General features: G+C 49.3%; 1 protein-coding gene across 1 annotated transcript; it reads right to left on the reverse strand.

Annotated features, from left to right (window-relative positions):
• Positions 1-17,276: 17,276 nt before the first annotated feature.
• Positions 17,277-211,030, reverse strand: LOC146822546 (NACHT, LRR and PYD domains-containing protein 12-like). The gene is made up of 11 exons (XM_085610074.1): positions 210,748-211,030; positions 138,513-138,557; positions 120,542-122,231; positions 30,601-30,771; positions 26,176-26,346; positions 25,903-26,073; positions 25,623-25,793; positions 18,238-18,408; positions 17,952-18,122; positions 17,668-17,838; positions 17,277-17,583 (listed from the first exon to the last, which is right to left on the reverse strand). The coding sequence occupies exons 1-11, from the start codon at positions 211,028-211,030 to the stop codon at positions 17,277-17,279; spliced, it is 3,522 nt and encodes a 1,173-aa protein (XP_085466200.1).
• Positions 211,031-288,358: the final 77,328 nt, after the last annotated feature.

The following is a 288,358-nucleotide window of genomic DNA, read 5'->3' on the forward strand; positions in this document are numbered from 1 at the left end:
CCCATCGGTAATTCCTCATTTTGTCCTCTAGCCAGTGCTGCAGCTGGTTCTCTGGTCCCATCTGTAATTCCTTATTCTAAGGCCTCTAACTAGTGCTGTGGCTGGTTCTCTGGTCCCATCGGTAATTCCTCATTCTAAGGGTCTAGCCAGTGCTGTAGCTGGTTCTCTGGTCCCATTGGTAATTCCTCATTCTAAGGCCTCTAGCCAGTGCTGCAGCTGCTTCTCTAGTCCTATTGGTAATTCCCCATTCGAAGTCCTGGAGGCAGGGCTGCAGCGAGTCTCTGTTCATACAACCCCTACACTTCAAAAACACAAAGTCATTGTCATTTACAGCAGCAATAGCTCTAGCTCTCAAAAATGCGAGACCTATTGCATTGCAAATGTTTGTTTTTATTTCTTCCTATGTCCCTACCACGAGCGATATTGCTGTGAATTCTAGCTCTTCCTGTAAACGGATGATATATAAATTCTTCTGTACGGTTCTCTGGTGTCCGGGAAGCCTGGCCTACGTTATTAAAATGTAAATAAAATCAATAAATGAACGTGAGGACTGGTTTGTATACTCAGGGATAACCCGCACAGCCTTAGTTTACTAAGAGTTCCTACACTTTCAGTCCTAATGTTGTTGGAACGCACAGCAGCATTCATTGCTAGTTTTACAATGCAGTAACGTAGTAGGTCGCACACTGCTCGTCATACCAGCAAATAGCCCCAAAGAACTCTGGATAATGTAGTGGCAGCGGTGAGTACGCCTATGCCACAAGTGTGTCGCTTTATGCCATCCCTGGACACATGTTTCGAGGTAATTGCCTCTTGTCAGCAGGGAGCAGGTAAGTATATGGGGTGCCGAGTAGACTGCCAAAATATTAAAGGTATAGTACCTCTCACGGCGCGCAGGTGCAGAACCAAGGCTCGTCAGCCCAAGTTGCTCAGGAGAGCTTAAATACAGTAACGTAGTAGGTCGCACACTGCTCGTCATACCAGCAAATAGCCCCAAAGAACTCTGGATAATGTAGTGGCAGCGGTGAGTACGCCTATGCCACGAGTGTGTCGCTTTATGCCATCCCTGGACACGTGTTTCGAGGTAATTGCCTCTCGTCAGCAGGGAGCAGGTAAGTATATGGGGTGCCGAGTAGACTGCCAAAATATTAAAGGTATAGTACCTCTCACGGCGCGCAGGTGCAGAACCAAGGCTCGTCAGCCCAAGTCGCTCAGGAGAGCTTAAATACAGTAACGTAGTAGGTCGCACACTGCTCGTCATACCAGCAAATAGCTCCAAAGAACTCTGGATAATGTAGTGGCAGCGGTGAGTACGCCTATGCCACGAGTGTGTCGCTTTATGCCATCCCTGGACACGTGTTTCGAGGTAATTGCCTCTCGTCAGCAGGGAGCAGGTAAGTATATGGGGTGCCGAGTAGACTGCCAAAATATTAAAGGTATAGTACCTCTCACGGCGCGCAGGTGTAGAACCAAGGCTCGTCAGCCCAAGTCGCTCAGGAGAGCTTAAATACAGTAACGTAGTAGGTCGCACACTGCTCGTCATACCAGCAAATAGCCCCAAAGAACTCTGGATAATGTAGTGGCAGCGGTGAGTACGCCTATGCCACGAGTGTGTCGCTTTATGCCATCCCTGGACACGTGTTTCGAGGTAATTGCCTCTCGTCAGCAGGGAGCAGGTAAGTATATGGGGTGCCGAGTAGACTGCCAAAATATTAAAGGTATAGTACCTCTCACGGCGCGCAGGTGCAGAACCAAGGCTCGTCAGCCCAAGTCGCTCAGGAGAGCTTAAATACAGTAACCTTTAATATTTTGGGAGTCTACTCGGCACCCCATATACTTACCTGCTCCCTGCTGACGAGAGGCAATTACCTCGAAACACGTGTCCAGGGATGGCATAAAGCGACACACTCGTGGCATAGGCGTACTCACCGCTGCCACTACATTATCCAGAGTTATTTGGGGCTATATGCTGGTATGACGAGCAGTGTGCGACCTACTACATTACTGTATTTAAGCTCTCCTGAGCGACTTGGGCTGACGAGCCTTGGTTCTGCACTTGTGCGCCGTGAGAGGTACTATACCTTTAATATTTTGGCAGTCTACTCGGCACCCCATATACTTACCTGCTCCCTGCTGACGAGAGGTGATTACCTCGAAACCAGTGTCCAGGGATGGCATAAAGCGACACACTCGTGGCATAGGCGTACTCACCGCTGCCACTACATTATCCAGAGTTCTTTGGGGCTATATGCTGGTATGACGAGCAGTGTGCGACCTACTACGTTACTGTATTTAAGCTCTCCTGAGCGACTTGGGCTGACGAGCCTTGGTTCTGCACCTGCGCGCCGTGAGAGGTACTATACCTTTAATATTTTGGCAGTCTACTCGGCACCCCATATACTTACCTGCTCCCTGCTGACGAGAGGCAATTACCTCGAAACACGTGTCCAAGGATGGCATAAAGCGACACACTCGTGGCATAGGCGTACTCACCGCTGCCACTACATTATCCAGAGTTCTTTGGGGCTATATGCTGGTATGACGAGCAGTGTGCGACCTACTACGTTACTGTATTTAAGCTCTCCTGAGCGACTTGGGCTGACGAGCCTTGGTTCTGCACCTGCGCGCCGTGAGAGGTACTATACCTTTAATATTTTGGCAGTCTACTCGGCACCCCATATACTTACCTGCTCCCTGCTGACGAGAGGCAATTACCTCGAAACACGTGTCCAGGGATGGCATAAAGCGACACACTCGTGGCATAGGCGTACTTACCGCTGCCACTACATTATCCAGAGTTCTTTGGGGCTATATGCTGGTATGACGAGCAGTGTGCGACCTACTACGTTACTGTATTTAAGCTCTCCTGAGCGACTTGGGCTGACGAGCCTTGGTTCTGCACTTGTGCGCCGTGAGAGGTACTATACCTTTAATATTTTGGCAGTCTACTCGGCACCCCATATACTTACCTGCTCCCTGCTGACAAGAGGCAATTACCTCGAAACACGTGTCCAAGGATGGCATAAAGCGACACACTCGTGGCATAGGCGTACTCACCGCTGCCACTACATTATCCAGAGTTCTTTGGGGCTATATGCTGGTATGACGAGCAGTGTGCGACCTACTACGTTACTGTATTTAAGCTCTCCTGAGCGACTTGGGCTGACGAGCCTTGGTTCTGCACTTGTGCGCCGTGAGAGGTACTATACCTTTAATATTTTGGCAGTCTACTCGGCACCCCATATACTTACCTGCTCCCTGCTGACGAGAGGCAATTACCTCGAAACACGTGTCCAGGGATGGCATAAAGCGACACACTCGTGGCATAGGCGTACTCACCGCTGCCACTACATTATCCAGAGTTCTTTGGGGCTATATGCTGGTATGACGAGCAGTGTGCGACCTATTAGGTTACTGTATTGAAGCTCTCCTGAGCGACCTGGGCTGACGAGCCTTGGTTCTGCACCTGCGCGCCGTGAGAGGTACTATACCTTTAATATTTTGGCAGTCTACTCGGCACTCCATATACTTACCTGCTCCCTGCTGACGAGAGGCAATTACCTCGAAACACGTGTCCAGGGATGGCATAAAGCGACACACTCGTGGCATAGGCGTACTCACCGCTGCCACTACATTATCCAGAGTTCTTTGGGGCTATATGCTGGTATGACGAGCAGTGTGCGACCTACTACGTTACTGTATTTAAGCTCTCCTGAGCGACTTGGGCTGACGAGCCTTGGTTCTGCACCTGCGCGCCGTGAGAGGTACTACACCTTTAATATTTTGGCAGTCTACTCGGCACCCCATATACTTACCTGCTCCCTGTTGACGAGAGGCAATTACCTCGAAACACGTGTCCAGGGATGGCATAAAGCGACACACTCGTGGCATAGGCGTACTCACCGCTGCCACTACATTATCCAGAGTTCTTTGGGGCTATATGCTGGTATGACGAGCAGTGTGCGACCTACTACGTTACTGTATTTAAGCTCTCCTGAGCGACTTGGGCTGACGAGCCTTGGTTCTGCACCTGCGCGCCGTGAGAGGTACTATACCTTTAATATTTTGGCAGTCTACTCGGCACCCCATATACTTACCTGCTCCCTGCTGACGAGAGGCAATTACCTCGAAACACGTGTCCAGGGATGGCATAAAGCGACACACTCGTGGCATAGGCGTACTCACCGCTGCCACTACATTATCCAGAGTTCTTTGGGGCTATATGCTGGTATGACGAGCAGTGTGCGACCTACTACGTTACTGTATTTAAGCTCTCCTGAGCGACTTGGGCTGACGAGCCTTGGTTCTGCACCTGCGCGCCGTGAGAGGTACTATACCTTTAATATTTTGGCAGTCTACTCGGCACCCCATATACTTACCTGCTCCCTGCTGACGAGAGGCAATTACCTCGAAACACGTGTCCAGGGATGGCATAAAGCGACACACTCGTGGCATAGGCGTACTCACCGCTGCCACTACATTATCCAGAGTTCTTTGGGGCTATATGCTGGTATGACGAGCAGTGTGCGACCTACTACATTACTGTATTTAAGCTCTCCTGAGCGACATTGGGCTGACGAGCCTTGGTTCTGCACCTGCGCGCCGTGAGAGGTACTATACCTTTAATATTTTGGCAGTCTACTCGGCACCCCATATACTTACCTGCTCCCTGCTGACGAGAGGCAATTACCTCGAAACACGTGTCCAGGGATGGCATAAAGCGACACACTCGTGGCATAGGTGTACTCACCGCTGCCACTACATTATCCAGAGTTCTTTGGGGCTATAAGCTGGTATGACGAGCAGTGTGCGCCCTACTACGTTACTGTATTTAAGCTCTCCTGAGCGACTTGGGCTGACGAGCCTTGGTTCTGCACCTGCGCGCCGTGAGAGGTACTTATTATTTATTTATTATTATTTATTTAACTTATATAGCGCACAGATACCCCAACGGGGTGTCCCGGCGCTTGTATGAGAACGTGTATAATGCTCGCTGTAAGGTGATGATTTAGCAGAATAGAAAAGTTTTCAGGGCTCTCCGAAAGAGAAGTTCGTCTTGGACGCTCCTGATGTACAAGGGAAGGTTGTTCCAATGGGAGGCAGTGCAAGCTTGGAACGTTTTCCCCCCCGATCGAGCCTTTTTCACCCTTGGGGTAAAAAGAAGATGTTGAGAGCTCGATCGGAGTGAACGGGCGTTGCTGTAGGGGCGGAGACATGAGGACAGATGAGCAGAACCCTTCCCGTTGATAGCACGGTGGGCAAGGGTGAGGGCCTTAAATTCCGACCTTTTATGTACTGGGAGCCAATGCAGCCTGAGGCGGTGGGGGGTAATGTGTTCTCTAAGGGGGAGACCACAAACCAAACGGACTGCAGCATTTTGAACTGTTTGCAAGCGCCTCAGGAGACCTTTAGATAGTCCCAAATAAAGGCCGTTGGCATAGTCAAGATGGGAGGTGATTAGCGCCTGCACAATTGTTTTCCTGGTTTGGTTAGGGATGAAGTTGATGAATTTTTTCATCATCCTCATTTTAGAGAAGCAGGCCACAGATACAGATTGAATCTGATTCTTAAAGGAGAGATCACTATCCCAAATGACTCCCAGGTTTTTGACGGAGTCCTTCGGCAAAGGAGGGGCGCTCAAGTCAAGAGGCCACCATAGGCTAGGATCCAGTGGGGAAGGCTGGTGAAAAAATATTACTTCGGTTTTGCCAGCATTAAGCCGGAGGCAGTTGTTATCCATCCAGTTGGCAATGCTCCGAAGGCAATTTTTTAGTGGGTCGAAGGTGGACTCAGAGGGGGAGTCATATGAAAAAAGAAGCTGTATATCATCCGCATAAGATGTGGCCTGTATTCCAGATTGGGAGATGATCTCGGCCAGCGGGGAAAAATATACATTAAACAAAAGAGGGCTTAGTGAGGAGCCCTGAGGGACGCCCCACTTGAGAGGACGACTGCATGAAGTGAAGGGGGGAGTGAATACAGCCTGGGTCCGATTGGACAAAAAGGAGGCAAGCCATTCCAAGGCCTTGCCCTGGACACCTTTTTCCTGTAGTCGGTTGAGGAGGATCGGGTGAGATACGGTGTCGAATGCTGCTGAAAGGTCTAGCAGCACCAACACCGCTCTAGAACCCTCGTCAACTTTCCACCTGATAGCGTCCGCCATCTCCAGGAGGGCAGATTCGGTACTGTGACCCGGTCTGAAACCGTGCTGGGAGATGTGGAAGGCGCCGCTCTTCTCAAAGAACCCATCCAATTGGCCATATACAAGTTTCTCCAGCACTTTGGCTGGGGCAGGGGGCAGGGAGATGGGGCGGTAATTTGCTGGTTCAGAGGGGTCTGCGGTTGCCTTTTTGATGATTGGTACCAGTCGAGCATGTTTCCAAGAGTCTGGAAAGATACCCGACAGGAGAGAGTCATTCCATATTTCGTTCAGTACTGGATTGAGCAAAGGAGCGAGAGATTTGTACTGCTTCGCTGGCCACGGGTCAAGGGGGGAGCCAGATTTGCACTTGAGTAGTTCCGCCAGAGACTGATCTAGGGAGATCGGCACAAATTTGGAAAAGACTTTATCCGGATTGGAGCTGGTTAGATCTGCCTTCAGTTGAGGAGGAGTGATGTTGCTGGGAAAGGAGTTCTGGATTAGAGCGATCTTATCTTCAAAAAAGCTCGAAAGATTGTCGCAGAGAGCCTGGGAGACTGGTGGTTGGCGCTTAAGGGCCAAAGGGTCGGTAAAGGCTCTGACCGCATCAAAAATGACTCTGGGTGCGCCCTTAGCCCTGGAGATTTTCTCCTCAAGGTGTGATCTTTTATGGTCAATGATTTTTCTTCTGTATTCCTTAAGGGAGGTTTTGTATTTGGATCTACTGTCAGGAGAATAAGATCGCCTCCAATTTCTCTCCAACCTTTTGCAGGTAGATTTGTGTAGCCGCAATTCCTCAGAATACCAGGGTGCCGAGGGAGAGGTACGGAGGGATTTAATAGGTCTCAGGGGTGCTAAAAGATCCAGAGCCGAGGTAACCCAATGGTTGAAACTGGCCACGCGGGAGTCCAAGTTGTGGGCCTCCCGTGGGGGGGTCGTGGAGAGATGAGGGCCTAGACTCTCAAGAGAGATTCTCCTCCAATTCCGCCCCATGGTGTTGGACTGAGGTCTAGAACGATCCACCAAACGGGAGGAAAAGGAGAAAGGGATTAAAAAATGGTCCGACCAAACAACAGGGGTGGGCTTGCCTAAAATTGTATCAGTGAGGTTGGTACATAACAGGTCCAGAGTGTGCCCTCCCCTGTGTGTAGGGCCAACGACAAGTTGCTTTAGGCCACCATCAGATAAGGCTGACAAAAAGTTGGAGGCATTGGATTCAGTAAGGTCGTCAGCGTGCAGATTAAAATCACCCAAGAGGGTGAAATTGGCATAGCGGAAAGATGCCTGTAGAGCAAAATCAATGAGGGCCGGAAGATAGGAGAATTTAGATTTGGGGGGACGGTAGACCAATAAGCCAGAATAAGTAAAGTTGGCGGCCAGTTTAATACAGAAAGGTAACGCCTCAATGCACTCTATTTGAGGGTGTGGGAAGGAGGAGATCGACCAGATAGATCTGTATATAATGGCCACTCCTCCACCAGGGTGTGAATTCTGCCTGTTAGCGCACAGAATTTTGTAGTCGGGAGGAATAGCGAGGCAGAGGGCAGGATTGGTGTCATCTCCCAACCACGTTTCCGTAAGGAAAAGGATATCCCACCTGTTATCCTCGAGGGATTGTGCTATGTCTAATGAATGTTTTACTAACGAGCGACAGTTAATGAGTCCTGCTTTGATAGACGTATTGCTGCCGCTCACAGGGTGACGGTGTACGGGCTGCCATAAGTGGCAGGCGGGGTGAGAAGTGTCGTCAGTATGCCGTACGCAGCAGGGTTTGAAGACGAAGGATGTCGGGTCGTTCGGCAGTGCTTGGGGTGCCTGTGGCCAAGAGCATGAATTAGAATTGAGGCCTAGAAGGGTACTACACCTTTAATATTTTGGCAGTCTACTCGGCACCCCATATACTTACCTGCTCCCTGCTGACGAGAGGCAATTACCTCGAAACACGTGTCCAGGGATGGCATAAAGCGACACACTCGTGGCATAGGCGTACTCACCGCTGCCACTACATTATCCAGAGTTCTTTGGGGCTATATGCTGGTATGACGAGCAGTGTGCGACTGTTAGACCTGGCACCATTGGCGTGGGTCACCCTTCCATTTTTGTCTGTGCCTCAATGTGTTTTGTGTTGGTGTTAGCTGCTCAGGGCACTGTGCCACTGCCATCCAGTGCCACAGTGCAAGTGCTCCCTATGGTAAAATTTATTATGTGAATTGACTTCCACGTTTGGTTTATTTGGTTTACTATCAGTCCCTAGTAGAGTGCACCAGGGGTGCCAAGGGCTTGTATATCCAAATGCTGCTAGGGGGCTTGCAGCACTGGTTGTGCCACCCACCGAAGCAGCAGGGTAAAATGTGTCTAGGGTCTGCCACTGCAGAACCTGCGCGCGGTCTGGTACCGTCGCGCTGACTGAGCAAGTGTCCCCACTTGCCAGTCCCTAAACCTTCCCTTAACTACATGTTAGTCACCCCTCTGGTAGGCCTAAGCGCAGGGTGCATTGTAGGTATAAGGTAGGACATGCCCTGATGTGTGTGGCATGTCTTAATAGTGAATTACCGCCATTTTCGTTTTTCACTATTGAAGGCTACCTGCTCTCCATAGGCCAGAATGGGCTGCTGGGATCGCTACACGCTGTGACCCCAGTGGACTCAGAGAGCATGGTAGAAAGTCATGTTTAGTATGCCTGAACTCGGGATAATAAAATACATCTTTTAGTAAAGGTTATTTTAATATCCTGGGTTTGCAAAAGCTACTTTTAGAAAGTTAGCCTTTGCGTGCCTGACCATCTCAGTCCGCCTCTGCTGTGGGTGTGTGTTCTGCCTAGCAACAGTACAGGAGCAGGGCTGGGGGATTCCAGGAGACAGGTTGGCTGCCAGGTGGTGGGTAGAGAGATTACACCAGGATGGGTGGGAGGAGTACACCCTGACTCTTGAATAGACCTGTGCTCTGCCACCACAAAGCCGGCGCCGCCCCCTGTGGAGCGGCTGATGTCTCTGCCCTGCGGCTGAAAGGAACAAGCCGAGTCACCACAACAGAGTGCTCCAAAACTGGACGGAGCCAGGCCCAGGCCCCCTGGCGCTAAAGAACAAAAGAATCCCTGTATAAAAGTAGGAGCCTGGCTCCTAAGAAATCAGATCCAGATTGAACCACGAAGGAACTCTGCCCGACTAGAAAGACCTGGAAGAAGCTGAAGGAGGAGTAACTTTCCCTGACCTGAGGGACTGGCCTGCAGTAGGTGCCTTGCTGAGGAAGGAGAGGAAAAAGACTGAAAGAGACTTTTGCACTTTGTTCTTCAACTATCTCCAAGGGCTTGGAAGAAGAGCTTGCCCCCTGAACTGAACCCCAGGACCAGTGGGTTCACCGTGTCTCCGCTCGTCTGAGAATTCGAGCCGTGTGCTTTCTCCCGCCGGAGAGCCCTCCGCACCTTCGCATCCCTCCTAGGGCCGTGACACCCAGAAGCCTGGCCGCCTCCCCTCGCCGAGAGCCCCGCTCTACCTGAGTCGCTCTGGACCCATCGAGTCTGGCCGTCCCGCTTCCCTGTCACCTGCCTGCTACTGGAGCGCGCTTGGTGCCCTCTCGCCCTCCCGCCGGATTTCTAGTGGGGAAGTGAAATCCAGCCTCGGACGGCCGCCCGTACGTCGTAACGTATCCGGCCGCCCCGCTTCACCTCCCAGCATGAGTCTGACCGTGCCGCCCTCCGCAGTGACCTCCCGCACAGTCCGTGTCGGAGGCCCTGGGCCGCACCTGTCTACCGAGAGCCGCCTGCTGAATTCTTGATCCGGAAGACCCACGAGGTGCAGAACCTGCATCTCCCCTGAAGACTCGTCCAGGCACATCGCATGTTCCCAGGTACAGTGAACTCGCTATCGGACTCGGGGTCCGCAACGTTCTGATTTCCCCGTCTCACTGTATCCCGGGTGCACTGCGCATCACCGTGACTGGACCGACTCAACCGAGCCCTGTGAAGCGCTCGTGATTGAATAAGATACCAAAGTCAAGAACAGTGCCTGATTATCATCTTGTGGCTTCCCTTTCGCAACCGTTATTGATGGTCTTGTACATACCTGCGTAACAAAGAATCTTTTATATAAAGCATCCGTATTTTTGATACAGCTTACGCCTGGTGTCGGTTTGTGGGGGATCGTTGTGGTTTACTGTGTGTGATCATAAATGCTTAACTGACTAGCGCCCTGAAGTTTAGCCCTGACTGCTCGCACCACACTACCTATAGGGTGAGCAGGGGTTGTTCTGAAGGGGTAATTCCCTCGCCCTGAATAGAAGAGGGGACCACTGCTTGTCACAAGTACCTACCTGTGCCAACCAGAGGTTCCCCATTCTAACATTGGTGGCAGCGGTGGGATTTCGAATTTGCATTTATGATTTACATACAGTGAATTATTGATCACCACGTAGAGCAGACCTATAACGCAGCCACAGATTGACTGACAGTTGTTGCTAAAGAAGAATCCCCACCTTAAGGAACCATGCCTAGCTCAGTCAATGGACGCGGAGCGTCCTCTGTATTCTCTGGAGTGAATGACATCGATTGGGAGCCCGAGGCACTGAGGAAGTGCACAAATGATGTCCTGAAGGGATATCTCTCCAAGTACAGAATCAAACAAAGTGGACTAAGCAACAAGGATCAGTACGTGACAGCGCTGAGAGCCTGGCACGAATCAAAGTTCCCAGAGAATGCACGGGAGGTGATACCCCCCGAAGGTGTTTTTGAGCCTAGCAGAGGCCTGTCGCCCGAAGAGATGGCCGACAGGAGTGCTGCACGAGCACATGAGGTGGAGATGGCAAAACTGCAAATGGAGATGGAAAGGCAAAAACTGGCCATGGAACATGAGGTAAAAATGAGGGAGTTGGATCTCAAGGCCAGGAGTTTAGACAACTCACCCTCTGGTGGCAGCAATTCAACAGAGTCAAGGGTGCACATTCCTAAAGATGTAGTCAAAGAATATTATAAACAGGATGATATTGGGCAGTGGTTCCGGGCCTATGAAGTAGCCATGTCCTCCCACCGGGTCCCTGAGAAGGATTGGGGAGCGGGGTTGTGGGGAAGGTTCCTGAGTGAGGGGCGGGACACACTGCTGGATCTCCCCTCGGAGGTCAAGACATCCTATCCACACATGAAGGAGGCTCTTATGACAAGGTATGGGTTAACTCCTGAATTGTACAGACAGAGATTTAGGGATTGCACCAAGAAACCTGGTACCACTTATGAAGAATATGTGACTTTTTTTTGCAGAGCGCTGGATGGTTGGGTGAAGGGTAGCAAAGTGAATGATTACCAAGGGCTGTTTGATTTAATTGCATGGGAGCACTTGTCGGATAATTGTTTTCCTGAGCTGCGCCAACACCTGATCGATAGCAAGCTGTCCAACCCGAGGAAGCTTGCTGAGGAGGCGGACCGCTGGATCAGCACCAGGGTCCACAAGGGTCCCGTGGGAGGCCCCGCCAAAGGTGTTCAGGGTCCCCAGCAGAAGAGTGGGGGGGACAAGGGTAAACAGAGGGAGTTCTACAGAGGGCCCCAAAGTAATTCCCAAGGGAACCAAGGGAAAGGTTCTCAGCCACCCCCACCCCCGAAGCAGACCGGGGCCCCGACAGGTAACCCTGTTCAAAGAGGGCCCCTCAGATGTTACAAGTGTAACAACCTGGGGCACATTTCCGTGGATCCCAAGTGCCCCCTGTATGGTAAACCAGCACCCTCTGGTGCTCCACCCCCCAAGCAGGTGAATAGTGTAGCCTTGGGGAGGGAGATAGATGTCCAAGGGGCGGGGGATCCCGTACAGATGACCCTAGTCTCATTAGGAGACAGTGAGATGGTCGCTGAGGCCCAGCTGCCCCCCAATACTCAAAAGTATGGGCAGTGGGTGACCATAAATGGCAAAAGGGTGGGGGCTCTTAGAGATACAGGAGCCAGTGTGACTGCTGTCAAGCAACACCTGGTGTCTCAAGAGCAGGTTGTCCCACACGCATTCTGCCGTGTTGTCAACGCCGACAACACAGAGAGTCAGTGTCCAATGGCTCAGGTTCCCTTTGAGTGGGGGGGGGTCTCTGGTACTCTGCAAGTGGCTGTGAGAGAGGCCATGCCTGTTGATTGTCTCCTAGGTAACGATTTGGAGAGCTCCCCTTGGGAAAAGGTGGAGAAGACAACTCACCTGCGGATGGTGGGCTTGCCTGATTGGGCGTGCGTGACCACCCGGTCGATGGCAGCCGGTAGGGGTGTTGAAGGAACCCTGGAGCCTGAGGGAGAGGCCCAGGAACCGGCCTTAGAGAGAGGGCAAGGGAGGCACGGGAATCCGTCTCCTGAAGTTCCCACGGCCCAGGATGAAGCAGACCTTGAGGGGGATGCCCTGGAGCCTACCGGGGAACAGATAGCCGAACTGGGGGACCTGCCTGAGCTGACCCATTGGCAGCAAGAAGGAGGCCCCACCAGGGAGGAATTCTACAGGGAGCAGAAAGAGTGCCCCTCTCTAGAGGGTATGCGGCAGCAGGCTGCAGCCCAGGCCAATGGTGATCAGTCCGGAACTCACTTGATCTACTGGGAGAACGACCTCCTATACTCAGAGCCTAAGGTTGCTGAACCTGGGTCAGCCCGTGCTCTGGTGGTACCCCAGAAGTTCAGAGCCTTCCTACTGGGGCTGGCTCACGACGTACCGTTAGCAGGACATTTGGGGCAGGACAAGACCTTTGAAAGGCTTGTCACCCACTTTTATTGGCCCCAAATGCGCAGGAGTTCTGACACTCACTGCAGGACATGCCAGACTTGCCAGGCAAGTGGCAAGAGTGGAAGGAAGCTGAGAGCTCCACTCCAACCTTTCCCTGTGGTCAGTACCCCATTCCAGCGGGTGGGGATTGACATTGTGGGACCACTGGACCCCAAGACAGCCATGGGCAACAGGTTTATCCTGGTCTTGGTGGACCATGCCACCCGGTACCCTGAAGCCATCCCTATGAGGACAGTGACGGCCCCCGTGGTGGGACGGGCACTGATGGGAATTTTCTCACGAGTAGGATTCCCTCTAGAGGTGGTGTCTGACAGGGGGACCAACTTCATATCGAAATATATGAAGTCCCTTTGGCAAGAGTGTGGTGTAACCTACAAGTTCACCACCCCTTACCATCCCCAAGGAAACGGGTTGGTTGAGCGCTTCAACCGAACCCTGAAGGGCATGATTATGGGTCTCGAGGAACCCATGAGGCGTAAGTGGGACGTCCTCTTACCATGCCTTCTCTTTTCGTACCGCGAGGTGCCACAAAAGTCTCTGGGGTTCAGTCCCTTTGAGCTTTTGTATGGCCACCCAGTACGAGGACCTCTTAGTCTGGTCAAGGAAGGCTGGGAGCAATCTCCCAGGAAACCTCCCCAGAATGTATACAGTTACATGCTGGCTTTCCGGAACCAGACTAGGCGTTTCAGGCAACTTGCTGAGGCAAACCTGGAAGCCAGCCAGGAGGAAATGAAGCGGTGGTACGACCAGAATGCCACTCTGGTTGAGCTTCAACCTGGCCAAAAAGTGTGGGTCCTGGCCCCTGTGGAGCGGCTGATGTCTCTGCCCTGCGGCTGAAAGGAACAAGCCGAGTCACCACAACAGAGTGCTCCAAAACTGGACGGAGCCAGGCCCAGGCCCCCTGGCGCTAAAGAACAAAAGAATCCCTGTATAAAAGTAGGAGCCTGGCTCCTAAGAAATCAGATCCAGATTGAACCACGAAGGAACTCTGCCCGACTAGAAGGACCTGGAAGAAGCTGAAGGAGGAGTAACTTTCCCTGACCTGAGGGACTGGCCTGCAGTAGGTGCCTTGCTGAGGAAGGAGAGGAAAAAGACTGAAAGAGACTTTTGCACTTTGTTCTTCAACTATCTCCAAGGGCTTGGAAGAAAAGCTTGCCCCCTGAACTGAACCCCAGGACCAGTGGGTTCACCGTGTCTCCGCTCGTCTGAGAATTCGAGCCGTGTGCTTTCTCCCGCCGGAGATTCCTGCGCACCTTCGCATCCCTCCTAGGGCCGTGACACCCAGAAGCCTGGTCGCCTCCCCTCGCCGAGAGCCCCGCTCTACCTGAGTCGCTCTGGACCCATCGAGTCTGGCCGTCCCGCTTCCCTGTCACCTGCCTTCTACTGGAGCGCGCTTGGTGCCCTCTCGCCCTCCCGCCGGATTTCTAGTGGGAAAGTGAAATCCAGCCTCGGACGGCTGCCCGTACGTCGTAACGTATCCGGCTGCCCCGCTTCACCTCCCAGCCTGAGTCTGACCGTGCCGCCCTCCGCAGTGACCTCCCGCACAGTCCGTGTCGGAGGCCCTGGGCCGCACCTGTCTACCGAGAGCCGCCTGCTGAATTCTTGATCCGGAAGACCCACGAGGTGCAGAACCTGCATCTCCCCTGAAGACTCGTCCAGGCACATCGCACGTTCCCAGGTACAGTGAACTCGCTATCGGACTCGGGGTCCGCAACGTTCTGATTTCCCCGTATCACTGTATCCCGGGTGCACTGCGCATCACCGTGACTGGACCGACTCAACCGAGCCCTGTGAAGCGCTCGTGATCGAATAAGATACCAAAGACAAGAACAGTGCCTGATTATCATCTTGTGGCTTCCCTTTCGCAACCGTTATTGATGGTCTTGTACATACCTGCGTAACAAAGAATCTTTTATATAAAGCATCCGTATTTTTGATACAACTTACGCCTGGTGTCCGTTTGTGGGGGATCGTTGTGGTTTACTGTGTGTGATCATAAATGCTTAACTGACTAGCGCCCTGAAGTTTAGCCCTGACTGCTCGCGCCACACTACCTATAGGGTGAGCAGGGGTTGTTCTGAAGGGGTAATTCCCTCACCCTGAATAGAAGAGGGGACCACTGCTTGTCACAAGTACCTACCTGTGCCAACCAGAGGTTCCCCATTCTAACAGGGACCTACTACGTTACTGTATTTAAGCTCTCCTGAGCGACTTGGGCTGACGAGCCTTGGTTCCGCACCTGCGAGCCGTTAGAGGTACTATACCTTTAATATTTTGGCAGTCTACTCGGCACCCCATATACTTACCTGCTCCCTGCTGACGAGAGGCAATTACCTCGAAACACGTGTCCAGGGATGGCATAAAGCGACACACTCGTGGCATAGGCGTACTCACCGCTGCCACTACATTATCCAGAGTTCTTTGGGGCTATATGCTGGTATGACGAGCAGTGTGCGACCTACTACATTACTGTATTTAAGCTCTCCTGAGCGACATTGGGCTGACGAGCCTTGGTTCTGCACCTGCGCGCCGTGAGAGGTACTATACCTTTAATATTTTTGCAGTCTACTCGGCACCCCTTATACTTACCTGCTCCCTGCTGACGAGAGGCAATTACCTCGAAACACGTGTCCAGGGATGGCATAAAGCGACACACTCGTGGCATAGGCGTACTCACCGCTGCCACTACATTATCCAGAGTTCTTTGGGGCTATAAGCTGGTATGACGAGCAGTGTGCGCCCTACTACGTTACTGTATTTAAGCTCTCCTGAGCGACTTGGGCTGACGAGCCTTGGTTCTGCACCTGCGCGCCGTGAGAGGTACTATACCTTTATTATTTTGGCAGTCTACTCGGCACCCCATATACTTACCTGCTCCCTGCTGACGAGAGGCAATTACCTCGAAACACGTGTCCAGGGATGGCATAAAGCGACACACTCGTAGCATAGGCGTACTCACCGCTGCCACTACATTATCCAGAGTTCTTTGGGGCTATATGCTGGTATGACGAGCAGTGTGCGACCTACTACGTTACTGTATTTAAGCTCTCCTGAGCGACTTGGGCTGACGAGCCTTGGTTCTGCACCTGCGCGCCGTGAGAGGTACTATACCTTTAATATTTTGGCAGTCTACTCGGCACCCCATATACTTACCTGCTCCCTGCTGACGAGAGGCAATTACCTCGAAACACGTGTCCAGGGATGGCATAAAGCGACACACTCGTGGCATAGGCGTACTCACCGCTGCCACTACATTATCCAGAGTTCTTTGGGGCTATATGCTGGTATGACGAGCAGTGTGCGACCTACTAGGTTACTGTATTTAAGCTTTCCTGAGCGACTTGGGCTGACGAGCCTTGGTTCTGCACCTGCGCGCCGTGAGAGGTACTATACCTTTAATATTTTGGCAGTCTACTCGGCACCCCATATACTTACCTGCTCCCTGCTGACGAGAGGCAATTACCTCGAAACACGTGTCCAGGGATGGCATAAAGCGACACACTCGTGGCATAGGCGTACTCACAGCTGCCACTATATTATCCAGAGTTCTTTGGGGCTATATGCTGGTATGACGAGCAGTGTGCGACCTACTACGTTACTGTATTTAAGCTCTCCTGAGCGACTTGGGCTGACGAGCCTTGGTTCTGCACCTGCGCGCCGTGAGAGGTACTATACCTTTAATATTTTGGCAGTCTACTCGGCACCCCATATACTTACCTGCTCCCTGCTGACGAGAAGCAATTACCTCGAAACACGTGTCCAGGGATGGCATAAAGCGACACACTCGTGGCATAGGCGTACTCACCGCTGCCACTACATTATCCAGATTTCTTTGGGGCTATATGCTGGTATGACGAGCAGTGTGCGACCTACTAGGTTACTGTATTTAAGCTCTCCTGAGCGACTTGGGCTGACGAGCCTTGGTTCTGCACCTGCGTGCCGTGAGAGGTACTATACCTTTAATATTTTGGCAGTCTACTCGGCACCCCATATACTTACCTGCTCCCTGCTGACGAGAGGCAATTACCTCGAAACACGTGTCCAGGGATGGCATAAAGCGACACACTCGTGGCATTGGCGTACTCACCGCTGCCACTACATTATCCAGAGTTCTTTGGGGCTATATGCTGGTATGACGAGCAGTGTGCGACCTACTACGTTACTCTAGTTTTACAATGTTTGTCGATAGGTTTGGCAGTAATATTCCATCTTGGGGTACATTCACACACAACGAACCCCCAATCCCCCCATTGCCAGCTGCCCCTGCAACCAATAATAGACGCAGCTGGATGGGGCACCGCATAACCCACAGAAAATGAAACTTATGCAGAAGGAGGGAGACTTCCTGAAATCAGCATCCTCTGGGGACATTCTTCTACTGCAAGTACTCGGGGCTGATAGCGCCTCTAACAGGCTTCTGGGAACTGAGTGACCCCGCATGTGAGACAAACACACGAGGAGAGATGCTGTACTGATGGGCAATAAATAGAGAGGAAAATAACAAATGCAGATGATACAGACCTCTCATCCATTGCTCTTAACCGGATCTTCCGCAGCCGGGAGTCCGGGTGCTTCAGGGCGTCACAGATCAGGGTCGCACCAGCCTCACCCAGTGGATTGCGACTCAAGTCCAGGTCCAGCAACGAGCGGTTGGAGCGAAGGGCGGTGGCCAGAGCTGCACAGGAAGCATCGGTTATCCCACAGCTCCCGAGGCTAAGAAGGGGCGAGAGGGAGAGGGGATTAAAACATGAACAATCCTACTGATAGAGAAAAGTCATGCCCCCCCCCGCTCCTTACCAGATCGTCCGCAGCCGGGAGTCCGGGTGCTTCAGGGCGTCACAGATCAGGGAGACACCAGCCTCACCCAGTGCATTCTGACTCAAGTCCAGGTCCATCAAAGAGCGGCTGGAGCGAAGGGCGGCGGCCAGAGCTGCACAGGAAGCACCAGTTATCTCACAGCTACAGAGGCTAAGAAGGGGCGCGAAAGAGAGAGAGGGGATTAAAACTATAATAACGCTACTGATAGAAAAAAGACACACCTCTCCACCCCGCACCCCCTTCCCTCCCCCTCTGCTTCTTACCCAATCTTCTGCAGCCGGGTGTCCGGGTGCTTCAGGGCATCACAGATCAGGGTCACACCAGTGTCACCCAGGTCATTGCCAGTCAAGTCCAGGTCCAGCAAAGAGCGGTTGGAGCGAAGGGCGGCGGCCAGAGCTGCGCAGGAAGCACTGGTTATCCCACAAAGACGGAGGCTAAGAAGGTGCAAGAAAGAGAGAGAGAGGGGATTAAAACTATAATAACGCTACTGATAGAAAAAAGACACACCTCTCCACCCCGCACCCCCTTCCCTCCCCCTCTGCTTCTTACCCAATCTTCTGCAGCCGGGTGTCCGGGTGCTTCAGGGCCTCCCAGATCAGGGTCGCACCAGCGTCACCCAGTGGATTCTCACTCAAGTCCAGTTCAATCAAAGAGCGTCTGGAGCGAAGGGCGGCGGCCAGAGCTGCACAGGAAGCACCGGTTATCCCACAGCCACAGAGGCTAAGAAGGGGCGCGAAAGAGAGAGACAGGGGATTAAAACAATAATAATGCTACTGGTTGAGAAAAGACACTCCCCTCCCCCCCTACGCCCTTCTCCCCCCTGTTAGACGGACTGGGAGGGTCGGCCGAGGACAAGGGGAGAGGTCTCCGGGGAGAGCCGTCTCCAGCGATCGTACAGACGAGTAACTTCCCCCCCACAGATGTACACCACACAAGGATAAGGTTTAACGTTCTTTATAAGCGATCTCTAGGTACGATAGAATGGTACAAGGAGGTCTGGACTCAGGGGCCCCCTCGATTCTAGTCTCTTGGTTGGGAAAGGGGGCAGCGGGACAGTCTTGTTACCAAACTGGTAGATGCGATGATATGATGGATAGCTCACAATCCTCGAGCTCGGTGTTCTAGATGGACGGGCCGCGGCAGCGCCAGCAGGTCCCGGTGAAGGTGGTCGTTACAACGGTCCGCGGCAGCGCCAGCAGGACCCGGTGAAGGTGGTCGTTACAACGGTCCGCGGCAGCGCCAGCAGGTCCCGACGAAGGTGGTAGTCACAACGGTCCGCGGCAGCGCCAGCAGGTCCCGACGAGGATGGAGGATGCAGAAGGCCGCGGCAGCGCCAGCAGGCAGGACGGTAGTTCACAAGGCAGGGCTACGGCAGCGCCGGTAGTCCGTCAAGGATGAGTTCTTCACGGTGTCTCTCGACTCCAGGATACAACTGCCTTCCTGCTCTGGAGCTGCCCCAGTTATAGGTCTGGCGCCCCTTTGATGTCCGGACCCTCGCGCTTGGAGGTCGGGAGGTCCGGGATGAGGGAGTCCAGACACCCAGCAGGGGGGTGGAGCCAGCGCCCGGGGGAGCTGGGGGGCGATCGGCACCTGGCGGGGGAGAGCCATCAACACTTCTTTCTCCCATCGACCTGCCAAGTGGTCCGTTCACCTCCTGGGTGGATGGTGGTGCCGGGATGTCGGGGCCTGGCCAGGCCCAGGGTTAGGGTCGAGCTGAGGCCACGCAGCCTCGTGGGGCAGTGTCCAAGATGGCGGCCGGGCCGGGCGAGTGAGCCGGTAGTGGTTTGGCCCCATGATACAGAGATGTCTGGGGGCAGGGGTCCCGTCTGGAGACGGGGTGCGGGTTGTTTCTGTGGGTAACACCTGGAGGGCCGGGGCTCGGGCCCTGTCCTGCGGGGAGGGAGCAAGCCCTTCATGTGGCCTGTCCAACATGCGTCCCCCCCAGCTGAAGGCGGGGAGAGTCACCCATCCTCTTGGGGACTCTCCTCGTCGAGGCGGAAAAAGCGTGACAGGCCATCTGCGTTGGCGTGGTCTTGGCCCGGTCGATGTTCCACAGTGAAGTCCATCCCCTGCAGGGAGATGGACCAACGCAATAGTTTGGGGTTTTCCCCCCGCATCTGCATTAGCCACTGCAGGGGTCGATGATCTGTTTGCACCCGGAAGTGGGTACCGAAGAGATAGGGCCGGAGCTTTTTGAGGGCCCACACCACTGCGAAGGCCTCCCTCTCGATGGTGCTCCAGCGCTGTTCTCGGGCCAGGAGGCGTCTGCTGATGAAGGCCACCGGTTGGTCAAGTCCCTTGGAGTTCAGCTGGGAGAGGACCGCCCCGATGCCATGGTCGGAGGCATCTGTTTGCACGATGAATTCCCGACTGTAGTCGGGGGCCTGGAGCACAGGGGCAGTGCACATGGCGGCTTTCAGCTTCTCGAAGGCCGCTTGACAGTCTGGGGTCCAGTTGATCTTCTTCGGGTGGTTTTTGGATGTGAGTCCCGTAAGGGGCCCCACAATGCTGCCATAGTCCCTCACGAACCGCCGGTAGTAGCCGGTGAGCCCCAGGAAGGCTCGGACCTCGGTCTGCGTGACTGGGGGCTGCCAGGACTGGATGGCAGCGATTTTGAGTTGCAGAGGGGCCACCAGACCGCTTCCCACCTGGTGTCCGAGGTAGGTCTCGGACCCCTGACCAATTTGGCACTTGCTGGCCTTGATTGTGAGGCCGGCCCGTTGGAGGGCCTGCAGACCTCTCGGAGGTGGTGGAGGTGGTCGGACCAGTGGCGGCTGTACACAGCGATATCGTCCAGGTAGGCGGCGCTGAACTCCTCGAGCCCCGCCAAGACCTGGTTCACCAGTCGTTGAAAAGTAGCTGGGGCATTCTTCATGCCGAAGGGCATGACCTTGAAGTGGTAGTGGCCATCGGGGGTAGAAAAGGCGGATCGTTCTTGGGCCCGGGGTGTGAGACCGATCTGCCAGTAGCCCGCTGTCAGGTCGAAGATGCTGAGGTAGCGGGCAGCCCCCATGCGGTCGATCAATTCATCCGCTCGGGGGATGGGATGAGCGTCGGTTCTGGTGACAGCATTCAAGCCCCGATAGTCGACGCAGAATCGGAGCTCAGGAGTGGTGCCGGGGGCAGCAGCTTTGGGGACCAGCACGACCGGGCTGGCCCAGGGGCTGTCCGAGGGCTCGATGACCCTGAGCGTGAGCATTTTGATACCTCCTCTTGGATGCAGGCCGGTACCCGATCTGGTTCGCGGTACGCCCGGTGTCTGATAGGGGGACTGTCCCCAGTGTCCACGTCGTGCAAGCACCAGGGGGTGACCCCTGGGGTGAGGGAAAACAAGGTAGCAAACTGCAGCAGGAGGTCCCGGCAGCCTTGGCGCTGTTCTGGGGTGAGGGCATCGGAGAGCCGGACCCCGTCCACGGAACCATCTTTCTCCCGAGTCTTCAGGAGATCAGGGAGAGGCTCGGAGTCTTCTTCCGCTCCACTGTCTGTAGCCATCAGGAGGCTGAGCTCCGAGCGCACAAAGTGGGGTTTAAGTCTGTTGGTGTGGAGGACCCGGAGGGGGTTCCGTGGAGATTCCATATCGATGAGATAGGTGACGGGGCTCTTGCGTTCGACCACTTTGAAGGGCCCCGTCCACTTGTCCTGCAAGGCACATGGTTCGGTGGGGGACATCACCCACACTTGTTGGCCAGGTTCGAATTCGATGGAGGAGGCATTTTGATCGTACCATTTTTTCATGTCCTCCTGACTGGCCTCAAGGTTCGCTTTTGCCATTTCTCTGAATCGCCTGGTCTGATTGCGTAGGGTCAGGAGGTACTTGAAGACGTCTGGAGGGGTCTTTAGGGGGGCCATCTCCCAACCTTCTTTGACTAGGCTGAGGGGCCCTCGCACAGGGTGCCCGTACAAGAGTTCGAAAGGGCTAAAGCCGAGGGACTTCTGGGGAACTTCTCGATAGGCGAAGAGGAGGCACGGAAGTAGTACATCCCACTGGCGACGGAGGGGCTCTTCCAACCCCCCAATCATTCCCTTGAGCGTGCGGTTGAACCGCTCGACTAGTCCGTTTCCTTGAGGGTGATAGGGGGTCGTGAATCGGTAGGTGACCCCGCACTGTTGCCAGAGGGACTTCATATACTTTGAAATAAAGTTTGTGCCTCTGTCGCTGACGACTTCTCGGGGGAAGCCCACCCGGGAGAAGATCCCTATTAAGGCCCGGCCGACCACCGGGGCTGTTACAGTTCGCAGGGGCACAGCCTCGGGGTAGCGGGTGGCGTGGTCCACCAGTACCAGGATGAACCGATGTCCTTGTGCTGTACGGGGGTCCAGGGGCCCCACAATGTCTATTCCCACCCTCTCGAACGGGGTGGTGACAACTGGGAAGGGTTGCAGAGGTGCTTTGAGTTTGCGGCCGCTCTTCCCGCTGGCCTGGCACGTGGGGCAGGACCGGCAGTGGTTGAGGACGTCGTTTCTCATCTTTGGCCAGAAAAAGTGGGTCACCAGGCAACTGTAGGTTTTGTCCTGGCCCAGGTGTCCAGCCAGAGGGACATCGTGGGCCAAATTTAACAGGAAGTCTCTAAAACGGAGGGGCACCACCAGCATTTGACTGGCCCCTAACTCCGCGATTCTCTGTTCACTGTACAATAGGTCGTTGTCCCAATAGATCCAATGGGCTCCGGTGGTGTCCCCTGCGCTCTGGGCGAGGGCTTGCTGGCGGAGTCCCTCGAGGGAGGGACAGGTCTTCTGTTCTTGACGGAACTGTTCCTGTGTGGGTCCCCCTTCTTGACGCCACTGAGTCAGGTTGGGAAGGTCCTGGGGCTGAGCGAGCCCTTCGGGGGTTTGCTCTGGGGGGTCGGTATGATCGGTGTCCTCTACTGGAGCGATCGGGGGAGGAGGTGCTGGCCTTTCTGGTTCTTCTGGTCGGGGGATGGCACGGGCGGCCATGGACCGGGTGGTTACGCACGCCCAGTCCGGGAGGCCCAACATCCCCAGGTGCTCTCTTCTTTCTACGGCGGCCCACGGGGAACTCTCAAGATCATTCCCCAGGAGACAGTCCACGGGGGCATCATCTCGGACCGTCACCTTCAACATGCCGGAGACTCCTCCCCATTCGAAGGGGACGCAGGCCATCCGACATAGACTCTCCGAATTGTCGGCTGAACGGACGGGGCAGAGAATGTTCGGCAGGATCTGCTCTGGTTTTACCAGGTGACAGCGGATGGCCGTCACACTGGCCCCCGTGTCACGTAGTGCTTCGGCCCGGCGTCCATTAATGTTCACCCACTGACTATATTTTCTGGTGTTGGCGGGTAGGGGAGCCCGCGGGACCATGTCTCTTCCCCCTAGGCACGCTAGAACCATGGCGGCCGGTTCCCACTCTTGTTGTTCCTGCTCGTATTCTTCCTGTTCTTCGGAGATTTGTTCTCCCCCCAGGGCGGCGGCAGCTACCTGGCGGGGTCTCGGAGTTTGGTTCTGTGGACAGTTCGGGCCATTGGCGTAGTGGCCGACTCGCTGGCATCGGTGACACGTGACATTGGCTCGGAACCCCGGGCGCATCGGGGGGTTGCCCCGGCTGGCCGGGGGCGGGGTGCTGGCAGCGGGAGCGGCCGGGACGGTGTCTCTTCCTCGTCCCTGGCCTCCTCCTCCTCTTCGGGGACGGTGCTGACCTTGGTTGTTCCGGTTCTGTTCGTGCGGCCCTCTCCGGCCCACTCGGGTGCTTTCCCACCGGTCAGCTTCGGCGGCGAGTTGCCGTGGGTCAGTCAATTTACTGTCGAGGAGGTGCTGCCTGAGCTCGACGAAGCAGTTGTTAGAGAGGTGCTCCCACACCATGAGATTAAAAAGTTGCTCGTAGGTCGTTACTTGGTTTCCCTTGATCCAACCCTCGAAGGCTCGGCTGAAATAGTTGACATATTCCACCCAAGTTGTACCCGGGATCCGGGTGCAGTCTCGGAACCTCTGGCGGTACATTTCGGTTGTGAGCCCATATCGGGTGAGGAGGGCAGCCTTCATGTGGTCATAGGATGACATCTGATGGTCTGGGAGCTGTAACAGGGCATCGCGGCCTTCATTGACGAACCTCCCCCATAGACCGGCTCCCCAGTCACTTCGATCGATCCGGTGGGAGGTCTTGGCGATCTCGTAGGCCTTGAACCACTGTTGTATGTCGTCCTCTCGGACATACTCTCGAACGACATCCTTGGGGATGTGGACTTTCTTTTCTGTCGCTCCCGGGGTGCGCGGTCGCTCGGGCACCTCCAGTTCTTTGTTCTGCTTCCGTAGGTCTATTTCTGCCAGTTTGCGCTCGTGTTCGTATGCTAATCTCTTTTCTTCGAGCTCTCTCTGCCTCTGTTTTTCTTCCCGTTCTTCTCGGTGTCGCAGATGCTCTAGGTTCAGTTTTTGTTCGGCTAATTTTAGTTCACCATCCATTTTGAGCCGTGCCATTTCTAACTCATGTAGTCTGTTTTTTTCTCTCTCTTGGATTTCTTCCTGCGAGAGGCCCGTTCTTCGCTCTTCGGGAGCCGTGGTGTTCCTCTCTGATGCTGCAATGTTTTGGTCCGGGGATCTGGCGGCCCCGGTTTCTGCCCACGACTCAATGGCATGCTTGAAATCGTCTTTGGTACTCAGGCCGGTGGTAGCAATGCCTAATTCAATGCAGAATTGTTTCAATTCACGATGGCTGTACTCTTCCAATTTCTCCATCTGGAATTTCTCGGTGGATCCGCTCTCTTTGGTTGACATTGTGGTTTCGTCGTGGGGTGAGCTACTCTCTGTACGATTACGCGTTGATTCGGATCGCGCCGCTGGCCACCAATGTTAGACGGACTGGGAGGGTCGGCCGAGGACAAGGGGAGAGGTCTCCGGGGAGAGCCGTCTCCAGCGATCGTACAGACGAGTAACTTCCCCCCCACAGATGTACACCACACAAGGATAAGGTTTAACGTTCTTTATAAGCGATCTCTAGGTACGATAGAATGGTACAAGGAGGTCTGGACTCAGGGGCCCCCTCGATTCTAGTCTCTTGGTTGGGAAAGGGGGTAGCGGGACAGTCTTGTTACCAAACTGGTAGATGCGATGATATGATGGATAGCTCACAATCCTCGAGCTCGGTGTTCTAGATGGACGGGCCGCGGCAGCGCCAGCAGGTCCCGGTGAAGGTGGTCGTTACAACGGTCCGTGGCAGCGCCAGCAGGACCCGGTGAAGGTGGTCGTTACAACGGTCCGCGGCAGCGCCAGCAGGTCCCGACGAAGGTGGTAGTCACAACGGTCCGCGGCAGCGCCAGCAGGTCCCGACGAGGATGGAGGATGCAGAAGGCCGCGGCAGCGCCAGCAGGCAGGACGGTAGTTCACAAGGCAGGGCTACGGCAGCGCCGGTAGTCCGTCAAGGATGAGTTCTTCACGGTGTCTCTCGACTCCAGGATACAACTGCCTTCCTGCTCTGGAGCTGCCCCAGTTATAGGTCTGGCGCCCCTTTGATGTCCGGACCCTCGCGCTTGGAGGTCGGGAGGTCCGGGATGAGGGAGTCCAGACACCCAGCAGGGGGGTGGAGCCAGCGCCCGGGGGAGCTGGGGGGCGATCGGCACCTGGCGGGGGAGAGCCATCGACACTTCTTTCTCCCATCGACCTGCCAAGTGGTCCGTTCACCTCCTGGGTGGATGGTGGTGCCGGGATGTCGGGGCCTGGCCAGGCCCAGGGTTAGGGTCGAGCTGAGGCCACGCGGCCTCGTGGGGCAGTGTCCAAGATGGCGGCCGGGCCGGGCGAGTGAGCCGGTAGTGGTTCGGCCCCATGATACAGAGATGTCCGGGGGCAGGGGTCCCGTCTGGAGACGGGGTGCGGGTTGTTTCTGTGGGTAACACCTGGAGGGCCGGGGCTCGGGCCCTGTCCTGCGGGGAGGGAGAAAGCCCTTCATGTGGCCTGTCCAACACCCCCACCCCCCTGTTCCGTACCAGATCTTCTGCAGCCGGGTGTCCGGGTGCTTCAGGGCGTCACAGATCAGGGTCGCACCAGAGTCACCCAGGTCATTGCCTCTCAAGTCCAGGTCCAGTAAAGAGCGGTTGGAGCGAAGGGCGGCGACCAGAGCTGCGCAGGAAGCATTGGTTATCAGACAGAGACCGAGGCTAAGAAGAAGCAAGACAGAGAGAGAGAGAGGGGGTTAAAACATGAACACTTCTACTGATGGAGAAAAGCCACGCCCCCTCCCCCCCCGCCCCCTCCTCTGCTCCTCACCGTATCTTCCGCAGCCGGGTATCCGGGTGCTTCAGGGCGTCACAGATCAGGGTCGCACCAGTGTCACCCAGTTCATTGAGACTCAAGTCCAGGTCCAGCAAAGAGCGGTTGGAGCGAAGGGCGGCGACCAGAGCTGTGCAGGAAGCACCGGTTATCCCACAGTGATAGAGGCTAAGAAGGGGCGAGAAAGAGAGGGAGAGGGGAATTAAAACAATAATAATGCTACTGATAGAGAAATGTCACGCCCCTCCGACCCCCCCCTCTGCTCCGTACCGGATCTTCTGCAGCCGGGTGTCCGGGTGCTTCAGGGCGTCACAGATCAGGGTCGCATCAGCCTCACCCAGTGCATTCTGACTCAAGTCCAGGTCCATCAAAGAGCGGCTGGAGCGAAGGGCGGCGGCCAGAGCTGCACAGGAAGCACCGGTTATCTCACAGCTACAGAGGCTAAGAAGGGGCGCGAAAGAGAGAGAGGGGATTAAAACATGAACAATTCTAATGATAGAACAAGCATTTGCAATGCAATAGGTCTCGCATTTATAAGAGTTTGAGCTATTGGCATTGTAAAATTACAATGCCTTTTATTTATGTTTTGGTTTTAAAACAAATAAAAGGCATTGTCATTTATAATGTCAGTAGCATAAACTTGCATAAAAGCAGTGTGCGGCGTGCAGCGGTGTGCAGCAGTGTGTGGCGTGCAGCAGTGTGTGGCGTGCAGCAGTGTGTGGCGTGCAGCAGTGTGAGGCGTGCAGCAGTGTGAGGCATGCAGCAGTGTGCGGCATGCAGCAGTGTGCGGAAGTGTGTGGCGTGCAGCAGTGTGTGGCGTGCAGCAGTGTGTGGCGTGCAGCAGTGTGTGGCGTGCAGCAGTGTGTGGCGTGCAGCAGTGTTTCGTGAAGCAGTGTGAGGCATGCAGCACTGTGTGGCGTGCAGCGGCGTGCAGCAGTGTGTGGCATGCAGCAGTGTGCGGCGTGCAGCAGTGTGCTGCGTGCAGCAGTGTCGTGCAGCATGCAGCAGTGAGTAATGCAGCAGTGTGCAGCAGTGTGTGGCGTGCAGCAGTGTGTGGCGTGCAGCAGTGTGCGGCATGCAGCAGTGTGTGCAGTGCAGCAGTGTGTGGCGTGCAGCAGTGTATCGTGTAGCATTGTGCGGCGTGCAGCAGTGTGTGGCGTGCAGCAGTGTGTGGCGTGCAACAGTGCGTGGCGTGCAGCAGTGTTTCGTGTAGCAGTGTGCGGCATGCAGCAGTGTGCGGCGTGCAGCAGTGTGTGGCGTGCAGCAGTGTGCGGTGTGCAGCAGTGTGTGGCGTGCAGCAGTGTTTCATGTAGCAGTGTGAGGCATGCAGCACTGTGTGGCGTGCAGCGGCATGCAGCAGTGTGCGGCGTGCAGCAGTGTGCGGCGTGCAGCAGTGTGCTGCATGCAGCAGTGTCATGCAGCAGTGAGTAATGCAGCAGTGTGCGGCGTGCAGCAGTGTGCGGCGTGCAGCAGTGTGTGGCGTGCAGCAGTGTGCGGCGTGCAGCAGTGTGTGGCGTGCAGCAGTATTTCGTGTAGCAGTGTGAGGCATGCAGCACTGTGTGGCGTGCAGCAGTGTGCGGCCTGCAGCAGTGTGCGGCGTGCAGCAGGGTGCGGCGTGCAGCAGTGTGCTGCGTGCAGCAGTGTCGTGCAGCATGCAGCAGTGAGTAATGCAGCAGTGTGCAGCAGTGTGTGGCATTCAGCAGTGTGCGGCGTGCAGCAGTGTGGGGCGTGCAGCAGTGTGTGGTGTGCAGCAGTGTGTGGCATGCAGCAGTGTTTCGTGTAGCAGTGTGCGGCGTGCAGCAGTGTGCGGCGTGCAGCAGTGTGCGGCGTGTAGCAGTGTGCGGCGTGCAGCAGTGTGCATCAATGTGCGGCGTGCAGCAGTGTGCGGCGTGCAGCAGTGTGCGGCGTGCAGCAGTGTGAGGCGTGCAGCAGTGTGCGGCGTGCAGCAGTGTGAGGCGTGCAGCAGTGTTTCGTGTAGCAGTGTGTGGCGTGCAGCAATGTGTGGCGTGCAGCAGTGTGCAGTGTGCAGCAGTGTGTGGCGTGCAGCAGTGTTTCGTGTAGCAGTGTGAGGCATGCAGCACTGTGTGGCATGCAGCGGCGTGCAGCAGTGTGCAGCGTGCAGCAGTGTGCGGCTGCAGCAGTGTGCTGCGTGCAGCAGTGTTGTGCAGCATGCAGCAGTGAGTAATTCAGCAGTGTGCAGCAGTGTGTGGCATGCAGCAGTGTGTGGCATGCAGCAGTGTGCAGCATGCAGCAGTGTGTGCCGTGCAGCAGTGTGTGGCGTGCAACAGTGTTTCGTGTAGCATTGTGCGGCGTGCAGCAGTGTGTGGCGTGCAGCAGTGTGTGGCATGCAGCAGTGTGTGGCGTGCAGCAGTGTTTCGTGTAGCAGTTTGCAGCGTGCAGCAGTGTGCGGCGTGCAGCAGTGTGCGGCGTGCAGCAGTGTGTGGCGTGCAGCAGTGTGTGGCGTGCAGCAGTGTGTGGCGTGCAGCGGCATGCAGCAGTGTGTGGCGTGCAGCAGTGTGTGGCGTGCAGCAGTGTGTGGCATGCAGCAGTGTGTGGTGTGTAGCAGTGTGCGGCGTGCAGCAGCGTGCGGTGTGCAGCAGTGTGCGGCATGCAGCAGTGTGAGACGTGCAGTGGGAGGGGGAGTGGGAGAGGGGGAGGGAGAGAGGCGAGAGAGAGGTGGGAAGAGGGAGAGAGAGGGGGAAGAGGCAGGGAGAAAGAGAGAACAAGAAGAAGAAGAGAGAGAGAGTTAGGGCGAGAGAGAGAGAGGGAAGATGGAGGGAGGGAGCGAAAATAGAGAGTGATTGCGTGTGTGTTTGTGTTTAGTTAAGTTATGCTGAATGTTTGCCCAGCACTTTATGCACTCTGTAAGATTAACTCAAAGCCTTCAGGAGGGACAGGCGAAATGAAACAGAGGAACAGAGACAGGGGAAAAGAACAGATATGGAACTGAGGAAGAAAGTGCAACCTTTAGGGATGGAGTGGTTTTCTCCAAAAAAAGGTATGGACTTGTCTGAAGCCTGGGTGTTGCTGAGAGTTTTGTTCTGCGCCTGCGTTTGCCTAGATCTTACACAGAGTGTTTTTATATCTGTTAATTAGTTCTTCTCATTAATACACTTAAAATGTTTCAGTGAAAAATAAATTATCATTTTATGAATCAGTTGTTTCCTAATAGACAGATACCCCAATAACATATGTGAAACAAGATATATACAATATTGCACGTGAGGTGATTACATAAGAAGGAAGAAACTACACGTACCCACAGGAGTCAGTAAAAAAAGTTCACTCGTGTGTGCATTAAACGTGGGCAAATTTATATCACAAGGATAGAAATCTGACCACTGTGCTAGGTTTTTACTCCGAAATATTTTTCGCGAGGGCAGTGGGGCGGGGGGGGGGGGGGGCAGTGAATTGTTGCACGCAGGGGGCGCACGTGATTAAGGACAGCTGCTAGGCTGCACTAATGTACGGTTTCCCCTAGTTTAATGTTGTACCTGATAATGTGAGACGGAGAACTCAGCTGCAGAGCCGTGCTCAGCACACCCCCTCCTCACCCCTCCCCCGGGCAGCCGGGCTGTGCGCACTGTGTGGATATACCTGGACCACACCAGCTGCCATTAAAATGCCATTATCCCACCTTGATCAACGCTGATCAGCACGGCACGTGCTTCATTTACTTAACACAACATATAGCGCTGCCGCCTCTCGTCAGGGGTGCCAAGCGCTACATAACTGTAATTTTAATGCAGTTCAATGCAGCGCCTAGGCGGATGCCGTCTTATTTCAGGAAGATTTGGAAATATATGCTATTTCCAGGAAGCCTGTTGTAGGTATATCAATTTCAACTATATCATGGAACAAAGAGATGGTCACGAGACGTCCTCGGGAGGCGCGTGCTGCCTCCTACCTGGCGATGTATCCGAGTGTGGGAGAAGCCAGATACTGCAACGACGCACAACTTAAAAAATAGGAAGAGAGAGGCTTAGATGGAGGCAACGGGGGCCTGGATGGGTTAAACAGAGAAGGGCAGAGAGAGAAACAAAGCAAGGTAGAAAGGGGAGGTGAAAAGAGAAAAAAACGAGCGAGGCATGCAAAAAGAATGGGAGAAAAAGAACAAGGGAAGTAAGACAAATATAGAGCTCAAAGAAAAAGGAAAGAGTGTGAGACAGAGAGCGAAGAAAGAGTAAAATGGAGAAAGTGAAATACAACCAAAGAGAAAAAAAACGAATACCAGCGAAGAAAGAAATATAGGGGTCAAAATGAAGAGAAAGCGTGAGACGGAGAAAGGAAAGAAATAGAGAAAGTGGAATATAACGGAAAGAGGATGGAGTAAGATACAAAAAGAGAACGGGGAAAGAAGATGCAAAGTTAAAGAGGAAGAAAGAAAACAAGCGCGCACTGAAGCTGACGGAGTGGGAGGGGGAGTGGGGGCGGGCACGCAGGCTGCCAAATGGTGCGATGAATCACGGCTAAAGTGAAAGCAAACAAGTGGTTGCAGGACTCCAAATGGTGCGCGCGCCCGGACGGGTCACATGCACTGTAGTTGGAGGCCTGCAAAGCCACTGTTTGCACTTCCAAAACGCGCTTACTATAAGTCTCGCCAGAGCCAGCGCTAAAGCGCTGGTCAGGCGGGACCTAAAAAAGCAATGCCCCTCTACCCCTCTGACCCCCCCACTCCCCCGCTCTGCTGCTTACCGGATCTTCTGCAGCCGGGTGTCCGGGTGCTTCAGGGCGTCACAGATCAGGGTCGCATCAGCCTCACCCAGGTCATTCCAACTCAAGTCCAGTTCCAGCAAAGAGCGGCTGGAGCGAAGGGCGTAGGCCAGAGCTGCGCAGGAAGCACCGGTGATCCCACAGTGACGGAGGCTAAGAAGGAGCGTGAAAGAGAGAGAGAGGGGAGTAAAACAATAATAATTCTACGATGCTTTGCTGAAAGGTATAAACAAGGTATAAATAATCCGAACAGCGGCTGCTCCGGTCATGGACTGGTTCTGGGGAGAACTGCAGGCACGGGCGCTTTCCTTCCAGCCAATCACGGGGCTCCAGTGCAGCCAGGTGGGCGGGGATGGGGGGCTGCGCTGGTACTTAGGATGCCCACGCCATGAGTCTGAATGCAGAGCGGGGGCAGGGAGGGCGCCCCTGCCCCGCCCGCTTCCCTCATGCACTTTCATGGGATGATCGGACGTGATTCTGGGCCTTGTTTGTGCAGATACTTCCTTTGTTAACTGGGGTCACTTTCCTAACCTTGCCGTCTTCACCCTAATGTTTTCAACCTCTCCTGCTTGCTTCGCCCACCCTTCTATGCCCCCCCCCACCCCCCAGCTAGTTTACACAAAGGAAGCACTTCACAGAAGCAGTCCCAGGGCACACACACTCCCCTGCGGAAGAGACACTCCACTGTCTCATGTGCCGAGGAGCACACAGCATGTGCACTGAGGAGAGACTGTCACTTCATGTGTCTTTGATTTACTATTCCTGCGTCATGTCCTCTCCCTCCGGATGGAACTGAAGGGCCCTGCGAGTCCCAGCCCATAAGGACGCGCAGCTCGGACTTCAGACTAATATTACTGTCGTGTCAGAGTTTGCTGTTTGTTGCCTTTTTACTGCTTTCTGTGCCTTCTGGGGTTTGTAAAGGACTTGAGGAGCAATATCTGGAAGCCTTTTATCAGGAATCTTGCCCTATTTCAGCTCCTTCGCAGGGAGGGCCCGTATTTAATTAGAACACGAAGCCGCAAACCCTGTGCACATGAGGGCATTGGGAAGCCAGGCTGTGGCCATGCTGCCCACGTGATGGAGGGAGATACCAATTCCATGAGGTTCCACAGCCGATTTTTACATTTTTCTGTGTACTTCTAGAATGTGAACGCTTACTTTTAGAATTAATTCTGTGGACAACAGCAAATCTGAAATGTATCGCAGCCCAGTTTAGGTGTGCGATTCCTTCCACCTTCTCCCCCCTCCAACAAGTCTGTATTGGTACAGGCCAGGGAGGCAGCTATTATAAGCATTTGTTGCACTTGCTGTGTTTGTTTTCTCACCAAACCCTGATGACACATCGAACTGCACATGGTAGACTCCCCATCTTTAACAGGAGGTCTACCTACTTTGAACACACCATGGTTTTAGGATGATGCATAAAAAACAAGGCCAAATCCCAAAAGCAGTGGTAACAAGCATTTGCAAAGCGAGATTTTGACCTATTGGCATTGTAAATGACGATGCATTTATTTGTGTGTTTAAAAAACACCTGCAAAAATAAAAGGTATTGTCATTTACAATACCAATAGGTCAAAGTTTCTAAAATGCGAGACCTATTGCATTGCAAATGTTTGTTAATTCCTGGAGCTTCACACGATCTGTTGATATTGGACTAAACTCCCTTGTGCTGCTAGGGGAGTTGGTGGTCTCTTCCAGAAAAATCACTGAGCGTTGGATTGTCAATCCCCAGCCGAGGAGGTGCTTATTGAATGATCAATCCCCAGCTGAGGAGGTGCCTATTGAATTATCAATCCCCAGCTGAGGAGGTGTTTATTGAATTATCAATCCCCAGCTGAGGAGGTGCCTATTGAATTATCAATCCCCAGCTGAGGAGGTGCTTATTGAATTATCAATCCCCAGCTGAGGAGGTGTTTATTGAATTATCAATCCCCAGCTGAGGAGGTGCCTATTGAATTATCAATCCCCAGCTGAGGAGGTGCCTATTGAATTATCAATCCCCAGCTGAGGAGGTGCCTATTGAATTATCAATCCCCAGCTGAGGAGGTGTTTATTGAATTATCAATCCCCAGCTGAGGAGGTGTTTATTGAATTATCAATCCCCAGCTGAGGAGGTGCCTATTGAATTATCAATCCCCAGCTGAGGAGGTGTTTATTGAATGATCAATCCCCAGCTGAGGAGGTGCCTATTGAATTATCAATCCCCAGCTGAGGAGGTGTTTATTGAATTATCAATCCCCAGCTGAGGAGGTGCCTATTGAATTATCAATCCCCAGCTGAGGAGGGGCTCATTGAATTATCAATCCCCAGCTGAGGAGGGGCTCATTGAATTATCAATCCCCAGCTGAGGAGGTGCCTATTGAATTATCAATCCCCAGCTGAGGAGGTGTTTATTGAATTATCAATCGCCAGCTGAGGAGGTGCCTATTGAATTATCAATCCCCAGCCGAGGAGGTGTTTATTGAATTATCAATCCCCAGCTGAGGAGGTGCCTATTGAATTATCAATCCCCAGCTGAGGAGGTGCCTATTGAATTATCAATCCCCAGCTGAGGAGGTGCCTATTGAATTATCAATCCCCAGCTGAGGAGGTGCCTATTGAATTATCAATCCCCAGCTGAGGAGGTGTTTATTGATTTATCCAGCGCGGTGAGCGCGGTGCCGTTTACCCTCTTTTACTTTAGGACAAAACGTGTGTTGGGCTCTTTGCTTCTCCAGACGGGAGGAGCGTTTGTATGCTCTGCTCCCTCATCAGTGCGTGTGGAGAGTGTTATTAGAGGCGCAGAGGTGGAGAGAGCGCTCCTGGTGCAAGTCGCACTCCGACCTGGCAGCGCAGTGTGAGTCTGCTTCCAGCGCTTGCTGGGCGCTGCAGGGTTCCCTGTGTTGTTGGCATTAGGAGGGGGGAGTGACTGAGGAAAAAGTGCTCTTCCCGTCCCTTCACCATGGCGACATGTGAACAAAAGACGCGCCCAGAGGAGAAGCGCTGGCCGCCCTGTGTAAACACCCTCAAGGAGCCCCACAGCTGGCCTGGAGGGTTGGCTTCCGGCGGCAAGTCAAGGATTCCCTTAAGCGGCCCGCCCTGGTTCCTCTGGCAGGCGGGACCGTGGCTCGGAGGAGTTCCGATCAGTGTTGCCAGATTGGGCTATTTCCCGCACAAATGGGCGACATTTTTCCCATTTGTGCAGGGAAAACCCATACCTGGCGGAGTGCTACTTTTTGGGCGGATATAATCCCACTGTACGCAAAATACTGGAAGGGGCGGCACCGACCACGATGAGTTCGTGGCGGGCACCTACCAGAGCGGTGCATCTGTGTTGCAAGGTCCATTGGCGAATGAGCTCGCAGTGCGCTGACATTGGCGACTATGATTGGAGGAGGACCCCGACCAGGCCAGCCTGTGCACACTGCGAGCATGAGTGCCGCACATGACCCGACCCGTGATGAGCATGATTGTTGACAAATGACCAGCAGCTCCCACCCACATGAGGCGGCTGCACGTGTAAAATGTAAGTACAAGCGCATCTGCTGCCAGTTGCACATGCGCCGCGATGCGTATGATGTAGCGCCTAAAAGTTTGAAAATTGTAGGGGTGCGCCCTATTAACTGTTAGTTGGCACCCGCATATAACCAAATGTATATTCAGGTATTTTGTGTGAAATGTATTAAGAAATGTATAAGCTGTATCGATTTAATATAGAAGTGTTAGCAATGTGCAATTATATTGTGAATATATTCGGTAAAATGCATAGAGTTCAGTTGTATAAATGCAATGTGAAGTTAAACGTGTAACACGGTAAAACGCTCATGTATGTTGCTTAAGACATACATGAAAGAGAAGAGATAAATGTCAATAGCGTGATTTAGTCATGCTTGTGTAACCAAGTAGAGGCCGGAATTCACATATATCGTTAAGGGGAAAGGCCTGTTATTTTCTTATGTTAGCTGAGGGCAGTAGGCCGAAAGGATTTATTCTAGTAGAGGTTTTAGGCTGCAGTAAATTGCAAAGTTAAAAGATGTGAAGTATTTCTACATTCCATGATCTCACCCCAGGTGCAAGGACAGTTGCTTCGTTAGTAGAGAAGTCCTTTGTTCACGAATTGAGTTATGTAGTTAAAGCCAGACATGGGAGGGCATTGGAATGTGCCAATCGTAACTCCTAGTGCGGACGGTGTCTGGGACTCAAGGCCAAGCTGATGGACGATGGAACTGGACAGCGCTCGATGGAAAATTACCGAAAGGAGACCCGGCCGAAGAGGTGGACCGAAGGGCGTGTTCTAAGATTTTGGGGTTCTGTATTAGGGAAAGCGCCCCGAGGGTGGAGCAGAGAAGAGCTAGGCGGAGCGTTTTAGATCAAGCTCTCTAAGTGAAGACTTCTTAGGAAGTTTCACTCTAACACCTTTTTCCCGATTTCTGGGGTCTCAAGGGATTGCTAAGTAGGGATGACATCTAGCATAGAGCAGGGACAGAGATGGTATGGTCCATGATTCCTAATATCGACATTGGCTTGGTAGTTTTCTACCTCATGCTTTTAGAGATAGTGCTTTTGGTTATTTTTAGTCGTATGCGGATTCTTCGTAGAGTAGCATTTGTGTTAGTGCCTATGTACTTGTTGTGCCTCGTGTTGAGGAGCCTGTATCTGCAGATTTTCATGCTGATAATAAAAGCCCGAGAGCAAAGAGATTAAGTCTCGAGTCCTTGATTATGTCGAGTTGCGGACAGTATTTTCTGATAATTGTGTTTTCTCCCTCCACGCTATTGGGCAAGTAAAAAGGTCCATCCGACCAGAGTGGGTTCTTGTAGATAATTGGTAGACAAGAAACTGGGCCCCAGCAGTTGGTAGCAGAGTCGGATGGTTACTTCCGATAGCGAGGGACGATTAGATTAGATAAGGATAAGTGATCCTTGAGACCCATAGATGATAAGTGATGGTGAATCATCAGACGGTGAGCAGCAGACGATGGCGGATGATGAACATTGACGGCGAGTAGCAGTGCGACAGGAAGCAGCAGTTCCAGGAGTGAGTATGAACAAGATGAGATGTTGTAGATTGCGGTGTTGATTTGTTGTGTAATGTCTTGCGGAGTTGGTGTGCATGTTGAGTGATTGTGAGATCAGGCTGTGAGAGCGCGCAGCCCGGGAATTGTGGTGTAGAAGACACCTGAGACAGATTTTGTTGACCACCCAAAGGAGATCGTGAGGTACCATCAATCACCTGGACCGAGATAGGGGGAGTGAATGTGTGAGTGCGTGACAACTTGACGCTGGTCATGGGTTGTTGTCTGTGGATTTGAGTATTAGTAACCTATCAGAGGCGATTTGTCTGGCCGGACGGGGACAGACGATTGCCAATCGAGGTCAACAATTTCGAGAGACTGTGGACGGACAGCCAGAGAAGTGACTTAATTGGTTACTTCAGCATATGAATGGGACGAGTGCAGGCGTGAAACGTGCATGTGGAGAAGGGAACTGCTGCGAACGGAGGAAGGTGACGTCAGAGAGTGTCGCGCTGTGATAGGCCGGTTGGTGTGAGTCGCGCTGTTATTGGAGGGTTAAGAGCAAGAAGTAAACAGAGCGCGAGATCGAACTTGTTCGTCATGAAGTGCTTTAGGGTTTTGCGGGAGTTGTGCAGAGGTGACAAGCATGTGGTTACTCGAGAGGGAGAAGAAGCCCCTCCCGAGGATACCCCAGCACATTCCATGGCAAAGAATGTGGGACTTCATACTAGGGGTGGGCGGAATTTGCGTAATCGCGTTACACAAATCTCTGCGAAATGGTAAAAAATCTCCGCGAACACGCAGAAATTCCGCGAACATGCGGAATTGCTTGTTCGCGATGCTTTTTTCCTGTTCACAATCGCTGTTTGCGTGCTCGGGGAGAAATATCTCGCGAACACGCATTTTGAGAATGCGAACAAGCAAAAATTTTGCGGAGTCGCGGAAAGCAGAATTTTGGGCAATTTCGTGTTCTCCGCGGAACGCGAAATTACCCAATTTCCGCAAATTCCGCGAGCAGAACGGAATTTACCGCCCAGGCCTACTTCCTACCATAATCTGGATTGAGAATTGGCATAAAATTACACAAGGTGAAGGGGAACTAGCTTTCCCGAGGTATGACTCATTTAGGCTAGCGGTGCTGTACCAGTTGAAGTCTGTGATGGCGTCCTTACGACCTTTGCCAAGGCCAACACAGTTCGAAGCACTACATGCGTGGATTAGAGCAGCGCATGATAACGAAAAGGGAAGAAATCAGGAAAGGGTGAGAAAATCGATTAGGGCATTCCAAGATGCCAAGTGGGATGCAGCGGAGAAAAGATGGAGAGTGCAGGCAATAGAGGGAGAAAAACTGTATCCCTTATTGATCGATTCAAAGGGTATAAGGCATGTGAAGGCGCAAAGAGAGGATAGTGATTCGGACGATGGAGTATTGGAAAGGATTTTGGAGGAGAGACCACCTCCTTATAACCCAGAGGGTTTGGAGGACAGGTCGGTTGAGAGAGGAGAGACTAGAAGGGTAACAATTCAGCCTGAGACCCGAGTAGAAGGGACGGTCTCGTTCGGAACAGAGAGTCCAAGGAGCCAGTCTGTGGCTAGTGGGAGGATTGAGAGAGAGATGAGGTTACCGGATGCTTTAAGGGTACCGGTTACTATCGGACCTATTGTTTCGATTTATAGTCCTGAATCTGAAGAGATGGAGAGGTCAGAACAATCAGTTGAGGGAACGAGAAGAGGGAGTGAGGAAAGTGAGTTAGAGGGTGCAACGGCCCAAGCCCTATAGAATGGAGTACACCATTGGCAGCGGTGTCAGATTCATCTAGGGGCGAAGGTGAACAGAGACCAGTGAGGCCGAGAAACCTGATGGAGTCGGAATCAGATTTACGATCATGGGTACCATCAGAGAGGCACCGTAACCCAAGTGTGATGCAATCGGAGAGAGACCGGGCTAACTTTATGAGCCGTTCTGCTCCTACGCACGCACCAGGAGAGAGTAGGGTGAAGGAACCGGAATGTGAGTATGATGAGAGACAAGGAGCGAGTTGTCAGGTGTTGAGAGGAGCTCTGAAAACAGGGATGATATACGTAGTAAGGCTCAAGGCGGAGGTGGATGAGATAGTATGTGGAAATCTACCTCTTGAGAGAATAGTAACATTTAACCCAGATGAATTGCTCTTTGTAGCAAAAGATGTGACTCGCAAAGCACGAGTCGCACACGAGAAATTGGCGGGATTGGCCAAGGAATATGCGGTGGATTTATCCAAGACTAGAACATTGCAAGGAAGTCATAGGATGCATTGAAGCGAGCGGGAATTGGAGAAGAAAAGGGTTGTCGGTCTAAGGTCTCATACCAGAGAACTGATCATAGCCATGCGTATATGGCTGATGCTTGACAAATGGGAAGAGATATGGTCCAAGAAAAAGAACTCTAGAGGAGCGACAGGAGAAAACCACCCCCGGGCGGAGGGTTGTCGCAGGCAAAGAATTACCCTTTGAGGGAAGTGGCAAACGGAGGATATGCGCATGTACCCTGGAGCAGGGGTGATTTGGCAGCATTTACGAATGATTTTCCCAGGCTCAGGGAGAAGCCCGCAAAGTGGTATAAGCAAGTCGAGCGCTTTGTCAAGATTTCGAAGGTATTGTGGATCAATCTGAATACCTTATTTGATATTGTGGTTCCGGGAGATCTGTGGACCGCATGCAAGGTTGCCGTTGATTGGCCGGACTATGAGCCTGATAGGAATGTGATCACGAATGGTCCGTCACCAGCGGTGATGAGAATGTATGAGAAAGTGATTACTTGGTTGAAGTCGAAGGTTTCACCACAAGACATTGATTGGGTGAAGATAGATAGGACAGTGCAGGAACCAAAAGAGACTCTTGCAGGCTTTTAAGCAGTACAGTGGCTTAGACGAGCTGGAAACGAAGGATATGGGACAGTTTGTTTCTAAGTTTGTGTTGGGTGTGAAGCCGGTGGTTAGTCTCATGATACAGCAGCATTTGATCTGTTGGCAGAATAAGCCTGTTGATGAAATTTTGTGTTACGCCAGGTACTGCACAGATGAGATTGAATCGAAACATAAGAAGCTGAAAGACAATTTGTTGCTTATACAGATGCAAACTGCTCAGGGACAGCCTAATGGGGGACAAGTGGTAAGGAGACAGGGCAATTATCAAGCAGGAAATCAGAACGTTCAGGGGCAGGGGAGGCCAAGGCCAATATACCCTAGGACAGGCATGGATGTAGCGATACTGAAAAAGACTACTGCCTGTCATCAGTGTCACCAGGTCGGACACTGGAGACGCGAGTGTCCCCTGAACCCATGGAACCAGGCACAGCCGGAGGGAGAAGTAGTTCAGGTCCCTGGGGCGGAACCGGTACAGACGGTGACTAGACCTAGAATGATAAAAGGGGGGACCGGTGTTCCGCAGGTGCAGGTTCCCCAGCCACCCAGAATACCGAATGTACAGCAGGGAGCTCGAACTTTTTTGCAGATGCCAATGTTTGAAGTGAGCGAGGAAAACGATACAGATTTGCTGGCTCGATTATGTTCGAGCCGAGATGACGACTGCATACTTAGGGCCATCTTAGAAGTAGATCAGAGAGGACCCTTTGTGGAAGCAGATCTTGACGGTCACCCTACAACCTTTTTGGTTGATACGGGGGCTACCAGGTCGACTATAAGATCGGCAGTGGTTCCAGGGGTAGCTCTTTCTGGGGAAAGTATTCAGGTTGTCGGTGTGGCAAATAAGAAGCTGGTTAGCCCACTGACAGAACCGATCCCAATCCGGATAGGAAACTTTAGGGATCGACATCAGTTTGTGGTGTGCGATTCTAGTCCAGTTTGCCTATTAGGAAGGGATCTACTGTGCAAGCTCAACTGCACAATCTATTGTACCCCGAGAGGAGTGGAGGTACAGACAAGAGATGATGATGCGACCTTTAAGGTTGCGAATCAGCGGGTGTGTGTGGAAATGTACCCAGCGCTGACAGTGGAGGAACTTCCACTCGATTTGAGGGACTCAGTGTCCATCGATGTGTGGGACCTTAGCTGGGAAGAGATTGGCTTAGTCAGGGGAGTAGATCCAGCGAAAATTCAGATTAAGCCAAACATGGAGTTTCCGAGGACACCTCAGTATAAGTTATCTCCTGAGACGATTGCAGGGATTAAACCTGTGATTGAGTCCATGATTAAGCAGGGAATACTGATGGAAATCATGGGTAGCCCATGTAATTCGCCTATTATGGGGCTGCAGAAACCAAGTGGGAAGTTTAGGATTGTGCAAGATTTGCGAAAAATAAACGACATAGTTGTTCCATGTTGTCCAGTGGTACCGAATCCATCTGTGATTCTATTTCAGATCCCATGTGAAGCTGAATGGTTCACGGTGATTGACTTATGCCAAGCGTTTTTCTCGATTCCTCTACATGAGGAGAGCAGATTTCTTTTTGCATTTAGGCTAGTTAATCGTGTATTAACATGGTGTCGTATCCCACAGGGGTATATAGAGAGCCCATCTATCTTTAATCAGATTCTGAAGAAAAATCTTGAAGGTCTTGTGTTGCCACAGAACTCTGTTTTAGTGCAATACATTGACGACCTGCTTGTCGCGTCAGAAACGGAAGACGCCTGCAGGAATGATACCGTTGCGCTGTTGAATTTCCTGGGAGAAAATGGTCATAAGGTGTCCCCAAACAAGCTGCAATACTGTTTGCCTGAAGTACAGTATTTGGGGCACCGAATTGAAAAAGGCAAGAGAAAGGTGTCTCCAGATCGCATTGATGCGATTCTGAGAATGCCAGTTCCCTCGACGCAGAGAGAAGTTCGAATGTTTTTGGGAATGGTGGGCTATTGCCGCCAGTGGATCCCAAACTTTTCCTTTGAAGCGAAGCCTTTACAGCGGCTGACGCGAAAGGATGTGAGTGATCCGGTACCATGGGACGACGACTGTTTGAAATCATTTCTGAGGCTGAGAGAAGCCTTATGTAGCGCTCCTGCATTGGGAATGCCGGATTATAACAAGGCATTTGCATTATTCTGCTGCGAAAGAGAAGGTTGCGCGTTAGCAGAGTTAACTCAGAATCATGGAGGTGTCCGTAGACCAGTTGCCTACTTTTCATCTACTTTAGATCCAGTAGCTTCTGCGTTGCCCGGATGTCTCAGATCCGTTGCTGCAACAGGTGTCAGCATCGAAAGATGAGAGAGCATTGAGATGGGTCATCCGCTTACTGTACATGTGCCACATTCTGTTGAACTGTTGATGACTAGGACTAAAACACAGCACCTCACAAACAATAGGCTGACTCGTTATGAACAAGTCATCCTTGCTGCAGATAATGTGACGCTGAAGAGGTGTTCTGTTTTAAATCCTGCTACATTGTTACCTGTTCCAAATGTAGATGATGAAGATTGTGAGGACCATGATTGTCTCGATGTGACTGAACTATGCACCAAACCGAGACCTGACATTGTTGATGAACCGCTTCCCGTTTCTGATGAGATTTTCTTTGTGGACGGTTCATGCTTAAGAGACAGTGTTGGTCGATTGAGAGCAGGGTTTGCTGTATGTACCATCACTGGGGTGGTTGAAGCCGCTTGTTTAGAAGGAGTACACTCCGCACAGGTGGCTGAGCTTATAGCTCTGACCCGTGCCTGTTTGGCCGCGGATAAGATCCGTGTAACCATTTACACGGACAGCCAATACGGGTTTGGTGTGGTTCACGAATTTGGACAGCTATGGTCCCAGAGAGGGTTCATGACATCTTCAGGTTCACCCAATAGAAATGGTGACTATGTGCGACAATTGTTGGAAGCATTGCAAAGCCCAGATGAAATTGCTGTTGTTAAATGTTCAGCACACACAAAGGGTAATGATTTTGTTTAATTGGGTAATAATTACGCAGATGAGGTTGCTCGATTTTGTGCAGAGCAGGGATGTAATTATACGGAAAAGCACATTGTGGAAACTGAAGAGAAAACAGGGTATGATCAGATGTTAGCCATGGCAGACTGATGGGAGGAATTGAAACAGCTTCAGGAAGGGGTTTCTGATCAGGAACGAGACAGTTGGATACGAGCAGGATGTGAGAAGGGAGATGTGGATATATGGGTTTCGAATGATGGACGAGCTGTGTTACCAGAATGTTTGTTGAATTCCATGGCGAGACTGATACAGGGTGCTGTACATCTTGGCAGAGACGCGATGATGCGAGTGTTCCGCCAAACCTGGTACAATCCGAAGTTTCGGGCGGTAGCTGAAACTGTGTGTCAGAGGTGTGTCACCTGTCAACAGATGAATGTAGGAAAGAGGACGGCTGTGACATTGAGTCATATAGGGAGGTCAGGTGGACCTTTCAATAGGATGCAGCTGGATTTCATTAAGATGCCAAAGTGCAATGGGTTGAGGTACATATCAGTCATAGTATGTGTCTTTTCCAGGTGGGTGGATGCATACCCTACACGCAGATGTGACACACTCACCGTAGCCAAGTTACTGTTGAGAGAACTAATTCCGAGGTACGGTTTCCCGACCTCTTTTGAATCAGACAGAGGAACGCATTTCCACAGTGAGGTCATGAAACTGCTTTGTGCTGCTTTAAACGTAGATCAGAGGTTACATTGTAGCTACAGACCAGAGGGTTCAGGGATAGTGGAACAAGTGAACGGGACTTTGAAAGCCCGGATGGCGAAAGTGTGTTCTTCGACATCTTTGAAATGGCCCGATGCATTACCCTTAGTTCTCATGAGTCTTCGTAGTGTGCCTGATAGAAGGACTGGATTGTCACCCCATGAAATCCTCATGGGGAGATCGATGCGTTTGCCAGCAATACCTGCTACTGCTTTGATAAATATTACTGATGATATGATCCTGGACTATTGTAAAGGGCTTGCTGACGTGGTCCGTTCTGTGTCTCAGCAGGTGCAGACAGCAACGGTTCCAGCTGCAAGTGACCTGTGCCACGACCTGTGCCCAGGCGACTGGGTCCTGGTGCGAAAACACGTGAGTTGCTTGGATGCTCGCTGGAAAGGCCCTTTCCAAGTAATATTAATCACGAACACAGCAGTAAAGTGTGGAGGTTTGCCGAACTGGGTGCATGCTTCTCATACCCGGAGAGTTCCAGCACCCTTGGAAGAACCAGCCCCTCTCGAAAGCGAAAACCCAGCTGAGGTGGCGGAGCCATCTGAGAGGGCAAGTCAAGCTGTAGGGGTTGATGAAGCAGCTGGTGGTGCACTGAATCAAGCTGAAAGAGAATGTGAGAGTAACATTGAACCGGAGACGGGGGAAGAAGTAAGAGGTGCAGTGGGCAGTACTGAGTCACATTCTGCCAGAGGAGAAAGCAGTGTACAGGGTATCGGAGAAGAGAGCAGAGGTGCCACAGAAGCAGGAAGGATTTGGCCCGCAAGGCAGAGACGGGCAGACTTGAGGTTGGCACCAAGAACAGATCCTGCACCAGTTTCGGAGGAGTCCGAAGCAGAATCGAGTGACGAGGAACAACCTCAGGGTGCGTTGAGAAGATCAAAGAGAACCCGAGTGCCATGTCAGAAGTACGCCTCACCAGAGTGGGCCTACACTGTGACTGATGCCAGGTCTACTGAATACGGGGAGATTGAGGTCAATGACATTGGTCGGCAGCTCTCCGTTTCCAAGAGTGGAAGTGTTGCTGAGGATTCCAGGACTGGAGATCGATGGAATACTGACCATCAACATTCCGAATCCGCCATTTCTGAGCATCATTCGTGGTATGATTCTGGAAACCTTGGATTTCCCGACGTTCGCAGTTGTGCCAGCACCACAAGAACTGACGACTCTTAAACTCGAAATTTTGCAGGGAGTTCTAGAGCTGTTGGGACCGGCAGTTATTCTGGACTGATTGAAAATTGTTGTAAATAAGTTGAAAAAGAAGATAACCTAGGCCCGAGTGGAAGAAGAATAAAATTAGGGACCTTCCGTTGTAGAACGAAGAAAGAGCCAGGGAGGTCTGCCAAAGTCCACAAAAGAGACATTGATGAGAAAGAGACTTATATCATCAGAGACTGTATTGAACATTGAGAACATTCCAAAGATGGCGAATCCCGGAAACACACACCGTAGAGCTAAATTAGTGATAGATACATTGCTAGGAGTAGTGATAGCTGTTATATTTGCAGTAGTGATAAGTTCATATATGGTGGCCCACAGGCAGGAGGGGGAGGTTCAGGGAGCACCCATACCTACCACTCCAGGGCAGAGAGGGGTCACTATTAGAGGTCAGAAAACTTTAACCTTAGAGGAGAATCGTAGGCTCCACATGGATTTGTCCCGAGGTGATTTTAAGCTCAATGCCTATGCGAAACTGCTTTATGAGTATGTTGATGCGATGGATGTGAAGGATTGCTATGTGTGCATGCAGTTGCCCGCTTCAGTAGATGAGGGTATCAAATAATATCATCTTCCATTGACTTATGGGATTTCTTGTAGTTTGTTGCTTAGTTTATTTTACGACAGGAGACAGTTCGAGTATTTCTTTTCCAATTTTGATACAGTACTTCCTGAAGTTCCAGCAATCAAGCATTTGAATAAGTACGACTATTATAAGAAAGAGGATAGACTTCAGAAGTATTTTAGATCAACTGTGAAGCTGGACACAGCACATGCTCATAGGCATAACCTGACATGTGCGTTGTCTGAAACGGAAAAGAAATTCATAGGCCAGGTAGAGGACAGATATAGAAAGCTGACTCAAACTCGAGATACAGGAGATAGTTCATTAGATTGGACGGATGAGGAGAGATTGCACAAATCAAAGGGAAGCTATGGACCGATTGCATTAGATGAAGCGCAGAGAGGGAACCTGTGTATTGGACGTCCCCAATCTGCTACAGAGAAGGTTTCAGTGGGGCATAGTACGTGCTCCCATACCTTCACTCTGGAGACTTCTGTTAAGAACTTCATGCAAGGCACGGTACAAGTGATTCCGACAGTGTATTATGTATGTGGGAAGAATGCCTATGTAAGGTTGCCTGCGAATTGGTATGGTATATGTTATTTGGCCATCATATTCCCGAAGATTTATCACACAGAGGATTTGAAGCTGCTAGAGACGAGACAACATTCTAGAAGGCGTAGAGCTGCAAATGCAGGTGCAGTGATAGGTGACCTATTTGGAGCGACTATACCTAGTATGGGCGTGGTTTTGAATGATGTGAAGATCAGGAGGTTGGCGACTGTGGTTGATGAGCTGTCTATGAACACGGTGAGGTCATTGTTGTTGGTGAATGGAGAGATGTTGTCGATACGGAATATGGTTATGCAAAATCGACTTGCATTAGATGTGTTATTAGCAAAAGAGGGCGGAGTCTGTAAATTGTTGAAGGTCCAAGAATGCTGCACATATATTCCAGACAACAGTAAGGAGTTGGGGAAGTACATAGATAACATCACCACCATCCATAAAGAAATTATGGATTTGACAGAAGAGAATGTGTGGGAAAAGATTGGACAGGGATTTGGTAAAGTGGGAACGTGGTTTGCAAACCTGGGAATGGGATTTCTTGGATCCATGCTGAAGCCAATCATTATTGCTGTGGTTTGTGTGATTTGTCTGTGGGGACTTGTGAAAGCTTGGAAGTGGTACCAAGGAGGCAAGGTTGAACGAGCTCTCAGAGCAAATGAACAGAGAATGGCGAAATTGCAGGATCAGCAATACGAGAGTCTTAAAAGGATGGAGGGAATTCGACAGGGTAGTGTAATGACAAGTACCGTTTAAATCAGTTTCCTAAAGAAAAGAGATTGTAATGGTGTGATGACAGATGTCATCAAAGGGGGGAACTGATGTAGCGCCTAAAAGTTTGAAAATTGTAGGGGTGCGCCATATTCACTGTTAGTTGGCACCCGCATGTAACCAAGTGTATATTCAGGTATTTCGTGTGAAATGTATTAAGAAATGTATAAGCTGTATCGATTTAATATAGAAGTGTTAGCAATGTGCAATTATATTGTGAATATATTCGGTAAAATGCATAGAGTTCAGTTGTATTAATGCAATGTGAAGTTAAACGTGTAACACGGTAAAACGCTCATGTAGGTTGCTTAAGACATACATGAAAGAGAAGAGATAAATGTCAATAGCGTGATTTAGTCATGCTTGTGTAACCAAGTAGAGGCCGGAATTCACATATATCGTTAAGGAGAAAGGCCTGTTATTTTCTTATGTTAGCTGAGGGCAGTAGGCCGAAAGGATTTATTCTAGGAGAGGTTTTAGGCTGCAGTAAATTGCAAAGTTAAAAGATGTGAAGTATTTCTACATTCCATGATCTTATCCCAGGTGCAAGGACAGTTGCTTCGTTAGTAGAGAAGTTCTTTGTTCAAGAGTTGAATTATGTAGTTAAAGCCAGACATGGGAGTGCATTGGAATGTGCCAATCGTAACTCCTAGTGCGGACGGTGTCTGGGACTCAAGGCCAAGCTGATGGACGATGGAACTGGACAGCGCTCGATGGAAAATTACCGAAAGGGAGACCCGGCCGAAGAGGTGGACCGAAGGGCGTGTTCTAAGATTTTGGGGTTCTGTATTAGGGAAAGTGCCCCGAGGGTGGAGCAAAGAAGAGCTAGGCGAGGAGCTAGAAGGAGCGTTTTAGATCAACCTCTCTAAGTGAAGACTTCTTAGGAAGTTTCACTCTGACACCTTTTTCCCGATTTCTGGGGTCTCAAGGGATTGCTAAGTAGGGATGACATCTAGCATAGAGCAGGGACAGAGATGGTATGGTCCATGATTCCTAATATCGACATTGGCTTGGTAGTTTTCTACCTCATGCTTTTAGAGATAGTGCTTTTGGTTATTTTTAGTCGTATGCGGATTCTTCGTAGAGTAGCATTTGTGTTAGTGCCTATGTACTTGTTGTGCCTCGTATTGAGGAGCCTGTATCTGCAGATTTTCATGCTGATAATAAAAGCCCGAGAGCAAAGAGATTAAGTCTCGAGTCCTTGATTATGTCGAGTTGCGGACAGTATTTTCTGATAATTGTGTTTTCTCCCTCCACGCTATTGGGCAAGTAAAAAGGTCCATCCGACCAGAGTGGGTTCTTGTAAATAATTGGTAGACAAGAAACTGGGCCCCAGCACGTACCCACCCTAACTTAGTAGTGTGTGGAGCGGGCTGCGGTACCGTATCTGTGGGTCCCCAGGGCTGTCAATCTTGCAGCGCGCGAAAGCGCTACCAATGACGGTCCTGGGCATTATTTTTTGCCAGCCCCAGCGGTGTGCTTTATAATGAAGGCTGACCACGCGCTCTCTCTTTCAGCACGCGGGTGGCGGACGGATGGACTGACTGGAGGAGGCGCGTCTCATTTTCGCCATCAACGAACATGCCAGTCATTTCTCTGTGCTTGACCTTTGCACTGTAGGTTATTTATATTGGGTGTATTAAAATGTGCTTAGCAATTATGAGCACTATTAGCTAATGATCACCCTAGCATATAGGCATCGTGAGTCTGGCACAACATGCCTTGCATATCCTGTTCTATTTCTTACCGCAGCAGGCAGACTCGCTCCTCTCTGGTCTGATGCCGGTGAGGTGAATGAATTACTGCTTGCTACGAGTCCGTCGACACACACAGTCCAATGTCCTCCTGTCCTTATAATTTACTCTCCGAGTGAGTCCCGCTCTGAGTGCCACGACCGGGCGGAGTGTCACTCGCTCACTCACTGCACGGTCACAGAGTGTGCAGTTAGTAGTCACGCACGCTCACCACACCCACGCGGAGTCGGGCTCGGAGACGGCGTGCACTGGCCCTGACCTGGGCTGGCTGGCCTGTGTGCTGCTGTGGGCCCGCAAGCACGGTCCGGCCCCAGCCTTCCCTGGCCTTGAGAGTAGCTGCCTTCTTCAACTTGAGGACGCCAGGACGGTTGGCTGAGTGGACTCGAGACCCACCACTGCTGGTAGAAGCACGCCCCCTGCCCTAATCTAAGTAAGTGACATTGAATGTGTTACCTCTCTGTCCAGGCTACCTATACAGCAGCTGAGAAACTGCTCTAGGTTGAAATCTATGCTACTGAGGGTGTGTGTTCACTGACCCAGGCGTCGTTCCTGGCCGGGTGAAGGTGCATCCATCCTCATTTGTTCAAATAACTTCAGGGTGGCTGCTTAAGGTATCTCTCTGGTCTGATCCCATTTTCGATATGGATAATGGGTTTAAGTTGGAAGGACACTACATGTGAAGTTACCCGATGGCGAGGGGCAGGCCTGTGGAATGCATGTGTGGATGTGAAAGCATGGAACTACCTTCCTATGTGTTTTTAGTGCCTTTTTCTGTGGAACTCGGTGTGTTAATTTTGCCAACTCATAAAAGGGAAAAATATGTACATTGTATTTTTTTACTCTTGAAATTATTGGTTGGTAGCTTTTGGGAAATGTTTAAAGCAGGTTGCGTGTTTGGGTAAAATTTTTCCTTCCTAAAATGGAAGGCATTTAAGTTATGGAGTTTCTTACAGCTTTAGCACATGGGGGGAATAACCTCGTTAGTCAGTATGCAAGTGACATCATGGCGTGTGCCGTCACAGCCCATGATATCACAATGTGTGGCATCACAGTAAGTGAGGTCACGTGAAGTGACATCAGACAAGATCCCACACACTTGTTTTTGTTCGGTATATCATGAGTGCATTAAGCACATTATGAGATTGAACAAATTGTGCTTTGGGCTTGTGCTGCAAAAGTGGCACAATCCCAATGCAAAATGTGGAGCTCAACAAATTGTACTAAAGTTGTTTTTAAAACCCTGCCATAAAGAAATTGGCAATGAGGAAAAGAATGGTAGTACATTTGTTATGCTTAATTGGTTGCAAAGTCTGCTCTTTCTAATATTTTATGGGGTTAAGACATTTTCTGCAGAGGTGCCCGGTAAATATCAGGGAATAATAATTGGTGAGAACTCTGGAGGCGAACGTGTTTGGCGGAGAGATCTCTGCTTTGTGAAGTCCCAGATCTGAATCAAAGTCGTTTAGAAGGTTAATGTGTCCCCTGCAAAGCACATCATGTAATATGCAGATGACAGATTCTTTTAAAAATCTAACTAGTTTAGTGGGCTACTGTTTTGAACACAGATCCTTTTGTTACTTGCCGTTCATAATTAGTAAGCCTTTATTGATGATAGGTTAAAGACAACCTTTATTGAACGCTATCCTAGTGGTAGCTATGGAGAGCAGCCTTCAGGCTAAGTCTTGAAGGAATGTAAAGCAGCTTGTTTTACCAGTCTATAATCTCTTGAATGACCAAATGAAAGGAGAACCACACCAGGTATATATATAAAATATATGTATTTATTCTAAACACTCCCTACTAATCTCTTTATGAGATTAGAGGTCAAAGTACATATGTTACAATCAAAAAATCAACAGTAAATAACACAATATACGATAGGCCCCAGGGGGGACCAAACCATATACTAAGTGTTAGACCCGGCCTTCTGGCATGGCCATCCCCGACCCCTAGCCACACACCCCGACCCGTGCACCTCATTCAGCCCCCGAGTACACGGTCTAGCCGATCCTTCCCGCCAGACCGCACACACACCCGATCCGGAATTCCCCGTCCGTGCCCTCCATCTTCCCAGCACCACAGGGCCCATGTGCCCACTTCATGCACCTACAATGGCCGCCCGGCCCCAGCGCGACCCAGGCCTAGAGGCGCCACCCCGTCTAGAGGACATCGCAATCCCATGGAGTGAGAAAGGGAGGAGCAGTTTCCATCGCACCTCCGACCTCCCCTTGGGAGATGAGTTTCGATCGGCCCTCTGGCCTCCCTGAGGGCTGGCTCCACGCCTGCTGTGTGTCTGGGACTCCTCCCGACCCGGCCCTGAAAGGATCAAAGGACGACAGGGCAGGAAACTCCAACAAGCGACCCCCAGGTGCTAAGACCCCTGCCTACACAGACTCCGGACATCAAAGAGGAGTTGTCCTATAACAAGGGGTGCTCTGGGACTATCTGGCAGATTCGACTCTGGAACAACGAGAGCCCTGCTGACGTGGTCGCGGCTCCCTTGCAACCTTGGAACACCTGAGCCCTGCTGAGTGACTCGCGGCTCCCCTGAAGATCGTAAGACCTCCAAACTTGTGTTTGAGCCTGCTGAGTGACTCGCTGCTCCCCTGAAGATCGTAAGACCTCCGAACTTGTGTTTGAGCCTGCTGAGTGACTCGCAGCTCCCCTGAAGATGGTAAGACCTCCAAACTTGTGCTTGAGCCCTGCTGAGTGACTCGCGGCTCCCTTGAAGATCGTAAGACCTCCGAACTTGTGCTTGAGCCCTGCTGAGTGACTCGCGGCTCCCCAAGGACTCCCTCTGTCCGGCTGGACCTCCCTGACCGCAACGTACCCCCCAGCTCGAGGATTGTGAGCTGTGCGCCGGGTACGCTCCTGCATTGATCCGAATCCCCCCAAAGACTGTCCCGCTACCCCCTATCCCCACCGATACTCTGTGAGCCCGCGCTCTATCTTGTACATATCCCCCTGGTTGATCATAAAGATCCTACGAAGCTGTTTTAGATAAAGATCTATTCCCAAGAACATACAGTGTGGTGTCTCTTTGTCGTGTGGTGCAGCGTGTACGATCCTAGATACGGGACTCTTTCCCTGAGGAGTCTCTCGCCAGTGCCCGGTTACGATACCCCGAGGGTAGGGCTCAGGGTGGTCAGGTACCCTTCCTGTCTCCACTTAGGTCGCCTTCTAACATTGGTGGCAAGCGACGGGATTCGGGCCCATAATCTAGAGATCGTACCGTAAAACGGCTGATGCACTACCGGCAAAGACGGCAGAGGAAAACACCATGAGTCTCACAGAAACCGACGCGAGTACTGGGTTCCAGGTAGAACAACTGGAGGAGTAAACGCACAAAGAACTGAAGCAATTCTGCAAAGTACTAAAAATCGCTACCACTGGTCTCAACACCAAAGAAGATATGCAGAAGGCACTGAAAGCTTGGGTGGAGTCCAGAGCCCCCGCCCAGAAGGAGCGGTGGAGCTCCACGACGAAGATGGACCCCCCCAAAGAGAAAGCAGCAGCAACCAGGTACGGAGCTTCGTACCGGACGGGGGTCTATCCCCGGAAGAACTCGCAGACAGAGAGAGAAGACGGAATCACGAACTCGAACTGGCCAAACTAAAAATCGAGGGCGAGTTGAAATTAGCTGAAAAGAAGCTGGCAGTAGAACAGATCCGAGTACAAGGCGAACTGGAAGAGAAAAAACTCCAACGGGAGCGAGGAAACTCGACCCCCGGGGAACCGAGAGGTGGCCCCCCCGGCGGAGCAGAAGGTCCACATCCCCAAAGATGTAGTCAAAGAATATTACAAAAATGATGACATCCAACAATGGTTCAAGGCCTACGAGGTCGCCATGACCTCCCACCGAGTCCCACAGAAGGATTGGGGGGCCGGGTTGTGGGGCCAATTCCTGAGCGAGGGGAGAGACACACTTCTCGACCTACCCTCCTCCATGCAGACCTCCTACAGCCACATGAAGGAGGCCCTCCTCACAAGGTACGGCCTCACCCCCGAGATGTACCGCCAGCGGTTCCGGGACTGCAGAAAGATCCCTGGCACGACGTGGGTGGAGTATGTAAACTTTTTCAGCCGTGCATTCGACGGGTGGGTTAAGGGCAGCAAAGTAACCACCCTGGACGAACTAACCGACCTCATGTTATGGGAACACCTGGCCGCGAACTGTTTTGTGGAACTACGCCAGCATCTACTCGACAGCAAGCTCACGGATCCAAGGAAGCTGGCTGTCGAGGCGGATCGCTGGACCAACACCCGAGTCTCCTGGGGTCCTGTAGGAGAATCCCCCGGAGCCAGTCAGGGACCACCCCGCCAGAGAGGGGGGGGGGAACCAGGGTGGGCAGAAAGAATCCCAGTCCAGTCCCCCGAGAAACCAACCTCCGCACTTCCCAGCACCCCCACCCGCTGTATCCGGTCCACCCGTGAGACGGGGGCACCGGGTGACCATCACCTGTTTCCGCTGCCAGAAGCCCGGGCATTACGCCAATGACCCCGAATGCCCCATGGCCCTGCGCGTCCCCACTACCGCCCCCCCCAGCCAGACAGATAGCCAATGTAGCCCTAGGGGAAGAGATTGAGGAGACCGTAGAGTGGGAACCCGCCGCCATGGCCTTAGTATCCTTAGGAGACAGAGAGATGGTCCCTGGGAGCCTCCTGCCCTCCAACACAAAGAAATACGGGCAACTAGTGATGAACAATGGCCAACAGGTAGAGGCCCTCCGTGACACCGGGGCGAGCATCACCGGTGTCCTCAGCCACTTAGTCCACGAAGACCAGGTCCTCCCCAATGTATTTTGCCCTGTAATCACAGCTGACAACACAGAGAGCCTCTGTAAGGTAGCCCTGGTGCCGTTTGAATGGGGAGGAGTGGTCGGCAAATTGAAGGTAGCAGTAAGAACCTCCCAACCGGTCGACTGTCTCCTGGGGAACGACCTGGAATGTTCCCCCTGGAAGCAAGCCGAGCGCAAGACCCACCTTGGGATGATGGGTCTCCCCGAATGGGTGTGTGCCAACACCCGATCTATGGCGGTCCGACTACCCCCCCCCCCGGGGAGGTCGAGGACGCACCTGCCAACGAGGACAGGATTGTCCCAGCCAAGGTCCCCAACCTCTCCCCACGAGGAGAACCTGTCACCAGCGACGAGCCCCTACCGTCCGACCACGCAAAGATCGCAGAGTTAGGCGATCTGCCCGAGTTGGCCCAGTGGCGCCACGAAGGGGGCCCCTCCCGAGAGGAGTTCTGCCGGGAGCAAGCTACCTGTCCCTCCCTGGTCGGACCCCGGCAGCAAGCCGAGGCTCAAGCCGCGAGCGACCAATCTGGCACACACCGGTTATATTGGGAAAATGGCCTGTTGTACAGCAAGAAGAAGTCGGTGGAGCTAGGATCAGCCCGGGTGCTGGTGGTACCCCTACGCTTCCGGGACTTCCTCCTGGGCTTGGCCCACAATGTCCTCCTTGCAGGCCACTTGGGCCAAGACAAAACGTACGGTCGCCTAGTGACCCACTTTTACTGGCCTAAAATGAGAGCAGCCGTAGAAGCCCACTGCAAATCCTGTCCCACGTGCCAGGCTAGTGGGAAAAGTGGAGGAAAGCGCAAGGCTCCCCTCCAACCCTTCCCTGTCGTCAGTACCCCTTTTGAACGGGTCGGGATCGACATCGTGGGGCCCCTGGACCCCCCGACCTCACAAGGTCACCGCTTTAGCCTCGTCCTAGTAGATCTTTTCCCGTGTAGGTTTTCCCCGCGAAGTCGTGAGCGATCGCGGGACGAACTTTATCTCCAAGTACATGACGTCCCTGTGGCAACAATGTGGAGTGTCCTACAAGTTCACCACCCCGTACCATCCCCAAGGAAACGGCCTAGTAGAGCGGTTTAACCGGACGCTGAAGGGGATGAACTCGGGCCTGGAAGAGCCCCTCCAGCGGAAATGGGACGTCCTGCTCCCCTGCATTTTGTTCGCCTACCGTGAGGTTCCCCAGAAATCCTTGGGGTTCAGCCCGTTTGAATTACTCTACGGGCATCCCGTCCGGGGGCCCCTCAGCCTGGTTAAGGAAGGGTGGGAGATGGCACCCCGGGACCCCCTCCGAGATGTATTCCGATACATTCTGACCCTCAGAAACCAGACTAGGAAGTTTCGGGAACTGGCCGAGGCCAACCTGGAGGCGAGCCAGGAAGAGATGAGGCGCTGGTACGACCAGAATGCCATGCTGGTCGAATTCCAGCCGGGCCAGCAGGTATGGGTCATGGCCCCAGTGAAACCGTGTGCCCTCCAAGATAAATGGACCGGACCCTTCAAAGTCATCGAGAGAAAGAGCCAGGTCACGTACTTGGTGGATGTCCAGTCACCTCGGGACCCCCTTCGGGTTCTTCACGTGAACCGCCTCAAGCCTCACTTCGTGCGGACGGAGCTGAGTCTACTGCTGGCCACCGATGACGGGGCAGAAGAGGAGTCAGATCCCCTCCCTGACCTCCTGTGTACCAAGGAGAAGGATGGCTCCGTGGAAGGAGTGAACCTCTCTCCATCCCTCAGCCCCCAACAACGCGAGGACTGCCGCCAGCTCCTGGGGCAGTTCTCCGACTTATTCTCCCTTGTCCCCCAAGTCACCGACTGGTGTGTCCACGACGTGGACACCGGAGACAGCCTGCCGGTGAAGCACCGAGCCTACCGAGTCCCTGATCAGGTCCGGTCCTGCATTCAGGCCGAGGTCTCGAAGATGTTGACCTTAGGGGTGATCGAACCTTCAGACAGCCCCTGAGCCAGCCCCGTGGTACTGGTCCCAAAAGCAGCTGCCCCCGGTGTCGCCCCAGAACTCCGATTCGGCGTGGACTACCGGGGACTCAATGAAGTCACCCGAGCCGACGCTCACCCCATTCCCCGAGCAGACGAGCTCATTGACCGTCTCGGGGCAGCTCATTTCCTCAGTACCTTCGATCTAACCTGCGGATACTGGCAAATTGCGCTCACAGAAGGAGCCAAGGAGCGGTCTGCCTTCTCCACCCCGGATGGGCACTATCGCTTTCGCGTGATGCCCTTCGGGATGAAAAATGCCCCGGCCACCTTCCAGCGACTGGTAAATAGAGTCCTGGCCGGGCTGGAAAAGTTCAGCGCCGCATATCTAGACGATATCGCGGTTTTCAGTTCAGAATGGAGTGAACACCTCCAGCACCTCCGGAGGGTGCTAACGGCCCTGCGCCAGGCCAGCCTCACAGTAAAAGCCAGCAAGTGTCAGATTGGGCAAGGTTCGGTGATCTACCTGGGGCACCGGGTCGGAAGCGGGCAGGTCGCCCCTCTGCAGCCTAAGATCGACGCCATCCTAGCCTGGGAACCCCCCACTACCCAAACAGAGGTCCGAGCCTTTCTGGGCCTCACCGGCTACTACCGGAGATTCATCCGGGGGTACGGTCCCCTCACGGAACTCACGTCCAAGAAACAGCCCAAGAAAGTGCAGTGGACCTCCGCCTGCCAAGAGGCGATCAATGCCCTGAAAGCGGCCATGTGTACTGCCCCCGTGCTCCGGGCCCCCGACTACTCCAAGGAGTTTGTGGTACAAACTGATGCCTCCGAGCATGGCATTGGGGCAGTCCTGCCACAGGTGAATGACCAAGGCCTAGACCAGCCTGTAGATTTCCTCAGCCGAAGGCTGTTACCCAGAGAGCAGAGATGGAGCAGCATTGAGCGCGAGGCGTTCGCCGTAGTCTGGGCCCTTAAGAAATTACGTCCCTATCTGTTCGGCACCCATTTCAAAGTCCAAACCGACCATCGCCCCTTGCGATGGCTCATGCAGATGCGAGTAGAAAACCCCAAACTACTGCGGTGGTCAATCTCCCTCCAGGGGATGGATTTCACCGTAGAACATCGCCCTGGTACTGACCAAGCCAATGCTGACGGCCTCTCCCAGTTCTTCCGCCTCAGCGAAGAGAACCCCCAAGAGGATGGGTAGTTCTCTCCGGCTTTCAGCTGGGGGGGGACGCGTGTTAGACCCGGCCTTCTGACATGGCCATCCCCGACCCCTAGCCACACACCCCGACCCGTGCACCTCATTCAGCCCCCGAGTACACGGCCTAGCCGACCCTTCCCGCCAGACCGCACACACACCCGATCCGGACTTTCCCGTCCGTGCCCTCCATCTTCCCAGCACCACAGGGCCCGTGTGCCCACTTCATGCACCTACAATGGCCGCCCGGCCCCAGCACGACCCAGGCCTAGAGGCGCCACCCCGTCTAGAGGACATCGCGCTCCCATGGAGTGAGAAAGGGAGGAGCAGTTTCCATCGCACCTCCGACCTCCCCTTGGGAGATGAGTTTCGATCGGCCCTCCGGACTCCCTGAGGGCTGGCTCCACGCCTGCTGTGTGTCTGGGACTCATCCCGACCCGGCCCTGAAAGGATCAAAGGACGACAGGGCAGGAAACTCCAACAAGCGACCCCCAGGTGCTAAGACCCCTGCCTACACAGACTCCGGACATCAAAGAGGAGTTGACCTATAACAAGGGGTGCTCTGGGACTATCTGGCAGATTCGACTCTGGAACAACGAGAGCCCTGCTGACGTGGTCGCGGCTCCCTTGCAACCTTGGAACACCTGAGCCCTGCTGAGTGACTCGCGGCTCCCTTGAAGATCGTATGACCTCCGAACTTGTGTTTGAGCCTGCTGAGTGACTCGCGGCTCCCCTGAAGATCGTAAGACCTCCGAACTTGTGTTTGAGCCTGCTTAGTGACTCGCGGCTCCCCTGAAGATCGTATGACCTCCGAACTTGTGCTTGAGCCCTGCTGAGTGACTCGCGGCTCCCTTGAAGATCGTAAGACCTCCGAACTTGTGCTTGAGCCCTGCTGAGTGACTCGTGGCTCCCCAAGGACTCCCTCTGTCCGGCTGGACCTCCCCGACCGCAACGTACCCCCCAGCTCGAGGATTGTGAGCTGTGCGCCGGGTACGCTCCTGCATTGATCCGAATCCCCCCAAAGACTGTCCCGCTACCCCCTATCCCCACAGAGACTCTGTGAGCCCGCGCTCTATCTTGTACATATCCCCCTGGTTGATCATAAAGATCCTACGAAGCTGTTTTAGATAAAGATCTATTCCCAAGAACATACAGTGTGGTGTCTCTTTGTTGTGTGGTGCATCGTGTACGATCCTAGATACGGGACTCTTCCCCTGAGGAGTCTCTCGCCAGTGCCCGGTTACGATACCCCGAGGGTAGGGCTCAGGGTGGTCAGGTACCCTTCCTGTCTCCACTGAGGTCGCCTTCCAACACTAAGTAATTGGTATAGGAACCCCGACTTGACTAGAGACAGTTCCTAGAGCACGTAGAATCTCTGGGACCCCAAGGAACCACCCAAGGTGGTGACGAAGGAGACCAACGGGGGATGTGTGCAGTGTGAGAAAACAGACGCGAGCCCCGTACAATTCTATGCGAAAGTTGCGGTTGGAAATTTTTTATTTAAGGACACTTAGGAGAGGATTCTAAGCAAACCCTTTTGGAACTAAGACAGTTCTAAGGCCAGCACCATTAATAGTACCGGAGTACTCGAGCTACCTATCCCAGAGGAGCCGGGTGCATAGGGGTCAAGTGGTTTCGGAAACGCTCGTCTATTTCAATGGCATTGTGCAAAGAAGTGCTGCTGCCGTGAAGAGAAGTGTCCAGTGCGATCTAAGCCTGGATTGGAGATGGAAAGAACCTGAAAGCAGAGGGGACAGAGTCTGGGTCACTAGCCAGTGACCAGGGGCACGATAGGCGAATAACCACCGATGTCAGGTGCTTCAGGTGCGAAGGGGTGAAGCTTGACTCAGCAGCCATGGGGACCAAGAGACGTCGACGATGACCAGGACCTGGATACGAGCTGTGCCCCGAAAGATGTTGAGTGCTGGGGTGTCGGTGTCCGGATTGAACACAACAAACCTTGGCAACAGCAACCCACGCAGGAAGAGAAAAGATGCTTCTGTGCGGACAAGTGAGGTCCTGGTGACTCCCCAAGCAATGAAGAGTCGGGGTACGTCTGGAGCAACCAGGGAAGCCCAATTAAAGTAGTTAAAGATACCTTCTTGGGGACCAACAGGTCAACGGACCGGGGATCGCAAAGGGACCTCGAGAGGAATCACAAAATGCTAATCTCCAGTGAGTTCCCTGCTCCCGGTCAGGGCTACAAGTAACCCAAAGCTCAGCCTCAGGAATCGCCGGGGGACTGATGTTTCTGCAAAGAGACGCGGTGTCATGGGGTTCGGGTTGCACGGTCGCCACAAGGGATACGGGCCTCAGACTTGCTGTGGGCACTGATCGACCTCACAGACCTCGGGAACCCACCTCCTGTAATGCAAAGTTTTTTTGAGTCCTCAGGAGCTTCGGAGATGCTGGCCAGTCAGATGCGTCTTTGGTGCGTGCCAAGCAGGGGAGTAACTCCTTTACTCCAAGGGAGGTTCTTCAGTCATCTATCGCTTTGTAGACCGTCGAAGTTCCAGGATTATGTATCAGAGTTTCGTCCAGGTAAATCTAAAGTCCTATAGCCAGAGGTTCCTACTTTATACCCAAGGAAGGGGTGGGACAAACTCTGGGGACCCACATATGGGAGGGACAGGATAGAGGGGTGGCTACACCCATATCCTTTGTCCAGTTTCGCGCCAGAGCAGGGGCTGGTAGCCCCTGCAACCACTTTGAACTGGACACCCCAGTGACACCAAATGTGCCCCCAGTGCAGACTTCAAACCACTCTTGGAGTGCACCCACCTAGCCCCAATACACTAAAGCCTGTCTTGGAGGCGGTCACACCTCCCTGTGACAAGAATCCTATTGTCAAACCTTCCTCTGCCGGAGTTTCGTCCAGCAGCAGGAGGGCAGACTTGTGTCTGTGGCTGGCAGCATCCATTTTGTGGTGCCCGGGTTCTGTTAAGCTGGTACCGGTGTTGTCATGTTTCTCCCTCTAGGAGGGTGGAATGAAAAATGTCCTAGTAGACACAAAGGAAAGTTTCAATTCTATTAAGGACTCAGAGGCGAGGATTATGCTCTGCTTTCTTTATTTTCCAATACCAGCAGATTCAACATTCACATAAAAAACTCTCTTTCCCATGAACAGGAGGGAAAGGGCAGTCCAAGAGGTCAACCAATCAGCATCCACGCCAGTCCTTAGGATCCGGGAACTGCTGGGATATCTCCTCTTTCTTTGACTGCGAACTGGCCAGAGATCAACGAATTCCCTTAGTCCGTCTTAGATGAGTCCGACCCTGAAAGGAGTAAGACAATATCGAATGAATCCGAACTTAACTATCACAGTGTATCACTAAGCAATACTCCACTGAGGAACTTGGATAAGAAAAACACATAAGGATAGTTGATTATCAATTTCCAATACGGTTATACCCCAAACCCGTAACACTCTCAACCGAAAGGAGAGACCAGTACTTATATCTTACAGAGCTGTCCATCCACAGGTTAGGGCGGGAAAGAGCGACTGGCCCCTCAGGAACTCTGGGAGGGAATAATCATTGCCTCCGAGTCCTTAATAGAATTGAAACTTTCCTTCGTGTCTACTAGGAAATTTTTCATTCTATGGCAGGACCGGAGGCGAGGATTATGCTCGTTCAAAGCTTGTCCACCACCAGGGAAGCCATGTCAATGACCGGTTTAAAGTAAAACCTTTTAAACATCGAGTCTGATGCCCAGTCAGCGGCATTGAGAATATCCTCGAGCCGCGCTCCGGGGGGGAAAAGGCTTTGGAGGCCATAGCTCCTCTCACTGCATGAGTACCGAAGTGCGAGATGTCAATTCCGGCTTCCCTCATGGTCCATCTGACCCATCTTGCAATGGTGGGTGAAGAGACAGCCTTGAAGGGTTTCCTGAGAGAGATCAGCAGTTGGTTTACGCCGTGGGGACGGTGTTCACTCATCATGCTCTCATACGCCTTGAGGCAGCGCACCACACACAACTTGGGTTGATTGTCAAAAGCCGGGTAAGAGATTATCTTAGAGCTCGACTTAGTGCGGCGAGAAATATGAAAGGTGACCCCTTGAGGGGAAAAAATGCGACCGCTGAGATCAAGAGCTCTCACATCCGAAACCCTTCTACAGGAGACTAAACAAAGGAGCATGGCCAACTTCGCGGAGAGCGACAAGTATCTATTCGAAGGCCAGGCCTGAAATAGATGCAAAACTTTGTTCACATCCCACAGCTGGGAGTACCGAGGCAGGGGAGGCAGGGATAAGCGAATACCCCGCAATAACTTACACACGAAAGGGTGTTCCCCCACCGCCGTGCCCTGTACCGGGTCATGGCCCGCCGAAATCGCCGATCTGTAAGAATTTATGGTGCGGTAAGCCAGACCTTCTGGGGCTAGGGAAGCTAGGAAATTCAAGACATGAACCACTTCGCACCCCATGGGATCCTGACCCCGGCTAAGACACCAACCGACCCATCTGTACCAAGCCGAACGATATCTTTTGTTGGTGCTGTCTGCCCATGCTGCTGCCAGGATAGTCTGAGCGTCTCCCGATAAGCCACGGAGTCTCCAATGTTGCCGGAAATCCGCCAGGCCATGAGGGGCATGCGATTCTGCAGAACTAACGGGTGAGGCTGACCTTGGGGATCCCGAAGAATCGTATGATCGAGGGGTAGAAGGATTGGAGAATCCCAAGAAAGTTCCAGAAGAACTGGAAACCATACTTGCGACCTCCAATATGGCGTGACTAGGACTACCCTCGCCTGCTGTCGGCGAACCTGCACCGAGAGGCGCATGACCATCGCAAACGGTGAAAAGGCGTACCCCATCTCCCGGGACCAGTCCTGAAGGAAGGCATCCGTTGCCGCCGCCAAGGGATCCGGCTTCCAACTGAAGAATCGGGGAAGCTGATGGTCCAGGCGCGAGGCAAAGAGGTCCACTGAGAAGGGGCCCCACAGGGCGTGGAGTCTCCGGAAAACGTCGGGGTTCAGTTGCCAGAGGCTGACATCCGACCACTCCCGGGAGCACCAGTCCGATACCACATTGGCCGCACCCGGAAGGTACTTCGCCATCACCGAAACGCTGTTGTTCAGGCAAAATGACCAAAATTCCTTGGCCATGTCCGCTAAGACCTTGGACTTCGTGCCTCCCAGGTGGTTTATGTAACGGACAGCGGACACATTGTCCATCTTGAGAAGGACGTGACAGCTGATCGTGTCCTTCGTCCAACATTTGATGGCGAAGGACCCGGCAAGAAGTTCCAGACAATTGATATGAAGGCGTTGTTCGTCTGCGGACCATTTTCCTCCGGTAAATGAGTCCCCGCAGCGAGCTCCCCAGCCCGACCGGCTGGCGTCCGACTCGATGACTATGTCCGGAGCCGAACCGAAAATGGCCCTCCCATTCCAGGTCTCCATGTGGTCCAGCCACCACTGCATTTCCAACCTCACTTCCTCCGTGAGGGGAACGAGCTCTGAGTACTGTAAACCCTTTCTGAGGTGAGTGGCTTTCAGTCGTTGCAGGGCCCTGTAATGCAGGGGACCCGGGAAAATGGTCTGAATGGAGGAGGAAAGGAGACCCACCACCCTGGCCACTTGTCGAAGGGAGGTGGTGGGCCGCGCCAAGGTGCGCCGGAGCTCCCTCCGGATCTTTGAAACCTTCCTGGAGGGGAGACTTAATGTTTTCTCCACGGAGTCTATGACAAATCCCAGAAACGTTGTTTGTTGGGCCGGAACCAAGAGAGATTTCTTCTCGTTGATGACGAAACCTAGGTCTTGCAAGAGACACACCATCGTTTGAAGCTGTTCTGCCAGCAAGGCGGAAGACTGAGCCACCAGGAGGATGTCGTCTAGGTAAATCAGGAGGCGGAAGCCCCTTGCTCTGAGGTACTCCACCAAGGGCTTGAGCACCTTGGTGAAGCACCAAGGAGCCGAGGAGAGACCGAAAGGTAACGTCGTAAACTCGTACACCTGCCCCTTCCACAGGAATTGAAGGAACCTGCGCTGCGGGGGAAAAATCGGGACGGAAAGGTAGGCGTCCATCAAGTCGAGGCGTACCAACCAGTCGTTTGGACGCAGAAGGTGGCGCAGCAGGTGGATTCCCTCCATTTTGAAATGGCAGTAAACCAACCAGCTGTTGAACTCCTTCAGATTGATAACCGGGCGCTGACCCCCATCTGTCTTGTCCACTAGAAAGATATTGCTTAAGAACCCGCTCGGGTGGAGGGAGGAGCCCACGATCGCCCCTTTGTGGAGGAGATCGCGAACCTCTTCGTCCACCAGAGCCATCTGGGTAGACGTAAAAACCAGAGGCCGAGGCCAGGATTCCTGTCGCGGGGTGCCGTAAAACTCTATGTGAAACCCTTTTACGGTCTGAAGCACCCATGAATCTGCCGTAATGGCCTCCCAATTGTGAGCAAAATGAGCCAACCTGCCTCCCACCGGTAAATGGGGGTAAGGGGAGAGACTCACCTGTTTGATTTTGGAATTGTCCTCTGCCACCTCCCCTGGCTCCTCTGCCACTTCCGTTTCTACGAGACTGGAAGAATTCCTGCTTGGGTTGATCACCCGCCTTCTTGAAGCCTTTGTTGGGAGCTTGAGTGTAGAAGCGGCCGGTCGAGTGCCCCCGGCCACGACCGGCCCTGACAAAAAGCTTTGGATGAAACACTCTTTTAATGGACGCCTGAGCCTTATCCAGTGTGGTGAAGGTGGAAGCAAACTTAGTGAGTTCTTTCACAAAAGGCTCGCCAAAAAGTCCCCCATCCGCCACTGCGCCAGCCTCTGAGGAGGCCAGGTCCCCCAATTTGGGGTCCACCTTAAGTAGTAAGGAGCGTCGCCTTTCTGCTGCTAGGGCGCAGTTTGCATTCCCCAGGAAGACGATAGCTCGCTGGGCCCAGCCTGAGATCGACTCCGGGGAAAGTGGCGTACCAGAGGCTTTTGCTTCCTCGGCAAGGTCTAAAATCTTGGTCAAAGGATCGCAGGCATCCAGGAGCTTGTCCTGGCAAGCTTTCCAGGACCTATCAATTCCTTTCTTGGGGTCTCGAATATAGTTCTGGAGAAAAGTGGCCATCCACGCATCAATCTCCGGAGTGACCACTACTTTGCCCGGAAGGGCAGGTCGAGGGCACTCTGCCCTCAGGCAGGCCCTAACCTCCTCTTCTAGGGGCTTCCTCATCCTGCTGGCGACAAATTGCGTTACTTTTTTGCCTGGAGTCCATATCGATGAACGGGGATGGACTAGGTCCTCTGGGACTAACATGTCCGCAGGACTTTCTGGCATGCTCTGTGTTGGGCGCCAAGGTCAGGAAGGACCAGGCTCGTCAAGGGACTCTGGAGGAGACTTGCAGTCCTCATCCTCTTGGATTCCTGGGTAGAAAGGGCCACCCTCATCTAAAGGATCTACCTGGGACACAGGGGAACGCGCTAAGAAGGATGCTTTAAGGCGTTCAAAGGCCCCCTCTTCCATCGCCGCTTCCGCTTTACTCTTGGGGCGTGCTGGGGCCTGTCGTTCCCCAGAAGCATAGGCGCAAGCGACCTTCATAAGCCGCCTCTCAAAGGGACCCATAGCTGCAGCGACGGCGTGATGGATGGAACCGTCCACCGCGTCGCAGAAATTATCGTCCACCGGGAGGACCTGAGAGGTCTCTTCCTCAAAATATTCCCCTTCCATAATACTGGTGGCTTTCCAATGCGACTGAATAGTCTTTACTTTTGGCGAACCTAAGGTTCTAACACTGTGGCAGGAGGGAACCCAAAAATTTGGACTTGCAAGCAAGGAATTCTGGGTAACCAACCCTGGGGCCTACACCCACAAAATCAAGGGGGTATTTTCACTGCCCGAAGTTATAGGCAGGAGCTAAAAGCCTGGGCCGGCCCCAATCGGTATGACAGCCTTTTTTTTTCTTCTTTTTTTTATATATAACTCACTGGGACACTACCGACCTTCGTGCGGGCGTCAGGCTGCGGGGAAACAGACCCGAGATCGGGTGTCAGTGCTCCAGGCTGGCGGGCGTCTCGCTCGGCGGGTACGCAACGATACACTTTCTGACAGGAAAGCGTTCCCGCCAAGCGAGCGATTTCAAAGAGAGACGCGCGGCACTAGCGCCCTCTGGCGGCCACTTCAGCACGCCGCAAGCCCGCAACAGATACCACGAAAGGAGCGATGAAAACTCTCCAGCGGTAAACAGAAATGAAGGCACCTGAAAACAAAGCGCAGCGCTCGCGCGACACAGTGCCCTCAAATACCATACATTAGAACAATCACCAAGAAAAACACGTCAAAACATAGAGTGCAAATGGAAAAAGAACTTATCTGCTGGCAAGCAGGAAAAGAAAGAGGAGATATCCCAGCAGTTCCCGGATCCTAAGGACTGGCGTGGATGCTGATTGGTTGACCTCTTGGACTGCCCTTTCCCTCCTGTTCATGGGAAAGAGAGTTTTTTATGTGAATGTTGAATCTGCTGGTATTGGAAAATAAAGAAAGCAGAGCATAATCCTCGCCTCCGGTCCTGCCATAGAATCACACCTCCCACGCCAGATACTGGCGGGGAGGTATGATTTCAAAGTGTTTGACACCAAACACGACATGTTTCTGTGCATCCGTTTAAAAGTTAGCATTTACTGTGAGGTTATAATGCACTTAAGAGTATATGGTCTGGCTGCATCACATACAACCCCGGAGAATAGATTCCGAAGGCTGTAGAGAGGCTCTGCTCATGCATGGGCACCCTCTCACATGAAAACCAAGCACCCTGCCTTCAGGATTGTTAAGGCCTGCAATAGGGGTGACTGATAGGTAAATATGTGTAGTGATCAGAAGTGATATAGGTAACCTATATCACAGTAAGGGGTGTATGCACCACCTTACCCAGGCTGCAGTAGCATACCTGTGGTGTCATTTTGGAAGGCTTCCCAGGGGTGGCATAATACATGCTACAGCCCCTGGTAGGCCTCAGGGGTACCTATGCCCTTGGTACATAGTATACCATATACTAGGGACTCATAAGGGTACCCCAGTATCCAATCTGGAGTTTACCTAAAGTACAGGGAATCTATTTAGAGTGAAAACAGAAAGGCTGGGGTCCTGATTAGCAGGGTCCCAGCCAGACTAAGTCGAAAAACAGTGAAACATCATTAAAAAGTGGGGGTAACTATAAGAAGCTGATCCTACTCTCCTACACAACCCCCCCCCCCCCCAAACGCAGGGACATTAAACTAACCTTGACCAGTTGAGTCTTCTTGTTCTAAGTGGAAATACCTAGAGAGTCCATCTGCATTGGCATGGTTACTCCCAGGTCTATGTTCCACTGTATAGTCCATCCCATGTATGGAAATGGACCACCTCAACGTTTGGGGTTTTCACCCTTCATCTTTTAGCCATAAGAGAGGCTTATGGTCTGTCTGAACAGTGAAGTGAGTGCCAAACAAGTATGGCCTCAACTTCTTCAGAGCCCAAATCCACAACAAATACCTCCCTCTCATTAGCTGACCAACGTTTCTCTCTGGAGGTCAGCCTTCTGCTAATAAAAGCTACTGGCTGGTCCTGACCTTCATCATTCAATTGTGATAAAACAGCCCCTACCCTCAATTCAGATGCATCTGTTTGGACAATAAATTGCTTGGAGTAGTCTGGACTCTGCAGAATGGGAACAGTGCACATGGCCTGCTTCAGGTCATCAAATGCCTTGTGACAGCTAACCGTCCACTGAATTTTCTTTTGGCATTTTCTTAGAAGTGAAGTCATTCAAGGGGGTCACTATGGATCCATACCCCTTGGCAAATCTTCTGTAATACCCAATCAGGCCCAAGAAAGCTCTCACCTGAGTATGGGTAGTAGGAGCAACCCAGTCCATGATGGTCTGGATTTTGCTCTGCAATGGTTGAACCTGGCCTCCACCTACAAGGTGGCCCAGGTACACAACCTGACTCTGCCCTATCTGGCACTTGGTGGCCTTGATAGTTAGGCCTGCTTTCTGCAGGGCCTCCAAAACATTTCTCCGGTGGACCAGGTGATCCTCCCAGGTGGAGCTGAAGACCGCAATATCCTCTAGATATGCTGCACTATAGGCTTCCAGACCTGTAAGGTCTTTGTTCACCAGCTTTTGAAAAGTGGCAGGTGCATTCTTCAAACCAAAGGGCATCACCACAAATAGGTAGTGTCCACCAGGGGTAGGACATGCTGTCTTTGGCTTTGCATCATAGCTAGTCTGCTCTGCCAGTAGCCAGCTGTCAAGTCAAATGTGCTCAAGCTTGCTGAGGTCAAAGTATCTATAAACTCATCTGCTCTGGGTATTGGGTAGTCATCAGTCCTAGTGACTGCATTGAGACCCCTGTAGTCTACACAAAACCTCATCTCTATCTCTCTTACCACCCTGGGTGTGAGGTTTAGGTACTAAGACCACTGGAATAGCCCAAGGGCTATCTGAGGTTTAATGACTCCCAAATCCAACATCTTCTGGACTTCAGTCCTAATACAGTCCCTGACATGGTCAGGTTGCCTGTAAATCTTATTTTTAACAGGCAGACTGTCCCCAGTGTCCACTTCATGAGTGCACCAGGTAGTCTCTGACTTGGAGTCGGGGAAAACATATGCCTATACTCATTGAGCACCTGTCTGCAATCAGCTTGCTGCTGGGCAGTGAGGCTGCTTGCCACGGCTACACCATCTACTGACCCATCATCAGGGTTCTGTGAGAACAGGTCAGGGAGTGGATCACTCTCTTCCTCCTGTACCTCATCAGTAGCCATGAGCAAGCCCATGTCTGCCCTGTCAATACGTGGTTTCAGTCTGTTGACATGGAGTACCCTATGGGGGCTCCTGGGAGTTCCAAGGTCTACCAAGTAGGTAACCTCTCCCTTCTGTTCAACAATTGTATGGGGGGCCACTCCACTTGTCCTGGAGAGCTGCTGGGCCACAGGCTCCAACACCCATACTTTCTGCTCTGGCTGGTAAACAGTCAGCACACCCTTTTGGTCATGTCAGGCCTTTTGCAATTCCTGTCTAGCCTCAAGGTTTTTAGTGTCCTTCATGTACTCTGCCACCCTGGAGCGGAGACCAAGTACATAGTCCACAATATCCTGTTTGGGAGGTTTGAGAGGTAACTCCGATCCCTCCGTCACTAGACACAATAGACCCCTAACAGGATGTCCAAACAGAAGTTCAAAAGGGCTGTAACCAACCCCCTTCTGAGGAACCTTTCTGTAGGCAAATAGAAGGCAGGGCAAAAGTATGTCCCATCTGCGCCTAAGCTTTTCTGGGAGACCTTTAATCATGCCCTTTAAGGTTTTGTTGAATCTCTCAACCAAACCATTGCATTGTGGGTGATGGGGTGTGGTGAATTTGTAATTCACTCCACACTCCTTCCACATAGCAGTCAAGTATCTAGACATGAGGTTTGCATCTCTGTCTGATACTACCTCCTTAGGGAAACCCACTCTGGAAAATACTCCCAGGAGGGCTCTTGCCACCACAGGAGCTGTGGTGGTCCTAAGTGGAATGGCTTCTGGGTACCTAGTGCCATGGTCCACCACCACAAGGATAAATCTGTGCCCAGAGGCTGTCTGTCAGGTTCCTATGGTCATGAGTACACTCTCTATCTTTAGGGACACTGTTGCTGCCATCATGGGGCTCTAGCCCCAAGCTTTTTGAAGCTTTCTGAAGCTCCAGGGATTCCCTATCCAATGCAACTACTCTCTCTTGATCCTAAGCTTAGCTTCCTCAAACTTAAGCAGTCTGCATTTTCTCTCCTAGGAGGACTCCCTCTTCTGGGAGGTAGAGCTCCTATGAGAAACAGAAGTCCCTACAGAGGTATCAGAATGATTAGATTCCTGAGAAGGAGATCTTGATCTTCTGGGCCCTCTGCTAACTCTTCCAGGTGGGGTAAAGAGAGGACCACTGAGGTCTTCTCCATCACCTTCAGGAAAAGTTGCATTGTCCAGGTTGGAATCATTTTGATCCTGCTGGCCAGTATCAGATTCAGGGTCATAGTAGTGTTCAATACCTTCTGCTGCCCCACCCACCTTGCCTGTCTCATCAGACCCTGGAGTCTTTCTGAGGTCATCTGCAAGCATCTTGTAAGTGTTTTAGTGCTACACTCTCTTGTCTTGTTCAATCATATTATTTGTAAAGCGCACTACTTACCCGTGAGGGTCTCAAGGCGCTGGGGGGAGGGGAATGCTGCTACTGCTCGAAAAGCCAGGTCTTGAGGAGTCTTCTGAAGGTCAGCAGGTCTTGGGTCTGCCGTAGGTGGGTGGGGAGGGTGTTCCAGGTCTTGGCGGCGAGGTGGGAGAACGATCTGCTGCCGGAGGTCGCTCTTTGGATGCGGGGACTTGTTAAATTGGACTTGCCCTTATAGTTATACTTGGTGACTTTTTGCAGATCTTTTAGACTTGTTTGTTCGAAGATGGCTACTTCTGGACCTACCATGTCTGGAGTGCGAGTGAAAGTAGACTTTGGTTTACAGCCTGACAAATTAGTTTCCATTTCCTCTCTGTTATTTAAGCAAAACAACATTCTTAAGCGTGATCTTCCTAAAGAAGGCGAAGATGTCTTGATTCAGTGTGAACTTGTTGCATGTGATACTTGGGACAAATGATATGCCCTTACTCAGAATTTCCACTTCGCCCTCACTGAGTTGATGTTTTGATAGGTTGAAAATAGGAATTGTGTCTGAGGAAAGGCGCAACCTGCCACTCCTCACTTCCAATATTGCTGGTTTTCATATATGGTTGTGGAGGTGGTGGGTCTTTTTGATGGTAGTTCCCTCAGTTCGGTCTCTGATACCTCACCCTGCCTCTGTTGTAGCCTCTCCCTGAAAAAGTGGGATGATGTTGGTAATGTTGATTTTGTTCGGCTTCTCTACCTCCTCTCGGTCTGTAGTTGGCGTGTAGCGTGTTTCACAGATGATTTCACAAACGCAAGAAATTACACATTGTGATTCTGATCCTAAGTTCAACACGTAGAACATTGCAATACCTGCATTATACCGCCCGTTTATTCTCCAACAAAATCAGACCTGTTACTGTCCCTAACTGGGTTGGGGGCATGTATTCATGATGGAATGAACTTCATTCTCGGACCAGTGCATGAACAGATATAAAGCACTGCATTTCATGCAACACCACAGACGTTAGTGTAAACCTACTGTTGACCAGATCACGTGCTGGTACACTATCATTCACAAGAGGGCACACATTCCAGAAGCATTCTGGGCCCGCAAGTGGGAGTCTCTGAGGAAATAAAAGTCAAGCAAGACCCTCTCCGCCATAGACGCCAGCTATAGGTTAACATAATCTCTACTCAGTCAATGTTAAAAGTAAATGTGCTTTCTGGAAAGGCTCCCTCTAGCTAAGAGTAAGGCTACACTGTGTCCCTTCACCAAAACCAAGGGTAACTCCTGCCTGCAATGTTCACACATCAGCGCCTTGAGACCCTTACGGATGAGTAGTTGCGCTTTACAAGCCACCTGATTGATTGGTTCACATCCGCTTGAAGGGGGCGAACTGACGAGAGCTGATCCAGTTACCTTGCCATTGCCGACCGCTCTTCTTCCTGTAGGATGGCATTTGTGACCGGGTGGCATCGCTGCTGCTGGCTTCTGCTGCTGAATAGTGGGGGTGATGAGAGGGTGTGTCCTGTGAGTCCGGGGACGCAGCAGTACAGGAAGGCATAGAGCATAACGTAAGAAATAAATGTTTTTAAAGTAGTTTTTGGTGAGCCGCGCAGCAGAAATCAAAAGCTCGGTTGTCATTTTAAGTATCCAATGCAACCCCTACTATGAAAGTGAAAGTGCGGTATGGCGCGCTGTTAAAAAGTAAGAAATGAATGTTTGTAAAGTTGCTTTTGGCAAGCCGCGAATAAGAAAACAAAAGCACGGCCGCCATTTTACATATTAGGCGCGGTGTGCACGATACTATGACAGTGAAAGTGCGGCATGGTGCGTTGTCAAAAATGAAAACAACAAACAAAAGAAAAGTGTGGCCACCATTACTCCAGCTGAGGCGCGTTCCAGGCAAGTTAAATATATATATTTTTAAAAAAGCGTTGTGGAAGAGTGTGTCCTGCAGCAAGCAGAAGAAAAAACATTTAAGAAAACAGTGCTCCGAGGCTGTGTTTAAAACATACAGAGTAACAACACACGTAACAGAGGGTGTCCTCATGGGAGGTTACAAGAAGAGAAGAGGCGGTACTAAGGAGGGACAACTAAGCCGATTGACCAATGAAAAGCTACCATTTACAAAGGACAGTGACAGGAGCCAATTAAAAACATGGGCGTAAAGTGGGCGGAGCTTCATGCCCATATGCTGAACACAGCATGTCTCGAAGAGACTGTGCAAGTGCTGACTAGGCAAGACCTAAAGGCACGCCACAGACTTGCCACATAGCTGGACATCCTCTGGTGTCCACTCACTTCGCAGGCAGTGAGAGCGCAATTGAAAACAGGCCTGTAAATCTTGTTTTTGGCAGTTTCCAGCACTTGATCTCTTATGTTGGGAGCTGTGCTCAACATCTTTTTATTTTTGGTTTATAATGGCCCCAAAACTATCTGCATCGCCTCTGTGGGCTGGAATTTGCCTTTTGGAATATTTATGCCCTACGACAACTGGGTTCTCAAGAACGTGTTCGGCATGGCAACGTGTTTTTTAGATCCACAATAAAATAACTGCAGGTAAAGTCTGGTCCCTGAAACGTGAGCCTAATCTCTGGCTGCTGCATGTGGGCACTGACAGCGCTAATAAGGACGAGTGATGGGGCATTGAAGGAGGCCCGGGAGCATTCCTTAGCCTTCACTGCTTGTTAAAGGATAAGCACATTATGTGCATGCTCTCCACATGACTCTAGGACTGAGACGATGGGAGAAAGACATTGGGAGGGAACTCTCACAAGAGGAGTGGGAAAGAGTTGGTCAGTCCAGTTTGAGGCATGACAGATTCTGCTCCAGATCTACCAACATTTCAAGTGTTCTGACTTCAGAGGGAGTAAAGTTCCACAGAGATGGGGCTGACAAAACAGCTGCTGGTCTATAGTCTTACAAGTGCTTGGCGTCTGACTGATTCTGACCCAGCCCTCTCAGTCTTAGAGAGGGCCTGCCTGTTTGACTGCCCCTGCTGACATTTCTACAGGGCTTCCTCCCAGTCCCCAGGTGTTGGCAGATAGGATTTTACTCCCCTACAAACATTCACAACTTATCCGAGCTCCTGTTTCCTGTCATTAAACTTGCAGGATCTATTAGTTCTGGTTCACGCTTGTTTGGGTAGTTTTCCTGCCACCCGATATTCTCCGGACAGGGAGCTGCAGACAGGGGATCAACTCTCACTATGGGGAGGAAAGGCTCACAGCCCAAGTTTCCCATTAAGATACCAAAAAGATCCCAATCACCCTCTTTTAGTTGGCAGCACAGCACCAACTCAGCACCAACGCAGCCCCAACACAGCACCAGTGCAGCACCAACTCAGCACCAACGCAGCCCCAACACAGCACCAGTGCAGCACCAACTCAGCACCAATGCAGCCCCAACACAGCATCAGTGCAGCACCAACTCAGCATCACTGAGCACCAGCACAGCCCCACCGGAGCACCACCAAATCATACCTCAGCATCACTCAGCACCACCTGAGTACCACCTCCATACAAGCACAACATTACCTCAGCATCACTCAGCACCACCTTAACATCAGCGCAGCACCACCTCAGCACCAGTGCAGCACCAACTCAACATCACTGAGCACCAGCACAACACCACTGGAGCACCACCAAATCATAACTCAGCATCACCTCAGCATTACTCAGCACCACCGGAGTACCACCTCCACACAAGCACAACCATTACCTCAGCATCACTCAGCACCACCTGAGTACCACCTCAACACAAGCACACCATTACCCCAGCACCAGCGCAGCGCCACCTCAGCACCAGTGCAGCACCAACTCAACATCACAGAGCACCAGCACAACACCACCGGAGCACCGCCAAATCATACCTCCGCATCACTCTGACCCACCTGAGTACCACCTCCACACAAGCACAACCATTACCTCAGCTTCACTTAGCACCACCTCAGCATCAGTGCAGCACCACAACAGCACCAGTGCAGCACCAACTCAACATCACTGAGCACCAGCACACCACCACTGGAGCACCACCAAATCATACCTCAGCATCACTCCGTACCACCTCCACACAAGCACAACCATTACCTCAGCTTCACTCAGCACCATCTCAGCACCACCTCAGCACCAGTGCAGCACCAACTCAACATCACTGAGCACCAGCACAGTCCCACCGGAACACCACCAAATCAACCTCCGCATCACTCGGCACCACCTGAGTACCACCTCCATACAAGCACAACATTACCTCAGCATCACACAGCACCACCTTAGCATCAGCGCAGCACCACCTCAGCACCAGTGCAGCACCAACTCAACATCACTGGGCACCAGCACAGCACCACCGGAGACCACCAAATCATAATTTAGCATCACCTCAGCATTACTCAGCACCACCGGAGTACCACCTCCTGAACCTGGTAGCTGGTGGAGGCGGAGGCAGCAGGAAGTTCAGAGTGAGGAGGTAAGTGACAACATCCGTTGGTCCGTCTGCTGGAGCGCCACAGTGGAAGGGCTACTAAAACTTGCCTCTGGGTATAATCCGCAGGAGCCTTAGGAATACCGGGGAGTTCTAAGTAAACGAGGATTTATACTTTTTATGTCCCAGGGACTTGCCACTCAATGCTGCCTGCTAAAAGCAGGATCCTCTCCCACTTTCTTTGAAATCTGTATATTTGGTTCTGGTTGCTGAGTAGTCCTAGACTCCGGCTAGCCATTGATTGGCCATTGGCCTCTCTCCATACCAGTGCCTGTACCTATACCTGGCTTCTGTCCTGTACGTTGGCCTGCACCCCGCAGAAGCCGAAGCTGGAGTTATTCCGTACGTGGTGCGGGTATGAGAGGTGTGGAGAGGCCTGGCGTGTGCTGCTGAGTTGTCCCCTCCTTTCTGGTCACTGGCTACTTGAGGCTTCTTAGGAGTTACTGGCAACCCATTGACAATCTATTCATAAGCTGTAAGAAAACAGGACTTTTTGCAGATGTCCCCTCATGTTTTTCCCCCATTTGTATACTAGAGACTGGTTTTCGACTCTGACAGTGCACTGAAGCCTGCTAACCAGGCCCCAGTGCACTCTCCCTAAATGTTATGTTATGTTATGTTATGTTATGTTATGCACTTTTGTATTGCGCACAGCTGCCCCAGCTAAGGGGCGTCCTGGCGCATGGCAGGCAATGTGCAACAGATAGCAGAAACACAACACAGATAAAAGATCTATTTAAAAAAGAAACGTTTTCAGAGCTTTGCGAAAGGCCAAGAGGTCAGTCAGTAGCCGCAAGTCCACTGGGAGGGAATTCCAGGTTCAGCCGCCCTCACCCTAAAAGAGCGACCACCAGCCCGACACAACCTGTATCGGGGGACCACCGCGAGCGCTTGGCTTCCCGATCTCAAAGCGCGGGAAGGAACATACCACGACAGGAGGTCAGCAAGAATTGGCGGACCTACTCCCCTCAAGATCTTAAACGCCAAACACAACACCTTGAACTGGATGCGTGATTTAATGGGGAGCCAATGCAAGGATCTCAAGACACCTGAGACAGAGCTCCTTCGGGGTAAGCCTACAATGGCTCTAGCCGCGGCATTCTGCACTCGTTGAAGGCGGGTAGTCTCCGCCATGTTGGTCCCTACCAAAAGCGAGCTGGCATAGTCCAGGCGAGATAATACCGTGGCCTGGACTATCAGCTGCCTGGTACCACGGTCAAAGAACTTAAGAATGGGCCTCAGCGACCGCAGGATGCCAAAACAACCGGCCGCGATTTTCTTCGAGTGGCCCTCGTAACTGAGAGCGGGATCCATCCACACTCCCAGATTCCTAAGTTCAGTGACCGGGAGAGGGGCCGGCCCCAGTTCAATGGGCCACCACTTGTCCCCCCACAGTTCCGCCTTCCTGCCAACGATCATGATCTCGGTTTTCTTCGCGTTGAGCTGGAGACAGTTGTTCTTCATCCAGCTTGCCACCGCCCTAAGTCCACTCTGAAACCTGGGGGCATCCCGATCCGCATCCCCGCTGATAGTCACCGCTAGCTGAGTATCGTCAGCATACGAGACCATAGTCATGTCCCATTGCTTGACGATCTCAGCCAGCGGTCTCACATACAGATTGAAAAGCGTGGGACTCAGCGAGGAGCCTTGCGGGACCCCCTGTCTCAGAGGAAGGAATTGGGACTGGTACGGTGGCAGCGCAACGCTAAAGAAACGATCGTATAGGAAAGAGCGAAACCACTGGAGGGCAGAGCCACCCAGCCCGACCTCCTCCAGGCGATGCAACAGGATAGGATGGGACACGGTGTCGAACGCGGCGCTCAGATCTAATAAAACGAGCGCCGCTGTCTGCCCCGCATCCATCACTGTGCGTAGGTGTTCAGCCATGGAGAGAAGGGCAGACTCCGTGCTGTGACCAGCACGGAAGCCATTTTGGGTGGGATCCAAGATGTTAAACTGGATGAGGTGGGCCGAGAGAACTTTGTTGACATGGGCCTCCATTACTTTGGTAGGCCAGGGAAGCAAAGAGATAGGCCGATAGTTTTCAGGCTTGTCTGGGTCCAGTGAGGGCTTCTTAAGGATGGGGGAAACCATCGCCCGCTTCCAGCTACGGGGGACCGTGCCCGACTCCAACGAGATGTTGATCAGGGAGTGTATCACGGTCCGACCCACGAACGACTCATCTCTAAAGAGAGCCGAACTGAGAGGGTCGGCGGGGGACCCAGATTTCACCTGCTTTGCCAAGATGTTAAACCCTTCCAATGTCAACAGGGGAAGCGAGTGCAGGGCTGTGTCTCCACAGATGGAAATCGGAGACTCAACTGGGGGTCCTGTGGATGGAAATGTGACTTGTAATTGGAATCCCAAATTGACAGAGACCATATGTCTCTTGTAAGTCCCTGTTAAGTGGTAGAGTGGTTACCAGGGCATGGGTGGTAAAGGGGTACTCAGGGCCTGCAGCACTGGTTGTGCCACCCTGAGTGACCCAGGTAAACGGATGTCAGCTGGCCTGCTACTGCAGACTGCAGGAGCAGGGTTCATTGCTCCATTTCAACTTTGTCCTCACCATGTGTGGCAGGGTCACAGCACTGCCCTTAACTATATGTCAGTCACCCTGGGAGACGGCCTTGTGTGCTCAGGAGGCAGGGTGCAGTATATTAAGAATATAGAAAGTACAAGCTTACATGTTTCTATAGTGACTTTACCATTAAAGTACACTGTAAATGATAACATCGGCTTGCAACTCAGGCAGACCCGGGTTGCTAGTGACATGTAAATATGTTGAGTTTGGTGTCAACCAACATGCCTTTTCTCCTCTGACATGAATCTGATGTCATGCACCCAGGTTGCTACCCAGTAGTAGCCCACCTGGTTACCCTAGCTGACGTGCTTTGGCTGGCCAGCCCAGATTTTCCTGCGCCAGCCGCAGCCCAGACAAGCTTCTGACCTCCTGCCAGGCAGTGTGAACTTTCCCAAGTGTCGGAACAAAGGCTTGGGAAGGTAGGAGGTCACACCCCCCTCCTCCCAGGAAGGCTAGTGAAGTGACACATCAGAGCGGTGAGCTTCAAAGGTTTCCTCCACTCTGATATGCATCTGGCCTGTCCCCCTGAGGAGGAAACAGCCCTCCCATTGCCCCTGGCGCGCTTGGACCCAGGCAATGAGGGGAAATGGGTAAGCAGGAGTGCTGGCCACACCTCCAGGGGGAGCAGACTGTTCTGCACACCTAAAATGATTTTCTGACATCTTTAGGAGGACTGAAATAGTGGGTTCTGGGTTGAAAAGGTGACCTACACTAACAGATGTGGTCACATCAGGGGCGGATTCGCTGTGAAGGACTAGCTGACCATTGGCTACCAGCTCTCATACCCCTAATACCACTAAATCCAGGATTTAAGGGGCACCCCTGACACCAGACCCTCAGCTCTGATCAACATACTTCAAAGAAGGACACCAAGAAGACCGTTTTCAACAACCACAAGTCTTTGCCCCGGCGACAAAAGAAAAGGGGGATACTGCATCCCTAAGGCCACCCTGCTTGGAACTGTGTGATCGACCTTCGTCCTTGGCCAAAACTCTGCACTCCCTGGCAGGGGGACCCCCGAAGGAGCCAGAAGCAGCTTCAGACTTGGCAGTGACCACACTCTTGTGTATTTGCATCTCCTTTCTGGTGGTGTCGTCTCAATGGTAAAAGCATCTTTGGCGCGACCTGTTTAAAGACCACTGAATGCCAGAAGTAAGCACCGCCCCCGGGCTCCACAGCCAGATAAAATTGAAATGACTGTTGGACCTTGTACGACCTTGGTCCAGGGACCCATAAGAACTGTACCCTGCGAGGTGACCGATTGGCACTAGCAGATTTTCCTGTTGACCGCAATGTTAAATGACTGCACTATTTAATGCATTTTATTTTCAAATACTTTGAAGGTGTATCAGTGTCTTGTGAAGCCATCAAAGCCATGGGTCAGGACAAGCCAGATAGAGATCAACTGGGGACAATTGTTATAGACCCTTGACCCTTCTTAGGCAGGTCAGTCCCCATGCCGCACAGCACCACCTGTGTGTCCTGCCCTTAGCCCCAGCTTTCGCTGCTGAGGAGAGTTCGAGGCCCTCCTCCACCCGCAGGCTACCACCTGTGCCTCATCCCTGGTGGCCAGTGGTCGGCTGTAGGTTTGTCTTTTGTAGTGCTTCTGTATTATTTGACTATTTGTTTCTCTCCCCTTGTTCCCTGTTTATTTTCTATGCCCTGTGCCCTTTTGCCTTCTGTTTCCTCTTGCCGTCCCTGCCCCCGTTTTTGCCGTAATTGTATTGCTTCTGTGTTATTTGTTTTATCTGTTTCTTCCCTCCGTGTTCCCCGTTTATTTTCTGTGTCCTGTGCCCTTTTGCCTCCTGTTTCCTCTCGCCATTCCAGCCCCCGTTTTTCCCGCCGCTGCGTACCCTGCGGCCCTGCCCCCCGCTTGCCCATTCGTCTGCCCCCTCCTCCCAGCTGCCTCCTCCCTCCCACCTCCCCTTCTTATGGTGGCTGCTGCGCGCTGAAGGCGTGCTTAAGGCAAGCCCGTTTGCGTCTGGAGCGCGCCCGGCACCAGAACCACTGGTCCCCGCGAACGCCACGACACCCATCTCCGCTACGATGCCAGCACCCTCCACACACTCAACACCGAACGACCGCACACCTGCTTCCTTGCCGCCCCGAAGCGTACCCATGGACCCTTCTCCTGCCGGAACTGCAGCTTCACCAGCTTCCTATCCACCAATCCACCCACCGTGAAAGAACGCAATCACCTCAGATGCATTCTTCTCAACATCCGGTCCACCCGCAAACACGCCGTTGAACTCTGGGACCCACTTGACTCAACCTCCCCAGACGTCGCTTTCCTGACGGAGACCTGGATAAACCCCTCCTTGGCACCTGACATCACCATAGCCACCCCGGTCGGCTACAAGATCACCCACAAGGACCGTACCAACAGAGTAGGAGGAGGAATCGCCATCGTCCACAGGAACACTCTCAGAGTCTCGACCAACACCGACGACACCCTCAGCACCGCCGAACACCTGCACTTCCAGATCCCCACCAATCCCAACACCACCCTCAGAGGAACCCTTGTCTACAGACCATGGCCACAGTTCAGCGATTCCATCACCGACTTCGTCAGCACACACGCCCTCGCTTCCACAGACTACATCCTTCTCGGGGACCTGAACATCCACCTCGAGAACAACAACGACCGCAACTCCACCACCCTGATTGCCAACCTCGGACTCAGACAACTCGTCACAACACTCACCCACTCCGCCGGCCACGCGCTTGACCCCATCTGCTCCGCAAGCTCCCATGTCGCCTCCAACCACACCACCGAACTTCACTGGACCGACCATCGCTGCATCCAGTTCACATCCCTTCTTCGCAAGTCTTGTGTGACTCTCTTGCCAACTTCTTCCATCACAAAATCGCAGACATCCATGACAGCTTCAACATCACAACCGCCCCGACAACCACTGAGACCTCCGTCACCACGGCCACCATCCGCACCGACCCCCTGCTCTCCTGGACCAACATAAACGACTATACCATCAAAATCATGAACACCATCCACTCCGGATCTCCATCAGACTCATGCCCACACCACATCTTCAACAAAGCCAGCGCCACCATCGCACCCCATCTCTGGAAAGCCTTCAACACATGGGCGTCCGCAGACATTTTTCCAGGGGGAGGCAAAAAGTTAACGTCATCCACATCCTCGGACATGATGTGTGCCAGGTGGGGCACAAGAAACACTGGGGCGCAGGAGGAGCCATGGGGGACAGGAAGCAGGCCGCATATGATCTCATACACCATAGGGTTGTTGTGCCACAGCCATCTCTTTCTTTAATAAAGCAAGATTCCTCTGGTGGTTAATGCAAAGATCTGTGTTTTGTCTACACCCACTTAAGAATCATGAAGTTTAACATGCAAATTTAAAATTTGTATTTTATGTATCAAGGTAAGCGGGTTACTGCTTTTGACATCCTCTTGTTACTTGCTGTTCATAACTTGCAATCATTCTAATATATCACAGCGAGCTATGGATTGGCATCAAGGAGTACATGCAAGTGTCAAGGCGTGGGTTTAGAACCTTATTGTTATATTCAAAATCTGTCTGTTAGCCAGATTGCCAAAAGAGGTCATTCAGAAGTAAGAAAGTCTAACGGGGTTTTAAATCACGACTTTGTGTTTCTCCCGACCAGGCACTCTTGACAATTTGTAATCCTCATTGCCTTATGTAACATACTGTAGATTGATTTGAACACATGATTTTATTGTCTTTTTTTAACGTGTGCGTGTGATGTAACATACTCTGACACCCTACACTGGAATGAGAAATGCTATGAAACAATTAAATAAAAAAAGAGAACATTTTTAAAATCATAATTTGTGTAATTACCCAGATCTGACATACTTATGGTGTGTGCTCATCTCTTATACACAGAGGTTGAACAACGTTAAAAACCTGCCTCCAAATCAAATTTTCCTTCTACAGATCACAAGCTGTGTGTCTTAGTTTCCCTCGATTGCATTAGCATTTAGGTGTTAGGCTCCAAGAAGTTCCCACCATGGTGATACTCAATCAAAAGGAGTGCTGATGGCCCTTTAAATTAGACCCTTGTTTTGGGGTTCCACAAGGTGATACTAGAACAAAAGGAGGGCTGATGGTTCATTTAAAGTAGTCCATTGTTTTGGGTTCACCTGGAAGTGAAAATAAAAAAGCCCCTTCACCGCCTGCAGGTTGATGCTGTAGGAGAGTAGGATCTGCTTCTTATGGTTACCCCCACTTTTTGCAGATGTTTCACTGTTTTTCGACTTTAGTCTGGCTGGGGCCCTACTATTCAGGACCCCAGCCTAGCTGCTTCCTCTCTAAAATGGATTCCAGGTACCTTAGGTACCCTACAGATTGGATTCTGGAGTGCCCTTTTAAGTCCATAGTATATGGTATACTATGTACCCAGGGCATAGGTATCCTAGAGGCCTAGCAGGGGCTGAAGCATGTATTATGCCACCCCTGGGAAGCCCTCCACAATGACACCACTGGACTGCTACTGCAGACTGAGTAAGGTGGTGTGTGCACCCCTTACTGAGATATAGGTTACCTGTATCCCTACCCATACACACACATATGAACCTATACGTCACTCCTATGGCAGGCCTTATCAATCCTGAAGGCAGAGTGCTTGGATTTAATGTGAGAGGTTGCCCCTGCATGAGCAGAGCCCCTCTGCAGCGTTTGGAGTCTATTCTCTGATGCTGTTTGTGGTGCAGCCTGACCATATACTCTTAAGTGCATTATAACCTCGCGGTTAATGCTAACCTTGGACTGGCTGCACGGAAACATGTTGTGTTTGGTGTCAAACACCTTGGAATCCTACCCCTACACCAGTAACTGGTGTGGGAGTATGATCCCACCCTTCTAGAGGGAGAGACATGACAGCACCAGTATACCGGGTACCAACTTAACCGAGCCCTGGCATCACAAAATGGATGCTGCAGCCACAGACACAAGTCTGGCCTCCTGCTGCTGACCGAAACTCGGGCAGGGGAGGCCTGGACAATAGGTTTCCTGTCACAGGGAGGTGTAACCACTTCCCAGGCAGGCTGATGTGTATTGGGGCTGGGCGGGAGCACTCCCAGAGTGCTTTGAAGTCCTGCACTGGGGGCACATTTGGTGTCCCTGTGCATAGTCCAGCTCAAACCGGTTGCAGGGGCTACTAGCCCCTGCTCTGGCGCGAAACTGGACAAAGGAAATGGGTGTAGCCACCCCTCTTTCCAAACCCTCCCATAGGTGGGTCCCCTGAGTTAGGCCAACCCCTTCCTTAGGTATAAGTATGGATCCTCTCTAACCAGAACTTTAGATATCCCTGGACGAAACTCTGAAACTGAATCCTGGAACTTCGACTTTCTACTCAAGATTAGAAGACTGAAGAATCTCCCTTGGAGTCAAGGAGTGACTCCCCTGCTTGCAGGTACCAATGAAGCATCTGTCTGGTCTGCATCTCCAAAGCTCCCGCTGGACGGCGAAGACTTTGCAACACCAGAGGTGGATTTCTAGACCTCCCTGAGGCTGACCTGAGTCCCCAGCAAAGCTGAGACCTGTTGCTGTCATGGGTAACGTGGAACTGGAATCCCTGGACTCCGTGCACATTTGCAAGTGCATCACCTTCCTGATGACTCTCGAAGCTGTCTAGCCCAGACCCCGAGCAGAAAATCCACCGAAGATTGCTGGCCTACCCACTCCGAGTGACCCTTGGGCCGCCATTTTGTGATTCAGCTCGAGGTACCTTTGCGATCCCTTGTCCGTCGACTTGTGGGTCCCCGAGAAGGCAACTCTGATTTTCCTTGGGCTTTCCTGGTTGCTCCAGACGTGCCCCCACTCGCCCTTGCTGGGTGAGTTCCTCGGACCTTGCTGGTCCTCACCGAAACCATTGTTCTCTTTCTGCATGGGTTGCTGTTACCAAGACTTGGTGTGCCCAATCTGGACCCCGACCCTGCAGCACTCGACATCCTTCGTGAGACAGCTCGAATCCAGATCCTGGTTGTCCTCGACACCTTCTGGTTCTCGTGGCTGAAGAGTCAAGCTTCCCGTCAACTCACCTGAAGCACCCGACATCGGTGGGCATTCGACTATCGTGCCCCTGGTCACTGGCAGGTGACCCAGACTCTGTACTCTCTGCTTTCAGGTTCTTCTCATCTTCGATCCAGGCTTGGATCTCTCTGGACACTTCGCATCTTCCCGGCAGCAGCACTTCTTCGCCAGCTTCCATTGAAAACGATGACGTGACACCATTTGACACCGATGCACCCGGCTGGGTTAGGTAACTCGAGTACTCCGGTGCTCCCATGGGTGTTGGCCATAGACACCTCTAAGTCCAAAAGGGGTTGCTCCCAGTCATCTCCTAAGTGTCCTTAAACTTTAAAATTCCAACCGCGACTTTCCCCATAGAAGCTAACGGCGCTCGCAGCTGTGTTCCCACACTGCACGCGTCCCCCGTGGGTCCCCTGTGTCACTACCTTGGGTTGTGGGGCCCAGCGATTCTACAGGTTCTAGACCTTGTGTCTAGTCAAGTCGTGGTTCTTATACCACTATTTTAGTAAATGGTTTGGTACGCCCCTAGGGCTAACTGTATGTTGTGCTATTTACTGTTGATATTTGCCTTGCAACTTGTGTACTTCGACTTCTAGCATCATAAAGAGACTAGAGGGGTGTGTTTTAGAATAAATACATGTATTTTATATATACCTGGTGTGGTTGTCCTTTCATTTGGTCATTCAAGAGATTGTAGACTGGTAAAACAAGCTGCTTTACATTCCTTCAAAACTTAGTCTGAAGGCTGCTCTCCATAGCTACCACTAGGATAGCTTTCAATAAAGGTTGTCTTTAACCTACCACCATAAGTGGTTGTTTGGACTGGTACAGGGTGCCCACTAGAACTAGTGGACAGCATATACCAGGCCAACTTCTCACAGATGCTCAGAATAAAGAGCTGTCAGTGGCGGGTGCTGCTGAATGTGTCATGGTGTTGGCAAATTACGCCACGCCAAAATCAGCATTACCTCATGGAGGGCACCCTGGTTCCTGGACCATGCTTAATAACAGCCCCGGGATCTGGCAGGAGCGCCCTCATGTTCTGCAGTGTACTGAGCACATGTATTACCCCACATGAGGTCATTCTCAATATACTGTAAAGGTGTGTGGTAAATCACCCGTTTTAAAGTGCACCAATCTCTGACCTCAAATAATACCGCTCACAAGCAAGTGGTAAATGCTTTCTACCCTCTATTAACAATGTGTGCCAGGACAGGTTGCCCAACAAATACGCAATTACACAAACAGTAACATTAGTTTGGTCTGGTTCTTACGCTGAGGGTTTAAGAGGAAACAGCACCTTACAGGCCTCATTCTGAGGTGGGTGGAGAGAACAAAGGCAATGGTTATATTTTTTGTTCTTACTCCTGTTATGAGCTGATCATACATGCCGTTTGCTCCTGTGTTTGCTCAAGCAATTGTCAAAGGGTCCTACCTGGAGGATATCTGATGTACAAATCTGTACGCTAGGAGTAATAACATTCAAAACTTGCCACAGGAAACATTTACTCATGTTATTCCTTAACTCAGGGCACATGTGATTGGGTGGAAATACATATCCCATTACCCGCACCCAAATAATAATGCTGTATCAGGTGCAAATGAGAGTTTGTGCCTGAATTGTTATCACCAGCAAAGCTGCCATCGGAGACTAAACTAGCAGCCAACAAATTCACAGATTTTAGCTCCAAGAGTGTTTAAAGTCAGGCGCGCAACGCCCATTGCGCTCAAACGGTTTCTGCAACCTGCTCCCTCGTGTGTGTCAGCCCGGCTGAGACAGCTTACCCGGGCACACACACAGCCGCACCTGAGTGCTTCACACAGGTCTTTAAAAGACCATTTACTTGTTAACGAGGCTTTGTTCTGTTTTCACCCATTCTTAGAGCCCCTGCATCTCCACTCTGCATATGGCTGGATGAATTAGCCCCCCCCACCACCCCGAAATTTGACTCTAGTCGCGCCTATGTTTACAGTCGACGTAGGAGAGAGATGAGTTGGCGTGAGGTTTAAAAGAGGGATGAACGAGGGATTGAAGACGCCGCGTGGTGATGGTCATGGGCGTCTCAGGGAGTACAAGGAGAGGCGCTCGGGGGGGCAAGCACCCCTCCTTGCCCCCCCCTGCAGACGCCCATGCATCAACATCTCCTTCGAGACAGCGACCTTCCCGGAGAGCTGGAAGCACGCCGAGATCAACGCCTTACTCAAAAAACCCAGGGCTGACCCCAAGGAGCTCAAGAACTTCTGGCCCATCACCCTGCTCCCGTTCCCGGCGAAGGTTATCGAGAAGACCATCAACAGACAACTGACCCGCTACTTCAAGGAGAACAGCATCCTGGACCCGTCCCAGTCCGTGTTCCGCAGCGACCACAGCACCAAAACTGCCCTCATCGCCATCACCGATGACATCAGGGCCCTGCTGGACAACGGAGAAACTGCGGCCCTCATCCTCCTGGACCTGTCAGCCGCCTTCGACACTGTCTGCCACCGCACCCTACGCACACGCCTCCACGATGCTGGGCTCCAAGACAAAGCCTTGGACTGGACCACCTCCTTTCTCTCCGGCAGTACCCAGAGCGTCCGCCTCCCCCCTTTCCGCTCCGAAGCCACCGAGATCTGCGGCGTACCCCAGGGCTCATCCCTCAACCCAACATCTACATGGCGCCGCTCGCCCACGTCGCCCCACTGCATGACCTCAACATCATCTCCTATGCCGACGACACCCAGCTGATCCTCTCCCTCACCAAGGACCCCCACACCGCCAAAACCAACCTCCACAAAGGAATGAAAGCCGTCGCAGAGTGGATGAAGAACAGCCAACTGAAGCTAAACTTGGACAAGACAGAAGTCCTCATCCTCTGCTCCACCCCCTCGGCCTGTGATGACTCCTGGTGGCCTACCGCACTGGGAACAGCTCCAACACCCACCAACCACACACGTAACCTAGGGTTCATCCTCGACTCTACTCTCTCCATGACAAAGCAGGTCAACGCCGTCTCGTCCTCCTGCTTCAATACCCTCCGCATGCTCCGCAAGATCTACAGGTGGATCCCCACCGAAACAAGAAGAACGGTCACCTAGGCCCTCTTCAGCAGCAGGCTTCACTACGGAAATGCCCTCTATGCAGGAGCCTCGGCCAAACTCCTGAAGCGACTTCAACGCATTCAGAACGCCTCTGCATGCCTGATCCTCAACATCCCTCGCCGCAGCCACATCACACCCCACCTGAGAGACCTGCACTGGCTCCCCGTCAACAAGAGGGTCACCTTCAAGCTCCTCACCCAGCCACACAAGGCACTCCACAACATCGGACCAACATACCTCAACAGACGACTCAACTTCTACACTCCCAACCGCCAGCTCAGCTCCGCCGACCTCGCCCTTCCCACCGTCCCCCGCATCCGAAGAGTGACCTCCGACAGCAGATCGTTCTCCCACCTCGCCGCCAAGACCTGGAATACCCTCCCCATCCTCCTACGGCAGACCCAGGACATTCTAACCTTCAGAAGACTCCTCAAGACCTGGCTTTTCGAGCAGTAGCAGCTTCCTTCCCCCCACCCCCAAGCGCCTTGAGACCCTCACGGGTAAGTAGTGCGCTTTACAAATGCTCTGATTGATTGATTGACCAGGTTGACCAGTCAAAGGACAAGAGTTTCACAACGGTACCTAGGCCAGGCGCCCAGGTAGAAGTGCAAGAACAAGTTCACTGTGATAGTAATAATGACTTGTCTTAGATTATCAGTAACTCACTGGGGCATGTAACAAAGAATATAGACCCAGGGCCGGGTATAAAGTCCCAAGAAGCAGATAACGGGTTCATTCTAGACGCTGGGGTTGAATATAAGGACATTAATGAATATAATGTGGTGAGTGATAAGTCGATGCTCACGGCTATGAATGAGGATATAATCGGCCAATATGAGATGCCACTTCCCTCTAAGATATCAGGGAATATCCAACAGTGGGAAAGATCCTCTAACCCCTTAAAAGTGAAAGGGTTAAACCCAATACTGAGGAAGATAGATAGGCAAGGTTGGCCAAGAAGGTTCTCTCTTCTCTCCCAGATCGACTTGTCCTCCACACGAGATGAAGAGGTTTTTGAGCTGGAAAGGGTGGGGGAGGGCGATCAGGAATCTTGAGGGGGGAGCCTCCTCACCACAAGATAACGCCCCGCAAGGGGGTGAAACACTAATTAACACCAAATGGCGGCATTCTATGAGTAATGTTTAGTTGTAAGATAATTTAGGAATATTATTTAAAAATGCAAAATACAAGCACCTACAAAACGGACAATTTGTGACAATATATCTCTGAGAACTTTAGAGAGTGTATCAAATACATTTTATTCATATCATATTGTTTGTACATTGTATATAGAATTCAAATCATATTCATATATTTCGGTTATTTTTAAACTCAAAACAGAAGATCAAACATTTGTTTTTTGCTCCTTATGAAGTGAGTGAGAAACTTCAACATAACATAAGAATTCAAATCTTTTTTGTTACTTAAATTACATACAGAAAAACAAATTACATTGGTGAGTAGTTATGGCAGAATCGTTGGTATATCCAAATGACATATAGAAAAACAAGTTGCACTGGTGAATGGTCATGGCAAAATTGTTGTATATCCTACGCGCGTTTCGGCTGTGAAGCCTTCATCAGGATGCCATGTGCATGTGCTTTTGTTGTCCTAAACAGAGTGAATAAGAATCATAATCAATGGTCTAATCCGCAAGTAGGTGCTGTATATATTCAGTTAATGTCTATTTACAGTGATTCAAGAGTAAAAGTTGTGTGCTCAAAATATCACACAATCCATTAAGAACAAGTGAGATCTATTTGTTCATACACTATATGCAATTTTAAAAAAACATAACCTAATCAGCTCATACCTTATAGCCCCAATCGCAGTGAAATTCCTTAACAGTGTGACTTTTGAAAACAGGGAGGAAAGTATTTATTGAGTGAGCAAAAACTCGAATATAGTGACCTTATAGTTTTTGCATAAAGTTGAAACAGTTAATGGAGATATAGGTGTCTCCAAGAACAAGGGGTAATGTAAAGGAAATAAGGAATTTAAATACTGCCAGATTTATAGAAAATCAGAGAGAGAGATAAAGATTCATACCTCAAAGAAATGGCACTATCCCCCCGTAGAGTGGAAAATGCTGACAATCCGTCGCCGGATAAAGGTGCCAGAATAATGAAGCGGGATGCCCTAAATAGATGAAGTGATGCAGTGAGCCATATGTCAGGTAGGTCGGTTAGATGGAAGATATTCTCAAGTGAACATAACGAGTTACCTTATAAAAGTTGATAAAGGTTTGGGTTAAACCATCTGTGTAAACAACAAAATGCTGGAGGAAGATCCAAAATGGAAGGGCTACTGCTTCTGAGAAAGAGAGGCATGATGGTTACTCATGTCTTGAGTGGGAGCAAATATTTATGCAAACGTGGCAGATGCTTATGGATTAATGATAATTCAAAAGTAGTTACCTAAACAGAGATCTGGAATACAGGGCAATTCCTGTTATTCGTAATGCGGTAATGGCGTGCTACAAATATATTAATGATGCTAAAAAAGAAGAGTTAGGTGTTTAGAACTATTTATTCTGACTTCATTTCAAGGTATTGACCTATGCATAGTGGTATGAGGCTTACCTATGGTGTTATACAGGCAGCAAGAACGGAAGGGTCCTCAACAAGCCGGTAAGGTCTCTGAAAATGCAGAGAAAGAATATATAAAAGATCCGGTCAAACGGTCCAGGGAGTGAGGGTATAAGCGAGCGCGCGAGAGGAAAAGGACTAGTTGGGCTGACGGGGCTGTAAAAAGCTGACAAGTTGTCATGTAGCTCATTTGTAATCCGAGATCTAAACTTACGTTTTTTTGAGGCCCAAGGTTTTTCTCTGTGTTCTGGCACGTCTCGTACTCGTCGACCGCAAGGCTGGCTGGGTGAAGTAACCACGGTATTGTCGGCGGCGATGATTCTATTTATATTATGGCGGGCATAGTTTGAATGGTTCCCGAGCAACCCGGAAGTGAATTAAGGATGTAAGATCCGGTAAAAGGATACGTGATCCTGACAATAGGTGAAAAACATAGCCGCCATCTTGAAGTGAAGAGAGTAAATAAGTTCGTCCAGGATGGGGAATCTAGAGAGGTAGGATGGAAATACTTCTTCTAGTATAGACAGGGAATCGATATAGTGAAAAGGATTATCTTGAATGTCAGTATATAAGGGAGCCAAAAATGCGGCAAATAGAGAAAGGATATGTGTATAGGTGACAGCCATGTTGGAATGGGTGTCTAAAGGTATGTTGTATCGTCTTATGGGGATGGGTTCCCTGTAAGTGTGCCCCATTGACACAAATGTAATGTAGTGGGGCTGGTGTAAATAATTTTAGGTTGTCTTAGAAAAATTAACTCAACACAACCTGGTGTTGTCAACGTTACATTTTTTAAAAACAAAGGGACAGGGTTTGGTGTAATTGATTCTAGGTTGTCCTAGGAAATTAACTCAACACAGCCAGAAGTTGTCAGCATTACATCGTTAAAAAAGACAGGGTTGGTGTAATTAGTTCTAGATAGTCTTAGGACATTAACTCAACCCAATCAGATGTTATCAATATTACATAGTTAAAGAAGACAGGGTGTTATCTTACTGTGGTACGTCTATGTGGATCTACTCGATTTACTACAGGGGTAGCTAGATTGTGTTAAACAGTGAATCAGGTTAGGTGTTGTATCTGCGTACTTGGTCCCATGGGATATCATTATTCATTCCCTTCTGGTATGTATTAAGGGGAAAAATCCAGTAGACCTCTCTACATTTGCGTATATTTGTGCTGGCGATGCCTTTGTTAATGTTGATTTTTTCCAAAATCAACCATCTGATTTGATGTTCATTGTGCTGTGCTTCCATGTAATGTCTTACAAGGGGTGCTTGGATCTTGTGTGTGCGAATGGCCGACCTGTGTTCAGTAAGCCGGGTGGCCATAGATCGTGCCGTCTCACCCACATATCCCTTGTTGCATGGGCACAGGAGTAAGTAAATGATGTTGGTAGTTTTACAATTGGTGAGAGTTTTCAGCTGTAAATTGACTTTGTTGAACATAAATGTGGATGTCTCTATCGCAAATTGACATGCCATACATGATGTACATTTGTAGTTGCCCACAGGTTTGGTCTGGCCGGTGAGGGATGTCTGAATCAGAGGTTTGGTGACACTTGTCATTCGGGAGCGGACCACCAGATCTTTTAGGTTCTTATTCTTCCTATAGGCATATAGGGGTTTCGGGATGGCATTTTCTTTCGATTTGGTGGCATTGAGGATATGCCAGTTGGAGTTAATAATGTGTCGAATCTTGCCATTCATGGTGGAATGCCTTGTGACAAAGACTATCCTTGAGTTAGTGGGTTTGGGTTGTGGAGTTAACAGATGTTGTCTGTCAAAATATCTGGCTCTTTTGTATGAGTCCCGCACTAACCGTTTTGGGTAACCGCGAGCCACAAACTTAGTTTTCATGGGTTCTGCTTGAATGTCATAATCTTGTAAATTAGTGCAATTCCTACGAAGACGTAGGAATTGACTGAAGGGGATGCTGGTCTTTTGTGAATGGGGGTGGTAGCTGTCAAAATGAAGAAGGGTATTGCGTGCTGTGGGTTTGGTATAGAGGTCTACTTCAAGGTGGTTATCCCTGTTTTGGATAAGGATGTCAAGAAATTCCAATTGGTAGTTGCTGGTGTTAGCCGTGAAAACGATGTTATTGTCACATAAATTTAGCCAGGATAAAAAAGTCCATGACGTCTGTGGTGTCATCTCGCCAGATGAAAAAAACGTCGTCTATGTAGCTGGACCACGAGAATATGGATTCACTGTATGGGGCAATTTCATTGTAAATATAGCGTTTCTCGTATAACGCCATATATATGTTCGCCACTGTGGGGGCGCAAGATGCCCCCATGCTGACGCCTTTGGTCTGCTTGTAGAGTGTTCCATTGAACTCGAAGGTGTTTTCAGTGAGTACAATCTGGAGACACTCCATAACAAAGGTACGGGGGCACTCTATGTCATATGTGTTCATGAACCAGTTGACTGCCTCCATGGCCCCATCTTGTGGGATATTTGAATAGAGGGCTTCAATATCCATGGTGACCATGGTGTGTCTGTGGGTATTGAAGTGTAGATTCTCTACTTTATTGATCATGTCCCGGGTATCTCTGATGTAGGATGGAATCTGTGGGACATGAATCCTTAGGAGGGAGTCTACGTATTTAGACAAGGGTTCGGTCACTGAACCAATCGTCGTGACTATTGGTCTATAAGGTGGGTTATGGATGTTCTTGTGGATTTTGGGGACTCCATAAATGGCAGCCATTTTAGGTTGTTGTATGTTGAGGAATTCCCATTCTTTGTCACAGATCCAATCTTGTTCTAATGCTTTGTTGGTTATAGAGAGTATAGATTTTTGTACTCTCTTGGTGGGATCTTTGGTTATGAGAGCATAATGAAGTGGATTGGAAAGCATGGTGTTCATCTGTGAAATATATTTGTCCCTGTCAAGTATGACTATTCCACCACCTTTGTCGCAACTTTTGATAGTTAATTCTTTGTTGGCGCTCAAAGATTGTAATGCCTGATGTTCTTCTCGAGATATGTTATATGTTGGTTTGGGTATGTGTCGTGTAGCTCCCAGAAGTTTGTTGAAAATCACGTGTTCAAATGTGGATATTTCTGGCGCTACTTGATCCAAGGTAGGCAAAAAGGTGGATGGGAGTCTAAGACCTGACTTGTTATCTGTGGGTGTTGTGTCTTCCCGACCAAGAAAAAAATCTTGGAGTCTGATTTTTCTAAAAAAAGACCATTAGGTCTTTAAAGATTTCAAACTTATTCATATTAGCGTGAGGGACAAACGAAAGGCCTTTCGTTAGTAAGGATTCAGTGGCTTGGTCTAGCGGGTGGTGACTCAGATTGAAAATAGGGATTTCCTCTAGTCTCGCCAATACTGTGCATGTCTCGTGACTAGATATTTGTCCTGGTTGGAGTAAGTGTTGGGAGCTTGTTGGTAATTTTGTGGTGGTGGATACGTTTGAGGTGGAGGGTATTGTTGATTCTCCACTTGTTGGTATGTGCCCCTGAACCTGGGTTGGAATCTGGTTCTCCATCGTGTGCGTTGGTTGCCACGCCTGGATAAAAAAGGACGTGGGGTTCTATATGTTCCTGTGACATTCCTGGCTTGATCTTGTTCAGAGAACTGATTGTATGTTTCATTATCAGAGTCTGTTGTATCTGAGAATGTTCTAACTTTTTTGGGGGGTCTAGAATAGTTCGATTGTTCTTGAGTTTCTCCTATTGATTCAGTCTGGTAATAGTGTTCTGCTAGGTAAGGATATACTTTTTCTTGGCTGAAAAACTGAATATCTTTTCTTAATTTGTCTGTTTTTCTTTTGAGCAAATAGTCTGTGTAGGAGTGCATCTCCTTTTCTACTTCTTCTAGCTTTTTTTGTGCTTCCTCAATGGCCTGGTTGTTTTTAATTTTTGTCTCTAGTTCTGAAATTTCTGCCATGAGAGTCTGGACTAGTTCTTTCGCTGTTTCTATAATTAGGATCATGAGATCCCGGGAGCATCTATTCGCTATTAGTGACCACCTCTCTAGGAAACGGCGTATTTGTACAAAGAGTCCTGGTATATTGCGTATTCTAAGACCTTGGGGGATAACCCCCGCTTTCAAGTATTCAAGCATAAATTGGCCGTGAAGCTCAATTCTTTTAGTTTTTTTCTTTAAGACTGTGATTTTGTGAATGTCTTCATTGCTTCGTATTGTAGAGGATGTGGAGCTGGTCGCTACACCTGTGTCTCCTATTAGCGATGCAAAATCCTCATCTGAGAACCCGAAGGTATGTAATTTATCCATGTCAAGGGCAATTTAGATAAACTAGGGATGTGTTTCGAGTGTATTCCTTTGAGGTAGAGGAATAAGTACAACAGCAAGAGAGTAATAGATCTTTTCAAGTAATGTCCAATGGAGCGAAGGAAAATGTTGATAGTTCTGATGTGGTGAAGGGGCAGAGCTGGATTGAGTGAGTGTATGACTGAAATAAGTTGATTAGTTCAAAGACAAAGAAAGAAGGAAAGAAAGAAAGAACCCCCGCACAGACAGGCTGTGGAGACAATGGTTTGAAAGAATCAAGGGGTGCTCCTGAGATTAATTCCTAAATCAGAGTGCTATTAACGTTTAGTTGTAAGATAATTTAGGAATATTATTTAAAAATGCAAAATACAAACACCTACAAAACGGACAATTTGTGACAATGTATCTCTGAGAACTTTAGAGAGTGTATCAAATACATTTTATTCATATCATATTGTTTGTACATTGTATATAGAATTCAAATCATATTCATATATTTCGGTTATTTTTAAACTCAAAACAGAAGATCAAACATTTGTTTTTTGCTCCTTATGAAGTGAGTGAGAAACTTCAACATAACATAAGAATTCAAATCTTTTTTGTTACTTAAATTACATACAGAAAAACAAATTACATTGGTGAGTAGTTATGGCAGAATCGTTGGTATATCCAAATGACATATAGAAAAACAAGTTGCACTGGTGAATGGTCATGACAAAATTGTTGTATATCCTATGCGCGTTTCGGCTGTGAAGCCTTCATCAGGATGCCATGTGCATGTGCTTTTGTTGTCCTAAACAGAGTGAATAAGAATCATAATCAATGGTCTAATCCGCAAGTAGGTGCTGTATATATTCACTAATGTCTATTTACAGTGATTCAAGAGTAAAAGTTGTGTGCTCAAAATATCACACAATCCATTAAGAACAAGTGAGATCTATTTGTTCATACACTATATGCAATTTTAAAAAAACATAACCTAATCAGCTCATACCTTATAGCCCCAATCGCAGTGAAATTCCTTAACAGTGTGACTTTTGAAAACAGGGAGGAAAGTATTTATTGAGTGAGCAAAAACTCGAATATAGTGACCTTATAGTTTTTGCATAAAGTTGAAACAGTTAATGGAGATATAGGTGTCTCCAAGAACAAGGGGTAATGTAAAGGAAATAAGGAATTTAAATACTGCCAGATTTATAGAAAATCAGAGAGAGAGATAAAGATTCATACCTCAAAGAAATGGCACTATCCCCCCGTAGAGTGGAAAATGCTGACAATCCGTCGCCGGATAAAGGTGCCAGAATAATGAAGCGGGATGCCCTAAATAGATGAAGTGATGCAGTGAGCCATATGTCAGGTAGGTTGGTTAGATGGCAGATATTCTCAAGTGAACATAACGAGTTACCTTATAAAAGTTGATAAAGGTTTGGGTTAAACCATCTGTGTAAACAACAAAATGCTGGAGGAAGATCCAAAATGGGAAGGGCTACTGCTTCTGAGAAAGAGAGGCATGATGGTTACTGTTAGACCTGGCACCTTGGCGTGAGTCTCCCTCCCTCTTTTTGTCGCTGTGCCTCATGTGATTTTATGGTGTTGGCCGTTCAGCGCGCTGTGCCACTGCCAACCAGTGTCGCGGTGCGAGTGCTCCCTTTGTAAATTATATATGTTGGTTGGATTCCATGATTGGATTGTTTGATTTACTATCAGACCCCAGTAAAGTGCGCCAGGAGCGCCAGGGCATGTAAATGCAAACACCGCTGGTGGGCTTGCAGCACGGGTTGTGCCACCCACAGAAGCGGCCGGTAAAATATGTCTAAGGTCTGCCATAGCAGAACCTGCGTGCAGTCTGGTACTGACGCGCCGACCGACAAGTGCCCACACTTGCCGGTCCCCGAAACCTTCCCTTAGCTGCATGTTAGTCACCCCTCTGGTAGGCCCACGGGCAGGGTGCATTGTGAGCCTGAGGTAGGACAAGCCTAGGTGCATGGCATGTCCTGGTAGTGAATGACCGCCATTTTGTTGTTCACTACTGTAAGGCTACCCTGTTCTCATAGGCCAGTATGGGCGGCCTGGATTATTACACCCTATGATCCTAACCGACCCAGGGAACATGGTAGGAGATCGAGTTTAGTATGCCTGAACTTGGAATGTTAAGGTACATCTTTTCGCAAGGTTTATTTTAATATTCCGGGTTTGCAAATGTCACTTTTAGAAAGTTGGCCTTTGCTTGCCTAACCATTTCAGCCGCCTCTGCGTGATGTGTATCTGATGTCTGGCTGGTGTGAGTGACAGGGCTGGGGGAACCCAGATGGGCAGGGCTAGGTAGCCTGGTATGAATAGGACGATTGACAGGTAGATGGGTGGGAGGAGTGCTCCTAGGTTCTGAATAGGACAGTGCTCCGCTACCTCGATGCCGGCTCCACCCCCTGTGGAGCGTCTGATGACTCTGCCCTGCACTCTGAAAGAAGAAGCCTGCATCGCGTAAACAAAGTGCTCAGAAACCGGACTGAACTAGGCAAGGGCCCCCCTGGCCTGGGAGAACAAAAGATTTGTGGTATAAATGGAGGAGCCCTGCTCCTAAGAAACTAGATCCGCTTTTGACCAAGAAGAATCTCTGCCTGAGGAGGAGGCACCGGGAAAGCTGTAGGAGGAAGACTGTCCCTATCCTGGGGGATTGGCCTGCAGTGGTGACCTCGCTGCCAAAGGGGAGAAGAGAAACTGTTGCTGAAGACTTTGCTTTATTTTTTACTTTCAAGACTTGTGCTTTTCCAAAACGATCTCCAAGGGCTTGGAACTGAGCTTGCCCCCTGAACGGAGCCCCAGGACCATTGGGCTCTACCTGATCTTCACTCGCCTGCTGCTAGACCGTGGTGCCCTTTCCCTCGCCGGAGCTGTGACCCTCGTGCCACAGTCCCTCCCTGAGCCGTGACCAGGACTGCTTAGCCGCCCCCGCCTTGGGAAGAGCCTCGCTCGATCGGAGCCGCTCCCCCTACGCTGTGCTGGGCTGCCCCTGTCACCTCGCTCGCTGGAGGCTCGCTGTGCACCTTCACCCTCCCGCCGGAATCGGCGTTTGTGAGCATCTCCAAGCCTCGGACGACCCGGACGCATCTGCGTGCCCGGCTGCCCCGCTTTGTTCACCCGCCACCTGCAACACCCCGCTCTGGTCGTGAGCCTGAAGATCAGACACCTATCGTGAAGTGTGGGAGCACCGGACGCCGCCTCGCTCTTCTGTGGAGGAGCCGCTGATATCCCGCACCCACCTTCACGACAAGAAACAAGGTACTGTACTTACGAACTCGACCGCGAGCTCGCATCGGATCCAGGGTCCGCAACGTTCTGATTTCCCTGTCATCTGCCGTGTGCTTCCCGGTCGCCGCTTCAGCCCGGAGTGCGCTGAGGCCTACAGTCACCTTGTGCCCGCCTAAAGAACTTTCCGTACAACGAGAACTTTACCGTATTCCTAAGAATTGTGGCCCCATCAGTTCAACGTTACTGGGCCTTGTATTTAACTCTGCTGAAACTACATAAAAGCTTATTTTTATATACTACCGGATTGGTGTCCATTTGTGGTGCATGCAAGGGGTTTACTGTATGTGTAATTGCATCTGCTTAACCGTGTACGCCTGAGACTTAGCCCAGACTGCTCGCGCCACGCACCTAGAGGGTGAGCAGGGGTTATTCTGGGGAGTCATCCTTCGCCCTGTTAAGAAGTAAAGGGTCCCTGCTTGTTGTGGGTTCACACCTGCGTCAACCAGAGCCCCCTCATTTCTAACATTGGTGGCAGCGGTGGGATTTACGGATTTGCATTTGTGGTTTGCGTATAGTGAATCACTGATCACCACGTAGTGAGAGCAGACCAGTAACACAGCCACAAGGCTAGCATTTGGTTTTGTTTTGCCAAGAATCTCCGTTGTTGGAGCCATGCCTGGTTCACACTCTGCCGGAAGGGCGGCTTCCATAATCTCTGGATTTGAAGACGTAGATTGGGAGGAAGACGCACTTCTGAATCGTACCAATGAAGAATTGAAAGGTTTGTGCTCCAAGTTCAGGATTGCCCAAACTGGATTAAAAAACAAGGCCCAATTCGTGAAGGCGCTGAGGGCCTGGTATGAGTCAAAGGCACCAGAGAATCAGGTGGAAGTGATTCCCCCAGAAAGTGTCCATGAGTTCGGCAGATGCCTGTCGCCAGAAGAGTTGGCGGACAGGGCAGCAACCCGGGCACACGAGGTGGAAATGGCAAAACTCCATGGGCAGATGGATATGGAAAAACAAAGATTAGCCATGGAAGAAAAGAAACTACAATTAGAGCATGACATGAAGCTGAGGGAGCTGGAGCTGAAAGCAAAAAGTTTGGAGCTTAATCCCTCTGGTGGCAGCACACCGCCAGGATCGGCGGAACCAAGAGTTTATATTCTAAGGATGTAGTGAAGGAGTTCTTCAGGAATGACGACATCGGGCAGTGGTTCAGAGCCTACGAGGTAGCCATGTCTTCCCACCGGGTCCCTGAGAAGGATTGGGGAGCGGGGTTGTGGGGAAGGTTCCTGAGTGAGGGGCGGGACACACTGTTAGATTTACCTGTTGATGTTCGTAATTCTTATTCCCATATGAAGGAAGCATTGATGGCTAGGTATGGGTTGACCCCTGAGTTATATAGACAGAGGTTCAGGGGTTGCACTAAGATTCCCAATAGTACGTATGTGGAGTATGTGACTTTCTTTTGCAGAGCGCTGGATGGTTGGGTGAAGGGTAGTAAGGTGAATGATTATCAAGGGCTGCTTGATCTAATGGCATGGGGGCACTTGTCCAGTAATTGTTTTCCTGAGCTACGCCAGCACCTGATCGATAGTAAGCTGACTAACCCGACGAAGCTTGCTGAGGAGGCGGACCGCTGGGTCAGTACCAGGGTCCACAAGGGTACCGTGGGAGATTCCGCCAAAGGTGGGCAGGGTCCCCAGCAGAAGAGTGGGGGGGACAGGGGTAAACAGAAGCAGTTCCAAAAAGGGCCCCAAAATAATCCCCAAGGGAACCAAGGGAAGGGTTCTCAGCCTCCCCCACCCCAGAAACCGACCGGGGCCCCGACAGGTCCTCCTGTTCAGAAGGGGCCCGTAAGATGTTACAGGTGTAACAATTTGGGGCATTTTGCCTCTGATGTGAAGTGTCCGATGTTTGGTAAACCAGCACCCACTGGTGCTCCACCCCGGCAGGTGACTAGTGTAGCCTTGGGGGAGGAGAGGGATGTCCAAGGTGGGTGGGGTCCCGCAGAGATGTCCCTGGTCTCGCTAGGAGACCGTGAAGTGGTCCCTCCAACCCAGCTGCCTGAGAACACTAAGAAGTACAGGCAGTGGGTGACCATAAATGGCCATAGGGTGGAAGCTCTTAGAGATACAGGAGCCAGTGTGACAGCTGTCAGGTGTCACCTGGTGTCTCAGGAGCAGGTGGTCCCCAATGCATTCTATCCCGTTGTTGCCGCTGACAACACAGAGAGGCACTGCAAGGTGGCTCAGGTTCCCTTCGAGTGGGGGGGGGGTCTCTGGTACTCTTCAGGTAGCTGTGAGGCCCGCCATGCCTGTAGACTGTTTGTTAGGGAACGATTTGGAGAGCTCACCTTGGGCTCAGGTGGAGCGGAGTGCTCACCTGGAGATGTTGGGTATGCCGGATTGGGCGTGTGTCACCACACGGTCCATGGCAGCCAGTAAAGGTACTCGAGAGGTCCTGGAGCCTGAGAGGGAGGCCCAGGAACCGGCCTCAGAGAGAAGGAGCAAGGGGCGTGGGAAGCCGGCCCCTGAAGTTCCCACGGTCCAGGAGGAAGCAGACCTCGAGGGGGATGCCCTGGAGCCTACAGGGGAACAAATAGCTGAACTGGGAGACCTACCGGAGCTGACCCATTGGCAGCAGGAAGGGGGTCCCACCAGGGAGGACTTTTGTAAGGCACAGAAGGAGTGCCCTTCTCTCGTGGGTATGCGGCAGCAGGCTGCAGCCCAGGCCGCAGGTGATCAGTCAGGATCGCATTTCATTTACTGGGAGAACGACCTCCTATATACAGAGCCTAAGGTTGCTGAGCCTGGGTCAGCCCGTGCGCTGGTGGTACCCCAGGACGTCAGAGCCTTCCTACTGGGGCTGGCTCACGATGTGCCTTTGGCAGGGCATTTGGGGCAGGACAAGACCTTTGAAAGGCTTGTCACCCACTTTTATTGGCCTCAAATGCGCAGGAGTTCGGATACTCACTGCAGGACATGCCAGACTTGCCAGGCAAGTGGAAAGAGTGGGAGGAAGCAGAAGGCTCCACTCCAGCCATTCCCTGTGGTCGGTACTCCATTCCAGCGAGTGGGGATTGACATTGTAGGGCCACTGGACCCCAAGACAGCGATGGGCAATAGGTTCATCCTGGTCCTGGTGGACCATGCCACCCGGTACCCGGAAGCCATTCCTCTGAGGACAGTGACGGCCCCCGTGGTGGGACGTGCACTGATGGGAATTTTCTCCCGAGTGGGATTCCCTCTAGAGGTGGTGTCTGACCGAGGTACCAATTTCATGTCCAAGTACATGAAATCTCTTTGGCAAGAGTGTGGTGTAACCTACAAGTTCACCACACCTTACCACCCCCAAGGAAACGGGTTGGTTGAGAGATTCAACCGAACCCTCAAAGGCATGATAATGGGCCTAGAAGGACCCATGAGGCGCAAGTGGGACGTCCTCTTACCATGCCTTCTCTTCGCTTACCGTGAGGTGCCACAGAAGTCTCTGGGGTTCAGTCCCTTTGAGCTTCTGTATGGTCACCCCGTCAGAGGACCTCTAAGTCTGGTCAAGGAAGGCTGGGAGCAATCTCCCAGGAAACCTCCCCAGAATGTATATAGCTACATGCTGGCCTTCAGGAATCAGACTAGGCGTTTCAGGCAACTTGCTGAGGCAAATCTGGAAGCCAGCCAGGAGGAGATGAAGCGGTGGTACGACCAGAATGCCACTCTGGTAGAGCTTCAGCCTGGGCAGAAAGTATGGGTCTTGGCCCCCGTGGAGCCATGTGCGCTCCAGGATAAGTGGACCGGTCCCTTTGAGGTGGTGGAGCGCAAGAGTCCTGTTACCTACGTGGTGGACCTGAAGACTCCCAGGAACCCCTTACGGGTCCTACATGTCAACCGCCTCAAGCCCCACTTGGAGAGGTCCCAAGTGGGCATGCTCTTGGCAACAGATGCGGGGATGGAAGAGGAGACAGAACCTCTCCCGGACCTCCTGTCAGCCAAGGAGCAAGATGGGTCAGTGGATGGTGTCACCCTCTCTTCCACCCTGACCCCTGAGCAACAGAATGATTGTCGCCAGTTGCTGGGACAATTTTCTGACCTGTTTTCCCTGGTCCCTGGTGTCACTGATTGGTGCGTCCATGATGTGGACACTGGGAATAGCCCTCCTGTACGGCACAAGGCCTACAGGGTGACTGACAGGGTGAGGACATGCATCAAGGAGGAGGTCTCCAAGATGTTTGCACTCGGGGTCATTGAGTCTTCTAGCAGTCCTTGGGCCAGCCCCGTGGTCTTGGTCCCAAAGGCTACCGCGCCGGGAGCCACACCTGAACTCCGGTTCTGTGTGGACTACAGAGGACTCAATTCAGTCACTAGGACTGACGCACACCCCATCCCCCGAGCTGATGAGCTCATCGATCGGCTAGGGGCTGCCAACTACCTCAGCACGTTTGATCTAACGTCTGGGTATTGGCAGATCGCCTTGACCGAGGGGGCCAAAGAGAGGTCAGCATTTTCCACCCCAGATGGGCACTACCAGTTCCGGGTGATGCCATTTGGGATGAAGAATGCCCCTGCCACCTTCCAGAGATTGGTCAACCAGGTGTTGGCTGGGCTGGATTCGTTCAGTGCAGCCTACCTGGATGACATCGCAGTGTTCAGCTCCACTTGGGAGGAACACTTGCGTCACCTCTGGGAAGTGTTGATGGCGCTGCGCAAGGCAGGCCTCACGATCAAGGCGAGTAAGTGCCAGATCGGGCAGGGTTCCGTGGTGTACTTGGGACACCAAGTTGGGAGTGGCCAGGTGGCACCCCTTCAGCCCAAGATAGAAACCATCCTGAATTGGGAGGCGCCCAAAACCCAGACCGAGGTGAGAGCCTTCTTAGGTCTCACCGGGTACTACAGGAGGTTTGTCAAGGGGTATGGCAACATGGTTGCCCCCTTGACAGCGCTGACTTCGAAGAAGCAGCCCAGGAAGGTGATCTGGACTGACACCTGTCAGAGAGCTTTTGAGGCCTTGAAGACTGCTATGTGCACGGCGCCCGTGCTCTTGGCTCCCAACTTCTCCAAAGAGTTTATCGTTCAGACAGACGCTTCAGAGCATGGTGTGGGGGCTGTTCTTTCACAGATTAATGAGGAGGGCCTAGATCAACCCGTAGCCTTTCTTAGCAGGAGGTTACTTCCACGGGAACAGAGGTGGAGTGCTATTGAGCGTGAGGCATTTGCTGTGGTCTGGGCGCTGAAGAAGCTAAGACCCTACTTGTTTGGGTCTCACTTCCGGGGTTCAGACGGACCACAGGCCCCTCAGATGGTTGATGCATATGAGGGGTGAGAATCCAAAGCTGTTGAGGTGGTTCATTTCCCTACAGGGGATGGATTTCACGGTGGAACATCGCCCTGGTACGGATCACGCCAATGCTGACGGTCTGTCCAGATTTTTCCGCCTTAGTGATGAGGAACTCCCTGGGGTAGGGTAGTTCCCCCCACTTTTCAGCTGGAGGGGACACGTGTTAGACCTGGCACCTTGGCGTGAGTCTCCCTCCCTCTTTTTGTCGCTGTGCCTCATGTGATTTTATGGTGTTGGCCGTTCAGCGCGCTGTGCCACTGCCAACCAGTGTCGCGGTGCGAGTGCTCCCTTTGTAAATTATATATGTTGGTTGGATTCCATGATTGGATTGTTTGATTTACTATCAGACCCCAGTAAAGTGCGCCAGGAGCGCCAGGGCATGTAAATGCAAACACCGCTGGTGGGCTTGCAGCACGGGTTGTGCCACCCACAGAAGCGGCTGGTAAAATATGTCTAAGGTCTGCCATCGCAGAACCTGCGTGCAGTCTGGTACTGACGCGCCGACCGACAAGTGCCCACACTTGCCGGTCCCCGAAACCTTCCCTTAGCTGCATGTTAGTCACCCCTCTGGTAGGCCCACGGGCAGGGTGCATTGTGAGCCTGAGGTAGGACAAGCCTAGATGCGTGGCATGTCCTGGTAGTGAATGACCGCCATTTTGTTGTTCACTACTGTAAGGCTACCCTGTTCTCATAGGCCAGTATGGGCGGCCTGGATTATTACACCCTATGATCCTAACCGACCCAGGGAACATGGTAGGAGATCGAGTTTAGTATGCCTGAACTTGGAATGTTAAGGTACATCTTTTCGCAAGGTTTATTTTAATATTCCGGGTTTGCAAATGTCACTTTTAGAAAGTTGGCCTTTGCTTGCCTAACCATTTCAGCCGCCTCTGCGTGATGTGTATCTGATGTCTGGCTGGTGTGAGTGACAGGGCTGGGGGAACCCAGATGGGCAGGGCTAGGTAGCCTGGTATGAATAGGACGATCGACAGGTAGATGGGTGGGAGGAGTGCTCCTAGGTTCTGAATAGGACAGTGCTCCGCTACCTCGATGCCGGCTCCACCCCCTGTGGAGCGTCTGATGACTCTGCTCTGCACTCTGAAAGAAGAAGCCTGCATCGCGTAAACAAAGTGCTCAGAAACCGGACTGAACTAGGCAAGGGCCCCCCTGGCATGGGAGAACACAAGATTTGTGGTATAAATGGAGGAGCCCTGCTCCTAAGAAACTAGATCCGCTTTTGACCAAGAAGAATCTCTGCCTGAGGAGGAGGCACCGGGAAAGCTGTAGGAGGAAGACTGTCCCTATCCTGGGGGATTGGCCTGCAGTGGTGACCTCGCTGCCAAAGGGGAGAAGAGAAACTGTTGCTGAAGACTTTGCTTTATTTTTTACTTTCAAGACTTGTGCTTTTCCAAAACGATCTCCAAGGGCTTGGAACTGAGCTTGCCCCCTGAACGGAGCCCCAGGACCATTGGGCTCTACCTGATCTTCACTCGCCTGCTGCTAGACCGTGGTGCCCTTTCCCTCGCCGGAGCTGTGACCCTCGTGCCGCAGTCCCTCCCTGAGCCGTGACCAGGACTGCTTAGCCGCCCCCGCCTTGGGAAGAGCCTCGCTCGATCGGAGCCGCTCCCCCTACGCTGTGCTGGGCTGCCCCTGTCACCTCGCTCGCTGGAGGCTCGCTGTGCACCTTCACCCTCCCGCCGGAATCGGCGTTTGTGAGCATCTCCAAGCCTCGGACGACCCGGACGCATCTGCGTGCCCGGCTGCCCCGCTTTGTTCACCCGCCACCTGCAACACCCCGCTCTGGTCGTGAGCCTGAAGATCAGACACCTATCGTGAAGTGTGGGAGCCCCGGACGCCGCCTCGCTCTTCTGTGGAGGAGCCGCTGATATCCCGCACCCACCTTCACGACAAGAAACAAGGTACTGTACTTACGAACTCGACCGCGAGCTCGCATCGGATCCAGGGTCCGCAACGTTCTGATTTCCCTGTCATCTGCCGTGTGCTTCCCGGTCGCCGCTTCAGCCCGGAGTGCGCTGAGGCCTACAGTCACCTTGTGCCCGCCTAAAGAACTTTCCGTACAACGAGAACTTTACCGTATTCCTAAGAATTGTGGCCCCATCAGTTCAACGTTACTGGGCCTTGTATTTAACTCTGCTGAAACTACATAAAAGCTTATTTTTATATACTACCGGATTGGTGTCCATTTGTGGTGCATGCAAGGGGTTTACTGTATGTGTAATTGCATCTGCTTAACCGTGTACGCCTGAGACTTAGCCTAGACTGCTCGCGCCACGCACCTAGAGGGTGAGCAGGGGTTATTCTGGGGAGTCATCCTTCGCCCTGACAAGAAGTAAAGGGTCCCTGCTTGTTGTGGGTTCACACCTGCGTCAACCAGAGCCCCCTCATTTCTAACAGTTACTCATGTCTTGAGTGGGAGCAAATATTTATGCAAACGTGGCAGATGCTTATGGATTAATGATAATTCAAAAGTAGTTACCTAAACAGAGATCTGGAATACAGGGCAATTCCTGTTATTCGTAATGCGGTAATGGCGTGCTACAAATATATTAATGATGCTAAAAAAGAAGAGTTAGGTGTTTAGAACTATTTATTCTGACTTCATTTCAAGGTATTGACCTATGCATAGTGGTATGAGGCTTACCTATGGTGTTATACAGGCAGCAAGAATGGAAGGGTCCTCAACAAGCCGGTAAGGTCTCTGAAAATGCAGAGAAAGAATATATAAAAGATCCGGTCAAACGGTCCAGGGAGTGAGGGTATAAGCGAGCGCGCGAGAGGAAAAGGACTAGTTGGGCTGACGGGGCTGTAAAAAGCTGACAAGTTGTCATGTAGCTCATTTGTAATCCGAGATCTAAACTTACGTTTTTTTGAGGCCCAAGGTTTTTCTCTGTGTTCTGGCACGTCTCGTACTCGTCGACCGCAAGGCTGGCTGGGTGAAGTAACCACGGTATTGTCGGCGGCGATGATTCTATTTATATTATGGCGGGCATAGTTTGAATGGTTCCCGAGCAACCCGGAAGTGAATTAAGGATGTAAGATCCGGTAAAAGGATATGTGATCCTGACAATAGGTGAAAAACATAGCCGCCATCTTGAAGTGAAGAGAGTAAATAAGTTCGTCCAGGATGGGGAATCTAGAGAGGTAGGATGGAAATACTTCTTCTAGTATAGACAGGGAATCGATATAGTGAAAAGGATTATCTTGAATGTCAGTATATAAGGGAGCCAAAAATGCGGCAAATAGAGAAAGGATATGTGTATAGGTGACAGCCATGTTGGAATGGGTGTCTAAAGGTATGTTGTATCGTCTTATGGGGATGGGTTCCCTGTAAGTGTGCCCCATTGACACAAATGTAATGTAGTGGGGCTGGTGTAATTAATTTTAGGTTGTCTTAGAAAAATTAACTCAACACAACCTGGTGTTGTCAACGTTACATTTTTTAAAAACAAAGGGACAGGGTTTGGTGTAATTGATTCTAGGTTGTCCTAGGAAATTAACTCAAACACAGCCAGAAGTTGTCAGCATTACATCGTTAAAAAAGACAGGGTTGGTGTAATTAGTTCTAGATAGTCTTAGGACATTGCATAGGTCAATACCTTGAAATGAAGTCAGAATAAATAGTTCTAAACACCTAACTCTTCTTTTTTAGCATCATTAATATATTTGTAGCACGCCATTACCGCATTACGAATAACAGGAATTGCCCTGTATTCCAGATCTCTGTTTAGGTAACTACTTTTGAATTATCATTAATCCATAAGCATCTGCCACGTTTGCATAAATATTTGCTCCCACTCAAGACATGAGTAACCATCATGCCTCTCTTTCTCAGAAGCAGTAGCCCTTCCCATTTTGGATCTTCCTCCAGCATTTTGTTGTTTACACAACTTTTATAAGGTAACTCGTTATGTTCACTTGAGAATATCTTCCATCTAACCGACCTACCTGACATATGGCTCACTGCATCACTTCATCTATTTAGGGCATCCCGCTTCATTATTCTGGCACCTTTATCCGGCGACGGATTGTCAGCATTTTCCACTCTACGGGGGGATAGCGCCATTTCTTTGAGGTATGAATCTTTATCTCTCTCTCTGATTTTCTATAAATCTGGCAGTATTTAAATTCCTTATTTCCTTTACATTACCCCTTGTTCTTGGAGACACCTATATCTCCATTAACTGTTTCAACTTTATGCAAAAACTATAAGGTCACTATATTCGAGTTTTTGCTCACTCAATAAATACTTTCCTCCCTGTTTTCAAAAGTCACACTGTTAAGGAATTTCACTGCGATTGGGGCTATAAGGTATGAGCTGATTAGGTTATGTTTTTTTAAAATTGCATATAGTGTATGAACAAATAGATCTCACTTGTTCTTAATGGATTGTGTGATATTTTGAGCACACAACTTTTACTCTTGAATCACTGTAAATAGACAATATATACAGCACCTACTTGCGGATTAGACCATTGATTATGATTCTTATTCACTCTGTTTAGGACAACAAAAGCACATGCACATGGTATCCTGATGAAGGCTTCACAGCCGAAACGCGCGTAGCATATACAACAATTTTGCCATGACCATTCACCAGTGCAACTTGTTTTTCTATATGTCATTTGGATATACCAACGATTCTGCCATAACTACTCACCAATGTAATTTGTTTTTCTGTATGTTATTTAAGTAACAAAAAAGATTTGAATTCTTATGTTATGTTGAAGTTTCTCACTCACTTCATAAGGAGCAAAAAACAAATGTTTGATCTTCTGTTTTGAGTTTAAAAATAACCGAAATATATGAATATGATTTGAATTCTATATACAATGTACAAACAATATGATATGAATAAAATGTATTTGATACACTCTCTAAAGTTCTCAGAGATATATTGTCACAAATTTTCCGTTTTGTAGGTGTTTGTATTTTGCATTTTTAAATAATATTCCCAAATTATCTTACAACTAAACGTTAATAGCACCCTGATTTAGGAATTAATCTCAGGGGCACCCCTTGATTCTTTCAAACCATTGTCTCCACAGCCTGTCTGTGCGGGGGTTCTTTCTTTCTTTCCTTCTTTCTTTGTCTTTGAACTAATCAACCTATTTCAGTCATACACTCACTCAATCCAGCTCTGCCCCTTCACCACATCAAAACTATCAACATTTTCCTTCGCTCCATTGGACATTACTTGAAAAGATCTATTACTCTCTTGCTGTTGTACTTATTCCTCTACCTCAAAGGAATACACTCGAAACACATCCCTAGTTTATCTAAATTGCCCTTGACATGGATAAATTACATACCTTCGGGTTCTCAGATGAGGATTTTGCATCGCTAATAGGAGACACAGGTGTAGCGACCAGCTCCACATCCTCTACAATACGAAGCAATGAAGACATTCACAAAATCACAGTCTTAAAGAAAAAAACTAAAAGAATTGAGCTTCACGGCCAATTTATGCTTGAATACTTGAAAGCGGGGGTTATCCCCCAAGGTCTTAGAATACGCAATATACCAGGACTCTTTGTACAAATACGCCGTTTCCTAGAGAGGTGGTCACTAATAGCGAATAGATGCTCCCGGGATCTCATGATCCTAATTATAGAAGCAGCGAAAGAACTAGTCCAGACTCTCATGGCAGAAATTTCAGAACTAGAGACAAAAATTAAAAACAACCAGGCCATTGAGGAAGCACAAAAAAAGCTAGAAGAAGTAGAAAAGGAGATGCACTCCTACACAGACTATTTGCTCAAAAGAAAAACAGACAAATTAAGAAAAGATATTCAGTTTTTCAGCCAAGAAAAAGTATATCCTTACCTAGCAGAACACTATTACCAGACTGAATCAATAGGAGAAACTCAAGAAAAATCGAACTATTCTAGACCCCCCAAAAAAGTTAGAACATTCTCAGATACAACAGACTCTGATAATGAAACATACAATCAGTTCTCTGAACAAGATCAAGCCAGGAATGTCACAGGAACATATAGAACCCCACGTCCTTTTTTATCCAGGCGTGGCAACCAACGCACACGATGGAGAACCAGATTCCAACCCAGGTTCAGGGGCACATACCAACAAGTGGAGAATCAACAATACCCTCCACCTCAAACGTATCCACCACCACAAAATTACCAACAAGCTCCCAACACTTACTCCAACCAGGACAAATATCTAGTCACGAGACATGCACAGTATTGGCGAGACTAGAGGAAATCCCTATTTTCAATCTGAGTCACCACCCGCTAGACCAAGCCACTGAATCCTTACTAACGAAAGGCCTTTCGTTTGTCCCTCACGCTAATATGAATAAGTTTGAAATCTTTAAAGACCTAATGGTCTTTTTTAGAAAAATCAGACTCCAAGATTTTTTTCTTGGTCGGGAAGACACTACACCCACAGATAACAAGTCAGGTCTTAGACTCCCATCCACCTTTTTGCCTACCTTGGATCAAGTAGCGCCAGAAATATCCACATTTGAACACGTGGTTTTCAACAAACTTCTGGGAGCTACACGACACATACCCACACCAACATATAACATATCTCGAGAAGAACATCAGGCATTACAATCTTTGAGCGCCAACAAAGAATTAACTATCAAAAGTTGCGACAAAGGTGGTGGAATAGTCATACTTGACAGGGACAAATATATTTCACAGATGAACACCATGCTATCCAATCCACTTCATTATGCTCTCATAACCAAAGATCCCACCAAGAGAGTACAAAAATCTATACTCTCTATAACCAACAAAGCATTAGAACAAGATTGGATCTGTGACAAATAATGGGAATTCCTCAACGTACAACAACCTAAAATGGCTGCCATTTATGGAGTCCCCAAAATCCACAAGAACATCCATAACCCACCTTATAGACCAATAGTCACGACGATTGGTTCAGTGACCGAACCCTTGTCTAAATACGTAGACTCCCTCCTAAGGATTCATGTCCCACAGATTCCATCCTACATCAGAGATACCCGGGACATGATCAATAAAGTAGAGAATCTACACTTCAATACCCACAGACACACCATGGTCACCATGGATATTGAAGCCCTCTATTCAAATATCCCACAAGATGGGGCCATGGAGGCAGTCAACTGGTTCATGAACACATATGACATAGAGTGCCCCCGTACCTTTGTTCTGGAGTGTCTCCAGATTGTACTCACTGAAAACACCTTCGAGTTCAATGGAACACTCTACAAGCAGACCAAAGGCGTCAGCATGGGGGCATCTTGCGCCCCCACAGTGGCGAACATATATATGGCGTTATACGAGAAACGCTATATTTACAACGAAATTGCCCCATACAGTGAATCCATATTCTCGTGGTCCAGATACATAGACGACGTTTTTTTCATCTGGCGAGATGACACCACAGACGTCATGGACTTTGTATCCTGGCTGAATTTATGTGACAATAACATCGTTTTCACGGCTAACACCAGCAACTACCAATTGGAATTTCTTGACATCCTTATCCAAAACAGGGATAACCACCTTGAAGTAGACCTCTATACCAAACCCACAGCACGCAATACCCTTCTTCATTTTGACAGCTACCACCCCCATTCACAAAAGACCAGCATCCCCTTCAGTCAATTCCTACGTCTTCGTAGGAATTGCACTAATTTACAAGATTATGACATTCAAGCAGAACCCATGAAAACTAAGTTTGTGGCTCGCGGTTACCCAAAACGGTTAGTGCGGGACTCATACAAAAGAGCCAGATATTTTGACAGACAACATCTGTTAACTCCACAACCCAAACCCACTAACTCAAGGATAGTCTTTGTCACAAGGCATTCCACCATGAATGGCAAGATTCGACACATTATTAACTCCAACTGGCATATCCTCAATGCCACCAAATCGAAAGAAAATGCCATCCCGAAACCCCTATATGCCTATAGGAAGAATAAGAACCTAAAAGATCTGGTGGTCCGCTCCCGAATGACAAGTGTCACCAAACCTCTGATTCAGACATCCCTCACCGGCCAGACCAAACCTGTGGGCAACTACAAATGTACATCATGTATGGCATGTCAATTTGCGATAGAGACATCCACATTTATGTTCAACAAAGTCAATTTACAGCTGAAAACTCTCACCAATTGTAAAACTACCAACATCATTTACTTACTCCTGTGCCCATGCAACAAGGGATATGTGGGTGAGACGGCACGATCTATGGCCACCCGGCTTACTGAACACAGGTCGGCCATTCGCACACACAAGATCCAAGCACCCCTTGTAAGACATTACATGGAAGCACAGCACAATGAACATCAAATCAGATGGTTGATTTTGGAAAAAATCAACATTAACAAAGGCATCGCCAGCACAAATATACGCAAATGTAGAGAGGTCTACTGGATTTTTCCCCTTAATACATACCAGAAGGGAATGAATAATGATATCCCATGGGACCAAGTACGCAGATACAACACCTAACCTGATTCACTGTTTAACACAATCTAGCTACCCCTGTAGTAAATCGAGTAGATCCACATAGACGTACCACAGTAAGATAACACCCTGTCTTCTTTAACTATGTAATATTGATAACATCTGATTGGGTTGAGTTAATGTCCTAAGACTATCTAGAACTAATTACACCAACCCTGTCTTTTTTAACGATGTAATGCTGACAACTTCTGGCTGTGTTGAGTTAATTTCCTAGGACAACCTAGAATCAATTACACCAAACCCTGTCCCTTTGTTTTTAAAAAATGTAACGTTGACAACACCAGGTTGTGTTGAGTTAATTTTTCTAAGACAACCTAAAATTATTTACACCAGCCCCACTACATTACATTTGTGTCAATGGGGCACACTTACAGGGAACCCATCCCCATAAGACGATACAACATACCTTTAGACACCCATTCCAACATGGCTGTCACCTATACACATATCCTTTCTCTATTTGCCGCATTTTTGGCTCCCTTATATACTGACATTCAAGATAATCCTTTTCACTATATCGATTCCCTGTCTATACTAGAAGAAGTATTTCCATCCTACCTCTCTAGATTCCCCATCCTGGACGAACTTATTTAGTCTCTTCACTTCAAGATGGCGGCTATGTTTTTCACCTATTGTCAGGATCACGTATCCTTTTACCGGATCTTACATCCTTAATTCACTTCCGGGTTGCTCGGGAACCATTCAAACTATGCCCGCCATAATATAAATAGAATCATCGCCGCCGACAATACCGTGGTTACTTCACCCAGCCAGCCTTGCGGTCGACGAGTACAAGACGTGCCAGAACACAGAGAAAAACCTTGGGCCTCAAAAAAACGTAAGTTTAGATCTCGGATTACAAATGAGCTACATGACAACTTGTCAGCTTTTTACAGCCCCGTCAGCCCAACTAGTCCTTTTCCTCTCGCGCGCTCGCTTATACCCTCACTCCCTGGACCGTTTGACCGGATCTTTTATATATTCTTTCTCTGCATTTTCAGAGACCTTACCGGCTTGTTGAGGACCCTTCCGTTCTTGCTGCCTGTATAACACCATAGGTAAGCCTCATACCACTATGCATAGGTCAATACCTTGAAATGAAGTCAGAATAAATAGTTCTAAACACCTAACTCTTCTTTTTTAGCATCATTAATATATTTGTAGCACGCCATTACCGCATTACGAATAACAGGAATTGCCCTGTATTCCAGATCTCTGTTTAGGTAACTACTTTTGAATTATCATTAATCCATAAGCATCTGCCACGTTTGCATAAATATTTGCTCCCACTCAAGACATGAGTAACCATCATGCCTCTCTTTCTCAGAAGCAGTAGCCCTTCCCATTTTGGATCTTCCTCCAGCATTTTGTTGTTTACACAGATGGTTTAACCCAAACCTTTATCAACTTTTATAAGGTAACTCGTTATGTTCACTTGAGAATATCTTCCATCTAACCGACCTACCTGACATATGGCTCACTGCATCACTTCATCTATTTAGGGCATCCCGCTTCATTATTCTGGCACCATTATCCGGCGACGGATTGTCAGCATTTTCCACTCTACGGGGGGATAGTGCCATTTCTTTGAGGTATGAATCTTTATCTCTCTCTCTGATTTTCTATAAATCTGGCAGTATTTAAATTCCTTATTTCCTTTACATTACCCCTTGTTCTTGGAGACACCTATATCTCCATTAACTGTTTCAACTTTATGCAAAAACTATAAGGTCACTATATTCGAGTTTTTGCTCACTCAATAAATACTTTCCTCCCTGTTTTCAAAAGTCACACTGTTAAGGAATTTCACTGCGATTGGGGCTATAAGGTATGAGCTGATTAGGTTATGTTTTTTTTTAATTGCATATAGTGTATGAACAAATAGATCTCACTTGTTCTTAATGGATTGTGTGATATTTTGAGCACACAACTTTTACTCTTGAATCACTGTAAATAGACATTAGTGAATATATACAGCACCTACTTGCGGATTAGACCATTGATTATGATTCTTATTCACTCTGTTTAGGACAACAAAAGCACATGCACATGGCATCCTGATGAAGGCTTCACAGCCGAAACGCGCATAGGATATACAACAATTTTGCCATGACCATTCACCAGTGCAACTTGTTTTTCTATATGTCATTTGGATATACCAACGATTCTGCCATAACTACTCACCAATGTAATTTGTTTTTCTGTATGTAATTTAAGTAACAAAAAAGATTTGAATTCTTATGTTATGTTGAAGTTTCTCACTCACTTCATAAGGAGCAAAAAACAAATGTTTGATCTTCTGTTTTGAGTTTAAAAATAACCGAAATATATGAATATGATTTGAATTCTATATACAATGTACAAACAATATGATATGAATAAAATGTATTTGATACACTCTCTAAAGTTCTCAGAGATATATTGTCACAAATTGTCCGTTTTGTAGGTGTTTGTATTTTGCATTTTTAAATAATATTCCTAAATTATCTTACAACTAAACGTTAATAGCACCCTGATTTAGGAATTAATCTCAGGGGCACCCCTTGATTCTTTCAAACCAGGCATTCTATGAGTAATACACTGGAATCTATAGCCTTGCGGCTGGTGAAACTTGGTAATGACATTGATCACAGCCAAGATATATATATATATATATATATATATTCACTGAAAAAACCATAGGTTTCAGGCACATTATAGTTAGGAATTACATTTAAAAAACCTTAAAAATTAAATGAAAAAATCATAGGTTTCAGGGGCGTTATAGTTAGCTGGACTTTTCACTCATACAAAACCATTGAAATTCCCACGTTATAGTTAGTTCAGCTAACTATAACTCGCGCGCCCTCAATCCACTGCTGATGACGTCACATATTACATCACTCGTGACATGGTCAGTGACATCACTCATGACATCACTGATGACATCTCAAATGACCACCAGGTGCTTCCAGTAAGCACCACTGAGCTGCTTGTGGCATCAAAAACACGTGAAGCCTGTGAAGTAGACACCATTGCTTTGCTGAATCACTTGGCAGATGGAGGATTAAAGGTATCTCCAGCCAAATTGCAATTCTGGAAGAAAGAAGTCCAATACCTAGGACATAATATTGAGAAAGGTCTGAGGAAAGTGACTATTGACAGAATCAGAATCATCAGAGGAATGAGAGCCCCAATGACCCAAAGAGAAGTGAGAATGTTCCTAGGAATGGTTGGCTATTGTCGTCAGGGATAAGTAACTTTTCCCTGATTGCCAAGCCACTAATAAAATTGACCAAAAGTGAGGTAAGAGACCCTTTGGAATTAAACAAAGAACAAATGGCAGCTTTCAGAGAATTAAAGAACAGGCTATGTGAAGCACCCGCCCTGGGTATGCCAGACTATGAAAAGGAATTTGAGTTGTACTGCAGTGAGAGGAACGGATGTGCACTCTCAGTGTTAATTCAGGAACATGGACGATTGAGAAGACCCATTGCGTACTTCTCATCAACACTTGACCCAGTAGCTGTGGGTTTACCAGGTTGCCTGCAAGCAGTAGCTGCTACATGTCGAAGCCTGGAACAAAGTGAGGGGATTGTGATGGGATATCCATTGCGAGTATTTGTACCTCACGATGTAGCAATCCTTTTAACAAAGAGCCGGACACAGTTCATGTCACATAGTCGGCTGACTAAATATGAGAAAGTCATTCTAGGTGCATCAAATGTGAGTCTGGAGAGATGCGTGAATGTGAATCCAGCAACGCTGTTGCCAGACGCTGAAAGTGTGCAGGTAAGAAATGAAATTGATCATGATTGCCTGGATGTGCTTGACTATTGTACAAAACCTAGACCAGACATAAGAGATCTGCCACTGCCTGAAAGTGATCATGTGTTTTTCGTGGATGGATCTTGTCTGAGAACGATGAAGGTGTGTTGAGTGCAGCATATGCAGTATGCACAGTTGCAGGAGTTATACAAGCATCACCCTTGAAAGGAGTTAAATCCGCTCAAGTGGCAGAATTGGTGGCACTAACAAAAGCCTGCAAAATTGGAAAGAATGTGAGAGTGACTGTGATGACTGACAGCCAGTATGGCTTCGGAGTTGTCCATGACTTTGGCCAATTATGGCTACAGAGAGGTTTCCTGACCTCAAGTGGAACTCCCATAAAGAATGCAGAAGTGGTTGGAAAATTGCATGAGGCGATACAGCTGCCCAAAGAACTGGCTGTTGTAAAATGTGCTGCTCATAGTCAAGGTGAAGATTTCATTACCACCGGAAACAGGTTCGCCAATGACATGGCACAGTATTGTGCAAGAAATAATTACTCTATTAATCGGGGAAAAGAAAAAGAAATGTCTTCTTGCTCCTTAATGTTTGCTAATGTTGTGGAAACATGGGAAGAAGTGAAGCAGTTGCAGGATGAGGCAGGAGATGAGGAAATGAAACAATGGGTAAAAGCAGGCTGTGCACCAAGGGTAAAAGACCACGTGTGGGTCTATAAAGATGGAAGACCAGTGATGCCTGATAGCATGTTGTCAACCATGGCATGGATGTATTATGGCCAGGGACACATTGGGAGAGATGCCATGATGAGATCTTTTAAGCAGACCTGGTACAATCCAAAATTCAGGTTGATAGCAGAGAGTCTTTGTCAAAGATGCCTGATATGTCAGCAATACAATCCTGGAAAGAAAACAGTAGTGAGCCTTGGTACAATAGGCCGAGAGGGAGGACCCTTCACCAGAATGCAGGTAGATTTCATTGAAATGCCCCAAGTCAACAGATTGAGCTATGTCCTGGTGATAGTCTGTTTGTTCTCTAGGTGGGTGGAAGCTTTCCCAACCAGAAGGAATGATGGGATAACAGTAGCTAAGCTATTGTTAAGAGAATTCATCCCAAGGTACGGGTTCCCAGTGACCATTGAATCAGACAGAGGGGGACACTTCTATAATGAGATCATGGGTTTGATCTGTGAAGCATTGAGTATAAAGCAGAAACTAAATTGTGCCTACCGACCAGAGGCTTCTGGTGTGGTTGAACAAATGAATGGTACCATCAAAAACAGAATTGGCAAAATGTGTTTAGCCACAGGAATGAAATGGCCTGATGTCTTGCCTCTAGTCTTGATGACTATTAGGTCTACTCCAGACAGAACAACAGGTTTGAGTCCCCACGAAATAATAATGGGACGTGCCATGAGACACGCATTTGTACCCGTCAACAAGCTGATGACAATAACTGATGACATGATTTTGGATTACTGTAAAGGCCTGGCTGACGCAGTCCATTCTGTGTTTCACCAGGTTGGAGAAGACGCCACCACACTGGAAAAGAAACCAGCCCATGATTTGAGCCCAGGGGACTGGGTGAGAATAAAAGTCCACAGAAGGAGAAATTGCTTGGTTCCAAGGTGGGGAAGGCCAAGGCAAGTCGTCCTGGCCACAACGACTGCTGTGAAGTGTGCCGGAGTGAAAAACTGGATACATGCAAGCCACACTCAGAGTTCCAAGTCCAGGAGAAGGCATTGGAAGAGAATACTTTGATGAATCAGAATCAAGTGACGATTCAGATAAAGAAACTGCAAAAAGAAAAAGAAATCCTGAAAGGGGGGAGAGTGGGCCACGATCGGCTTTAATCCCACAAGAAGGAATTTCGAAAAGAACATTGCAGGTTCCAGAGACAAGACCAAATTCTGAAGAAGTGCCTGAGATCCCAACTACCAGTAGTGAACACAAAAAGAAAGAAAGAAAAGAAAAGAACATTCCAACAGAAGTGACTCTTGAATCAAACAAGAAAGTTGGAGAAGTCTCACCTGAGATAATCATTGTAGATGAAGAAGGGACAGAAGTAGAAAGAGAGGGACAGATTTCTGCGGAAAACCCCCGAGGAGGTGTAGGGACCACCAACACTAAGCTAGGTGAAGGGACAAGTAATCAGAAAGAAGATTGAGTGCCAAAGACGTGAGGAGGGACAGAAGTAGGGCAATCTCAGGAGGGTGAAAAAGAGACTATTGGTGAAAAAGAAACTGTTGGTGAAAAAGAGACTGTTGGTAGAAAAGAGGCAATTGAAACAGAATCTGATGAAAGTGAAAATGAGACACATGAAGGTTGAGTTCTGAGAAAGAGAACTTGGATCAAGGAGAAAAACAATAAAGAAGGAAAATAAAAGAGAAATGCTAAAGGAGATCTTTGGCCAAACAAGATTAAGAGACTGAGATATCGATTGACACGAGTTGACCCATCAAAGGCTGAACCAAGCCAAAGAAGGAGAAACAGAGATATCTGAAGAAAACAAAAGAATAAGAAAACCCAACCAGAAGTACAAGTCACCAGAATGGACGTATGTGGCACTGCCTGAACAAGGAGAAGAGGCAGACAGTCAAGGAAATCCAGAGGAGACTTTACTAAGAGTGGTTGAGGAAGAAGAAACAGTGGGAATCCTGAGAGTTATCTTGTCCGATATTGGAGAAGAGGCGGCGGTTCAGGACTTTCTGCATTTCGATGATAATGAAGAAATAAAAAGTGATGAGAGACCAGACTGAGTAATTACAAAGAAATCATTCGTGGAGGAAAGTGAAAAGAATAAATAGAGACTAACAGACTGTAATAACCTGTTGGGTACTTGCTGCCCTAAAAGTACAGTAGTGGAGTAGAAGAGGCTAAGTCAAAAGACACGGTCAATTTAACAAGATGGCTAACACAGAGAATAACCAGAATAGATGTACCTTCATGAAAAGATGGTGCAAGATGTGCTGCTGTTGTACAGGATTATTGATGCTTCTTTGGAGCGTGCTTGCTCTACTGATTTCCTTCAAAGTAACGATAGACACATTAGGAGGGCATATTGAGAACACGACTAACATAGGGAAAAGTTTTCAGAAGGTAGTTCCAACTAGCACAAGTAACATACATATACATAAGCATAGGTCTATTAATGATTTTTCTAGCAATGTGTTTTCAAAATTGTTGTGTGAATATGTCAAAACAATGGATGTAAGGGATTGCTACGTCTGCATGCAATTACCTGCCTCTGTTTCAGAAGGAGTGACTTATCATCACCTCCCAGCTACTTATGGAATTTCATGTAGTGTGTTACTTAGTATATTTTATCAATTAGGGAGATTAGACTACAATTTATCTAATGTAGATAACATTCTAGGGCAATTGCCAATGAACAAAGATTTGAATCCTGCTAAGGAAGCTAACATTTTAGGTGAGATGTTTATAGAAATGAAAGAATTAACATTAGAATACATTTACAGAAACAATTTAACTTGCAGTTTGAAGGGAGGAGAGAAAACATTCCTAGACATGGTTGAGGAAAGGAGATTAGGGATGCACAAGAAAGCTGATGGGAAGAGAATGAGTGAAACAATGTGGGACGTAGAAAAGGAGAAAGAATTAAAGAATGGAGCCCGTCCAACAATGGCTATAGATGCATCACAGAAAGGCAAACTATGTATCACAAGAAGGAAATCCCAATATGATTATTATTTTGTAGGGTCTAGTGAGTGCCATGATACATACTTTATTGCAACCGGATGGGGATTTAGAGGCGGAGAAGATCCAGTCTTTCCTGAAGTGTATTATATTTGTGGGAACAAGGCTTATTACAGGTTGCCTGACCATTGGTATGGCACATGTTATGTTGGCCTGGTCTTTCCAAAAATCTTTCACATGGATAGAGTAGATAACACTGGACAAAATAACCTACTAATACGCAGTAAAAGAGAAACATGGGCAGAAATTGTAGGTGATATTTTTGGAGCTTTGATACCAGCAGTGGGAATAAATTTGAATGCACTGAACATTCGGAAATTGTCAACAGTTGTGGATCGTTTGTCCACAAGCACAGCTGGAGGCTTCCTATTGGTAGACACTGAAATGGTTGCCTTACGTGCTATGGTGATGCAAAATCGACTCGCCCTTGATATCTTATTGGCAAAAGAGGGTGGAGTCTGTGGAATGCTGACAGTTCAACATTGTTGCACTTACATTCCTGACAAAAGCAAAGATCTAAAAGTCTATATCAAAAATATTACTGATTTGCATGAAGAATTAGTACCACTGGAAGCTGAAAATATCTGGACTAGAATGGCTAATAAAATGATTGCTATTAAGAATTTCATAGCTAAAATAGGTACTACCATATTTGGTAAAATATTATTTCCATTAACATGTGTGATTGTTGCATTACTAGTACTTAGATTAGGATGTATATGTTGTAGATATAGAAGAAATAAAAAGAAAACCAAACGAGAAAATATAAAAAGAAGAGAAAAGAAACATGAAAGAGATTTACAAGAAATAGAATTAGAAGAATTGAGGGAGAGTATGTATATAGAAGTTAAAAGAGAAGATGAAGCAGAAACAAGATCATAACATCTGAGCAAAAAGACATTTTGAATTTTCACAAAAGGGGAACAATTTGAAATTTTGGGTTTGTGTGGTGATAAAATCACCAAAGGGGGGATTGCTGGAGCAGGTATAATACTTTAAAATGAAACACCTGTTCCATTTTTGTATGTCTTTATTAAAATGACTAGTGATTAATTATAATAATTAATTATTGTGAAGTATTAAGACTAATCGACCTTATTAACAGAAAGAATACACGTGGGAATGCATCTGCATGGCTAAAATAATAAGTGAATTAAGTTTGTATGTATATTAAATAAATATACGTTGTTTATGTGATGTTATTGTGATTTGCGCTTAAAATAAACATGCACTTATGGCTTTGAGTGTCGCATATGGCTAGATAAATGCACACACATATGGGAATTAGTGAGGGAATAACACTGTTTTAATTATTTCCATGTATTAATTACGATTTTTGTGTTTCTTTGCTTAAGTTGACCATTGTGGCCTGCTATAAAATGGCGACCAACTGCAGCCTATTTTCGAGTAGATGAAATAATGGAAAAGACGCTTTGCACTGACATTGACCCTGTCCTCTGCACGACCCAAGACGCCATGACCATGATGACTTTCTGGGAGTTTTGCCAGATGCCCCTGAACGTGCAGAATTTGAACTGATTATAAACTTTTAAAGATGGTAAACCGGACCTGTACAGGACAAAAGAGATACTTTTTATCAGGGTCAACCCCTGTCGCAACAAACTTTGCTACTATGAACTTCGCTATTCAAAACTTTGCAAATGAAAGCGTTTGGGAACTTTAGTGCATGTTGCCGTGAGATCCGGTCTTCCAATTTAATTCAACCAATAGAATTCGCGGGAATTTGGAAATGTAACTTTGTAAATGTCAATTTTGGTATAAATATTGGTAGTCTAGAGAGGTTTAGCGCCATTCCTTTCCTGAACTCATGACCCGAGGTCCCGACGCTGACGGAGAGGACGGTGACGCCACATGATTGAGCCAGAAACTCTGACTGATGTACTGAGGACCAGTTCTGACTTAGAAAACGACAAATAGCCAGAATAGGTAAATATGACCAAGATGATGCTGCCTTTTTTGCTAGGATTTTAACCTGCATTTAATTTAGATAAAGAGAAAATTATGTTTGAATAAATGTGTCGGGTGATTATTTTAGTGAATGATTTATTTTGAATATTTTAGAGTGTTTATATTGTGCATCAAACTTAGATTCAACTAGATGGTCCAATCGACCAATCTGAGGGAGGGACTGTTAGGGTGATTTTAGGGAAAGTGGTTCTTCCTTCAGAGAAAAGCAGATTGGAGAAAATCAGATGTTTTATTCCCTTTACAGGCACGGATAGTTTGATAGAATGAATGTTGGTGTTATGGGCCCCACCAGCGTATGATGTGTGAGTGTGCGTGTGACTGTGAAATCATTTCTTCCGTGGAAGTAGAGGGGATTTGAAGAGCCCGATCTGCATCACAGACCCCTATTCCCTCCCTCTTGACTTGTCTGGTCCATTGTAATGCCCCTGATCCATCCATGGTCTGCTATGCTACAGCTTTCTCTCCTGTCTGTCCATTATGGTCAGCTAGCTACTATTGCCTCTTTCCCCTCTGTTCTCTGTTGTCCATGTGCATGGTCCTGTCCCCTCCCTATTGCTTTCTATGGATTGTTGTGCTGCACTCCCGTCCCACATGCCCTGTGTGGTGTATTGTGCTGCTACAAACCCTGATGCCTGACCTGTAGGGTCAGTTTGGTGCACCTCTCCATGTCCCTCCAGTCCTCTGTTATCCGAGTCCATGTCCCTACCCCAATTCCTCCTGCCTACCATGATCCAATGTACCATACTTGCGAACATTTTGAACTTGGTAAGAGGGAGATTTTGAAAAAAAACTGGGGTATTGATTTTCCCCTTTGAGTTACATTGAAAAAGAGGAGATTGTAGACAGGAGACAGATCAAATAAAGCCCATTTGAGCTTAAAAACATTGGACGTTTCCTGGCTGAATCGGGTCTGTTGGCATGTATGGTTGTACTACCACTGCCTCTTCCTTCTGCCCACAATGGTCTATTACATTGCCACAGCCTCTCTTGCAAGTCCTGTATTGTTGGTTTGTTGCCCCTGCCCCCCTTTCCACTGCCCTCCATAGTCTGTTGTGCTGCCACGGCCCTTCCTGCCTGCTCAGTGTGGTTAAATTGTTGCCTTTGCACCCTCCTACCTGCCTTCAATTTTCAGAGTCCGTGCCCCTGGCCTCTGCCTCTCAACAGTATCCTAATGAACAACTAGATTGCTAACATTCTATATTTATTACAAAAGTGTGGAACACCTGACATCATCTTGAAGTATAAGGTACCTGCATAGTGAGCCCGAAATGCATTGGGATCGCATTGAAAAGAAACTCAACTGCATCAGGATGACGTCTCGCATTGTTTAATTGAATGAATTCAATAAAGTTTCTTCACAAACTTTGGGACAAGACTGATCTCACCTTCACTGATTGAACCCCACGTACTAAACCCAAATCTCGCTGACATGGCAAATCTATGTAGCGCCCAGAGGGACGTTGCCTAATGGCAGACAACGCATGATGGATTCTTGACGAGTGCACTCCCCCCGGTTCAGAGAGTGATACCTCTGTGGCACACGACAACCTGTTCAACCTTCACTCATTTGGCTTGTGCACGTCCAACCCCCGACACATTCCACCTGGCACTAGGTCATATTTACAAGGGATTATTTACACCTGGCAAGGCCCACTGGACCACCGTCAGAACCATCACAAAGCAAACCTAGTTAAAGTAAGACATATCATAAACGTACAACCAGTAATCACTGGTAACCACTGTACTCAGCATCAGCCTGTAACATAAACCACATTATGCACAGTATCACATAGGCGCCAAATCTATTGTACGCCAACCTCATCAGTCTAACCTCTTAGACCCTAACCTCCTAAGCATCACTCACATCAGGGGTATACTCACAGTAGGAAATAATGTCACTAGCATAGACACATTTCGCACATAATCTCATCCCCAAACGCATTTAGAGGCATGGAGCACAGTAAAGCATCACATTTCCTAATATCATGTAAATCACTGACCCCTTGGCCAACTGGCCTTTTCAAAGGGGCTGAAATGTCCTGTGTCCAGAATGTCAGAGCTGCTGCCTGTGCAGCAGAATCCAAAGTGCGCCATTGCGCTACGGCAAAGGAGTGCATCTCCTCTCTCAAAACATGCCCCCAAAGACTGTGGCCTAAACGTTGCAGCTGCCCACTACTTGCTGGGCAGCTGTGAATCACGGAGAGGCCTGGCACCTCTGTGCCTCCTATCCCACTTGGGGACTCTGAATTAATTATGTTCAATTCTCGTGAGCTGCCAGCGCTGGTGCGCCGCAGCTGTGGCACTTTCCTTAAGGGGGGGCCCAACACCTCTGTGCCCTCTGGACCCCCACGGGGCTGTAAAACATGCCTCCCCTCGTTGGGGCGGCCCGCTCTCTGGTGGGACCGCCCAGGTACCGACAATGTGCCTCGATCTGCCCCTAAGACTCTGGGGCCCAAACTGCCCCCAAACGTTGGAGCGGCCCGCTGTCAGATGGGGCCGCACAGACTCTCAGCATTCAGGCGTCAACATGAAGAGCGGTAATTTACCTGCTCTCCCGCTCCCTCGCGCTGGATCTGCCTTGCTGTTCACCCGGGCCCCCTCCTGGGACCCAGGACTTCTCTTTTCTGGCGGCCACCACCATGGGGCTCTCCCTCTCTCATGGGACCACCGGCGCCGGACTCCTTACTCGTGGGGCTTCCCCTCCTTCTCGGAAGCCCCACCCATGGAAACACAGCCTTGTCTGCCTTCCGGGTCGCGCTGGGCAGCGGCCCGGAAGGGATTCCTTTAGCGGCTCTGGCCGCGGCGGTGATTTAGTCAATGCGGGGTGGGCTCCCACTAAGTAAATACGCAAAAGCGGGGTGGGCACCCGGGTTTCTAAATCCATAAGCGGGGTGGGCTCCCGTGTTTCTAAATAACCCATAAGGGGGGTGGGCTCCCGCTCGATACAAAAAGAATGCGGGGTGGGCTCCCGCCTCAACCGCACCACGAAGGAATCCCTCATGCTGGGATTCCCTCGATCTCCATGTGCAGCGCCGCGCTGCAACAGCCCACGCTCTCCTCTTCTTTCAAAATCAAGCGCTCACCAGGTGCTACAAGCAGGCAAAGGTCCTGCAGTAAAAAGAATCAGTTCTCCATGCATCCCTATGGGAGGGCAGGCCCATCTCACCACGTGTACACAGTGAGCGCACACACTTTACACTGGACCACAGTGCTAAATTGCCCAGAGGCCTAAAACCACTGCCACCATGTCAGAGCTTCAGGCAAAAAGTTTAGGGGTGAACCTGCCAAAAAGGGCCAAGTCCAACATGTATGTTTAACACAAAGAGGCACAAACCTTAATGTAGAGTCTGCAGGTTTAGCACAAAGAGGCACAAACCTGAATGTAGAGTTTGTAGGTTTAACACAAGGAGATGCAAACCTGAATGTAGGGTCTGTAGGTTTAACACAAAGAGACGCAAACCTGAATGTAGAGTCTGAGGTTTAACACAGGGAGACGCAAACCTGAATGTAGAGTCTGTAGGTTTAACACAGAGGGGCACACACCTCAATAAAGAGCACATAAACTCATAAATCATGATTGACTATTTAAACCTCTTTAAAACATATTACATCATGATGTCATAACAAAAAAACAGCTCCCTTTCCAATAACATGTTGATTGTATCTCTGTCTTTGACTCTGTACCACGCTCCACTGCCTCTGGCTAGGAGTGGGTTACACAAATACTACATAGATGGAACATTTACATTTAACACACGGAGCCACGTTAACTAAATATAAAACATTTATGGTAAACATACAACGGCACATACCTGAGAGCAGAGCAATTTATCATCCCAGGCCTCATGATTTCCTGAAGTTTTGGTCCGAAGTCTACCCTCGACATGTTGAGAGTTTTGTCTCCTTGGCAATGCCTTAAGCAGAATGAAAGTGTTTTGAAATCGACCATACTGTAACTGTCGTGATTTATATTAATTTTCTGAATATTGTTCATGGCCCTGGAAATAATCTCTTCATCTTGAGTCTCATGCAAGCAGTGGAAAACATCCAGTAGCAGGCTTTCCTCTTTTGGCTCCTGAAGCCACGCTACCAGATCAGGTCTGGCGCTGGGAGATGTTTTACACCCCAGGACTTTCTCCACATGGCACAGTTGGTCTTTGTTGATCAGGCCAAAAAAGAATCGCACTGTTAGCATTAAATGGCCCTTTGTCTGCTCACTATATTCCGTCAATAAATACTCTGTATCTCGTTGAGGGGTTGGTGATCCCAAATCCACGTCAAGGATGTAGGACAGAGCTGCAAAAAACTCCTGAAAGCTGAGGTGGATGAAGCTGTAGGCTGCGTAGACATCAATGTCTTGTTGGAACATGGTCTTATTGAGAAACAGCGACTGGATGTCGGACGCTTCGAGGTCATATTGTTTAAGGTCCTCCTCATTGAAGAGGATTCTCTGCTCAAAGACGCCGTTGAGTGCCAGCGAGCAGAGCTTCTTCAGGCTCCTTTGCTTGGTCTCTGCGGAAGCACCACTGTGGTCCCTCAACAAAGTGGACAAGAAGGACAAATAGACCGATGTTGTGGTCTTTGAAGCATTCGTAATGTCCTGACCTTTGTCCATCTGTTGCTTCATGACAGTGCACACGACCCAGCAGACGATGGGGAGGAAGCACATGGTATACAGGGTGTCATTGTCTTTCACCACGGCAAGGGCTCGCGATGCCTGTTCATCATTGGCAAAGAAACTCTTGAAGTACGACTTCCTGTCCTCTTCTGTAAATCCCATTATCTCAGCACAAAGATCATCTTTTACGCACATCATGAGCCGTTCCAGAGCCGCCGGGCGTGTGGTGATGATCATGGAGCACCCCAACAGGATATTTCTTCTCAAGAGGTTACTCAGGGTGACTTCCACAGGATTCTCCTGATGCGGATCACTGCAGTGCTGGTCGTCCTTCAAGTCAAGAGAGAACTTCAGCTCATCAAAGCCATCAATGATGAACAGTATCTTGCTGGGATCAGCGGGCAGCGCGCTCGCTGGTATCGTCCTGTCGGGGCAGCCGGCTGCAATCATATTAAAGACACTTTTTTCACTTGTGACTCGGTTGATTTCTCTGCAGCTGAGGTAGAACACGTAATCAAACAGTCCCTGGTAGAGCTCTCCTAGAGCCCAGTCTAGCATGAGTTTTTGGGCTGTCACGGTCTTCCCGATGCCCGCTGGCCCCTGCAAGACTATGGTCTTGGGTCTGTGTCCATCCTTCGTCAAAGTGAAGAGAGCGTCTAAACTAATATAATGCTTGGAGTAGGCCAGTCTGTCCATGATACCAATGTGCTTCTTTCCATAGGCCATGATCTCGTGCTGACGCTCCTCCTCGTAGCGATACTTCTGGACAATCAGCAGCTTCGTGTACCTTTTCTGTAGTGGGACCATCTCGCCCACCCGGGCATTCCTGTCTTTTATCCTTCTGTACTGCTGTACAATATGCTCCATGTATCTCCTCCTAAAATCTGAGAATCAGAACTTGGTAAATATCTCATGGACACAAATTCAAAATCATCACCAAAGCAACTTGCAGAAGGATATTTCACTTGCTTTGTGTTTAGAAATGTGTAAAGTTCAAACTGCTGTCCTAAAGGAATTCCTGGCGCTAGCAATGATAGAACTGACAGAGAATAACAGGCAGAACCATCCTAGGCAAAGATAGAACTGACAGAGAATAACAGGCAGAACCATCCTAGGCAAAGATAGAACTGACAGAGAATAACAGGCAGAACCATCCTAGGCAAAGATAGAACTGACAGAGAATAACAGGCAGAACCATCCTAGGCAAAGATAGAACAGCCCGAGAATAACAGGCAGAACCATCCTAGGCAAAGATAGAACAGACCGAGAATAACATGCAGAACCATCCTTGGCAGAGATAGAACAGACCGAGAATAACAGGCAGAACCATCCTAGGCAAAGATAGAACAGCCCGAGAATAACAGGCAGAACCATCCTAGGCAAAGATAGAACAGACCGAGAATAACAGGCAGAACCATCCTAGGCAGAGATAGAACTGACAGGGAATAACAGGCAGAACCATCCTAGGCAGAGATAGAACTGACAGGGAATAACAGGCAGAATCATCCTAGGCAAAGATAGAACAGCCCGAGAATAACAGGCAGAACCATCCTAGGCAGAGATAGAACAGACCGAGAATAACAGGCAGAACCATCCTAGGCAAAGATAGAACAGACCGAGAATAACAGGCAGAACCATCCTAGGCAGAGATAGAACAGACCGAGAATAACAGGCAGAACCATCCTAGGCAAAGATAGAACAGACCGAGAATAACAGGCAGAACCATCCTAGGCAAAGATAGAACAGACCGAGAATAACAGGCAGAACCATCCTAGGCAGAGATAGAACAGACCGAGAATAACAGGCAGAACCATCCTAGGCAAAGATAGAACAGACCGAGAATAACAGGCAGAACCATCCTAGGCAGAGATAGAACAGTCCGAGAATAACAGGCAGAACCATCCTAGGCAGAGATAGAACTGACAGAGAATAACAGGCAGAACCATCCTAGGCAAAGATAGAACTGACAGAGAATAACAGGTAGAACCATCCTAGGCAAAGATAGAACAGACAGAGAATAACAGGCAGAACCATCCTAGGCAAAGATAGAACAGCCCGAGAATAACATGCAGAACCATCCTAGGCAAAGATAGAACTGACAGAGAATAACAGGCAGAACCATCCTAGGCACAGATAGAACAGACCGAGAATAACAGGCAGAACCATCCTAGGCAAAGATAGAACAGACCGAGAATAACAGGCAGAACCATGCTAGGCAAAGATAGAACAGACCGAGAATTACAGGCAGAACCATTCTAGGCAAAGATAGAACTGACAGGGAATAACAGGCAGAACCATCCTAGGCAGAGATAGAACTGACAGGGAATAACAGGCAGAACCATCCTAGGCAAAGATAGAACAGACCGAGAATAACAGGCAGAACCATCCTAGGCAGAGATAGAACAGTCCGAGAATAACAGGCAGAATCATCGTAGGCAAAGATAGAACAGACCGAGAATAACAGGCAGAACCATCCTGGGCAAAGATAGAACAGACCGAGAATAACAGGCAGAACCATCCTAGGCAAAGATAGAACAGACCGAGAATAACAGGCAGAACCATCCTAGGCAGAGATAGAACTGACAGAGAATAACAGGCAGAACCATCCTAGGCAAAGATAGAACAGACCGAGAATAACAGGCAGAATCCTCTTACGTTAGAGTTTAACAACGATGAGCATTTTAGGGGTGTCCAGAAATAGAGCTGTGGCGCCTTTGCTGCAGAAAGATAGAGAGCGCCATTTACACTGGTCTCTAGGTGAGTTGAGAAACTCTTTGAACCTTCATGCAGAGGGAAACACAGGAGCCCAAGGGAAAATTGTAACTGCCGGGATCACGGAGTTTGGGATCTAAGAGGGGATTTAAAAGAAGTTTCCTAGAGATGTGAACTTTTTAACTTATTTATTCATGATTGATTACTTAAACTCATTACACGATAAAGAATTGATATCAAAATACAAAGCAGCGCCAACACACAGCTGGTTGTACTTTAAAACTTTCAGAAGGCGGCCGCGCATTCAGTTAGGCTCCTTTCTGCCAAAGAGAGAAATTTTACGAAACCGGCGCAGGATTCCACAAAGTGCCCTGGGGGATGGGGCACAACTGGAGTTTGTGTCCTCTTTGCGTGCCCCCTGGGGCACTTCGGTATTACAGAAGGGGCTGCAGACTCTTGTGCGGCCCATTATGTAATACCGATAGCTTATCTGCAGAGGACGATCTCTCATTTGTGTGGGGGCGGGCCCCATGCAAATGAGGGAAATCCCTTTGCCTCTGCGCCTATGCCATATTATAGACACGGGCGCAGAGGCAAGGAAGCTCTCAGGAGGCACACTGATAGTGCGCCACGTCAGTGCGCCTCTTGATGCCAGCCCTCTGGGGTGGGGTAAAGGGGGTCCTATGGACCACACAGGGCCGTTTCTAGGTGTTTTGCCGCCCTAGGCGAGAATTGAAAAATGCCGCCCCCTCCCTTTTACTACCATCACTCTCTCCCCCTGTCATCCAGGGTAGAAGAATGAATGCATTAGATATAAAAGAACTTTTATTCAACATTAAACAAAAAAACACATCAAACATTAAATAACTAAATAAGCACTGTTCATGATATTTTATTTCGTTTTTAAATTTCTCTCTTCTAACTTCAATGGTTTTCTCTAAGGCCATCGCACTCTATGCCACAACACTGCACTCTACATCAGTGCCACTCTAGTTTACTCTGCACCACACTTCACCGCCCTACTCTATGCCACTGTACTCTATGACACTCCACTATACTCTATGCCATGCCACGCCACTCACTATATTCTGCTCCACTCTACGCCACTCTAGTCTACCGCGTTCCACTCAACTCAACTCCACACCACACCACTCTATGCCCCTCCTCTCCATTCCACGCTGCTGCACAACATGCTAAAAGACACTGGCAAAGCCTATTGCTCTTGCGCAGGTGAAACATATTGGTTTTGAAAATGCTTGTTTAGTTGAGAGATTGCAAATATAAAAGGATTCCCCGCCTCCCATTTATTAATGATAGAAGTCATTTACATAATGCATTTTGTTCCATTAGTGTGGCCTCGCGTGCAAAGTAACGTTTGCCAAAATACAAATTGTTTGCTATGCGTAAAAAACGAAAAAATAAGAGAACCTTGATAGTTCGAGTAGCCTTCTACCAACCCCCCAGCTAAGGATAGTCCAGTGGGTTCAACGCCTGCTGCTAGGGCGCTTGCATCACTAGAATGTACTAGCAATGGATCATTTAGGGCCTATTCAGACTTTAAGCCGTTCTGGGCAGCTAACTTATGTAACACGTAGCTGTGGTAATCAAAATAAAAACCCATGAGCCAGTGCGCTTCTAAGCTGCAGGCCCTTGGCTGTAGGCGCTTTATAATGACATCATCATTGCTATGCTTCACGGCACGTGATGTACGTATGGGCGCACACGTATTACTGATTGTGCAATTTTTTAAGTGCTTCAAATAGAAGCGCTGGTTTTCTTTGTGCGTAAAAGGAAACCAGCCGTTTCACTGCACTTAAAATTCTGTGCAGCGCAGTCCCTTACTCCAACCCCTCCCCACCCCCAACACCGCAGGGTCGAGGTCACAGAAAGAAGAATTATCCTTTGCTTTGATGGGAGCGCTATATTTTTCATTACAATATTTCTCCCGGGGATTGGCATTTAATAATTTGTGCTTTACAGATATCTCCATCTGGGAGGCAATACGGTGCACGGCACGACCAGGGCTCTCCAGGGGCCTGGTGACAGAGGGCCTGCGCTAGGCACGAGCGCGCGCACAGGGGCAGCTTCAGGGCACAGTTAGTGGGTTGTGGCACATGGATGGCCTATGCGGAGGGCTCTGCGGGGGCCTGGTGGCAGAGGGCTCCTCTACGGCCTGTGGGCAGAGGGCCTGTGCTAGACACAAGTGCGCACAGGGGCAGCTTCAGGCCACAGTTAGTGGGTTGTGGCACATGGATGGCCTATGCGGAGGGCTCTACGGGGGCCTGGTGGCAGAGGGCTACTCAAGGGCCTGTGGGCAGAGGGCCTGCGCTAGGCACGAGCGTGCGCACAGGGGCAGCTTCAGGGCACAGTTAGTGGGTTGTGGCACATGGATGGCCTATGCGGAGGGCTCTGCGGGGGCCTGGTGGCAGAGGGCTCCTCTACGGCCTGTGGGCAGAGGGCCTGTCCTATGCACAAGTGCGCACAGGGGCAGCTTCAGGCCACAGTTAGTGGGTTGTGGCACATGGATGGCCTATGCGGAGGGGTCTACGGGGGCCTGGTGGCAGAGGGCTCCTCTAGGGCCTGTGGGCAGAGGGCCTACACTAGGCACGAGCGCATGCACAGGGGCAGCTCCAGGGCACGCTTAATGGGTTGTGGCACATGGATGGCCTATGCAGAGGGATCTACAGGGGCCTGGTGGCAGAGTGCTCCTCTAGGGCCTGTGGGCAGAGGGCCTACGCTAGGCACGAGCGCATGCACTGGGGCAGCTCCAGGGCACAGTTAATGGGCTGTGGGAAATGGATGGCCTATGCAGAGGCCTCTACGGGGGCCTGGTGGCAGAGTGCTCCTCAAGGGCCTGTGGGCAGAGGGCCTACGCTAGGCACGAGCGCATGCACAGGGGCAGTCCGGGGCACAGTAAATGGGTTGTGGCACATGGATGGCCTATGCAGAGGGCTCTACAGGGCCCTGGTGGCAGAGGTCTCCTCATTACCTAGACACATAGGGAAGAATCCTACAACCCAAGACTTGTACTATTATCTTGCTTGCATTGACTACTTCAACACGTGTTGACTAAGTGATGACATACTCTACTGTATCTTGTACTCTTTGCCGCCTTCCTCTTCACATCCCCCAGTGCAACGTTTATGATTTTGGGGTTCCCAGCACGCTGGACATACACTTGTCTTCTTTATTTGACAGTGGCTTTCACAAAAACTCCTCTGTGGCCTTGTCGAGGCCTCCATCCTGATCTGCCAAAAGGCCTGCGCGACTGCTGAGAGCTCCTTGTTGGGCCTGCTCCTCTGGCCAAACCTGTGCCGCACCTCTGGCACGAAATGGTTAAATCCTGCTGCTTCATGTAACGGGTGAGGCATGAGAGGCAGAAGGTATACCCATACTCTATGGTCACTGTGAGCACTCCAAGCAAATGACGCAGGGAGTGTCGTCACGAGAGCAGCTGCTGGGTCAGGGAAGTACCCAGTGCAGAGGGAGGCCTAGGGCAGCTGGACGCCAGGGGCCGCTGGTGCGCTCGGGGCCATGGCTGCCTCTCCAGCCCGGTGTGTGGACTATGATTTTCGTGCTCGGGCTTTCTCTGGTTATTTGTGGAGAGGAGTGTCACTTGCATGCGCGGGCCTTGGAGGCAGCAACAAAACAAGCCATACCCAAGTCCGTCGGGTTACATGGTGATCCGACCAGTGGAACGGGTTTGTACAGGCATAATGTGGTACAAAAGTCGGGGGACTCAAGCTCAAGGGCCTGTTGGCAGAGGGCCTGCACTAAGCACGGGCGTGCACACAGGGGCAGCTTCAGGGCAAAGAAAGTAGACACTTATTCAGTAAATTGTTTCCCCCTTTTGCCGCCCTAGCCCTTCTGCCGCCCTAGGCGGCCGCCTAGGCTCGCCTAATGGTAGAAACGGCCCTGCCCAGACATCTCCTTGCAGGTGGGTGCAGCCACTGACTGCACCCGCCACTGCACTTGCCTGTAAGGGGATCTGTAATCCCCCTAAAAAGTGCAGGCGGGTTGCCACCTGCACTGTGAAAACATAGAGTGGCTTCAAAGCCGCAGTCCTGCTGAGTACCACCCATCAGGCGTTAGACTAACGCATTTCAGAGCAGTACTCTGCATTACTGCACTGAAATGCACTGTCACACATATGCTGTGTGCCAGCTGGCACTGATAGCACTGCCTAAAACTGAGTCAGCATTGACAACAATGTGGTACAAACCGCAGCACGTCCACAACAGAACACAGGACACAACTGGTGCCGCTTGGGGGCGGACACTGGCCAATCACATTTGGCATTGCAGGGAAATGTGAGATGATGATGTACAAGTACAAGCACACATGCGTGATGTAGTCGAAATGTCCACTGTCCCACATCAAATAGCCAGCTCTTCCTAAACAGCCAGAATGTACACAGTCATGCTGTCTGTATGTAATCATGTGCAATGCGACGACATACATGTGAACATAATGTTAAACTGCATCTCCCCTTCACATTGCAGGGGAAAATCCAACACCTCCTGCAGAGCAGCCCGAACCTCTCTTCTCTGATGACGAAGAGGACCACCACACCTTCAACTCTGACACCCTCCAACAGCTCGTGGAGAGCCTCCGCAACCCACTTCCAGGAGCTGGGCAGCCCAGCTGCATCAAGGGGACTCCCCCCCTGCACAGACCACACAGCAGACAGCATCCACCAGCACGGCTGCCTCCCAGGACCCCCACGAAGACCCCATGGCCTTCCAAAACCGTGTGTTTTTGCCAAACTAGATGCCATGGGTGTCTAAGTCCCATCAGGGACCACTCACAGTCCCTAACGGACACCCACAGTCCGCTTCATGCTCTCCAATGGACCATGGCTGACATTGCTGGAGCCCTGACTCAGAGATGTCACACGGAAGTTGGGACACATGCGGAGGTTAATTGAGACCATGGAGCGGACGCAGGCGGAAAGAGTGGCTGCCACGGCTGCACACCAGCGAGAGGTAGCTGGGTTCCTCAATGACCTCAGGACCCTCCTCATGGCATTGCTGCCACAAGGCCTGGCGCTGATGAATGCTGCTGCTACCACCACATCCACATCTACGCCCCCTGAAGTGTCAGTACCACACAGTGCAGCAGACATTTCACCTCTGGCCCCTGAGATATCACTGCCACACAGTGCTGGAGACAGAACACCACCACCCACATGTGAGGCACATGAAACAGCAGAGGACGTAGATGCGGATGAATCTGCCATCGTGGTAAGAAGAAAACTGTAGCATGCATCTCCGCCATAGTGCCGGTTTCAGCTTGGTTCTGCCCTCTGCATCATCACTTTCCACTGTCCCCCGATACACTCTGCGACACTCACCTTGGACCTTAACATGGACTGCCATAACCTGTTTGATCGCCAATGACACTGCTATCAGACTACGAACTGAACTCTCCCACTTCCTTTGGACTGGTCATTCCCTGAATGACTCTGGGTGGCCCTCCACGAGCCAACATTTGAAAGTGGGGTTTGCATGTCCCTGTACTGCTCCAGCTGCAACACGCCACTGAATGTGCATTAAATATTCATAATCACACAGATGTGTCATGTCTATGGTCTTTCAAGTGAGGAAGTATGGATGAATGTAGGGTCAGTGATTCCCCCTTACGTCCATGTTGCTCATGATGTGGGACTTGGGTCACAGGGTGACACATTGCCGATTGGAGTCCGGGTGGCGCCGGCACTACAACAGGGACACACACATTAATTACTTCCTTGTCCAGCCCAGGACGGAACCACGCCCAGAGCCTCAGGGTCATAGTTCACACCCTTATGCTTGACTGGCATACATAAGGCCAGCCCACTCCGCTTATGCTCACAGGGAGCGACGACAACGCTACATGTCCCAGGTCTTCCCTGTGGTGATCTGCTGATCACAGGTCTAATGTCAGCATGCCTCAGCCACTCCCTCACGGCTGGTATACACCCACACCACACCCATCCAGCACATGCGTCACAGGACATGCGACCCTGCCAAAAAAAAGGGCCAGGCGCACATGCTGGATGCCATTTCCACTGTCTTTCTGGGTGTATCCGTGTGGTTATTATTAATGCATGAGGGCCTAGGGCCCTGCAACATCACATTCCCCAGGGCCGGGGGTGACAGGATGGCGTCCGCACTACGATACTCAATCATAGAGGGTCCATGACTTGCGGGGCACAGACTTGGTGGCACCGGATACACTGAGGCGGCACAGGCCCACCCCCACGGGACAGTGACTTTCGGTGCACTGAGGTAGGGGCACCTTAAGTGCTGAGCAGGTGTGCAGCATGCAATGATGCCGTGTGCACTGATATGTCCTCTGCCATAGCGAAATCAAGACCCAGAATCAAGTGTGAGACCTGGTGGCCCACGGAGCTGGGCTGCATGATGTGGAGGGTGCCATGTTCGCGGGTCCCGGGCGTGAGCCTTGCCCCGGCATGTGGTGTCTCCCTCTTGGGGACACGCCGGTGGCAGAAGGTGAGCAGTGAGGCCTTGCTGCGCAGGGGCGGGCATGCACCGCTGGGCGGGAGGGGCTGGGGTGCAGCTTCCTGGGTGCGAAGGGGCAGGCATGCACCGCTGGGTGGCCGGAGGGGCTGGGGTGCAGCTTCCTGGGTACGTAAGGGCGAACAGGCGATGATGGCGTGTGCAATTGTATGTACTCTGCCATTCATGTATTTGGACTCTGTTTCAGATGGGGGACCTGGTGAACTGCAGTAAATATCGGCACGTGGTTGGAGACACACCAGTGGCAGCAGGTGAGCAGTGAGGCCCGGGTGCGCAGTGTCGGCACTCTCTCTCCCTGTCCCTCTCTTCTTTTCTCAGTGTCTCTCTCTCTCTCCCTCTCCTTCCATCTTTCTCCCTCTCTCCCTCTTGTTCCTTCTTTCTCCCTCTCTCCCTCTCTGTATCTCTCTCTGTTTCTCTCTCTCCCTTTCTCTCTCTCTCTGTCCTTTGATGAGCGCATGACACACCTTCTTATCTGGATTTTTGTTTTGCAGGCTGTGACCTACAGATTGTCCCGAGGAGACCTGCCATGAGTCTTCATAAATGTTGTTTTGAGGTTTTTTTAATAAAATGTTTTGTTTGGTAATTCAAAGGTGTATGTGTGATGCTCATTTTTGTGACATCACATGCATGTTACTTGTTGTGATTGTGCGACATCAAGCGATTTTTTTGTACATGATTTTGTGAAGTTGATGTGACTTGTCTTTGCCCAGGGAGGGTCTCCGGGGGAGGAAGGGGGGGGGCTGGGGGTGGTGACGGTGGGTGTTGCAGCCCTGTTGGGGCTCCAAGCTGCATGATCAGTGGCTCCATGGCCTCTGTTGCCCTTCAGGCGTGGCTCTGGGCTGGGCTCCCTTTTATCTTGCAGGTTGTAGTCCGACTTTACACCAGGTCAGAGCAGGTGTTACTTTCCTGCTGCTAACGCGCCTTATTGCGTGTTTTGTGATCTTATAGCCGATCTGTTTGGTCGTTGTGAATGTTGCAGAGAGGAATTGTCGCAGCTTTTTGCACGGGAATTCTGCAGCTCATTAGCTATAGTTGCCGGTGTCATCTGTGGCGATGGTTTGCGGCTGCTATCGCAGGTAAACTGGTGATATGGGCTTTTAGTACCAGCTTGTGAATGGGGCGATAAATTTATCGCCACTTTGGCTGCGATACAGTGCCGAGAACTCGGCGATAAATCCTTGAGAATATGCCCCACAAAGTTCAATTAAGAAAGGGATTGAGGGATGGGCATGAGGCAGTGATCGAAGGGTTCTAGCACTTCTGACACCAGAGAGGTACCCGCTGAGAGCTCCAAGGTGACTGGTGGAGTTCTTCTGACACCAGAGAGGTGCCCGCTGAGAGCTCCAAGGTGACTGGTGGAGTTCTTCTGACACCAGAGAGGTGCCCGCTGAGAGCTCCAAGGTGACTGGCGGAGTTTCATACTTTACAGGATTTTACATCCTGTGAAACAAAGCGAAACTCTAAAGGGTTCTACCCATGTCTATCCTGTACTTACCCTATGTGAAGGTTGACTGCACTTCTGTGGCTGGTTGCTCTACCTGTTCACCACACTTTAGTGTAACTATAGCCCTGCTTGATAATACTGCAGGAGTGTAGCGTGTCAAAGCAGTGCTTTGGAACCGTTTACCCTCAACACAAATCAGATCTTTTTATTGCACTAAGTAAGGCCGGTCGTGCTGCTCTCCGGAAGCCTGTTGATAGCATCTTGTTAGGAGGCAACAAGCTAAAGGGGCTGCAATGTTTACTGCCAGCCGTGCTGAAAATGCTTGTCATCTGAAGCAATCTCCATGACGTCAGCCCTCGGGTTGCCTACACAGGTCTAACTGCTGCATTTAGAGAGAAGGGATCAGTTAGCCTACTTGACTTTGGTATGTAGGGGTTTGTTTTTTTGTGGCAGATTTATATAGCGTGAACTCGACTCAAAGGTATTGGAGCACTTTACATGAGCAACAGTTACGTTACACAAGGACACATTCTTTTTTTGGTAGGCACAGGGAAATTAGATAATTTGCCCAGATCACAGGAAGCTGAGCCGACGCCAAGGCTTGAACCTGGTTCTCCAGCTCCAAAGTCAGCAGCTCTGGCCGTAAGGCCACAACCTCTCCCCTAAGTTCTGAAGGGACAGAGAGGCAGGCACCGGAAGCACACACACCGGGGAGGAGTGTGACAAAGCGTGGCCGGGAGTCATCAAGGCTGAACGGGTGGAGGGGAGAAGGGAGGTGTGTTTAAAGGTGGGTTTGTGGGAAATGGCGGACGGCTGACACATTCCTTGGATAGAGCCAGCTTTAGCTAGGAGTGTGGTGCGAGCCATTATAAAACACACAGACAGTGGCGTGCACGCTTGGTGCTATTCTGTTGCACCAGCTCAAGTACACTGGTTAAATGTACCCAAGGACTTTCTGTTGCTTGCAAGCACAGCGGAGCTCCGCTCTATTACGTGTCACGCAAGCAAAGCGGAGCTCCAGTCTATTACGTGTCACACAAGCACAGCGGATCTCCTCTCTATTGTGTGTCACGCGAGCACAGCGGAACTCCGCTCTATTGCGTGTTATGCGAGCACAGCAGAGCTCGGCTCTATTGCGTGTCACGCGAGCACAGTGGAGCTCCGCTCTATTGCGTGTCACGCGAGCACAGCGGAGCTCCGCTCTATTACATGTCACGCGAGCACAGCGGAGTTCCGCTCTATTATGTGTCAAGCGAGCACAGCGAAGCACCGCTCTATTACGTGTCACGCAAGCACAGCGGAGCTCCGCTCTATTACGTGTCAAGCAAGCACAGCGGAGCTCCGCCCTATTATGTGTCACGCAAGCACAGCGGAGCTCCGCTCTATTACATGTCATGCAAGCACAGCGGAGCACCGCTCTATTACGTGTCACGCAAGCACAGCGGAGCTCCACTCTATTACGTGTCACGCAAGCACAGCGGAGCTCCACTCTCTTACGTGTCACGCAAGCACAGCGGAGCTCCGCCCTATTACGTGTCATTCGGGCTAAAATGATCGAAGACAGCGGCATTTGATAATCTTGCAGTGTGCACATTCAAAACCCCGCCGCAAGCGTACAGTATAGGGAGATGCCGGAAGAGTTTTGTCAAAGCTACTTTGCTTGTCTGAGGCATAATAATATATGTCCCTCGGAAACTGGAGGCATACTTCTGTGTCCTCCCTTATTGCCACAGAGTTTACTTGCGCCCGCAGGAGAGGAGAGACCTGGGGAGGAGGGGCCATTGTGCGCTGTGCGAGGAGGAGGATGGCCAACAAAACAATCCCTGTGTGAAATTGCCTCCGCTGAAACAAGCACCCAGAGGACAGTTGACAGGAATGGACCAATAGAAAGCCAGCATTGTGGATTGGCACAGGAAAAAAACAACAGCAGTTGGTGGGTTTGCCAGAGCCCACAGAAGAGGAAAAAACAGGTCAATCAGGCTCGACCTAAAAAGGCCAGCATTTTATTAGCTTACGCCCATATTGCATTGTGAAGGTTTTAGTTTTGTTAATCACCATATTCTTTGATGCCATGAACTCCCCCAAACCACTCATCAGTTTCTGCAGACCCACCGGGGTCCTAGATAACAACCCAGCATCATCAGCTTATAATAATATCCATATATGACACCCGGCAGAGCAAGGGGCATCAGCTTGTATAGCCTGCAAAAAGTTGTCGACCCCTTTTATGAAGAGTGAAAGTACAAGAGACCAATACACAGCCTTGTTGAATTCCTCTCTCCATTGTAAAGGGAGATGAGCTTTCTCCCAGAGGCCCCTAACGGATTTTACAAGATAAGCGTGCATACAGACGTGCAAGAAAGCTGCATTTCTAAAGGGGAACCAAGGGAGAGCAATGCTGCCCAGAGGATAGTATGGTACACTAGGCCAAATGCGCTACGAAGATCTGCAAAACAGAGATAGAGACATCCTGGCTTAGCCCAGGTACACTTTCCAATTATAAGATCCAAGTTAACGCATTGCTCAGTAGGACCAAGTCCTTTTCTAATTGTGGTGGAAATGGAGAGCAAATCGGTAGAGTAGTAGACAGGGAAGTAGCAACCACCACTGGTTCCAAAGGCAACTCCTGGGAAATATAACCATCTGGGACCGTACACTTAACATGATTCATGCCCGTCTCTACTTTCCTGTCCAAAACTGGGTCAAGGACCCTAGTGACATCTACTTGTCCACATGGCCCAATCGTACCCAGGGATAGACGGTGTTTAGCCAAGTCAATTTCCTTCGATATGGTGCCAACAGTTTGGACTAAAAAGGAGTGAATGGTAGAACATTTGGTATCAGTTACTGCCTTTGGGCCCCCAGCCTTACATTTACCCTAAGATTGGGTGGTGAACTCTGGTCCGCTTGCAGAGTTTGTGGAGTTTTCCGCACTCCGCATTATGCGGAGCTCGCAGAGTTACGCGAGGCAGAGTTTTTTTCCTCGTTCGCGCTCATCAACATCAAGTTGGCAAGCGTGAGCGTGGAAAATACACCTCCTGGCGAGATTTTTCCTCATTCGCGCTCGTCAATGTCAAGTTGAAGAGGGCTAGCGAGGGAAATCAACCTCCCGGCGAGATTTCTCAACGCTGGCTGTCGGATTTTTCAATGCGAGTGGTCATTTATGCTCATGACCGCTCGCGTTGAAAAACTGTCTTTTTAGGTTGAGAAAGCTGCTACACGAGTAGAAAATCTACTCGAGCAGCAGAAAGGAAGCAGAGACCACTTGTGCCCACTTGCGCTGTGCATGATGCCATTTGCGATAATTTCACAGTGCGGACAAACACCCTGGGCTGAAAATTACAGCGAGCAGCAATTTTCAGACACACTCCACCATTTGTGGAGCTCCACGTAGCGCAGCGGAGTTTTTTTTTGCACTTCGCAAACTCCGCCCAGGCTTAGTTTACCCATGGTACCAAAGAAACCACAGTGCGCCACGGATATCATATGGTTGACAAATTAGACTCCCCTCAATAGGACGGTTCATAAAAGTTCACTTACTGCCAGACCAGGTCCAGCTGCATGCAGTGGTACTTACAGGAGGCAGACAGGGAATTGCCCCAAAAAATTAGGCCAAGAGGGAAGGCCCAGCCTAGGCCAGCCGTAGACAGACCCGGTCTTCACCTGTGTGTGTCCCGTGCAACGGGTGACCGGAGCTGACTATCAGCACCCCCTGGTACGGGAAGTGTGGCAGTGGCCCTCCTCTGCCGCTAGCACTACTGGGGCTTGTAGTCCTTCTTGCCCCTCGATCTCCGGTACAGTGTAGGGTATGTATTTATAAGGGGTCTTCAGGGGGTTTTATGGGTTAATAAGGGAATTTTAGGGGTCAGGACTGGGTAGGATAAGAGGTAGGGCGAGATATTTAAGATTCAGGGATAGGCGGGGTACGAGGTAAATAAGGGTTTTTTAGATATCAGGGCTGGCTAGAGGATTGGAGTAGTCAGGGATTTTTTGTTTCACAAATTTTTGGTAGAGGTGCAATGGGGCGTTAACTGTTCACCCACAATGTTAGGAGCAAGATGATCAGGTTATAGGGAATAAGGGTAGGAAGTGTATTAATTATAGGGTGTGTTTTGGGGAATTTGGGTATGTATTTCTTTTTAAGACTCAGTATTAATTTTCAGGATACTGAACTTTTTATTTATAATTTTACATGAGTTTTATATCTGCATGCACAGTGTTAGGACCGGGATGTTGTGGCTCTAGGGAATAAGGGGGTAAAGTTGGGGGTTTTATTATTTTTTGGTGTGTTATCAGTTGTTTATGGGGTTGTGGGCATTTCTTTATTAGGATTTTGTATTTTTGTCTACAATTTTGTTGATAACTGTACATGCAGAGTGCTAGAAGTGGAACATTAAGGTTACTTGGAGAATGGTGCGGAGTGTATTATTTCTGGATTGTTTATATTTTGGGGGTGTGGGTATTTATTTTTATGGATGTACACTAAAATAGCATGATACACATTTTTTAAAGTAACAAATGAATACAGACAGAATATAATTTTCAAAATTTGTATTTATTAAAATCATATAAAGCACTGTATTTTGTAAATTATTGTTATTAATATACAAAATATAACTTTAATACATTGTTCTATAATTTTGTAAACATTATTTACTTTGTATAAGTATTTATTTTAAATATTTACATTATTTTTTTCTCTCAAATTCCCATCCATTTTTACGGGTGAAGTAGTCATTTTCATTTTTTACTGCAGCCATTATTTTTTACATCTTCATGTTTCTTGTGTTTCCTTCTACGGTAAGTAAAGGTTTACAGTAAATCATTGAAGGGCTCTGCAGTTCTGTTCATATAAGAGCTTTTTTTACCCTATATTATTAAGTGTGCATTTATTGCATGGAGAATGTAAGGTAGATTAGATTGTAAAAATAATGCATATTTTGTGTTATATTGCTGGTATTTTCCTAGCATTTGTCCTACGGAGCTTACCAGAGAACCTGCTTAGCCAACCATGTTTTTTGTTTCCTTTTTTTACAATTACTTTTTTTTATTTAAATTAGTTAGTATTGGAGAATATAACCATTTGGTTTTTAAGAGTGCATACATATCTCTATAATTTCATTTTTTTCCTTTTTCATGTGGGTTTTTGTATATCAACATGAATTGGCGCCGTGTTCAGGTGTAAGTGGGGTGTGAGGTCTTAAACTTGTCCACATTTCTCTCCGTAACACCCTTATTTTTTTTGACAGTTACTTTTTAAACAATGTTTTTGGGGGTTCAATTTAGATGGTGCTTCACAAGACATGCTTTTTTCACTTCAGAGAGGGAAATTTGCTCGTACCCACATTGGATAGTATTTCCTTCCTGAACAGTTCAGAGGTGTTCAGAATATCGAACCCTGTCAATCTCTGCTCTGTACTTCCTTCCACATAGTCTCATTGCCAAAGGCATCCCTGTCAACATGTATCTATTCCAAACCAAAAAGATAAAACATACTGTATTGGTAATGCCCAAGGCACCCACTTGAATTCTTAACACCCCTAAAGAACTATTTCCACGTCACGGCCATTTCAACCAACTGTATCCTTAGACCTGGAGGATTCAGCGTTTGTATAGACTTTGTTAGCTCAAACCCAGCCTCCACATCCATCAGCATCATCAACATCAACAAACCCAGCCTCCACATCCATCAGCATCATCAACATGCACAAACCCAGCCTCTACATCCTTCAGCATCATCGACATGCACAAACCCAGCCTCCACATCCATCAGCATCATCAACATGCACAAACCCAGCCTCCACATCCATCAGCATCATCGACATGCACAAACCCAGCTTCCACATCCATCAGCATCATCAACATTCACAAACCAAGCCTCCACATCCTACAGCATCATCAACATGGACAAACTCAGCCTCCACATCCTACAGCATCATCAACATGGACAAACCCAGCCTCCACATCCATCAGCATCATCAACATTCACAAACCAAGCCTCCACATCCTACAGCATCATCAACATGGACAAACTCAGCCTCCACATCCTACAGCATCATCAACATGGACAAACCCAGCCTCCACATCCTTCAGCTTCATGAACATAGACAAACCCAGCCTCCACATCCTTCAGTATCATCAACATGCACAAACCCACCCCCCACATCCTTTGGCATCATCGACATGCACAAACCCAGCCTCCACATCCTACACCATCATTGACAAGGACAAACCCAGCCTCTACATCCTTCAGCATCAGCGACATGCACAAATCAAGCCTCCACATCCTTCAGCATCATGGACAACAACAAACCCAGCCTCCACATCCTTCAGCGTCATCGACATGCACAAATAAAGCCTCCTATCCACATACCATAGGTCACTGCAGCATTTTATGCTCCACTGTGAAGTTGAAATACCATCGCAGTGAGAACTCTCTTCCCTGGGTTCAAAATCCTATTCATCATCTGCGTGGAAGCATCACGTACCTGAAGCAGCTCCTGAAACTTCTCGGGCCTTATAAGGATCCAACACTGAAAATGAAATGACACTTATTAATATCAAGACTATTACAGACAGTAATCCAATAACAGTAAACATTTTAATGTGATTTCATGAATTATTTTTAGGTCGCCGGAATGTGGGATGTTAAGTAGCCACCAAACTCTTAGTCATAATGTACAGGAACGGTTTATTTACGTGGCAGGGATTATTACTGAGATATTGATTATGATGAGGTCAGGGCTTTGTCAATTAATGGTAGGTGGTGGGGGTTGGGCTCTTAAGTAGCAAAAACCCATTGGCCAATCAAGATCCTCCCTCCCATGAGTGAGGGCAAGGCCATCAACCATCAAACCGATACCATATCAATGCCAGGATATAGGAAATGGCAGAGAAAGGCATTCTTGGTCACTGTGGAACAGATGCTGGACATGCAGCTGAGTTACAACCGGCTATAACCACTCATCAGCTAAAAGCAATCATCAGGGCTGCAGGAGATGACCAGCTGTCATATGATCACAAGAGGGCTGTGATTTCCACATTATAATGGTGGGGACGGCATCCACTGAACATGTGGTTTCCTGTCTGGTTTAGCAATAAGGAACCTCTAGGTTCTGATGGCTGAATCTCAGGTGACTCTACTATCATAACCTTTTGACCTGTGGCCGTCAGCTGCTGGACGGCTAGGTTGCAGTTGCCGCACCCTAGTGAATGCAGATTCATTGGAGAGATTTGCTCACTACAGGCTTTTCAGAAGAGTTTGTACCGGAACTGATGTTGACTTTTCCCGACTGATACATAATCCCAGATGGTGAGGAGTGGAGACTGCTATTAGGAAGTGCTGATGTGCACCAACAGCAAAATCCTCAGACTGCGGGAGTCTCCAGAGTGAGTTTCCTGTGCCCCTTGCCCTACCTCCTTGTAGCAGGCACCTGGGCTATTGTTCCAGGCTCCAGGTCCTCCTGACTACCTTCCCGGGCGGCCATAGGCCATGTGGCCAGGCACACCCACACACTCAATCCAAACATCTCCAGGTGTGACCTGAGCGCCACCTCTTTCCAGAGGTCATTGCCAAGCAAAAAATCCACAGGCATGGATGGACAAACAGCTACCCTCAAGAAATCCGAGACCCGCCCACTCAAAGGGAACCAGAGCCTCTAGATAGTGACCCTCAGGGTGCCAGCTACAATGTCCTGGTGGAATTCATATGGGATTACCTGCTCTGAGTTCACCAGATGACATTTGACAGTTGTCATGCTGGCTTCAAGTGTCTCTCGGAGCCTCTACCCTCTGGCCATTGGGGGTGACCCATTGCCTGTCTTTCTTAGAGTTACTAGGCATGGGGGCCTTTGGTACCATCTCTCCATCATCCAGAGACACTAGGGTGGCCTCTACATTGTCCCCCCACTAACTGGTGCAATCTCCTCCCCAGCGCTACACTAGCCTGCCCCGGTGAATGGCCACCAGAGGGGTGCTGCTCCCGCTTTGGACATTAGCACCATCCTCATTCAATCAATCAATCACTTCTAAAGCACGGCAAGTCACCCAGGAGGGTCTCAAGGCACAGGAGTTGCTTGCTGCTGTGTGGTTATCTGTTCATTTGAATAGCCCGTTCAACAGTCCTTTCCTGGATTGCTGGTGTGATGAGGTGATCCTGAGATGCAGGGGAAGGTCGTTCCAAGCCTTGGCGGCCAGGTGCGAGAAAGAGCATCCTCTGCTGTTGGCTGGGCAGATCCAGGGGGTGTCTGCAAGGACGAGGGAGGCAGATCATAGGTGTCTGGTCGGTTGGTGGAAGGTCATGCTTTTGTGGATGTATGCTGGTCCTTCTTTGTGCAGGGCTTTGTATGTGTGGGCCACCATCTTTAACTGCATCTTTTCTGGAACGGGAGCCAGTGTAGCTAAAAGAGGTTGGGTGTGATGTGGGTCCTTTTGGGGAGGTCAAGGATGAGCCTTGCTTCTGAGTTTTGCATTGTCTGTAGTCTCCTAAAGAGGCATTCAGTGATTTCTCCGTAGAGTGTGTTCCAGTAGCCCTGACTGCTGGTGACCAGAGCCTGCATGAAGGTCCTTCTCGTGTTGACTGGGAGTCACCTGAGATCTTGTGGAGCATGCATAGAGTGTGGAAGCAGGTGGATGATATTGGATGATACTGCGTTTACCTGTTTCTTCATAGATAGCTTGCTGTCCAAGATGATGCTGAGGTTGTGGGCATGGTCTGTCGGGTTTGGGGTGTGGGCCGAGTTCTGCAGGCCACCATGCGTCATTCCATGGTGAGGTGTTGTTCCCAAAGATGAGGACTTCTTTTTTGCTGTGTTTAGCTTGAGACAGGTGTCCTACATCTGTGAAAGTTGGCTCTGGTGGTGGAGGGGTCTTCTGACCGCGAGAGGATGAGCTTGGTTTCATTAGCATAGGAGCTGATGTTGAGTCCGTGCGATCTGATGGTGTTGGCCAGGGGCTTCATGTAGATGTTGAAGAGGGTGGGGCTGAAGGACGATCTTTGGGGGATGCCGCAGATGACTTTCTTTGGTTCCAATGTGAACGGTGGGAAGTGGATTCTCTGGGTTCTTAAGGGTGTTTCCTTGTATTCCAATGTAGTGGAGTCAGTCGATTAAGATGAGATGGAAGACGGTGTCAAAGGCGGCTGACAGGCCGAGGAGGATGAAGGCTGCTGCTTCGTTGGTGTCCAGGACGGCCCTAATGTCATTGGTGGTTGCGATCCGGGCTCTCTCGGTGCTGTGGTTGGCTCGAAATCCAGATTGAGAGGGGTCTAGGAGGTTGTTGTGTTCCAGGTGTTCAGTGAGTTGCTGGTTAATTGCTTTCTCGAGAACCTCTCCTGGAAAGGGGAGCAGAGCGATGGACTGGTAGTTCTTGGGTTCTGCTAGGTTGGCAGATGGTTTCTTCAGAGGGACCACATTTCAGCGTGTTTCCAGTCCTCAGGGAAGGAGGCAGAGGTGATGGAGGTGTGAAGGACTTTCTTCAGCTCGTCCCCAATCATCTTGCTCTTGAGGTTGTGGACGTGCTGGGAACTCGGGTCCGTGGGTGCTCCCGAGTGCACAGAATTCATGATGGAGATTGTGGCTGGAGTTGTGAGGGGGTCTCAGAGGGTGAGCAGGTATTCCGAGGTTGTGTTCACTGGTGTGAGCAGGTTGATGCTGTTGGCGGTGGGAGATGGGTTTTGAAGTTTCTGTAGATGCCTGAAATCTTGTCATGGAACAAGTTTGCCAGGCTATCAGTTTTTTTGAGGAGTTGATGTCATTCTCAGCGACTGCAGGGTTGGAGAACTCCTTCATGACGGCAAAGAGCTCCTGGCTGCTGTTTATGCTTGCTTCCATGGGGTCTGCTAGGGTGAATTTCTTTGTTTCTTTTAGGAGGTGGTGGTATTGGTTCAGGCAGTATGATCTCCTTTCTCTTTGCTGGTGCGCCACTTCCTGTCTAGTTGCCAGCAGTTGCATTTGGTGGATTTCAGCTCCTCTGTGAACCAGCTGGCTCTTCTGATAGGTACTTTGGATTTGGCTGGCTTGGCCGGGGCGATTGTGTTTGCGAATTATGTGATCCAGTGGGAGAACCTTTTCCTGAGTTGGAAGTTGTGTCTGGGAGGTTTGAGTTGAGTGCGTTGTTTCACTGTTCTTCTGATATCTTTTTCCGGTTTCTGTGAGTGGGACTGGGGGTTTGGTGCCAGTGTTGGTAGATCCTGAGCTGGTGAAGTGGACACTGTAGTTGTCGGTCGGCTCATCAAGGTCATGAAGTGCCCTACCTGATGGCACTCATAGCATGTGGGTGGTGCCTTCCCCGAGGACCTATCGTCAAGAAACCATTTCTTCTTTTCCTCAATAAGGGGTTTGGAGTCCTGACCCATGGAACTATTTAGGGGACCTTTAAAGAACTCCTTAATTTGTTCTGTCTTCCCCTTCTTTATTCTGGTGGGAACCCTGTCCACCCTTATGGAGACCCCCACCCCAGACACCACCTTGTGGACCCTGATGCTGACCAAGCAGTTTGCCTCCTTAGCAAGCTCCCTCGGGTCAGTGAGATTACTATCAATTAGGTGTTGGCGCAGATCTGCAAAACAAAGACTGAACATAACATAACATGTTTTTTTGTTTTTTTTCACAACCTTTATTTTGCATTTCAAGGAAAAGAGACATACAATTGCGCATATCGCCTACAACCTCCATCAGGCCGGCAATGCAATATTTCAACTATACATATCTTACTGCATCAGTGGTGGGGAAGCGGAGTTACACAGCAAGCCACCTACAATCCAATCGGGCCGGCCGCATTGGAAGGATTAGCAGGCGGGACAGATGATAGCATATACATGGGTATGTCAATCAATTCGTACATTGGATCGGGCTAACCACAACACCTCCCAACAAACAACTCAACCAAACAGCCGCTAATGGCTCTGTATGCTAATAGGAGCACAGTGTAGGGTACTCAGGCCTCCCATCCTACACCACCCGAAGTGTCGCCCTGCCTCCCTCCCAGCTATCAGCGCGCAGGATTCATCGGCCACCATGCCACACCGCACAGCAGGACTACAGTTGCTCAATGTGGGGTTTCCGATGCAGTCTCAGTGGAGTGCTCCAGTAAGTAGCTCTGCAAAGGGCCCCAGATGTTACTAGGACTTGGAGAGGGAGGTTGGAGGTCGGCATAGGCGTTTAGTTGCTCTTGGCAATAAATCAGGTCCTGAATCCAATCCTTAAATTTCGGGGCTCTGCCCCTGCCCCATTTGCAAGCAATTCTACGTTTAGCAAGGAGCAGTGCAATAGAAGTGTAGTTACGCATTTTGGCAGCAATAGGGGCAGTATAGCCTAACAACGCAGTTACCGGGTCTTTAGAAACGTGTCATGAGGTCAAGCGCGCCGAACACCTCCGCCCAGTACCCCTGCACAGACGGGCAATCCCATGCCAGATGTTTAAAGTCCGCTCTTCCCTCTCCACACCGTTCACATCGGTCATTGTCTCGAATCTTCAGCCTAAATAGTTTCGCCGGTGTATAATATAACCGGTGCACAAATTTGTAATGGATCATCCTAAACCTGCTACTGGCAGAGATTTCCCCAGTCTGCTTGCAACAATACGTCCATTAGTCCTCCGTGAGGGGGTACCCTATCTCCTCCTCCCATCTTTCCCGGGCCAGAAGGGGATCAAAGTGCCTATTCGCCTGCGCTGTACGGTAAAGCAGCGAAAGGACATGGGCGGGGACATCCTGTTGTAAGACCACATGCATGGGGATCATAGTCTGAGGTTCAGCGGGGAATGAAGGGGTAGCAGCGCTCACATCTCGTCGCAGCCTGATATAGTAGAATCTATCTAGGGGGGTGGGGTGGGTTTCTTTGAAAAACTCCGCAGAGGTCCTAAACTTCCCCCCGGTGTAGAGATGACCCCAGGTATCCATAGAGAGTTTACGAAGGAGTCGGCAACAGCCTCCCTCCTGTGTGACCGGAATATCCCGCCGTCCTGGAAGGGGCAAAAGCGGGGAGTATAGTAGCGTGCAGCAAGTCGTTTTAGCGAGATCGTGCCAGGCGTTAACAGTGGACTGGACGGTGGTGTTTGCAGCGCTACACAATGTCCTAGCAGTACTAAGATAGGCTGTGCTCGGCATGGGGGCCATGTAACCATCCTCTATGGCCAGATGTGACATAAAAGGGGGAGGCTTCATCCAGTAAACGGCATGATGGGCCTGTGCACAGCTGAAGTACAGTTCCACCTCAGGGACCGAAAGCCACCCACGCAGAAGGGGCATGTGAGGACTTCCCATCGTAAGCGAGCCCGCTTCCCTCCCCAGATAAGACGGATTAGCTGCGTTTTCAGCGCCGAGAAGAAATGACGGCTAGGGGCATAGGGAATATTAATAAAGAGATACAGGAGCTTAGGTAAGATGACCATTTTGATCAGCGCTGCTCTACCTGCCATTGACAATGGCAGGGCTATCCAAGTGTCTATTTTATCAGTGATAGAATCTAATGCACGTTCGTAATTATCCCGCAGGATCTCCTCCCTAGAGCGAGAGATTAGTATCCCCAAGTACGTGAGGGTGGTGTCACACCACCGAAGGGGGAAGTCAAGTTGGAATTTAGCCGTGGATGCCGTAAGGGGATAAATTTGGGATTTATTCCAATTAATGTTTACTCCTGATAGCTGTCCAAACAGAATAAAAAGTCGCATTATGGGGTTCAGGCTTTGAGCCGGCTGCCGCAGATATAGCGTGATGTCGTCAGCGTATAACGATACGAGAATCTGTCGCTCTGGGTAGACAATCGCATACTCGCGATGATGTTGCCGTATCTTAGCAGCAAGGGGCTCAACAGCCAAGGCGAATAACAGGGGGGAGAGCGGGCAACCCTGTCTGGTGCCTCTGGCCAGCGAGAAAGGGGACGAGCGACTCCCATTAATCATTACTGTAGCGTTAAGTCCTGTATATAGCAAATTAATCCAGGCGAGAAATGGAGGTGGGAATCCCATGCGCACCAGCACGTATGACAGGTAGTCCCACTCCAGCGAGTCAAATGCCTTTGTGGCATCGAGAAATATGGCAGCCGCATTTTCCTCGGGGTCTATGTCATGAAGCAGGGCGAACAAAGTGCGTAGATTATGGGCTGTACTCCTAGTCAGCACAAACCCAGACTGATCCGGGAGGCCCAGCCTCGGCATAAGAGGGCTTATACGGTTAGCGATCAGTTTGGCCAGTATTTTAGAATCGACATTGAAAAGGGATAGGGGCCTATTTTCACCGACAGCAGGCGAAAAACACAGGCCCTGCCATTAAATTTCCTCGGGCGAGAAGGGCACATGCTGGACTCCCAAGTCTACCTAAAACAGCGTTAAGATTTAAAGCTGGAAGTCCTGTGGCTAGAGGAGCCAGAGACAACGCAGTGCTATCAGGAAATATAACGGAAATCACCATACAAATTTTGAATACAATCATGGAGAAAGATGTGGGAAGAGATAAAGAGAAAATCAATGATATAACCAGTGACTCTGTTTCGCAAGAAGAAACTCAAAATCAAACTCAAACTCAAACTCAAAAACAGTATCAGCCTAGGATAAAGAACGGAACAATAACCGATGCAACTGATACAACCGATACAAAAGCTAAAGCAAAGGCTCAGACTCAGCTACAAGTAGAGGCCGATCAAGAGAAACTGGAAGTACAAGAAAATTATGAAAGAGAAGAGACTATAGAGGATTCAGAGGACCACGATGGAGGAAATACTGAAGAGATCCTTAATTCACAATCTCAGAAGTCAAAAGGAAGACAAAGACGACCCGAAACTAGGGGTTACAAAGCAATGGAAAAAAACGGCAAAAATAATGACGAGGGCAAAACGAAGGAGATCAACGCTGATGGAAAAGAGAGAAGCATCGAGACTGGTCAGACTGGTCAGATTGAACAGAAACAGAATAAGGAAGCTGAGAAACTAAAAAAGAAAGCCAAGGAAAATCAGAGAGCAAAAGAGAGAGAAAAGGAAAAAGAAATGACAAGTAGGGAGAATCTTGACCTATTGGAGAAAAAGGCTAAAAGACTACAGACGATTAAAAAATTAAAAGCTGTGGCCAACACAACGGGGCATTCAATAGGCTCCCAACCCAGAATTTCAAATATATTTAGCCCCGCTATTAAAGAAAGACAGCGGAAAGACCCCTATAATGAAACGGTATCAACTACAATGGATCACCAAGAATTACAAAATAGGACCACGACCGCTGTAGAAGAAGTTTTAGTCCCTGCAGAACATCTTGAACAGCGAATTATGCGGAAGGGGAAAGACAGCACTACAGCAGAACTCTCGAATATAAACCAACCTACGAAGGAGAATGCCTCGGCAGAAGTTTCCGATGGTTCTGAATCAGAGATCTATGAGACAGGAATATCAATTTCCAGTGAATATAGCGTATCAAGTAAATCCAGTGAAGAGACCGATCATGGCAAGAATTTTAGACAGGAGGAACAGGATAAAAAAATACTTTTACCAACAGAAAACGGATTTAAAAATACTCTACTTTGCGACTATATACTAACAAAGAAATCCGGGAGAAAAAGAAGCAAACCCAAAAGGCACCCAAATATAACTCAGGATGAAACAACAGATCCTGGGAGCAATCCAGAACAAAAAACAGCAAGAACCAAACTGTCACGAAAAAGTCCTCATCGCAAAACTAATGCAGAATCTGAAAGAAATAAGAATATTTCTCTTAACAATCCGGATGACGATGAGCAGCTGAAGCATAGCGAACCTACATTGAGTGAAGTTTTCGAACCAATTAAAAATTTTCATCAAGATGTAAAGAAAGATAGTCAAAGAAACCATGTCGCTATTCAAAAATTGGAAGGTGCTATCAATAAAGTTGGCAATACATGTCAGGAAATCTCCGATAGAATGTGCTCGGTAGAAGTTCGAGCAGAAAACCTGGAATCAGATGTTGGCAAACTACAACTCCAAGCCAAGGAGCACGAGGGTATAATCAAAGACCTAATGATAAAGGTCGAAGACCAAGAAAATAGAACAAGAAGGAACAATCTTCGATTTCTTGGGATCCCCGAGGGCTCGGAAGCTAGTGATCCAAGAAATTTTATGATCAATTTACTGAAATCCACTTTCCCGGAGCTTAACTCCTGGGAAATGAATAAAGAAGTATGCCGAGCACATCGTTTTCCACTTACAACACCAAAACGGTCAGAGAAATCACTTAAATATCCGAGAGTTTTCCTAGTCAACTTTGGAAACTTTGTGGTGCGTGACATTATATATGATCTGGCTAGGCCGACGGCTCAAAGAGAATATAGGGGCTTTAAGTTCTTTGTAAGACCGGACTTTGCACATGCAACAGTCGAAAGACGATGGCGAATGAGACAGCTGTTCGCCCCCTTTGAAAAACTCGGAGCAAAAGTCTATCTGCAAAATCCGGCACGATTAAAAATAGTATATAAAGGCATAACAAGGAGCTTCACAAGTGAGATACAGGCGGAGGTCTATCTTAAGGAGGTTCAAGCAAGTATGAAGTAAAACATTTGTAACTGAACAGAAGGAGACATTCATTGTCTATCAACTATTAACTTCTGTTATTGGACGTAAGGCTGACACTTAGCGTGATTATATAGTAGCAGGCCAGGTAGGAGGCTCAGGCGGGTGGATCACACGGCCATCAACAGCTGGGTGAGTCTAAACCCAAGATGCCTCGAAGGGTGGCAGGAGGGGGGGTGGTAAGAGGGGGGGGATGGGAGGGGGGAAAGGGGGTTGGATGGTGGAATTGGGGGGAGAAAATAAAAAAACAAAGAGAGGTCGTACTGCTAAAGGGATTGTGTATGAAGGAGGAAATTTGAAACAAATGATGGGTTCTTATAACGAATTCAGGTATCCGAACAGGTTGATGCTATGGAAGTACTTAAAAATTGACAATGTCTAAACTTAGTATTGGATCTCTTCATATAGGAGGATTAAATAACTGGAAAAAGAGGGGGAAGTTTGAACAGTATCTAAACATGATAAATTTAGATTTAATATGCCTACAAGAGACCCACTTACCGTGGAGCAAAAAACACTGGTTGAATTTTAAAGGTTATGAATTGTTGTCATGTTCATCCCAGACTTCTATGATAAGAGGCGTAGCTATAATTGGCAAAGTGGGGCTAGGGGGGGCCAAAAGGTGTAAGGCATATTCACTAGGAAGATGGGCAATATGCGAAATGAATTTAGGTTTCACTATTTGCACAGTATATGGATCTAACACAGATGAGCCACAAGTTTTTAGCCATATTGAAAACGAATTAATCGATTGGCATACCAATATAGTACTATGTGGAGATTTTAACATTTCTGCGAACTTTACGGATGGTAGTGCATACATAGGCAGGAAGCCAAGGGTGTTTAAAGCAATTATCTCAATGATGGAGTCACATGGCTTATATGATGTGTGGGGAAACTTATCGACCGGAGATCCAGGGTTCACGTATTACTCACATCCTCATAATAAATACTCGAAATTAGATTACTTTATGATCCCGAATACCCTACTTAAGAGTGTTCAAATGAACAAGCTTCCCAAAATCATGTCAGATCATAACCCCCTAGTCCTAAATATGATCATTAATAGATCATTTAAGGTCCCTAGACCTTGGACATTTGACAAAAAATTGTTAGCGGATGTCGACTACATTACTCGTATGAAAAAATGGTCTCAGTCCTTTTTCGACGCCAATAGGTATAGCGCATCACGGGGAGTGGTGTGGGATAGCTTTAAGGCAGGAATAAGAGGAGAAACTATAAGCTATACCACCAATCTATGGAAAAAGGCTAAAAGTGAAAGGGAAACATGGATGGGGAAATTAAGCGAGGCAGAGATACAACATAGACAAGATTTAATTACTGGCGATCAATCTGTTGAGAGTCTACATAAAGTAAATTCCATAAAAGCTGAGATCCAGAAACAATTAGCAAAAAAGGCGGCAGCATACTATCAGGCACAGAGATCATGTCTTTATGAAACCGGCGAGCAAGCAGGCAGAGCTCTTGCCCTGAGAATAAGGCAGGTTGCAAGTAAAAACACCATTTCACAAATCGAATATCAAGGCCAAACTTACAATAAGCCAGGTGAAAATTTGGAGGGGTTTAGGAAATTCTATCAAGAACTATATCAGGAGGAAGCTGCTGGAGGGCACACGAATATAAGCTGGTTAGACATGGGCAGCAAGCTAAATTCAGGCCAGATTATATCATTGGAACAGGATATTACATTGACGGAGATATCAGAAGCTTTGCAAGATCTTGCAAGTGGAAAAGCGGCGGGCCCAGACGCCATACCGTTAGAGGTATATAAAAGTCTAAGGGAGGAAATAACACCATTGCTCCTAGATCTATTTAATGGGGTTATGAATACCGGAATAATACCAGAGTCTTGGCAAGAAACTAATATAGTAATCTTTCATAAAAAAGGGAAATCAAAGACTAATCCGGGCTCCTACAGGCCGATATCACTAATCAACAGCGATAATAAGCTATATGCCAAAATTATGGCTGCTCGTATCGGGAGGGTTATTGCGTCCCTGGTCTCCCCTTGGCAGCACGGATTCATCCCAGGAAGAGGAACTACAAATCATATTAGGAGAGCTATTACATTATTTGATATTGGTGCTGCTAGGGGAGAGAGGGTCGCAATGATCCTTCTCGACGCAGAGAAGGCATTCGATCGCGTCAGATGGAGCTTTCTATGGAAGGTTATGGAAGCAATGGGATTTGGCCCTAGAATTTGTCAAGCTATTCGTGCTATGTATTCATCACCCACGGCCAAAATTCAATCAATGGGGGAAAGATCAGATAAGATCAGTATTACAAGGGGTACTAGACAGGGCTGTCCATGCTCTCCAATTTTGTTCGCACTTTATATAGATCCCTTAATTACACAATTAATGAATAGTGCGATTATCAAACCAGTAACATTAAATGGGTTCCATACTAAAATTCTCGCTTATGCGGATGACTTAGCGGTCATCACAAAAGATCCAGAGCTAGCTATGAGGGAGGTAGTTAACATAACTGGTCAGTTTGGAGATGTATCGGGCTACCGATTAAATGTTGACAAAACTCAGGTATTATGCTCAAAAAAAATAGCCAAGGTGGATGGAAGATATGTAGGTTCTGTAATATACCTAGGTATAACAATAAATGCAGAACCAGGTAAAATAATTGACGACAATTACACCCCTCTCATGAAATCTATGGAAACAGACCTAAAACGAATGGATTCATTACAGCTGTCATTGATAGGGAGGGCTAACGTGATAAAAATGACAATGTTTCCTAAGGTGCTCTACAAATTAAGATCAATCCCATTTAAAATTGATGAGAAAATTATTAGGAGGATTGAGGCCATCTTTATGAAATTTCTATGGCAATATGGCAAAATAAGGCGGTCAAATAGATATATGTCATTACCACAAGATAGAGGTGGTTTGGGACTGCCTGATATTAAGAGCTATCATCTTGCATGCCTCCTTACAGACATGGCTATTCTACTCCATCCGGGTGGCCCAACCCTTAGACAGTCGGCAATACCATCAATTTTTCAGCTATTGGTAGGAGGTGAAGCCGTAGGGCTTTTATTAAGGCAAACTCAGAGGAGCTACTTCAAGGAAACTGGATATAAGACGCTAGAGGATGTGTGGTATATCTGGAAAAGTGTTAAAAAAGCTCTAGATATACCTACCATCCATTATCGGACACCACTTTGGAACTCAACACTTTTTCCAAATCTTAGCAGGGACGGAACGTGGCGTCATTGGGAGAGTCAGGGTATAGTCGAGCTGGGGCAAATAATGATTGGTGAACAGTGTAGAACACTTGAAGAACTTACACAACACTATTCTTTACGAGGTTATCAAGAACTCAAATACATGCAGATTGTAAATAGAATTAAATCAATTAGGCAATGTATCACTCTACAAGGGAAATATGAACTAATTGAGTATTTGAAGTCAGGGGGCCATAGAATTAGAGATATATATAAAATATTCAATGAAGCAATAATAGATGATGTCGGCAAAATCGAAGCTGTTTGGTCCAAAAAACTGGGAGACCCGGAAATAGATGTTGATAAGGCGTTAGATATGGATAAGAGGTTCCTACGCTCCTCGAATCTCAGAGCCCAACATTACAAAACCCTATTTAATCTATACTATACGCCTGAAAAACTATTTACGTGGGGGAAAGCGATAGATAGCAACTGCCCCAGATGTGGAAAAGGTACGGCAGATCTTATACACATGTTTTATGGTTGTGAAAAATTGAAACCAATCAAAATCGAAATAACACGGTTTTTAGAGGGGCTACTTGATGTTAAAATTAATCTATCCCCGACCCTGATAATAATTGGCTGTGATGCGAAACTAAACATAAGTATCGAGGCTGAAGCCTTAGTCTTTATCTCTGTAGCAGTTTTTAGGATTCTAATTAGCGCAGCCTGGAAGGATACAGAAGCCCCAACTTTTCAAATGTGGTTGTGCAGATTGTTGGGTATACATAATATTGAGGAGGCATTATATGATTTAAAGGGAGCAAAGTTAAGGGATGTGGGTAAGCGACTCTGGGCCCCAGTGGCTACATGGAGGACAGCAAAATTAACCACAAACGAATGATTTATTGGCTGCATTGCTATTTAATATGCTAATTTAATTTGTTTATTACTCTGTCTGTTTTTACTTTGGATAAGGGTATAATGCAATGTTCCATCATATTTTATTTTATGCATCTATGTATCCATACAGTAATATGTATTGGCCGGTACGACCTCTCAAATAAATAAATATTAAAAAAAAAAAGAAAAGGGATAGGGGCCTGTAGGAATCCACCTGTGCAGACGGCTTTCCCGGTTTAGGTATAGAAATAATAAGGGCCTCGCGCATTGATCGGGGCAGAATACCCGTTTCACGGGTTTCCTCGAGTACATGTCTCAGGACTGGGATAAGGAGGTGCCGGTATGTCTTGTAAAACTCGGCCGGTAGGCCGTCCGGCCCTGGGGCCTTACTCGACTGTAATTGCATAATGGCCGACACGATCTCCTCATCCTCATGATGCGCTAATAGGTATTCCCTCTGGCCATCACCCAGCCATGCAATCGCTGTGTCCTCAAAGAAGGTGTCAAAATCAGTTGGAGCTTTTCGCTGCGTGGAATACAATGTTTTGTAAAATCTCTTAAAGACTCCGAGTATGTCTGAGGAAGTTCTATGCAAGAGGCCATCCTCATCGGTAATTTCTGAGACGGAGTTAGCGGAGGGGATGAATGGAGGATGCCAGTGCCCGGCCTGGGAGTTCCCCCTCTCTGTAACAACGAGCTGTATGGTATTTCCCTCTGAAATAACATAACATGTTTATTTGTAAAGCACACGTTCACCCGTAGGCCTCTTGAGGCTGAATGACAGATGTTTATTGTTACCCATCTCAATGGTACTCATGTGATCCTTTAATCCTGTACTTCACTGCCCTTCACCCAACCATACCGTGCCTTGCAAAAGGAATCCAAATAATCCACCCAGGTTTGATGGGCCAGTTTTTGACTGTCCCTGAACTTCTGCCTGTACTTCTCTGGGGTGAGGCTATTCTTCCTGACAAGGGTTGCTTTCATGAGGGGGGGGGGATACTTCATCTTGTTCTTTTTCTCTAGGGCCTATAAGTACGGTGGCCTTCCCCTCGCTAAGGCTGTGCTTCCACAGGTTCGTCCCTCAGTCCTCCTCATGGAACTTATGCATCTGCAGAGCAATCTAGTAGGCTTCAAACCACTTGTGAATGTCATCCCCCACAACAAAGTCAGGTGCCAGACCTTTAGGAATTTGTACACTCTTGTCTCCAGAGGGCACTGCAGGTAAGCTTTCCACCATCACTGCTGGACCCAGCCTGCCTGGCCTTGAGCTCCAGCTCCTTCAGACTCAGCTGTGAGCCAGTAATATTTTCTTCTTGTCTATGGCCAGTTTGTTTAGCTTTGCTTCTCTGGGCAGTTTATTTTCCTCTATTGCCAATTTCTTTTCCTTAGCTTCCCTGGCCAGTTTTTTTCCGCGAGGTCCCAGCTTGAGTGTGGTCATCTGCAGCCTAAATGCTCTTTCAGCCCTTCAGTCCGTTATCTCCTCTGTGGACAGACTATGGAAGGACGCACTGCTCCCTGTACTATTAGAGGTCTCAAATCCTGGAGTATATCCTCTTCCTCCTCTCTAGGCTGCATCTGGACCCTCCTGTGGGCCCTGCTGTGGCTCCTCCACATCATCCTCTCCCTCCTGGTCCTATGCTGATGACTGGCGGGCCTCTGCCCATACCATCGGAGCTGCCTGAATATCTGCCTTCTCGGTGCTCTTCTTGGTGGACAGCCCGCTCTCCTTGCAAAACACCTTGAGCTCAACCACGGTGTAACTCCCCAGGTTGGCAAGCTCAGATTCCATCCTTGCAAGTGGTTCCACGGACACAAACAGTCAGGTTAAGTAGAAATGAATTTAGAAAAAGCAAAAAGGCCAATCAGGGAGAAGTTTAAACTCAAATTGGTCTCAAAATATTTATCTAGGACTTTCGGTGTAACAGCAACTCCCTGTATGGCACGGCACCAACACACGTCCTATCCCCACTACTGATCACCAGTGTAAGAAATTGGGTTACTGGTTGAGAGGGGTGAGACCCTACTCATGCAGCAACCACACCCCTTGTCAGAGTGAAGTCACAAGCAAACCCTAAATTAACCTGTGCTCAACCCTCTGGAAGCTTGGCACAAGCAGTCAGGCATAACTTAGAGGCAATGTGTAAAGTATTTGTGCAACATCTCAAACAGTAATGAAGTGAAAACACAGCACAGTAAAGATTCCATAGGAAATTTGAAAAAGTAGAGTAATTGTTATAAATAAAACAAGACCAAAAAGAAAACAATCCAAGCAGTAGATCACGAGTTATGCAGTTTTCAATGTTTCAAACAAGATAGCTCCAAAAAGCACAAACTGTGGATATCTGTCCATGGTTAACCAGGACAAAGTCACAGGTGCAGGCCGACCGCGCTACAGGAACCCACTTGGGCCCACTGAACAGTACTTTAATCCTGGTTGAGATGTATTGTGTGGTACTGGGTCAAGAACGTGGCAAGCAGTGGCAGCGAGGCGAGGTCCAGGTGAGGAGAGTCATTGTGAGGTCCAGCATGCGTCATGCAGCGACGGTTGTGGGAGGCTGCGTTAGTTCTTTGCCTGGAGATGCATCATGTGGTGGCAGTTCCTGATGGCTGCTGTAGACGATGCAAAGTCCATGGGTGGAGCTGTGCCACATACAGAGGTTCCGATGGGCTGCGATGCGGAGTTAGCTGTTAGGAGGAGCCACACAGCAACGGTGATGCATAAGTTCTGCCCAGGATTGGGCCGCACATCAGAGAAGATGCTTTGGGGCTGCTGATCCACAGATAGATTCGTAAAAGCACCTTAGGCTCATTACCAAGAGTCCAGGACTGGGGTGGCAACACTTGGAGTGAAAGACTCACAGATGACAGAGTCCAGGTACAGGATGCAAGGTTGTTGGAAGGCTGTGCTGTCTCTGAGGCTTCTGATCAGGAGGCAAGCCAGCAAGCCCTCTGGGTCACTTTTGAGTTCTGGGCCTAAGATCCAACTTCAGTCCTCCTCACCCAGGCAATAGGGCAGCAGGGCAGACCAGCGGGCAGCAGTAATTCGGTGCATCAGTCCAGCAGTTTGGCAGTCCTCTCAGCAGCACAGTAGTCCTTCTGCCTGTCAAATTCTACAGGTCCAGAAGTGTACTGAAGTGGTGGTACCTGGGGTCCAGTATTTATACCTGGTGCCCATCTTTGAAGACGTTGTAGTGGGAGAAGTTTCTGGCAATTACCCTTTGAAGTTCACCTGTACCTGTCTCCCCTGCCCTGTCTCCAGACTAACTACAGGGGGTGTGGAGCCCTTTTTGTGTGGACAGGACATATCCTATTCAGGTGTAACTGTGAGCGTGCTCAGCCCCTTCCTCCCATCCTGCCAGTGATGACCCATTGTCAGGAAGATTGTAGGCACAACTGTGCTAGGTCAGAGGAAATCCCATGGCGTGAGAAAGTCTAGAGTCATTGTAAAACCAAGTATGGTTAATCTCTGGAAAGACTCTAGATAGAACTATTGCACTCTGTAAGATGGCCGCCGTGTTCCCAGCACTTTTAGATACTCTTTCAGAACACCTGCGAGGTCACTAATTGTTAAGAAGTGTGCGCGCGCTTCCCGCTGCGCACTTCAACTGTAGTTTTGTTTGGTGACGTACGTAGTTCTGTTCCTCCTCACCACTCTATGTGAGCGAGTGCGGAATTTCTATGTTAGTTAAATCTTTAGCGGAGATTATCTTCCCTGCATTTTGGTAACCGGAGTTAGAAGAGTGAGCGGCGCGAGTGAAGCCAGCTCGCAATCCAGTGAGAAGCAACCTTGAGAGTCTCTGGACAATTTCGAGCCTTCAGGGAAATTGGAACTGCTACGGAGAAAGTCAGGAAGAATTCCTTGCAGCGGTGACTGGAAAAAGTTCATCATTGAGCCCACAGTAAGACGTATTTAACAGCGCATTTACCATATCTCGCTTCAGAGTTCTTGAGTAGGTTTAGCGCGCAACTAATTCAAATAACCAGTACAAACTATACCACCTGCCTTGCGCTTTACCTTTCTCTTTCCTTCCTTTCATTCCAACCCTGTTCCTTTTTGCGCGCATATCTTCAAGCTACGGAGTAGAGGTCAAGGGAGCTTCCAGCGACCTCAGTCTCCAAGGATAAGACTCTTCAGTGAAGACTTGGAACATCGACTTGTACCATAGACTCCCAACTAGACTCTAGAGGTATAGAGTAAGACACATATATACATATAAATATTCAGACCCAGGGTATTAGGTAAACTCATTCACACTCTCTTTTCTTTAGTTCTAGGTACTGGGAGATTAAGGTCTACATTAAAACCTAATAAGAAGAGAGGCAAAAACTCTTTCAGTGACTGGTAGGAAGCTCCTGAAGTATATAGTTAATAATAGAAGAAATTCTAGGGAGGTTGTTGTTGTTGTTTATCTTCTGTTTCTCTGTGCATTAGGTACCGTCTCCTTCCTGAGAACAACTAGTGAGGACAACTAGTGAAAACTACCTGGGAGCCGAGAGGGAAGCAGCCACCGAGGGAGTTGTCTCTTCTCTGTCCCATTTCCCCTTTCCCCCTCGCTCTGTGAAACGCCGGCGCGGACGCACCGACGGGAGGGCATTGGGAGTTCACGCCAATTCTGCTTGTGTGAAGATTTGGTCCATGACACCCATCCAGGCACACCTATGCTCTCTGTTGTGAGTGGCTGTCTGGCAGGAACACACAAAAGCTGTCTACTAACTCCATCCAGTCATGTGACCCCAGGAGCAGGCTGCAAGCACTAAATGGCTACAGCAGGAAAATGTCACCTTTCTAAAAGTACGCACTAGGGGGTTGAGCCCTTTTTAAACTGCTAGGTTAGGCCACCCTAATGACATATATTAACATTTACCCAAGATAAAATTATTCAATCTGCTTTTTTTGATCTGGGTCAAGTAAATGAATTGGCTTGGCCCATGTTTTTATTTTCAATTCTTTTTGGGGTATTATGCAAATATTTCCAGTGCTCTTTGACATATCTTCTAGACTACATTTGGCTTATGAGGTACATTATTGCTTCATACAAACATAATTAAACATAACAATTGCAAAAGACATTATACAAAATTAAAAATGATCTTATTGGAAAACCACTCTGATATTAGGCATTGTATAGAGGTTACAATTATTAATGTTTGCGAAATGAACCTCTTGTTTGTATTGTCCCTTGGGCGTTATAGAAAACTCTGTTTGAGTAGGGCTTCAAAGTTGTTATACAATTGCTTACTAAAGAGAACAAATTCAAGTATAAAACTCCCCAAGTGTATCCTTCGAATGCGTTTCAAACCTCTCTTTGCTTTTGGGGTCTCCTAAGGACCCTGACTGATTGGTTCTGTGAAACAATTAACAAAACCACATTTAGGGGCATATTTACAAGCTCCTATTGCCACAGGGATGTCCGTTTTAGTGACGTTGTGGTGGCGATAGGGGCTTTGCCTTATTTACAAGGCAGCATTAAGATACTTAGGGGTCGATTCCGATCCTGTATTTTTTTTTTCCGTACGACTCGTATCCGTAAATTTTTCCGCATGAATCGTACAAGTCCCGTCCGACCCATGAAGTACGATTCGTACGGGAAAAATACATGCGGATCTGCCCTATCCCTACGAATCAGATCGGGAAAAGTTGTACGAGACGGGCCCGGACACTTTTCCGTACGAATCCTAAAAATACAGTCCGACCGTACAAGTACGATCCGGACCGGCTTTCCGATTTACGAATTGTACGGAAAACGTCCCGTACACTGGGAATGACTTTACCCGCTACGAAGCGAACTTTGTATGACTCTTATCCCGGGAAAAGTTGTTCCCGGGGTGCGAGTCGTACAGGGGTATGAGTCGTACAGGCCCCACCCCATGCATATGTACGCACCTTACAACAACATCGCGTATGTACGCACTGTACATACGCAATGTCGGTGTACGAACCGTACATACGCAATATCGGTGTACGCACCGTACATATGCAATGTTGTTGTACGCACCAATGTTGTTGTACGCACCGTACATACGCAATGTCGGTGTACGCACCGTACATACGCAATGTTGTTGTATGCACCAATGTTGTTGTACGCACCGTACATACGCAATGTACAGACGCAATGTCGGTGTACGCACCGTATATACGCAATGTTGGTGTACGCACCAATGTTGCTGTACGCACCGTACATACGCAATGTCGGTGTACGCACCGTACATACACAATGTCGGTGTACGCACCGTACATATGCAATGTCGGTGTACGCACCCTACATACGCAATGTGGGTGTACGCACCGTACATACGCAATGTCAGTGTACGCACCCTACATACGCAATGTCGGTGTACGCACCGTACATACACAATGTCGGTGTATGCACCCTACATACACAATGCATGGGGGTGTGTGCCTGTACGACTCGTACCCCTGTACCGTACTGAACCACAGACATTGTAAAACAGCACAAGGAGGGTCTATTCGACTCGCACAACACCACAAAACACGTCTACAGTGCACAAAACATGGAAATGACTGACCTGGTCACATCCAAACAGGCAAACAGAGGGGCAAACTCACAACCACCCCTTATAACACACCCACCAAAAATTCAAACTGAGGCCCACCCACAAATGGACCAATAAAAAGGGCCCACACACACAAACCATGAGCCTTTGCAACAGACTCACTGCAGCTAGAGAGCAGACACCAACAACTGCACCCATCCACCTTAACATATACACCTTCACACAACCTCCTTCACACATACCCCCTCTTCACATTCCGACCCACACCTTCACATTCAGACCCACACACCCAAAACCATCCACACCCTCACCCCACACCATGCCCACAGACAAGAATCCAAAGTTCACAAGGGAGGAGCTGGAGATCCTTGTCAATGAAGTCATCAGAGTCGAGCCACAGCTGTTTGGAACATTGGTCAGACAGACCAGCATAGGCGAAAAATCACGCCTGTGGCAGATGATCGTCGATAGGGTGAATGCTGTTGCACCCATCAGAAGGACCAGGATTGAATGCCAAGCCAGGTGGTACGATTTGCGGAGGGTGGTCAAGCGAAAAATGAATGACGACTATGCCCAGAGCAACATAACTGGATGTGGTGGGCCCCGCAGACCAGTACATTTCCATCCCTGGGAGGAGAAGGTGATGGCCCAGCTTCCGCCGGTGGGAGTACATGGACTTCAAGGAGTTCCAGAGCCTGGTGAGTACACAAACAACTTATGTAACATGGGGGTAATGGCATCCACACCCCAACTACACCAAATGCACGCAACTACCCCCAAGCCCTCACTGGCCAGAACCACAGTCAAAAACAACGCTAATGCCACTAACATGTGTATGCCCCATTGAGAAAGCAAGGCCAGGCTATGTCCCATGCTACACGAAGCACAAACCCAAGAATGGATGTCCGGTATGCTGGGAGGGTGGGTGTCACAAAACGCATTGTTGAACTCCAAATCAGACACAATTGCCCTCATCCCATATGGCCCAGGTACATACCCATGCACCATGCGCAATGCACAGGGATTTGGAAAGTACTGACAAGATAGCTGACACTTGGCCCTGGTGTAGGCAGCAACAAGGCCCTCCTGTGACCAGTGCAAACACAAACACCAAGACAACAAGGTCAGATATCTAGGACAGGAACTCACACTCACTGTCATGGCAGCAAGCTCCATGGGGGGACAGCTACATCACCTGGGAGCTCCAGTGCCAAATCACACTACACCCACCAGCAGGCCCTGTCACACACACCCCTTACACAAGCAGACACCCCCCGGGACAGGCAATGGATTTACCCACTGTCACAATGAACATGTAACAAGACCAATACATAGCCGAAGAAGCATCCAAGCCAAAAATCTACATGTCAAAGACTCAGGAGAACATATCAATCTGTCCCCCACAACATACCCATCCACAAGTGAACATTGAGGAGAATGCTAGGCACATACAACTACCTGGAGGAACAGTGCCAACTTGAATGTGTATGAAACATGGATGTTGCATGAAACAGCATTAACATTGTCTGTCTCTTACACACAGGGCAACGTGATGAATCTCCCCCCAACAATGGGGGTGAAGAATCACAGTCCCAGGCTTGGGAGGAACCTGATCCCACCGGCAGCGACGCCTCTCAACACTCCGCGGATGACCCCGACCAACCTGGACCCTCTGCTGTCCAAGCCCCTGCAGCACCTGATTCAGGAACATCTGTGCCAACCACCACCCCCATTCCTGCCACATCCCAGGAGACACAGAGGAGCCGTGCCCACAGTGAACAACTGAGCCAGTATGACCAGGAGGGACAAGGTGCGCCGGGCACCCAGGAGGAGGCAGACAACACCGCCACTGCCATCCCTCAGGGGTCCCGTAGACCCGATGTGCCCACAACAGCAGCCCAGGCTCGTGTGGGCAGGGGTGGTGGGAGTGTAGGCAGGCGGAGGCGAGAACCTGACCAGTCAGCTGAAGGGACCGGTATGTCACACATAGACAACATCATGGACGCATACCGGCGTGACACCAGGGAGTTGAGCCAGGTAGTGGGGACCCTCACAGAGATGAAGAACCAGCAGGCCGAGCAACACGCCAGTCAACAAGAACACAAAGGACGGATGGAGGCAAGACTGGTTGAGCTCCTGGCGGTGCAAAGGGACATAAGCCATTCACTCTGTCGGATCGCCGACAACATGGGCAACCCTCCCTGTGCCACCAGGTGAAGACCACCACCAGCCACAGGGAGGGAGGAGGAGGAGGATTCATCCAACGGAGCGTCCCAAGCATCGTCAAGGCCTGCATCTGAGGGTCCCCCGAGGAAGGTGGGTCGTACACGGAAAAGACCGTGAGAGGTAGCGGCCCATCCACATCTTCAAGGTCACCTGGCACCTGGCCTTCATGTGCGACAGCATCACCTCATTGACTGACATCATCTGCCACATGGACTTGCTGGTCACAGTCTGACCAATGATGCCAAACACTATGGTCTGGACTCTGCTGACTTCAAATGCCATGGATCCCATCTCCCCCTGTGAACTTTGGATTCTATGGTCCCTGTATTGCACCTTTTTCTGTGCACAAATCACGCCCCAGACCTATAATAAAAAAATTAATAGTTTACATTTTATGTTGCAGTCATTTAGCATGAGTCCACAACATACGTGTTTGGATGTGTCAAAGTATGCCTGAGTTTGGAACTAACTCCAGCCATCCATACACTTGGATCTGACTCCGGTCGAGGACACACATGGGTCACAATGTATCATCAAATACAGACATGGAGCCCACTACTCACCCGTGATAGCCTCAAGCTGCTGAGGGGGGGCTTGCAATACTGCTCAGACAGACCAATTTGGAAGAGTATCATGAAGGTGTAGTGGTCATGGGTCATGTTGATGTGCCAGGGGAGGGAGTCCCAGGTCTGTCTTGCAAGGTGGGAGAACTATCTCCTGCATGCAGTTTTTCTGTGGATGTGATGAATGGTGGCCAGGGCAAGGTGGGCTGCACGTAGTTGGGCCAACGGGGTGTTGGATGACAGACGTCCAAGGTCGGTTTTGGGTCTGGGGTTGTGGACTGCCTCCTGAGTGTGGTTGAGGAGTCTGAAGGTGATCCTGCAGCAGACAGTGAGCCATTGTAGCTATCTCAGGTGGACGGTGATGTGGCTGGAGCGGGGGATGTTGAAGATGAGGTGTGCGGATGCACCCTGGATGTGGACAAGTTCTCCTGCAGTTTTGCTGTTGTTCTCCGTAGAGGGCGGTGCTGTAGTTGACCCGGCTGGTGTTGTGGACCTGGGGGACGGTCTGTCTTGCCTTGGAGTGGATCTATCTGTGGATCATTTGCAGCATGCAGAGGGTGTTGCAGCATGAGATACAGATGTACCTCATGCTGCAACACCCTCGAGTACGTAGACAAGCTGAAAACCCACCTGGGCCAAGTCCGGGCGATAGTCCGCCAAAATTTGGACGATGCCCAGACGGCCCAGAAACAACAGTATGACAAGGGTGCCAAAGAGAGGTCCTTCCAAGTGGGAGATTCCGTGCTTCTAATGATGCCCTCATCAGACCACAAACTGTTGGGCCAGTGGCAGGGCCCATATACCATACTTGATAAGGTGACCCCAGTGACCTATAGAATTGAATTAGATCCGACCCGGGGTACTTCCCAGATATATCATGTAAATCTCTTAAAGGAATGGGTAGGACCTCTCCCAATTCTAAGCGAGCATGAAAATATGAGACCCTCTCTGATGCAACAGTGTATCGATCAGGAACTGCCGGTTGAGCTGCAGGAGTCCCTCCTAGACACTCTCTGGTCTCTACGAGATGTCTTCTCCCTGGTCCCGGGGAGAACCACTGTAGCGGAACACAACATCAACACTCCACCCTGGAAAAAGGTGCGACTCCGGCCATATCGCGTACCCAAGGCACGTAGGGCTACGATCAGGGAAGAGGTGAAACAAATGTTGCAAATGGGGATAATCGAACCCTCCAAGAGTGACTGGAACTCCCCTATTGTCCTAGTCCCCAAACCCGACGGCTCAGTCCGTTTTTGTATAGACTTTCGCAAAGTCAATAAGATTTCTGACTTCGATTCCTATCCCCTCCCCAGGGTTGGCGAAATGATAGAGCGTATAGGGAAGGCGAAGTACATCAGCACCCTCGACCTTTGTAAAGGGTACTGGCAAATCCCTTTACGGGAACAAGACAAGGAAAAAACTGCTTTTTCCACTCCGGATGGGTTATACCACTTTACTGTACTGCCCTTCGGGTTACACGGCGCCCCCGCAACTTTTCATAGAGCCATGAACTTAGTGTTACAACCCCATGAGCAGTACGCGGAGGCCTATTTGGATGACATCATCGTATATAGTGACACTTGGGAACAACACCTCCGACACCTCCGTAACGTAATTCACGCTTTGGGGTGCCATAACCTGAAGATCAATCCGGCCAAAAGCCACCTGGCAGCCCACACCGTGAAATACCTAGGTTTCCTTCTGGGAGAGGGACTCATAAGGCCCCAGAGCAAGAAAATAGAAGCTATCACTCAGATACCATTCCCCCAGACAAAAAAAGATCTCCGTGCCTTTCTAGACCTGTTAGGCTACTACAGGAGGTTCATCCCTGACTTTTCCCAAATCGCTGCTCCACTCACAGACCTGTTGCAGAAAAACGTGCAAACCGAAGCCCAACTACGCCAACCCACCTCTCAATTGACCAAAGCCTTCGAAGCCCTGAAAGCCTCTTTGACGATGGATACGGTACTTGTCAGTCCGGACTACTCCCTCCCCTTTTTATTGCAAACGGATGCCTCAGACCACGGTCTGGGCGCTGTCCTGTCTCAGCGTACTGCTCAGGGCGAAGAGAAACCCATCCTGTAGATCAGCAGGAAACTATACCCACGAGAGAAAAACTATGCAGTCATCGAAAAAGAGGCCCTCGCAATCAAATGGGCTATCGAATCCCTACGTTATTACTTGGAAGGGCGGGAATTTACCCTCTTTACTGATCATGCCCCATTGGAGTGGTTAGCTCGCAGCAAAGGCCACAATGAAAGAGTACTACGCTGGTTCTTGTCCCTACAACCCTACAGATTTAGTACAAAACACCGAAAGGGCACAGAACAAACAAACGTGGACTTCTTGTCACGGTACCTTATGGACACCCCCCCACCAGGAAGACAGCTAGGGAAAGGGGATGTGAGACGGCGCATAGGCGCAACAGTACGGTACCTGGACATCGAGGGTACCAGCCTGGGGATTATCCACATTCCTTACCGACACCGTACAAACCATCTCCGACCCCGATAACCCCGCCCCCGTATCATGTGTCTCTCCAGGAGTCAATCCCGAGGCAGAGTACAGCAGAAGTCGTCACCTCTGACCTCGGAACAGGAAGCCGGAGACTAGAGAAAACGCGGAGGACACCTGTGGGAGAGCGTGACACTGCCGGACGAGAGACGAAGGAAGAAGAGCCGACAAGACGAAGAGAAAGCGAAGCGGGAGAAAACCAAGAGCGAGAAGAGGACGCGGACGGACCTGAAGCCGAGGACGAGTGAAGTGAGGATTGGTGGAGCCCACCGGAGGACGCTGGAGAGCGGCCGCATCCCTGGAGGGGTGCGGCAGAGCTGGTGAGTCCATCGCCACAGGGAGAAAAGGGAGAAACGGGCGGCGGGTGGTTGCAGGGCACTGGGGTGAAGTAGGGAGAGGGGGAGTTATCTAAACGAGGGCACAGAGCACGACAAGACCCAGAGTCACACTCCACACCGTCTTCCATCACGCCCCCTTCTTTTTTTGTATATATCGTCGGGGTATTCTCAGCCCCATTTATCTACGCCCTCCCGTCCCTTCTTACCAAAGATCTCTTTTTGACGCTCAGCTTCACGTATCCTGCTGTTTTTGTGCACTACCCGGGTGAGGTGACTGGTGTAACTAAGCCATCAAGGAAATAGCTAACGGCTCCTCTTCTTATCTCTCCCCACTACACAAACCTCCGCAAGCCCACCCTGCTGACGGGAACCGCCACCTCGGAGAAGAGTGTCATCACGAAGAACAACCCCAAAGAAGCAGAGGGAAGAGAGGAGCCAGGAAAGAAAGAAAGGAGCCCATTGTAGATAATCAACCCCATGCATCTGTTGCTTTAAATAAATACTCTAAAGATTGCTCACTACATACAGCCTCCGCGTCTGTGTATCCGGCCCGCCCTTCCCCCACGCTCACAATGGGGCATCCCTCCCAGGGCATAGAAATCACCCTTGACATCTGTCAACTCCTCGGGAGTAGGAAATTTGATGAATTCATCAAGGTGCTCAAACATGGCTGCCAAAACATCACACAGGACACGGCTGAACATTGTCTTTGACATCCCACCAACATCAGCTATGGTCAATTGAAACGTACCTGTGGCAAAAAAATATAGGGCTGCCATCACCTTCATCTTGGGGGTCAGCGCAGTAGGATACCTGTGTCGCGGTTGGAGGTGTGGTGCCAGCTTGTTAGTCAAGTCCTCAATCAACTGTCGAGTGAATCTGTAACGTCAGATGCATGCACGTTCCCTCATGGCAGCCAAGTCTGGCATTGGTCTTGGGACAGGCGGTGCCCGGCAGGACATTGTTTGGAAAAATTAAGATTGAGAGTCGACCAACATCAATGTCAATGAACATAGCACATGCTAAACTGCTACTACACATCAGGTAACTATGGAGTCGGGTGTGTGCAATACATCCAGGACACATATGCCAGCTTGCTGGCACTCCTACGAAAAGCCACATACACCTGTTGATTGTCAAGTCTACGTGATATGCCCTGAAATGAGCTGGGGCCAGTCTGAGTGAACAGCCAGAGATATCACCGGAGTGACACACATCCACATAGCTGCATTGGAAGGATGTCATCTCATCCAGACAGCTGACTGCAAGGCACACGCACAGGTCACATGGAATGTCAAATGTACATATCAAACACATTGCGATGAAGGGGTACAACAAATAAACACAGCCATTGAGACAACGCAGACATGTATGCCTGGGAAAATATGATGTCCAATGCACACAGACCCTACAGCCGTGGGAATCCACATGTGGCATGGTGTGCGTAGATGTGTGCCATGCCCATCTCCACACAGACCCATGTTGGATGCACCAACACCAGATGCAGTTGACGAAACACTGACAGCAAGCTCATGGGAACACATGACACACACCTGACATAGTCACATAGGTGCACGCTGATCGGGACATGTCAGTTGATAGAGTGTCCCTGTCCCTGGCATCAGGAGACAGGTGCTGGTGTTGATGACTGTGCCATCCCACTGCTGCTGTGCATGACACAGTTGGACTACAGACACACATGTGGCAAGTGGCAAGGTGATGTGTGCCACATAGTGCCCCATCACACATGACATGTGTCCACAGGTCATCACACATCAATTGTGCAACTAGATGAGATGACCTGTGCAATATCACTGGCTGCCACACCTAGGGCCTGCACATGAAAGTATGCAATGACAAGTACTTTATGGACATCCTTGTGCGACTCGTAGCCCTCCATTCCTGGCATGTGTACGCCTCGTATCCCAGATGTACTGGTGCCGTACCTGTACGTGTGAAACGCACCATACCTCCCGCATTCATTGCGTGTGTACGCATCGCATCCCAAATGCACTGGTGCGGTACCTGTATGTGTGAAACGCACCATACCCCCCGCATTCATTGCGTGTGTACGCATCGTATCCCAATGTACTGGTGCCGTACCTGTACATGTGAAATGCACCGTACCCCCCCCGCATTCATTGCATGTGTACGCATCGTATCCCAAATGTACTGGTGCCGTACCTGTACGTGTGAAACACACCGTACCCCCTTGCATTAATTGCGTGTGTACGCATCGTATCACTATTGTACTGGTGCCGTACCAGTACATGTGAAACGCACCGTACCCCCCCGCATTCATTGCGTGTGTACGCATCGTATCCCAAATGTACTGGTGCCGTACCTGTATGTGTGAAACGCACCGTACCCCCCCATTCATTGCGTGTGTACGCATTGTATCCCAAATGTACTGGTGCCGTACCTGTACGTGTGAAACGCACCGTACCCCCCCGCATTCATTGCGCGTGTACGCATCGTGTCACTATTGTACTGGTGCCGTACGGGTACATGTGCAACACACCGTACACGTCCACTTCCGTTGTTGCGGTACGCAGGGGTTGCTGGACACGCCCCCCCAAGTGACCAGACCCTGGTGGTAATGTATGGGCTACATATTATAGGTTTGGCTTTGGGTATGGGGTATGTTTCCTGCCCCTCACCCCCACCCTGGCCCCTGGGTGTTGTTCTCACCTTCTGCGGCATGTGCGTCGGTTTCGGTGCATCAGGTCGTAGGCCAAGAGGACCGGGATGACACGTACGATGGGGTTCATGGCGTGTATGTCGCGTACCGGGGCTCCGTTTGTAGGACTCTGCTTTCACGGCTGTTTTTAGCTCCCGTAAGAAAAGAGCCGTAGGGAGTGCCGTTGGGACGAATCGTACTTGCTGGGCCGGAAACCGCTGCTTAAATACGCACGGACGTCGCGTACAGGCAGTTCCGGTTGTTTATTTTTACCCGTACGGTCTTTTGTACGATTCGCACGGAAGGAGGCTTTCTGTACGAATTGTACTTCCTAGGTTGTAAGAAAAGTTTACCGGGTACGAGTCGTACGGGAAAAACGCTCCGTACAACGATTCGTACAGCCTTTCTCCAGGATTGGAATCGGCCCCTTAATGTGGCTTAACGTTGCCTTGTAAATAAGGTACCCTTTCATGCTATATTTATGGTGAAAGGGGTGGGCAATGGGTAATATGGTGGGCATTCTGCCGCAACACCCATTGATTTTGACACTGCCCCATATTTACAAGGGCGGCATAAATATGGAGCAGCACCACAATTAAGACCAGTGAAAACCTGATCTTAAACAGGCGCAACGAGGAGAAACGTTTCATTTCTCCTAGTTTTTGCTGTTTCTATGTGTGCTGCGTTGAGCAGCAAAAGTAATCTCAAAAAAAAGGTCTCAATTGGATGAATTATTACCATCCACGGTACCTCTGGTTGTGCGGCAAAAGGCCATTGATTGTTTATGTGCAGGAAGGTGTCCCTTCCTGCACATAAACGATCATTAAAAAAATGACATTTTGCAAGTTGTATGTGTGCTGCATAAAGCAGCAAACTTGGAAGTTACAAATCACCATTGCTAATTGTATATGTGCTGGAAGGGACACCTTCCTGCACACAATCATTCCCCCAACGCAGGCACCCTTGCACTATGGTGCGCGGGTGTTTGCGTTGGTGCTAGGCAGCTAAAATTAGCGCCAGTGCAGGGGGAAATGCAGGGCTGCACTGTATCCTTGTAAATACGGTGCACCCTGCGTTTTGGAGGTGGCTAACGCCACGCTCCTCCACGTCCTAGTACATATGCCCCTTAGTGAGCGTAGTCTTGTTTTGTTATGTCTGCGAGATTCAAATCTTTTTTTTACCATGCTGGTTTTCTTCTTGTTATTATTGAAACATCTTCATCCACTTATATTATGTTTTTTACTTTTCTGTTATGTTGTCTCAGTCAGTTATTCACTTTTCTTCTGTAGAGGAAGAAGTTAGAGGCTATTTTTGTGTTTCTGGAATGTAATAAGTATATTTAGTCGAGCTCACACTATTCTGTTTCTTCGGGAAGCGTTCTGCCTAGCCTTATTGCGGTGCCTGCGGTGCTGTGAATCCGAGGGGTTAGATTATAGGTATCGACTCTTCTGTTTCTTTGTGCTTTTCAGGGCTACATGCCTTTCTTATAGTGCTCTTGTCCCTAAACTAAACATGGATGTTAACTCTATAAACAAACGCTCTTGTTTGTATGCCATCGTTTTTCGATTTCGGAAACGCATGTATTACTCTTCTGGCCTCTCGTTCATTAGTGTGGGCGGGTAACATATAGACTCGTCTATTCTGCCGACTTGGAGTTCTACTTAAACAGAACCCAATTACTGGATTACATTAGTGTGTGAAACATTGGGGCATATTTACAAGCCCCTACCGCCACCACAGCGTCACTTTTTTGCATGTTGTGGTGGCGCTAGGGGCTTCGCCTTATTTACAAGGCAGTGTTAAGCCACTTGTAAATAAGGCACCCTTTCACGCCACACTTAGGGGCAGATTTACAAGCCCCATGCGCCCCTGGTGCGTCACGTTGGGTGACGCACTGGTGCCGCAGCCTGCTGAGTGATATTTACAAGCACAGGTAAAGTCACCCTGTGTGACTTAACCTGTGCTTTTAAATATTGCACCTGTTCACGCAACACTTTGCGTGTTAGGGGCGTGAGAGGGGTGTTGCTGTGGGTGTTCCCACGCAACACCCATGTCCATTGATGTATTTCCAGATTTACGACAAATCGTAAATCTGGAAATGTGTCAGAATGCTACGCCACACTACAATTGGCGTAGCGAAGAGCAACGAGGTGAAATGTTTTCATTTCTCCTCGTTTTTTTCCTCTATCAGTGCAGCCTGCATTCTACAGGTCGCATTGGAAGAGGAAATCACCTCAATTGATTGTTTTTGTGCAGGAAGGTGCCCCTTCCTGCACAAAAATAATCTCCCCAGATGCAGGCATCCTTGTACCATGGTGCAAGGGTGCCTGCGCCGGCGCATGGCTGTAGTTTGTGCGCCAGCGCAGGGGGAAGCACGGAGATGCGACATATTGTTGTAAATATGTTGCATCCCTGTGCTTCGAAACGAATGCAGCGCGGCGCAGCAAAATGACTTGCGGCACGCACTGTTTGTTGTAGATCTGCCCCAAAGTGTGAAAGGGGAGGGTGGGCAATGGCTGTTGTGGTGGGCGTTCCATATTTACAAGCCTCTATCGCCACCACAGAGTCACTTTTTTACAAGGCAGCGTTAAGCCACTTGTAAATAAGGCACCATCTCACGCCACACTTAGTGTGACAGGGGAGGGAGGGCAATGGCTGTTGTGGTGGGCGTTCCATATTTACAAGCGCAGCATAAATATGGGGCAGCGCCAAAATTCAGACCAGGGAAAACCTGGTCTTAAACAGGCGCAGCAAGGAGAAATTTTTAATTTCTCCTTGTTTTTGCCGTGTCTATGTGCGCTGCATTGCGCAGCACACATAGAAACAGCAAAAGGCCATTGATTGTTTATGTGCAGGAAGGTGACCTTTCTTGCACAGAAACAATCAAATAAAAAGAAATGCTGCTTTGCAAGTTCTATGTGCGCTGCATGAAGCAGCACAAAGAAGTTTCAAAACCCCATTTCAGATTGTTTATGTGCAGGAAGGGAAACCTTCCTGCACATACACAATCTTCCCCTACAACGCAGGCCCCCTTGCACTATGGTACAAGGGTGTCTGCGCTGGCGCTAGGCAGCTAAAATGCCAGTGCAGGGGAAAACGCAGGGCAGCACCGTATTCTTGTAAATATGGTGCAGCCCTGCATTTCTAAAGTGACAGGGTGTGGCGTTAGCCTTCTTGGCTTAACGCCACGCTTCGCCCCTTTCCTGTAAATATGCCCCATAGTTAACTAATGGATTCCTTTAACGGCTTCTCTTTCGTCACTATCGGCGTGCAACATTGCATCTTTTGCGCGCTCCAGTTTTACCCTTCTTACTCAAGGGCTTCTATCTGCGCCATGATTGGTTTAAAAAGAATTGGCGCGCTTGTGGTTTATCCCGCATTTCAATATGAACCTCTGTTTTTTCTAAAACACTGTTTTCTGTCTGAAACATTCCAGTGCGTCTGTTTTCAATCATACATAGCCGGTGTGCTTTGAAGGGACATATGTGAGTCCTCGTTCAAGTATTGATTCCTTATCTTTAGTTAGAACTTTAGATGACACATTGACAATTGAAGTCTCCTTCAGTTTTTAGGTCGGGCTAGACAGCGCAGCTGTCTCTTCGAGGCCTGCTGTAATCAGTCTGTGTGCATCAAGTCCATCCCCTTTTTGCAATTGCTTTTGGTATGTCTATTCAAGTGTCCTTTAAAAACCCTTGCTTGCTAGTGGTCAGTCCTGACTCTTTGTCCCTCCTATCGCTCTTTTGTTCCTCCCTAGGAGCAGGGACTTAGCACTGTCTCATTCCGCTATGGTTCTTTATCTGTTCTCTGGGGGACTCTTTTTGTCTTGGTTTCCTGCTCTGTGACTGTTTGTGTTCAGCTTCAGTGCCCTAGCTTCTTATATTTAAATATAGCATTCTTCCTCCCACCCCTCTTAACACCACAGTTGTGTTACGGCTGCCTCCCCTGCCCTGCCTCCCCTGCGTTGCTTGTTCATAATTGTCGACATTATCTATGAGCACTGAGCCCCTTTCAGGAGCTGGTTTCATTTTCCTTGTTGTTTATTTCCTGGCTCCTCGTCCCACTTTCTCTGCTCCCCCTCCCCCTCCCAATCAGTCAGCAGGCTCCAGGCTGACCTGCCTCACAGCAGAGCAGTGGAGCCAGACGGACGCTTCAGAGCTGGGGCACTGTTCTCTGTAGGTTCTTTGTATTGTATGTATCTTCTGGCGGGCAGGCTTTTCTATCAGCGCGGTGCCCTTTCACGAGCACGCGCTGGATTTGCTTCCCCTCTGGTGTCTCTTCCCGCGCTCCGCCACCCTGCTCTCTCTGCTGTCCCTCCCCCTCCCTTCCAATCAGTCATGGGGCTCTCCCAGGTTCAAAGCTGGTTTCTTTTCACTTCCATTCCCTCAGGGAAGCAGCGGCCTGCGAGGTGCTCTGCAGAGGTTACTTTTTCAAAGCCGCTGCAAGTAGAGAGGACTTGAAGTCTTCCCTAAGTAAAGCGTAAACCCGTTGCACAGCACTACATTTCTTATCCCATCTATGCCGTAGTCACAGGCTTGCGTGCAGAGATGGTTACATTAATCATTCATTCATCTGTCTGTTTCTGAACTTCGCGTTTGCCACTGTTACGAAGCAGGGCATGTACTTGAGTAGTTTACAGCGTCTAAAGTGTTCTTTGATATTTTTCTATTTGCTTTTCCTGCCCATGTTTGCAGTTGTTTTCCAAGTTTTCCTCTTGTCTTCTGTTATCAATCTTGATATAGCACATAATGCCAAAACTAAGGAAAATTCTAGCCACGTCAATTGACATGGGCACTAGTTTTTTTCATTTTACAATAAACCAATCTCGTAGAGAAATGCCTGTTTCTATTCCTTTGTTTGTAACTACAGTGTAATCTACAAATGTGTAAATGCTACAGTTTTAAAACTATAAGCCTGCCCTTCGCCCAAGAAAAAGAAAGAATGGGGCTTGGTGATGTTTTTTCCCGCGGCACAGGGAACGTTGATTTATTGTTGTGATCTGCAACATGTTGATTGCTGTTAGTATTTCTGATTGTCAAATACAAGGAATGTTTAACAACAACAAAAATAAACCACCACGCAAGCTAATATTAAGCAATCACTTCTGAAGCGCATTCTTCCCTCCCCAGAGAATTTTGGAAGTGCCAGAATGTAAAAAAATGACATTATATAATATTTTTTTTCAATTGCTCTTCTTTGAAGTTTGTTAATATACAAAATGAAGACAATATTCCGAGACATTTGCCAGTTCCGATGCGTCACTCAATCATGCAACTTTTCGCCATTAAGGGAGCACATATAGGACCGTTTCTAGAAGTGAACGTTTCATTTGTCTTTTTGAAACGTGTTCCGTGGTCCTTTAACCCCTTGCATGCTTGTGACGAGGCCAGCTCGTCATGAGGCACAGTGGAGCTGTGCTCATGACGAGCTGGGCTCGTCATAACGGCTGCGCTCTGCCCACGCGTGATTTATTCCCCGCCTGTGCGGAAGAATCAATCAGTGGGCGGCAGTGGGCAGCAGTACAAAGGGTGTGAGGACTGCTCCTCCCCTCCTGGTTTATGGCCGCTGCACTGCATGCGAGCACAGCCTTGATGAAGCTCACAGGATACTGCCTGCTTGGGCAGCGGTATAAAGGGTGTGAGGACTGCTCCTCCCCTGGTTTATGGCCGCTGCACTGCATGCGAGCACAGTCTTGATGAAGCTCATAGGATACTGCCTGCTTGGGCAGCGGTACAAAGGACTGCTCTTCCCCTGGTTTATGGCCGCTGCACTGCATGCGAGCCCAGCCTTGATGAAGCTCACAGGATACTGCCTGCTTGGGCAGCGGTACAAAGGGTGTGAGGACTGCTCCTCCCCTGGTTTATGGCCGCTGCACTGCATGCGAGCACAGTCTTGATGAAGCTCATAGGATACTGCCTGCTTGGGCAGTGGTACAAAGGGTGTGAGGACTGCTCCTCCCCTGGTTTATGGCCGCTGCACTGCATGCGAGCACAGTCTTGATGAAGCTCATAGGATACTGCCTGCTTGGGCAGCGGTATAAAGGGTGTGAGGACTGCTCCTCCCCTGGTTTATGGCCGCTGCACTGCATGCGAGCACAGTCTTGATGAAGCTCATAGGATACTGCCTGCTTGGGCAGCGGTACAAAGGGAGTGAGGACTGCTCCTCCCCTGGTTTATGGCCGCTGCACTGCATGCGAGCACAGTCTTGATGAAGCTCACAGGATACTGCCTGCTTGGGCAGCGGTACAAAGGGAGTGAGGACTGCTCCTCCCCTGGTTTATGGCCGCTGCACTGCATGCGAGCACAGTCTTGATGAAGCTCCCAGGATACTGCCTGCTTGGGCAGCGGTACAAAGGGTGTGAGGACTGCTCCTCCCCTGGTTTATGGCCGCTGCACTGCATGCGAGCACAGTCTTGATGAAGCTCATAGGATACTGCCTGCTTGGGCAGCGGTATAAAGGGTGTGAGGACTGCTCCTCCCCTGGTTTATGGCCGCTGCACTGCATGCGAGCACAGTCTTGATGAAGCTCATAGGATACTGCCTGCTTGGGCAGCGGTACAAAGGGTGTGAGGACTGCTCCTCCCCTGGTTTATGGCCGCTGCACTGCATGCGAGCACAGCCTTGATGAAGCTCACAGGATACTGCCTGCTTGGGCAGCGGTACAAAGGGAGTGAGGACTGCTCCTCCCCTGGTTTATGGCCGCTGCACTGCATGCGAGCACAGTCTTGATGAAGCCCATCAAAAATAAATGCATTTCTAAAGTTTGCGGTGCATTTTACCTTCTGCGCTGCACCTGATCCCTCTGGGCTCGCAGCAGTAAATTAAGGATGGCCTCTCAAAGGCACTTCTACACAGCTCATGTTTACAGTAAGCAGGGTTCAGTGTGGGACTCGAGGCCTCCCAGTGCACGCCTTAACACCCTTCAAAACCATATGCAGGACCGTAATAAGGCGAGGGCAGAAGAGGCATTACACCACAGCCCCCACTCCCCCTTTTTAGGGCCCACTCCCCTTACGGCAGAATTAATTTATAGATTTTTTTTTAAAGCCTTCCTGTCCATTAATGATGAGGCAGCTAAACATGTGCACACCACTAGAAGCACCAGGTGCTGGAGGTGCTGTTTACTGGATGATACATTTTTAGACTTCCAAGCAAGTACTCAGGGCACCTGGAATAAACAGAAGAACTACGCAGAGCCTGCATTCATTTTTTTTTTTTTTTTACCAAAGCTCCTCGAAAACTATTGACAGGCCTGCAAATATGCATGCTTCATTTAGGCTCCCCTCTGATCTTACACACATTAGTAGATTGTAACAAGCATTTGCAATGCAATAAGTCTTGCATTACTGAAAGTGAAAGTATGAGCTATTGACGTTGCAAATAATAATGCAGCACCAATAGCTCAAACTTTCTGCAATGCGAGACCTAGTGCATTGCCAATGCTTGTTGTAAATTTGTTGCCTCGTACGCATTTCCCATTACTGATTTTTGCGTCATTCACTGCTTTTCTGTTGGCCTCTGGCTAAAAAAGACCCCAGTCTTTGTGTGTTTTGGTTTGAGGATCCTTCTCTGGGGTTTGTCCCTTTAAAGCATACGGACTATGTACGATTGAAACCAGAAACATTGACATTTTTCAGAAAGATCAGGCTCAAAGCATACTTCTCAAATAACTCAGTATAGACCTGAAGCTGACACAGTACGACGCACACGTGAGGAGGAGCTGCAGGAGTTGCTGAGCTGCGGGAGCTCCGGCTTGACGCCACGCTCGCTCTCCCCATAGCTTTTCTTACTTGCCAACCGTGCACCAAGCCCGCGGCACCCCACCGAGCACGCGGTTGATTCAACCCTTGAGTGCGAGTGTGGCCGCTGTCAGACGGCGGCCGCTGAGAGTGTGTCCCAGGCAGAGGTGGCCCAGGTAGCACCGGGAGCGTCCTGCGTCCACCTGTAGAGCCCCACTCGGCCTGGGCTTCGACATTGCTGCCACTGTTGCTGCCATTACTCTCCCCATTCTGCCTAACCTCCCTCATCCATCCCGTCCTCAGCTCGGAGGTACTGGGGCTCAATCCGGCAGTAACCCTCACCGCCAGCAGCTCACACCATCGCATCCAGCATCCAGCTAATGACGGCTATTAGCACAATCACACTAACCCATGATGAGGTCAAGGAGAGTCGGGAAGGAACCAGTTATAATCTATAACAAGCATTGGCATAGCCAATAGGTCTCGCCTTTGGGACCTTATAAGTGTTTAGCCATGCAACAGTTGCATAACTAAATACTTATAAGGTCCCAAAAGCGAGACATATTGGCTATGCCAAGCGGCCTTGCAGCCGCGAAAGTGATCGCGATTGCGATCAACATCAAAGCGGCCTTGCGGCCGCGAAAGTGGAAGTAATTGCGGTAAAACGCGGCGCGCGCGCCCGCGCACCTGCACTGTAGCTCTATGCTGACCTGGTAGCACTTTTTGGAGCCCTCTCAATAAGTCTCGCCAGACCAGCGCATGCGCTGGGTCAGGGGAGACCTAAAAAACTTAGGATGGAGCCCACCCTTGAAACCACGGATACAGCGGCAGCCTCATCACAGCCAGACTCAACTCAACGTAGTGCATCACTGGGATGTGGGCAGCAACCTTTCGACCAGCCCATGACCCCCCACGGCACATCCACTGTACAAATAATTAAGGAGGTGTCATCATCACCAGTCAGTTTTCATTCTCACAGTCAAAAAAAAGGAGTAACTGCACCCAAAGTAGCGACCGCAAAAAGGGCGACTTTGAGGGACTATTTCAGAAATACTTCTACATGAAAACTGTAGTGAGTTCTCCCTGAATACGTACATACATTGTTAAGTTAGCATAACCACGTTAAATGTTAGAAAGCCATCTTTCTGCTTTTGCACACGACACTGCGTTTACATGTTATTTCTTAAACAAACTGCTGACTCGAGACTTGCTTCACACAAGAGCAATCTGTTGTTACCATCCCAAGCTCTGCGCAGCGACCTTGGTCTGTACATGGTGTGACAAACAGTCTGGATTATTACACAATGCATGTTTTCCACTCTAGGTTGATCGACCCACTATTTAGCCATAACACACGCGCAGCTGCAAATACCTGAAAGTTGGTGCTTTTAATATCACAGACATCATGTTTATTATTCAGACCGAAGACGAGCCTTCCTGCGAGAAGACTCCTGATGCTCCTGTGATGTGATTTCACTAAGCTGATCTTTGAGGTATGGGGTCCCCTGTTCAAGCCTAAGAGACCTTCTATTAGCATAATAATAATATTAGCTTCTTAGTAAAGGGAAGGTGGTAGCATCCACTATCATTATAATATGATCACCCCTTTTATATTCTATGGTATTGTAACTATGTTGCTGGTTTTGATATTAATCATTTGTCTGCTTGTATTAGCCAAAGTACTGCATCTTAGGACACGTGGTCTATAAAAATAAACCCCTTTTATTTACAACGTGTCTCTGTTGATTATTGTTGTGGACTGATGTGAGAATAATATACGAACAGGTATTTCCAATTCCCACCATTCCTGAGAGTACACTAAGTAGCTTGTTCTGGGTTGTCTTTTCATTGGGATCTCTGAGCCGAATCTCGGATAACGAATGGGACACTTATGCTAGCCGGATACTGGGTTCTGGGTTCTGAGGTGAGTTTCTGGTACACCACAATTCACTGAGGTCCTGGGGTTCTTCGCATAGTTCTGTGTATCAGCAGAATCCCTGCAAAATGGCGCACCTAACGTTTGGTCTATGAGTTGAAACGCCTTAGTAGTGCTTACATTTAGTCCACAGCACCCTCATTCTTGTTTCCGGATAACAAGTCTGACGGATTTAAACCTACCTAGTTCTATTGATATAGGTTCCTTCAAGCTTGATCATTAAAAAGGTTATTGAACCCTTGTGCTACTGAATACTTGAAGTATAGCTTGTCCTTATGGCAGTAGACATTGCGGCGCATAGCCGCGCGGCACTGAAACGTCATTTGACGCAGTATGGAGTGCCGGACACGGGCATGGACGTCATCTTTGTGGTGGGAGCCGATGCGGCTCACCCGTTTGAGTTATTCTATTCTTGGGTGACGATTCCGGCAGTCAGTGGAGATGACGATACCTTTCATTCTTACACTGCTACTGCCGTGCCTGCAAACTATGCGCCGTATAGGACACAGGAGATACCAATATCTGCTTGGCAACATCAGATTTGGTTTAATGGCGCCCTCCCCCATGTGGTTATACCGCCGAGAATGGGCCCTTTATCAATTGCGGGGGCCACTTGGCCGGTACTAGCCGGATTTACGCCTCATCCCCGTTACCTCACGGTGACGGTGGCTGAATTGCGTGTACTACACACTGCCCTTATAGCGGTATATAGGGCGTTGGTGCAGTATGTGTCGCGCACTGTACTGGCGGGGGCGCCTGTTAGTGCGGGACAACCTAGTGATCGTCACACGGTGGTCATTAGTCCTGTTATGGTTAATTCTGTTATGGGCAAGCGCCCCCTCACAAGGGATGATTATCCTTTTTGGCTTGCTGAAAAATTTGACCAAATAGAGGCGGTTTATCCGCATACAACTCCTGTGGAGAAGCACAGGATCCTCACCATTAGTTTGCCTAAAGACTTAGTTCCCCATATGGATGATTGTGTATCCTGGGGTAAGATTTTTGCTGCGACGTACGCGCAGTGCTTTGGCACTCCGTCTATGTTACAGCTGCCCTCCATTATTAACCAGGTTCAAGAGGACCATGGAGCGGAGTCTGCGATAGAATTGGGGATGCGGCTCCTCGGAGATTTTGGCCTGGTGGCTACCATGATAATGGGAAACCTTAAGGGTGATGCGTTGCACTTTCAGGTTCGTAATGAACTGAAGAAAGTTGCTGAAGAGGACAAGCCGCAGGAATTTGCAAAAATAATTTATTTATTTATTTATTTCTGGTATTTATAAAGCGCGACACTCATCCCATAGGATATCACGGTGCTATAAGAAAAAGGGGGACTATTGAGATTTATGCAGAGGGAGTTAGTTTTGTGGAAAAAGGTGGGTTTTTAGTTTTTGCCGGAACTGTAGAAGGTTTGTAGTATGTCTAAGATCCATGGGTAGCTCGTTCCATCTTTTGGCCGCCAGATATGAAAAGGCTCGTCCACCTGTCCTTGCCCTGAAAATGCGCTTAGGTTTTGCCAGGGCTGAGTTATTGGACCTTAGGTTTCTGTTTGGAATATAGAATTCGATTTTACCTTGCAGGATTGTGGGGCCTGTTTTGTGGAGGGCTTTATGCGCGTGACAAAGTATTTTGAAGGTGGCTCGTTGACGCATTGGTAGCCAGTGGAGTTTTCTCAGGCATGCGGTTGCCGAGTCTCGTTTGCCTTTGTTGCATACCAATTTGGCTGCCTGGTTTTGTAAGACCTGTAGGCGGGAGAACAGTTGCTCATTCATCCCTTCGAATAAGGCATTGCCATAATCCAGGCGACTGACCAGAAGGGCCTGGGTGATTGTGCGCCGGCAGTCCAATGGGATCCAAGAGAAGATTTTGGCCAGGAGTTTCAAGATTGCAAAGCCTTTGCCCCAGAGTATGCGTACATGGTCTTTCATGGACAATACGTCGTCCATCATGATGCCAAGGTTTCTGGCGTACTGTTTTGGGGTGGGGGCTGTTCCCAGTGACGATGGCCACCACGTATCGTTCCATGATAGTTTGGCTCTTCCGAACAATAATATTTCAGATTTTCCGGCATTGAGTTTAAGGCAATGGTTGCTCATCCATTCTGCCATTTCGGAGAGACAACTATGTAGTTTTTTCTTAGTTGTTTCCAGCCCTTCGTCCATAGTCACTATCAGCTGTGTATCGTCGGCATATGAACATATGCCGATGCCCCACTTTCTTCCAATGTCGGCTAGAGATGAAACATAGACATTGAAGAGAGTGGGGCTTAGTGAGGACCCTTGTGGGACCCCACAGCCAATAGGGCGGAGTTGTGAATGAAATTGACCCATATGCACTGCTTGGGTGCGGTTACTTAAAAATGATTTGATCCATTTTAACGCTGTGGCTTGTATTCCTTTACTCTGGAGGATTTTTAGTAGGTGTTAGAAAAGGTAGACGGACCGGGAGGGTCGGCCGGGGTCAGGAGGAGAGGTCTCCGGGGAGAGCCGTCTCCAGCGATCGTACAGACAAGTAACTTCCCCCCCACAGACAGATATCACACACGGATAAGGTTCAGTGTTCTTTATAAGCACTTATTTAAGGTACGGTTGAATGGTACAAGGAGGTCTGGACTCAGGGGTCCCCTCGATTAGAGTCTCGCAAGGTAGGGAAGGGGGTAGCGGGACAGTCTATTTACCAATCAGGTAGTTCGTATGAGATGATGATGAGCTCACAATCCTCGAGCTTGGTGGTTAGGTGGTACGGGCCGCGGCAGCGCCAGCAGGTCCCGGTGTGGATGGTCGTTACAACGGGCCGCGGCAGCGCCAGCAGGTCCCAGGAGGATGACTGTTGCAGAAGGCCGCGGCAGCGCCAGCAGGTCCCGGTGATGATGGTCGTTACAACGGGCCGCGGCAGCGCCAGCAGGTCCCAGGAAGATGAAGGTTGCAGAGGGCCGCGGCAGCGCCAGCAGGTCCCGGTGATGATGGTCGTTACAACGGGCCGCGGCAGCGCCAGCAGGTCCCAGGAAGATGAAGGTTGCAGAAGGCCGCGGCAGCGCCAGCAGGCAGGACGATGGTTCACAAGAGCGGGCTACGGCAGCGCCAGTAGACCGTCAAGGCTGAGTTCACTCGGTGTCTCTCGACTCCAGGATACAACTGCCTTCCTGCTCCGGAGCTGCCTCAGTTATAGGGCTGGTGCCCTTTGATGTCCGGACCCTCGCACTTGGAGGTCGGAGGGTCCGGGATGAAGGTGTCCAGACACCCAGCAGGGGGTGGCGCCAGTGCCTGGGGGAGCTGGGGGCGATCGGCACCTGGCGGGGGAGAGGCCTTGACACTTCGTTCTCCCATTGATCTGCCAAGTGGTCCGCTCACCTCCTGGGTGGATGGTGGTGCCGGGATGTCGGGGCCGGCCAGGCCCGGGGTTAGGGTCGAGGGAAGGCCATGCGGCCGCGTGGTGCAGGGCCCAAGATGGCGGCTTGACCCGGCCGGGGGAGCCGGTGGGGCTGGACCCCGTGATGAGTAGAGGTCCGAGGGCAGAGGGTCCGTCGGGAGACGGAGTACAGGTGCTGGTCGCGGGGGTATGCCTGGTGGGCCGGAGCTCGGGCCCTGTCGTGCGGGGAGGGAGCAAGCCCTCTGTGTGGCCTGTCCAACATGCGTCCCCCCCAGCTGAAGGCGGGGAGAGTCACCCATCTCCTTGGGGACTCTCTTCGTCGAGGCGGAAAAAGCGGGACAGGCCATCCGCGTTGGCGTGGTCTTGGCCTGGGCGGTGCTCCACAGTGAAGTCCATTCCCTGCAGGGAAATGGACCAGCGCAAGAGTTTTGGGTTCTCCCCCCGCATCTGCATCAGCCATTGCAGGGGTCGATGGTCGGTTTGTACCCGGAAGTGGGTACCGAAGAGATAGGGTCGGAGCTTTTTGAGGGCCCATACTACTGCAAAGGCCTCCCTCTCGATGGTGCTCCAACGCTGTTCTCGGGCCAGGAGACGTCGACTGATGAAGGCCACCGGCTGGTCATGACCTTCGGGGTTCAACTGAGAGAGGACGGCTCCGATGCCGTGGTCGGAGGCGTCGGTCTGCACCACAAATTCTCGACTGTAATCGGGGGCCTGGAGTACCGGGGCGGTGCACAGGGCGGCCTTCAGCTCCTCGAAGGCCGCTTGACAATCAGGAGTCCACTTGACCCGCTTCGGTTGATTCTTGGATGTGAGACCCGTGAGGGGCCCCACGATGCTGCCGTAGTCCTTCACGAACCGCCGGTAGTAGCCGGTGAGCCCCAAGAAGGCTCGGACCTCGGTCTGGGTGACGGGGGGCTGCCAGGACTGGATGGCAGCAATCTTAAGTTGTAGTGGGGCCACCAGCCCGCTCCCCACTTGGTGCCCAAGGTAGGTCACAGACCCTTGGCCAATCTGGCACTTGCCGGCCTTAATGGTGAGGCCGGCCCGCTGGAGGGCTTGTAGGACCTCTTGGAGGTGTCGGAGGTGGTCGGACCAGTGGCGGCTGTATACAGCGATATCGTCCAGGTAAGCAGCGCTGAATTCCTCAAGCCCCGCCAAGACCTGGTTCACAAGGCGTTGGAACGTGGCGGGGGCATTCTTCATGCCAAAGGGCATGACCTTAAACTGATAGTGGCCATCGGGGGTGGAGAAGGCTGACCGTTCCTGAGCCCTGGGTGTGAGGCCGATCTGCCAGTAGCCCGCCGTTAGGTCGAAGATACTAAGGTAGCGGGCGGCCCCCAGCCGGTCGATCAGCTCGTCTGCTCGGGGAATGGGATGAGCGTCGGTCCGGGTGACAGCGTTCAAGCCCCGGTAGTCGACGCAGAATCTCAGTTCAGGGGCGGCGCCGGGGGCAGCGGCCTTGGGAACTAGTACGACCGGGCTGGCCCAGGGACTGTCTGAGGGCTCGATGACCCCGATCGTGAGCATTTTGGCCACTTCCTCCTGTATGCAGGCCCGTACCCGATCTGGTACGCGGTAGGCCCGGTGCCGGACAGGGGGACTGTCCCCGGTGTCTACGTCGTGCAAACACCAGGGGGTGACCCCGGGGGTGAGGGAGAACAGGGCAGCGAACTGCAGCAGGAGGTCCCGGCAGTCCTGGCGTTGCTCCGAAGTGAGGGCGTCAGAGAGCCGGACCCCGTCCACGGAGCCGTCCTTCTCCTGAGTCTTCAGGAGATCCGGGAGGGGCTCGGAGTCTTCTTCTGTGCCACTGTCTGTAGCCATCAAGAGGCTTAGTTCGGAACGCACAAAGTGTGGTTTGAGCCGGTTGGTGTGGAGGACCCGCAGGGGGTTCCGGGAAGACCCCATGTCGATGAGGTAAGTGACGGGGCTTTTGCGCTCGACCACCTTGAAGGGCCCTGTCCACTTATCTTGCAGGGCACATGGTTCGGTGGGGGACATCACCCATACTTGCTGCCCAGGCTCGAATTCAACGGAGGAGGCATTGTGGTCATACCACCTCTTCATGTCCTCCTGGCTGGCCTCGAGGTTCGCCTTGGCCATCTCCCTGAAACGCCGGGTCTGGTTTCGCAAGGCCAGGATGTACTTGAAGACGTCTGGAGGGGTCGTTAGGGGGGCCATCTCCCAACCTTCCTTGACTAGGCTGAGGGGCCCTCGCACAGGGTGCCCATATAGGAGTTCGAAGGGGCTAAAACCGAGGGACTTCTGGGGAACTTCCCGGTAGGCGAAGAGGAGGCACGGGAGCAGTACATCCCACTGGCGACGGAGAGGCTCTTCCAATCCCCCAATCATCCCTTTGAGGGTGCGGTTAAAACGCTCCACTAGTCCGTTCCCTTGGGGGTGATAGGGGGTCGTGAATCTGTAGGTGACCCCGCATTGCTGCCAGAGGGACTTCATGTATTTAGATATGAAATTCGTGCCTCGGTCGCTGACGACTTCTCGGGGGAAGCCTACCCGGGAGAAGATCCCCATCAGGGTCCGGCCAACCACCGGAGCGGTCACTGTCCGTAGGGGCACCGCCTCGGGGTAGCGGGTGGCATGGTCCACTAGTACCAAGATAAACCTGTGTCCTTGTGCCGTGCGGGGGTCCAGAGGTCCCACAATGTCTATCCCCACCCTCTCGAACGGGGTGGTGACCACAGGGAAGGGCTGTAGAGGTGCCTTCAGCTTCCGGCCACTCTTCCCGCTGGCTTGGCATGTGGGGCAAGATCGGCAGTGGTTCAGGACGTCATTCCTCATTTTCGGCCAGAAAAAGTGGGTCACCAGGCGACTGTACGTCTTGTCCTGGCCCAGGTGTCCAGCCAGGGGGACATCATGGGCCAGGTTGAGCAGAAAGTCTCGGAAGCGGAGTGGTACCACCAGAACTCGACCGGCCCCCAGCTCGGCGATTCTTTGCTCGCTGTAGAGTAGGTCGTTATCCCAGTAGACCCAGTGGGTTCCGGTGGTGTCCCCGGCGTTTTGGGTGCTGGCTTGTTGGCGGAGTCCCTCGAGGGAGGGACAGGTCTTTTGTTCCTGGCGGAACTGTTCTTGTGTGGGCCCCCCTTCTTGCCGCCACTGAGCCAGCTCCGGAAGGTCCTGGTGTTGCGGGTCTCCTTCGGTAGTCGGGTCCGGGAGGTCGGACTCGCCGTGGTCCTCTACGGGGGCAACCGGGGGCGGAGGTGCTGGCCATTCGGTTTCTTCTGATCGGGGGGCGGCACGGGCGGCCATGGATCGGGTGGTTATGCAGGCCCAGTCTGGGAGGCCCAGCATCCCCAAGTGCTCTCTTCTCTCGACGGTGGCCCACGGGGAACTCTCGAGGTCATTCCCCAGGAGGCAGTCCACGGGGGCATCGTCCCGGACCGTCACCTTCAGTAGGCCGGAGACCCCTCCCCATTCAAACGGGACGCAGGCCATCTTACACATGCTCTCCGAGTTGTCTGCCGAGCGGACGGGGCAGAGAATGTTCGGTAGGATCTGCTCGGGCTTCACCAGGTGACAGCGGACGGCCGTCACGCTGGCGCCGGTGTCGCGCAAGGCCTCGGCTCTCTGTCCATTAATGGTCACCCACTGACCGTATTTTCTGGTGTTGGCGGGTAGGGGAGCCCTCGGAACCATGTCCCTTCCCCCTAAGCATGCCAGGACCATGGCGGCCGGTTCCCACCCTTGCTGGGCCGGCTCATACTCCTCGGGTCCCTCTGATGATGGCTCTTCCCCTAGGGCAGCGGCAGCTACCTGGCGGGGCTTGGTCGTTTGGTTTAGCGGGCAGTTCGGATCATTGGCGTAGTGGCCTAGTCGCTGGCACCGGTGGCACGTGACGTTGGCTCGGTACCCAGGCCGCAACGGGGCGTTGCCCCGGCCGGCCGGGGGCGGGGTGCTGGCCACGGGTGTTGCTGGTAAGGCGTCTCTCCCTCGCCCCTGGCCCCCTCCTCCTCCCCGAGGACGGTGCTGGCCTTGGTTGCTTCTGTTCTGGTCGTGTGGCCCTTTCCGGCCCACTCGGGTGCTTTCCCACCTGTCAGCTTCGGCGGCGAGCTGCCGGGGGTCAGTCAGCTTACTGTCGAGTAGGTGCTGCCTGAGCTCGATGAAACAGTTGTTTGACAGGTGCTCCCATACCATCAGGTTGAAGAGTTGTTCGTAGGTGGTGACCTGACTTCCCTTGATCCAACCCTCGAAGGCCCGGCTGAAATAGTTCACGTATTCCACCCAAGTTGTACCTGGGATCCGGGTGCAATCTCGGAACCTCTGGCGGTACATCTCGGGCGTGAGGCCGTAGCGGGTGAGGAGGGCAGCCTTCATGTGGTCGTAGGACGACATTTGGTGATCGGGGAGCTGCAGCAGGGCATCGCGACCCTCGTTGATAAATCTCCCCCAAAGCCCGGCTCCCCAATCACTCCGGTCGATCCGGTGGGAGGTCATTGCGATCTCATAGGCTTTAAACCACTGTTGTATGTCGTCTTCTCGGACATACTCGCGGACCACATCTTTGGGGATGTGAACTTTTTTCTCAATCGGCCCCGGGGTGTGTGGTCGTTCAGGCACCCCCAGTTCCTTATTCTGTTTGCGCAGTTCTATTTCCGCCAGTCGGCGCTCGTGTTCGAGCGTTATTTTTTTCTCTTCCAGCTCTCTCTGTCTCTGCTTTTCTTCTCGTTCCTCTCGAAGTCGCATATGCTCGAGGTTGAGTTTCTGTTCGGCTAACTTGAGTTCCCCATCCATCTTGAGTCGTGCCATCTCTAATTCGTGTAATCTGACTCTGTCTCTTTCTCGTATCTCCTCCTGCGAGAGGCCTGTTCCCCGCTCCTCGGGAGCCGTGGTGTTCCCCTCTGGTGTGATGTCGTTTTGGTCTGGTGTGACGCTGCTTTGGTCGGAGGGTCCTGCGACCCCAGTTTCTGTCCATGACTCAAGAGCGCGTTTTAGATCATCCTTGGTACTCAGGCCGGTGGTAGCAATGCCAAGTTCTATGCAAAATTGTCTCCGTTCGCGGTGGTTGTATTCTTCTAATTTCTCCATTTGGAACTTCTCGGTGGAGCTGCTATCTTTGGTCGACATCGTGCTTTGTCGTGGGGTGAGCTACTCTCTGTACGATTACGCGTTGATTCGGATCGCGCCGCTGGCCACCAATGTTAGAAAAGGTAGACGGACCGGGAGGGTCGGCCGGGGTCAGGAGGAGAGGTCTCCGGGGAGAGCCGTCTCCAGCGATCGTACAGATAAGTAACTTCCCCCCCACAGACAGATATCACACACGGATAAGGTTCAGTGTTCTTTATAAGCACTTATTTAAGGTACGGTTGAATGGTACAAGGAGGTCTGGACTCAGGGGTCCCCTCGATTAGAGTCTCGCAAGGTAGGGAAGGGGGTAGCGGGACAGTCTATTTACCAATCAGGTAGTTCGGATGAGATGATGATGAGCTCACAATCCTCGAGCTTGGTGGTTAGGTGGTACGGGCCGCGGCAGCGCCAGCAGGTCCCGGTGTGGATGGTCGTTACAACGGGCCGCGGCAGCGCCAGCAGGTCCCAGGAGGATGACTGTTGCAGAAGGCCGCGGCAGCGCCAGCAGGTCCCGGTGATGATGGTCGTTACAACGGGCCGCGGCAGCGCCAGCAGGTCCCAGGAAGATGAAGGTTGCAGAGGGCCGCGGCAGCGCCAGCAAGTCCCGGTGATGATGGTCGTTACAACGGGCCGCGGCAGCGCCAGCAGGTCCCAGGAAGATGAAGGTTGCAGAAGGCCGCGGCAGCGCCAGCAGGCAGGACGATGGTTCACAAGAGCGGGCTACGGCAGCGCCAGTAGACCGTCAAGGCTGAGTTCACTCGGTGTCTCTCGACTCCAGGATACAACTGCCTTCCTGCTCCGGAGCTGCCTCAGTTATAGGGCTGGTGCCCTTTGATGTCCGGACCCTCGCACTTGGAGGTCGGAGGGTCCGGGATGAAGGTGTCCAGACACCCAGCAGGGGGTGGCGCCAGTGCCTGGGGGAGCTGGGGGCGATCGGCACCTGGCGGGGGAGAGGCCTTGACACTTCGTTCTCCCATTGATCTGCCAAGTGGTCCGCTCACCTCCTGGGTGGATGGTGGTGCCGGGATGTCGGGGCCGGCCAGGCCCGGGGTTAGGGTCGAGGGAAGGCCATGCGGCCGCGTGGTGCAGGGCCCAAGATGGCGGCTTGACCCGGCCGGGGGAGCCGGTGGGGCTGGACCCCGTGATGAGTAGAGGTCCGAGGGCAGAGGGTCCGTCGGGAGACGGAGTACAGGTGCTGGTCGCGGGGGTATGCCTGGTGGGCCGGAGCTCGGGCCCTGTCGTGCGGGGAGGGAGCAAGCCCTCTGTGTGGCCTGTCCAACAGTAGGCATTTGTGCGATACCGTGTCAAACGCCGCTGACAGGTCTAGCAGTATCAGAGCCACAGATCCTCCTTGGTCTGTGATGCATCTGACACTGTCCGACACTGCCAGCAACGTTGCTTCGGTGCTGTTGTTTGCTCTAAAGCAAGCATATCGTGATTTGGGTCGTAGCTCTTTAGGAGTTAAGCCTGTGATCAAAAATCCCGATTCTAGGCAGCAGGGTAAGGCAGAAACTTCTGGTAAGGATGGTCGGCCAATTTTTCCAAAACAAAATTGGCGGACTAAACAACAGGGAAAGCAGCAGCCGAACAGGGCTCTCGGCCTGCCTCTCCCGTACAGTCAAGTAGTGAACGCACTTATGATCTGCGCGATCGTGCTACTATTAAGTCTCCTGATAGATTTCAGGTTTCTGAACCGCGTTCTCCTCGTTCTTCACAGGAAACATCGGCTACACAGTCTGGTGGCGGGGGCGGTGGCAAGGGTCGGGGTGCTCCACAACAGCGTGACCAACCCCGACAGACTGAGGGTAAAGGCAAGCAGGACGAGTTTGCTCGACAACGACCCCCGTTTCAGAAGGAGAAAGTGGCGGCTCTGACGGCAAAGTATGCCTCAGATAGTGCGGACACAGCTTCAGAACCGGACATGGGCGCTGACGCTACTGGACAGCGCGGCGGAAATTACCATAGTCCGTCAAGCTCTGCGTCCATTTCTGGCGGCGACAGCAACTGATGTATTGGTTACTGTTGAAACAGCTGACACCAGAGTGGCTCCCCCTGATAGACTTTATGAAATAGTCTTATTAATTGAGGGTGACATACAACGTACTATAAAAGGGATTTTTTGGGATAATCGTGTGTTATGGCTAAATAGTGGGCCGATCAACCTAGAGTGGAAAACATGCATTGTGTAATAATCCAGACTGTTTGTCACACCATGTACAGACCAAGGTCGCTGCGCAGAGCTTGGGATGGTAACAACAGATTGCTCTTGTGTGAAGCAAGTCTCGAGTCAGCAGTTTGTTTAAGAAATAACATGTAAACGCAGTGTCGTGTGCAAAAGCAGAAAGATGGCTTTCTAACATTTAACGTGGTATGCTAACTTAACAATGTATGTACGTATTCAGGGAGAACTCACTACACGCCCCCTTGATCGAAGCACTATTTAGTAGGCAAGAAAACAGAGAACGCAGAGTTCAGTTTCGACAGAGCAGAACAAGGCGTATGAAAAAAAAAAAAACTCAAAACAACCATCAGGAAGAGAAAAAAGGAGAAAGAAAAAGTAAATGCTGCGGCAGGTTGCTATTCAGGAGCACAGGCGCAAAGGACGACAGTGCAGTCAATCCATGAATGTATAGGCAGCATATGTGGCAACTGCTTCCAACAAAAAATCATTTGCAGGGCCACTGAAAGTCTCAGCCATCCAATCCATCAACGAAAAGGAACATACGTGTTCTTCAACCATCGGAGCCTCTAGCACGATCAGAGGGCACCCGGAATGTTCCTCCAAATAGCTCATAGCCAAGAAGTTGTAGGCAGCTGTAGAGATGTCCCAATTACCCAGGATACCATGCGCCGCACCACAGGCCATAATCCGGACACCAGAACAGGCCAACTCGTGAGACACTAAGGGCCTCATCAGTCGATCTAAATCCGGCACCGGAGACACCAGGTTGGTCAAGCACAAATCCAAAGGCCATTCAAAGGGACAAGCCAGGCAGTGAAGCACAGGTTGCACGCAGGTGAAATAGCAATACCTGAAGGATAATCCATATGCCAGGCTTAAGGTCGCCAATGGCAGAGTTCCATAAAAGTCAAGCATCCTATCCCGAAGAAGATGCAGGCGGGACAGGTGCTCGTGTGGCACAGAAGGAGCAGCCATTCCGGAGTATGAAAAGGAAAAGCAGCACACCTGCCACTAGCGCCAGAAGCAGCGGAACACCTCCAAAGATGCTCGAGAAAAGTGAATGAAAAAATGCCGGAATCACACCAAAAATAGTTTGGAAAGAGGTCACGAGACCCGAGCCAACCACTTTAAAAAAATGAGCCAGGCCGGTCGTGGACGAGGCATTGAAAATAGTTTGGATCAAAGAGCCGAAATGCAGGGGGAGGTCAGTATTCAGAAGCGCCTGTACCTCAGTGCGCGTATTAGCAACGTGAAGGACAAATGTTTCACGAGAGGAAGTCAAAGGCACCTCTTTTTGGGACAATAGGGCTCTTATTCTGCTTAACTTGTTGAACTCTGCTTTCAAGGTTGGAATCGAAGGCCAGATGGAAACATCCAGCCGCCCATGCGGGGGTGGAAAGAGAACATTATTGCAGCAGACAACTTTCTGCGAGACAGTTACTATGTACGGGATTCCCACTAACATCCCACAGCAAGCTTCATTATTCAAAAGTAAATAACTACCGTTTGCAAGCAGCGTGAAAGAAGGCGTAATCACAGGCACTGGGACACCTCGCAGGACGCAGGCCAAATTCGGGGCTTGTACATTGCATGCGCCGTGTAATTGAATGTGCCTACATACCAAGGAACGGTCTGGTGTCGTGGTACAGTCCTCGCCTTTCAAATAAACCACTGTTCCGTCCCTAGTACATCTATACGTAAAGGGGAGGGACCAAACCTCATGTATGAAAGCGGTGCCCAGCGGTTCATATCTACCCACAGCATAATGTTTCATACAAGACGTAAACTTAAAAAGTGCGAAAGGGATAGTTATCAAACCGTGGACTAATCACGTAGCTCAATTGATCTCCGCCACAGAGAAAGGCAACGGTTCTAATTTTTCAATATGTAACAATGAGTATGTAGCATCTTTCATGGACATAAATCGCTGCTTGTCAGTAAGGTTAAAGGGAAGGAATAACGATGTAGTGTTCAGATAGTCCCAAGGGACTCTCCCTGCCGTTAACGTCTGCAACGTCCATGCAAACTGCATAACAGAACGCAACTGGTTTTGACCATGATATAACACAGACATATCATCATGCACAATATCAACAACAGAAGAAACAATATTATCTAATTTATAAATCCTAGAAGAGAGAGTGCTAATGCTATCATCTATAACTGCTAAAACCTTCTTCATGTTTGCTTGGTCAATAGCTCGCAATCTGGAAGCCGCCTCAATCTGCGACAATTTCCAGACTTCGTTGTAAATAGCATACGCCCACCTTTTCGTTCTGCCACCCACAGGACCCTTAACAAAATCATTCAAGTCTATTTTGTCATGTAATCGTGATAAATGAACTTTGACAGACGCCAAGGTGGAATGTCGCAGCCAAGATTGACATAACTTGCCCACAGAGTATGTAGTTACAGTATGTGATGACTCAAACCGAGGGTCTACGCGTTCCTGACTATACCCCGGGTTCAGTTCCAGAAACCGACGTTGACAGGTGTCTGAACTGCTTTGCCAAACTAACCAACCCTCACCATCAAATTTCGAAATATTGAAAGATGTATTTGAAACTAAGGATTGCAAAGCAGTAAGGGATAGATCTGTGTGGTTATCCCAATTGGGATAAGCGCCCAAATCCGGCACAGAAGGAGACTTTAATTGTTTAGAAGTCGCCAATCCAAAACAGATGGTTTGGATGATGGATGAATTTAAAAATAAAATATCATTCGGTATAAGACAAGCACGATGTAAAGCCTCTGTACCCTGTACCTGCCACGGCTTGGAACCCCAAACCGACTTCAGATCAACAGTAGCCGCACCTAACGTTTGGTCTATGAGTTGAAACGCCTTAGTAGTGCTTACATTTAGTCCACAGCACCCTCATTCTTGTTTCCGGATAACAAGTCTGACGGATTTAAACCTACCTAGTTCTATTGATATAGGTTCCTTCAAGCTTGATCATTAAAAAGGTTATTGAACCCTTGTGCTACTGAATACTTGAAGTATAGCTTGTCCTTATGGCAGTAGACATTGCGGCGCATAGCCGCGCGGCACTGAAACGTCATTTGACGCAGTATGGAGTGCCGGACACGGGCATGGACGTCATCTTTAGGTGGGAGCCGATGCGGCTCACCCGTTTGAGTTATTCTATTCTTGTGTGACGATTCCGGCAGTCAGTGGAGATGACGATACCTTTCATTCTTACACTGCTACTGCCGTGCCTGCAAACTATGCGCCATATAGGACACAGGAGATACCAATATCTGCTTGGCAACATCAGATTTGGTTTAATGGCGCCCTCCCCCATGTGGTTATACCGCCGAGAATGGGCCCTTTATCAATTGCGGGGGCCACTTGGCCGGTACTAGCCGGATTTACGCCTCATCCCCGTTACCTCACGGTGACGGTGGCTGAATTGCGTGTACTACACACTGCCCTTATAGCGGTATATAGGGCGTTGGTGCAGTATGTGTCGCGCACTGTACAGGCGGGGGCGCCTGTTAGTGCGGGACAACCTAGTGATCGTCACGCGGTGGTCATTAGTCCTGTTATGGTTAATTCTGTTATGGGCAAGCGCCCCCTCACAAGGGATGATTATCCTTTTTGGCTTGCTGAAAAATTTGACCAAATAGAGGCGGTTTATCCGCATACAACTCCTGTGGAGAAGCACAGGATCCTCACCATTAGTTTGCCTAAAGACTTAGTTCCCCATATGGATGATTGTGTATCCTGGGGTAAGATTTTTGCTGCGACGTACGCGCAGTGCTTTGGCACTCCGTCTATGTTACAGCTGCCCTCCATTATTAAACAGGTTCAAGAGGACCATGGAGCGGAGTCTGCGATAGAATTGGGGATGCGGCTCCTCGGAGATTTTGGCCTGGTGGCTACCATGATAATGGGAAACCTTAAGGGTGATGCGTTGCACTTTCAGGTTCGTAATGAACTGAAGAAAGTTGCTGAAGAGGACAAGCCGCAGGAATTTGCAAAAATAATTTCAGAAGCATATCGTGATTTGGGTCGTAGCTCTTTAGGAGTTAAGCCTGTGATCAAAAATCCCGATTCTAGGCAGCAGGGTAAGGCAGAAACTTCTGGTAAGGATGGTCGGCCAATTTTTCCAAAACAAAATTGGCGGACTAAACAACAGGGAAAGCAGCAGCAGAAACAGGGCTCTCGGCCTGCCTCTCCCGTACAGTCAAGTAGTGAACGCACTTATGATCTGCGCGATCGTGCTACTATTAAGTCTCCTGATAGATTTCAGGTTTCTGAACCGCGTTCTCCTCGTTCTTCACAGGAAACATCGGCTACACAGTCTGGTGGCGGAGGCGGTGGCAAAGGTCGGGGTGCTCCACAACAGCGTGACCAACCCCGACAGACTGAGGGTAAAGGCAAGCAGGACGAGTTTGCTCGACAAAGACCCCCGTTTCAGAAGAAGAAAGTGGCGGCTCTGACGGCAAAGTATGCCTCAGATAGTGCGGACACAGCTTCAGAACCGGACATGGGCGCTGACGCTACTGGACAGCGCGGCGGAAATTACCATAGTCCGTCAAGCTCTGCGTCCATTTCTGGCGGCGACAGCAACTGATGTATTGGTTACTGTTGAAACAGCTGACACCAGAGTGGCTCCCCCTGATAGACTTTATGAAATAGTCTTATTAATTGAGGGTGACATACAACGTACTATAAAAGGGATTTTTTGGGATAATCTGACCACCACCTATGATATCCTCCTAGCGGAGGCAGATTGGCCCCCAGCCTTCATTTTGGAAGCTCCTAGAGGGGAGGAGAAAATCCTCCCGTCCTTTGCGCACACGGTGCCTAAGGACCAGGCTGAAATGTACGCTGGTGAGTGGGCGCTGGCGCTTGCGCCAGCGGTATATCGTACTCAGGTGGGTTGGGACCGGTTGTCCCCCTGCCATGAGATTCCATTACGGTCTATGCCCCAGCCTCAGCCCCAGTATCCCATGCGTCGTGAAGCTAGACCCCACGTCGCGGCGATCCTTGAACTATTGGAATATCAGGGCGTTATTGAAACTTGTGTGTCCCCTATGAATAACCCTTTATTCACTGTAACGAAGCCTGACGGCTCGTACCGTTTAGTTTTGGATTACCGGCACCTAAACTCCCATTGCCGGACCTGCGCGGTACAAAATACACATAGCTCGGCTCTAGTCGACAGTCTCGTGCGTAAGAGGTTTAAAACGACACTTGACATTTCCAATGGCTTCTTTAGCCATAACCTGTCCACACTGAGTAGCCAGTGGACAGCGTTTACTTCGGGCGGCAAACAAAAACAGTTTACGAGATTAGCCATGGGCTACAAAAATAGCCCTGGCGTCTTTTCCGCTCGCGTGGTTTCTCTCTTAGAAAGAATAGACCCCGAGGCATACTCCTATGTTGATGATATCTACCTCACGGATGATGAGCTGTTGCCGCATCTGTCTCGAGTCGACAATATTGTAGTGAGTTTTGCTGACTATGGCTACAAATTCAATTTTGCGAAGTCTCACATCGCGGAATATACAGTGTTGTTTTTGGGCTACGAGCTCAATAATGAAGGAAAGGGGTTAGCTCCCCACTTTCTGGAGAAGTGCGCATGCTTGAGTGCGCCAACGACACTAAAGAAATTACAATCTCTGCTGGGCTTTCTGAATTTCGGCCGTACGTACATTCCTGATTATGCCCAGCGTATCAAGCCGCTTTACGCCTTGGTACAACCTTCGTTTTCGAAGTCTAGCTGGCAGCTAGAACACTCTGCAATTTTACAGTCTTTACAGGCTGACCTTCTTGCTTCACAATATTTGCTGACACGTGATAACCGCACTAACCTGGTAATAAGAATAGTGCCAGGCGCCGTGGGTTTCACGTATTTGACGTTTAATGAGGGCGATACAGTCCCCATTGCGTACAAATCCCACTTGTACACCTCTGCTGAATTACGTTTTTCCGCGGTCGAAAAAGTTCTGACTGCTGTACAGATGGCGATCCTTAAAGAACGCGCACTGTCACATGGGAAACAGATTCTGGTTGTAACACCCTATCCTGCCTTAGAAGCAGTGACAAAGGCAAGTGTACCAAATTCTAAAGCTTTGCATCCTCGGTGGATACAATGGGCCACAACACTGACGTCGCCAGACGTCACCTACATCTTTGATGCCTCATTACAGACTCAGGAGTTCTTGCAGTATGAATTCGTTCATCCGGCACCTCTGTCTTTGCGCCCGCTCGAAGAATACCATTGTGTCATATACACTGACGGGTCTGCGCAGCCCGCAATTGGATCAAAGCACGCTTACTCAGCGGCTTGCGCAATTGTCGTGGGTACTTTCGTAAATGGTGAATTCCAATCTGATGCAGTGCATACGCAGTCATTGGGCGATTGTACCGCGCAATTGGCGGAGCTTCGGGCTCTAGTGCTTGCACTGGAGTTTGCTGATCCCCGGGTCACTACTCTTATAGTGAGTGATTCCTTCTACTGTGTCCAGTCCTACAATGACAATTTACACTTCTGGTCTCAGAATGACTATCGAGACACGAAAGGTGGCACAATTAAGCATAAAACGCTTTGGTCACCAGCGACTTGGTGTCCATGCTGTCGGCAACAGCTTGGCTGACGAGGCAGCAAAAACAGCAGTGGCTACATACTTAGTGGCAGCAGTTACCAGATCAAAAAGTAAGATTGATGATGACATCTTGGCAGCTATTGCTGCTACAGAGAAGGGAGGAGATTACCCGAAGGGTTTTCCTTCTCGTTACATTTACCATTTAAGTCCTGATAATGTCCCATTAGTGAGGATTAATGACGTTGGTGACAGAATTATTCCCAACGCGGACTGCAGACCAGCACTGATCCTGGCTGCGCATGAGGGGTTGGCGTCTGCCCACGCCGGAGTGTCAGCCACAATATCTCTGCTACAACAACGTTACTGGTGGTTCGGTTTATATAAACAAGCGCGCGCTTATGTTCTTGATTGTGACATTTGCCAACCGATTAAACCTTCTACTATTGCGCGCCCATCACAAACACAGTTGTACATATCCAATAAACCATTTGGTTGTGTTTATTTGGATCACTGCGGTCCTTTTTCTTCTGAGGCTGCGTACAAGTACATCTTGGTTGCAGTGGATTCGTGCACACGTTTTCTGTGGGTATGGCCACAAAGGAGTGCTGACTCGCGGACTGTCATCAGGGATTTGCGTGTCTTTGTGGGAACTTTTGCGTGTGGTACCTTCCATTCTGATCAGGGCCCTGCGTTCGCCTCTAAGGCTTACAAGGAGGCTATGAGAAATTTGGGGGTCCTAGTCAAATTTTCGTCCCCCTACCGACCTGAGGGTAATAGTGTGGTGGAGCGAATGAACCGTGACTTAAAGCAATCATTGACAGCCCGTGTTTTAGGCACAGGCCGGAACTGGCTAGCCCATTTGTATAACGTCCAACGTGCACTTAATAATCTCCCTAGAAGGTCTCTGGGTGGGCGGACCCCGTACATGATGCTCTTCGGAATCAGAATGTTTGTACCAGACCTTGATGGTCTAGACATGGCGGCGTCGACCGCACCCTTTGACGTAGATGATCACTGTGCTGTTTTGCAGACTCTACAAGAAGCCAGAGACACTCTATCGAAGGAACACTTGCCCTCCACATCTGAAGCTGAAGTTCAGATTCCGGTAGTCGGCTGGCTACCCCGAGTTGGAGATCTGGTCCGTGAGAAGGTGGAGAACAAGAAGGAGTTCGGCCCCTCTTATCGTGCACCGGTTCCAGTGCTTGGCGTGCAGGGTACAAGAACAGTCATTTTACCTCCACTTCCTGGTCGCAAAGAAAACAGGTACATCTCTATTGACAATGTCAAACTTCAGCGAGTGGCAGATACTTCTTAGTATGACTCCAGCAGTTTCATGCCAGACGATGCAAAGAAATTCAATGTTGACTCTTGCTTCTAACACCTTGCCTGATGTTGCCATCGAGATGCAATCGGTTACTGATCCCTTGTTGATACCATCGGCTGGTGGTTTGCCCGAAGAGACTGAGAATGCTTATCCTACACGTGGTCCCTCGCCTGTTTTACAATCTACAGCACTTGGCCAGTCCCGTTTCTCCTTTGACACTAACTCATTGCCCTCAAGCCCCCCATCGAACATTGCTGTTTTTTTCAGCTGGTTTAAGAGACATTTTTTGATTGCCCCTTGGACATACATCTGGTTGATGCTTTTTGTTATTTTTTTATTTATGTCAATTGGATTTGTGATAGTTTTTTTCCGTCTTGTGGATGGCCACTATCTGAGTGAGAGATCGACAATTAGACTTATCAATGGAACTTTGGCCCCACACTCCTCGTCCCACATCATGAAGAGGGACCAGACTTCTGCGAATATTACTGCCTGGCCCGTCTTGGATGGAATCGCATGGGATGCTGTTAAATTCCAAATTCATGGGCCTACAGAGGTCATTAATGTACCTAATGTATTTCGTGTTTCTATGGGTGATGTGGTTAGGCAGAACATACGTTCTGATGATTGGGATGTACACGCCATTGAATCACTGTTTTCTGATTTGAAATATTATGCCGCTTTTGATGCTGAAGATTTATACGAAAATGCGGCTAATTATGCGGAACAGTATTGTTTTCAACATTATGGCAATCACTTCCTGCATAAAGCAAATACATTTAGAAATTTTGTAAATTTTACCCAATGGGAACACTGTCCTACTCCCGAATTCGGAAGTTCACACACCCTAGTTAACAAGTATTCTTATTTTACCGATTTCAGTGTTTCCAACCCGGCAGCGTTTTATTTTAAGGTGCTGCCTGAGTCTGCCGCAAAGGTTCGACTGACACACACAAAGTTGCTTTATTCCAAGTCCTTTATGGACGAGTTGTCAATCAAAGGTTATGATCTATGGAAGGCTACTGTTGATCTGAAGTCGGTTTGGGGTTCCAAGCCGTGGCAGGTACAGGGTACAGAGGCTTTACATCGTGCTTGTCTTATACCAAATCATATTTTATTTTTAAATTCATCCATCTTCCAAACCACCTGTTTTGGATTGGCGACTTCTAAACAATTAAAGTCTCCTTCTGTGCCGGATTTGGGCGCTTATCCCAATTGGGATAACCACACAGATCTATCCCTTACTGCTTTGCAATCCTTAGTTTCAAATACATCTTTCAATATTTCGAAATTTAATGGTGAGGGTTGGTTAGTTTGGCAAAGCAAAACGTCGTTTTCTGGGACTGAACCCGGGGTATACTCAGGAACGCGTAGACCCTCGGTTTGAGTCGTCACATACTGTAACTACATACTCTGTGGGCAAGTTATGTCAATCTTGGCTGCAACATTCCACCTTGGCATCTGTCAAAGTTCATTTATCACAATTACATGACAAAATAGATTTGAATGATTTTGTTAAAGGTCCTGTGGGTGGCAGAACCAAGAGGTGGGCGTATGCTATTTACAACGAAGTCTGGAAGTTGTCGCAGATTGAGGCGGCTTCCAGATTGAGAGCTATTGACCAAGCAAACATGGAGAAGGTTTTAGCTGTTATAGATAACAGCATTAGCACTCTCTCTTCCAGAATTTATACATTAGATAATATTGTTTCTTCTGTTGTTGATATTGTGCATGATGATATGTCTGTGTTATATCATGGTCAAAACCAGTTGCGTTCTGTTATGCAGTTTGCATGGACGTTGCAGACGTTAAAGGCAGGGAGAGTCCCTTGGGACTATCTGAACACTACATCGTTATTCCTTCCCTTTAACCTTACTGACAAGCAGCGATTTATGTCCATGAAAGATGCTACATACTCATTGTTACATATTGAAAAATTAGAACCGTTGCCTTTCTCTGTGGCGGAGATCAATTCAGCTGCGTGGTTAGTCCACGGATTGATAACTCTCCCTTTCGCACTTTTTAAGTTTACGTCTTGTATGAAACATTATGCTGTGGGTAGATATGAACCGCTGGGCACCGCTTTCATACATGAGGTTTGGTCCCTCCCCTTTACGTATAGATGTACTAGGGACGGAACAGAGGTTTATTTGAAAGGCGAGGAATGTACCACGACACCAGACCATTCCTTGGTATGTAGGCACATTCAATTACACGGCGCATGCAATGTACAAGCCCCGAATTTGGCCTGCGTCCTGCGAGGTGTCTCAGTGCCTGTGATTACGCCTTCTTTCACGCTGCTTGCAAACTGTAGTTATTTAATTTTGAATAATGAAGCTTGCTGTGGGATGTTAGTGGGAATCCCGTACATAGTAACTGTCTCGCAGAAAGTTGTCTGCTGCAATAATGTTCTCTTTCCACCCCCGCATGGGCGGCTGGATGTTTCCATCTGGCCTTCGATTCCAACCTTGAAAGCAGAGTTCAACAAGTTGAGCAGAATAAGAGCCCTATTGTCCCAAAAAGAGGTGCCTTTGACTTCCTCTCGTGAAACATTTGTCCTTCACGTTGCTAATACGCACACTGAGGTACAGGCGCTTCTGAATACTGACCTCCCCCTGCATTTCGGCTCTTTGATCCAAACTATTTTCAATGCCTCGTCCACGACCGGCCTGGCTCATTTTTTTAAACTTGTGGGCTCGGGTCTCGTGACCTCTTTCCAAACTATTTTTGGTGTGATTCCGGCATTTTTTCATTCACTTTTCTCGAGCATCTTTGGAGGTGTTCCGCTGCTTCTGGCGCTAGTGGCAGGTGTGCTGCTTTTCCTTTTCATACTCCGGAATGGCTGCTCCTTCTGTGCCACACGAGCACCTGTCCCGCCTGCATCTTCTTCGGGATAGGATGCTTGACTTTTATGGAACTCTGCCATTGGCGACCTTAAGCCTGGCATATGGATTATCCTTCAGGTATTGCTATTTCACCTGCGTGCAACCTGTGCTTCACTGCCTGGATTGTCCCTTTGAATGGCCTTTGGATTTGTGCTTGACCAACCTGGTGTCTCCGGTGCCGGATTTCGATCGACTGATGAGGCCCTTAGTGTCTCACGAGTTGGCCTGTTCTGGTGTCCGGATTATGGCCTGTGGTGCGGCGCATGGTATCCTGGGTAATTGGGACATCTCTACAGCTGCCTACAACTTCTTGGCTATGAGCTATTTGGAGGAACATTCCGGGTGCCCTCTGATCGTGCTAGAGGCTCCGATGGTTGAAGAACACGTATGTTCCTTTTCGTTGATGGATTGGATGGCTGAGACTTTCAGTGGCCCTGCAAATGATTTTTTGTTGGAAGCAGTTGCCACATATGCTGCCTATACATTCATGGATTGACTGCACTGTCGTCCTTTGCGCCTGTGCTCCTGAATAGCAACCTGCCGCAGCATTTACTTTTTCTTTCTCCTTTTTTCTCTTCCTGATGGTTGTTTTGAGTTTTTTTTTTTTTCTTACGCCTTGTTCTGCTCTGTCGAAACTGAACTCTGCGTTCTCTGTTTTCTTGCCTACTAAATAGTGCTTCGATCAAGGGGGCGTGTAGTGAGTTCTCCCTGAATACGTACATACATTGTTAAGTTAGCATAACCACGTTAAATGTTAGAAAGCCATCTATCTGCTTTTGCACACGACACTGCGTTTACATGTTATTTCTTAAACAAACTGCTGACTCGAGACTTGCTTCACACAAGAGCAATCTGTTGTTACCATCCCAAGCTCTGCGCAGCGACCTTGGTCTGTACATGGTGTGACAAACAGTCTGGATTATTACACAATGCATGTTTTCCACTCTAGGTTGATCGGCCCACTATTTAGCCATAACACACGCGCAGCTGCAAATACCTGAAAGTTGGTGCTTTTAATATCACAGACATCATGTTTATTATTCAGACCGAAGACGAGCCTTCCTGCGAGAAGACTCCTGATGCTCCTGTGATGTGATTTCACTAAGCTGATCTTTGAGGTATGGGGTCCCCTGTTCAAGCCTAAGAGACCTTCTATTAGCATAATAATAATATTAGCTTCTTAGTAAAGGGAAGGTGGTAGTATCCACTATCATTATAATATGATCACCCCTTTTATATTCTATGGTATTGTAACTATGTTGCTGGTTTTGATATTAATCATTTGTCTGCTTGTATTAGCCAAAGTACTGCATCTTAGGACACGTGGTCTATAAAAATAAACCCCTTTTATTTACAACGTGTCTCTGTTGATTATTGTTGTGGACTGATGTGAGAATAATATACGAACAGGTATTTCCGATTCCCACCATTCCTGAGTATGTACTGAGTCGCTTGTTCTGGGTTGTCTATTCATTGGGACCGCCGAGCTAAATCTCGGATAACGAATGGGACACTTATGCTAGCCGGATACTGGGTTCTGGGTTCTGAGGTGAGTTTCTGGTACACCACAATTCACTGAGGTCCTGGGGTTCTTCGCATAGTTCTGTGTATAAGCAGAATCCCTGCAACATGACCCCGAGGCATACTCCTATGTTGACGATATCTACCTCACGGATGATGAGCTGTTGGCGCATCTGTCTCGAGTCGGCAATATTGTAGTGAGTTTTGCTGACTACGGCTACAAATTGAATTTTGCGAAGTCTCACATCGCGGGATATATACAGTGTTGTTTTTGGGCTACGTGCTCAATAATGAAGGAAAGGGGTTAGCTCCCCACTTTCTGGAGAAGTGCGCATGCTTGAGTGCGCCAACGACACTGAAGAACTTACAATCTCTGCTGGGCTTTCTGAATTTCGGCCGTACGTACATTCCTGATTATGCCCGGCGTATCAAGCCGCTTTACGCCTTGGTACAACCCACATTTTCGAAGTCTAGCTGGCAGCTGGAACATTCTGAAATTTTACAGTCTTTGCAGGCTGACCTTCTTGCTTCACAATATTTGCTGACACGTGATATCCGCACTAACCTGGTAATAAGAATAGTGCCTGGCGCCGTGGGTTTCACGTATTTGACGTTTAATGAGGGCGATACAGTCCCCTTTGCGTACAAATCCCACTTGTACACCTCTGCTGAATTACGTTTTTCCGCGGTCGAAAAAGTTCTGCTGCTGTACAGATGGCGATCCTTAAAGAACGCGCACTGTCACATGGGGAACAGATTCTGGTTGTAACACCCTATCCTGCCTTAGAAGCAGTGACAAAGGCAAGTGTGCCAAATTCTAAAGCTTTGCATCCTCGGTGGATACAATGGGCCACAACACTGACGTCGCCAGACGTCACCTACATCTTTGATGCCTCATTACAGACTGAGGAGTTCTTGCAGTATGAATTCGTTCATCGGGCACCTCTATCTTTGCGCCCGCTCGAAGAATACCATTGTGTCATATACACTGACGGGTCTGCGCAGCCCGCAATTGGATCAAAGCACGCTTACTCAGCGGCTTGCGCAATTGTCGTGGGTACTTTCGTAAATGGTGAATTCCAATCTGATGCAGTGCATATGCAGTGATTGGGCGATTGTGCCGCGCAATTGGCGGAGCTTCGGGCTCTAGTGCTTGCGCTGGAGTTTGCTGATCCCCGGGTCACTACTCTTATGGTGAGTGATTCCTTCTACTGTGTCCAGTCCTACAATGACAATAAACCAAATACATTTAGAAATTTTGTAAATTTTACCCAATGGGAACACTGTCCTACTCCCGAATTCGGAAGTTCACACACCCTAGTTAACAAGTATTCTTGTTTTACCGATTTCAGTGTTTCCAACCCGGCAGCGTTTTATTTTAAGGTGCTGCCTGAGTCTGCCGCAAAGGTTCGACTGACACACACTGAGTTGCTTTATTCCAAGTCCTTTATGGACGAGTTGTCAATCAAAGGTTATGATCTATGGAAGGCTACTGTTGATCTGAAGTCGGTTTGGGGTTCCAAGCCGTGGCAGGTACAGGGTACAGAGGCTTTACATCGTGCTTGTCTTCTACCAAATCATATTTTATTTTTAAATTCATCCATCTTCCACCACCTGTTTTGGATTGGCGACTTCTAAACAATTAAAGTCTCCTTCTGTGCCGGATTTGGGCGCTTATCCCAATTGGGATAACCGCACAGATCTATCCCTTACTGCTTTGCAATCCTTAGTTTCAAATACATCTTTCAATATTTCGAAATTTAATGGTGGGGGTTGGTTAGTTTGGCAAAGCAGTTCAGACACCTGTCAACGTCGGTTTCTGGGACTGAAACCGGGGTATACTCAGGAACGCGTAGACCCTCGGTTTGAGTCATCACATACTGTAACTACATACTCTGTGGGCAAGTTATGTCAATCTTGGCTGCGACATTCCACCTTGGCGTCTGTCAAAGTTCATTTATCACGATTACATGACAAAATAGACTTGAATGATTTTGTTAAGGGTCCTGTGGGTGGCAGAACGAAAAGGTGGGCGTATGCTATTTACAACGAAGTCTGGAAGTTGTCGCAGATTGAGGCGGCTTCCAGATTGCGAGCTATTGACCAAGCAAACATGGAGAAGGTTTTAGCCGTTATAGATAATAGCATTAGCACTCTCTCTTCTAGAATTTATACATTAGATAATATTGTTTCGTCAGTTGTTGATATTGTGCATGATGATGTGTCTGTGTTATATCATGGTCAAAACCAGTTGCGTTCTGTTATGCAGTTTGCATGGACGTTGCAGACGTTAAAGGCAGGGAGAGTCCCTTGGGACTATCTGAACACTACATCGTTATTCCTTCCCTTTAACCTTACTGACAAGCAGCGATTTATGTCCATGAAAGATGCTACATACTCATTGTTACATATTGAAAAATTAGAACCGTTGCCTTTCTCTGTGGCGGAGATCAATTCAGCTACGTGGTTAGTCCACGGATTGATAACTCTCCCTTTCGCACTTTTTAAGTTTACGTCTTGTATGAAACATTATGCTGTGGGTAGATATGAACCGCTGGGCACCGCTTTCATACATGAGGTTTGGTCCCTCCCCTTTACGTATAGATGTACTAGGGACGGAACAGAGGTTTATTTGAAAGGCGAGGAATGTACCACGACACCAGACCATTCCTTGGTATGTAGGCACATTCAATTACACGGCGCATGCAATGTACAAGCCCCGAATTTGGCCTGCGTCCTGCGAGGTGTCCCAGTGCCTGTGATTACGCCTTCTTTCACGCTGCTTGCAAACGGTAGTTATTTGATTTTGAATAATGAAGCTTGCTGTGGGATGTTAGTGGGAATCCCGTACATAGTAACTGTCTCGCAGAAAGTTGTCTGCTGCAATAATGTTCTCTTTCCACCCCCGCATGGGCGGCTGGATGTTTCCATCTGGCCTTCGATTCCAACCTTGCAAGCAGAGTTCAACAAGTTGAGCAGAATAAGAGCCCTATTGTCCCAAAAAGAGGTGCCTTTGACTTCCTCTCGTGAGACATTTGTCCTTCACGTTGCTAATACGCGCACTGAGGTACGGGCGCTTCTGAATACTGACCTCCCCCTGCATTTCGGCTCTTTGATCCAAACTATTTTCAATGCCTCGTCCACGACCGGCCTGGCTCATTTTTTTAAAGTGGTCGGCTCGGGTCTCGTGACCTCTTTCCAAACTATTTTTGGTGTGATTCCGGCATTTTTTCATTCACTTTTCTCGAGCATCTTTGGAGGTGTCCCGCTGCTCCTGGCGCTAGTGGCGGGTGTGCTGCTTTTCCTTTTCATACTCCGGAATGGCTGCTCCTTCTGTGCCACACGAGCACCTGTCCCGCCTGCATCTTCTTCGGGATAGGATGCTTGACTTTTATGGAACTCTGCCATTGACGACCTTAAGCCTGGCATATGGATTATCCTTCAGGTATTGCTATTTCACCTGCGTGCAACCTGTGCTTCACTGCCTGGCTTGTCCCTTTGAATGGCCTTTGGATTTGTGCTTGACCAACCTGGTGTCTCCGGTGCCGGATTTCGATCGACTGATGAGGCCCTTAGTGTCTCACGAGTTGGCCTGTTCTGGTGTCCGGATTATGGCCTGTGGTGCGGCGCATGGTATCCTGGGTAATTGGGACATCTCTACAGCTGCCTACAACTTCTTGGCTGTGAGCTATTTGGAGGAACATTCCGGGTGCCCTCTGATCGTGCTAGAGGCTCCGATGGTTGAAGAACACGTATGTTCCTTTTCGTTGATGGATTGGATGGCTGAGACTTTCAGTGGCCCTGCAAATGATTTTTTGTTGGAAGCAGTTGCCACATATGCTGCCTATACATTCATGGATTGACTGCACTGTCGTCCTTTGCGCCTGTGCTCCTGAATTGCAACCTGCCGCAGCATTTACTTTTTCTTTCTCCTTTTTTCTCTTCCTGATGGTTGTTTTGAGTTTTTTTTTTTTTTTCTTACACCTTGTTCTGCTCTGTCGAAACTGAACTCTGCGTTCTCTGTTTTCTTGCCTACTAAGTAGTGCTTCGATCAAGGGGGCGTGTAGTGAGTTCTCCCTGAATACGTACATACATTGTTAAGTTAGCATAACCACGTTAAATGTTAGAAAGCCATCTTTCTGCTTTTGCACACGACACTGCGTTTACATGTTATTTCTTAAACAAACTGCTGACTCAAGACTTGCTTCACACAAGAGCAATCTGTTGTTACCATCCCAAGCTCTGCGCAGCGACCTTGGTCTGTACATGGTGTGACAAACAGTCTGGATTATTACACAATGCATGTTTTCCACTCTAGGTTGATCGGCCCACTATTTAGCCATAACACACGCGCAGCTGCAAATACCTGAAAGTTGGTGCTTTTAATATCACAGACATCATGTTTATTATTCAGACCGAAGACGAGCCTTCCTGCGAGAAGACTCCTGATGCTCCTGTGATGTGATTTCACTAAGCTGATCTTTGAGGTATGGGGTCCCCTGTTCAAGCCTAAGAGACCTTCTATTAGCCTAATAATAATATTAGCTTCTTAGTAAAGGGAAGGTGGTAGTATCCACTATCATTATAATATGATCACCCCTTTTATATTCTATGGTATTGTAACTATGTTGCTGGTTTTGATATTAATCATTTGTCTGCTTGTATTAGCCAAAGTACTGCATCTTAGGACACGTGGTCTATAAAAATAAACCCCTTTTATTTACAACGTGTCTCTGTTGATTATTGTTGTGGACTGATGTGAGAATAATATACGAACAGGTATTTCCGATTCCCACCATTCCTGAGTATGTACTGAGTCGCTTGTTCTGGGTTGTCTATTCATTGGGATCGCCGAGCTAAATCTCGGATAACAAATGGGACACTTATGCTAGCCGGATACTGGGTTCTGGGTTCTGAGGTGAGTTTCTGGTACACCACAATTCACTGAGGTCCTGGGGTTCTTCGCATAGTTCTGTGTATAAGCAGAATCCCTGCAACAAAACGGAGATTAAACAGCCACAAAGAAATGTCCATCCAGACATGCCCAATATCAGACTTGGCTCAAATACGGGTACAGGCCATGATCCACGACGGATCCAGGTGGGCTAGGTCATAGCCCCCTCTGGACGTCACCCCAGAAAATGACGAACACGCCTTAATAAAAGTCGACGAGGCAAGTTTATCATCGCAGGGATCCGAGGAAATTCTGCACGACCTGCTAACCTCACACTCACATACCGTGCATGTTTCTCTCTCAAGGACCATACCAAGTGATGACTCACAGTCCAAATCTAACCCAAGTCCACCTTCGGATTTCCACTTAAACCACAAACTAATATGGACGACTCAGTTGGGAGTAAAAAAGCACCCAGCCCTCAAGTTGCACAATGGACTTGGTCACCCCCAGGCAAAATCAAATTGCTGACCCCAACAACTTCCACAAACTTAGTTGATCAGCATAATCACAGGGACCCCGTATTCTGCACTCCTTTAGAATTATCCTTTTTCAAGACTGACTTTAATAAGACCCCGGACCTCCCGGAAGGACGCCACCCAGCCGAATCGAACGTACTTTGGTCACAACTTCTGCAAACTCTTCAATCCACGGTATCAGCGGTAAATTGACACTCGGATTAACTAGATCTACAGGTTGACCTATTAAACACACTTGCCGTGTGCACTGCTGGGATAGATCAAAAGTTAGAAGCCCTCAACATGCGGATTACAAAAGCACAATCCAAAGTTCAATTAGCACAAGCTGTATGTTGATGTTCACCAATAATTGACAGTCTGTCCTCGCTACCTCAATTTCTTGCAACAGTATTAGCCGAAGTTAAGAAATTACCTTTATCAAGGCAAGCTTGCATTTCGCATCAGGATCCACGTCCAACAGACGCAACTGAACCGATCACTCATAAGGCACATAACACGAAGCAAGGATTCATTAGCTGTAATGTGCCCCCCGTCCCTTCAACGTCAGCTACACCAACAGCTTCCCCAGCTGCCACATTTACTCTCGATAATCGTAGTGTCGCCACGAAGAGCAGCTCGAATCATCAAGATAAACCAGCTGACGTGGATCCGAAGAAACCAGGGCCAGACCAGCCGACCGTGCAGAAGCCATTTTCATCAGGAGGCGGGGTCACAGCATGTACCAAACCAGACAACAGGTGGGCAAAGAAGGCAAACATAAGTGACCACTTTGAAGAATCCAAAAATGGAGCGGACCGATTCAGCATCTTCATTCCATCTGAAACTTTGCAGCCCCTATTGGAAACAACGAGTGCTGGTGGGCAAGTTCTGCAAAATGAACCGGCCGCTCACGCTCAAGTTACTAACACTATATTTATTGCGAACCAGCAAGAACATCTCCTGTTAACGGTTTTAAAGGCTCCTGAAGTTCTGCGCTCAAAAATAGCAGGCATCATAAGCACCACCCGGTCAGACAGGGCTCCCGGGCCCAGTGGTCTTCCCCAAGCCCTGTATAAAGCCGATCCTAAGCTGTGGTCTGAACATCTAGCCCCCTTGTTCTCTTACTGCTGGCTCAGCCATCCCATACCAGAGTCGTGGAAAGGAGCCATAATCCACCCTATCTTGAAAGGAGGCAGGAAAGCCGATCCCAAAAATTATAGGATCATAGCTCTCCTTGATGTTGAATCCAAACATTATGCCAGTCTGTTGCTTGAAGAGTTGTTATCCTGGGCACATAAAAACCATTGTCTACCTTTTAACCAGACTGGATTTGAGGCCAAATCAGGAACTACCAGTAACCTGCTCACTTTATCTGTATTGACGGAGAAAGCAACAGTTCTAAGAATGCCACTCCATTGTTGCTTCATCGACTTTAAAGCGGCCTTTGACCGGGTGCCCAGGGGTCTGTTGTGGCATAAACTGCAGAAATGGGGAATCCCTCCTGCCCTCTTAAAGGCAATAGTCCAACTCCACTCAAATACTTGGCTTCGCATCAAGCTGAGAGAAGGATCTCACGTCTCAAGAAAAATACAAACCTCCTGCGGCGCTAAACAAGGATGTGTGCTGGTTCCCCTCCTTTTTAACCTTTATATTTCTGATTTATCACAGTTAATGGACAATGTCAACTCCCACTCACCTCAACTAGGCGGATCCCGCATAAAGAACCTGTTATACGCAGACAACCTTATTTTACTCAGCCACACAAGGGTCGGTCTACAGAGGCTTCTCGATCAGCTGCTTCCCTTATACAACAAGTAATGACCTGGAATTAAATTTATCGAAAACAAAGACAATTTCCTTCGGGAAAAGGAAGCATCTGAGTGGTGGGTGGCTCTTTCATGGCAAAAGCATTGAAACTGTGACATCTTATAAATATCTGGGGGTCTATATGGACTTAAAGAGAACTTTCTCAAAACAGAAGGAAGTGGCTGAGGCAAAAGCCCTGTCAATCGAGGCAGCATTAACGAAGCTTGCGAGGCAGCTACTTAGCCCAAGTCTAACTCCGCTTTTAACAGTTATGAAAACTAATATTACAAATTACCTATTGTATGGCCAAGAGATAATGCTGGGGAGCAACTTCAATATGGTGAGCAAAATACTAACAACAACTTTCAAGCGAGAAGGCCACCTGCCAAAATCCTCATCCCCAGCCCAGATAAGACTAGAGTTCGGCCTAGTAGATCATCAAGGGGTTGGGGCCAGTGCCTTCATCAAGCTGTGCAACAGACTGCGTAATTCACGGAAAGGAGGTCTGGAGGCTAGGCTGTGGCAAGAAATATCGGTCAGCCAAGTTGGACAAAAACATCGACGCTACCTAGAACACTCCCTGCAAATTGCTTGACGTAAAAGAACTAACCCACCCCTGCAGGCACTAAAATTATCTATCCAAATAAGAGTCCGACTGTGGACTTTCCATTCGGATAGGGCACAATTGCCAAAAAGAAAACATGCCTGGACAGTTCTTTCGGGATTTAAGCCCGGAGCAGAGGCACTCTATTTATCAAGCCCTTATGCAGTTTTATTGAAAAAACGTTTCTTGGCCCTGAGGATGGGTGAATGGCCTTTTTTTAACAATATCTTCCACATTGACGCCGTCCAAGTGTCAACACCGAGTGCAGGGGGTGTGGGCGCCACTTGGAATTGATCGAGCATGTGGTATGTGTCTGTCCCGCTTTACTCAACGACAGAAGATTTCTGCTTTGGGGCGAATAGAACAAACTTGGGGTCAGATCGTGCCCATCATAGCAGCTACAAATCCCGAAAACATGATGCTTAACATCCGGTTTGCCAAATTCGATACAAGAGCAGTCAAAAATTTCAGTGTAGCAGGATCACAAGTAACCCCGCTTTAGTCTGTTCATTCTTGACGATACCTGAGACTACATTGAATTTTCGATTCTCTAGAGACAATTACCAAGTTTGCCTCCATTTTTCCCTCTCTTTTCTCTTTTTTCGTCTGTCCCCCCTTTTTAACAATGAAGTTTTAGTCTTGGTTGGCCCACATTCTTCATTAGATAAATTATGACGTTGGAAAATGATGCACATTTAACATCCAGGACACTATGCCTCAATTACTTTTAGAAACATTATTGCTTTTTAACCTTTGTATTAATGGTTTGCCTTTTGTAAGTCCTTTTTATACAAATGAAGTATTTTCTAATTGTAATGGTTTTAAATAATCAAACAAAAAAGTCAAATTCAAAATTCAAATCCTTCTCAAATAAAGAAGAGGAACCACCAGGCTTAAGTAAGAAGTCAACCTTCTGCCGACCCCCAAATGCTGTCCTGAATTAAGGCATTGCGTTTGAGCAAGTAGTCATTTGAGCTTGGAATCAATTGGAAAGAAAGAAAGACTTTTGCAAAAACAACATAACAAAAAACAAAGCAAAGTCTATTCGGGACTTTAAAAACGATTGCACAATAGTCATAAAACAAGTCGACAATGGCGAAGCGGTCCTCTTATGGGCAAAAGACCAGTGCTTAAAGGAAGGTAAGAGTCGAGTTTACAACCAAGACTTCTATCGCGTAATACCAACCAACCCAACGAAGGAAATTTGAAATGAAACCTCAAAAATCCTATAAGAGGAATTTGATAATTACTTTTAATTTTTGAGAATTTGAATCTGAAGATTCCTGTGATTTATTTCGTACCTAAAAGTTACGAAGATGATAAAAAACCTCCAGAACGACCGATTGTCTCTGGAAGTGATTCAGTCCTGGAATCAATTTCTCAATATGTAGACACATTTTTAAAAACTTCTCAATCATGTACCATCCTTTTTGAGAGATACAATGGATTTTATCAATGAAGTGGAAGGACAGCAATTCAATTCTAGTATACAGTGGATGACCACATTTGACATTGTCTCATTGTATACACAGATTCCCCAAGACGAAAGATTAGAATCCATGGAATTCTATATAGAATCAAGGCCACAACCCCACAGGCCCCCAACGCAATTTATTCTAAAGCTGGCAGCTTTAGCCATCAAGAAGATTTACTTCAAATTTGAAGCCGAATACTTCATTCAGACCAAGGGAACTGCTATGGGCTGAGCATTTGCGCCAGAAATGACAGTACTTTTTATGTCACTATTTGAAGATAAATTCATTTACAATAACAATCCTTATTCCATCTATAAAACAAACTGGCTTAGATAGATGACATTTGGTGCCTTTGGAGTGAAGACAAAGAAGCCCTGTCTGCTTTCTATACATGACTCAGTAATAAAAGCCCAGATATCAAATTCAGCACGGCAAACAATAAAAAAACATGACATTTCTAGTTGTGGAAATCAAGGTAACAGATGCAAAGTTAGTCACAACCCTGCATCGAAAGCCAACTTACATTACAAAACATTCCACCCCCAGAATTTAGGAGGTAATCTGCCTCATGGACAATGTTTGAGGATCAAAAGAAACTTCACTAAAAAGAAGATTATTTCATCATAGCAGCCATACCAAGAGACCCATTTAAAGACAAGGGTTATCCACACAAGCTCTTGACACATTAATTACAAAAAGAGTGTGGTATACGTATCAAGAGAAAGTCTTCTAGTCAAGAAAGAAAAGAAACCCCTTGAAAATGTAGTATGCGTTTCCACAAACTGCTCTCAGACGAATATTTTTATTTAAATCTTTTGAAAAAATTGGCATTCAATGAAAAAATTCAGAATGCGGGTTCGAGTGTCCATTATTTTCAATGAAGACGAATGCAAGTCTAGGGAAACACCTAGTAAGAGCCTTTGACAAGAACTCAATGAAATATGAAACCTCTTAAAGGCCACCACAAATGTGGCAACTGCGTAGTTTGCAGTAAAACAATTGAAGGCGCGGTGTTCCAAAACGATCACATACAATGTAAACATACTAATTTCTCAACTTGTAGAACTAAAATATGGTGAATGCAATCATTTGCCCTCGTGAAATAATATATATTGGTAAAACCAATCTAGAAATAAGATAGAGAATAGTACAGCACATGTTCCAGATTAAAACAAAAACAGCTGCAGCCCCCCTGGTCAATCACTTCATCACCAAGAGGCACATGGAAAAAGATTTCCCATGGACAGTACCAGGTGCTATAAAATGAAATCTGAGAGGAGGTGATTTTGCGATTTAACACACGGATTAATGGCCTCCACAAAATGTGCAAATCACACAGACTGTAATTCGAAAAAAAGATGAGACAGAATGCAAAGCTAATGTAAACAATTCTGAAAAAGACTGAGCCAGGAAATAACAAAGAAAATATTCCCCAATAATATGATGTTGCCTTAATTTATCTAAGGTGCATACACACAACAGGCACTACAACACCCAGCATGCAATGAGGCCCTGATAGGCATTCAACTATTTAGGTCTACAAAGCATCATCGGAATCACCAACCACCAGACGTGCTGGAAGTCGTGGGAAGAGCAGCTGGAGAGACAAAAGCCCTGATGGAAACCTCTAAGAGTACGCCTGTAAACATAAGGAGATACAAAGAAGGCAAGCAAGTATTTGAATACAACTATGCCACAGCCCTAACACCTGTCAATAGCGGTTTCAAAGAGTTTTATCTTGTCAGGTTGACATCGCCGCAGTTTAAAACTGCGCACACAGGCTGCAATGGCCGGCCTCAGACATGGCTAGAGGGCTACTTATCTGGATGGTACAATCAGAGCTGCAGGTTAATTTAAAGGCACTGGGTACGAACAGTACCACCGTACTATGGACTTACATGTAAATTAAATATGCCAACTGGGTGTATGCCAATTCTACCATGTTTTAGTGAATGAGCACTGGCTAGCAATGGTAAAGTGCGCAGAGCCCTAGGGCCAGTGATATGAAACCAGCAAACCAGGAGGGTGAAGGCAAAGAGTTAGGGTGAACCACGCCAAGGATGCCAGGTCCAACAGAGATCATTGATGTCCCAGCACAGTGGAGTCAGCGATGGGGCAGAGGGGCAGCCGCACCGCACGAGCCCTCAACAAACAACAACATGCAGGCTCAAGTCTCTGAGGCGCTTACAGCTGACGTCAGACCAAATACATTTTCAAGGAATATCTGTGTGGACTTGTCTAATAATGATGGCTTTGAAAAATCCTTTGTACTATTCTCAAAATAAGAAAACTTCTGAAAATGCTTTACATTTAGCCATCAAGGTGGGCCTTGGGGTGTGATTGTGAATGATTCCACCCCTCTTACCTCGCTGTCGCGCCTTTCTGAGTCTGGCTGCCGGTTCCATCAGGCTGACCTTGGAGAAGACTTCGATGGTCACATCAATGGCTGAGTCCGGGCCGTAGAACTGTACAAGGAGGTTCTTGGTGTCAATCCGGTCTGCGTCCTCCAGGCTTCCTCGGGGGATGTTTCGCTCTCCTTTCAAGTTGATTTCTGATAATTTATCCTTAAACCTTTTGAAGTCCTCTTTGGTGAGATCCTCCAGGGCGTGGAGCAGGACGTCCCGAGATGTGCTCCCTCTGTTCCCCATGGCTCATGTGAGGCTCCGTCTGAAAAACATGTTGGGTCATAAAAAGAGGGCTGGCCACAAACTCAAGAGTCACAGAAGTGAGATACATGATAACAAACTCCTCGCACGTGCGCAATGTGCATCAATTAAAGGCTGAAATACAGGTAATACAGCGCTACTGTTGGCCCAGGAGGGCGTCGCGGCGCTGTAGTAGATTAACTGATGTTAGAAATAACAATGTCCACTCTAATGTACATTGTAGTATAGAGCAGGGGAGAACAATGTAACTAAGATATCCATATAAGAGAAATGTTTATAAGTTCAAGGAAATTATTTACTTAGCAGTTATTCTAAAACATATGGCTTGATAGGCACCCGATGACCTGCGTTGAACACCCTTTACTTTACTTCCAAGTAAAAGCAGATTGGGAGGGATAAAGTGTGACTCTTATCTTAACAAGATGTCTCGAAGCTTCACCTGAAATCAGGTCAGCAGTCTGACACTTCGACAGAAGACAGACATCTGTAACAAGGGGTCTCGAAGTTCCGTCCTAAATCAGGTCAGCAGTCTGACACCGTGACAGAAGACAGACACCTATAACAAGGTGTCTCGAAGCCCCGTCCTAAATCAGGTCAGCAGTCTGACACCGCGACAGAAGACAGACATCTGTAACAAGGTGTCTCGAAGCCCCGTCCTAAATCAGGTCAGCAGTCTGACACCGCGACAGAAGACAGACATCTGTAACAAGGGGTCTCGAAGTTCCGTCCTAAATCAGGTCAGCAGTCTGACACCGCGACAGAAGACAGACACCTATAACAAGGTGTCTCGAAGCCCCGTCCTAAATCAGGTCAGCAGTCTGACACCGCGACAGAAGACAGACATCTGTAACAAGGTGTCCCGAAGCCCCGTCCTAAATCAGGTCAGCAGTCTGACACCGCGACAGAAGACAGACATCTGTAACAAGGTGTCCCGAAGCCCCGTCCTAAATCAGGTCAGCAGTCTGACACCGCGACAGAAGACAGACATCTGTAACAAGGTGTCCCGAAGCCCCGTCCTAAATCAGGTCAGCAGTCTGACACCGCGACAGAAGACAGACATCTGTAACAAGGGGTCTCGAAGTTCCGTCCTAAATCAGGTCAGCAGTCTGAAACCACGACCGAAGACAGACATCTGTAACAAGGGGTCTCGAAGCCCCGTCCTAAATCAGGTCAGCAGTCTGACATCACGATCGAAGACAGACATCTGTAACACGGACCACAGCTGCGTCCACTTCACCTTCAAGAGAACGCCGACCCACCATCACCAACAACAGGCCGCCCGCAGAAGCTGGAACAAGATCACAGCAGACCAGCTCGCCACCTCCCTGAGCCAGCACCCTCCTGCCAGCTCAGCGAACCCCAGCCAGGCCGCCGACAACCTCACGAAGTGGATCAGCAACTGCGCGGACGAACTCGCCCCACTGAGGACCGCGCCCAGCAGACCCGGCAGCAAGAAGGCCCCATGGTTCACCGACGAACTCAAGAGCTCCAAGAAGAACTGCCGAGCCCTCGAGAAAGTCTGGAAAAGGGAACCGACACCGGACAACAGGACCTCCTTCAAGCTTGCTTCCCGGAAGCACCACCAGCTGATCCGCGCCGCCAAGAAAACAGCATTCAAGGACCGGTTGGACAACAACGCACACAACTGCAAGGAACTCTTCAACATCGTGAAAGAGCTTTCCAACCCCAGCGCAGGAAACAACGACATCACCCCATCGCAAGACCTCTGCAACTCCCTCGCCTCATACTTCCACAACAAGATCACAGACATACACAGCAGCTTCGACAACCAACCAACGCACAGCATGACCGAACAACCACCCCCCACCACCACCCTCCACGCCTGGACCCCGATCAGTACCGAAGACACCATCCGCACGATGAACTCCATCCACTCCGGATCACCGACTGACCCCTGCCCTCACCACGTCTTCAACAAGGCCGACGCTGTCATCGCACCCCACCTGCGAGACATCATCAACACATCCTTCAACACCGCCACCTTCCCGGAGAGCTGGAAACACGCCGAACTCAGCGCCCTACTCAAGAAACCAACAGCGGACCCCACCGACCTCAAGAATTACCGCCCCATCTCGCTTCTCCCGTTTCCAGCCAAAGTCATCGAGAAGACCGTCAACAAGCAGATGGCCGCCTTCCTCGAGACAAACGGATCCCTCGACCCCTCTCAGTCCGGCTTCCGAGCCAATCACAGCACCGAGACCGCCCTCATCGCCGCCACCGATGACATCCGAGCCCTGATGGACAATGGAGAAACAGCGGCCCTCATCCTCCTAGACCTCTCCGCGGCTTTCGACACGGTCTGCCACCGCACCCTAGTACGGCGCCTCAGCAACGTCGGAATCCAGGACAAGGCGCTAGAATGGATCATCTCCCTCCTCGGCGGTAGAACACAGAGAGTCCGCCTACCGCCATACAAGTCAGAGGCCTCCGAAGTCATCTGCGGCGTCCCCCAAGGATCTTCTCTGAGCCCCACCCTCTTCAACGTCTACATGAGCCCCCTCGCGGCCATCGTACGCAAACACAACCTCAGCATAATCTCCTACGCCGACGACACCCAGCTGATCCTCTCCCTGACCAACGACCCCGCCGCCGCCAAAGCCAACCTACAAGAAGGGATGAAAGAGGTAGCCGAGTGGATGACGACCAGCCGCCTGAAGCTGAACTCAGACAAGACGGAGGTCCTCATCCTGGGCTCCTCACCCTCCGCCTGGGACGACTCCTGGTGGCCTCCCGCCCTGGGCACCGCACCCAAACCGACAGACCATGCACGCAACCTGGGCTTCATCCTGGACTCCTCCCTCTCCATGACCAGGCAAGTCAACGCCGTCTCCTCGTCATGCTTCAACATCCTACGCATGCTACGGAAGATCTTCTGGTGGATCCCCACAGAGACCAGGAAGACCGTCACCCAGGCCCTCGTCACCAGCCGACTGGACTACGGCAACGCCCTCTACGCCGGCACCACCGCCAAGCTCCAGAAGAGACTCCAGCGGATCCAAAACGCCTCAGCCAGACTCACCCTCGACATCCCACGAACCAGCCACATCTCCGGACATCTGAGAGACCTCCACTGGCTCCCCGTCAGCAAGAGAGTCACCTTCCGCCTCCTCACCCACGCACACAAAGCCCTACACGACCAAGGCCCGAGCTACCTCAACAGCCGAGTCAACTTCTACGCTCCCAAACGCCACCTCCGATCTGCCAGCCACGCCCTCGCCGCCGTCCCCCGCATCCGAAGAGCGACTAAAGGGGGAAGGTCCTTCTCCTACCTGGCCGCCAAGACCTAAAACTCCCTCCCGACCGACCTGCGCCTGACCCAAGACCACCTCTCCTTCAGGAAGAAGCTGAAGACCTGGCTGTTCGAGCAGTAGCGGCACCCCCCCCCCAGCGCCTTGAGACCCTACGGGTATGTAGCGCGCTCTAGAAATGTCTTTGATTGATTGATTGATTAACAAGGGGTCTCGAAGCCCCGCCCGCAATCAGGTCAGCAGTCTGACACTGCGACAGAAGAAAGACATCTATAACAAGGTGTCTCGAAGCTCCTTCCTAAATCAGGTCAGCAGTCTGACACCGCGACAGAAGACAGACATCTGTAACAAGGTGTCTCGAAGCCCCGTCCTAAATCAGGTCAACAGTCTGACACCGTGACAGAGACAGACATCTATAACAAGGTGTCTCGAAGCCCCGCCCGCAATCAGGTCAGCAGTCTGACACTGCAACAGAAGACAGACATCTATTTGTAGAATAAGGTTTGACTGTTTTCTGTTTGATGAGGGGGGGAGTGTTCAAGTTTGGAGCAGGGAGGGAGAAGAGAGACAAACAGATGGCTCGGTGACAAATACAAAGACATTTGAACCTGGTTTTAAGGGTCAGCAGCCAGCGAGGGCTGCATGTGCAGAGACAAGAGGCAGTTGTCAAGGCCAGGCCATCTCCAGCAGCTCCTTGCAGAGACCTACAGTGGTTTATTTTATCAGGACAACAGCAGAGTTCACAATACCTCAGTTCAGGTCACAAGGAAGAGATGAGCCACTGGGTCAGTATATTGTATTTTTAATGTCATGGCCCACTGACAGGCACTGTGAGAAACTTTAACTGCCTTCAGCCTCAACCCCACAGCTCTCAGTCTACTGCTTATACCGATCCATGATCGAGACCTGTGGTGTTGACCCTAGCGGTATTCTCACTGTCCCGCAGTGCCTGACAGTGGGGCAAAATGATTTATCGTTTGCCCCACCACTTCTGCATCTCACCAGCCTCCACTGGTCATTGGCTAACTTCACTGTGAGTGACAGCATTCTGCCCTTTCACCAGGAGCATGTCCACATGCAGAGTAACGTCCTTCAGTGCCAGCGACTACTCTAGCAATGTGCACTTTTTGAGACCCAAAAATATATTTTTTTTTGGCCAATTTTGTTTTTAGATTAACAGGGCCCAGCGGCTTACCCAGAAAAAAAACTTTGCAAAAACTACAAAAAAACACAAGCATCGACATTGGAAAACAAGCATTTGCAATGCAATAGGTGTCACATTTGCGAGAGTTTGAGCTATTGGCATTGTAAATGACAATGCCTTTTATTTATGCATTTGAAAACCTGCAAGCGGTGCGTCAACAAGCACTTTGCACTTGTAGTCATTGCTTACGAGAAGCAAGGCTGGCAGTAACTGCGCCTCTTTAACTGCCAGCCTTGCTTCTCGTAAGCAAGGACTATAAGTACAAAGTGCGTGTTTATGCACCGCTTGCAGGTTTTCAAAACAGATAAATAAAGGGCATTAACATTTACAATGCCAATAGCTCAAACTGTTGCAAATGTGAGACCTATTGCATTGCAAATGCTTGTTTAATGAGGCAGCCAAGTTGTTGCTTGAGTGTTTTTTTATCTTCTTTCATTTTGACATGTAAAAGTAGTTTTGATGGCTCTCCACTGGAAATGGTGGAGTGGAGGATAACAGTCAAAATGTAAACACCGTCCGCCAGGGCCGCTAGAGCAAAGGATTTGGCTTGACCAGGAACGTATGGTCGTGCCTATTATTTGTGATCCTCAAGGCAAGAAATACTGAAGCAGGTCACCGGGAGTCTGGGTCCCAGACCTTAGAATGACTTGAACCATAGTGGGAAAGCAGGGCCTAGCTACCTCCAGATCAGAGAACTTTCTGCCACTGACCTCTATAGACTTCGGGGGTCAAACCACATAGGGGCACGTGCTCCATTTTGGGTTGTGCTATACCTTTCATCCTAGTTGCCTAAAGCTGCTGCGAAGCAATGTTGCACCTCTATGAAGTACTGAAAAAAATGCATTATCTTCTGCCTGCTCTACCCTTGGCTGAGGTTCTACCGTCGCGTCATTGGTCCAAGCCGGGTTTTTCAGTCTCTGAGGCTGCACAGTGCTCGGGCCGTGTCGTCTGTAGGACATGTTGACACCTTATGCAGATGATAGTTATTTCTGTGAATCTACGTTTAGCATTTTTTTACCCTCATCTCTCATTTTGTTTGGGTATTATAAAAAAGAATAAAAAAGTTAATAAAAGGACAGTGCTCTGAAATAATTTTTCCCCATTGCATTCTTCTTAAATATTGAGATTCTAGATTGATGCTAAGGAAAAGACTACGCAGTTGGGTGGAATGCTTGCAAAAGTCTTAGCTGCTGGTTTTTGCTGGGGGCCGCATTCTAGTCCATTGTTTCCCGCCTGCTATACCACTTCATGGACTAGCTATATGCAAATCAGCCTTGATCCTGCAGAAATAGGAACAATCCTGCCAGAAACACCAAGCCAGATACCCTCCAAACTGTACCACATGCGACTCCAGGCTGGTTTGATGCTATTGGCCAACATGCTGCATGATTACATACAGGAGTACAGGTTCACAGTGGGCCTATTTGACTTATTTATTGTAGGATCAATGGTTGTTTATGCAATAGTCGTATGAACAGTTGGAAGCATCCAACTTGAACAAATGGATCTGTGGGATTTTTAATGGGGGTCCTGTGGAAGTTTAAAATACATTTAGTAATAATGTAAAATACTTCAGATGTTGGTCTACAAGTCTGACCTCCCTGGTTTGTCGGCAAGTGGGTGGATGATGGAAGCACGGAGGTTGGGAGAGCAGGGATATCAGATGACTGTTGTTCCTTCCCTGGTGCATGGGTTTACCCTGCATCAATGGAGGAAGCTGCTTCGAGGGAAGGGAGCAATCACGCACTGATGAACTCCACCGTCCTGAGCTCAAGTGGGTTGAAAACTATCTGTAATCTGAGACGCCTGTCCAACGCTGGGGCTGTAACTGTCTTTCATTGCACCTCTCCAACTGCTGCCAAGAACGCCCCTGTGCTTTGTACAAAAACATTAGGCATTAAGGGACAACAAAAGTGAGCCTGGGTGGAGTTTATGGAGTTCCGCTAGGCAAAACTCAGTGAAGTGCGAAAAAACTCCTCCGTCCTACGCTGAGCTACGCAACCAGCGGAGTGCGTTAGATACATGCCGTTCACGGTGATTTTCAGTGCCAGGTGCTTGTTCCCACTGTGCAATAATCTCGAACGGCATAATGCATAGTGCAAGCGGTGCAGTTTCCTTTCTGCCGTTCGAGTAGATTTTTATTCGAGGGGCAGCTTTCTCAGCACGAACGGATGGTTTCTCAATGCGAGCGGTAGCAAGCATACGCGACAACTCGCAATGAGAAATCTGACCGCCTGCGTTGAGAAATCTCGCCAGGACGTTGATTTTCCACACTCACGTTCACCAACTTGATATTGACAATCACGAATGAGGAAAAATCTTGCCGGGAGGTGGATTTTCCTTACTCGTAGTCATCAACTTGATGTTGACGAACGCGAGCGAGGAAAAAAACTCAGCTCTGCATTTTGGCGCTCCACATTACGCGGAGTGCAGAAAACTCTGCAAACTCCGCAAGCGGAGCAGAGTGGAGTTCACCACCCAGACTTAAACAAAAGGTTAATGCAGTGTAATAGCTACTTCAAAAATTACCGTGAATGACACTTCTCTGAAATAACTGACTGAATGTACTGTGACTCCCATAGTAGAGGTGCCTGATGTCTTGAAAGGGAATACCACAGGAGGTGGAAAGCTCGATCCTAGGGAGAGCCCCTGGATGCACCGTGTAAACTTAGTGACTAACTTCAAGCTGACTCTGGAGGTGGAATGTTTTTGTCTAGAGCAGAGGCAGAAGGATTCCCGTAACCTTTCAGGTCTAACAGATTATTGATAAATACAAAGGAAACTAGTGGTATCTGGCATAGGGAGGGCGCAAAAAGAAATATTCACTGTAAATTAATCGATCAGCACAGTATTAGGACAGTGCTAAAAGGAGGAGTGAACCAGCCACCTCTCCTAAACTGTAGCCTAGGCTACAACACAGAATATTAGAACCAATGCTTAGCACACGTCAATTACCACAATTCAGGAAATGAGTAACAATTATAACAACGTAAAAAAACAGATCAAGACTCCACAGTTCACAGCAGGTTTCTTTGTGTTCTTCACTCTTTAATTCTTTTTGTGAGTTAGTCATGTGACTGGTGGAGAGCTCAGAGCCAAAGCCAACACGTGTTTCGTCACTTTTTGTTCTATGTACATGAGACTTTTTCAAGGCTAGGTTAAAAAATAGACCAAAGTCACCATAAGCACGTTCCTAATCTTTCCAAGGTTCTAAAAACATAACACCCATATACCTTCACCGTGACATTTGAAACATCAGTGATTTCGTGTTATTAGTAATTTACATATCATATTCTAAGGTATTGGAACAGCAAGATATCAACAAACATACATTAACTTAAGTTACGTAGCAGGTAAGCCTAGTATAGTCAGCCCGCATCCAAATATTAAGAGGTACATAGGACACCCTTAGATAGGTTTATGTTTCCTGTTAAATCTAATATGTGACTATTCACCACTGCTAATATTTCTCACAATCACTGTGACAACCAACCTATAGATCCAAATGTGAGTGCCCTGCCACCCACAAATGCTAAAATCATAGCAAGAGTCTTACCGACCTGAACGCGTTGAATTAAGTGTCGCTATAATTAAACAAAGAAAGGAGAAAGGGAATCAAAATGAATATGTGCCCGATCCACTGGGACACGTCATAAGTTAGTAGCTACGGGTCTGATCATAATTGGTCATATACCTACTTCACGTGTGGTGTTAATTCCGACCCACAATGATGCTCCGGCGTGGGCTTATACAATTTTCTATCATGAGGGTGCAGAGAATTTCGTGCAGTATATCCGGAGTATAGAGTCCCCAACTGTAATAGATATGAAAGATGCCACTAGTATCACTAGATATCATCAGTCCCCTAGGAAATAATGCTATTAAAACTGGCCAAACCAGCCAAATTCAGCCCTTGATGCAATTCACCAGCCTAATGAAAGCATAGTAGTGACCACATAGCCTTTAAGGTTTCCACACCCCCTTTTGTTTCTGCTTCACGCCCCATACTCCAGGGTGTTCCCCAAGGGTCGGCCCTGAGCCCTACCTTGTTTAACCTATATGTTCAGCCATTAGCGAAGGTAGCCCATAGTTTTGGTCTCTCCTTAGTGTCATACGCCGATGACACGCAGCTGGCGGTGGCTCTTAATGGTGACCACAACATGGATGCCCCCACCTTTCAGTCAGCTTTAAAAGCTGTGGCTGGCTGGATGGCGAACAATCGACTCCAACTGAATGCCTCTAAGACCGAGGTTATTATTTTTGGTAGGGATAGTGAATTATGGGGAGATCAGTGGTGGCCTTCCGATCTTGGCCCCGTTCCCTCCCCTGTAACTGAGGTTAGAAACCTTGGGGTGTGGTTCGACCATAAGCTTTCTTTTACTTCCCACACAAAACGTGTGGCTGGTACCTGTTTTGGTACCCTGCAGTGTCTCCGACCTATTTTTAAGTTCTTCGATGCGGAGACCAGACAGATTATTGTCCAAGCCCTGGTTCTCACCAGGCTGGATTATGCTAGCTCCCTGTTTCTGGGTCTTAATCAGGCCGAGTTATCTCGTCTTCAGAGAGTTCAGAATGCGGCAGCTAGGATGCTTGTTGGCCTTCCGAAGTTTGTCTCGGCCCGTCGGACTATTCAGGATCTTCATTGGTTGCCGGTGGGGCAGAGAATTAAGTTTAAAGCTCTTTGCTTAACTTTTAAGATTCTCAAAGCAGCCTCCCCTCCCATCCTTGCACAGACTATCCAGCACTATGTTCCTGCCAGAGCTCTTCGCTCTGCTGGATCTAATCTGGTCATCGTGCCACGTTTCCAAAAATCTAGGATGGGCGGACGCTCTTTCTCAGTGTTGGCGGCTACTCTTTGGAATTCTCTGCCTGCCCCTCTGCGTTCCATCTCTGAGTTGCTTCCTTTTAGAAAGGCTCTTAAAACTTTCCTTTTCACCACAATTTAGGCCCATCTTTTTCATTTTTTCTGTCGTGTTGTGTTTACTACTCTCCAAAGCGCCGGGACGCCACTTTGCTGCGGCAGCCGTGCGCTATATAAAATTATATAACATAACATAACATAACATACCTGCAGCGTAACAGGAAATCTCACAATTTGACAACATAGACATACTTAGCACCAACTCACAGCAAGGCTATGTGAAACAAACACCAGTCACCTGCGTCAGCCATATTATGCACACACAAAATTCACTCCCAGGAAAGCTGAGTCACAGGAAGGGTGTATGGGATGGCTGGAAAGGTGGGTGTGGGCACTGGCCTGATGGGGGTTGTATTCACTTCAAACACTCTTCCTCACACACATCCCAAATTGCCCATCTGGGATTATGGATACATTACAGCCCCATGCCCTGGCCTCCACACACCTCCCCAGCCAGCCCATTCAGCACACCTGGAACTATGCATTCCCTGGGAGTGAGTGGAAACGTACTGGCAAGATGCCTGACACTGAGGACTTGTGTGAGGAGCATGAGGCCTTGATGGGAGTTGTGGTCTGATCCCAGCAGGCCCCAGTGTCAGACATCTTGCCACTACATTCCCACCCCATCTCATGGACTGTGAGTGTGGCTGTTGGTCGTCATGGTGTATGACGCAGGTGAGTATTCAAACTGAGTCGGTTGCAGCCATTGGCTGTTGGTCGTCATGGTGACAGACGCGCTTTTTGTTTCGTGTCCGATTCACATGCAAACTGACTCGGTTACCTCCCATCACCAATGTAACAAAGCCAATAGGGGACCGACTCAGATATTTTGAACGTATCGGTAGGCGCGTCAGATGCTAGCAATGTAATGGATTGAACGGAATAGGATAATGCGACCGACTCGGACCTATCGCTTTGGACGCATGGAACTGAGACCGCCTCTGCTGTACAGATATAAGTCTGTCTGTCCCCTACAGACCTCACTTGCCTGCACTATCTGCATCTCTACTGCACCTCCCCATCTTTCTGCTGCTGTCTCTACATCCTCTGGGAGGTACCATGGCACGTACAGTGGAGAGGGCCCCTGCCTTTTCAGAAGAAGAGAGCCAGGCCCTCCTGGATAGCCTCCTTCCACTGTACAGCCAGCTGTACGGCACACCAGAGGAGCAGGTGAGTGATGATTCCACTGCCTTTTCATTGGCCATGTGTAAAACCATGCACAACTAGCATCGAGATTCTTAGGGCCAAACATGCAAATAGAGTCCCTTCAAGTTTTGCAGTGTTCTGGGCAGGTACACTGCTGTAGAAGTGTGTGTACTGAGGTCAACTTTTCAGCACAGTTCCAATGGGTTGGAGGGATAATTGCACACAGGACAACTGCCCATAATGCCTCTTGCCTACCCCCTAGACATTGTTGCCATTCTGACCATGACCTATGTGTACAAGTGTGTGACTCTGAAACATGGAGCATGTGGACTATTCTGTCACCATGTCATCCTTACAGGTCAACTCCCGTCAGAAGGCCGAGCTGTGGCAGACCATCGTCCAGGCAGTCCAATCCGTGGGGGTCAATAAACGCTGCGTCCAACACTGCCAAAAGAGGTGGCAGGACCTCCAGGGCTGGGCCTGGAGGGTTGCGAGGGTCAAGCTGGGCCTGTCACCTCCACGCAGAAGGGGTGGACGCAGGACCCTGATCACCCACATGCAACGGATCCTGGTGGTGGTCTTTCCTGACCTGGATGCGGAGTTGAAGGCCAGACAGCGGCAAGGAGGGGGTGAGTATGTGCCATGTCGCACTGCTATGTTTAACATGCATGTTGCAAATCCTAAGCCTGCTGCCCCTCTCACAGGTCGCCAGTCAGCCAAACTAACAAATCCGTCTCTAGCTATGCACCCTGATCAGTAGATGCCCAGTTGTGCCCCTTTCCATCTGTGACATGTGGGTCACTAATGTCCTGGGTAGTGTCCGTAGCCCGATGTCCATGTGATCAGCACAATATTCAACATGTGCATGGTGTTGACCTTCATGAGTGATGCACTTGCCTGATGTGTCAGCACAGTTACTGATGTATGACCTGTACTCAGTGTGGTACAGACACATATGTGCAGTAGGTTGCAATTTGAGCACACAGGTGTGCCTAAACAATGCTATACGTCCGGGCAGCAGGTGATACCAATGTGGATGCCTCAGTGAATTCATCTTGGTCATTGTGCCAAATGTTCAGTCCCAGCCGTAGAGCTCAGTGTAATCGCATGTACCCCATGGGCCAAGGACAGGTTTCCCAACTCTGGCCATCTGAGACACTGGCCTATCACATGTTTGTGTGTGAGATAACACTTTCCCCATTCAAATGAGAGAATCCATGTGTCAGACTCTGTGACAGTGACTACACGTGCCAACCTTTGAAAGACACAGGTGGTCACGTTTGGAGACCTGGCTACACATCAAATGCATGTCTTTTGTCTCACATACATAACTGTTAACATGTGTGTATTATCCCTTGACTGTGCATACTGGCGGCTTGGTCAGCCTTGGGTAAGCTGCATTATTTTCAGCTTGAGAGACGTCAAATGTGCATCTAAACACATTGGTTAGTTCACATACTCTGATGGGTGACTAGAGCAGTGTGAGTTTGCCAAAGTGTTCAAATTGTGTCTAACAAGTAAGAACATGCAGACTTGGAGCCCACAGATGTGGACTGAAGCAGCATAGACAGGATTTGGACCCAGTGCTGACTGGAAACATGAGATGCAGAGGTCCTGTACCAAGAGTCTGTGCAGACGATGCAGCCAGAGAGGTCAGTGGCATAGTGTGCCACCTGAAGCATTGTGAGGATGAAGTCTCTGGACTTGGAAGCGTGTTGAACATTATTCACATTTGTGACTACTGGGCTGTATCCAATGTGCATGACATCCAGAGTTCTCTCCCTAACACCGTCCAAAGCTGAGACTAGACAGTGGGCCATATGACTCTCACCCTGGCTACAACCTTGCTGTATCCAAAGTAAGATTCCTCAATCTGGCCAGTCCACTGCCGTGGACCCCCACACACCACAGGATCCCATCCCTCCTGATACCCAAACCACTCCCCCCCTAGTCCTGTCCCAGCGGTGCCTAGCATGCCTCCATAGGTGTCCCCTTGCGATTACAGTGCAGGCCAGTTATGGAGGGTGATGAGCCCTGACCCCCTCCTGGACTCTACAGAATGGACTGGCCATTGGCCTTTTGTTTGAATTGACCCAGTTTAATTTTGCTCAAAGTTAATTAAATCATGTTTTATTGTTTACACTGTTGCTTTCTGTGTCCCACAACTTGGTCAAAGCCTTTATAGGGGTTCACTAATGCACCGGTCCTTAAACCGACAAAGAAGCGATTGGCACGGAAGCTGGAATATAAAAACAGGGTATTTAATATTCACTCATGAGTGGGACTGCATTGAGACATCACCCTCGGGCACTGTATGAGGCAGTACAAGGAGTACAGAAACCAGGGGCCTTTTATATACATTTGTTGCTGTGTCAGCATGAAACCAAGGGGAGGTACTAGCACATACAAGAATAGGTTTTGACTAACATGGGCATACAAATATGTCTTAGTCGGCAAAGTGGGAGGGGAGTCCTTTCTCCTTACATCAACAAAAACCGCCTGACAGTTACAGACTAAGACAGATGCATTCTGGCAGCTACAGGCCTTTCTGAGCATGCGTGAGGCTCTGGCTCAGCACTGAAGGGGTTAATTATAGTTCATGACTCAAGCGAAATACAAGAGCAGGCAACAGTGAAGACAGGAGAAGCACATGGCGAGCACAAAGCTGACTAAAATGTATGCCACAAACAAAATGGTTTCAGCTTATGCTAACAATAATTTCTGCAGTTTCCACAGTAAGTCAACTGTCATTCATGTGCAATTCTTGTTGTGGGCATACAATGATGTTGTAATGTCATGGACTTCATGTGGTCCATGGAGTGTGTGACCTATTACAGTATGTATCCGAGTCCCGATTGTCTACATTTGCAGGGTGTCATCATCCACATAATTTTGGGCCATGAGGGTGACATGAATTTGCAAACCTTCCATGCTTCTCTTACACTTTTGCACATAGGTTGTGCTGCCATTTGTAGACATTGTGCAAGTGGTTCTAAGTGTAACTGTCTAGGATGGCCATGCAGTATAGGTCTGTGATGTACAGCAAGTCACCTGTCTCATAAGTACAACTGGGTAAACATGGAGTTTCACTACGTGATGGTGACTTTGGAGACACCCATGTACACAGGTGACGGTACTAAGGTATTTAGTGAATGTGAAGTGTTGGAGCCTAGTCTATGTCTCCTTCTGACATGGTAGACCCCTACCAAGAACAAGCTTGCCACAGGTGGCCTTCCACTGTAGGGAATTCCCCTCATGGCTGTGTGTTCATCTGTGACATATCCTGAGCCCATGGTGAGTGTGAGGTGAGCAGGAATCTTAGTCTTCAGACCCAGTTGCCTCCAAAGACTCCAGTCCCTGAAGATGTTATTGTTTGGCAAGGTCAACCTGATGTGAGTTGTGCCAACCAGCTTTTGTCTGGCTACATCAGGTTGATTTAGGGGTTTGTCTGTGTGTGCTTTGACTTCATGTATTCATCCACACCCCTCATGTAATTGGGTATGAGATTCTTGTGTGGGTAGTGATTTGTGCTTGACCACTGATGCTGTCCTTTTGAGCAATGAATAATGCTGTACCAGGACACACCAAGATGGCCTAGGGATGCAGTGATGTATGTAGTTTGGCTCTGTTCGACATGTGTTGAGCATGGTGGAGTGTGGGTGCCCAGATGTGTAGTGTGTTCGTCTGCCATGCAGACGCCACTGGAGCCTGGGTCACATCCATGCTCTTAACTGGCACAGAGGGGAGTATGTGGAAATTTGTTGCTGCAGCCTAGCTGCAGGTGTGTTTAGCAAGGTTGATGTTGCATGTGCTGAGCTGGCACACACAAGGGCAGAGGTGATGGAGACTGGTGTATCGTAAGTATGCATGGAGTGCAGACCCCTATGTGATGGCAGCTGGACTATTTGAGATGGTGTGAGGAGGTGTGGGATGTGACTTGAGTTCATTGGTATTTGCTGTGTTGGTGGACATGGAGGTGCCGATCACGATCCGGCAAAAAAAATTCCTGTGCGACTCGTATCCGGTCTTGATCCCGTACGAATCGTACAAGTGCCGTACTAACTGGCAATCACGATTCGCATGGGAAAAAGGCCATACGAGCCGCATTGGGAATTAAACCCCACACGTCCTCGGGTAGGAAAATGTGTCCGACACGTCCTCGGACGATTTACCGTACAAATCTGAAAAGTGAAGTCCGACCGTGGAATCACGATCCATGCCGTGTGTCCCAAGTCACAACCGGATGGAAAAAACACCGTCCGCACCGAACTCCCATAGCAACCACGGAGACATGTGCCTGCATACGCGCTCAACACCGCCCCCCAGCCCTCCTATGTACGAGTCGAATCCCCACCCGTGTATGTACGACCCGTACGCCCACCCGCGTACGTATGGAGCGAACCCCCACCCCAAGCGTGTATGTACGGACCGTACCCTCACCCGCGTACGTATGGAGCGAACCCCCACCCCAAGCGTGTATGTACGGACCGTACCCCCACCCGCGTACGTATGGAGCGTACCCCCACCCCAACAGTGTATGTACGGACCGCACGCCCACCCGTGTATGTATGAAGCGTGCCCCCACCCCACCAGTGTATGTACGGACCGTACCCCCACCCCACCAGTGTATGTATGGACCGTACACCCACCCATGTATGTATGAAGTGTGCCCCCACCCCACCAGTGTATGTACGGACCGTACCCCCACCCCACCAGTGTATGTACGGACCGTACGCCCACCCGTGTATGTATGAAGCGTGCCCCCACCCCACCAGTGTATGCACGGACCGTACCCCCACACCACCAGTGTATGTACAGACCGTACGCCCACCCGTGTATGTATGAAGCGTGCCCCAACCCCACCAGTGTAGGTACGGACCGTACCCCCCCACCAGTGTATGTACGCACCGTACCCCCACCCCCCACCAGTGTATGTACGGACCGTACGCCCACCCGTGTATGTATGAAGCGTGCCCCCACCCCACCAGTGTATGTACGGACCGTACCCCCACCCCACCAGTGTATGTACGGACCGTACGCCCACCCGTGTATGTATGAAGCGTACCCCCACCCCACTAGTGTATGTACGGACCGTACCCCCACCCCACCAGTGTATGTACGGACCGTACGCCCACCCGTGTATGTATGAAGCGTGCCCCCACCCCATCAGTGTATGTACGGACCGTACCCCCACCCCACCAGTGTATGTACGGACCGTACACCCACCTGTGTATGTATAAATCGTGCCCCAACCCCACCAGTGTAGGTACGGACCGTACCCCCCACCAGTGTATGTACGCACCGTACCCCCACCCCCCACCAGTGTATGTACGGACCGTACGCCCACCCGTGTATGTATGAAGCGTGCCCCCACCCCACCAGTGTATGTACGCACCATACCCCCACCCCCCACCAGTGTATGTACGACCCGTACGCCCACCCGCGTATGTATGGAGCGAACCCCCACCCCAAGCGTGTATGTACGGACCGTACCCTCACCCGCGTACATATGGAGCGAACCCCCACCCCAAGCGTGTATGTACGGACCGTATCCCCACCCGCGTACGTATGGAGCGTACCCCCACCCCAACAGTGTATGTACGGACCCTACCCCACCCCACCAGTGTATGTACGGACCGTACCCCCACCCCACCAGTGTATGTACGGACCGTACGCCCACCCGTGTATGTATGAAGCGTGCCCCCACCCCACCAGTGTAGGTACGGACCGTACCCCCCCACCAGTGTATGTACGCACCATACACCCACCCCCCACCAGTGTATGTACGGACCATACACTCACCCGCGTATGTATGGAGCATACCCCCACCCCAACCGTGTATGTACGGACCGTACCCCCACCCCCGTATGTATGAAGCGTGCCCCCACCCCACCAGTATAGGTACGGACCATACCCCCACCCCACCAGTGTATGTACGGACCGTACCCCCACCCCCGTATGTATGGAGCATACCCCCACCCGCGTATGTACGAAGCGAACACAAACACCACCAGTCGAAGTACAGATTGTACCCCAGGCCCCAACACCAGCACCCTCACCCAACCTCGCGCATGTACGAGTCGTACCAAGCCACACACAAGGACAGCACTGTACAACAAAAAGGCCGATGTACGCACCGTACAGACGCTAAAAACACACATACACAACCAGGACAAAGCAAAACAAAACAAGAAGACTCAATTCCAATCGCACGAAGCCACTAAACATGTCCAACAAGCCCAAATACAACCCAGTCACTCACCAGCAACTGCCAAACACCTAAACAGAGGCCCAAAAAACTACCACTCCTTATAACACACCCACCCAAAGTTCAAACACAGCCACTGTGGAAATGTGGATTTTCCTGATCAGTTATGTCCCCTATCTTGGACCCCAACGGTTCTATATGCATGTTACAAGCACATGTATGTTCCCTCCAGTTCCAGTTTCAAAGACGCAAACACATGTGCGTCCACCGTCAACATGTCCTCTGTCAGATCCGCCATTAATGGGCTGGATATTCGATTCCTAAGTATGAAAGGCCACCGACTTTATATGGCTAAGTTACTCCATTTTTACAGTTCAGACGAAGTAGGCCCGATTCTGTCCTCAAAGCCTTTCCCTGCTCTCTGTCTCTGACAAGCTTCAGCTTGAGCCCGCATCTGTATCCATGAACTTTGTCCTATTTCCTGTGCAGCTAACGGTGCCTGCCTCGGCCAGTTTCGCCTGCCTGCCAAGAAGCTGTATTTCACCTTCGAATTATCTACTTTGCTCTTCAGCCGATGCATTCCTGTCTAGTAGTTTAGGTAAACATTTCCTTTAGCTCCCGAGCAAAGGGTTTGGCTTCTCTGTCCTCATGCAAGCAATTCATAGCCCAGTTGCCATGGAAAGTTTTCTGCCTCTTGCATCTCATATAGACACTTAGACGCTTGTGCACGCACACACAGTCAGTATAGAATAGATTTTGTCCGAGAGTTCTTCCTTGTGGATAACATAGTTCTTTAAACATAGGATGTTAGATATGATTTGGGATTAGGTTGACTTGACCCCCCAGACTTTTCGTCTCCACATGTAGAGCTAAATGTCAAGTCCCCTTCACCCCCTAGTTGCACGTCAAATTACACGTCATGCTGCTGCGCGCGCATCTCTGCCAAGTATTATCTTATAGATCCACCTATGCATGAAATCATAACCAATCATGTTTCTTTTTACTCCTTATTACGCCTAGTTTCGGTTACGTATTAGCAGTGTCGTTTCTCTTATCAATTGTTACGCCTTCTACATTTGTTTCATTGTAATGTATGTTCTATAAAAGCAATTTCCTGTCAATAAAATATCGTACTTCACTTCCTGAACCTTCATGGTGACGGAACCTGAAGGCCGCCACTCGAGTCGGCCATTTTGGAATAAAGCCCATTCAGAAACCTCTTATACCACGGATTCTGCCTCTTATTATTCTGAGCTATTTTGTTTAAGATCCAGTATGAAATTCAGTCCAGGTAATATTTTATTTACCACATAATGGCGCCCGAAGAGGGACACTTTCTCATCTCACGCGCCGGCGGTGCGTTGCAGGCCCGGTCTCCTGCCACAGCTGGACGGACCATAACGCGTACCAGCAGGATTTCCTGTAGCTCCCTCCGGTCAAGCGGGGGCGACTGAGGCTGCGATCAACCCAGACGAGGCGGTGAGAAGCGCGAAGTATCCCGACCAGAGCCTAGCTGAGAGAGCAAGATCCGAGGTATACAGAGGCCCACCAGGTTTTCGAAGTCCCGATGTCCAGAGGGTCCGATGTCCGTAGTCGAGTCCAATCCATTCTCCGAGGCCTTTCGTTTTGAGCTACTCGGTGAGTACCATCGCCGGGGAGGCGTGTTGACGCGCACATAGGTTGTGCCGGTCAAGACGGATTTGGGTACACAAATCCGGTCTGCACTGTTTAGCAGTGTATATGTACTGTTTAGCAGTATATCAAGTATTCCGAAGTATCTAGTTATTGTCAAGAATTCAGCTTGGTGATTAGTTATGCAGACTGTCATCATTGTCGGTCATTTTTAAAACGTTTAATGTTTAATGTTTAATGTGTTAAAATGTCCTGCATATTGTGGTATGAATGATTGTTCATTGTTCATTGTTCATTATTGTGTTTTTCCGTATTAAGTGTGTTCAAGATTAAGTATCAGATCAGTTGTCAATATGCCGCTCTTTTCGAAGTTAAGACAGATCACTACTAGAAAAGGGGTGCTTGAAGAGGCAGTTCCTATTCCTCCTAGGGACACTCCAGGGCACTTTATGTATCACAAGCATGGCTTAGACGCCATATTATTCCTAGATCTATGGGTGGACTACACCAAAGAGTTACCAGAAAGTCAGAGATGGCCCGTCGCTGGGACCTGGGATGCAGAATGTATCATGAAAGTAGAAGAAGAGTTGTGGAAGAGGAAAGCTAGACAGTCACAGAAAGACGCTGTTGAGTTATGGCGTAAAGAATCGCATAGGCGCACCGAAAAAGCGCTAAGACAGGAAGAGAGAAGTAAAACAAGTGCAAATAAGGTTCGAGAGAACCTGTTGATTGAAGAAGGTACACGAGTACAAGCAGAACAAACAGAGAGACAAAGAAATGCCCTTATAAAAGGAATGTATCCCCTTCTGGCCGAAGGATTGCCTAAAGCTACTGCGGCCATACCAAAAGACTTGCCACCCCCATTGTTTCCGATAAAAGTACATCCTAAAGGACATCCCAGAACCGCAGAAGATATTTTTCTTTCCTCATATCTAGATGACGCAGCTCCCGAGTATGCTAACCCCGCACCACATAGACCGTCTGCTGGGGGGGTTCAACGTCAAGATCAGGTATCTGTCTCTGTGCCACAGCAAGCTCCGACACAAGTCACGACACAAGCTTCGGCAAGCACATCTGCTTCCGCATCTGTCCCCGCAACCGATTCTACAGCTGTGTCCACACCTGTAGTGGCTGTAGCACGTTCAATGAATCCTTTCACGTCTGACACCTTAGAGGGGGCTACTGGAGGTGCTACTAGCATTCATTTCACGCCACCCAGAGTGAGTAAATTTTCTTTCCAAGAAACAGTACATGCACGTACGCCCAAACTTATAAATACCCGCATGCTTAAGGATCTTATGATAGATTGTAGATATGATCCGGTGCCCGGTAAAGAGGACGAAATGGTCCTGGCATCATTACGTGTTAGACGAGCTGCATCGTTTTTAGGGAGGCTACCAGGAATGGCTATGCATTTAGATAGCATATATCATTTTGTCCAAACAGGAAAAGATCCTGAATGCATTAACAGAGCTATGGAATACCAGAAGGTAGAGATACAGGGAGAATTGTTACGTTTTCTTGTAAATTGTGTGATCAGAAATCAAGACCGACCGGGGGTAGACCCAGAAATAATGCAAACTCTTACTAAGTGGAGTCAGAATATATCAGACGGAAAACATGATAAACAAGGAAGTATAGTAGCCATGTGCCGAAAAATTAGGAAGGAAGTGGAACGTATACATGAAGAAAGATTGGAAACAGACGAGTTTGAGCAAGATGAAGCGTCCGAATCAGGGGATTCCGTAAGACAGTCAGACACCATAGCCTATGTAGGTAGAGGAAGGTCCTGTAATAATGCTAGATGTTTTTCTGATCCGATACACTCTGTATGTCCAAACAATAGCAGAACCTATCCGACGCCTATAATAAATATGAAGTCTCCCGAACGTTTGTTTCAAGCCGCAGATAAAATACTTCGAGAACGAAGGGGTTACCACCTCCTCGATTCTATGGACGAACAAGAATTAGCTAGGTCAGCTGTTCATTGGATGGATAGTCCTGGAAAATATGGTGATGTGACAGTTGCACATACGTTTTTAAACCTCAGCCCAGATGAACAACGTTTAGCTGGAATCTATATGATTCAGCAACTTCTTATATTATATAAGAGCCAACATGCTGATCCTGGTCCCTTACCTGATATATTAACTGAACTACTCGCGAATAGATGGAGAGGTTCTAGTAACAAGTTAATTAAAGAAATACTAATGTCACGTAAACAGTACGTTCTTTTTGTGAGCCCAGATCCTTTCTCGATCCCCAATAAAGAAGGAACACCGTACTACATGGATAGACAGAATCCCTTACGAGAAGTGCACCCAGTAAAAGGCGAAGACAGTCAGTTTCACCGTGTATTTGTATACACACCCATAACAAAAATCGAATTGTTAGAAATGAAGAAAGTAGTACCCAGTCATGACAAAGACCCAGCGGGTTTCCACCGAGAAATTAAAGACATGTTACTGATGGGAGAGTACACCTATCCTGATATTATGACGATATTAAAGGTGCTAATGCCTGCTGGCATTTATGAAAAACTGAAAGAAAAAGAGTGGGAAGTGGGAGACCAAAAGATAGATTGGACAGCATTAGAAGCAGAAGAGAAAGCCCGAACTGCAGGTTCAGGACTCGGGGATAAAGTTAAAGCATTACCAGGTTTACTAGTACAGGTACTGCCACGTCTATTGACTAAGAAAAAGGAAGATTGGGGTGCAATCACAGCCTGCAAACAAAAGCATGATGAAGACACAAGTGATTATTATGCCCGATTTGAAAAATGTTTTGGTATAAACAGTGGTATAAAAGCAAGTAGTGACTCATATCCACATTTATTTGTGACAAAATTAGTGGAAAATGCATTGCCTCCAGTGAAAAATAGAATATTGAAATTCGAGAGTACCTGGCAAAGTAACACACCGTCACAAATGCTACAAATGCTACAGTATCATCACAATAGAATTAGAGATGAACAAGAACACGAGCAAAGACGTATGAAGGATACTAAAATGAAAATGCTAGTTTCCCAGACAGTACCAGCGGATGGTCACAAAAAGGGTGTGACACATTCCGGAGATTCAGCAGTTCCTGTAAAAGGAACCTGCAATTACTGTAAACAACTAGGCCATTATGTACACGATTGTCAAGTTCTGAAGCGTAATATAGCCATAGGTATTGCAAAAGAAAGACCAAGACTAGTCAGACAGGATCAGAATGAACAAGGAGCTACGCAGCATGGACAGGCCATGCCAGCTCAGCAACAGGCTATGCCAGCCTCACAACAGCCCATACAGTTTGTGCCAGCTGCACCACCGTTGCCTGCTGCTGCCACACAAACAACTTCACGACAATTGTACCAGACCGCACAGTACGAATATCCTGAGTATCAACGTTATACATGAAACAGCCTAGAGAGGGAAGTTGACTTACCCCTTATTGAGATCCCAGTAGATCAAGAAGGACCTTATGTACATAGTGAATTATTAGGTCAAGACAGAAAATTTTTACTCGATACAGGGGCAAGTCGAACGACCATAAAACGTAGTGAAGTTCCAGGGGCACCCCTCTCAGGCTCTCAAAATGTTTCCCTTGGTTTTTCAGGAAAGCCTATTGTTAATGAAGTATCACAGCCACTTCCACTTACGATTGGTCCCTTGACACGAACTACTGATTTATTGCTTACCAAATCATGTCCAGAAAACTTGTTAGGTATAAAAACATTGAAAGCCTTAGGGGCTATTATCTGTTGTTCTCCGGAAGGAGTAAGATTGTTTTTACGTGATTTTAAAGGTCATTATGTATCCAGAGACATGGATCCCCGACTACAGACTTTACCGGCACATTTATGGGCACAAGGCCCTACTGATGTTGGTTGCATGAACATTACACCATATCGAGTCACATTAAAGGCAGGAGTGGTATTGCCACGAATGCGACAATACAAGTTACCGCAAGATGCTGTAGCGGCTTTACTGAAAATCATTGACGAGCTTGTTGCCCAAGGAGTGGTTGTGGAAACCGACTCCAATGTATGTAATTCACCGATCATTCCGATTCTTAAACGAACTGATCCAATGGCTCCGCCAGTATATTGATTAGTTATTGATCTGCGCGAATTAAACAAATGCATTGTGCCACAATTTCCTGTGGTCCCCGATATCTCATCATTACTGACAGCTATTGATTCTCAAGCCACATTCTTTACAGTAATTGATCTCAAGAATGCCTTTTTCAGCGTCCCAATAGATCCGGAAAGCCAATATCTGTTCGGATTTAGTTTGAATGGACGAAGTTTTAAATTCACACGCGCTCCTCAAGGATTAACAGAAAGCCCCAGCATCTATAGCCAAGCCCTGAAACGAGAACTTGACAGTATACACATGCCAGTTAACACTGCACTGCTTCAATACGTCGATGATCTGCTGATCACCGCCCGAAGCGAACCAGAATGTGAGAAAGCATCACTGACAGTTTTACATTTTCTAGCCGACAAGGGGCACAATGTATCTCCTTCTAAGCTGCAATTCTGTGTCCAGCGAGTTATTTATCTTGGTCACTCGCTGTCCAAGGAGGGAAGGCAGCTTACACCTGATCGCATTCAGTTAATTGCAAACATGCCAATACCCAAGACACAAAAGGAAGTGCGGGCTTTTATAGGCCTCACTTCATACTGTAGGCAGTGGATCCCTCAATATGCATTTCTAGCAAAACCACTCATTCAGTTGACAACACAGGAGGCAGCCACATCGACTGTCCTCCCTTGGACTCAGGAACACACACTAGCTTTTGAAAGCTTAAAGAAAGCTCTATGTCAAGCACCTGTTTTAGCGACACCATGTTACAGCAAACATTTTACACTCTTTGTTACAGAACGTGAAGGTACTGCATTGTCAGTGCTCACTCAGGAACAAGCAGGATCACGCAAGCCATGTGCTTATTTTTCCAGTACATTAGATCCCGTGGCTCAGGCTTTGCCTGCGTGCCTGAAATCAGTAGCAGCAACAGCTCTAGCAATCAGACAAAGCGATGCCATAGTGTTAGGGCATCCATTGACAGTACAAGTACCACACGCAGTAGAGGTTCTTGTGAACCGGACGCAAACACAACACTTGACCGTAGCTAGACTTACAGGGTATGAGTTGACATTGTTTCAGCCACACATAGAAATCAGACGTTGTAATACATTGAATCCTGCTACACTCTTACCCGTAATGGGTACAGACCCACTAGCTCATGATTGTGTTGAAGTTATTGAGATAAAGACGAGACCCAGACAAGACTTAACAGACGTTCCATTGTTAGATCCAGACCTGACGTTGTATGTAGATGGTTCATGCATGAGAACAAGTACAGGAAATTTAGTGGCCGCATACGCAGTCACAACAGACACTGAAGTTATTGAAACAAACTGTATAGATACTTTGTCAGCCCAAGCAGCAGAGCTTATTGCTCTAACACAAGCCTGTATTCAAGCCACGGACAAGAAAGTCAACATATATACTGATTCACGTTATGCATTCGGAGTCGTACATGACTTCGGGGTGCTTTGGCGAGAGAGGGGTTATTTAACTTCTCATGGAACCCATATTCAGCACGGGTCCCTCATTCATGCTTTGTTAGACGCAATTCATTTACCGACTGCAATATCGATTATGAAATGCAAAGCACACACGAAGGTTACTGATATCATTTCTCAAGGCAATGATTTAGCTGACAGAACAGCTAAACAGACTGCTCAGACTCGTACATCCGACATGACAAAGCCAATAGTTCCGACACCAACACAGTGTATGACGATTAAGGATCCCGCACTTGACGTAATTGACATACAGACACATGCCACAGCAGAAGAAATAAAGAAATGGACTGAACTAGGAGGGATCCAAACAGATCAGGGATGGATGACGAAGGAGAAATCTGTATGGTTCCTTCCTGATTCTATGGTCCAAGCGGTTATAGCTACAATTCACAGTCCAGCACATTTAGGAGAGAAAGCTATGCTAGACAGCATTCAGCACATTTGGTTCAACAAACATTTACGAGCAGCAGCTAAACAAAAAGTCCGTACCTGTATGATATGTTGTCAGTTTAACCCAGGAAAGAGTGTTCCCGTAGAGCAGGGTGGATTTCAGCCTCCTGACCATCCTTTTGAAGTCCTCCAGATGGATTATATCCAGATGGAACGATGTCGAGGATTCAAATATGTTCTTGTAGTTGTCTGTGCTCTTTCCCGGTGGACTGAAGCATACCCAGTATCAGATTACACTGCCCCGACCACTGCCAAGCAGCTAGTTCGGGAATTCTTCCCACGGTATGGTTTACCACGTGTTGTATATTCAGATAACGGCCAGCCTTTCTCATCCGAATTGATGAAACATGTTTCACTCTTGCTAGGATATCAGTGGAAATTTCATTGTGTCCGACACCCCGAGGCAGCAGGTCTCGTGGAACGACATAATCAACTTTTGAAAATCAGATTGTCTAAAATATGTCAGGAAAAAGGTGTTGACTGGATAGTAGCCTTACCAGTTGCACTATTTTACATGAGAATGGTAGCACACTCTCGAACAGGGCTATCCCCTTATGAGGTGATCTTTGGCAGACCACCGAATATGTGGGGGACGCCTATACCCCGTAAAATAACTGATGTTGACTGTAATATGCTGACAGATTACCTGGCTTCCTTGATGTCTGCACTACAATCTTGTCGTTCACAGGTAGCTGCAGCTTTTCCTGACAACACTGAGGTGAAACCCCATGACGTAATCCCAGGCGATTTCGTCCTTGTAAGGAATTTCGACCGAAAGACTCAGCTGGAGCCCAGGTGGAAGACTCCTAAGTTAGTCCTGCTGACGACAAGGACAGCCGTGAAGATCGAGGGCAGGAAGGGCTGGGTCCATTCCAGCCACATCAAGAAATTTCATGGACTTCCTTCAGATATAAACAGTCCTCCCCGTGTGTCTTCACCCATTGACTCAAAGCTACCTTTGGCTGAGGCCAGTAGCACGGACCTCTATAAACTGAAACTCAGATCCAGATCCAAGCTGTCGGACGATTTGATTGTTTAAGTCCTCTCCAAGGTGAAGCGGTTGAATCTGTCCCCGACATGTATCCCTTAGGTCTGAATCATGTACAGTCAAGAACAATGTTGAAACGACATGCATACTGTAAATTACTGCGTAGCCACTGTATCGTGACTTTATTAATTTTGTTTTTCTTGAGTTTTATAATAATTACTGCAAGTATATTGTTGCATATATATTATCCCGTTTCTAAACATGTTTTCAATGTAACTGATGAACATTCTTTTAGTGACCTACCCCCACATGAGTTGTCCTATAGACTTGCGCTGCGTAATAACACTTTCATTAGTATGTTACATCATTCCCATCAGACTAGTAATGCTACGAATTGTTGGGTGTGTGGCCGACTCCCTCCATATCAGAATAACAAAGGAGTTCTGCCTTTCTTTCCACATCCGTTCACACATAATGGCTCCTGTGGAGCATGGTTCAGTTTAATCAATTCTATAGATTCAGATACAGCAGTTTATCAACACCATTGGATATGGGGAAATCTGAATATAGTGTTATACAAAGTCTGTTACCCTGACAAGGAGGGTCACCCCAGTAGAACAGGAACTGATCTAGAAAATGAAGTGTATAGATTAGGTAATTTTACACCTAATCTCATGATTCTGAATGTCGAATCCGAAGTTGAGCTAATTTTGCCCACCATGTCAGTATTTCCAGTTAAAGGTGAGTTATGTATAAGAAAAGTTGGTTCCATACATATGGGCCATAGCAAATGCACCATTACAGTAGAATTTAGTGATGAAGGCAAATCTTCATTTAGAGCTTCACGCCACTCCTACTTCATATGTGGTCAGACTGCCTATATGGGTCTACCACCAGACTGGGATGGTACCTGTTACATAGCATTCCTTTTGCCACCTGTTTTCCTAGCTCCTCCTGATTATTATCGAAATGTTCATTTAGTACACAATAGAGAGCGAAGAGATCTCCCAGTTGTCGATTATACTGAGACGGCATGGGACAAGTATGTAGATTTCAATAAAGGTATTTTTCCATATATAGGTACAATTTCAAATAGTAAGCTGATACGTAGACTAACCAAGACTCTTGAAGCTGTAGTGAATGAAACTATAGCCGCCCTAGGCAATCTGACAGAGGAACAATCTGTGATGAGGATTGTTGTTCTTCAAAATCGTCTTGTCCTTGACGTCATCCTGGCCGATAGGGGCGGAGCTTGTAGGGTCATCGGATCAAGCTGCTGCGTATTCATACCAGAAAATTCGCCATCTGTATATAAAGCTATAACACGCCTTCATAAGATTGTGAGCCAGATACACGAGAATCCAGGCACTTGGACTTGGTCCGGGTGGTTTTGGAGTGTGATATCAGCCTGGGGATGGAGAGTTCTATCCTTCCTAGGTATTGGCCTTCTTATACTATTCAGTTGCTGTTTATGTCTGCAATGTGGACCAGCGATTTGTGGTCTGTGTGCCACATCGTGTATTCCACATCAAGGTTTTCGTTCAAGATCACGGAAGAAGAAAGAAGAAGAAATGATGCTCCATGAGCAAATCGATGGATTAATGAAGATTGATGTTTCTTGACGGGCAAGTAGGGGACAAGGAGGGAATGTGGAAATGTGGATTTTCCTGATCAGTTATGTCCCCTATCTTGGACCCCAACGGTTCTATATGCATGTTACAAGCACATGTATGTTCCCTCCAGTTCCAGTTTCAAAGACGCAAACACATGTGCGTCCACCGTCAACATGTCCTCTGTCAGATCCGCCATTAATGGGCTGGATATTCGATTCCTAAGTATGAAAGGCCACCGACTTTATATGGCTAAGTTACTCCATTTTTACAGTTCAGACGAAGTAGGCCCGATTCTGTCCTCAAAGCCTTTCCCTGCTCTCTGTCTCTGACAAGCTTGAGCTTGAGCCCGCATCTGTATCCATGAACTTTGTCCTATTTCCTGTGCAGCTAACGGTGCCTGCCTCGGCCAGTTTCGCCTGCCTGCCAAGAAGCTGTATTTCACCTTCGAATTATCTACTTTGCTCTTCAGCCGATGCATTCCTGTCTAGTAGTTTAGGTAAACATTTCCTTTAGCTCCCGAGCAAAGGGTTTGGCTTCTCTGTCCTCATGCAAGTAATTCATAGCCCAGTTGCCATGGAAAGTTTTCTGCCTCTTGCATCTCATATAGACACTTAGACGCTTGTGCACGCACACACAGTCAGTATAGAATAGATTTTGTCCGAGAGTTCTTCCTTGTGGATAACATAGTTCTTTAAACATAGGATGTTAGATATGATTTGGGATTAGGTTGACTTGACCCCCCAGACTTTTCGTCTCCACATGTAGAGCTAAATGTCAAGTCCCCTTCACCCCCTAGTTGCACGTCAAATTACACGTCATGCTGCTGCGCGCGCATCTCTGCCAAGTATTATCTTATAGATCCACCTATGCATGAAATCATAACCAATCATGTTTCTTTTTACTCCTTATTACGCCTAGTTTCGGTTACGTATTAGCAGTGTCGTTTCTCTTATCAATTGTTACGCCTTCTACATTTGTTTCATTGTAATGTATGTTCTATAAAAGCAATTTCCTGTCAATAAAATATCGTACTTCACTTCCTGAACCTTCATGGTGACGGAACCTGAAGGCCGCCACTCGAGTCGGCCATTTTGGAATAAAGCCCATTCAGAAACCTCTTATACCACGGATTCTGCCTCTTATTATTCTGAGCTATTTTGTTTAAGATCCAGTATGAAATTCAGTCCAGGTAATATTTTATTTACCACACCACACCCACAAATGGACCAATAAAAAGGCCCAACACACACAAACCATGAGCCTTTGCAACAGACTCACTGCTGCCAGACCCCACAGACAACCTACACCACCAGACTTGAACCATTGATATACCTTACGCTTGCACACCTTCACACACACACCTTCACAAACACCCCCTCATCACATTCACACACACACACAAACAACCACATCCACACACCCACAACCATCCACACCCACACCCCCCACAACCATCCACACCCACACCCCTCACCATGGCCACTAACAAGAATCCAAAGTTCACTAGCCAAGAGTTGGAGGTCCTTGTCGATGAAATCCTCAGAGTCGAGCCACACCTCTTTGGAACATTGGTCAGACAGACCAGCATTGCAGAAAAAACAGCCATGTGGTGGACGATCGTGGATGCTGTGAATGCTGTGGCGGCCACCAGACGGACCAGGCAGGAATGCAAATCCAGGTGGTACGATCTGCGGAGAAGGGTCCGAGCCAAAATGACCGAAGACCACACCCAGACCAACATCACTGGAGGAGGGCCGCCCCGCAGACCGGTATACTACCAGCCCTGGGAGGAGAGGGTGCTGGCCATACTGCCGGTGGTGGCAGTCGACGGAGTAGAAGGACTCCGAGAGCCTGGTGAGTACACAAACAACTCACCTCACATGGGGGGAACGTCATCCACAACCAAAATCACAATCATGCACGCAACCACACCAAGCTATCGCATGACTCACCCACACTCCATAAACACGCACATGCCACTTGCGCCACCATTCCACATGCACCCAGCTGGACAATCCCAAATCACAGGCTACAGAAAGCACCAACACAAGACACGGGAACCCGGATGGCGGGAGGGTGGGCCTCAAAAATCACATAGTGATACTCAGAAGCAGACAACTATGCCCTCTGTGTCCACACACAGGACACACTTGCCTGCCAATGGCGCACGCCTTGCATTAAGACATGGGGCTGAAGGAACATTTCGCACATGACAGCAGCTAATGAACAGCCAACACTGTGAAAGAGTGGCAGCACACACCACCACAACAGCAGCGCAGACACAGACAATACACCCAATAGGTGCCTGGAGATCAGAAACAAACTCACATGAACAAGCCAAGGGCCATTCTAAGAACTGCAAACAGTGTGTGGCCAGGAAGCTGGGCTGAGGTGACAGAGGGTGACACACAGAGGGAGGGAGAGGGGGAGAGAAAGGGAGGGAGACACAGGGAGACGGACAGAGGGAGGAGGCTGACACAGGGAGGGAGGGAGGGAGGAAGAGGGGGACAGAGAGGGAGGGAGACACAGGGAGACGGACAGAGGGAGGAGGCTGACACAGGGAGGGAGGGAGGGAGAGGGGGACAGAGAGGGAGGGAGACACAGGGAGACGGACAGAGGGAGGAGGCTGACACAGGGAGGGAGGGAGGGAGAGGGGGGCAGAGAGGGAGGGAGAAAGGGAGACACAGGGAGTAGAATTCACCTGTGGGTGGTGTGGGAATGTCTGCTCGTCAGCAAGTGGACTGCGTGCATGTACACAAGGGTGGCCAGTGCATGAATCCCCCTCTCTTCTCCATGGCAAAACACCGGGCCATGTCTCAACCTGTGCACGAGTACAACGACAGCTACCTGCATAACATAAGTGTGTGGAACAACTCCATGTGCCCACGTACAGTGCAACACGCAAGGCGCCAATGCATGGCTTGCCACACCTGCCCACTCCACTGCTGACTGCAGTCACAATTGACGCAGCAAGTAACACTGTGTCACACATAGGTAAAGTCTCCAAAGCTGTGGACAAGGGACATACTCATGTACAAGTGCACTGTGAGTGGAATGCAAGACATATCCAAAAACCTAGAGGAAATGTGCAAACTGTGAAAATAATGAAACATGGATGTTGCATGGAAAAATAACAATCTCTCTCACACACACAGGTCAACGTGGTGGATCACCCCCCCACACTGGGGGGGAAGACTCACAGGACCCGGCTCTGCGGGATGTCGACCACCCTGGCAGCGACGACTCTCACCACTCCGTGGATGACCCCGACCAACCTGGCCCCTCTGGTGTCCAACCACCTGCAGCACCTGCGTCAGGTACAACTGGGCCAACCACCACCCCCACTCCTGCCACATCCCAGGAGACACCCAGGATCCCTGCCCCACCACCACAATGCAGCCAGGCTGACCAGGAGGGACACGGTGTACCGGGCACCCAGGAGGAGGCAGGCGACAACGCAAATGCCACCCCTCAGGGGTCCCGGAGACCCGATGTGCCCACAAGGGCAGGCCAGGTGCAAGTGGGCAGGGGTGGTGGGAGTGGAGGACAGTGGAGGCGCGAGCCTGACCAGTTGGCTGGGGACCCGGTATATTCCCAAGTAAGAAACATCCTGAACACATACCGGCAGGACACCACGGGCATCAGCCAGGTTGTGTCCACCCTCAACCAGATGCAGGGGACCCTCGAGGAGATCAAGACCCAGCAGGCCCAGCAACATGCGGAGCAACATGCCTGTCTACTGCGACACCAAGGGCGGATGGAGGACAGACAGGCTGAGCTTGTGACGCTGTTCACGGGAATTGACCGTTCACTCCGTCGGATAGCCGACAACATGGGCAACCCTCCCTGTGCCACCAGGCGAAGAACATCACCACCCACAGGGAGGGATCAGGAGGAGGAGGAAACATCCGACGGAGCTTCCCAAGCATCGTCACAGCCTGCTTCTGAGGGTTCCTGCAGGAGGGCGGGTCGTCCACGGAAAAGACCGTGAGGGTCGGAGCAACACCACCATCTCCCAGGACACCTGGCCTGGCACCTGGCCCACTGGAGCTACTGCAGCACAGCAGCAAATGACATACCCTGCCACATGGACTTGCTGGTCACCGTCTGACCAATGTGGCCAAAGTCTGTGGCATGTACCCTGAGGATTTTCTATGGCAAGGACACCAACTCCCCCAGTGAACTTTGGATTCCACACACCCGGAAAGCCCCTCTTGTCATATCCCCCCCCCACCTACCCCAACACAAATAAAAACTAACACGCTTAAGAGATGATGACTACATCTTGCATTATTACGTCACATGTGTCTTGTAAAGTTTAACCATGCCTGACTTCTCATTTGACTTCAACCATCCACACCCTGGGGCCTGAGTCTGGCACAGGACACACATGGGTCACATTGTATTAGGCAAGACAGACATGGAGCAACATACACACCCGTGATGGGCCCAACCAGCTGAGGGGGTGGCCGCACAACCGTGCCGACAGACATATTGAGTACAGCGACAGCCATGCGCAGAGGTCAGGGATCATGTGGAGTGTCCTGGGGGGCAGTCAGGTATGTGTGGACAGGTGGCAGAACCATGTCCTGCAAGCTTGAGGCCGGTGGATGCGGAGAATGGTGGCCTGGCCAACGTTGGATGCATGGGGATGGCACATGTCACAATACCCACACAGTCATGGACATCATGCACAATACACAGTCTAATCCCACGCAAACAGCTAGCATCTTGCTACTCGACACAGAGACACATAGCCACAATCACGGAAAACCATGCCACACATGCCGGATGCACCGTGCAAACACACCAGCATTGACTGAGAAGAGGCACCTTGGAGGCATAGGGACACCTTTATTAGTCATGTCTTCGGGATTGCAGAGGCAACTCGGAGTACACATGAACGGGTCATGTGGAGTAACATGTGGGTCCAACACTGGCACTCCCCTTCTGCAGCACAAATGCCTGATAGCCATGGAACTGGCCCACAAGTGTCGGCCAACAGCTAAACACCCCTTGCTGCTCACGGAGAGACTGCCATACACCATTGATATGCTGATGTTGAAGTCCCACACCATGTCAAGCCAATGCAAACCGTATGTGTCCGAGGGCAGTGTAACACACATTGATGCCATCATCACATTCCACAATCCCATCACTGATGACTGTCAACAAGTCTGACCAGCTATTCAGGTGTCCCCAGCTGCATGTCATGTGTACCATGGTGATGCCACATGTCTGCAGAGGCACCAAACATCGACAGGGGCAGTGTGCATACATCGCAAACAACACCCACACCCAATACACCCCTGATGCATCTCTTACCCTAAGGAGACTTCCAAACTTGTCCGTGCCTGTAACGCTGAGTCAGCACACGATGACGTGTCCATGAGGAATAGCAGTGCCACAACAATGCAACCAGCAGACGCCATGCGCAAGTACCTGGGGAAGAGAGACACACAAGAAGTCAGCCACAAAAAGCACAGCCACTTGCATGTGCATGTACTCGACACATGTAAGGATGACAACATGCTAGGTCACAATTATGACAGGGGAACTTCACATCACTGCCACCATCACTCCCGTAACACATCCACACACACCTGACTCACGTGGCATACATGCAGATGGACACACACATCGCAACACATGCCACACGGGGACCAATGCCTGCACACACACACACGTACTCATCACTAAGCAAAGAAGTCGCGTATGAGCCGAGTCCGGATGTCCTCTTGCGGTACCACATCCTCCACATCACTAACCCCATTGCCAAGAGCTTCGTCCTCCACGGGTGGATGGTCCTGATCATCTTGATCCAGGATGAGTGGCACAGCTTTCTCAACTGCCATGTTGTGCAGCATGCAGCACACCATGAAGATTTTGCAGACCTTCGCCGGGGCATATGGGAGGGCGCCGCCGGTCTTGTGGAGGCACCTGAAGCGGCTCTTCAGGAGGCCAAATGTCCTCTCGATCACTCGCCTTGTCCGGCCATGGGCGGTGTTGTAGCGGAGCTGGGCTGGCGTGACGGGGTTGCGGAGAGGTGTGATCAGCCATTGCATGTTGGGATAGCCAGCGTCCCCTACATGGAAAGCACATGGACATAAGTAGGACAGGAGAAGCGGTCGTGCTGGAAGTCAACGCTAAATACAGGACAGACAGAGTGTACCTGTTAGAATCCGGGGTCTCTGGTTGGCGCAGGTATGCACGTGCGACAAGCAGGGACCCTTTTCATCTAAGTCAGGGCAAAGGATCACCTCTTTAAAAATAACCCCTGCTCACCCTCTAGGTAACGTGGCGCGAGCAGTCAGGCTAAATTTCCAGAGGGCATCTAGGTTAAGTGTTCAGGTTGTCCCACACAATAATCACCTCCCCACCACACAAAGACACAAGGCTGTATTTATAGTAAAATATATTTCTTTATATAAAAGGTTTTCTTTCAGGCAGGTTGCATAAATACAGTTCTCTTGGGGAAATAATCCAGTTACTCTTTAAATGCTCAAAGGTAGTCCACAGTTAATAAAAAGGGCACAGTTCTGTTTAAAATAAGCTTCCTGGGTGTACTGCGCACTTCGTAGCGCCTTTGGGGTGCTCTGGGCAAGGTTTTGACAGGACCTTGCCGTTTCTCACGCTTCTCGCGTGAGCACGTGTACGCTTGCCGAGTCTCACTCTTCTCGAGTGAGCACCGGTAATGCTTTTCAATGTAGTTCGGCTCAAAGCAGGTACAGTTCGAACTACACTGCTCCAGAGGCCAGTACGGTTCAAACCGAGATCAGTACGGTTCGAACCAAGGCCAGGCAGTATGTTTCAAAAGCGGCAAGGATTGCAATCAGTACGACTCGGACTCGGGCCGTACAATGTCACCCAGAATATTATAAAAGCAGGTGCGAGTCGGACTACGGTCCTGGCATACGAGTCGAACTAGGCCCAGGGCACAATGATTGTTAAAGGCAGTACAGTGCGAACAAGGATATCTTCAAAGGTAGTACGCTTCAGTACGAAGCAGTACGGTGCGCACAAGACTATTTTCCAAGGCAGTACGATTCAGACCACGGCACTTTGGGGACAAGGACGGTCCGTACAAAGGCACGTACGGACCGTAATTTCAGCGCGATCGTCCAAAATACCTTTGTTCTGCACGGGGATGGTCCCAGCGGCCTCGGGTTTCGACGGAGCGGTGTCCCACGTCGCGGTGTCGTCCCTCGCAGTCAGAGGGCGGCGGTGCTTCGTGGGGCACCCGAAGAAGGTCTCAGCCACACGACCAAGGGCAGAGGAGGGTGAAGCAGCTTCGGGGCAATCCACAGCGCTGTTGCAGCGCGATCAGCCTTTCAGGGCATCACAAGTGTGCACAGGGCCTCGCGGTGATCTTGACGGCACAGGGTCGCCAGGGCTCGGTGCGCAGGCCTTCAGGTGCCTTTCTCCGCGTTGCGAGCTATGGCTCGGAGGGGCTGGTACTTGCGGTGCTTGGACCAGGGAGGCTGGTCCTTGCGGTGCTCGTGGTAGTCCCAGGTGGCAGATGTCGCGGTGTAGAGAAAGGGGGAGAGGCACACAGGTTCTCTGGGGATCGGCGTCACGGGATTGCGTCCAGCTACTTCTCCTCTTCTGGGGGTAGGTAGCGCCCACTGTTCCTGGGGCGCAGATCAGGGGGCAAGTTCACAAGCAAGCCCTTGGAGATTGTTCAGCACAAGTTGATTCAAAGTCTTTTCCTGTAGTCTTTTCCTCTCCTTCCAGCAGACAGGCACCCACTGCAGGCCAGTCTCTCAGGCAGAGAGACAGTACTCCTCCTTCAGCTTCTCCAGGTCCTTCTCCTTCAGGCAGAGGTTCGTTGTTGCGTAAACAGGATCTGATTTCTTAGGAGCCAGGCTCCTTCTCTTATACCCAGTTTCTTTTGTTCTTTGTCGCCAGGGGGCCTGGGCCTGGCTCAGTCCAGTTCTGAAGCACTTTGTTATGGTGACTCTGCTCTTTCCTTTCAGCAGCAGGGCAGAGACATCAGCCGCTCCACAGGGGGCGGAGCCGGCTTTGTGGTGGCAGAGCACAGGTCTATTCAGAGTCAAAGGTGTACTCCTTCCACCCATCCTGGTGTAATCTCTCTACCCACCACCTGGCAGCCAGCCTGTCTCTGGGGATTCCCCAACCCTGCTCCTTACTGTTGCTAGGCAGAACACACACACACAGCAGAGGCGGACTGAAATGGCCAGGTCAGTAAATACTAACTTTCTAAAAGTAGTATTTACAAACGTAGGATATTAAAATAAACTTTACTAAAAGAAGTATTTTATTATTTTGAGTTCAGGCATACTAAACTTGACATTCTACCATGCTCTATGAGTCCACTGGGATTACAGCGTGTAGTGACTCCAGCAGCCCATTCTGGCCTATGGAGAGCAGGTAGCCTTCAATAGTGAAAAACGAAAATGGCTGTAATTCACTATTAAGACATACCACACGCATCAGGGAATGTCCTACTTTATGCCTACAATGCACCCTGCCCTTGGGCCTACCAGAGGGGTGACTAATATGTAGTTAAGGGAAGGTTTAGGGACTGGCAAGTGGGTGCACTTGCGCAGTCAGCGCGACAGTACCAGACTGCGCGCAGGTTCTGCAGTGGCAGATCCTAGACATATTTTACTAGGCCGCTTCTGTGGGTGGCACAACCAGTGCTGCAAGCCCATCAGCAGCATTTGTATTTACAAGCCCTGGCACTCCTGGTGCACTTTACTAGGGGCTGATAGTAAACCAAATGAACCAATCATGGACACCAATCAATGTAGACATTTTACCATAGGGAGAGCATATGCACCTTAGCACTGATCAGCAGTGGTAAGGTGCCCAGAGTCATAAATCAGCCAACAACAGGTCAGGAAAAATACAGGAGGAAGGCAAAAAGTTTAGGGATGACCCCACAAAAAGGGCCAGGTCCAACAGTACCCACCAACAAGACATGCTCGTTCGTTGCGCAGCTGCGTCATCATTTCAGGCACCCTGCTACGCCTCATAATGTAGGCATCGTGTGCTGATCCTGGAAAACAAGCACAGACATGTGAAATCACCATGTTGGACAGACACACCACAAGGGCATTGATGGAGTGGTAGTGCTTGCGATTCCTGTACGCTACCTCCTGTGCCTGTGGTGGTACCAAAGCCACATGTGTCCCATCTATGGACCCAATGACATGGGGCATCCCTCCCAGGGCATAGAATCCACGCTTGACAACAGCCAACATTTCAGGGGTTGAGAAATGGATGAACTCATCCAGGTGAAGCAACATGGCCTCTAAGAAATCATGCAGCACACGGCAGAACATGCTCTGGGACATGCCACCAACATGAGCAATGGTATTTTGAAAGGTACCCGTGGCAAGAAAATGTAGGGCTGCCATTACCTTCAGCTTGGGTGTCAGTGCCGTACGATACCTGTGCAGGGGTTTCAGGTGTGGTGCCAGCCTTGCCGTCAACTCCATAATCAACCCTTGGGGGAAGCGGTAGCACCGGATGCAGTCATTCTCCCGCATGGCAGCCAAGTCCGGAATAGCTCGGGGAAGAGGCGGCGCTCTGCAGAAATTTGGAAGTGACAAGGAAGAGTGAGTGCACTACAACAACAATTTGTTAGTGCTGAGCACATGTTCATATGTCAATACACATATGCGACATACGTAGTCAGGTATGTGCCACATGCCCTGGACACGTATGGCAGCCAGCTGACACTCCTACCAAGACCCAGGTTCACACGGAGATTATGAACCTCCACATGCCATGGCATGGGATTAGCTGTGTCCCACTGTAAGTGAACAGCCAGACGCAACACAGGAGTGACATACATCCACACATCAGCAGAAGTAGGATGTCGATAGCAGAGACTGTATTTGGAACACTAGAGCCACAGGTCACATGACATCACACTAGGACAGCCCACACACCTTGCCATGAAGGTGCACATGTAATGACTCACCACACATTCATAGAGAGGATGCAGACATGTCCTTGTTACGCTACTCCGTGTCCCATGCATACATACGCAACTCACATCCAATAACACATGTGGCCTGGTGTGCGTAACAGTGTGCCATGTCCATCTACACACAGACACATGTTGGTTGCTGCAACAGCTGATGCTTTTGAGGGAGCTCCAACATAAAGCAAATGGGAAGCCCCGACACATACATGACATAGTCACATCGTGCACCGTGGGTAGTGACATATCTGGTGGGGGAACCCCTGTAGCGGGCATCAGGGGACACTTGCGTGTGTTGTTGACCGTGCCATGCCAGTGAGGCTCATCCCAAGTGTGCAGTACGACATGCACACGTCAAGGGAGTGTTGCGCATGGCTGGCACACAATGCACCGTCAGACAATACATCTGTACACATCTCATCATACATCTGGTGCCTTCTCCACTCAGGAGTAATGTGCCACATCACAGCCTTCACACCTGTGCCCCACACATGTAGTACTGTCCAGACACTGCCTTGATGTCCATCCATGGACAAGTATGTCAGCCCTATTCCTCCCTGTGTGCTGCCTGTCACCACTGTGATGTGTGAAAGGCACCGGACATTCGCTAAGAGTGCCTGTGTACGTTCCCTATCACTATGGGAGTTCTGGCGTAGGCGTACTCATAGTGATAGTGAGCGTCCAGGCGTGTGTACGGGCCGTCTCACTATGGGTACGCATACGTGCGAACTCCCATAGTGATAGTGAGCGTACAGGCGTGTGTACGGTCCGTACCACTATGGGTGTTCGCGTGTATGCGGACCCATAGTGAGACGGACCGTACACACGCCTGTACGCTCACTATCACTATGGGAGTTCGCGCGTATGCGGACCCATAGTGATAGTGAGCGTACAGGCGTGTGTACGGTCCGTCTCACTATGGGTCCGCATACGCGCAAACTCCCATAGTGATAGTGAGCGTACAGGCATTTGTACGGTCCGTACCACTATGGGTGTTCGCGTGTATGCGGACCCATAGTGAGACAGACCGTACACACGCCTGTACGCTCACTATCACTATGGGAGTTCGCGCGTATGCGGACCCATAGTGATAGTGAGTGTACAGGCGTGTGTACGGTCCGTCTCACTATGGGTACGCATAGGCGCGAACACCCATAGTGGTACGGACCGTACACACACTTGTACGTTCCCTAGCACTATGGCTGTTTGCGCGTCGGCGTACTCATAGTGATAGTGAGCGTACAGGCGTGTGTACGGGCCGTCTCACTATGGGTCCGCATACGCGCAAACAGCGTTAGTGGTACGGACCGTACACACGCTTGTACGTTCCCTATCACTATGGGTGTTCGCGCGTATGCGTAGCCATAGTGCTAGGGAACGTACAAGCGTGTGTACGGTCCGTACCACTATGGGTGTTCGCGCGTATGCGGACCCATAGTGAGACGGACCGTACAGGCGTGAGTACGGGCCGTTGCTATGCATTAGTGCTGCCCTAGGGCCCCGGTACGCACCGTACCTGTGTGTGAAGCTCCAAATTACATAGGGGAATCATGAGGGACAAGTCTAAAGGCATACATGCATGCTGGTTGTCATGGAGACCAAGTTTGAAATTCGAATTTTTCCTGAAGGTGCACAGCAGAAGTCAGTTTGAATGAATATACTTTGTTGCAATGTGGTTCTGGAGTTTACATCATGCTGAAGAAAAAAACACTTTAAAAAACAAATGACTGTGCTAGGTTTGAAGGCATTGGAGGAAACATAGGATGCAAATGTGAGTGACCAATCACTCTGTACTCCTGTGCATGAAACAGGCCAGAAAGGCACATATAAGGCAGACAGGTCCCATGAGGGAGCACTTGCCTGCACATCTTTGAATTCGTCGACACAGCTGCTGCTACTGATTCCCTGGAACCATGTCAAGGTCTGTGGAGAGGACACAGCCATTCACCCTGGAGGAGAACCTGGCATTGCTGGATGTGATCCTCCCACAGTACCCCCTGCTGTATGGGCGACCAGGGTACCAGGTGAGTGCAGAGGCTACTAGCACAGACTGTCCCTTTGTTGTGACTGTGACTTCTGGCATTGTGTCCAGGTGTGACACACATGCTATGTACTGTAGAGGGGGTCCCAGGGGGGGGAATGCCTGATGGCTCCCAGCCAGAGCATGCTGTGGTGCATGTCTGCTCTCCTCACTTGCATTGTGTGTACTGTGACAATCACTGCATGTGGCATTACACATTATGCCTGTCTAATCCTCCAGGGTATGTAGCTTCTACAGTCCTGCTGTGATTCTGTGGTTAACCCAGTGTGACAGGGGACTGTACCCACAGATGTGAGTTTGTACACTGTACCTGTGCTGAGAGTGTCCACATGATGTGTTTGTCCCCTCGACATCGGTGTGTGTGTACGTCAACTGTCATGTGGGTGGGTGCATATGTGTAGTGGACCACCCCAGATGCATGAGGCCTGGATATACCCTGCCCATCTGATGTGAGCAGGGAGCAGTGCTGTGTGTCTGACGTGCAGAGCCAGCCCCACACCTGTGAGCCCCCCCCAGTCTAGTGGCACATGTGCAGAGTGAGGTTTGTAGCTGCATTTGGCAATGGCAGGTGAATGTCCTGTGCCTGTGTGTGTCTGTGTACTCTGCTGAGGTGGCGTCAGTGGCCTGTGGCATGTGACTGCTTTGAGGTGCTGGCCAGACGCAGGAGGGGTGGGTGCAGAGTCCTCCCAGCAGTGCCCAGAGACAGGAGGGGTGGGTGCCTAACACTCCCAGCAGTGCCCAGAGACAGGAGGGGTGGGTGCAGGGTCCTCCCAGCAGTGCCCAGAGACAGGAGGGGTGGGTGCCTAACACTCCCAGCAGTGCCCAGAGACAGGAGGGGTGGGTGCAGAGTCCTCCCAGCAGCGCCCAGAGACAGGAGGGGTGGGTGCCTAACACTCCCAGCAGTGCCCAGAGACAGGAGGTGTGTGTGCAGAGTCCTCCCAGCAGTGCCCAGAGACAGGAGGGGTGGGTGCCTAACACTCCCAGCAGTGCCCAGAGACAGGAGGGGTGGGTGCCTAACACTCCCAGCAGTGCCCAGAGACAGGAGGGGTGGGTGCCTAACACTCCCAGCAGTGGCCAGAGACAGGAGGGGTGGGTGCCTAACACTCCCAACAGTGCCCAGAGACAGGAGGTGTGTGTGCAGAGTCCTCCCAGCAGTGCCCAGAGACAGGAGGGGTGGGTGCCTAACACTCCCAGCAGTGGCCAGAGACAGGAGGGGTGGGTGCCCAACACTCCCAGCAGTGCCCAGAGACAGGAGGGGTGGGTGCCTAACACTCCCAGCAGTGCCCAGAGACAGGAGGTGTGTGTGCAGAGTCCTCCCAGCAGTGCCCAGAGACAGGAGGGGTGGGTGCCTAACACTCCCAGCAGTGGCCAGAGACAGGAGGGGTGGGTGCCTAACACTCCCAGCAGTGCCCAGAGACAGGAGGGGTGGGTGCAGAGTCCTCCCAGCAGCGCCCAGAGACAGGAGGGGTAGGTGCCTAACACTCCCAGCAGTGCCCAGAGACAGGAGGGGTGGGTGCAGAGTCCTCCCAGCAGCGCCCAGAGACAGGAGGGGTGGGTGCAGAGTCCTCCCAGCAGTGCCCAGTGACAGGAGGGGTGGGTGTGATGTCCTCCCAGCAGTGCCCAGAGACAGGAGGGGTGGGTGCCTAACACTCCCAGCAGTGCCCAGAGACAGGAGGTGTGTGTGCAGAGTCCTCCCAGCAGTGCCCAGAGACAGGAGGGGTGGGTGCCTAACACTCCCAGCAGTGCCCAGACATAGTAGGGGTGGGTGTGATGTCCTCCCAGCAGTGCCCAGAGACAGGAGGGGTGGGTGTGATGTCCTCCCAGCAGTGCCCAGAGACAGGAGGGGTGGGTGCCTAACACTCCCAGCAGTGCCCAGACATAGGAGGGGTGGGTGTGATGTCCTCCCAGCAGTGCCCAGAGACAGGAGGGGTGGGGGTGATGTCCTCCCAGCCGTGCCCAGAGACAGGAGGGGTGGGTGTGATGTCCTCCCAGCAGTGCCCAGAGACAGGAGGGGTGGGTGTGATGCACAGTGTGAGCCTTGATCATTGATTGTGTAGTTGCCCTCATTCCACCTGTGTACTTTCAATGGTACGTGCTGCTTTTTCCCTCCCCAGAGGATCATGTCCCTATAACAAAGGTGCAATGCGTTGGATGCATACTATGCCTTGTTGTGAACAGCAAATGTGCTCTAATATGTCTCTCTGTGACATGTGGCTGGTGTATTGATGTGGTGTCACTTGTTCATCCTCACAGGTAGGCGCCTCTGCTAAGGAGCAGATCTGGCTGACCGCCGTCAGTGCCGTGAGGAGTGTGGAGGGTCGCAGGCGGAGCCTGTCCCAGGTGAGGAAACGCTGGCAGGATATCCGGTGCTGGACGCGGAGGATCGCACGGGTCCTGCTGGGGGACTCACCTGTGAGTCACAAGAACCGCGGGCGCCGCCGTCTGACCCACATCCACAAGCGTGTGCTGGCGGTGGTATTTCCAGACTTGGAGAGGCGCTTACAGGAGATGCAGCAGCCGGAAGGGGGTAGGTACATGTATGTTTGTTGTGTGTCACCAGCATTTGTAAGGCCACAGTTGCATGGATACACTGCCAGGGTTTAAAGGTGCTGTGCAGATCCTGTTAGCCACAGTATAGCGCTGCTCTCCTGCCTCCCTTCCCTTCCTTGCAATGTGTTCCCTGGTCTGTGTGTAGTCACTCCTTCACAAGGTAATGTAGGCTGGCGCTTTGTCCACGTGAACTATGCCTGTAGCATCATGTGTGGGGGTGGTGTGTAACAGGTTTTGGGACCTTGCCTGTGCCCTGTCCAGTTCACTGCATGTGGGTTCCATGTCAGTTGGCACTGATGCTGAGTCCAGACATGGGAGTTAGTCTCTCAAGTGTCATGCCTTACAGCGCGCATGTCCTATGTAGTGGCCTGTGACATGATGTGCATGAGTGTGCGATACGCATAGTGCAGGGATGGTGGCGTGTGTTGCAGTCATTACCATTCAGGAGCATGGAGTTGTGTGACCACTACTGTCCCCTGGGGCATCTTTTCCTAGGTGTCATGTGTGTAATCCGAGAATGTCGACAATCTCTGTGTATACAGCATAGGTTGTGCTCTGTGCCATTGTCCCCTGGCACCATGTATATTGACGTGAAATGTAGTACAAGTGTCCACTGTGCAGCCTGACCTGATTGTCCTTCTTCATACTCACAGTGGCCAGTGCCTGTGTGTCTTGTTATAATCATCTGATGATGGGCACTTGTACCTAATTATTTGTACAGGTGCACCTTGGGTGTTTGGCGTCCAATCTTGCATTTAGGCTGCCCCTGTGTTTTTCACCCAGACTAAGAGATGTAAGTGCCACCTGTGTCTCAACAAATTGCCTCATGTAGGGGGTGGTTGGTGCGGCCCAAGCCTACATGTCAAATCCAGAATTCTCCTTGCTAGGTCTGGCCAGTGTGTGATGTTTGTCTGGACATGCACTCAAGGTGCAGTGACCCAGTCATGGTGGGCATGTTTTCAGTATTACCTATGCAGCATGTGTCTCAAGTTCATGGATATGGTCCCTGGTCATCCCTATTTTCGGCAACGCTGTGTGGTGCAGATGCAGTGCAGGATTGTCCCCAGGGCCTGGCTCCTATGTCAGACTCCATTTCATGTCATTTGCTATTGTGTCATGCTCTCCATGGTATTTCAGTGGCATGGTGGGTCAACGAACTGTGTGTTTCATGCCCTACATCTGTACCTTGTTTTGTAGATGTTACAGATCTTTCTTTTCAGGCTATGCACTGTAACCTATGTAGATTGGACTCATGTGACAGATGTGTACAGGTGTCTGATTAATTTCTGTCTCTTCACCCTGCCCACAGCATCGTCGGGGGACACGGAGGGAGACATGGGCACAGACCAAGCGGAGGGACCGAGCACCAGTGCCAGCGGTGACATCGTGGCTGGCACATCGAGTGGGACAGAGGCGGAGGAGAGTGAGGCCGAGGACCTGTCGACTGCCACGTCGGAATATGAAGCTGACAGGTCCGAGGAGGATCTCTCCGAGTGGGCGAAGGCTGCACCAGCAGCTGACAGCGGAACAACATCTCGCCCCGCCCCCTCCATTGCCATCACCCGCCTCCCACTTGCTCGTGTCCCTTCCCAGCGTGCCCAGTCACCGCATGTCTCCTTCATGCCAGGCACCGCACCCCCTGCCCCTGTCTCCACTGCTGCCGCCAATGCCGAGTCTGTGGACATCCAGCGGCAGTTGCAGGTTGGTCAGGCTGCGATCCTTAATGTCCTCCATGCCCACAGCCAGGTCCTCAACAACATGGAGGCATACTTGGAGGGCATTCATTCATCGCAGGCTGACCAACGCAGCTTGCTCAGGTCGATAGACTCGACACTGACTGCAGCAGTGGGTCTCCTGCAGCGCTACCTCCCACCACCTACCCCTGCCCCATCCACACTTCCCACTCCCATGCCTGTCCCACTTACACCCAGACGTCGGCATGCACCCACATCAACAGACACAGGCACCACACCAGCAGGGAAGGTCACCCGCACACCTCCTGACACGCACACACAGGGTGAAGTAGGCACACCCACTGGGTCGGGGGCAAACGTGTGACACGCAGCCAGAGTGGGAGTCCGCATTCCACCAAATCCACTCCCTCCAAATCCCCTCCCCTCAGCTCTCCTGGCCACATCTCACCCAAAGACTCCTTCATGTCCGCTCTGTCCCTGAGCCCCACAGTGACACCACCCCGCAAGCGGTCAAGGAAGTCCACGGTCAGGGTGGTTGAGTCCCCCCCCCTGTCCACACCCTCCCCCAGTGGCGCTGCGACCCATCCCTCTGACCCCCCCCCTCCTTGGTGCCTGTGGATCCATCGGGTGCAGGGGAGTCTCTGGAGGACCTTGCTAAGGTGTGCAGCGCAATCCTGGCCTCCGCCTTTGGGCCTGCCCCACCCCCTGTGGTGGAGTCCTCCATCCCTGCACCCACGACGCCTCCCCTTCGCCCTGATGTCCCTGCGGTGCCTGGTCCTTCCCCCCCACAGGATGCCCTCACCCCTGTGGAAGACGACGGAGTCTGACTGTGCAGGCAAGCTAGGGGACACGCATCCCACTGTGTCCCCCATCCGGATGTGACTTCTGGACTGCCCTATGGGCTTTGTAAATATTGAACTTCCTGCAATCCACGATCTTTTGGATCATGCTGAATAAAGCAATATATATTTTTTTCCTTATAACACTGCTGCTTTGCCGGTATTGCTGTTGGTGGGGCTGCTACATGGTGTTGGGTGGTGTTCATGTGTTGGGTGTGTGGGAAATGTAGTAGTGTGCTGCTCATAGGGGGGACCCTGGGATCTGTGTGCCATCACAAGGTGGTAGCTAACTTTCTTTGGTCATGTAAGCAGTTTCTGCATGGTGACATTGTCCCAAGGTGTGTTCCTTCCTCTGTGTGCCCTGACATCTTTCCTGCAGGGTGTTTCCAATGTTTTGTGCTGGGCTGTGTCTACATGAGCTGGGTGTGTGACGGAGCCCTTCAACTTTGGCCATGCATGCAGAGCGATGTCTCCACCTGCATCATTCGTGGCATCCTTGGTGATCACTCTACTTGTGTATGGAGTCTGTTGACATGAGTTCATGGGGACATGTTCCCTTTTAGGCAGTATGCATGTATGTACTCCCAGCCTCGCACACATGTGTTACAAGTACTGCAGGGTCTTTGTGCACCTGACTGACAATTGTGGCAATTGGATCTGTGCGTACTCCACCCTTATTTTTTTCCATGTCCAATGCTGGAAGGACTCTGCACCCACCCCTCCTGTCTCTGGGCACTGCTGGGAGTGTTAGGCACCCACCCCTCCTATGTCTGGGCACTGCTGGGAGGACATCACACCCACCCCTCCTGTCTCTGGGCACTGCTGGGAGGACATCACACCCACCCCTCCTATATCTGGGCACTGCTGGGAGTGTTAGGCACCCACCCCTCCTGTCTCTGGGCACTGCTGGGAGTGTTAGGCACCCACCCCTCCTGTCTCTGGGCACTGCTGGGAGTGTTAGGCACCCACCCCTCCTGTCTCTGGGCGCTGCTGGGAGGACTCTGCACCCACCCCTCCTGTCTCTGGGCACTGCTGGGAGTGTTAGGCACCCACCCCTCCTGTCTCTGGGCGCTGCTGGGAGGACTCTGCACCCACCCTCCTGTGTCTGGGCACTGCTGGGAGTGTTAGGCACCCACCCCTCCTGTCTCTGGGCACTGCTGGGAGGACTCTGCACCCACCCCCCCTGTCTCTGGGCACTGCTGGGAGTGTTAGGCACCCACCCCTCCTGTCTCTGGGCGCTGCTGGGAGGACTCTGCACCCACCCCTCCTGTGTCTGGGCACTGCTGGGAGTGTTAGGCACCCACCCCTCCTGTCTCTGGGCACTGCTGGGAGGACTCTGCACCCACCCCTCCTGTGTCTGGGCGCTGCTGGGAGGACTCTGCACCCCGCCCCTCCTGTCTCTGGGCACTGCTGGGAGTGTTAGGCACCCACCCCTCCTGTCTCTGGGCACTGCTGGGAGGACTCTGCACCCACCCCTCCTGTCTCTGGGCACTGCTGGGAGTGTTAGGCACCCACCCCTCCTGTCTCTGGGCACTGCTGGGAGGACTCTGCACCCACCCCTCCTGTGTCTGGGCACTGCTGGGTGTGTTAGGCACCCACCCCTCCTGTCTCTGGGCACTGCTGGGAGTGTTAGGCACCCACCCCTCCTGTCTCTGGGCGCTGCTGGGAGGACTCTGCACCCACCCCTCCTGTCTCTGGGCACTGCTGGGAGTGTTAGGCACCCACCCCTCCTGTCTCTGGGCGCTGCTGGGAGGACTCTGCACCCACCCCTCCTGTCTCTGGGCACTGCTGGGAGGACTCTGCACACACACCTCCTATTTCAGGATATGTATGCTTGGAACATACACGGGTGTGGGTTCGCTCCATGCATTCCAGGTGTGGGTACGGGTCGTACTTACACTGTTGGGGTGGGGGTACGCTCCATACATACGGGGGTGGGGGTACGGTCCATACGTACACTGTTGGGGTGTGGGTACGCTCCATACATACGGGGGCGGTGGTACGGTCCGTACGTACACTGTTGGGGTGGGGGTACGCTCCATACATATGGGGGTGGGGGTACGGTCCGTACGTACATTGTTGGGGTGGGGGTACGCTCCATACATACGGGGGTGGTGGTACGGTCCGTACGTACACTGTTGGGGTGGGGGTACGCTCCATACATACGGGGGTGGTGGTACGGTCCGTACGTACACTGTTGGGGTGGGGGTATGCTCCATACATACGGGAGTGGTGGTACGGTCCGTACGTACATTGTTGGGGTGGGGGTACGCTCCATACATACGGGAGTGGTGGTACGGTCCGTACGTACACTGTTGTGGTGGGGGTACACTCCATACATACGGGGGTGGGGGTAGGCTCCATACATACGGGGGTGGGGGTACGGTCCGTACATACGGGGGGTGGGGGTACGGTCCGTACGTACACTGTTGGGGTGGGGGTACGCTCCATACATACGGGAGTGGTGGTACGGTCCGTACGTACACTGTTGTGGTGGGGGTACGCTCCATACATACGGGGGTGGGGGTAGGCTCCATACATACGGGGGTGGGGGTACACGCCATACATACGGGGGTGAGGGTACGCTCCATACATACGGGAGTGGTGGTACGGTCCGTACGTACACTGTTGGGGTGGGGGTACGGTCCGTACATACGGGGGTGGGGGTACGGTCCGTACGTACACTGTTGGGGTGGGGGTACGCTCCATACATACGGGAGTGGTGGTACGGTCCGTACGTACACTGTTGGGGTGGGGGTACGGTCCGTACATACGGGGGGTGGGGGTACGGTCCGTACGTACACTGTTGGGGTGGGGGTACGCTCCATACATACGAGGGTGGGGGTACGGTCCGTACGTACACTGTTGGGGTGGGGGTATGCTCCATACATACGGGGTGGTGGTACGGTCTGTACGTACACTGTTGGGGTGGGGGTATGCTCCATACATACGGGGGGTGGGGGTACAGTCCGTACGTACACTGTTGGGGTGGGGGTACGCTCCATACATACGGGGGTGGGGGTACGGTCTGTACGTACACTGTTGGGGTGGGGTACGCTCCATACATACGGGGGGGTGGGGGTACGGTCCGTACATATGCGTCCCCACGCGATATGATGCTTGTGCGGGCCGTACCCAGGCCTTTGCCAAGTGGGTACGGGCCGTCCCGGCATTGTTGGGATGACGTGGATGTGGGCGGGGTACGACTCGTACCCACGCTCTTAAGGCGTGGGTACGGGACGTACCTGTATGGTTGTGTTGCTGGTTCGCGTCGTCAAGCACTTCCGTTGTGGCGGACGCTGGCTTTGCTGGACACGCCCCCACCCCCTCGTAGTGACCAGGGCCTGGCGGTCAGGTATGTCCAGGGCATGTGTGCTGTGTGACTTGGGTAGGGGTTTTGTTTCCTAGCCCTGCCCCCCCTCCCCCCCCTTTGCCCCTGGGTGTTGTTCTGACCTTCTGCGGCGTCTGCGTCGTAACCTGTAGAGTAGGTCGACTGCTATGAGGGCCGGGATGACACGTAGGTTCGGGTCCATGTCTGTCCGTCGCGTACATGTACTCCTTGTTCGCGTCGTCCTGATTTCCCAGCAGTTTTTGGCTGGCGGAAAATATTCACAGTGCGGGATGACGTCGGTGCGAATCGTGATTCCTCGTTCGTGATTGGCATGCTGCGTGCGTCCCGACGTTGCGTCGCCGCTTTCCCGGATCACATTTGTTTGTATTTTTTAGTAGTTTGGGCTTTTGTACGAAGCATACGGAACTGTTGCGTCCGTGCGAATCGTAATTCCATGTTGGTATTTTGTTGCGAACGGGTACGCGTCGGACGGAGAATATGCTCCGTCCGACGGCTCGTACCCGGTTTTTACCGGATCGTGATCGGCACCGGAGTGTCCACAGTGTCCCTATGTGAGTGCTTGATTCAGAGTATGAGGGCTGTTAGACCTGGCACCTTGGCGTGAGTTTCCCTTCCACTTTTTGATGGTGTGCCACGATTGTTTTGCTGGTGTTGTCCGCTCAGGGCACTGCGCCACGGCTAATCCGTGCCGCAGTGCAAGTGCTCCCTAGGTAAAGTGTACCTGTAATTGATGTTCATGATTGGTTTATTGGATTCACTGTCAGTCCCCAGTAGAGTGCACCAGGGGTGCCAGGGCTTGTGAATGCCAATGCTGCTGGTGGGCTTGCAGCGCTGGTTGCGCCACCCACAGGAAGCGGCCTTGTAAAATGTGTCTAGGGTCTGCCACCGCAGACCCTGTGCGCGGTCCGGGACCGTCGCGCTGACTGCGCAAGTGCCCCCACTTGCCAGTCCCTAAACCTTCCCTTACCTACATATTAGCCACCCCTCTGGTAGGCCCAAGGGCAGGGTGCATTGTAGGCATAAGGTAGGACATGCCCTGATGTGTGTGGCATGTCTTAGTAGTGAATTACAGCCCTTTCCGTTTTTCACTATTGAAGGCTACCTGCTCTCCATAGGCCAGAATGGGCTGCTGGGATCACGCCAACGCTGTGACCCCAGTGGACTCAGAGAGCATGGTAGAGTGTCAAGTTTAGTATGCCTGAACTCAGAATAATAAAATACTTCTTGTAGTCAAGTTTATTTTAATATCCTGGGTTTGTAAATACTACTTTTAGAAAGTTAGTATTTACTGACCTGACCATTTCAGTCCGCCTCTGCTGTGTGTGTGTGTTCTGCCTAGCAACAGTAAGGAGCAGGGTTGGGGAATCCCCAGAGACAGGTTGGCTGCCAGGTGGTGGGCCGGGAGATGACACCAGGATGGGTGGGAGGAGTACACCTTGACTCTTGAATAGACCTGTGCTCTGCCACCACAAAGCCGGCGCCGCCCCCTGTGGGGCGGCTGATGTCTCTGCCCTGCTGCTGAAAGGGAAGAGCAGAGTCACCATAACAAAGTGCTCCAGAACTGGACTGAGCCAGGCCGAGGCCCCCTGGCGCTAAAGAACAAAAGAATCATGGTATAAAAGTAGGAGCCTGGCTCCTAAGAAATCAGAATCCTGTTTTACCACAAAGAACCTCTGCCCGACTAGAAGGAGAAGGAGACGCTGGAGGAGCTGGCCTGCTGCTTGCCTTGCTGAGAAAGGAGAGGAAGAGACTACTGAAAAGACTTTGCTGCTTTGTGCTTGAAACATTCTCCAAGAGCTTGATCTGAGCTTGCCCCCTGAACTGAACCCCAGGACCAGTGGGTTCTCTGTGCTTTTGCTCGTCCTCCGATTCGAGCCGTGTGGGCATCCCGCTGGAAAAGAGACTGCGCCCCTCATCGCCCCTCCTAGGGCCGTGACACTCAGGAGCTCGCCTGCCGTAAACCCCGTGAGAGTCCCGCTCCGTCCGGAGCCGCTCTCTGTCCCCGGGCCAGGCCGCCTGCACCCCTGTCACCGCCTGCCACTGGAGCGCGCTGAACGCGCTATCACCCCTCCCGCCGGAAGCCGTCCGACGACTGTGATCTACGCCGGGTCATCCAGCTGCACTGACTGTGCCCTGTGACCCCGCTTCGCTATCCCCGGACATCTCAGGCCGCGCCGCCCCCGCTGTGGAGACCCCCCTGCACCGCCGTGCCGAAGGGTCGCTGGCCGCGCCTGCCTACCTGCCCACACCCGCTGATCGAGGACCCAAGACCACTTCCCAAGCTGAGAGTCGCACCGACCTGTGCCGACTCTCCACATCACGAAAGAAGTTCCAGTATCGGGCTCGGGGCCCGCAACGCCTTATTTCCCCGTTCGCCGGAACCGATCTCTGTGAGTACTGGAAACTACAAGTAACATTTGCGAGAGACTACAAAGTATCCATTTGAAACTACGAACAAAGAACATGTGCCTGCTTCACAACCTGGTGGCCTAGCGAAAACGTTATTGGTCTTGTGATAAGTCTGCTGAGATATATATACCTATTTTTACATAAAGAAGCGTATTTTTCTACATATCCAAGTCTGGTGTCCGTTTCTGGGGGGATTGATGTATTTACTGTGTGTGTGATTGTAAGTGCTTAACCAACAACGCCTGAGGAATCGCCTTGGCTGCTCACGCCACGCACCTAGAGGGTGAGCAAGGGTCATTCGCAAGGGGTTATCCTGCGCCCTGACGTGGAGGAGAGGGTTCCTGCTTGACACAAGGGCAACCTTGCGCCAACCAGAGATCCCCGACTCTAACAAGGGCTTGATTTAGTGCTTCCACCCTGCACAAGTTGTATTAGTAATGTGTGGATGTGATGGGGGTATATCCTGTCAGAGAAGTTTGTATTGTGGCATGTGATGAGAGATGTGGTGTGTTGCAGTGATGTGTGATTTGACTGTAACATGGCAGCTCTGGATGAGTCATGTTTGTTGATACTGTGCATGAGTCCATGGGGATATTGGTAATGGAAGTCATATGTGGCTGTGACAGGGCCACATTGAGACAAGCTTTGACTAGTCATATGGGACATAGTTGATTTTTGAATGTGAAGGTATGTACACCAGTGGTGTGATCAGTGTTGGATGGTGAACTGTGAGGTGTTGTAGAGTTGTTTTATGTTGTGCTTGCATGTGTTAATGCTACTTTTTCTCGAGTGCCAATCGGTTGGACTTGTGTTGTTTCGGGTAGGTATGCGGGTATGTGCAAATGACTGAGTACACATCCATAACACCATGTATGAGTCTTGTTGTTAGATGTGGTGATGTGTGGAGTGTGCATGTCCGGGTGTGCAGTGATGCTGCACGTTGTGGTGTGAGTGCAGTCCAAGTGTTATATTTCATATAGATGCCCTGATATAGGCATGATCCTAGATGCCCTAATATAGGCATGATCCTTCACCTACATTAGTTCCCTACACTACACAATAACGGGCTCTGAGGATTGAACCTTATCTACTCTGAATCCTGCGTGCAGAAGGAGGGTTGTTCCTTAAGCAAAGGCCTCCTATAACATCTCCAAGGTGCTTATACATTATGCATGAGCATTCATGAGGGTTCTTGGAAAATGAAGCAGAAGCTACATCACCTGCATAATATCTACGTACAAGGTTCATCCCTTACGTCTTCCTCAGTCCAACAATGGCACATAGAAGCCAAACAGGGACAAACATGCCCTAGATACTTTCGGGTATAAATACACCACATCTTGCCAGGGTAAGATAGAGGGAACCAAGACTTCCAGGCCGACACACTGACTAGAGACGCTGAGGCTCCTGCATGATGTTACTCCGGCTGACAGCGATCTAACACATCCCTTGCAGGGTGTTCAACTTGAGACCAGGACAGGGTCCCACACTCTCCCAATTCAGGTAATGGGGTTAGACTAAATCCTAGAGGGATTCTTGGTTGCACACCTACTCACATGCCAGGTACACTTAGGTACATATAGATAGGCATTGTAGGAGTACACGCGCTTTTATCATGCATTTTATATTCATGTATGTAAACATGATTATTGCAAGATGGTACAACGGTACTATCCTTTTATGTTTACTTAACTGCTAATCATATATCTCTGCTACTGTCTGACGGTTGTTGCAGCACATCTATTTTACACTAGAAGAACAACTGTGCAATAAATTCTTATTGTAACACGCCCAACTGTTTCTTCTGTGTAACTCTCTGAGACAGAATAAGTGAGCACAAGTGACTGAGCGTAAGGTAGTAACCTGTTTCCACGATTCTGAGGGATCAGGGTTGTCAGGGTCTAAGGTTGCCAGAAACTATTATCTGTCTGATAAGAGGAGATTCTAGTGGCACTGTGAGCTAGCTAATGCAAACAGGCTAACATTCTCGGTGGGGGTGCACGGAACCAGTCTGCCACCAATCCCGCTGTTTATGTTATTTAAATGTGCAGGTCCTGCATGGGTAATATAGAAACTACACGACATGGTGCCGCCAACGTTGGTTGGGTACTTATTCAACAGTAGAATCTGAGTAGTTCAGTCGTGCTAAATCTCAGAGACCCCTACTCACAAAACACCAGAGACATCTGGAGTGGGTGGGCACAAACCTATCAAGGGGTGATTGAAACATGCACCTCACCAATGAACAATCCTTTGTTTCCAGTCATAAAACCAGACAATACACATCGTCTAGTTTTAGATTACAGACATTTAAACACATGCAGCCCACATCACAAAGATGCAAATTAAATTATTTTTACATGTAGAGTAAGTTGGGTAGGCTGGAGACCAAAAGATGTCCTCGGGGATTGCATTGTGATAAATTTGAGAGATCCTTGGACCGTGCAAACCCTTCTAGAGTGTGGCTACCTGAGTGAGAATGGAGGTATAGTTTCCATCCCTCTGGGATACTTTTTTCCCCCAGGGTCAAATCCTCATAACTTGAGAAGGATTGGCATTGATATGAAGATGAGGAAACAGAATAGGCCCCCCTCAGACAGAATCTGGATCCCACTCGACCACCCTTTTATAATATCCCCGTTGCTAACAGATATAACCCTCTAGACTCAATTGATTGACTAACTCATACTGGGCATTACAGACATTTAAACACATTCACAAAGACATTTGCTGTCCAAAATGCACACAGTGCCGCATTAATGAATAACATTGTGCGGAAAAAATATAAAACGACACTTGATATCTCAAATGGATTTTTCTGCCAAAATATAGCCAAAATATAGCGCCTGAAAGCAGGTATCTGACCTCATTCTCAGCTTTGGCATTCCAGCGGCAATCCCAGCTGCAATTTTGTCATCTCCCCTGGGGTATAAGAAAGAACAGCCTGGGGTTGTTTTCAGCAAGAGTAACAGAGTTACTACAAAATGTTGATGACGAGGCATTGTCCTATGTGGATGATATTTATCTAACGGACGATGACTTGCAAATGCACTTGACCAGGGTGAGCACCATAATTATGGGATTTGCCTCTGAGGGCTTCAAATGTACTTTAAAAAATCAAAACTCCCCCACCTCATAGTCCTGTTTTTGAGATACGAGCTTTCAAGTGAAGGGAAAAGCCTGGCAGCTTACTTTTTAGAAAAGTGTGTGCTGCTCCAACCTCCAAAATCTTTAAAATACTTGCAATCAATACTGGGATTCCTAAATTTCGGCAGAACATACATTTTGGATTACGCGAAAGAGTAAAACCAGACTTTTCAGTCAAACAGTGGACACAGTAACACACAAATATCCTACTTTCCCTACAAGAAGACATGATAGCTTCAAAACACTTACAGACACATGTAAACGTACGACACTTAGTGATCCGTATAATAGCGGGTCAATGTGGGTACACTTTCTTAATCTTCAATGAAGGTGAAACTGTACCAATAGCTTACAAATCACACCTGTACACAAATGCAGAAATGCGTTTCACTTCAACAGAGAAAATCCTGACTGCAGTTCAGACCACTGTAGCAAGAGAAAGAGCACTGGCTCAGGGGAAACACATAATTGTTGTAACCCCAGTACCAGCCTTAGAGGCTGTTACAAAGGCTAGCATTCCTAATGCAAAAGCTTTAGATCCGAGATGGATACAATGGTCTAATTCTCTTACTGCAACGGATGTTGAATACAGATTTGATCCAAGTTTAAAAACACAAGCATTCCTGCAATACGAACAAGAATATCCTCTACTGAATGAAATCTTGCCTCTCGATCAGTATGAATATATCATTTACACTGACGAATCTGCTCAACCGGCCATAGGAAGTAAGCAACAATACAGCGCAGCATGTGCTATCATTAAAGGTTGCATGCGGGATAGGAAATTCCATCCAAGTTGCACTATAACACAATCTCTAGGTGACTGCACAGCATAGTTGGCAGAGTTTAAAGCAATGATACTTGCACTTGTAAATACGGATCTCGAATTCCCCACACTAATTGTGTGTGATTCTTTTTACTGTATGCAGTCATACAATGAATATCTACAACATTGGGAACAAAACGAGTTCAAAGATGCAAAAGGTGGCACAATTAACCATAAAATGCTATGGGAACAGATAGTTGAGTTGAAAAACAATCTACCAAGACCTCACGTGATACACACACTGAGTCATCAACACGATGGCATTCACGTTGAAGGGAATTCATTGGCTGATAAGCCGCGACGGGGGATGTACGCACGGCTTCCATAGCTGCAATCACTCGTTCAAAAACGAGGATAGACGGTGAGATTATGGTTGCTGTCATTTCTTCGCGCAAAGGTAGCACAGCAGTACCAGAGACATTTCCACTCAAGTACTCCTACAAGTTAGATGCAAACTACATTCCATATGCTCAGATTCCTGAAGTGGGGGACAGAGTAATACCAAATATGGATCGTAGGCAAGGTTTAATTTTTGCAGCACACAAGGGTTTGGGTTCTGCGCATACTGGGATTACAGCAACTATTTCTTTATTGAAACAGCGCTATTTGTGGCCAGGGTTAACAAAGCAGACTAAAGAATAAGTCTTGAAATGCAACATCTGTCAGCAGATGAAGGGCTCCACCATAACACGACCCGCGCAGACACCATAATTAAAATCAGACAAACCTCTCGCTTGTGTGTATTTGGACCACTGCGGCCCTTTACAATCTGATGGGGCTTATAAGCATATCTTGGTGGCAGTGGATTCATGCTCAAGATTGTATGGGTTTGGCCCCAGCACTCGGCCGATGCTCGAACTGTTATCAAAGATTTGTGAGTCTTTATAGGGATATACGCAGTTGGCACGTTACATTGTGACCATGGTCCGGCGTTTAGCTCTCGGGCTTACAAAGAGGCCATGGGAAGTATGGGCGTAGCATTGCGTTACTCCTCTCTGTACCATCCTGAGGGAAATTCCGTTGTGGAGAGGAAAAACCAGGACTTAAAGCAATCTTTAACAGCTAGGGTATTACTATTAGGGAAGGGCGGTAGTTGGGTCAAACATCTATATGGGGTACAGCGAGCACTCAATAACCAGCCGAGAAGTTCTCTAGGGGGCGTCACTCCATATGAGGTCCTATTTGGGATGAGAATGTGGGGATCTGATCTTGATTGTGAAGGCACAGTGGCGGATGAGAAACCATTTAATATCCATGATCGTTTGGCTGTTTCACAGGATTTAAATGATTCAAGGACAAAACAATGTAATGTCCACTTGAAACAGACCGCTACTGGGGAAGTCAAGGCAGTCACGGCAAGACCTGTCTGGATCCCAAAAGTGGGGGATCTGGTCAGAGAGAAAATAGCGGATAAGAAAGAATTTGGGCCATCCTACAGAAAGCCTGTACCGGTCCTAGCAGTACAAGGAACAAGAACTGTACTTCTGCCGCCTCTTGCCGGGAAAAAGAAGAAAAGTTTTGTCTCAATTGACCTAATAAAACCACACTATGTGGCCGATACTAAGCAGAAGGCCACATGGACTGCACAGTAGCAGACACGCTCCTCTCGCTACTATTCAAGAAGTTCAAACAGAAAGACTAATCACGTTTGAAGAGCCACATGTACGGAATTAAGGACTATGCAACAATGCTATGGAACTTGTTCCACTCGAACCAGAAGTTTGACTTCAAAAATGAAACTCAACTTAACAACCAAATTGCATTTCGACCTAATACAGACGTCTACATCAACATGCCTCGTCAAGAGCAAAATACGATTTCAACAAATCCTGATGCAATTCAAACAATTGATCGTACTGCATCTGGCTACTTCATAAACTTTGATACGTTTTCTTTGAATCCAAGTGAACCTGAAATGATGCCAGCCAAAAAATCACGCAAACAGCAAGTTAAACACTGTTTGAACTTTCTTAGGAAGACTTACCTGGAATCGCCTTGTGTAGAACTATGGGTAATTACTGGGATACTGTTCTTCCTTTTCTTGCTAGGATTAGGTGTAACATTTAGCATGCTTTTTAATGGACGATACCTCAGACAAAGCTTCGCAGCCCACAAAGTAAATTTGATTCTGAAGCCACATATATGCTGGCATTTATGCTGCCTACAATGAAATTTGGAAAATATCCCAACAAGAGGCCGCAGAGAGAAGAGGGAAATGTCCTGCGCAGACTCCCCTGTTAATTTCAGATAAACCATTAGCTTGTGTTTACCTGGACCACTGTGGTCCCTTACAAAGTGATGGGAACTACAAATATATCATGGTCGCAGTGGATTCGTGCTCTAGGTTCCTATGGATGTGGCCTCAGCGCTCGGCTGACGCTCAAACTGTTATAAAAGATTTGCGAGTCTTTATCGGCACATACGCAATAGGCACACTACATTCTGACCAGGGTCCTGCGTTTAGCTCTAGGGCTTACAAAGAGGCCATGGCCAGTCTGGGCGTAGCATTGCGGTAATCTTCTCCATTCCATCCTGAAGGAAATGCTGTTGTGGAAAGAAAAAATCAGGACATAAAGCAGTCTATAACAGCTAGGGTATTAGGTTCGGGTGATGGGTGGGTCAAACATTTATATGGGATCCAGCGCGCACTTAACAACTTGCCAAGAAGCTCTCTAGAGGGTGTCACTCCATATGAGGTCCTGTTTGGGACTAGAATGTTGGTTATGGACTTAGATATGAAAGGTACAGTGGTGGAAAACAAACAATTTCTTATCAAAGATCGTTTGGCTGTTTTACAGGACTTAAATGAACAAAGATCGAAACAGAGCAACGTGTTCCTGAAGCCAACCACCACTGAGAAAAACTCTGGCCGTCCCAGCAAGGCCCGTCTGGATTCCAAAGCTTGGGGATCTAGTCAGAGAAAAGATCGCGGACAAGAAGGAATTTGGGCCTTCTTACAGACAACCAGTACCTGTCCTAGCAATCCACGGATCAAGAACAGTACTTTTGCCGCCCCTTGCTGGTAAAAAGGAGAAAAGATTTGTGTCCATCGACCTGATTAAACCACACCATGTGGCCGATACTAAGCAGTAGGCCAAGTGGGCTCCGACAATGTAGCAGATGCACTCCTCTAGTTACAATCTAAGAGGTTAAAACTGAAAGACTCATCACCTTTGAAGATTCTACAGTGAGAAATAAGGGACTATGCAACAATGTCATGGAACGTGTACCTCTTGAGACCCAAATAACAGTTTGTCCTGATGCACCTATTTACAACGAAGTAACAAGTGATCAACTGGTTCCAGCAATTTCAGCAAATGCTGATGCAATTCCAACCATTAACAGAACTGCCTTTGGCTATTTCATTTACTTTGATACATTTTCTGAGGATCCCAGCGAGCCTGAAACAACGCCAGCACAAAGAACTTTCAAAGAACAAGCAACAGACCTTTTTCAACTCCTGAGAAAGACTTATCTGGTTTCACCATGGATTGAACTATGGATTGTTTTGGGAATATTCTTCTTTCTACTTTGGTTAGCTCTGGTAATGACTCTGGTCATTGCTGATAAATGGAAGATATATTCAAATGGACACAGCAAGTAAAAGAGTGAACTTACTTCTCCAGCCACACAAATCATCCCATCGTGGAGCAAGAGACTTGTCAGCAGTGAACATCACAGCAATTCCTATACCTGATGGTATAGTTTGGGACAAAACCGAATATGACATGCATAAATCTGCAACACCTAGAAATGTATTTATGTATAACCAATGGGAACATTGTCCTACGCCACCAAAGGGTAGCTCAAAAACATTTGCAATGAAATTTTCATATTTTTCAGGGTTTAATATCTCGAATGCATAGACATTTTACTTTAAGAATGTCAACAAGACAGGAAGGAAAAATATGTCAACAAATACCAAATATATTTATTCGTTGAGCCTTTCTTGCCCAACTGTTTAGACAGGGTTACGACTTTTGGAAAGACAACACTGAGACAAAAACTGTCTGGGGTACTAAGGATTGGCAGGTACAGGGATTAGAAGCTTTGTTTAGGGCCTGTATCATCCCTGAGCAAATTATATTTTTGAATGACACTGTCCAACAGATGTCTTGCCTTGGATTAGCCAAGATCAAAGACATGAATACACCAACCGTAACTATACCTGCGAGTAATAGCACTACACGGGGGGAGGTCGACGTACATGCTATTTTGCATCACAACAGATCAGATCCAGAATGGAACAAATGGTTGCTCTGGCCCTTAGACACAAACAGTCAAAATAGATTCCTGAACAAAACACAAGGATTTACTTTTCATGCTGAAACATGGTCAGTCACAGCTACGTTCTATCATGCTATTAGGCTGGACGCTTCAAAACCTGCGTTCTGGCTATGTGCCTTGGCGTTTAATCAATACTACGTCACTGTTTGCAGAATTCAATCTCACTGACAAACAGATCAAACTGGCACAAAGGGGAGCAGAATATACGATGCTGAGCATTGAAAAACTGGAGAAATTACCATTCACAGTGGCAGAAAAACCACCTACTGAGTGGATTATACATGGTAAGATTACTCTGCCTGTTACGACTTTCCATTTTCAGAATTGCCTAAAAAATATACCAGCAGGCAAATATGAAAGGTTGGGTAAAGAATACATCAAGACATCCTGGGATTTACCTTACACACACAGATGTTGGAGTGGGGGGCTTGAAGTGTTTATTAGTGGTGAAAACTGTGAACACGCACTAAGCGGTTCTCTCCTTTGTCAGGGTATTAATTTACACGGGGCCTGTGATGGTTCCACTACAAACTTATCCTGCCACCTGCACGGTTCGCCTGCAGCAGTGATTAATCCAATCTTTGGTCAACTTTCAAATGGAAGTTACATTATGTTGAATGATCACAGCTATTGTGGCATGTTGCAGGGTATCCCATATCTAGTAACGGTTACATCCGGTCACTTGCTGTATGCAAGTCTTGTTTCCCCAAATAAACCTAGTCAGGGAGTCGACTTTATGGCCTTCACTGAATATCTCTTCTATACAAGTTGATACTCTAAGCAGAATGAAAGCCATTCTTTTACAAAAAACTGTGCCTTTAACCACTGCCAAAGAAACCTATGATCTCCAAGTCACAAGGACTTCTGCGGAGATACATACCCTTTTGTATACAAATTGCCCTGTGCATTTCTCGGAAATGTTAGGTCGTATCTTAAACATGTCTGATACGAGCGGTATTGTACATGTATTTAAGAAGGTGTGTGAAGGACTGTTAGCACCTTTTAAAGCAGTCCTCTGACTTTTTCCAAACTTCGTGCACTCTGTTTGGCGGACTGCCGCTCCTTTTAGCACTCGTTGCAGGGATACTATTTTTGCTCCTACTGCTACGATATGGCAAGCCAAATCACCAGCGACACCCAGTTCACCATGGAAAGAACTCTATTGGAGATGAGGTGTTGTGAGCGCATCTTCCAAATTCTGGGTTTACCTCGTCTACGAGAATTAAACACCACTTGGTTTCTGTCATTCAGACCAATCTGGCAAAATTGCATCTTACCTGTTCTACGCTGCCTGCTATGTGGTGAAGAATGCATGCTGGACATTTGTCTAACACTCCCATCAGTCATGCCTACGGATATCGATACTCTGCTGGACCCGATAACGGCCCATGCTATGTGTTGTCTCCAGCGGCTACCAATCCTGATGGCGGCATTCATTGAGATCTCACAGACGCAACATGCTACTGCTGAGGTACGAGAGGATACACCAGGCACGCAGGTTACATCCAATCCAGACATTGCTGATGCGTCAACTGCTGAAGGCGATGGTCCACATCTATGTGCTGTTGATCTTCTACACGAGGTATTCCAACTCTCACCGACAACGGTGGATGACTTGTTGTATACAGGATTAGAAAATGTCATGTTTTCTCCAGGCCCACAAACTGACTTTTGAATCAGGCACACAGTGTTCCGTAGAGACTCTGAATTTGGCCTTCATTCTTTCTCAAAACAAGGGACTGACTTTGGAACTTTTTTCTATGATTAAATTTTTTCTTCTTTTTCCAAATTTGTATTTTTTTTATTTTTTGGCACAGTAATCTGCTTACAATAGAACTATTCATAGAGAACATAATTCTTTGATAACACTTCCAGGGACAGTTTGCCACCTTGTCTCATCAAAAACAACTGATTGTGTAACCTGATATGAAATGGTTTCGGACCCTTTTTCTTCTGTATTAACGAGCCATTTCATCATTTGTATATATTCATGGTTCATTTGTTTAGCATTCCAATGTAATCCAATGCTTAGAATGAACCATTGCCCTTAATATGTACAACAGTTTATGCATAGCAATGGTTTTGTAAAATGTATCTTTAGAATATATGTTTTAGATATGTTTTTAGCGTATTTTAGCAAACCCATGCGATACTCTGTTTTAAGATATGTTTAGAACGTTTAGGATTTAGTAACGTCGTTCATACAAAACTAGAGTGGGTGTTGTGTGCAGTTTTAGATTCCGTATATAGGTTTCCCGATTTATGCCCTTATATAGGTACATTTCACATTGCCCTCATTTGGACATAGAAATCCAGCCTTATTTAGACATTGTCCGTACAAACCAAATACAGGCATGGCCCCCTACATCCGTCCATCCATGTTACAATGAATTCTTGGAAACTCAGACCCTTAAGCCTTTAGGAATTTCCTCCAGCTTGAATATTGATTTCTCCAAGAACTCATTAAGTATGCATGAACATCTATTCCTTAGGGGTTCATTCATGACGTTCTTCTGCCCAACTTTTACGTCAATACTGGCATTCCTAGACACTTTCAAGGTATAAATATACCAGCACTTGCCTTGGCAAATTGTGGTGCCCGGAGGATTCGATCAAACCCAGACTACGCGGGGTTTGCCACGGCAAGTTCGGAAGGAGATCGAGTTCCAGCCTGACGCACTGACGCTGCCATCCTCCTCGCAGAGAATCCAGCTCCAGTGCTATCTGACTTCCCTTGCTGGGGGTTAGACTATCGAGTCCAGAAAAGAGATTCCAACCTCTCTAATTCTCAGGTATGGAGCTGACTGGAACTTAGAGAAACTTTTGGCAACTCTTGGCTAAACTAAAATATAGCTAGCTATACTTTAGAAACAGCACCTACTTCAAACCTCGTACTACACTTAGGTTAGGTACACTGGGGTAGAACAATTTAGAAGCATCAGATGAGTATCACATTTTAGCTTATGTTATTTATGTATGTATTTTGATTAATATATGTCATAGCTACAAAACCATGTGTGAGAGATAGCGGGGCGGACTCACGGTTATATCGCCATGGGAGGGCTCTTTTCGTGAAATGTGGGGTTCTCCCAATGCGCAGGAGGACCAAGACTGCATGAAACTACAACACCCATACACCTTCCCTGTCTATCCACAGGCGGAGATCAAGGTTGACCCGGAAGGGGGCGGGGTTAACCCCGGAAGTTCAGGCACAGACCCAATGAAAAAAGGCTGCTGCAAGGTAAACGGGCGGAAGAACAACAACAGAGAAGAAGGAGATCGGCAGGACGAGGAAGGAGGAGATGGACCCGGCACGCAGACAGCAGAAGGAGAGACCCAGAACCAGGACGCTGGGAAGGGGAACAACGATGACGAGGAGACAGAAGAGCGGTGGTGTGAGGAGTGGTGGTGTCCGCTGGAGGATGCTGGGGAGCAGCCACAACTCTGGAGAGTTGCGGCGGAGCCGGTGAGTGCAACTATCCCAAGGGATCCCGGGGTGGTCTGAGGGGAGTGATTGCAGGGGAGGTTCCGGGTAGGAGCGTAGAAGATAAGTATGCAGCCATTACCTCTCCTCTAGACATCGACTAAGTGGGGATTACCCTGTTGAAAGAGTACCTCAGCATGCCCTTGAGTTGCAGAGCCCTGTGTAACCCTAAGACTGCCTATCTCTCTAGGACTGCTAAATCTTATAAAACACCACCTCGGGATTGAGAGGCTTTAAGGACCCTGTTTACGAATAAGAACAGGGACATATTTGGTTCCGTTATCCTTTTTACCTCCTTTACTTTAATTTCCCCGCACTCACAATTCCTAAAGAAAAAGAACCTGTGCACTTTGTGGTGTGGTGACGGTTACGGTAAAACACAAAGGAGCATAAAACACATGACTGACGGCTCGTTCTCTTTTCCTCCTATGAGCCTCCGGGGAGACAGTCGGGGAAAAGAAGAGGAAGAGAGTCACACAACGGAATCGACATCCTCATCGGATCTAACCGAAGCAGCAGCGGGAGGAGAACCAGAAGGATTCACACCCTCAATTTATATATCACCAGACAAAAGCAATAAAAGTTTTTCTTTTTGCAAATACATACAGCCTCCTCTCCTGTATATCAAACCTGCCCTCCCACACCATGCTATTGCAGTATTACTTTATCTTACTGCTAACCTCGTACATATTGTACTTCACAGTCTGTCTTATGATTGTAGCAAGTCATATCTCTTGCATGAGAAATAAGACTGTTCAATAAACCCTTTTATTGAAACGCCCGTCTCTCTATTTCTGTGCAACTCTGTAGAAACGAAGCATGCGCGATTGACTGAGTGAAACTGTTATCTATTGTTTCCATGACTATGAGATTGTTCCGATTCTGAGGGAAACAAAGTTGTCATGTTTATGCGGTTGTCAGAGACTAATCCCTTCTTGTATATTCGAGAAGTTTCTAGTGACCTCTGAGTTAGCTGGCACACACGAGTAATTAAGTTTAATGTACTCGATAGAGACATACTGACCTCAGTCCTATGTCAAATCTATTGTGTATGTTATTCCAATGCGTAGAGCCTATCGGGGATATAGGAACTACACTACAGAACACTAAGGGGCAGATTTATGAGGGACTTGCGCCCCTTTTACGCCGCCGTTGCGTCACTTTTGTGACGCAGCTGCGGCGTAAACCCTGCGCCATGTTGCGCCCCATTTACATCGTGACGCATCTATGGAGAGGCGTCACGGTGTAAAGCCCTGCGCCACGTGAAACCTGCGTCAGGTTTCACGTGGGCGTTTCGACACAGTGGGGGCGTTCCGTCTCAGGAACGCCCCTGAAAAGTGACTCAGTGAAATCTAGAAGATTTCACTGAGTCACTTTCCCAACGCTGATGCGTCAAAACCGTGCGCCTGCTTGAAGCAGGCGTAAGGCTTGACGCACCATGTTAGGGATAGGGCAGGTTGAAATAGTGCTGGAGTTGCGTCGCGCTTGCAACACAACTTCAGCACTGCGCCAACCTTACGCCGGCAGATGCGTCACGCATCTGCTTGTCCTTGCGCCACGATGCACCGCATTGTAAATGCGGCGCATCTGCGGTGGCGCAAGGGCAAACTTGCGTGACGCATCTTCCCTGGTGCATCCCTGCTGATTTGCAGGGATGCGCCAGGGAAAATAAATCTGCCCCTTAATCCCTAATTGGCTCATCGCGTGCTGGGAAAGAATTCACCCTTTTTGTAAATAAACTGACACTTTCACTGGAGAAAAGCATGGCCTTCTTCTGCTTGTAGTAATGCAACTTCTATAAATGGACAAATTAAACTTTCTCCCGAGTGGCAATCCAAAACATCATTTTTTTTTTTTAAATATATTTTTAAATGGACAATTTTTATTGTGCGCTACTTCAACGAATAATAGTAGTTTTCTAGCATTTACCATTATCGTCCGGTTCGAAAGAGGAGTGGGTGTAATATTTCATATAGATGCCCTAATATAGGCATGATCCTAGATGCCCTAATATAGGCATGATCCTAGATGCCCTAATAGAGGCATGATCCTAGATGCCCTAATAGAGGCATGATCCTAGATGCCCTAATAGAGGCATGATCCTAGATGCCCTAATATAGGCATGATCCTAGATGCCCTAATACAGGCATGATCCTAGATGACTTAATATAGGCATGATCCTAGATGCCCTAATATAGGCATGATCCTAGATGCCCTAATATAGGCATGTTCCTAGATGCCCTAATATAGGCATGATCCTAAATGCCCTGATATAGACATGATCCTAGATGCCCTAATATAGGCATGATCCTAGATGCCCTAATATAGTCATGATCCTAGATGCCCTAATATAGGCATGATCCTAGATGCCCTGATATAGGCATGATCCTTCACCTACATTAGTTCTCTATACTACACAATAACGGGCTCTGAGGATTGAACATTATCTACTCTGAATTCTGCGTGCAGAAGGAGGGTTGTTCCTTAAACAAAGGCCTCCTATAACATCTCCAAGGTGCTTATACATTATGCATGAGCATTCATGAGGGTTCTTGGAAAACAAAGCAGAAGCTACATCACCTGCATAATATCTACGTACAAGGTTCATCCCTTGCGTCTTCCTCAGTCGACAAAGGTTCATACAAACCACACAAGGGACAAAGAAGCACTAGACACTTTCGGGTATAAATACACCACATCTTGCCAGGGTAAGATAGATGGAACAGAGACTTCCAGGCCAACACACTGACCAGAGAGTCTGAGGCTCCTATATGCAGTCGCTCCAGCTGATAGCGGTCTAACACATCCCTTTCAGGGTGTCCAACTTGAAACCAGGACGGGGTCCCACACTCTCCCAATTCAGGTAATGGGGTTAGACTAAATCCTAGAGGGATTCTTGGCTCCACACCTACTCACATGCTAGGTACACTTAGGTACATCTAGATAGGCATCGTAGGAGTACACGCGCTTTTATCATGCATTTTATATTCATGTATGTATTCATGATTATTGCAAGATGGTAGAACTGTACTATCCTTTTATGTTTACTTAACTGCTAATCATATATCTCTGCTACTGTCTGACGGTTGTTGCAGCACATCTATTTTACACTAGAAAAACAACTGTGCAATAAATTCTTATTGTAACACGCCCAACTGTTTCTTCTGTGTAACTCTCTGAGACAGAATAAGTGAGCACAAGTGACTGAGCGTAAGGTAGTAACCTGTTTCCACGATTCTGAGGGATCAGGGTTGTCATGGTCTAAGGTTGCCAGAAACTATTATCTGCCTGATAAGAGGAGATTCTAGTGGCACTGTGAGCTGGCTAATGCAAACAGGCTAACATTCTCGGTGGGGGTGCACGGAACCCGTCCGCCAACAAACATGCAGTTTATGTTATCAAACGCACAGGTCTTGCATGGGTAATATAGGAAATAAACGACATGGCGCCACCAACGTTGGTTGGGTACTTATTTAACAGTAGAATCTGAGTAGTTCAGTTGTGCTAAATCTCAGAGACCCCTACTCACAAAACACCAGAGATGTCTGGAGTGGGTGGGCACAAACTCCGCCACAGCTGATTAGGCGAATATCCTATTTATTGGCTGCTGGTTAATCAAGCTTGAGGGACACAGTGTTCCTAAAACTGAGCATACAAACCTTATCTTAGTTCCCTTGAACAAACTTCTTCTTTACAAAAATGACTGAGACAGGAAGTAATACAGTAGTAGATCTTCACATCTCAGCCGGAGAAGATGATTGCGCAGTTCTATTTGCACCCAAATTTAGACATACAATCACCCTGAAACTGTTAGAACCTGGTTTACCAGCTAGGGGTGGTGTAGTAGCATTCGTGATTGAGGCACACAAATCAAATAAAACAGAGTTATTTTATTTGTGAGTTACATTCCCAGCAGCAGACGCGAGGACACAGACATTTCACTCATACACAGAGGGATGTGCACCAGCGGAATATGGTCCATTTGAGGACATTAAGGTTCTGCTCACGTACCAGGAACATTTAGACTGGTTTAAAGGCGCCCTAACCCATATCAGAGGAAGAGTAAGATTTGGCCCGCTCGGAGGAGAAGGGGCAAGATGGCCAATATTAGCAGCCTACACACTACATCCTGACATTGAAACAATGCCACAAGGAGACTTACTCACCCAACACAAAGATCTAATAAAAAACTACAGAAATCTGACGCAATACATCATGAGGACTTTACCAGTCCAACCAAAAACAGTTGCAACAAACGGAAATCAATCACAGGGTACAGCAACTAAAATTACTCCACAAACGTTACACAAGGTAATGCCCACGAAACGTGAACAAATGCCATTCTGGGTAGCTCAGAAAATAACTCCGCTCTAGCCAGTGTTCCCGAATACTACCCCGTATGAAAAACACAGAATGCTAACAATCTGCTTGCCCATGGGGATAACACCACAGGTAGAGGATTGTACCACAGTCTTTGCTGCCATATATACCAGAACTCATGGTATTCCTTCGTTAGCGGTGATACCAGATGTATTAAGACAAATTAAAAATGAGTACAGAGCAGAGCCTGCTCTAAACTTGGGGATGAAGTTACTAAAGAACTATGACCAGGTACCAGTCATGTTACTAGCTAACATTAAAGGGGACGCAGCTTCAGTTGCAATCCGCCAACGCGTAAGGGAGTTCAGTCCTATAGACCAACAAAACGAACTACCCAAAATAATTGAAACAGCATATGCAGACTTAAGCAGAGACAGTTTGGGCGGGAAAGCCTTAAAACCTCAAATGATGGGCAGTTTTGAAAAGGACACTACAAAGCAGACACCTGCTTCTTCTGCTTCTTCTAAAAAGAAGTGGGAAAATAAAAAACAACAAAAGTTTAAAGACAACAGATCTCAATCCCGAGGCAGATCTCCTCCACAGGAGACCTCTGACAAGAGGTATAATCTCAGGAATAGGGATACTATTAGGAAACCTGACAGGTATCAGGATACTGATACACGTTCCTCTCGTTCCTTTCAGGGTTAATCGAAAAACTCAGAGAGGGAATGACGGTCAGAAAAAAGAAGAGCGTACAAAGTCCAGAGACAAGGAGCACGCTCAAGACTACACTTCCAAAAAAGAAGAAAAGCCAAAAGCAAAAACTCAGTTTAAAAAGAAGAAAGTTGCAGGTCTGAAGATCAGACATGCCCAGAATCCTGAGGACTCAGCTTCTGAACGGGGAATGGGTTCTGTCGATGCTAGACCGCGCGGCAGAAGTAACAATAGATCGCCAGAACCTGATGGAATTTCTGGTGACAGCAGTCTTGAATGACTACATCACGGTGGAAACACCAGATATGAGGGTAAGCGTCCCACATAATTTATATGAAATAACACTCCGGATGGAGGGGGATAAGCCCAGGAAAGTAAAAGGTCTCTTTTGGGAGAACTTGTCGTCTGGTTATGACATCCTATTAGCTGAACAAGACTTGCCGCCAGCATTCGTGAGGGAGTGCCCTAGGGCAGAAAATATAATTTTTCCGGCATTATCGGTCTCATTCCCCTTCACCTTAAACATGCATATGCACGGGAGTGGGCAGTAGCCTTAACTCCAGCATTGTACAAAATGTATGCCGGATGGGATGAGGATTAAACCCACCACATGATCCCATTAAAAATAAAACCTACTGCACAGAGTCAATATCCAATAAAGCAAGAAGCTAAAAAACAGGTCAGGGAGATCTTAGATCAACTTGAATATCAAGGGGTGATTGAAACATGCACCTCACCAATGAATAATCCTTTGTTTCTGTTGAAGGGATTCTGCTCATGCTCAGAACTATTCGCAGGAAACCAGGACCTCAGTGAATTGCGGTGTACCAAAAACTCACCTCAGTACCCAGAACCCCTTATCCGACTAGCATCAGTGTCTCATTCGCTCTTCGTATCCTCTCGAAGCTACCAATGATTAGACACCCCAGAACATGCAACTTGGAGTACTCTCAGGAATGGTGGGAATCATAAATACCTGTTCGTCATTATTCTCATATCAGTCCACAACAAGAGTAATAAGAGACACAGTAAAGTTTAAAACGTTTATTTTATAAACTATGTGTCCTAAGATGAAGTACTTTGGCTAACATAAGCAGAAAAAGATTAAAAATAAAACCATCAGCATTGTTACAATACCATAGAAAATGAAGGGAGAAATCATATTACAAATGATAGTGGAATACAACCACCCTCCCTTCGCTAGTAAGCTAGTTTTATTAGACTAATAGAAGGTCTCTAGGTTTGAAGGGGGAACCCCATACCGTAAATATCAGCTTAGGTGAATCACATCACAGGATCAGCTTTGCTCTGTGCCTGGAAAAGTTCTTCTCCAGAATGTGTGTCTAATGCATGCAAACTGCAATATTAAAGGCTCTCGACTTTCAGGTATTTGCAGCTGTGTGTGTGTTATGGCTAGAGCGTGGGCCGATCAACCTGAATTCAAAAGCATACATTGTTTGTTGTCCCTGACTGTTTCTGCACACAATGTTCAGACCAAGGTCGCGGTGCACGTCTAGGGATGTGAACAACAGACAGTTCTCATGTGAAGAAAAGGCAGGCAAGCAGTTTTCATATAATAACATCTATCTGCAGTGTTGCTTGCAAAAGCAGCAAAAAGTGGCAAGATGGCGTTTCTAACTTCTAAGACACTTATGCTAACATAGCAATGTGTGCATCTAAAACTCCGTCTCCACTACACTCTCCCTTGATCGGACCAACTACAAATAGGGATACAATTGAGGAACGCAGAGTTCAAGTACGACAGAGACAGAACCAAGTGCATGTATTGTAAATCCATATAAATGGGAGTGAAAGTTCGAAAAACCCGCGTAAAAAATGAAAAAAGAGAAAAAAGAAAAAATATGTAACATTTCGCAAAGGCTCAGCCGAGCCTAAAGTCGAATAAAAAAAAAAAAATGTGTCGTCGTACAAGGAAAGTTGGACGACAACCAAGTTAATCCATCAATGTGTAAGCACAATAAGTAGCGACAGCCACCAAGAGGAAGTCATTAGAATGTTCTGCAAAGGTTTCCGCCATCCAGTCTAACAAGGTAAACGAACATACATGTTCCTTGATAACTGGAGCCGCTAGCACAATCAGAGGACAACTGGCGTGTTCTTCAAGATAACTTGTCACCAAGAAGTCATAGGCTACCATACCGATGTCCCAATTCCCTAGGACTCCATGTGCTGCTCCACAGGCTATAATCCTGATACCAGAACAGTCCAACTCATGAGCCACTAAGGGACTCATCAGTCGATCATAATCCGGGGCAGGAGACACCGAGTTCGACAAGCACAAATCCAGAGCCCATTCAAAAGGACAATCTAGGCAATGAAAAACAGGTTGTATGCAAGTTAAGTAGGAAAACCGGAAGGACAATCCATAGGCAATGCTTAAAGTGGCCAGTGGTAATGTTCCATAATAGTCAAGCATCCGGCTACGAAGATGGTGCAGTCGAGACAGGCTGTCGTGTGACACAAATTGTGCAACCATTGCGCAGTAAGCAGACCAAGAGCAGCACACCAGCCGTGAGGGCGAGAATCAACGGGAGCCCACCAAAGACGCTGGAAAAAATAGAATAAAAAAATGCCGGTATCACACCAAAAATAGTTTGGAAGGAGGTAACGAAGCCGGAGCCCACAATTTTGAAAAAATGCGCCAAACCTGTTGTTGACGAGGCATTAAATATAGTGTGAATCAGAGCACCGAAATGAAGGGGGAGTATTTAAAAGTGCATGCACCTCGGTGCGGGTGTTTGCTACGTGAAGGACAAATGTTTCATGGGAGGAAGTCAAAGCGACTTCTTTTCGAGACAATAGAGCCCTTATTCTGCTCATCTTGTTGAACTCTGCTTTCAAGATTGGGATGGAAGGCCAGATGGAGACATCCAGCCGCCCATGCGGGGGTGGGAAAAGGACATTTTTACAGCAGACTTCTCGTTGCGATACAGTCACAATGTAGGGAATTCCCACTAGCATCCCGCAGCAAGCCTCATTATTTAAAAGCAAATAACTACCGTTAGCTAACAACATAAAAGAGGACGTAATAGCTGGCACTGGAACCCCTTTCAGGACGCAGGCTAAATTCGGTGCTTGAACGTTGCATGCACCATGCAATTGGATGTGCCTACAGACTACTGAGTGATCAGGTGTGGAAGTGCATGCCTCACCTTTCAAATAAACTTCTTTACCTTCTCTCATGCACCGTTATAAAAATGGGAGTGACCAAAGTTCGTGCAGGAAAGCACTACCCAATGGATCATATCTGCCTAGGGCATAATGTTTCATGCACAAACTGAACTTAAACAAAGGAAATGGTAATGTGATTAACCCATGGATAAGCCACACAGCAGAGTTCAATTCGGCCACAGAGAAAGGCAAAGGTTCTAACTTTTCAATATGCAGTTATGAATATGTTGCATCTTTCATGGACATGAACTATTGTTTCGCAGTCAGATTAAATGGAAGGAATAAAGACGATGTATTCATGTAGTCCCAGGGAACTTTCCCAGCCTTCAATGTTTGCAAAGTCCATGCAAACTGCATTATGGAACGCAATTGATTTTGACCATGATATAAAACAGACATATCATCCTGTACAATATCCACAACAGATGAAACAATATTATCCAATGTGTAAATTCGAGAAGAAAGGGTGTTAGACCTGGCACCTTGGCGTGAGTTTCCCTTCCACTTTTTGATGGTGTGCCTCGATTGTTTTGCTGGTGTTGTCCGCTCAGGGCACTGCGCCACGGCTAATCCGTGCCGCAGTGCAAGTGCTCCCTAGGTAAAGTGTACCTGTAATTGATGTTCATGATTGGTTTATTGGATTCACTGTCAGTCCCCAGTAAAGTGCACCAGGGGTGCCAGGGCTTGTGAATGCCAATGCTGCTGGTGGGCTTGCAGCGCTGGTTGCGCCACCCACGGAAGCGGCTGTGTAAAATGTGTCTAGGGTCTGCCACCGCAGACCCTGTGCGCGGTCCGGGACCGTCGCGCTGACTGCGCAAGTGCCCCCACTTGCCAGTCCCTAAACCTTCCCTTACCTACATATTAGCCACCCCTCTGGTAGGCCCAAGGGCAGGGTGCATTGTAGGCATAAGGTAGGACATGCCCTGGTGTGTGTGGCATGTCTTAGTAGTGAATTACAGCCCTTTTCGTTCTTCACTATTGAAGGCTACCTGCTCTCCGTAGGCCAGAATGGGCTGCCGGGATCGCGCCAACGCTGCGACCCCGGTGGACTCAGAGAGCATGGTAGAGTGTCGAGTTTAGTATGCCTGAACTCAGAATAATAAAATACTTCTTGTAGTCAAGTTTATTTTAATATCCTGGGTTTGTAAATACTACTTTTAGAAAGTTAGTATTTACTGACCTGACCATCTCAGTCCGCCTCTGCTGTGTGTGTGTGTGTTCTGCCTAGCAACAGTAAGGAGCAGGGTGGGGGGATCCCCAGAGACAGGTTGGCTGCCAGGTGGTGGGCCGGGAGATGACTCCAGGATGGGTGGGAGGAGTACACCTTGACTCGTGAATAGACCTGTGCTCTGCCACCACAAAGCCGGCGCCGCCCCCTGTGGGGCGGCTGATGTCTCTGCCCTGCTGCTGAAAGGAAAGAGCAGAGTCACCATAACAAAGTGCTCCAGAACTGGACTGAGCCAGGCCCCCTGGCGCTAAAGAACAAAAGAATCATGGTATAAAAGTAGGAGCCTGGCTCCTAAGAAATCAGAATCCTGTTTACCACAAAGAACCTCTGCCCGACTAGAAGGAGAAGGAGACGCTGGAGGAGCTGGCCTGCTGCCTGCCTTGCTGAGAAAGGAGAGGAAGAGACTACTGAAGAGAATTTGCTACTTTGTGCTTGAACATTCTCCAAGGGCTTGATCTGAGCTTGCCCCCTGAACTGAACCCCAGGAACAGTGGGTTCTCTGTGCTTCTTGCTCGTCCTCCAATTCGAGCCGTGTGTGCATCCCGCTGGAAAAGAGACTGCGCCCCTCATCGCCCCTCCTAGGGCCGTGACACTCAGGAGCTCGCCTGCCGCAACCCCGTGAGAGCCCCGCTCCGTCCGGAGCCGCTCTCTGTCCCCGGGCTAGGCCGCCTGCACCCCTGTCACCGCCTGTCATTGGAGCGCGCTGAACGTGCTATCACCCCTCCCGCCGGAAGCCGTCCGACGACTGTGATCTACGCCGGGTCATCCAGCTGCACTGACTGTGCCCTGTGACCCCGCTTCGCTATCCCCGGACATCTCAGGCCGCGCCGCCCCCGCTGTGGAGACCCCCCTGCACCGCCGTGCTAAAGGGTCGCTGGCCGCGCCTGCCTACTTGCCCACACCTGCTGATTGAGGACCCAAGAACACTTCCCAAGCTGAGAGTCGCACCGACCTGTGCCGACTCTCCACATCACGGAAGAAGTTCCAGTATCGGGCTCGGGGCCCGCAACGCCTTATTTCCCCGTTCGCAGGAGCCGATCTCTGTGAGTACTGGAACCACAAGTAACATTTGCAAGAGACTACAAAGTATCCATTTGGAACTACGAACCAAGAACATTTGCCTGCTGTATAACCTGGTGGCCTAGCGAAAACGTTATTGGTCTTGTGATAAGTCTGCTGAGATATATATACCTATTTTTACATAAAGAATCGTATTTTTATATATATCCAGGTCTGGTGTCCGTTTCTGGGGGGATTGATGTATTTACTGTGTGTACGATTGTAAGTGCTTAACCAACAACGCCTGAGGAATCGCCTTGGCTGCTCACGCCACGCACCTAGAGGGTGAGCAAGGGTCATTCGCAAGGGGTTATCCTGCGCCCTGACGTGGAGGAGAGGGTTCCTGCTTGACACAAGGGCAACCTTGCGCCAACCAGAGATCCCCGACTCTAACATTGGTGGCAGTGGTTGGGATTTCGGATTTGCACTTGTAATTTACATACAGTGAATTATTAATCACCAGATAGTGAGAGCAGACCAAATAACGCAACCACAGGTTTTCATTTGTGAACTTTGTTGAGACATCTGCCATTACTGCAACCATGCCTGGCTCACACTCCGCTGGAAGAGCACTCTCTGTGATTTCTGGAATGGATGAGGTGGATTGGGAGAGACTGGAAGGCTACACGATGGAGCAATTGAAAGGCTACAGTGTAAAATTCAGAGTCCCCCATGCTGGATTCAAGAGGAAGAACCAGTACACCAAGGCGTTGAGAGCCTGGAAGGAGTCACGAGACCCACGGAATGCGGGGGACATGGTCCCACCCGACAACCTTGAGGAGCCCAGCAGAGTCCGGTCGCCAGAGGAGCTGGCAGACAGGGCAGCAGACAGGGCGCATGCAATGGAGATGGCAAAGTTGGCAGGACAAATGGAAATGGAGAAGCAGAAGTTGGCCCTGGAGGCACAACAACGCCAAATGGATCATGATATCAGATTGAAGGAGTTGGAGCTGAAGGCGAAAAGTTTGGACACCGCTCCTTCTGGTGGCAGCACTCCACCAGTGCAGGTAGAGTCCAAGGTGTACATCCCCAAAGATGTAGTGAAGGAGTATTTTAGAAAGGATGACATAGGGCAGTGGTTTAGAGCCTACGAGGTGGCCATGTCTTCACACCGGGTCCCTGAGAAAGACTGGGGAGCGGGGTTGTGGGGAAGGTTCCTTGCTGAAGGGCGTGACACACTGTTAGATTTACCCTTAGATCTCCAGACCTCATACCCCCATATGAAGGAAGCTTTAATGACCAGGTATGGGTTAACTCCGGAGCTATATAGACAGCGGTTCAGGGAGACAAAGAAGATCCCTGAGAGTACGTATGTGGAGTATGTGACCTTTTTCTGCAGAGCGCTGGATGGTTGGGTGAAGGGTAGCAAAGTGGATGATTATCAAGGGCTGCTTGATTTAATTGCATGGGAGCACTTGTCCAGTCAATGTTTTCCTGAGCTACGCCAGCACCTGATAGATAGCAAGCTGTCCAACCCGAGGAAGCTTGCTGAGGAGGCGGACCGCTGGCTCAGCACCAGGGTCCACAAGGGACAAGTGGGAGACTCCGCCAAAGGTGGGCAGGGTCCCCAGCAGAAGAGTGGGGGGGACAAGGGTAAACAGAAGGGGTTCCAAAAAGGCCCCCAAAGTAATTCCCAAGGGAACCAGCAGAAGGGTTCTCAGCCTCCCCCACCCCCGCAGCAGAATGGGGCCCCGACAGGTAGACCTGTTCCAAAGGGGCCCTTCAATTGTTATAAGTGTGGTGACCCGGGTCACATTGCCTCTGATCCTAAGTGTCGCCTGTTTGGTAAGACCGCACCCACTGGTGCTCCACCCCGGCAAGTAGCTAGTGTTAACTTTGGGGAGGAGGTAGCAGTCCAGGAGGGTGGGGGTCCCGGGCAGATGACCCTAGTCTCGCTAGGAGACAGTGAGATGGTCCCTGTAACCTACCTGCCCTCTAACACTAAGAAATATGGGCAAGTAGTGACCATCAATGGAAAGAAGGTTGAGGCTCTTCGAGATACAGGAGCCAGCGTGACCTCGGTGAGGCAATACCTGGTGTCTCAAGAGCAGATTGTACCCAATGCCTACTGTAGGGTTGTCAATGCTGACAACGTAGAGAGTCGTTGTCCAATGGCTCAAGTTCCCTTTGAGTGGGGGGAGGTTTCTGGTACTCTACAAGTCGCTGTGAGAACTGACATGCCTGTAGACTGTCTGCTAGGAAACGACCTGGAGAGCTCCCCCTGGGAAAAGGTGGAGAAGACCACACATCTGAGGATGGTGGGTCTACCCGACTGGGCGTGCGTGACCACCCGGTCCATGGCAGCCAGTAGGGGTGTTGAGAGGGTCCTGGAGCCTGAGGGAGAGGTCCAGGAACCGGCCTTAGGGAGAAGGCGCAGGAGGCGCGGGAAACCGGCCCCCGAAGTTCCCACGGCCCAGGAGGAAGCAGACCCTGAGGGGGATGCTCTGGAGCCTACCGGGGAACAGATTGCCGAACTGGGAGACTTGCCTGAGCTGACCCATTGGCAGCAAGAAGGAGGTCCCTCCAGGGAGGAATTCTGCAGGGAGCAGAAAGAATGCCCTTCTCTCGTAGGTATGCGGCAACAGGCTGCAGACCAGGCCAATGGTGCTCAGGCCAAAACACACTACGTGTACTGGGAGAGTGACCTCCTGTATTCCGAGCCTAAGGCTGCTGAACCTGGGTCAGCCCGTGTGCTGGTGGTACCCCAGAAGTTCAGAACCTTCCTACTGGGGCTGGCTCATGATGTGCCTTTAGCAGGACATTTGGGGATGGACAAGACCTATGACAGGCTTGTCACCCACTTTTACTGGCCCCAAATGCATAAGAATTCAGATTCCTACTGCAGAACCTGTCAGACTTGCCAGGCAAGTGGTAAGAGCGGAGGGAAGCACAAGGCTCCTCTGCAACCTTTCCCTGTGGTCGGTACGCCATTCCAACGAGTGGGTATTGACATTGTGGGGCCTCTGGACCCCAAGACAGCCCTGGGCAACAGGTTCATCCTGGTCTTGGTGGACCATGCCACCCGGTACCCTGAAGCCATCCCTCTGAGGACAGTGACGGCCCCCGTGGTGGGACGGGCCCTGATGGGAATTTTCTCCCGAGTGGGATTCCCTCTAGAGGTGGTGAGCGACAGAGGGACCAATTTCATATCCACATATATGAAATCTCTGTGGAAGGAGTGTGGGGTAACTTACAAGTTCACCACTCCTTACCACCCCCAAGGAAACGGGTTGGTTGAGAGATTCAACCGAACCCTCAAAGGCATGATCATGGGCCTGGACGGTCCAATGAGGCGTAAGTGGGATGTCCTCTTGCCATGCCTGCTCTTCGCTTACCGAGAGGTGCCACAGAAGTCTCTAGGGTTCAGCCCCTTTGAACTTCTGTATGGTCACCCGGTAAGAGGACCTCTGAGTTTGGTAAAGGAAGGCTGGGAGCAATCTCCCAGGAAACCTCCCCAGAATGTATATAGTTACATGCTGGCCTTCCGAAACCAGACTCGGCGTTTCAGGCAACTTGCTGAGGCAAATCTGGAAGCCAGCCAGGAGGAGATGAAGCGGTGGTACGACCGGAATGCCACTCTGGTAGAGCTTCAACCTCGACAAAAGGTGTGGGTCTTGGCCCCAGTGGAGCCGTGTGCACTTCAGGATAAGTGGACAGGTCCATTTGAGGTTGTGGAGCGCAAAAGTCCTATCACCTACTTGGTGGACATGCAGACTCCCAGGAACCCTTTGAGGGTCCTACATGTTAACCGCCTTAAGCCCCACTTAGAGAGGACCGAAGTGGGCATGCTGCTGGCCACTGATGATGGAGTGGAAGAGGAGACCGAGCCTCTTCCTGACCTCTTAGTGGCCTCTGAGAAAGATGGGTCAGTGGATGGAGTTAACCTCTCACCCACCCTGACGCCCGAACAACAGGAAGATTGCGCCACTTGCTGGGACAATTTTCCGACCGATTCTCCCTGGTTCCTGGTGTCACAGATTGGTGCGTCCATGATGTGGACACAGGAGACAGCTTACCTGTGAAGCACAAGGCTTACAGGGTAACTGACAGGGTCCGAGCTTGCATCAAGGAGGAGGTCTCCAAAATGCTTGCGCTAGGGGTGGTTGAGTCCTCCAGCAGTCCTTGGTCCAGCCCCGTGGTCTTGGTCCCCAAAGCTGCTGCGCCGGGAGCCACACCTGAACTCCAGTTCTGTGTGGACTACAGAGGACTCAATTCAGTCACGAAGACTGACGCGCACCCCATCCCCAGAGCTGATGAGCTCATTGATCGGCTGGGGGCTGCCCGGTTCCTCAGTACGTTTGATTTAACGTCTGGGTACTGGCAGATCGCCTTGACCGATGGGGCCAAAGAGAGGTCAGCATTCTCTACACCAGATGGGCACTTCCAGTTCCGAGTCATGCCATTTGGGATGAAGAATGCCCCTGCCACCTTTCAGAGGTTGGTCAACCAGGTACTGGTTGGGCTGGATGCGTTCAGTGCCGCCTACCTGGATGACATCGCAGTGTTCAGTGCCACCTGGCCTGAACACCTGCGCCACCTCTGGGAAGTGTTGATGGCTCTGCGCCGAGCAGGCCTCACGATCAAAGCCAGAAAGTGCCAGATCGGGCAGGGTTCCGTGGTGTACTTGGGACACCAAGTGGGGAGTGGCAAGGTGGCACCCTTGCAACCCAAAATTGAGACCATCCTGGCTTGGGAACCCCCCAAGACGCAGACCGCAGTGAGGGCCTTCCTGGGGCTCACTGGGTACTACAGGAGGTTTGTCAAGGGCTATGGAACGATCGTTGCCCCCTTGACAGAGCTGACTTCGAAGAAGCAGCCCAGGAACGTGATTTGGACTGACACCTGTCAGAAAGCTTTCGACACCCTGAAGACTGCCATGTGCACGGCGCCCGTGCTCTTGGCCCCTGACTTCTCCAAGGAATTCCTAGTCCAGACAGACGCTTCAGAGCATGGTGTAGGGGCTGTTCTCTCACAGATGACTGAGGACGGCTGGGACCAACCCGTAGCCTTCATCAGTAGGAGGTTACTTCCACGGGAAAGTAGGTGGAGTGCAATTGAGCGAGAAGCATTTGCTGTGGTCTGGGCGCTGAAGAAGCTAAGACCCTACTTGTTTGGGTCTCACTTCCGGGTTCAGACGGACCACAGGCCCCTCAGATGGTTGATGCAAATGAGGGGTGAAAACCCGAAGCTGTTGAGGTGGTCCA

The sequence above is a fragment of the Triturus cristatus genome, chromosome 6 (genome assembly GCF_964204655.1).
Source record: "Triturus cristatus chromosome 6, aTriCri1.1, whole genome shotgun sequence".
In the NCBI taxonomy this organism is placed as follows: domain Eukaryota; kingdom Metazoa; phylum Chordata; class Amphibia; order Caudata; family Salamandridae; genus Triturus; species Triturus cristatus.

Coding starts and splice junctions, on each gene's coding strand:
- LOC146822546 (XM_085610074.1), bottom strand. CDS start 211,030: ATGGGGAACAGAGGGAGCACATCTCGGGACGTCCTGCTCCACGCCCTG. Junction 25,794..25,902: donor ACCCGGCTGCGGAAGATACG/GTGAGGAGCAGA, acceptor GCTTCTTCTTAG/CCTCGGTCTCTGTCTGATAA. Junction 17,584..17,667: donor TCCCGGCTGCGGACGATCTG/GTAAGGAGCGGG, acceptor GCCCCTTCTTAG/CCTCGGGAGCTGTGGGATAA.